Source organism: Phoca vitulina, unplaced genomic scaffold (assembly GCF_004348235.1).
Source record: "Phoca vitulina isolate PV1807 unplaced genomic scaffold, GSC_HSeal_1.0 scaffold27, whole genome shotgun sequence".
NCBI classification, from domain to species: domain Eukaryota; kingdom Metazoa; phylum Chordata; class Mammalia; order Carnivora; family Phocidae; genus Phoca; species Phoca vitulina.
Window position 1 is genome coordinate 7,563,381 of NW_022589730.1, and position 243,997 is coordinate 7,807,377.

Consider the following 243,997-nt stretch of genomic DNA (forward strand, 5'->3'; position numbering starts at 1 on the left):
TGGTCGGGAGGGGTGTTCGGCGGCTGGAGTCCGGGAGTCCCGGCCGCGGCCAGCCCGGCGTCCCACTAGCCCGTGCGGGCTGCTCCAGCCGCTCCTGCCGTGCGTTCTGCGGGTGGCTAGTGCAGAAAAGGGAATCTTCTTGGCCCTCGGGCGCCGGCCCTCCCTTTGCCCCCGCGGCAGGGTGGCGGCCTCCGTACGGTCGAGGTGCGCCCACCTGGAGCGGTGACCCGGGTCTGGGCTCCGCCGGGAGGGAGGGACCGAGGACAGTGGAGCACGCCGGCCGGAGCAGGGCCACGGAGGGAAGCCCTTCCCCACCCCTTCTCTGGCTTCATCGTCGAATTTGTTGCCTAGCGAAAACTTACTGCTTGTTTTAAGCCATCTACTTTTCCACTTAGGACTTTTAATGTTTTATATCATAGTTCACTATTGTTTGTGCCGCTGAATTTCACGGTAGTGTGATGTGAAAAGTTGAGTGTTGGTAACTTGACTCATTTCTTTGGAAATCGGCTGAATGCGCCACTAACCTATAGCAATAACAGTAAATTTTAGTCATTGAGAAGCCACAGTAAAAAAATTCATTTATCTTTGATGAAAACCTATTAAAGATAGGTGTCATTAAAAGAAGTATTGTTGACTTTAAAAGCTGTGTTTCTTTTTTTTTTTTTTTAAGATTTTATTTATTTATTTGACAGAGAGAGACACAGAGAGAGAGGGAACACAAGCAGGGGGAGCGGGAGAGGGAGAAGCAGGGTGCCGGGCTTGATCCCAGGACCCCGGGATCATGACCTGAGCCGAAGGCAGACGCTTGACCACTGAGCCACCCAGGCACCCCAAAAGTTGTTTTTCTTTAACAGGACCTTTTAAAAAAGAAACATAAGGCTAGGGAAAAGTCTTAATGTTCAAGTGTGAATTTGTATCTGAATTAGATCTCAATAAAGCTGTTACTTAAAAAAAGTTCAAGTAATTTATCGTAATTACTATGAATGTCTAATTACAATATTCATCTAAACAAAATCCAGATTAATAATTTAAAAATTGGATTATCAGGTGATTCGATTGGTTTTTATGACTGAATAGTATATATAAGGCTGATGTCATTTGTTGTGTGTGATTCACCAGACCCGGTGTTCTCTTCAGTTCTTACCTGTATTTATGAATAAAGCTGTGCTGTTACTGTTATCCTGATGCAAATGCAACTCAATTCTCAAATATCTAATTGCAGTGAATGTAAACTAAATAGAATGGTCAGAGAGGTTAACAGTAATAACAAATAATAAGCAAACTTTTCAACCCCACCCCCTCTATTTTAAGCCCCCTGGGAAAGAGGATGAGCGGTCTGGGGTAGTGATCTGTCATCTGATCTAAAGGAAAGGGTAGCAGTGGGCCTTGCGGCGGGCCTGGTGAGCACTGAGCCAGCAATGTACTGACTTCTCCAGCAGATAGGCTCAAACCCTGGGCTTCTGAGTCTGTCAGAGCTGGTCAGCATCTTGGCTTTGATAGTTCATATAGTTGTGTGACCTTAACCAAGGTTTTCAGTTGTAATTTCAGTTTCTACTTGTAAAGAAGCAAGGTGGGGATGGGGGGAGTGGGTTTTGATGTGAACTATGTCAGATAGCTGTGAAGATTACATGAAATAATGCAAAAAACCGCTTAATTTGATGCCTGGTCCAGAAGGATTATCATTACTAAGGTAATGTATATTTTATGAGCCAGGCATTGCATTAAGTGCTTTTGAATGTATTACCTCCTTTAATTTTAACAAGTTATCTGTAAGTTCAGTATTATCATTTCCACATTACAGATGAGGAAACTGAGCCTTCTTGTGTATAAGTAGGAAATAACTTTCGCACAGCTACTACGGGGCGGAGCTGAAATTCAGACTTAGGTCTCTCTGACTCCAGAATATGAGTCCTTAACCGTTAGATTAAAATAATATCAGTAATGCAGCAACAACTTTAGTGTAGTTACTAGTGGCTAAATACACTATTAAAATCTCCATGCTTCTTGGCCGTAGACGCGTGTTCTCATCCAAGCCTTCCTCTATCTGCAACTCAATCTCCCTTTGGGGGAAATCTTATCTTTGCTTATACTCAGCACAGCTGAGAGGCATGCCCAGGGCTAAGACTTCTGATTAGACTCTTGCCCAGGATTCTAACCCTGGAGCAAGAGATGCAAACAAGGAGGGGGGATGGGAGGGGAAGGGGCTGGGATCCACCCTAGTAGGGTCCCTGGACCAGATTGTTCCTGGTGCCAGCCCCTGATAGCCTTCTAATAAACTCCCATTTTGCTCCTGCTAACCAATTTCTGTTTTCTGCAACCAAAAATGCTATCTGATAGATATACGTACTTGCTAAAAGATAATGACAAAGGGTCCTATTGAAACTCTCCTATTCAGGGAGCATAGTTCCACCTTTTCCTCCTGAAGTCATAGCTTCTAGAGCCAGAAGGACCTTTCTTGGTCAACATCAATATCCTCATTTTATGGAGGAGGAAACAGACTCAGAGATCATACGACTTGTCCAAGATGACAAAGTTAAAAGCAGCTGAGTCATGACTTGAACTGCCATCTCCAGATTTACAGTCTGGTTTGATTTCTAGCATTAAATAAATGTCTTACCTTCCTCCAGAAGGGGAAAAAAAGGAGCCCAGGGGCACCTGGGTGGCTCAGTTGGTTAAGCGACTGCCTTCGGCTCAGGTCATGATCCTGGAGTCCCTGGATCGAGTCCCGCATCGGGCTCCCTGCTCAGCAGGGAGTCTGCTTCTCCCTCTGACCCTCCCCCCTCTCATGTGCTCGCTCTCTCTCATTCTCTCTCTCTCAAATAAATAAAAAAAAAATCTTTAAAAAAAAAAAAAAAAAAAGGAGCCCAGACTTGAGAAAATTGGGTGGAAGCAGGATGGGATACAGTAGCAGCCTTCCACCCTCTGGGCCCCTGGGAAAAGCTGCCCAAGTGAGCAAAATTCCACACCCTTAATCTTCCTTTCTCTTTCCCATTGTCCTGCTGCCTCCCGCCTTCCTGTCTTTGAGGATCCTGAGCTATCCCCACTCGTTCAGGTTCCTTGTTTGGTACATATACTGTGTTGAAGAGTGTCCTCCAAAGATTCATGTCCTTCCCAGAACCTCAGAATGTGACTTGGTTTGGAAGTGGCATCTGTGCGGATATAGTTGAGTTGGTATGAGGTCCTACTGGAGAGGGATGAGGCCCTTGTCCAACATAATCGGTGTCTTTATGAGAGAAGAGACACAGAGGCAGATATGTAGGGGAAGGCAAGGTAAAGACACACAGGGAGAATGCTAGGAAGGCAGAGATTGTGGTGATACAACCAAGGAAGCTACGGAATTCCAAGGATAACTGGCAGCCAGCAGAAGCTAGGAAGAGGCCAGAGAAGATCCTCCTCTAGAGCCTTCAGAGCCAGCATGGCCCTACCAACACCTTGATGTTATACTTCAAGCTCTCAGAATCATGAAAGAATATATGTCTGTTGTGTTAAGCACCCAGTTTGTGGTACTTTGGGGTGGTACATGGGGAATGAATCCAGGACTCCTAGGCCCACCCGCCCCATGTGGCTGTTTTCTGGAAGTCTCCTCCCAATTCAAGCTTCTCTTTGTAGAGTCTCCCAGTTACCAGTGTGACCATAGGTCCCAGTTTGCCCAGACTAGTACCACGTTATAACTGTTGTTTTGGCACAAATGTTCACAGTGCCACTTGTCATCTCAAAATTGTTTCAGCTCAGGGGGCGCCTGGGTGGCTCGGTCGTTGAGCGTCTGCCTTTGGCTCGGGTCATGATCGCAGGGTCCTGGGATCGAGCCCCCGCGTCGGGCTCCCTGCTCGGCGGGAGGCCTGCTTCTCCCTCTCCCACTCCCCCTGCTTGTGTTCCCTCTCTCGCTGTGTCTCTCTCTGTCAAATGAAATCTTAGAAAAAAAAAAAAAAAATTGTTTCAGCTCAGATAATAAATTCCTTGTTCACCCTGACTTCCTCCTAAGGTGTAAAATAGTGACTCAGTTACCCAACATCAAAGCTCCTTCAGAATTGGACCCAACCTACCTCTCCAGCCTCATGATCCACTTCTTTATATCACACTTTGCTGGGTCACACTGGTCAACTCCGTCTCCAGATAGGTCCAGCCCTGGGCCTTAACTCATGCTCTTCTCTCTGCCAAGAATGTTCTTCCATTTCACCTGCCCCTACCTTCTGATTATTTCTGTTTATTGAAGATCTTACTCATCATCAGTCAAGGTTCAGATCTGCCCAGTCAGAAGTGACGTCATCCTATTTAGAAACCCCGCCTTGGGTTCAACCTCTGTTAGAGCACTTCCCCCTAAATTGCAACAATTCTCTCTCCTCTTTGAATGCTGATGCTTTGTCTTTTTTTTTTTTCAGATTTTATTTATTCATTTGACAGAGAGAGAGAGCACAAGCAGGGGGGAGTGGCAGGCAGAGGGAGAGGGAGAAGCAGGCTCCCTGCTGAGCAGGGCGCCTGATGCGGGGCTCAATTCCAAGACCCTGGGATCATAATCTGAACTAAAGTCAGATGCTTAACAGACTGAGCCACCCAGGCACCCCTTGTCTTTTTTTTTTTTTTTTAAGATTTTATTTATTTATTTGAGAGAGAGAGAACACGAGCTGGGGGAGCAGCATAGGGAGAGGGAGAAGCAGGCTCTCCACTGAGCAGGGCACCTGATGAGGGGTTCCATCCCAGGACCTGGGGATCATGACCTGAGCCAAGGCAGACACTTAACTGACTAAGCTACCCAGGAGCCCCCAAAGATGCTTTGTCTTATTCATCATTGCATTATGCTACTAGTTAGTGCCTTGAGTAAAGATTTTTCACACAATAGAGACTCAAGAAATGTTTGATAAGTAAATATGAATATTCCATTCCTCTCTCCATCTATTTGAGAATAGCCCAGTGATAAATGGGCTTTTAAAACCCTTCTAAAGATCCACTTCAAGATATAGGGTAGCTGGTTTGTCCTTTGGGAAGTGACAAATACCTGCTTTCTGGGAAAATGTCTGTGCTATTTTAATCAGCAGCTAGATTCTGCTAGCTGCAAATGGGCTGAAGTCAAAGGAATGATGCCTACCTCCCAGAACAATGAGCTCTGAGGATTTTTAAGACCTGGCAGAAGGTATGTGGGTACCTGTTGAGTCAGAAAAGCAGCACTGCAACAAAACACTGTTCTTATATAATGAGTCCACAGCACATCAGGCTTAGCTTCACATGATTCTCTATTTCAGATCAAAGATTCCTATTTGTAGAGAATTTAAAGAAATACCTCACTCTTTCCTCCCTCTCCACTTCCAGGATCCAGGGCCCCTCTGACTGCTTAGGAATCTTTCACTGTGTAAGGTAATCCTGTTGATTTAGTGTGAAAAAATTTAGCAAATACCCATTATTATGAGGAGTTGATGGCATGAATTGGCCTCTCCTAGAAATTCAGGAGGTATGTCCAATACAGAGAATCACCCTGTATACACCTCTGCCCCCATTAAGCCAACAATGGAAGAATGTACTAGAATTCTTCCCTACAGTAGGCAGAGAGCCAGAACTCCTATGGCCTGCTCAGGGTAGTCTGGAACTGCCATCACTCCTCGGGTGACACGCTAGCTGTGCAGAATCCCATCTCTTAGAGAATCCCCTTTCTATGGCAAGACAAAGTGAGTTGTTGGCTCACTGGATTCAAAAGCTAGGGCCAACATTTACAGAAAAATAAACTTCTACATATGTTTGTGATTCTAAAGCATTAGAAATTCCTGGCAAACCATAAAAAAGAAAAAAAAATACTGTGCCTCCTATCACATTGACTAATATTCTATATTAGAACTTCGTTCCTTTAGATTTGGAGTTATTAAAGTACAAATACCTTTCTAGAAGCAATAGCACTTTTAGGTGTCATTACCCGGTGATCTATATATTACTATCATATTGTTATTTGATTATTGCATCATTTTTAACTTTTTATATCTAGGTGTTCCCCAATTTACCCATGCAATTCCATTCTAAGCTTATTTGTAATTTATAAATTCAATTTACAATTCAGTGTTTCTAAGGAAAAATGCGATGTTATAAATGGTCATTAGATTCCCAGATTATCTCCTCTACCCAACAAAAAAGCTTGTAATACAATTTAATTATATAACTAGAATGAATTTTAATCTTCCTAGTGCTCCAATATGCTATATGTCATGTGAAAGCTATCCCAGTCTGTTAGTGGTAGGCTCCCGAGGAATGAGTAGAAACTGGGAAACACATCAGGACTCAGCCCTCAGGAGGAAGGGCTTTGGAGGACCCACATGATACCAGAGCCTTGGAGAAGTGAAATGCCTAGACTCAGGGCTGGCGTCCAATCTAAGCAGGGAAACTAAAGTAGGGGTCCGAGAAAAGTCGAAATTGAAAAGAAAATTTCCCCAGTATAAGTACTGTGTTAGGTACTGGGAATGTGTTAGGTACTGGGAGCCCCCAGTATAAGTATGGTGTTAGGTACTGGGAATGTGTTAGGTACTGGGAGCCCCCAGTATAAGTACTGTGTTAGGTACTGGGAATGTGTTAGGTACTGGAAGCCCCCAGTATAAGTACTGTGTTAGGTACTGGGAATGTGTTAGGTACTGGGAGCCCCCAGTATAAGTACTGTGTTAGGTACTGGCGTGGGTTGAATTATATTCCCCAGAAGATATGCTGAAGTCCTAACCTGTGAATGTGACTTTATTTGGAAATGGGGTCTTTGCCGATGTAATCAATTTAAAATGAGATCATACTGGATTCGGGTGGGCCCTATTCCACTGACAGATTCTTGCATGAGGGAAATCAGGGTATAAACACACACTCTCATTCAAGAAGGCAGAGACCCAATCATGGAGACTGGTGAGCTGCGTGGAGCAAGATGGCAGCTTCCACTCATTCAATATCCAACAAGTATTTGTTGAACATCTATGTCCCAGGACATGTACTATGTTCCAGTTGTAGCTCTCGGTACAGGGGATATTTCAGCAAACATTAATTGAGCATCCACTGTATTCTAGGCATAGTTCTTGGTGTGGTGGATAAGGAATAAGGAGTTAAAAGTGCCCTTAAATGGTTTAATTTAGTGGGAATGGGGGAAGAGAGGGGAAGGAAGAGTTGACACTAAATAACTAAGCAAATGAACAGAAAATTCTAGATTACAAATGCGCTACAAAGGAAATAAAATGGGTGATGGGGTGGATAGTAACTGGGGGAGGGTTGGATGCACTTGTATAAGAGTCAATCCAGGGGGGCGCCTGGGTGGCTCAGTTGGTTAAGCGACTACCTTCGGCTCAGGTCATGATCTCAGGATCCTGGGATCGAGCCCCATATTGGGCTCCCTGCTCAGCGGGAAGCCTGCTTCTCCCTTTCCCACTCCCCCTTCTTGTGTTCCCTCTCTCACTGTCTCTCTCTGTCAAATAAATAAAATCTTTAAAAAAAAAAAAAAAGAGAGAGAGTCAATCCAGGAGGGCCGCTCTGAGGAAGTCATCCTTGCTCTGAAACTTGAAGGATGAGGATGAGAAAAAATGTGAAGGTCTAGGCAGGGAAGCCTTCTGGGAAAATCTCCAAAGTGTGACAGGATTTGGCATATTTGAGGAAGAAAGAAGACTGGTGTGGCTAGAACATGGTAATGGGTAGGTAGAAGACGAAGGTGGAATGGGGGGGGGTGCAAATCATTTCAGCCCTATAGGTAGGGAGCTTTAGTTTTATTCTAACAGTGATAGGAAGTAACAAGGGGATTTAGTCAGGGTTTGGTGCAAACTGTCTCGTTGCTGCATGGAGAACGGATTTTCTCTGGACAAGGTGAGAAGCAAGAAGAGTAGGAGTCCAGGTGAAGGGTGACGGCAGTTTGGACTGGAGTGGAGGTCATGGAAGTAAATGGAATTGATGTGATCGGCCTTAGGAGTTTAACAGAGAGTACAACTAAGTTAAGAGCAAGATGAAGGAGTTTTGGTGATTATAAAACACATCCAGAAACTCTTTGACCCTGTCCTCCCTTGAATTCGGGCTAATATGACGCCCTTTAAACAAATAAAGAAATTTATTTAATATATAGTTTATGCAACATGGGGGTCTTCATAAGGAAATGAAGATGTGATGAATTGCTGAAACCTGAGTGTTTTCTTTTCTTTTATTTTTTTTTTTTTAATTTATTTATTAGAGAGCAAGCGAGAGAGAAACAGCATGAGAGGGGAGAGGGTCAGAGGGAGAAGCAGGCTCCCTGCTGAGCAGGGAGCCCGATGTGGGACTCGATCCCGGGACTCCGGGATCATGACCCGAGCCGAAGGCAGTCGCTTAACCAACTGAGCCACCCAGGTGCCCCAAACCTGAGTGTTTTCATACTGATTATGAGGGATAGTGAAAAGTCATGGCAAGATACCAGAGGACGAAGAGTTTGAGTGTAGCCAACTGGAGGAAACTTAGCAAGGTGTTCAGACTCCTCTCAGTGTCCCTTTATCTTTGGAGATAACAAGGGAGGACACCTCTCACCTGCTTCACATGTAGGTCAGAAAGTCTTTCCTGTGTTTTATGACCTGCTTTGGGCGAAGCTCAGAAACTCCTTCCTGCACATGCCTTTTCTCAAATTCCTTCAGCTTCAAATATTCAGTATGTCAAGGTGCCATATTTTGGGGTAGGATGTCCTGAACCCCATCAGTAAAAACCTAATTCCTTACCAGAACTTTTGTGTTTCCGCTATTTCTTAAAAGGATATAAGCCCAAAGGGTAAAAGAAGAAAAACTTCTCTTCTGACCTCTTAAATTATAATCCTGCAAATTAAACTGACAGAAGACAGAATAACAGGCAAAAAGGCATAATTTTTTTTTTTTTTTAATTGATGTTAATATCTTTAAGGGTATAGGAGCTTTGTGGAAAAGAAGTAGAAACTCAGGGGCACCTGGGTGGCTCAGTTGGTTAAGCAGCCAACTGTTGATTTCCTCTCAGGTCATGATGTCAGGGTCTTGAGATGGAGCCCTGTGTTGGGCTCTGTGCTGGGCATGGAGCAGGCTTGGGGTCCTCCCTATCTCTCCTCTCCTTCTTCCCCTCCTCCTTCCTCCCCACTCAAGTGCGCCTGTGCTCTCTCTCTCTCTCTCAAAAAAAAAAGTAAAAACCCAAAGAAGCATTTAGAGTTGGGCTATAAATATATAATTTTAAGAAAGGGCAATAAATTGTAGAGAAGTAACTAGGCAGGGACTGGGTTCAAGGGCAATAAATTGTGGGAAGGGGACTAGGAAATGCACGGTAATTGAGAGTAAGGTTTGTTACACAGACTCACTCTCCTATCCTCTCATCTCAGTGCCTCTCTGATCCTCCTGGGAGGAACAGCCTACAAATGGAAATGTGTATCACCTTCACAGAGGGAACATGTGCCCTGCTTTGAGGCAGAAAGGAGGAGGGCAAAGAGCTCTTCCTGGTCCGCCCTTTCCAATTACCTTCAGCTCAAAAGCATCTAGCAATATGTCAGAGTGGCATATCTTGGGGTGGCATATACTGACCACCTCCAAAAGTTAAAAACCAACTGTATTGGCAACAATTTTAGGATAGCTGTCTTAGAATTTACTATTCAGCTACATTCTTGAGAATGAAACTAGGCACAGGTTACAGAATACCTTAAATGTGCAGAAAGTCGGTTTTATCTCAGAGAAAATACTGCAAGGGGCAGACACCGGAACCGTAAAAAAAAAAAAATAGTGTCCTATCTCCTAGCAAGCAACCCAAGGCAAATACTTAGAATGTCAGTAGTAATACATAAGGCCTCTAGTCAATGGTTAGTAGAGCATTTACACTAATAATAATTTACATAGAAGTAATTTTGCTCTTTTCAATTAACAGCAGACTTATTTGAAAAGGAGATGTGTGCGCAGGCAAGGGAAAATATTGGTCAGGCAAACATCTTGTTGCATAACAATAACGAACATACCTTTGGTATTGGTATGTGTAAAATTTCCTATCCTGAGTCACATCTCAGCAGCAGCCGGTCAAAGGACTTGCGATCAAAAGGCACTCTCTTTGAAGGAAGTGTAAAAATGTTTTCAGCGAACGGTTTCCCGCCAGGATCCATTTTCATGTCCCTTTGGTTCCTTTGAGTTTTGGTAGAGGTTGGGAACAATGGGTGCTAAGTACCCTCACATTAGGCGCTAATCTATGCCAGACTTGCAAAAGGAGTGGCTCCAAACCTGTTTTGCCTGAATTAACCAACCTACCCAGCTTCAGGGTACAAAAGAAAAGAGGCAGTGTGACCTGTACTTCAATGAGGGAAAAAAGGAGTTGTTTCCTCCCCATTTAAAGCCAAATGATGACAAGCTTCAAGAAAACCAGAGAGCCTGATCTATGGTCTTAGTAGGGGTTGTTGAGGGCCTGATGTCAGGTTCACACATGAATACGCTGAAGAATATAGACATGCTAGAGCTGTCAGACCCAGCAGCAAAACAGAACAAAAGACCCACAGCACCCCTGGAGTGTGGTGGCCAAGGGTATGGGGGCCGCCTGTGGGTTCTGTGGGCCTGTAGACAGAGCTGGAACCAGATAACTTACAAAGGACCCTGCCCTAGAGGTGTTAAAGAAAAAAAAGTATTCTGATGCTTGTTAAGACAGTAAGGGAGACTTTCTTGTGATCCATGTCAAGACTATTGTAACAGCGGAGAGAAACTGGCTTCCCTCTGAACACAGTAGAGACAGCTGAGGATTTACAGCCCACAAGCAAAGTGAAGGGAGCCAGGGGATGGAAAATTACTAAGTGGAGTCAGGCAGGGTGGGGAGAGTCTTGCTAAATCATCACCATCTTGTGAGGAGATCCAAGCTGCCCACCAAGAAGCCCACGTGGGCAAGAACTGAGGCCTCCTGCCGACAGCAAGCACCACATGAGTGAGCCATCTTGGAAACCCTAGCCCCACATCACCCTTCAAAGGACCTGCAGCCCAGCCCATGTCTTGCCTTCAAAATCAGAAGAGACCCCACACCAGACCCACCCAACCAAACTATTTCTGAGTTCTTGGCCCAAAGAAACTGAAATAATATGATGTGTTTATTGTTTTAAATCACTAAGTTTTGGGGTGATTTGTTATGTAGTAGTAGAGAACTAATATACCCCATTTTACAAATAAGGAAAATAAGGCACAGAGAGGTTAAATAACTTGCTGGTGTCATGCAGCTGTAAGTGACAAATCAGGATTTGAACTCACATCATCTGGGTTAGCATGCCTCCTTAACCATGACACACTATGCCCCTACCACTTAAAGAAAGTGACCTGTGATGCTCAGCATGGGGATGAATGGGACCTCTAGGTGGCCAACAGGTACGTGAGTGTGCCCATGTATTTTTGTCCACGTTTTTAGTCTTTTATTTTATTTTTCAGAATTTTGAATAGACTTTATTTTTAGAGCAGTTTTAGGTTCACAGCAACATTAAGCAGAGAATACTGATCATTATTTTTTAACCACCAAACCTTTGCATGTATTTGAACTTAATCAGAAGCCGATAATAATCGAATATTTTATAATAAAGATTCGTCAGTGCTCTTTTCACTAAAAATTTTTTTGTGAAGGAAACGTTTTCTTTTACCCTGATTTACCTCTCTTCTTCATTCATTTTAACCTGGCTTGTTATGATTTAATTTGTAATAGACTGGAGGTTTGATTTAAATAACCTAATGAAGTACTAACGTTTTAAGAAAATAACATTTGGGGCACCTGGGTGGCTCAGTTGTTAAGCGTCTGCCTTCGGCTCAGGTCATGATCCTAAGGGTCCTGGGATCAAGCCCCGCATCGGGCTCCCCGCTCGGCGGGAAGCCTGCTTCTCCCTCTCCCACTCCCCCTGCTTGTGTTACCTCTCTCCCTGTCTCTCTCTCTGTCAAATAGATAAATAAAATCTTAAAAAAAAAAAAAAAAGAAAATAACATTCAACATCCACTTGTGAGTGTTCAAAATATATAAACTGCTTAATCTCTTAACCTTATGTCCTCATAATAAGAAGCTGCATGCCCTGAGCATGTTCTTGGTCTCATCCGTCTTCCCCGTTCTCTCTTTACTGTTGACACCAGGATGATCACCTTGCCATGTCCATGGTAACCATATTTTGCCAAGAAGAAGCTATGTAATATTTACATGATAAAGGGAGTGCGGGGAGCAAACTAGTTTTCAATGTTATCTCATTCCTAAACTTCTGATCAAGAGGAGCTGGGAAGGTAGAGTTAACTTTTAACTATCTATTAATAAGTATCACAAGATAAATGCTAAGTCAGCCAACTGTGCACATCTTTCCCCTCTCCCTTCATTACCTCTAGGTTGTCATCTTGAAAAAGTATGACTTCAAATGAGACCCAGAAATAGAAGAGGCTGTGCACCAGCTTAGGAAAAGCACTTGGCAAAAGACAAGTCTTCATTATATAAGGAAATAAATGAGCGCCTATCAAGAAACACCAATTTAAATATTACCTTTCCGTCGGCACATAGTGTATACTTCATTCCAAGAGCAAACCAACATCTATTAAAAATAAGTAATTTTGACTGAGAGCTTTTGAAACGGTTTTCTAACAGATCCTTCCTCTACAATGTTGCTGAGTGCGCGTAAACTCAGGAAAGATCTGGCAACTCCAGGACTTAACTTGGAAAGAGAAAGCAACCGAAGACCTAGGGAGCTATTAAGGAAACATCAGTGTGATTCAGATTTCCTTCTGTCATTGATTGTTTTCAGGTTCAGCTGTGTTTGAAAACAGTTCTACAGGGACGGTGGACTCAACAATAGCAGTCCAAGCACTTAGCTCTCCTTGCCACAGGACTCAGTGGGTTCCTGACAGGTTCCCCACTGTAAACAGAGTATCTCTCGGCTGAGTCTCTGCTAAATATTGAGTGGCAGCGAGATAAACATTTTATTCCCAACAGATGGCTGGGGGGTACGTAAGTCTTTATTTCTAGGTGGTACAGAGAAGTAGGCTTAACTTTTGGATAGGTTGAGGACAGGCCAGCCACACACACACAAAAGTTGAGGAAGCAGAAAAGGATAGATCTAAATAGAAGGTTCTTCCTACATAGGGCCACAGGTTGTCCCAGGGCGTTCCTGAGGAAATGGCCAAAATGCCCCTTAACAATTGACTTTCACTCTGTCAAACCTCCCTGGTTGCAGGTTCCTTGGGAGTCCCTCAGTGAAGCCGCAACATCCTTGGGGAGGAGCAGCGGGCCCCTGTGCAGGAGAGATGCTGCATCCACTTCTCTGCAGTGCACGTGAGGCTTGCTGGCCTGATGCTGGGGTGGACAGATTTGGGGATGGAAGAGGGGATCCAGCAGTTGGTGAGATGTACATACACCAAATGGAGTGGGGGGCACCTGTCGGGGTCTGCACTTGGTCCCCAAGTGTCCTGGTGCCTTAGGGAGCATGACATTAAACGGCAAATAAAACACACCATAATAGGTAGAAAGACCCTGAGGGACATCTACCTTTTGAGTAATTTAGCATTTCCCCGAAATGTGTCACCTTTAGTAATATTTACACGATTCTATTATTGGCTCGTAACGTCTTCGGTAGGGTCTGCAAAAGTCGTTTAAAAACATCTACTGCTTGTGAAGAGGCTCATTTTGGTTTAGAATGATGGCCTGCCGCTGACTCTGTTTTCCCGGAAATCCATCTTCCAGCCTTCTGTGTTCTGTGCTGTGTGCTAAGAGGCTGCCCGCCATGAGCATCCACCCCGCTTCCTCGCCCGCTGGGGTCCTGGCAGGTCCAGCCCCGTTGGGAAAACGCCTGCGAGTGGAGATCCAGAGCAGAGAGAAGCCAGGATGCTTGTCCCTGGCTCCCTCCTCCCGGTGCTACAGTTTAGGCAGAGACTGCCTTCCCTGGAGTGAGATTTCAGGAGATGCTTCTAGCCCCCTACCTCTCCCACCGGGGCTGTTCCCTCCTCTTGCCTCTCCGGGCAACTGTGGGTGGTAATGGCTCTGTGCAGCTGCTGCGTCCCGGCTGTCATCATCCCTTGTGCGTCCTTAGCTCTGCTCACCACTCTGTGTACCCTCTCTTCTTTAAGCTTTTTTTTTTTTTTTTTTTTTTGGTTAAACCCTTTGGGTCTGCCTTCTGTTTCTGCCAGCACTCTGATGTAGCACCTCTTTTTTGCACAGCATGCAAATGGATGCAATTCAGGTTTGTAGCTTGGAGAAGTTTTGTTGGAGCATACATTTTAGAACCAGGCTGTCATTTCATTTTCTGGATAATCCCTAAGCATGCTCTGGTGGCCTGGCAGTATGCTCACGTGGCTGGGCTGGACAACAGTCCTCAGAATTCTGGTCCCTGTGTATTTCTAGTCGGGGAGGGGGAGTGGGGGGGAGCTACAAAGACATTTGAAAAAAGGAAGTGAAGTTGCAGTTATATTATTCTGATGCTCAGGAGATCAGTGGAGAGGCACAGGTGTTGGGACAGCTCACCCATTTTGTTTCATTTACCTGCCGGCTCCCCTTGTTGGTACGGGCCGTATTGCACACCCTCTTTTCCCTTCTCTGATGCCTGGGCCAGGTGTGTGTTTAGCTCAAAGGTGAAAAGCTCCAGCTTCCCCTGAAGGACATGGCGTCAGCAGCGTACAGCGATAGGCGCTTACCAGGTTCCAGTCTGTCTCTGTGGGCTCCAGCTCACGCTCCTGAGTTCCAGCTTCCCTGACACTTTTTGCAGACTGAAGACCAAACAGCAGATAGAAAGACCTTACAGAGACCACCTAACCAGCTCCTGCGATTGTGCAAGGTCAATCCTTATAACATGCCCATATTTCTATAACAAAGAATATATGTAGTGGTTCTGCATCTCTAGTAAAATCCCCGCATATTTATACCACCATTCTTTTATCTGTCCTACTTAGCTTCCCTTTTGTCTCCCCTACATGTTAAAATACTTTCTTACTTTCTTCTTTATTAATGCCATTTCAACTATGATTTCAGAGCCTCATTACCTCCTAAAATATCTTAGAAATAACACTGTGGAATGGTATTCTCTTTGAGAACATAATTAACTAATTAATGTCAATCTGGATGCCTGCTTTGAGGCCATTAGCATCCTCACAGAGGCTAAGATTTGGAAATTCAAACAGAATTCAAATTAACTGTTTTTGTTATTTCTCAAGCTATTTTATGGTAGTTATTAGGTTTTGTGAAAATATTTAAAAAAGCATTAACTTATAAATTTTAAATGACCTGTGCATTTTGCTTATCCATATTAATGCCGTTCTTTCTCTCTCTTTCTCTTTAGTTTATGAATGTTTAAATTGGTCAGAAAATAGGTGTTATCTATTCTTCTATTAAACTACTTCTAGTAAGCAACCTGCTGTTATCCAGTGTTTTATCAGTGAAAGATAAAGACTTTTTATTGGGCCAGTGACAACTCTTCCTCATGGGCTCATTTCTGATTGTGACATTCATTGCAAACACAGACAAGTTTCCATTTCTCCTTATCGAATCTTTTTTACATATTTGAAACTCATTATTATGTCACACATGTCCTTTATGTGTGTGTGTGAAACAAAGGGTCCTAATTAGTCTCCTTTTTTTTTTTTTTTTTTTTTAATGTTTTAGAAGTGGCTACATTCCTATTTTCTTTCTTATTTTGGAATTTATTCTTCAAAGTTCCAACTCTAGTGCATAGAGTATATTCATTGTTTGATATCCATCTCAGATAGAAAATGTGATATGACATTGGGTAATAACATTCAGAACAAATTATGTCAGAATTTTCTTTTCTGTGAATGCCTTTGCTTTTATGGACCATATGATATTGTGGATTGTACCTGAATATTTTTATATTAGAAAATAAAAAAAGTTTATTTTTGAACATTTATATGTTCAAAAATATGATAAATGTGACCAATATATCTAAGAATCACAAGACATTTCATTTATGTCAAAAAGGAATGAAAGGAAAAAAAACATTGAATCTTAATATATCAGTTTGTGAAACGAACTGTGTATAACACAATAAATATTTGGAAACCAGTTACACTTCAGCTTTTTATATTCCCTAACCTAAAAATATTATTTAATGTAACCATTAAAATGTGACTTTCTTTACTATGCGAACTCCCTCTTAAGAGATAAATAAGAACATTCATATTAATAAGATATGCATTATCTTATTTAATTAAATGTCATCCACAATGGAACTCATCAATCTGAAGAGGATAATGGACTTGGGTAATGTTAGACCATTATAGAAACTAAGCCAAGACTTTCTTCTAATTTTAAAAATCATTTTCTAAATCATATACAAAAATTGGCACAATGCTCATTTTAGTTCAAAGATGTTTATTTTAAAAGTAATTGGCACAGAACCAGGACAATGTTCTATCCCACTAATTTCATAGCCCTGGGGAACTCACTACAAACAGATGAAAAGTATGGTCAGTAATTTCCTGAGCCAGAGCTAAATTTGTAATTAATAGAATTTGTTTAGATGGGATGAGAGAAAGGGAGAGAAACAAATAAATTCATAAGAAAGCCATCTGAACTTAACATCGAACCTTCCATAGTAAGATGTATTTTGTATAATTTACTATTAACGAGTTGATTTCATTTGTATAGTACGTATTCTGTAATTCCCTAAAATATGGGTTAGCATAATAAGCACTAACACTAATAATCATAGTGATTACCAAGATTTTTAAAAATCACTGAAAAAAGCAGACAATAATTTCTGTTTTCAATGTGGAAAGAAAGGAAGGAATCATTTGTCTTATGAATTTTATTCCTTGCCTAATATGACAATTATTGGATATTGCAAGGAAAAAAATCAGTATTTCAATAGAAGATGAAAACTACCAAGTAATATTTAGATCCGTAATTCCTAGTGAAATTCAAATTAATTAAAGGCAAAGTATTAATTATCTTTTCAGGAAAACAAAGTAATTAAATTATCCTTTAAAAAATAGGATTATTTTTCTATTCCATCTGAAATGGACTTCAATATTTTCTTTTTTTTTTTAAGTTTTGTTTATTTATTTTAGAGAGAGAGTGGGGGGCGGTTATGGGGGCAGAGGGAGAGGGAGAGAGAGTCTTAAGCAGTCTCTGTGCCCAGCCCAAAGCCTGTCACAGGGCTCGATCTCACGACCCTGAGATCACAGCCTGAGCCAAAATCAAGAGTCGGATGCTTAACCAACTGAGCCACACAGGGGCACCAGTATTTTCTATTTTTTAACACTGAAATGAGCCTTTCACATACCGTGATAATATTAAACATATTAGTTTTCTTGGATTAGATGCCTAGCGTTGGAGTCCAACTTTAATATAAAGTTAAAGTTATTTATATATTCACTTTCAATTCCCGATAACTTAAGCATGCATATTAGCTCTTTAACTATCTTAATATCTTAAAATAAACAGAACACACATTTAAGTGCATCAGTTCGAGTATGTTTATATTTCTCTACAATTTCAACCTTAAACCTCAGTCTGTTGGTTTTCAACAGTGCTAACTCACAAGAGAAATTTTGGGTGTTGCACTAAGTGATTTTCCTACTTGAATTCAAAGACAATGATGGTGTTGTTCTAGGTCTAGGAAAATTTATTGCCAGAAACACATCTTTAGTGTTCTAAGTCTATACAAAAATAGTCACTGGACTTCTTCTCACTCGTGTTTAATTTTATGAAGTAACATTATGTCAATTTTACTGCATGAATTTTCACTCCAGAATACAACAGCAATGCTAAACTTTTAACACACATCAATTTATTTTCAGGATTGTCTGCCACAAAATTACTGATTGGTCCCTTTGGTTGGATCCTGTTAACTGACTGATTCCTTCTCTCTCTGGATAGATTTATAGACCTATCAAACATTGCATAAAGCTGTTAATGTGGTAATGTTATTTAATGAGCCCACACAGCCGGTGTTACAAGCTCATGATGTTAAAATTTTAAAAGCAGGTTTCACGAATAGGACTGACTTCAGCATTTTTTTTTTCCTTTAGAATATTGCAAACCCTTGAAAATAATGACATGTTAAAAATATATAAAAATTAAACTTATTACAATGCATCAAAAATATGCACTGTATTATGCACTAAACGTACACTAAATATGAAAGTCTTTCTTTTAAAATTAATCACACTTTTTGCCATGTATCATATTTTCATGCTTCTACAAAATTAATTCATGGTCAGAAAGCACGAAAGAAACTTTAAGAATTTTAAATAAGCAAGTATTATAACTTCATATTTTATCTGAATTTCAAGATAATTCTCCCTAAATGTATTCCATATTTACTTTTTAAAAACATCTTCTTTTGTTACTTTGATGAATGAGTTGCTTGATATTCAGTAGTTTATGAAGCCCTTGGAAAGGAAACCAGCATCATGAGGCTTTGGCATGGTTTCACTAATGACAAGTGATATCACACTAACCTTATTTCTTTCTTAAAAAGTGTGACTAAAGGGGTCATTAAGGGCCACCCTGCAGACCCAGAGTATTTGGACTTCAGCAAAGCATTTGACAAGGTCCTCATGTGATATCTTTGAAGATTCAATGGAGAAATGTTAGCTCGAGGCAAGGACAGTTTGATAGATTGAACTCTGGATGAATGATTATAATCAAGAAATGTCAGATGATTGTAATCTAGGGCAAGCTTTGTCCTCAGCCCTTTGCTGATCAAATTTGTTAATGACTTGGATAAAAATATAGAACCCCTTAGATTTATAGCTAGTATATAAAACTGAATAGAAAATTTGGACAATTGGGTTGAATTTACTAAAATGGCATTGAACACAGTAAGTTCTTGATCCTAGTTTAAAAAAAAAAATCAGACAAGTGTGGTTGGAGGAAATTTAGCTCAGCAATTTTAGTGAAAATATGAGCCAACAGTGAGATGTGACCTTAGCAAAGCTATGCTGACCTTCAGCTGCATCACTATCACCATAACGTCCAGAGTGAAGAAGGCAATTGTCTCAATCTACTCAATAAGACCCCACTTGGAAAATTATATTTACTGGATGCAAATTGGAGCTTATTCAAAAGATAGTGACCAGCATGGGAAAGGAATTTCAAAGCATGTGATATGAGAAATAAAGAAATGGGGATTTGTAACTGGGAGACAGGAAGACTGAGAAAACCTAAAATCATGGTTTTAAAACATTGGAAGGATAGAGAGGAAATGGATTAGACTCATGTGTAGTGGAAAGAGGTAACACAGATCACCCTCTGTATAGAAGTGGAAGAGCTAGTTGCATAGATTGTGAGCTTATAAATGTAGAAGGACTGATGGAATTTGAAAATCACTGCTTTGCAACTGTCATTGAAATCACTGACTCAGGCAGGAATGACCATTGGATGCTGTAACCAGGAAGAGAAGGATTGGTGAGAATCAGGATATTCATATGGTGTCCAAGCATGGACCCACAGGCTGCCTTCTGTTGTAATGCTTGTTTTGAAGCCACAGTTTAGCTCCAATGTGATTGATGTATTAGGGAACAGTTTGAGCGTAACTCAAATTGGGCATAACACTTGCTTATGCATGATTTCGTTGACCCATCCTCCTGAAACCCACAGGCAAACTGCAGTCTTTTGGGGGAGAAAATGCCATATTTGTATAGTATTTATGTATTTCTGAACCATTTAGCACGTGTAAAACTGATTTGCTGCCATTTTCACTTTTTTTTTTTTTTTTTTTGGTGTGTCACTGATGCAGTTTTTGCGATTTGTTCCTCTGACCCCGGTTCCCCATAAACCCTGTGGTATTTTATTTTGTGATTTTGCATAGCTGATGATTTTTAGGAGAACATTTCCTAAGTTATAAATGACTCATTGTACTTCCTAATCACAAAGTTTAAAAGGACCCACCGTGGAATGATCTGGCTGTCTCTGCCTCACGTGAAGGAAATGTGAAATGCCTTAGAATGATCTAAGGTTATGTACTTCTTCGTGGGATGCGATACGAAGTATAACCATCACCTATAAAATAGACAGAAATATGTAAATGGAATCTCACCAAGCCTTTCCACTTAAATAAAATGGAATCTATGTTTACACATTCACATTCAAGATCAGCACATCATTTTCAAGTAGCACAAATATTACATTTTATTTGAAAACACAAACTAAAATAAAGCCAGCTATAAAAAACACTGGCAGAAAATTGGGGAAACTTGAAAATAGACTGGGTATTAAGTTTTTATTTTATTTTATTTATTTTTTTATTATTATGTTATGTTAATCACCATACATTACATCATTAATTTGTTTTTTTTTTAAAGATTTTATTTATTTGACAGAGAGAGAGAGACAGCGAGAGAGGGAACACAGGCAGGGGGAGTGGGAGAGGGAGAAGCAGGCTTCCCGCAGAGCAGGGAGCCCGATGCAGGGCTCAATCCCAGGACCCTGGGACCATGACCCGAGCCGAAGGCAGACGCTCAACAACTGAGCCACCCAGGCGCCCCTACATCATTAGTTTTTGATGTAGTGTTCCATGATTCATTGTTTGCGTATAACACCCAGTGTTCCATGCAGAATGTGCCCTCTTTAATACCCAACACCAGGCTAACCCATTACCCCACCCCCTCCCCTCTAGAACCCTCAGTTTGTTTTTCAGAGTCCATAGTCTCTCATGGTTCGTCTCCCTCTCCGATTCCCCCCTTCATTCTTCCCCTCCTGCTATCTTCTTCTTTTTGTTTTTTTTTTTTAACATATAATGTATTATTTGTTTCAGAGGTACAGGTCTGTGATTCAACAGTCTTACACAATTCACAGCGCTCACCATAGCACTTACCCTCCCCAATGTCTATCACCCAGCCACTCCATCTCTCCCACCGCCACCACTCCAGCAACACTCAGTTTGTTTCCTGAGATTAAGAATTCCTCATATCAGTGAGGTCATATGATGCATGTCTTTCTCTGATTGACTTATTTCGCTCAGCATAACACCCTCCAGTTCCACCCACGTCGTTGCAAATGGCAAGATTTCATTCCTTTTGATGGTTGCATAATATTCCATTGTGTGTGTGTGTGTGTGTGTGTGTGTGTGTGTGTGTGTGTGTGTATACACCACATCTTCTTTATCCATTCATCTGTCGATGGACATCTTCCACAGTTTGGCTATTGTGGACATTGCTGCTATAAACATCAGGGTCCATGTACCCCTTCGGATCCCTACATTTGTATCTTTTTTTTTTTTTTTTAAAGATTTTATTTATTTATTTGACAGAGAGAGAGAGTGAGTGCAGGAACACAAGCAGGGGGAGTGGGAGAGGGAGAGGGAGAAGCAGGCTTCCCGCCGAGCAGGGAGCCCGATACGGGGCTCGATCCCAGGATCCTGGGATCATGACCTGAGCCGAAGGCAGACGCTTAACGACTGAGCCACCCAGGCACCCCCCTACATTTGTATCTTTGGGATAAATACCCAGTAGTGCAATTGCTAGGTCGTACGGTAGTTCTATTTTCAACTTTTTGAGGAACCTCCATACTGTTTTCCAGAGTGGCTGCACCAGCTTGCATTCCCACCAACAGTGTAGGAGGGTTCAGACTGGGTATTAAGTTATTGTTCATTTTCCTAGTATGATAATGGTATATCATGATTGTACAGGAGCATATCCTTTTTTGGAGATGCATGCTGAAATGGAACTAAAATGTCATAATGGGTGCAGTGTGGTTGTTCATCATACTGTACTTTCAAATCTATGTTTTAAAATGTTAACAGTAGTTGAAAAATTAATAAAATAACATGGGAAGCGAATGAGAGCATTCGAAAGGGACTGTTATTGAACTCGGGATAATAGGTTAAATACAGTTTTTATGGTCTACTCCCATTTGAAAGTTCCATGTAAATTTTGTATGTTAGATACATCCAAATTTGTTTACCAAGGAAAAAACAAAGACTAATTACTTCAAGTCGATATTAAAGTGCCTGTTATTAAAAAATATAGCCCCCTTCATCGAATAATGAGCTTCAGGAAATTGTATTGGAAGGCAATGGAGTGAAGAAATGATTTATGTATGTGCAACGGGCAATGATAAAACAACGTGTAAAGGTGAGACCTATATTCTGGGGAATACAGTGTTAGTGTGAAAAAATGAGCAAACGGTTTTGGAAATGATTTTTTTAAGCAAAACAAATACAAAATCTATGCGTAAAAAATGCAAAATCTGAGCTCTCGGAGAAGAATTGGGAAGCGTCTGTGCCTGCTCTTGGTCTTCTTGGGCAACAGCGAATCAGTCCTGCCTCCACAGCTAGGCTCCTGGTTGCCTCCCCTTCCAATGAGATCATGTTAGAGAAACTACGGTCAGAGAAGTTGATCTTAAGTAAAAACAATTTCAGTAAGACAATTTTAATAAGACAGATTCTTCTTGCACTGGCAAAAAAAGACAATGTCATTAGGGGAACACATCAGTTATGTGGCATGTATTACATAAATCTGATTTTACTCTCACTTGAGTTTTAGAACCAAGTGCAATAAACGATAATCATAGCCCAGTCACCCATGATTTCATTACAGTTCGTCACCACTCAGAGTTTTGCATTTTCTATATTTTGGCTTGCCTTCAAATTGTTAAATCTTTTTTCTCTGTTGATGGGAAGAAAGTGGATATTATTTACATAAACCCATGACTTTTATTTTATTTTTTAAAAAATGATTTTATTTATTTATTTGAGAGAGAGAGAGAAAGAGAGAGAGAGAAAGCAAGTGAACATAAGTCGGAGGAGGGGCAGAGGAAGAGAGAGAGAAAGAGAATCTCAAGCAGACTACACATTGTGCTCGGATCCCGATGCAGGGCTCTATCCCACAACCCTGAGATCATGACCTGAGCCGAAACCAGAAGGCTTAACCAACTTAACCGACTGAGCCATCCAGGCACCCCATAAACCCATGACGTTTAAATGTAAGATTATCTCCCCAACTTGGAAATTGATGACCATTATGTCAAAATTAGGAGACAGATTGTTACATTCTAATTTTTACTCAGAACAAAACTTTCACATAATTCACTTGAGTCCCATAGAGCTACAGGCCAGAGCCAAATGAACAGAGAAGAGTGAAAACCCAGGAATGAGGGCCTGCTCTAGGTTCTCAATAGTGTTGGTGGTGAATTAGAAGGGAGGTGTGGGAAGTGTATCTGGGCTCAAAAGGACAGGCCCCAGCTAAGGGCTGCCCTGTGCGGGCCACATCTGAGGCCAGGATGTCAGAGTGAAGGGGGAGGTGATTAGGAGACAACATCAAAAAGCCACAGAACAGGTGCATTTCACAAATGGATGCATGGAAACATCTTGAGATGATTCTTACGCACGTTGTTTATAGTCAAGATATATCTGTAATTTTTTTAAGTACCAAATGACTTCCCCCCTGCTCCCTAAAATCTATACCTCCTGAAACTTGGACATCTCAGTTCTAAGTGATGGCTGTCCATATTTTAGAGTTTCTTCGTTTTATGCTTGAAGCCGTCCTTAGGCCATAGACGGCATCGGTGCTTTGTCTCGAGGGGCCCACTGTGGGACAAGTACAGGAGAAAATAAAGAGGTTTATTCCATCCCCCCCCACCCCTGCCACCTCTTCTCCCCATTGGTTATTGCTAAATTGATAGGCATACACACTCTACACTCTCTCTCCCAATTTCTGACGCAAAAGCGGAAACTACTCTGCCTCTGCCTTTTTGGGGCTTTTCTTTTTCCTCAAGGGAGACTTTGAAATTTATTTAACTAGATCCCAGCTGGACAAAATTGCTGGTTAGGTAGAGAAGGAAGCATGTAATGTGATTACGCGTGCCCCACTACTTCCTCGAAATAGTCCTGTGTACCAGATTTCCTTAAGGAGACGTCTTGCTGTATAATCCATAGAGCATCTTATAATTATACAGCCATTTGTTCCTTTTCCTGTTTCCAACTCCACTGATTAACTTATCTAACAGTGCCATTAAAACCCATATATCATTTTTCACCATTAATCAGTTATTCATGAGTTTTATTCATCTCTGAAGTATGTTCATCAGGACAAGTAGCCTCAATTTGCATTTTAATTGACCAGTGTACAGTGGTATTTGATAATACAAATGGTGATCTCTGTTTAAGTAGAAGCTTATGGTTAGCAAGATTGAAATGATCTTTATTTTACAGTTCTCTGATGTGATTTTCATAAATGCACTGAAGTAAAAAGTAGCCATTGCTTGGATGTTAACTGATTTTACCAGCAGGCTTGCAACCAGGTTGCCAGATAAAAGATAGGAGGCACCATTACATTTGAATTTCAGGAAAACATGAAATAATAATTAAATACGCAAGAACATACACAATATTACAGACACATTTATACTAAAAATATTCATTTGTTAATCGTGTGCTCTATGTTCTTGTTTGCTAAATCTGACAACCCTGAATATATGCATATACACAACTACATACAAAGTGAGAACAACTACACAATTCTCTACTTTTTTTTTTTTTTGTAAAGATTTTATTTATTTATTTGACAGAGAGAGACACAGCGAGAGAGGGAACACAAGCAGGGGGAGTGGGAGAGAGAAGCAGGCTTCCCGCGGAGCAGGGAGCCCGATGCTGGGCTCGATCCCAGGACCCTGGGATCATGACCTGAGCTGAAGGCAGACGCTTAATGACTGAGCCACCCAGGCGTCCCCACAATTCTCTATTGTTACAAAGCTTTCCTTCATTACCATGAGTATGGTTTTAAATATGTTTTTGATAACTGTGAAAGTGATTATTCAAATTAGTTGAGTTTTGCCAAATTTCTTCATCTATAAAATATAAATAGCCTTGTCTGTATATAATCTTGAGTAACTGTAATAGTAGTCCTAGAGAACTATTGATTTTTACCCTTGTTGTTGAGACCATCGGTTTTGTCTTTCCGACTTTTCATTGTGTAAAACCATGGTGTATTTAACGGCCAGTACCAAGACTGTGCCTGAGATGCTTTGGCTGTGTTAGAAATCCGTGGTCTGGAACCCCTCGGCGTCTTTACTGAATAAACCTCTAGTCTCTGCCACAGATTAAGTGAGGAAACAAATGTTGAAAAAAAAAAAAAAAAGAGCTGCAGAACAGTGATATGCATAATAAGATTAGAGTTATCTAAAAACGAGTGTGCATACATTCTATTTCCACATACCTCCTACATGCTTCTATAGGCACACATGATATCTGGAAAGATTTACACTGGACTGTTGACAGTGCTTATCTCTAGGAAATGGTTTGTGGGGAAAAGGAAAGAAACGGGGGCTTATTTTTGATTCTTACAATTCCATACTTTTCTTGGCTTTATAACGATTTTCAAAAACAGCTCTCAAGGCGCTCTACATGTCCAGCTAGCCTTGGAACCACTCGCCATTATCTGATTTCTGTGTTCCACTCTCATCAGAATACTGGACCATTGGCTATGATACTAATTATAGCAAAGGCTGCATGGCCTGATGAAAAGAATTCTGTAGCAGTCTTCCTGTGTGACGTTATGGTAAGGCGGGTGCTGCAAAAAGGAAATGGTAAACTAGGAATTCATGTGCGTGTTTTTATTTTCATTGAATGCATTTTTGGAATAAAAATGTCTGAGTACTTGTTTTATAAAGTGCCATGGACATCTGATGGGTACTGACCATCATGTCAGCAATCCACCTGTGGTCCTAAGCAACGCAGATGATGCCTTACAGTTTTAAGTTGAGTAACTGATTCTGTTTTAAATGTTTTCCCATACTGAAAAGATAGATATGGAAAACCATTGATATAAATTGGGTTTTTTTGGTATCTATATTTCCCTATGTATATCATTATATTTGTAAAAACAAAAACCCTAATTACCTGACCACCTTTTTTTTAAGATTTTATTTATTTGCGAGAGAGAGAATGAGAGACAGAGAGCATGAGAAGGAGGAGGGTCAGAGGGAGAAGCAGACTCCCTGCTGAGCAGGGAGCCCGATGCGGGACTCGATCCCGGGACTCCAGGATCATGACCTGAGCCGAAGGCAGTCGCTTAACCAACTGAGCCACCCAGGCGCCCATTACCTGACCACCTTAACAAAATGACTATTTTTTAAAAAATATTTTTTTATGTTAGAGTTTTAAATCCATTCTCCATGTAAATCAAATTCCTTAAGTTTTTGTCTGAATTTTATGATTCCGAAACCTAGCCAGCCAATGATTTCACTTTTCTACAAACTGATTTTTTTCTATAGATAAACTGCAATACATTTGAAAAGTATTTTTCCATTAAATAAAAAAAATAAAGTATTATGTTTCTGAGTGTCTGCAGTTACTGTTTCTACCCACTAAAAAAACATTCCATTGCTACTCAAAAAATGTCACACTTTTTTCCCAAAACATTGTCAGAAATTCCTGTGATAGTCTTTTTTTTTTGTTGTTAATTCTTTGCTAGGGTAAAAGGGAGTGAATATTATGCTGTAGACTTTGCTTTATGCACCACTGTAACTACATTTTGAGAAAAATAATTTTGAGTAAACAAAGAAATAAAGCACCAAGTATTTTATTTGTAACCACAGTTAAATCAAGGTTAGATCTTTTGTTTCTGAATATGGGAAAGGTAAATAGGGCAGCCCCTCTTACAATTCTGAGCCAGAGTGCATTAAGTTTTCCTGTGTGCCCAAGTTAACAAACAATGTCATTTGTTGATATTCACTGTTAATTACTGGTCTTTACACAAATCCAGCAATAGTATTATTTGGAATTCCATATTCCTTCAAGCCCAACCAATGTTTTGCCTTGCATTGCAATGCTCTACAAATTTGTGTAAAGAAATATATCATTGTTAAAACAGAAAAAAAAAAAAAAGGCTTTTAAAAAAGAATTACTTCAAAATTCTCAATAAGACTATTTTTTGTTTGTTTCTGGCTCTAATCTGAACATCAGTAAGTAACGCACGAATTTGTGAGTTTTCCATTGTTTGTGAATGAAGCGTACTCTAATGCTTTTGTTTTTATAAGCCTGTAACTTCACACGGACTGTGGGCTCTACCACACCCTAGCTAGTTTTTTCTAACAAAGGCACACCTTTGGAAAGTATGCAGTGTGCACTGTCACCCTTCCCTTGTAATAAAATCTTACCACTGAGTAGTGATGCTTCTGTTGTTGACATAATTAATAAAGCTGTAATGAATAAAAAAATAATTTCTTGCTTATTCTAATGAAAGAGCAGTTGTTGAAAATGGCTCTAGATGTTCGAATAGGAATGGTACTATGCCTTCATTCATTTATTGAACACACCCTTCAAAGAGATTTTTATCCCAGATTCCATTTTATTTCCTAATAAGTTGGAGTTCTTTAAGATGGCCAAGTGGACTGGTTTACAAACTGAATCTACAGAGTTTTACTTTCTCTTTTCAGACTTTGCTAACTGCCCTATCCAATTGCTCCTTTAACCCAGAGAGAGAAAGCAAGATGGATGCTGTGCCCTTGGGGAGACGACCCCAGGATTCAGGTGGTTCCCGAGCCAGCCCTACACCCTATAGCCTCTGCTTTGGGCAGGAAGCAGGGCCCTCCTTCCCCGCTACCATTTTATTATTATATTAAATCCTCCCACCCCCCCCCACACACACATACAGCAGAAGAAAGATAAAGATATCCCTAAAATATATTTCTCCATATTTGAGATATATCCATGGAATTCTACTGACTCCTGATGAATCTGCTGGGAGTTTCACCGGGATTTGCTTATTAACTAAATGGCCACCTCTTGTCATGAAGTCACGCTTTTTGATCATTGCAGATGTGTTTTACCTTTTTCTTTCAAACTATTTCTTCCACTCACTTTTTATGGACAATGGGAATGGAAGATTCTGCGATTTGGTTTCCTCTGCCTACATTTCCTTTCCATTGCCACCTGACTTAAATGGGATTGTGGTTGAAAGGCATTAAGTGGTTTTGCCCATTACTTGCTGCTAGTGTGCTTTGGAGCTAGTATTTGACTCAGGGTTTTTTTTTTAAAGATTGTATTTATTTATTTGACAGCAAGAGACATAGTGAGAGAGGGAACACAAGCAGGGGAAATGGGAGAGGGAGAAGCAGGCTTCCCGCTGAGCAGAGAGCCCGACGCAGGGCTCCATCCCAGGACCCTGGGATCATGACCTGAGCTGAAGGCAGACGCTTAACGAGTGAGCCACCCAGGTGCCCTGAGAATAAGTCTTAAAATGTACATGGGAATTTGTTGTCAGAGCACTCCAGGTACCCAAGGTGTCTATAAAGACCTGAAGAGTTTGGAGGCAGGGGGCAGGCAGACTGGAGAAGGAAAGATCTATTCTACTTCTCCATATCTTTTTGGTGAAGGCTCTTGTTATATGTCTGTCTACACTGGATTGAGGGGGAAAAAAATCACACCCATTAAAATTAGTTTGATGTCCCGTTAGAACTAAGACCAGGACAGGGTAATGATTTATTAAGTTAAGCTCTGAGCATTCTGGTATTCAACTCCAAAAAACAATCAGTTAAGTAATCAATTGTTGGGGTGCCTGGGTGGCAAAGGCCATTAAGTTCCAAACTCTTGGTTTTGGCTCAGGTTGTCATTTCGTGGTCGTGATCTCAGGGTCATGGGATCGAGCCCCGCATCAGGCTCCATGCTCAGTGAAGAGTCTGCTTGAGATTCTCTCTTTCCCCCTGCCCCTCCTCCCTACCCCCTGAAATCTCTCTCTCTCTCAAATAAATAAGTTTTTTAAAAAAATTAACTAATGGATTGTTAGTTATATAAAGTGTCAGTGGTGATAGTGTTGTCTGATAGTAACAGAACACTCAGCTCAAAAGTTCAGGGGAAAGTTCCATAGCAAGCAGTCTGGAGGGAGGGTGTTCCCCTAGGTCATTAAGTCAGAGGCTTAAGACATCGTGGAGGGAAATGATTTCATCTTTCTGCTCTGTCTTCCTCACAGCTTTGGGCCACCTCCTGCCATTCCCCATGGTCACAAGGTGGCTGCAGCAGCTACAAACATCATGTGCTCGCACGAAAGTATCCAGAGGCTGGATGAGCAGTGAAGAGCACATTCCTTCTGGCATCCTACTTTAGAATGAGTCCCCCATAGATCTCTCCTTTCCTGTCACTGGCTGGTGTTTGACCAGCCCCTGGTGGAGTGACCAGTGGAGGTTCAGCCTCCATCCCCACCCCAACCCAGGACTGAGGAGGGCTTATCTCCCGATGACTGAATGCAACCCAGGAAGGGTAGCAGGGACACAGATGGGGAAAGGCACCTCCCACAGCATTTGTCACCATGGTTTATGCAATTCTTCCATTTGGTAAAAAGAAAAATATCTTTTTTTTTTTTTTTTTTTAAACAGAGACTAGTCAGCATTGATATTCATTAAAATTTAGATGGGATACTTCTCAGCTAGGCACTTTGGCAGGTAAGTCCCAGAGCGGAAAAAAATAAGGACAGGCCATTAAAATCCACAGTGATTAAAGTCTTATTAGACAGCATCCATACACCTGAAGCTCGACATAATGAACTTATTTATTTTTACCACGTGTTACCGAATTTAGCTCGCTTCAGGAAAAAGGTGAACACTTTCCAAGTGAAAGATGTCTTTTTCTGCAGTAAAATAAACACCCTCGCACAATAAGATCCCCTGCCCAAACTGAGACATACTTCCAAGTGGAAAATGTAGTTCCATGGAACGAGTACTGTTACTGAAACTTTGAGAAGATCATTGTCCTTCTTCAAATACTCAATAGCCATTGAATTCAATATTGTTTTGAGAGCCAACTCTTCAATTAAAAATAATACTCGTTCACGGCCTTATTACCCTGTGTGAAGAAATGTGAATAAGCCGTGAAAAGCTGATCTGCAAACAGCCACAGAATTATAGTGGCTGAGACGGGGAAATCCAGGGGTTTCGGCTCTTTCACGTAAGTGACAACGAGTCCAGGGGAGAGGAGATCACAGACGAACCTGAGCCATAGCCTACACATATTTATGCAGCCTTATGTATTTTTTTCTTCACTGTTTTCTCTGACTTTTTTAAACCCAAAAGCATAATAATTGTGGAGAAAGTAATAAATTAATCACATCGTTAAAAACAATGCCATTTCTCATAAGCCTATTTTTGTAGGATTTTTGTGAAATTTTAAAACTTCCGAGGTAGTTACTATTTGCCTGAATTTGGCAAATGGAGAGTGAACTGATCTGAAGGTGATCTTCAGTTCAGACAGATACATGGTATCTTCCTTTTCTTCTCTGTAATCAATTCTCAAAATTGGAAAGTAGTGTATTGCACAAGCCAACTACCAACAAAACGATCTTGACTTATTCTCTAAAGGCTAGTCTATTTTAAACACATTATTTTCCTCTCTGGAAGACATATTGGTAAATAATAATGCAGTGTATTTACTTATTTATCTTTTCTCATGCATCAGCACTTTTGATTTCCATAATACTGAAAAGTAAGGAATATTCATATCTTTTCCACTCTACAGATGGATATGGAGGTCCAGAGATGTCAAGTGTCTCAGCCCAAAGAAGGCAGAGCTAGATCTTGAATTCAGATCTCTTGGACTTCAGGAATCTGTTCTTTTTGAATAACTAGATGTGCTTTTGACCAGAAGGAATGTTGACAGAGATAGCAAAAGTGAGTACCTGGGTTTCTTTCCTAAATCTGTAAATGACTGCCAGGGAAGAGAACTTTTGGAACTCTCCTAGCTACTTTGATAGGTAGATTCTGACCCTTTCTTTCTCTGGTAAAGGCATAAAAACTGCCTTAGAGTCTTGAAAAATATCATGGTGGTGGGGGAGGGGCTTATCCTTAGATTACTTAATGTCAAGGAAGCTCTAGCTCCTAGTGTTACCAGATACTGGCAGATTTTGATTCCTTTTCCATCGTGGCAATTGATTTTCATCTCAGACCTAGTATTTACTTTAATTAGAAGAATAATGATAAGCATGCTACCTGATGGGATGGAATTAGAATGTTCTCCAAAGTGAAGAGATTGAGTCATCTCAATATTATGTTATTTATGAGGGAGAGAAGTGCTAAATAAGTGAAAATACTAAAGTGAACACACTTGTTTTCTTTTTTTGATATGCTGTGGAAAGATGAGCAGTATCCGTGGACCAATGTGTTGGAACCACCCAAAGGGTGAGGAGTGTGTCATCTGGTTTCTGGTCCACTAACTCTACAGCCTTAAGGAGATGCTTCTGGCTGGATTTCAGGTATTCCTTGTAAACCAGAGAAAGCATTGGATTAGATAAGTTAGAAAGATCTTTTAATTCTACAATTTTAGGCTCTTAAATCGTCTTGGGAGTCTACAGCAGTCTGTACCGAGTCTTGTTATGCTTTTTACTACCTTCCCTACAGCCCCCAGCAGTTGTTCAGCATTTTCCAGCCCACCCCTGATTAGAAGAGATATGCTGATCTAATTGAGTGTTCGCATCTTAGAGTTCCATCAGAAAAAAATGAGCAAATGACCAGAAGAGATGGAGAGCAACAGTGCAGTAGAGACGGTGCTTCTCTCTTTAGGCTTGGTCGCCATGCTAAACTGAGAGTGAATCCCAAATATCTTCCCTTGTCCTTGTGACAAACTTTCATTCATTCACCTATTTGTTCCTTTATTTATCCATTCAATACATTCTACTATGCGTCCGGTACAGTGGTTGACACTGGAGATGCATCAAAAGCTTATCTAGTTTCTAGACCTTCTGGATGCGTGAATGAACTCGTGAGCTAATAATAACCAGCACCTCAAAATATCAGCTGAAACCTTAGCAGAGGTTAAGTTGACAACTAAAGAGGGAATCGGGCATAGGAGGGTTAGCTCTGGAATTTAAGCAGCACAGAGGGAACATCTACGGAAAGCTCTCCAGCGTGTGGCTGGATTGCATACTGTCAGGGCATTTCAGGTACAGGGGCTCCTGCGGCTGGAGATGCCAGATATAAAGCCATGAGTTATTTTGGTCTTAGGTTCTCAGCACTAGGCTCAACATCAGGCTTTGAACCAAGAGATTCTCCAGCTCCTGGAGTTTCCAGATTTTTACGGTTTTAACTTTGTGTAATGGCCCCTTGAAACTGTGGGAAAATAATTGTTTTAAGAAAATCCAGCTCTTAGGTGCTCCTGTGGGAAGAATGACACTGTCGTTTACTGGTTGTGTGACCCTAGACAAATGTCATTAGCTTTTTAACTCATTTTCCTCATGTGTGAACAACCTCCTCATAAAATCGTGGAGATTAATTAGAGATTAAATTGTGGACCTGGCACATAGAGTCACTTCAAGTCACAGTTATTAGTAAAAACAAGCATTTTCAAAATGGAGAGTCCTTCTGTGAATTTAATAATCATTCCATAAGCATCTTGAAATCCTAGTGCCTCACTCCTGAACTGAATGTGTTTTATCTACTCGCTGTGCTGTTATGGTTTAGCAACCTGCATATTAATCAGTCATCTAAAAATTGCAAGAAATTTCTGATTGTATAGGAAGTCCAGTCTTTAAGGTATGCAAAATAAACCTTTCCCCCCTGTTGGCACAATCACTGTGTATGTTTATGTCTTTAAAACTTAATTAGCAATAACAAGTTCTTAAAACTTCCTACAGCAACCCAATAACCAAAAACTAATTAAAACGAATAGATACAAACAGAAGAAAAGTCTTTTCTTTCTTTCTGTGCCTGTTAAATCATCAAGTCGATTATCTGTTGACTGTGATCTGGTGAATTCGATCAAGGATACAATCTGACCAAGAAATTCTTGTTTGGCTTTTCTTATCTGGAAAAGCGCTTTAACCTTTCCTATAACCCTGTGTGTATTCTATAAACAGTGGTTGAACATGTTATTTAAATAGATAACATATCATAGGCACTTGCTCACTAAGGTGAGATGGCAGAGACTAAACCAGATGTTACCATTGTGACAAAACTTGTAAATATTACATCTCAATCCTAAATCAGTACTTTCTCAGGCCAGTAACTGTTCCAAGATTGCATGAAAAAAGATGAATGCCCATGATGGATAGAGCTAAAATTCTAGAATTACTGAATCCAAATTCCACCGGGGCAGGGGCAATAACTAGTTTTTATATTTCTTGAAAAAGAATGTTTTGAATGAATGGAGAAATATATAATATAAAATGGTTAATATCTGGACATGTATCTTTCAAAAATATTTTGATAAATGAAACTACTTGTGTCATTGTTAAAACTACATTCTTCACAAAAACAGTATCTTTTGCTATAGTAAACAGTTCTTGCATATTCTTCTATTACTGTAGGAGTTTTAAAATTATTTTATTTATTTATTTATTTTTAAAGGTTTTATTTATTTATTTGACAGAGAGAGAGAGAGAGCACAAGCAGGGGGAGCGGCAGGCAGAGGGAGAGGGAGAAGCAGGCTCCCCGTGGAGCAGGGAGCCCGATGCGGGGCTCTATCCCAGGACCCCGGGATCATGACCTGAGCCCAAAGGCAGACGCTTAAGGACTGAGCCACCCAGGGGCCACTAAAATTATTATTTTAGATAACAGATATATAAAATTGAAGAATATCATCATTAATAATATTACTTTGAAAACATTTTCTAGTAAGTAGAGTATGCCACTAACACTACTTTGTGACCAATTCGAATGTTTAGTTTTACTTTGCTTTCAATAATATGATGCAAACCCACTTAAAATTAAAATGGGGAAGGTGTGACCTCAATGAGTACTGGGTTTTTTCCCAACTCTATGGTCTCATTTACATAGTGTGATGTGTGCTTTTCTATGCCCCTGCTATGTATAACAAGTCATACAGAATATATTGGGATTCATTAACATTGCATATTTCTGATTAATTATTAAAACTTCAATATAGTTTTGAATTTCTACTGATATTCAAAAACTATTCAAGATATACATTTGTGGTTAATGGATATTGGTATAATTCCCTTGATAGTTAAACTGAGTTTTTCTCTTCGGAAATAACTACACATAACCAGTATTATAATATACCTTGAATGGAGCTAATTTTTCCTTTTTTTTTTTAATTCTTCCAATTTTTTTAGTTGAAGGATAGTTGACTTACAATATTATATTCGTTTCCAGTTATAACATAGTGACTCAACATTTATATACATTACAAAATGATCACCATGATAGATCTAGTTACCATCTCTTTTAGGATTCCTGGACTCAATTCTAACTTTGTGGGAATGTTCCCCCCACACACATAATACCAAACAATTCTTGGACACCAGCAGTATGTCCATGAATTCAACTCAACTCTGACACTTCTACCTGGAGATAGCATCAGATTCAATCCTACAAGACTGCCCCCTCCCCCCACCCCCACTTTAGATGCCAGTCTCAAACCTCAGGCTGTTACCTATGCTTCTGACCAATCAGCTTCAGATTTGAGGTTCCAACAACCTTCTCCTTAGGTTCTTGTCATTTGCTAGAGAAGCTCACAGGACTCAGGGAAACACTTATGTTTACCAGTTTCTTAAAGGATATGATAAAATACACGAATCAACAGTCCGATGAAGAGATACACAGGGCAAGGTATGGGGAATGGGTGCGAAGCTGCCCTGCCCTCTCCAAGTGTGCCACTCTCCCCATACCTACACATGTTCACCAGCCAGGAAGCTCTCCACATCTAGTTGTCTTGGGTCTTTACAGAGGCTTCATTGCAGAATCATGATTGTTACTAGCCATTGGCTGATTCAATCTCCAGCCCCCTCCCCACCCTGGAGGTCAGGGGATGAGACCGGAAGTTCCAACCCTCTAATCTCAGGGTTGGTCCTCCTGGCAACTAGCCTCCACACTTGGGTAGGGTCCAAAAGTTGCCTTCATTAATAATAAGATACCCATTTCACCTTTATGCTCTGGGGCATCTTCAGTAACTATGAATGAAGATCAAATATATCTGAGAAATATATTTTGGTCATCTGACTAAATATATATTTCTTTTTTTTTTTTTTTTTAAGATTTTACTTATTATTTTAGAGAAAGAGAGAGCATAAGCAGGGAGAGGAGCAGAGGGAGAGGGACAAGGGGACTCCATGCTGAACGTGGGGCCTGTCATGTTGCCGGGCTCGATCTCACAACCCCGAGATCATGATCTGAGCTGAAATCAAGGGTCGGACGCTTAACTGACTGAGCCACCCAGGCGCCCCAATATAACATCATCTGTTACCATATGAAATTATTGCAATATTATTGACTATATTCCCTATGTTGTACTTTTCGTCCCCATGACTTATTTATTTTATAACTAGAAGTTTGTATTTTCACGTATTTCACCCATCACCCCACCCTCTCCTCTCTGACAACCACCAGTTTGTTCTCTGTATCTTTGAGTCTATTTCTGTTTTGTTTTGTTTGTTCATTCGTCTTGCTTTTTAGATTCCAGACATAAGTGAAATCATATGGTATTTGTCTTTTTCTGACCTATTTCACTTAGCATAATACCTCTAGGTGAATGGAGCTTATTTTGAATCATTGTTTAAGTATTTCAGTAGAAAGAATTTTTTGGCCACATTTATACCCAGTGGGATACAGATAAAAATTCACATGGCAATTGAGAGTGACCCTTTATAGAATTGTAGAAAATGGGGACAGTTACTAGAGTTTTAACACTTTGAAATATCTTATCATTATATCCTAGCAGGAACTACCGAATAGACCTTTCTGAAAGTCTGAAAGAAACATGGGTCATAAATTAAACACTCAGGAGGATAAAGTATTGACTATTAACTGATAATTTAGGATAGGTACCCCATTCAAAGAGGAAATGTACGTTACTCCTTTTGGGATCGATTCTAAGGCTTCACCTGGAATAGAATACCAGTTTGTCACATGTAGAAATAAAAATTGGCCCTTGTGTCTTCAGCTCATATGTAGCTCTGATGTCAGTAAGGAATTGCCCCCGTTTTTCAGTAATAATGACACATTATCTAGCTACATTGGACAGGGTTGTTATGCCAGTTACCAAGTCATTGGCCCTTTGCTCCAAACCACCCTCTCTGCTAGGCTTTGTGACGGGGGGGCTTGTCTCTGCAAACCACATATCTGTTTTGCCAACTGGTTCCCTGTGGGTTCTGCTAGAGGGAGGATGCAGGGCTAGGGAGGAGAGCTTCTCCTTCCTGGGGACTTCATAGACAGGAAGCTGCGAGCAACCCCCAAGCAATATTTCCTCACTCCAGCAACCGCAGCTGATTCCTGGGGCAGAAGGTGAATCCACTTTGCAGGTTTTCTAACCCTTGAAGAACTAAAATCAAAGTACCACCTTGGGGTGCCTGGCTGGCTCAGTCAATAGAGCATATGACTCTTGATCTCCGGGTCATGATTTCAAGCCCCACGTTGGGTATAGAGCTTACTTAAAAAAAAAAAAAAAAAGTACCACCTTAAGAGACACCAGCATCGGGGCACCTGGGTGGCTCAGTTGTTAAGCATCTGCCTTCGGCTCAGGTCATGGTCTCGGGGTCCTGGGATCGAGCCCCGCATCGGGCTCCCTGCTCAGCGGGAAGCCTGCTTCTCCCTCTCCCACCCCTGCTGCTTGTGTTCCTTCTCTCTGTGTCTCTCTCTGTCAAATAAATAAATAAAATCTTTAAAAAAAAAAAAAAAAAGAGACACCAGCATCAGTGGCTCACAAAAGTTGGGGTTCCAGTGCCATGGAGCACCCCCTTATCAGAGGTCTGGGATTCAATTCTGTGGGACTCTTTCTCCAAGCTTCTCTTTAGTCCCCCGAAAAGGAAGGGACCATCTGCTTCCCAAAGTCTTGTTACCTCCATGGTGGTTTAATGTTCCCTGTTTTACCTTTTCAGAGCTCCAAAGCATAGTTAATAATTCTTTATATCTAGTTATTGATCCTTTATGTTAAATTGTCTATATTAAAATAACTTGTCATTTCTTTTTTTTTTTAAAGATTTTATTTATTTATTTGAGAGAGAGAATGAGAGAGGTTAGGGTCAGAGGGAGAAGCAGACTCCCTGCCGAGCAGGGAGCCCGATGCGGGACTCGATCCAGGGACTCCAGGATCATGACCTGAGCCGAAGGCAGTCGCTTAACCAACTGAGCCACCCAGGCGCCCCATAACTTGTCATTTCTGTCTCTTGACTGATACAGTTGTATCAGGAGACAAGGGATGAAAACAACCCAACTCTAACAATCAGTCAACAAACAGGGCTAGTACTTTACAAAGGTTCATATTTGCTTGGAAGGTCAAATGGCTAAAATTTATAATATTTTATGAAGAGAGAGGAATATAAAAGTACCCTAAAAATTGACTAAATCCAGTAATTTTTCTCGATCCTTATAATGTGAGTTTGCTATTTTATTTATGAAATATTTAATTCTGTAACAGAAGACAAGAGAGACAAATGGGGTATTAGTTAGGGTTTTCCAGAGAAAGAGCCAATAGGGATTGGCTCATGCAGTTATGGAGGCCAAGAAGTCCTGCGAACTGCTATTTGCAAGCTGGAGAACCGGGAAAGTCATCGATGTAATTCAGTCTGAACCCAAAGGTCTGAGAATGAGGGGTGGAAGTCCCAGTCTGAGTCTGAAAGACCCAGAATCAGGAGCACAGGTATTGATGTCTGGAGGCAGAAGAAGATGGATGTCCTAGCTAACCAGAGACAGCAAATCCACTCTTCCTCCACCTTTTCTATGCCATTTCATTTCTATTCTGGGCCTCAAGGAATTGGATGATGCCACCTCATTGATGATGGTGGATCTTTTTTTACTGAGTCTACTGATTCAAATGCTAATCTTTTCTAGAGACAGCCCTGCAGACACATCCAGGTATAATGTTTTACCAGCTATCAGGGCATTCTTTAGCCCAGTTATGTTGACACATAAAATTAACCATCACAGACGGGATGGATGAAACCTGTAAGTGTTAAGCGAAGTTAATACATAAGCTAATAGCTTATGAGTGGTAGGTAAAACTCATAAGATGCGTTAAAGATAGAAAATGAGTAAAGAAGTAGCTTGAACAACATGAGCAGAATTCACAAGATATGTTAAATATAGATGATACATTAGTAACATTCAAGACATATTACATATATGATAAATAGGATGAAACAAGCAAAAGTGTTTCTTTACGGAAAGAAAATATGAGACAGCCAAGTCATAAGGTACAGATCCTGTCACTTCTAGGTTGACAGCTAATCATCCCTAGTTTGGCTACTCATTTGGACCCATCCTGGCCCCATGGCGCTCGGGTTAAGAAATGCAGACAAAAGGGCGCCTGGGTGGCTCAGTTGGTTAAGCGACTGCCTTCGGCTCAGGTCATGATCCTGGAGTCCCTGGATCGAGTCCCGCATCGGGCTCCCTGCTCGGCAGGGAGTCTGCTTCTCCCTCTGACCCTCCCCCCTCTCATGTACTCGCTCTCTCTCATTCTCTCTCTCTCAAATAAATAAATAAAATCTTAAAAAAAAAAAAAAAAAAAAGAAATGCAGACAAAACCATGGTTGTTCAGCAGGCTATTTGGCAAGCTCAGCTGACGCCAGAAGTACTCGCTCTTGTGTTTTTCCAAAGGAGGTAGTGCATATTATTGATCCCAGGCATTTCTAGCTTAACCTCTCAACCTCAACTCTGGTACTTGTGACAGAATGAGGGGGGTGGTGGGGAGAGGGACGAAGGAAGAGACGGGGAAGAGGGGGAGGAGGAAAAGAGGAGGAGGGGGGGAGAGAGAGAGAGAAAGAGGGAGAGAGAGAGAGAGAAGGGAATCCTAAGATTCAAGATTCAGGGAGGATCATCTTTCACCTCACTTGGACTCTATGCTATGTTGAACTATTCTATCGCCCCCGACAGAGTGTCTCACTGTGGGTTTTGAATTAATTATTTTTTAAGATTTTATTTATTTATTTGACACAGAGAGAGAGACAACTAGAGAGGGAACACAAGCAGGGGGAGTGGGAGATGGAGAAGCAGGCTCCTGGCTGAGCAGGGAGCCTGATGCAGGGCTCGATCCCAGGACCCTGGGATCATGACCTGAGCCAAAGGCAGATGCTTAACAACTGAACCACCCCGGCGCCCCGGGTTTTGAATTAATTAATAAACCATCTGATTCAACATCTTAATTGAGCCTCTCTGTTCAGTGAACTTTAGGATCAACCTTGTCCATTCCTGTGGAAAGGGCAGTTGGAATTTCATGAGGGACTACATTGCATCTATAGATCAATTTGGGAGTATTGCCATCTTAATGATACTGAGTCTTCCAATGCATGACACAGGATGTCTTCCCATTTATTTAGGTCTTAAAAAATATTTTTTCAATTGCATTTTGTAATTTTCAGTGTACAAGTCTTACATTTATTTTACTAAATTGATTCCTAAGTATTTTTTGATGCTATTATAAATAATAAACAATTAATGGAATGTTGTACATCTATTAAAATACAATTTAGAAAGTATGGTATGTATAATAATAGAAATTATTGTTGTAAGTATGGTATAATAGCATTGGAAGGTGATTTTTATTTAAGGAAAAAAATAAGAACACCAAATCATTTGCATTATAAAACTGTGACTATGTGCCCCAAATAAGCAAAGAAACCTGTATATAGAAATCCTAAAGTAAAAGTAAAATGTAATTTTTCTCTTTACCTTTTTGTAATTTCAAACATTTTGTAATTTCAAACCTGTCTTTAATGACAATGATTACTTTTATCATGAAAACTGAATATATAATTTAAAAAAATCCAATAACCTTGAATTATTTGGGTGGTTAAAATAGCCAGACTGGACTATTTATGATACATCCTCTTTGAGAGCTAATTACATGTTTATTCTTACAGTGCTAAAAATAAAACTGCTGCATTTGATGTCAAATTAACATGAGTTAATCACAGATTTTTTGCAATTTCTCATGCTAAGCAGCTTGTGTAACATTCATTTATATGACGTTCAGATGTTAATCATATCTATATTCTACTTATCAGTTTTTTGTTTAAATGATTTTTTCAAAGATTTTATTCATTTATTTGGGAGAGTGAGAGACAGAGAGAGAGAGAGAGCATGAGTTGGGCGGGGAAGGGCAGAGGGAGAAGCAGACTCCCTGCTGAGCAGGGAGTCAGACATGGGGCTCCAACCCAGAGCCCTGGGATCAGGATCTAGATGCTCAACTGACTGAGCCACCCAGGTGCCCCTCTACTTATCAGTTTTTTTGCCATATAGATTTTAATTTCTTTTTAATTCCCCATTGCAATTTATTCATGCTATACGTTATTATAGCTAGTCCTTAGAAAGCTCAATAGTCAGTATACGATTAAAAAAATTCTAATTGCCCAAACTGTATGTTTGACAGCATAGCAAAACAATTTTTATTTCTCACTGGGTAATCATTCAAATTCTGGCTGCAGCATCCGGGTGATTGTCAGGACAGTCTAATTCTTGTGCCTCAGACTTTCTGAGGTTCATTTCATGGATATAAGAAAAAACAAACCAGCATCTCTTATATTTGCTGTCCACATTGGCTGAAAGAGGCAGATTTATAGTCGCGTATAGGAAAAGGAGCTATTGCTGGACTCTTCCACATTTGTAAAACATGTCTCTCCCCATCACTGAGTGGATCCTCTGAGCTGATACTGTGGAGAGTCAAGGATACGGGAGGCTGTCTGAGCTGCTACCCTCCTTCTTCCATGAGAGCCGCTTCTCCCTAGCTACGTGGAATAGGTTCTGCTGCTGACTACCGCTGCATACTAGAAAGACTGCGCCCCACAATTTAATTAGTTGGTAATTCTAATCTACTAATTTCACTAACACTTCTTTTGAGCACTGCACCTGGCACAACATTTTTGAGACTTAATAGAAGAGCGCACAGTTTCCGGGCAGCGTGCCTCCATTTACTGCACCATTACGGCACCTTCGTTATTTGATTTAACTATTCTATTCTCTGGTATTGGAAGGTTTTCAGCCAAACCTACTGATGTGTGCTCATTAAGACCAGTTGTCTACAAAGCACCTGCTTCCCTGAGAAAGAATCTTATTACTCACACATAACTAGTTCCCGCCAAGAAGAGGGCTTACATTTCTTTGGCTGGCTCGATGCTTTACCAGACTGCCTGTTTGGTCTTTTAGTCATTGTGCTAAGCCCAAATTTCTTCCTTCTCCTTTTGTTCTGGGCAGATCCTGCTGCAAATCACTCTTCATCCTCCCTGGTTCAGAAGCTGGACCGTGCTGTGCCCAGCCCTGCAGCTAGATCCTTCTGTGATATGAGTACAATGGTTCTAGTTCCTGTCACCTTCTCGGGGGAGTCATTTAAACCCAAGGACATCCAAAAAGTTACAGTCAGCACCTGCCCCCCAGCCCCCCTCCCCAGGGCTTTCAGCAGATACCGTACCCTTCCTCTGCTTCTATTCTGGTCACCCTCGTCCCTCCCTCGGCAAAGGACTCCCACTGGAATCAGTAAAGGCAGGACCAGCAGAAGCAACTGTGCTATACAGTTCAGAGGACAGCGAGTTCCAAGCAGCCCTCCCTTAAAAATGGAAACACTGTCAAGGGGGAAGTCACCTGAAACTCAAAATCTGCTGTGAAAAGGAGAAGCAGGACCTACCGTAACTATCTCTGGGACCTTGGGCTTGAAGCCATGTTTCTCCTAGTGTCAGTTTCCTCATCCGAGAAAGGTGAGCGTGGACTGGATCCATTTCTTTAGTTTCTGTGCGTTGAGAGAACGCTTTGGGATCCAATGAAAGCCACGGACTTTCTCCTTAGAATAGTACACCTGTGAGGATTAAAAAAAAAAATTATGAGAAAGCTCGGGATGGACTGGGACCCTGGAGACCCATGGCCACTGGGTTAAAATAAAACACAAAGAAGCCAACAAATGAAACCACGAACACGATCTCTAAATTCATTTTGAAATCTTATATTCTGCAATTCCAACCTCCCCATCCGGGTTCCTGGCATGACTTGGATGTCCTCTGCCTTGATCTGTCCCCTCATGCCTCATTTCTGTGTGATGTTGTCACCTGTTTATTACGTAACTGTAAAGGGTCACCTTTGAACAAAATCATGAAACTGTGGTGAGACATTACAGGACCCTATCATTGGCCATTTCTTCTCACTTTTCAAACTTATCTCTCTTTTTTTAGATTTATGTTTTAAATTATGGCAAAATATACATTAAATAAAGTTTACCAAGTTAATGATTTTTAAGTGTATAGCTCAGTGGCATAAGCACATTCACATTGTTGTCCAATCATCACACTACCCAGCTCCAGAACTTTCCATTTTCCCAAATTGAAGCTCCTGGTAACCCATTTCATGGTATCAATTAAATTTTAATGGATATTTGGATCATTGATTAATAAATTAATTTCTTCCAAAAAATTACACCATGATACAACATTGAAACCCAAAGGCAAAAATTTCTTAGAAGATGATTCTAGGACAGGCAGTATAATGAAAAACAGGATAAACTGCTAAATCTGCCAAGTGTTAATAGAAATCTCCCAGCAAGTTTTAAGATACTCGGGAATAAATGACAGTGAAGGCACTTAAAGCCAAAAAACTTGGAGACAAATCTTTAGATGGTCTTACAATCTTCCGCTTTAGCAGAACATAATGTGAGATTCTATCTTTGGATACATTTATCAGAAAGCAAGTGAGAAGGAAAACATTCCCTGTCTTTTGAGATAAAACATGTACTAGAACAGCTGCTCGGACTCTGAAATGGAAGGTACATGTTGAGGTCCTACACATCTGGATTGCCCGCTGATAGCTTGACCTTTAGTGAGAGAGAAATAAATTTCCATCTTTCTTAAGCCACAGATGGTTTGGACCCCATTAAAGTAGCTGAGCCAGTATCCTAACCAATAGAGAGCTACTTTACACCACATGAAAGATAAAGTTCTCCGTGAACTAGGAGCCCAAATGGAAAAGGTTAAGCCGTAACGCTAACAAAAGAAGGAAAGGAAAATGTCTCTGGAACTTGAGGGAGAGAAAGGGCTTTAAGATTTTTATTTATTTATTTGGGTGGGGGCAGAGGGAGAGGGAGAGAGAAAGAATCTCAAGCAGACTCCTTGCTAAGTGCGGAGCCCAACGCAGGGCTCCATCTCATGACCCTGAGATCATGACCTGAGCTGAAACCAAGAGTTGGATGCTTAACTGACTGAGCCACCCAGGCGCCCCGAGAGAAAGGGATTTAAATAAAATACTGAAAAATACGATCCGTGAAAGAAAAAAAATGAGAGATTTGACTCAACAAAAATTAAGTAAGGATTTCTGCTGAATGAAGGACACCATAGAAAAAGTGACAGATTAGGAGGTAAGGAGAAACTTTTAATACGGAAAAGTAGAACATGGGTCAGGATCTAGAATATACAAGGAACTCTAGTGAGTCAACCAGAAAAAAGGGAACTTCATTTTCTGTATGCTGCTGTAATGACCACAGACCTGATGGCCTGAAACAACAAAAATTCGTTATTTTACAGTTTTGCAGGTCCGAAGTCTGACAAGGGTCTCCCTGGACTAAAATCAAGGTGTCTGCAGGGTTGTGTCCTCTCTGCAGATTCTAGAGGAAAACCTGTTTCTTGCCTTTTCTGGCTTCTGGAGCTGGCAGCATTGCTCGGCCCCTTCCTCTGTCTTCAAAGCCAATCACAGCAAGTAACTGTCACATGCCTCACTGTGACCTCCTCTTCTGTCTTTTTTTTTTACCTTGTGATTACACTGAGCTCACTCAGAAAATCTAGGATACTCTCGCTATTTTATTATTTTTTAAAGATTTCACTTATTTATTTATTTAACAGAGAGAGAGAGAGAGAGAGCAGGTTCACAAGCAGGGGAAGCGGCAGAGGGATAGGGAGAAGCAGACTCCCTGCCGAGCAGGGAGCCCGATGTGGGACTCGATCCCAGGACCCTGGGATCATGACCTAAGCCGAAGGCAGACACTTAACCGACTGAGCCACCCAGGTGCCCCAATCTCGCTATTTTAAACTCGGCTGATTAGCAACCTTAATTCCATCGGCAACCTTAATTCTCCTTTGCCATGAAAGTAAGAGAATCATAGGTTCCAGGGATTAGGCTGTGGACATCTTTGGAGAGCTCTTAGTCTGCCTACTAGGTACACATCAGAACAAAACACGAAGGATATGAATTCCCCGAGGGGGAAACACTTATGATGAACAAATTATGGTCAGAAACTACGAGTACAATGATCTTAAGCGTCACCTGGGAAAATACATTCATTTTTCAATCAGAATGTTTATTAAGCAGACAACATGGGCCAAATTCCCATTGAAAAGCAAAGATGGAGAAGTCTTCAGTGGTCAGCCAAAGGTCCCTTTGAGACCCAGTCTGTCCTAGACCATCTCAGGTGTTCTAAAATACTACCAGTAAAGAGTGTATTGATTGTAGAGACCTGATACATGATAAGATGTTCGTTAGAATTCCAAGGCTTTTGTCTGTTTCAGAGTCAAAATGACAGTGTTTAATCTATCTGATTGCTGTGCAAGGTTACCTTTAAAATTAGGAGGGCTCAAAGCATTTTTTTAAAGAAATTACCAGTGTTAGCCGTGTCCTGCCTTTTTGCCTTACCTGATACCCTACTTTCCCTTAGAGATACCTAACTTAATTGAGCCAGCACTGAAAAAATCTGCAGTATCAAAATGCGTTCTGCAGAAGTGACTAGAATCAGTATTTTATTTACAGATCCAGGACACATTCAGCACAGCTGTGCCACTGGCCAAGGCAGGGCTGAAAGTCAGGGTCATTTTCGGAACTTCAATTAAATAGATTACATTCAGTGGGGCACAAATGGAGGCCATTATCATTAAAGTTGAGTTGAGAGAGGTTGCAAACGTGGGCACCACCTGGAGATCACAGGAAAATATGTCTTTGTGCTAGATCTCTAAAGAGTTGGCTTTTATGTTTTCTCCCTGGAAGTAACGCTTGCCCAGAATCATATATCTGACTGTAATAACAAGGTTATATGACTTTACATATTGAAAATATACCTAAACATATGACAATATTACTTTGAACTTCCACTGCACTCTTCACCCAAGGACTTCTCCATCATTAGCTAATTAAATCTCACAGTGTGGAAGTGGAAGTATATACTTACCTCATTTTACCAAAGGGAACGTTTTTGAGTGGTTAAATGACAGAGTGAACAGTTACCCCAATGGGAAGGTAGTAGGGGGGGTGGGGGTGGAAACATCTTGCTGAATAATGTAGATATCTGGGAATGAAGCTCAAAGGTTCACATAAGGGCCATTCATCTTATCTGTCACTTTAGAAGGCTGAATCTAAACGTCACCAGATACATGGAAAATACTGCTCTCACAAATTCTCAGGAAAGGACACTGTAATTCTCCTTACCAAACTATCTTGGCGTCTTTACAAATTAAGTTCTTTATAAAATAAATAAAGCATTGTTTGTAAAAGCAAAACACTAGAAACAACACAAACATCCTTTGATAAAGAGGATGGCAAAATAAATTGTGGTACATTCAAGCATGAAATATTGAATACTATGCAAGTATTAAAAAGAGCAAAACTGGGGCACCTGGGTGCCTCACTCGGTTAAGCGTCTGATTTTGGTTCAGGACTTGATCCCAGAGTCCCAGGATTGAGCCCGCATCTGGCTCCCTGCTCAGTGAGGAGTCTGCCCCACCCCCACCTTTTCCCCTCCCCCTCCACTGCCCCATCCCCACTCGTGCTCTTTCTCTAGTGCACACGCGCACTCTCTCTCTCTCAAATAAATACATTTTTAAAAAATCTTTAAAAAAATAAATAAAAAGAGCAGAATTAACAGAGGTTTATCTATTGGCCCAATGACAATGATATAATGTTGAACAAAGAAGGTAAGTTACTTAGCAATTTTATAAAAACATGTGAAAATAGAAACTACTGAGTAATTTTATTAAATATAAAATAAATTCTTGTTTTCAACTTAATGTCTTATTGTTTTTCTTTTTGTAACACCCTATTGAAATATAATTCCTGTGCCATGTAATTCATAAATTTAAAGTGTATTCAATGGTTTTTAATATACTTACAGATATGGGCAACTGTCACCACAGGTAATTTTAGAACACTTTCATCATCTCAATGAGAAACCCCTCACCTCTTAGCTATTACTGCTCTGTTCCCCCAACGACCACCAAATCTAAGTAAACACTAAATCATTTTGCTTCCGTAGATGTGCCTGTTCTGGATATTTCATATACATGAGATCATGTAGTAGGCGGTCTTCTGTGTCTGGCTTCTTTCACTTGGCATAATGTTTTCAAGGTTCATCCATGTTATAAGGTGTAACAGTATTTCTTACCTTTTTTTAGCTACATAATGTTTCATTGTATAGATATGATTTATCCATTCCACACACCCATGTCTATCCTCTCATGAATTATGGACATTTAGGTTGCTTCTACCTTTCAGCTCTTACGAAGGAGGCTGCTATGAACATTCACGTACAAGTTGTGGGTACGTATTTTCATCTTGGGGGCATGTACCTAGAAGAATTGCCGGGTCACATAGTAACTCTATGTTTACCTTTTTGAGGAACTTTGACTATTTCAGTCCTTTGGGGTATATATCCAGGAGCAGAATTGCTAGGTCATATGTTAATTCTATGTTTAATTTTTTGAGGAACTACAGACTGTTTTCCACAGTGGCTGCACCATTTTATACCCCCAGCAGCAGAGTGTGAGGGTTCCAATTTCCCCACACCCTGGCCAACAATGTTATTTCCTATTTTTGATTATAGCCAACCTGGAGAGAGTGAAAAGGTATCTCATTTTGGTTTTTTGACTTGCATTTCCTTGATAACTAATGATGTTCCAGACCTTATCATGTGTTTTTGTTTTTGTTTTGGGGGGGGGGTATGGAAAGAGTATGTTGCAGTTAAGAAAAAAATATAAAACTTTCTTGGCAAAAGAAAGAAAAAAAGTTCTTTTGATCTCCTTGAATGCAGCACACACAAAAAGTGACGGTTCCCCTAGGCTCCCTCAGGAATGGAGGAATAAGCAGAGGGCAGGAGTGCAGAGATTTTTTTTTTCCATACCCAGGCCTGTGAAAAATGATGACCAAGTGTTAGTCCTGAGCAGGCCCATGGATGGTGTGTATTCCTGGTTAGCCCTCTGGAGTCTGGGAGCATCAGCATCTCCAATAATTTATTTGTATAGGCATACGTCAGAGATACTGTGGGTTCGGTTCCTGGGAGAAGGCACAGGGGGTGTCCTGGGAGATGTGAGATCCTTGTATAGTGGCAACCATAGGCATGTAAGTGTCATTGCTGCTGAGGAAGAGGTGGCCCACCTGCTGGGTAAGAGGTCCCATCATGGAGGCAGGCTGGAGAGAAATGGCGTGATCCATCTCTGGTGGCAGAACTGAAGCTGAAGGCTGCATGAGGTATGATTGGTGGTGCATCTAGGATGGGTTAGGTGCTTGTAGAGGAGATGTCTGAGTCACTCTCTGATCCAAAGACACAGGAGATGGAAGACATGGGGAGAGTGTAGACCGAGCAAGCATCCTGCTGGGGGTGATGTTATAAGGAGCTGGGGAAAACCCATTCTGAAGAGCTGTGGTGGGGTCATAGGTCAAGGCTATACCACCCATATCTGCATTCCTTGGCCAGGCCCGTCCATTTTGCACAGATTTTCCTTGGTTCTGTCATTTCTTTGGACCACCATCAGCAAATTTGCAAAGCAAGGGATCAGGCGGAGCTGGTACTCCAGCAGATGCCTTAATATATTTTCCATTAAAGTGGGTGATGATGGCTTCACACTTCTCTGTGGACTCCATTCTTGCAAAGCCAAACCTCTGCTGGTCCCACTGGTGTCTCGGAGGATTTGAGTGGAGATAACCTGGCCAAAGGGCTTCAGCATCCCCTCCGGTTCTTGCTTAACCATTGCTAGTGGAAGGTTTGATAGGTATGAATTTGTGGGGTCCTGCTCCTGTTGCGTTGTCATCTGTGCCTGTATGCCACTGGCCTTCAGTGCTGTGACAGCTTTCTGTGCTGCTGAAGGACTGTCAAAGTCCACAAAACCACAGCCTTTGCATTTGTTTGTGCTCTTGTCCAGTATGACCTCGGTGGAGATTGGTACAATTTGACAGGGTTCTGGTCAGTAAGTGCCTGGTTGCAACCCCTGGATATAGAGGTTGGTTTTGTTCAGCTGGTCCTTTCCATTGCTCCCACTGCTGCTGCTAGGGGTACTGCTGCTTGGACTAGGTGATGCCATCTGCTGAGGCAAGGACACATACAGCTTCTTGTTTTTGTTATAGCCAAAAGTCGAAATCCCAGGCCTGGAAACCACTGAGAGCAGCATTTTCTCTTGAATGTAAGGTGGCTGAGCCTTTTCATGTGTTTATTGGCCATTTAGATGTCTTCTTTGAAGAACTGTCTATTCAGATTTTTTGCCCATTTTTAAATTGGGTTGTCTTTTTATTGCTGAGTTGTAAAGATTTTTGTTGTTGTTGTTTTAACATATTTTGGATAAAAGATATTTATTAGATATATGGTTTGCAAATGTTTTCTCCTACTCCTGGCTTCACTTTTCACTTTCTTGATAGTAACCTTAGAAGCACAAAATTTTAAATTGTGATGATGTCCAATTTACCTTTTTAAATTTTTATTTGTGCTTTTGCTGCCATGTCTAAGAAACCACTGCCTAATTTACACTTATGAAAATTTATGCCTATTTTTTTCCCAAGAATTTTATAGTTTTAAGTGCTTGCATTTAGGACCTTGATCCATTTTAAGTTCATTTTGTAGATGGTGTGAGATATGGATCCAAATTGATTCTTTTGCATGTGGATATCCAGTTGTCCCACTTGTCAAAAAAAATATTTTTTCCTTGTTGAATTGTTGTGGCACATTTGTTGATAATCACTCACAAATGTGAATGATTATTTCTGGACTTTCAATTGTATTCCATTGGTGAGTGTGTATGTCTGTCCTTATATCAGTGCCACACACTCTTGAATACTGTAGTTTTGTAATAAGTTTTGAAATTGGGAAGAAGTCCTTCAATTTTGTTCTTTTTTGAGATTGTTTTGGCCAGTCTGGTTCCCTTAATTTCCAAATGAATATAAGCCAGTAGTATCCATATTGTTTCCATATGGATAAGCTTGTTAATTTTATGAGAAAGGTAGCTGGGTATTTGAAAAGAGATTGCTTTAAATCTGTAGTGCAATTTGGGGAGTATTGTCATTTTAACAATACAAAATCTTCCAATCAATGACAAGGATGTTTTTCTATTTATTTAGGTCTTTTAAAATGTCTTTCAATGGGGCTCCTAAGTGGCTTAGTTGGTTAAGCATCTGCCTTCGGCTCAGCTCATGATCCCAGGATCCTGGGATTGAGTTCTGCATTGAGTTCCCTGCTCAGTGGGAAGCCTGCTTCTCCCTCTCCCACTCTCCCTGCTTGTGTTCCCTCTTTTGCTGTCTTTCTCTCTGTCAAATAAATAAATAAAATCTTTATTTTTTATTTTTTTATTTTTAAAGATTTTATTTATTTATTTGACAGAGGGAGACACAGCGAGAGAGGCAACACAAGCAGAGGGAGTGGGAGAGGGAGAAGCAGGCTTCCCACTGAGAGGGAGCCTGATGCGGGGCTCGATCCCAGGACCCTGGGATCACGACCTTAGCTGAAGGCAGACGCTTAATGACTGAGCCACCCAGGCACCCCATAAATAAAATCTTTAAAAAAATGTCTTTCAATGATATTTTGTAGTTTTCCATGTAGATGTCTTATATTTATGTTAAATTTATTCCCAATTATTTTATTCTTTTTAATGTTATTGTAAATGTAAAATTTTTTTAATTTAATTTTTGGATTGTTTATTTTTTGTGTAGAGAAATGGAATTTGATTTTGTATATTGATTTTGTATTTTGTAACCTTGCTAAAGTCTTTCCTTTGGTCTAATAGTTTCCTTGTGGATTCCTCAGAATTTTCTACATGTAAGGTCATGTCAACTGCAAATAGAAATAGATTTACTTTTCCTTACTAATCTGGAATGTCTTTTATTTCTTTTTCTTGCCAATTACTCTCAGTAATACTTCCAGTACAATGCTGAACAGCATTGGTGATAGCAGATATCCTTGTCTGCTTCTCCACATCTATAATTAAGACCCCTATTTATTAAATTGTGCAAAGAAAGCAGAGTTCAAATCCGTGTTGTTTTGCTATTTGAAGTGGAACATGAATATATCTTGTTTCAATTCTTCCACTATAAAATGGCATAAAGTATTTATTACCTTTCTATTTTGGTATTGGAAAAATGAATTAGAATTGATGATCCCCTTAAAAATTAAATATTATGTAAATTCATAGGACAAAATTATGGAGCATGATTAGGACAATTCGTAAGTAGGGGATGAAATCTTTAGCCAAAATCATTTTACCTTCTTAAAAATCAGAATTATTGGGGTGCCTGGGTGGCTCAGTTGGTTAAGCAACTGACTCTTGATCTCAGCTCAGGTGTTGATCTCAGGGTCGTGAGTTCAAGCCCCACATTGGGATTCATGATGGGTGTGGCACCTACTTAAAAAAAAAAACAAATAAAGATCAGAATTATTAATGAATCATGATCTTTTTTAAAAACTTTTTTTAAGATTTATTTATTTTGAGAGAGAGACAGAGAGTGTGAGCATGGGGCGGGGAGAGGGGCAGAGGGAGAGAGAGAATCTCAAGCGGACTCCCTGCTGAGAGGGAGCCCGAGTGCAGAGCTCAACATGGGGCTCAATCCACCACCCTAAGATAATGACCCCAGCTGAAATCAAGAGTTTGACGCCCAACTGACCAAGCCACCCAGGCACCCTGAATCATGATCTTTATTCTTGAGTAAGGCAGGCTGGGGTCCAGGTGACTTTCTGGAACACACACAGAATGTTTGCCTACCCTGGGGGACCATGAATAACTTGAATAACCATGAATAACACACATCTATTGGTTAGAGTCTTTTTCTTTATGAATCCTGCTTGTTTGCTCTTTTTATATGTTGTCTTAATAAATAAATTAATATCTTAATTCATGTAAAGGTGGCTTGTAGAAGGATTTCTCCCTTTGGGCCAATAATTTCTTTCCTCTGAAAAATGAGGAAAAGAAGGTTAGAGAACTCCCTTTCTCCTGGAAACTGTGCCTGGGTTTGGCTACATCAGTAGCTGGAAGGTCTTGAGCACCTCTGCCTTTGAGGTCTCCCACAATGAGCAGAAAGACTGCTTCTTGGGGCACCTGGGTGGCTCCGTCGTTAAGCATCTGCCTTCAGCTCAGGTCATGATCCCAGAGTCCTGGGATCAAGCCCCGCATTGGGTTCTCTGCTTGGCGGGAAGCCTGCTTCTCCCTCTCCCACTCCCCCTGCCTGTGTTCCCTCTCTCACGTTCTCTCTCTGTCAAATAAATAAATTTAAAAAAAAAAGAAAAAAAAAGAAAGACTGCTTCTTGGGCCAGGTTCCTCTGAGCTCTCTCTGCTGAACGGAGCTACCTTGTGGTTATACTTGGAGGTAGTACTGACATACGATATAATATTGCATTTGCTCCCTAGAGAGACAATCATTTCAGTCCATTCAGGCTACTATAACAAAATACCATAGATTGGATGGGGATGGCTTATAAACAACAGAAATTTATTTCTCACAGCTCTAGAGGCTGGAAAGCCCAAGATCAAAGTGCTAACAAATTCAGCGTCTGGTGGGGACCAGCTTCCTGGTTCATAAATAGCTCTTTTTTCTGTGTCTTCACATAGCAGAGAGGGGAGGGACCTATCTGGAACATCTTTTAAAAAAGCACGAGTCCCATTCATGAGGCTTTACCTTCATGACCTAGTAACTTCTCAAAAGTCCCACCTCCTAATACCATCACAATGGGGATTATATTTTAACATATGAATTTTGGGGAGGGGGGACACCAAACATTCAATGTGGCAAAGAGGCATCCTCAAGTTTGACAGCCACTAAAATAGGTATTATTTGTAGCTACTACCTATTATGGAGGTCTTGGGGTAAGTGCTTTCCTTGATTTATCTCCTTTGGTCCTCACACATGTCCTATCAGTGCGTGCTATCTTTAACCGCAATTTCTACTTGTAGAAGCTGAGGATTAGGGGTTATAGAGGCATCAGGGTTTTTCCCCCTTCCCAACATTCTTTCCCCCCATTTTCTGTTCATCCCACCCCTTTCCTTAGTGGAAGTCTTCTGCCCAACTACTTCTAACTCCAGTACGATTATAATACCCTGCCCTGCACTTCAGGGTGTAAGTAAGTAACTTAGGATCAGGCAATCTCATAATGACTATCCTGATGGGGTTTCCCATCATGGATTTTATATCTGGATGTTGGGAGAAAGAAACGTTCTTCTTTCTTCTTGGGTCACTATATGGGAAGATGGAAGTCTGGACCATACTTCTCTCTTGCCCCATATATTTTGGGAGAATCCTGCCTGTTATACAAAAGAATGGGACAAACATACTGAGGGAAGCAAGACTAAGATGTTGAGAAAAAGAATATTAATATTTGTTGAGTCTCTGAGGCCCGATCCTTTTTAGAGCAAGATAATAAATCTCATTTTTGCTTACTCCTTTGAGTGAAATTTTTGTCATCTGCAACCAAGAAAGTTAATTAGCTTACCCATAATTATGCAATTAAGAAGGTTGCAAAGCTGGTTTTAAACCTGTCTGGCTCCAAGGTTTGTAGTCTATGTAATAGTTTGCTTAGTTTATATGACTATGAGCCAGAGATTTTAAGTTAGTCAAGTAACAGAAATAAAGGGTAGGAAATGCATATGATCCCAACTGACAGACCTACCCAAGTATTAGAATTCATGTTCAAATTATGAGGAAGGGCAAAATTGCACGACTTTTCCAGGAAAAAAAAAATAAAGCATTTCTTTTTCTCCTAGAATAAATCACCACAGATAGTAGTATGAGTTCTTAGGAGAGTCACTGAATATTTCCCGTGACTTTTGATATAAATATCTTCCTCTAAGCCCAAGGATCCAGTACAGCAGACTGAGGCAATGCCAGCGATTTGTGGGTATGACTGAAAGGTCGAAGGATGGTTGAAAATGAAGCGGGGTTCAACAATTAGAATTTGACCTGTGGTCCTGGAGCCACATGTTTTTCTCCATAATGTTGCACGGTTTGTGATAAGCAGATCCCAACATATAAGGTCTCTATTCTCCATTCCGTTCCTGATCCATACATACACTGCTACCTGAATGACTATCAAATATTTACCATCAGGTAAAATTCAACATGTTTTTACTATAAGTTAGCATTTAAAGAAATATAACAAAAACTATTGTAAGTACAAGTAGAAAATTACAAATATACGTACATACAGTTCTCCATACATCCACACAGATATCTATTGCCCATTTTTTTTCAAGTACTTGGGCATCATTTAAAAAACCTACATTGAAGTTCAAAATGATTAAAAGCCCCAGTTGCTGACTGGGATGTAGTAACAGAAAATTAATAACTAAAGGATATGCAGGACAGACTTGATGATTAAAAACCTCCTCCTAAATAGATCTTGGGTGAAATTGAAAGTATCAAAATAGCAGTTTCAGAATGCTTGAGAGTTCTAACCACAGTTAGAACATTATAAATCTAAATTCATGATATATGGTTAAAGCTTTTCTTAGATGTGGGTTCATGGAATTCTCTATAACTAAATAAGAAAGAATGAAGAGAAACAACAAAACCTTTAGCTCAAGAAGTGAGAAAAGGAACTGTAAAACAAACCTAAGGAAGGAACGAGAAAGTTACGGATAATAAATAAAAGTACAGTAAATACATTAGAGTATGACTATTCTTTTTAGTAGAATTAATAAGTTGAAGATTGATTCTTTAAGGAAGAATTGGCAAATCAATACTTAGTCTAATAGAAAAATGATACACAATTGCTTTGAATGTAATAAGCAGGACTTAATGATTTTTTTCTAATTATGAAAACAATATATGCTCAACAATAACAATAAAAATTAGAAAATAAAAGCAACATAAAAGCATTTTTGATGGATGGCTACTAGACATACTGTGGTTGGTCATTTCGCAGTGTATACAAATATCAAATCATGCCGTACACCTGAAACTGGTATCATGTTATATGCCCATCATATCTCATTAAAAAAAGAGACCATTTCATTTTTGACCCCCCTTTTTGCTTGCAACATGCTTGTTTTAAATTATAGTTGACGCCTGAACAACAGGGTTTGGGAGCATTGAGCCTTGTGCTGTCAAAAATCCAAGCCTAACTTTTGATTCCCCAAAAACTTAACTACCAATCGTCCACTGTTGACACTAACCCTACCAGTAACAAATAGTCGATTAACACATATTTTGCATGTTATATGTAGTACACACTGTATTCGTACAATATAGCAAGCTACAGAAAAGAAAATGTTAAGAAAATCATAAGGAAGGGAAAACACATCTATAGTACAGTCATACTGTACTATGTTTATTGAAAAAAATTTGTGCATCAGTGGACCCGGGCAGTTCAAACCCATGTTGATCAAGAGTCAACTGTAATTTATTTTTCTCCCACAGTATTATCATCCCTTCCCCACTGACATCCTCAGTGTCTCAATCTAAGACTTTCATCTTACAATTATCTTTTAAAAGTTATTTCCATTACTCCTTTGTACCATCATGTGTATTTTGATCCTGATACTTCAAATCCACAACTACAGCCTTCATGCTTCGGTAACTACAGAAACTTCTCAGCTGGTATAACTGTTTCCACTTTTTGGTCCATTTGGCACAGTATCTATCAGGAGCTCTTCTCTTTCCTGAGCCTTGAGAAACGCAGCCCGATACCGTCTTGGCCAGTGAGGCTTAGGTAGGGACTAGTGGAACATTGGTTAAATATCCACACCTTTTTCTTCCCACTCTCCAATTTCCTACTGCTGTCTCCTATTCACCACAGAGGGACAAATGGAGAATAACTAGCATGCTAGCAGCCCCTTCACTTCCCCTCCTCCCAGGGGTAATTTGGCCGCATAGAATTGCTCTTTCCCTGGGCACCTGGGTGGTTCTGTTGGTTAAGCGACTGCCTTCGGCTCAGGTCATGATCCTGGAGTCCCGGGATCGAGTCCCGCATCAGGCTCCCTGCTCAGCCCTCCCCCCCCCATGCTCTCTCTCTCTCTCTCTCTCCCCCCCCCTCATTCTCTCTCTCAAATAAATAAAATCTTTAAAAAAAAAAAAAAAAAAAAGAATTGCTCTTTCCCTGACCTCGACAGACCCATTCCGAATCCTTGCTTTGCATGCACTGTTTTCTCGGGCAGGAATTCCCTTACCCCATTTCTTTGCCTGGCAAACAAATTCCTACTTACCCTTCAAGATCCAGCTCAAACATCACCACTTTCTAGCCTACGCACCTCGCAGAAGCAGCAAGGTCCTAGGAATGTTACAAAGAAAAATGAAGGTCAGGCCCTCAATCGGCTACTTAACTAGTTGGTATGACTGTGGGTGAGGAACTTCTCTGATTTTACGCTCCCTATTTTTGCAAAATAATAATGGATATTATACCTGCCTTGACATCCCTTTCCAAGGGAAATTGAAAGCATCCGTGAGAGAAAATGTTCTCTAAAATGCAAATCATTTTACAAATTTAATTTTGTTGTTGCTCTTAGCACGGCTTAGAATTTTTTTTCTTCTGTTTGTTCAGTGCCAAAGCCAACTATGGGGGCATTCAAATATCAATTCATACCCTTACCCTGCCCCCCCATTTTTTTGTTTCTACAGCCCCCTTTTTTCTCTTCTGTTCTCTTATTTCCTTCCCGACCCCCTTTCCTTTTGTGACTTGCCTGTTTATAGCGAACTTCAGTATCCGAGGACACTGCTTGCCTTTGCAGGTACATTTTACAGTTAAAGTGATTTTAGTAACGAACGGGGACGGGGCGGTTGTGGATGTGCGGGAATCCAAACCCAACCAAACTCTGCATTGTAAATTGTAAAGTTCTGGGAGCCGAGAATTCAGATGGGCCGGGCCAGAGCGACTTTGCAGGGCCAGGTTCGGCTTTGCCGGGACTTCTGCAGCCCGCGCGGGAGCCCGCGCCGGAGCCCGCGCTGGGATCCCGGAACCTCAGGAAGGTGGGTGCCCTGGCGGGTCCGGAATTCCGGGAGGGGAGCACAAATGGGCGAAGACCACAACTCCCGACGTGCTCCGCGGCCGGGGCGGGTTCTACTCCCTGCTTGTCTCCTCATTCTTTCCCGTTCCTATGACAAAGACTACTGTCTAAGAACTGTGTAGTAGAAATTACAGAGAGGCTGTAAGCTTCTGTGGAGTCGCGGGGGGCCTGCAGCAGCTCATGGGGTGCCTCCTCTTCGTCTGGTGGTTCTCTGCTGCATTGCGGAACTCAACAGCCCGACCGGCCGGGTTTCCATGGGGACACTAATTGTACACGGACGCTGTGGCGCGGCAGTTTAATTCTCCGGCGGCGGCTGATTGAGCGGGACGAAATGGTCTTGACGGGGCTCATCAGGAAACTCGGTAACAGGCTGAGTTGCCCCTCGCTGCAGTCACCCTTCTGTCGTGGCCACTTGCTAAGAATGGCCGTGTAACGTTTTCGAGGCCGGTCCACCCCGAGACGGCTCCCGCTGATCCTGGCCTCGCCGGGGCAGCCGCCGGGAACCCATCTCGGACTTGCTGTAAACCGAGCAGTTCGCGTCCCGAATGCAGCAGAGGCCCGCCTGTGAAGAAATTTGCTTTATTTCCCTCTTCGCCCTGCCCTCGTCCCCGCGTAGACAGCTGAGTGGTAGGGTAAATCCCGGGGCGGGGGGCGTCTCTCTGGCGTTGGGCAGCAGCTCAGTGTGCTGTGCTTTGACAGGTCACCAGCTGGCCGAGATCAGGGAACGCGCTCTCAAGAATATTCTCTGCAAGGTTGAGCACAACTTAGTCTGTTGCGATGATCTAGTTCGGGAGAGGCTACTTTTTCTCCATTTGCTGGAATGGTTCAATTTCCCGTCTGTTCCAATGAAAGAAGAGGTTCTCAGCCTTTTGAACAGATTGGTTAAGGTAGGATCATTTTGAAATAAAATCAGAAGAGCGCGTGTTTCGCAGTCATTTAATTGTAGCATTTTTTTGAAAGTTAAATAATTACAACTTTTTTTCTAACCAACGAGAGATGTTGAATTTTAATTCCTCAGGGTATATAACGCTCAGCTTCCTTTTATCTTATTTGTAATGTTGAACCTCACATTACTGTGCTCTCTGAAATAACAGAACTTCTGAGTTTTGGTGTGTTCTGATTTTTTTGGAATCATCTTTGGGAGTTGATATTTGTCATTCTGTTTTTCTTTTTGTTCTGTTATTTGCGTATTAAGAATTAGATGTGTCTGTATGAAAGAGAACATGTTTAAAGTTAATGGTACAGACCATGATTAATAAATACCTCAAGTATGTGAAATTGCGTTTTCTGTATCTGTTTTTCAGATTTATGCTCCTCAGCCTGTTTTGAGAGTAGTTGTCAGGGTTAAATGTCAAGAGTGCTAGTGTAACCTTTCAAAACTAAGTCACTGTGTGGTCATAGGGGATTATTACTTTGGCATTCTTTGGAGGGGATAGGGTGAGAGTCTGTGGGGAGAGGTAATCCATTTTATAAGTAGGAATAGGAGTTTATAGTGTGCATTTCTAGTGCTTAATGTCTGGGCTTTTCTGTCATAAGTGTTATCACGTGGTTTATGTATGTCTCTATAAATCTATGTCGTGTACATGGAAGTTCTTTACTTTTACATGTATCAATGCAAGATTTATTTTTTAAAAAAGGAATATCTGGAATACTAAAAATAATTTCATGTTTTTGTTGCTGTAAGACAAAGTGTAGAAATTTTGATATATATGGTTATTCTCAAGACTCTCCTCTTCTTATTTCAGTATTCCCCAGCAGTCCAGCATTTGGTTGATCTTGGTGCAGTCGAATTCTTATCTAAACTTCGTTCTAATGTGGAGCCGAATCTGCAGGCTGAAATTGATGGCATTCTGGATGGACTTTTTATTCTTCCTTCAGAAGATGCTGCGCTATATTCTGCATCTTACCAAACCAAACAAACTGGTAACTCTTTGGAATCAATGTGATGCATCCTGTTAAAATAGAAACATATTGGTTCTAGTGCTTAATTCTAACGAAAGGGACCTTAGGTTAAAAAAAAAAAAAAAAAAAAGATCATTTTCTCGCATTAACTTACATGAGCTTGACCTTTTCCCCGCCTTCTACAGTTATTCAGAGGAGGATACATTTGTATTCGTTGCTTTTTTGGTCAAGGGGCCTAAAAGATGCCAGAGATTTTCTTTTTTGAGACTACTTTACAGATTACTTCTACAATAATAACAAATTTTCAACAATAACAATAATAACAATATTGTGTTCCCATTCTTATTGCAACTGAACTGCCGAATATGTAATCACATGTGACAGAGAATCGTCAAAGATACTGGAAGATAGTGCTTGATTCCTGAAGGTTGAAGTGGTCAGGAACTACATAACTGGAGTAAGAGAGAGGAGGAGATGGGCTAAGAAGCAGAGATAAGCCCTTGAATAAATACTTTGTAACAGATTCTTTAGGTACATTATGGATGTTTTTATTACAACAAATAGTTGTATTTGCTGAATCTTAAAAGGGAGGGGACCCCCCCCGTTAAAAACTTGCTCAGCATTTACATTTTTTTCCTCTATAAGGAGACTCTTCAGGTAAAAAAAAACTACTGTTATTTTTCTAGTTTTTAAAATGATTGTAAAACTTAAGAGAAACATTAATATTTGAAAAGAGTAAATTTCACTTTTAGCAAATAAAGAACCAGTAATACAATAATATATATTTTCTTCTCAGAATTGCCACAACAACCTGAAATCTTAATAGGATATTTTCCTCAAGACAAAAGTAATTTCCAGCAGATGGAAGTGTCTCCACGACCAATGGGTGTGTATATATATATATATAGAGAGAGAGAGAGAGAGAGAGGTAGATGCTGTTGACTTGGTAAATCAGAAATTAATGTACTTTTCTTCGTTGGTGTAGACATATTGTGGTCCAGCTTGAATGTTTCAGCACTGAACTGAATGTTTCAGTTTCCTCAAATTAGTTTAGGATGTAGAGTCTAAATGGTAACATTTTATGTTATTCTAACTGCATTCGAGCAACTCTGGAGGTGGGTGGTGACGGTGGCAGTAGTCCTCAGGGCCTACTGAACACAGATTTGTCAGGAATGGTGCCATGCACTATATATATGTCATGGTATTTATTCTCCAGCTCACTAAGTGGTACTGTTCATCCAGTTACTCAAGCCAAAGACTCAGGATCATTTGGGTTTCTTCATTTATCTTTATCCCAACATCCAGTTGATTGAAGAGTTCTGATTTAGAGCCTCTCTCTCTCCCTGGAATCTCTTCCAGGTTTTTTCATGTCTGGCTGTGTCTGCTCACATGTTACCTCCTCAGAGAGACTTTCCTGAGGACTCTAGCTAGTGATCACTTTCTGTCTATGTCTAGTTTTCTTCCAAACATACATCATAATCTGAAATTACGTATTTATTTACCTCTTTTTGTCTCCCTGTTTATAAGCTTAATAATAGCTGTGAATACTGCTTTATCCCCAGTGAGCAGAGCAATGCCAAAAACTTATTAGGCACTCTGTGTATTCTTTGAATGAATGAATGAATGAATCTTCACTGGCGTTCCAGTGAAATTGATATTGTTACTATCTCCATTTTACTGATGAAGGCAATGTTGGTGTAGACATATTGTGGTCCAGCTTGAATGTTTCAGCACTGAACTGAATGTTTCAGTTTCCTCAAATTAGTTTGGGATGTAGAGTCTAAATGGTAACATTTAGAGATTTACACCTACACTACTGAGGCTTAGAAGGATAAAACCTTTATTCTGGATGATGCAGTTAGGGAATAATTAAGTAAACATGTACCTAACAGTTTATTGCCTGCACAGTTGCAATGAAAAGGTTGTGTCCAAGGATATAACTGCTTATGTCAAGTATTCAGTTTAACTCCGTTTGGAAGCCCTCCATTATTAAAATGCTTCCTTAGAAACTCTCTGGTTGAATAACAGCCTAAGAAAGAACTGAAAACTTGTTTAGACCTTTTCTTTCTGAAAAAGTTTTGTTACGCTTATTAGGGAGCCTCTGTTTTTGAGATGGTAGTTTCTTTGTGTTTATGATTAAGAGGCTTCATTGAGTGACAGTGAGAGACATCTGAAGGGAGAGAGTATGTCCAGGGCTGGGAAGGTGGAAAACATTAGGGACCATTGAGATGGTAACATTTTGTTATGTGAGTTGCAGTTTGTGGATTGACAATATGGCTTATTTTGGACACATCTTTTTGAGTGCGGTATAAGTCTGTCCTACCCACCTTTTACTTTTCTGTTAGAAAGTAAATCCTGCTTGGGTCTTAGCACTTTTTTTTTTTTTTTAAAGATTTTATTTATTTATTTGACAGAGAGACAGCGAGAGAGGGAACACAAGCAGGGGGAGTGGGAGAGGGAGAAGCAGGCTTCCCGCCAAGCAGGGAGCCCGATGCGGGGCTTGATCCCAGGACCCTTAGGATCATGACCTGAGCCGAAGGCAGCCACTTAACCGTCTGAACCACCCAGGCGCCCCGGGTCTTAGCACTTTTGAAAGAAACAACTGTGCTATATTGGGAATTTAATAATGCTGTTATCTATATTCAACAATTTCATGCTCTTTTCAAAGCATTTGGCAGAAAGAATATTTGCCACTTGGAAGGGTTTATGTAGATACTAGATACTGTTTCTCAGCATTGCCACCTTAACTTGTACAATATGAGATCTGTTAAAAAATAATTGGAACGGGGTAGTTTAAAACTGTTGGTTTCTCAGATTTCTTTTAATCTTGAGTGCTGATATTTGATCTTCAACCTTATGGTCTTCAAGTCATCTTCAAAGAAGTTTAAACATCTAACACCATTTAGGATATTTGAACATGACTAATTAAATATAGTATATGATTATGTTTATGTCATTTTTAATTTCTACAATTAAAGATCTCCAAATGCCAGTTCCTTTTATGTTAAATTTAAGCTCTGTGTTCTGGTTAGCAGCAGGGTAAAATAGAAAATGTAATGGAAGCTCTAAATGTCATTCAATATTAGTTTGTATTTAATGCCCTTCTAATAATAATATATGGTTCTGTGTAAATTATGAAAACAGAGCTCTGTTGTTTATCTTGTTAGGGAACAAATTTGCAGCTGACCTTGTTTGGTATATTTTAAGTTACTGTAAGATATAACTTTGAGGACTTGTTTTTAAGGGTGAAGCCTTACTCTTAATATTGTGAGTCTGTCAGCATTGCCTTTGATCCCTTAAATTTTGCTGTTCCATTAACAGTAAATCAGACTGTGAGGTGTTTGAAGTTTTCTACATTTCCTTGGCTACCTCTGACTACAACGGATAGACATGTTCTCTCCTCTAATGAGAGGTACGGTACCTGATGCGTGTCAGGTGTTTTGGTTCATTTATAGCCATTAAATCTGGTTGCTATCACTGCACATTTTCACCGGGAAAAAAGATACTAAGTGGATGTGAAAGGTAGTAATGGGAATATATGAATGATTTTCAGTTTCAAAAAGCAAGGCAGAAAATAGCTATTTGCCATTATCTGGCTACACATCAAGGTTTTGTTTTGTTTTTGTGGTTGGAATCTTGTATACTTCTTGGTGGCATGAGTCATCTCTTATTGACCAGATTCTCTGATTGGCCATTGCTTATGCCCTTAGTTAATAAAAATGGAAAAAATTAAACATAAGTGCAGTCGTTTTTAGTGGACAGTATATTCAGTTGACAATATAAAGACCCAAGTTGCTAGAGTTAGGACTAGATAAACAGCCAGATGCTGTTAAATGCTTTTTGATGTTGGCACTTCAATGGCATCAGTAAATTCTCTTGGAACAACATATTGAAGAGGTAGAGTCAGCGTGGGAAAGGGGTAGGGGTGGTTTTGATGTCAGCTCTGAGTCAGGCCTCAGGGAGGAGATATGATTTCTAGTACACACCTCTGGATGGTGGGTGGTGGACTGGAGCTGGGGTGAGAGAGGGGCTATGGATTCTTGGGGTGGGACGTAAACAGTTGCTGAATCCCTAGGAGGGCATATATTGTCTGAGAAGGTGAGGGGTGTCCTCTGGGATAAGAGGAGAATCCCAGCTTGATTCACTAGACCAGGGAAGAGCAGTAAGGAATTTAATTTCTAGAATTTAACTCTGTATGTGCTATTAAATGTTCTGTCTTCCTAATTCATTTAGCAGATTTCATTGCATTCTGTGCCCTTTGACTTCATTGGTTTCATCTTGTAGCATTGTGATAGTCTTGGCATACATTGGTGGATACTGTGTACTGCCTGCTCTTGAGGAGGGTCTAGTCGGGGATAGAAAGTCAACATGCAGTTGCCTTAGTACCAAATGTAGGCATATGGAGGAAGGACCTACCCCAAAGTTCTTGATTAGGGAAAAGATCTAGGAAGGCTTCCCAGGGGAAGTGAAATCTCAGCTGAGACCCGAGGATTGTTGATAGAGTCATTATGCCACTAGGTTATTTACAATCCCGTATAGATGAACTCTGTTTAAAAATAAATAATGCTATTTATGTATGTATGTATTTTTTGGTAGCTCTTTAAGAAGTAGTAACCACACTTTAATTTGGAACACCTGTGAACTATTGAAGGATGTAATCATGCAAGATTTTCCTGCTGAAATTTTCCTTCAAAGGCCAAAAATTGTTCAGGTATGTATCCTCTGTAATTGTTTTAGATTTGAAATAGAGAACTTTTTATAGTGAAACAAATTTTGCAAAGTAGGAGTCCTTCAGAAGGAATTTACCGTATTTAAAAAAATGAAGTATTTGGTTCCTGAAACCACTTCTGTCTTACTTCTTTGGATAGTGGTAGTTCTTCAGACAGGAGGTAGTCTCATTTGACACATACAGGTCCAGTTTGGCCACCTTGAATTTACCTTTTATGAGTCACCTAAAGAGGAGTATAGACTTTGGAAATTGAGGCTGGGCAGCAGTAACCCTTCTTAACAGTGAGAATAGCATTGCTTTTTGAGTATCTAGGATGTGTAAGGCACAGTGCTAGATGCTGTGGAAATAGGTGGTAGTGAGCAGTTTAGATGGATTCTTTGCAATCCAGTCTATTAGTTTATATAGTAGAGCTTGGGATCCCAGGGCTGGGATTGTGGCATATCACAGCCTCAATCACCAATCCCAGGGCTGGAATGGATGCCTCTGAATGGCAGCTATTAATACATACTGTTGCAGTTGTCCAAAGATAGCAGAGGAAAAGCTGTTAGTTGCCAAAAGGTGGCAAAATGATTTAGCTGTTTGAGATGCCAAAGGCTTGCTGTGATTTTTAAGAAGTATTGTGTAACTTAATGTTCTGAATGGGGAATAATTCATATGTTCTCTCAGAATAGGTACTCAGCCATCAGATTTTAGATACAACAAACACTGACTAGTCTATTTAAATTTTATTTTCTTGTTTTATCCCGTCTTCTTGCATTATGCTAAGTCATTTTTGCCTATTTCTTGTTTCTTGGTTTTACAAATATCTTTCAAGTTATTTTATTTCCTTCGGTTATTCATTTGACCTTACTTAAACTCCACATCCACCTTCCCTGGATCATTTTCATTGCTCTTCTTTATTTCAGAGCCTTTTATCTCTGTTGAAACTGGCCTTTGGAGGAGACGGAAAACATCACCTGGCTTTACAGTCAGTGTCTTGCTTGCAGCAGCTGTGCACATCCTTAAGAAACAGACTTAACTTTCACCGAGATCCGGGTTTTTTCTCTAGTAAACAAGGTATTTATGTTTATTTATTCATTAGTCACTGGTGGTATTTACAGATTCTTCTGAGTATTCCCTGTTACACTTACTGTATAAATTTTCACAACATAAACTACTCATTCCTAAATGTAATTAAATGATTATCTTTGAAAACCAAGTGTGTGAATGACAGAACCACTCCTGATCCCGTCCTCTTTTTATTTATTTATTTATTTATTTATTTATTTATTTATTATGTTATGTTAATCACCATACATTACATCATTAGTTTTTGATGTAGTGTTCCATGATTCATTGTTTGTGTATAACACCCAGTGCTCCATTCAGTCCATCCTCTTTTTTTTGATAAGAGCCATTTGCAAGATGTCTTTCTTTTCTCTTATGAATACAGTGTTGTTGGAAGCTAGGGACCAGAATTCTGAGTTCAGCTATTCACATGGGACCATGGGCATTTTATGAAGTTACTTGTATTAATAGATTGTTTGGTTTGAAAAATAATAATTTGTATTTTTTAATAAATACATTTTTTTAAACTTTTGGTATATTTTATTTATTTATTTATTTTAAAATAATCTCTGCACCCAACATGGGGCTTGAACTCATGACCCCAAGATCAAGAGTTGCATGCTCTACCGACTGAGCCAGCCAGGTGTCCCCAATTTGTATTTTATGAAAACTATTTTTATGCAACTTGTGATGTAGTTATTTATTATATGATAGCAGTGCCAGACTTTTAAGGGAAAAAGCACCACCTAATGGCCAAATAGAGCACTAGACTGGCTTTGTCAAAACAGTATTTACAACCTAGGAATTCTGTGCACTTACGCATTGAAAGTTGAATATTAAATTGCAGTGATTTGTCATCATGCTTCACAGTTAATCCCTATTCTGTTCAGAGTTTCATTGATCCTATACTACTTGAATACTTATGCTGTACATTAACTTTATTATAGATCTCAGAGGGTATAGGGTTCCTCATTAACATTCTTGAACTAGAGCATTTTGCAAATGACTGAAACAGAGAGCTGTAGGTACCCCATATTTCATCAGAATAAGAGTTACAATGTTGATAAAAATAGTATCTTTGAAGATTTATTCATGTATTAAATGTTTATTTATCACCAACCATATGCCAACTGATGTTCTAGTCTCTAGAGGGTATAACACTGAACAAAGCGGTTAAGGTCCCCACCCTTCTGAGCTTATCTGAGATAAGGTTGGGGACAGGTAGTACATGAGTAAACAAGTTTGTTTCAGATCAGAAGTGCTCAAAGGAAATAGGAAGGGTGATGTGACCGAAGGTGACCAGGAAGTACGGCTTACCTGGATAGGATGGGCAGGGAGAGCTTCTCAGAGGAGGTGACCTGAAGGGTGAGAAGGAACCATCCACTTGAAGAGCTGCAGAAACAGTATTCCTGGAGGATCAGGGGCCTCGGAAATGAGGTGACATGCCTGAGGAACGAAAGCCAGGCTGGCGTGTGAGTGGAGTGCAGTAATCGGGAAATGGGGAGCAGGGAAGGGATGGGGTGAGATCAGAGAGGTAGCCAGGGGCCACAGTGTACAGGGATTTATAGATCTTGGGAAGTGTTTCATATTTTCTTTGCAGTGCAGTGAGAAGCTCTTGGAGAACTTTCTTTTTCCCTCTGCAGATGCCTTTATTTTACTTAATTCTTTAAAAAAATTATGGTAAAATATGTATAGCATAAAATCTGCCTTCATAACCATTTAGAAATGTGCAATTTTGTTGGCATTAATTGCTTTCACCCTCTTGTGCAACCATCACCATTATCTGTTCTCAAATGTTTTTCATCACCGTAAATAGAAGATCTGTGACCGTGTAGCCATGCTCTTCATGTCCCCTTCCCTCTGCAGCCCCTGGTAATCTCTCATCTACATTCTGTCTCTAAATTTGTCTGTTCTTGGGACCTCATACAAGTGGAGTCATACAATATTTGTCCTTTTGTGTCTGGCTCATTTCACTGAGCATCATGTTCTCAAGGTTCATCCATGTTTCAGCTGTGCCAGAACTTCATTCCTTTTTATGGATAAATAATATTCCACTGTATGGATATCCCACATTTGGCATATTCATTTATCTGTTAATGGACACATGAGTTGTTCTCACCTTTTGGCTCTTGTGAATAATGTTTTGGTGAATATCGTGTATCTGTTTTAGCCCCTGTTTTCAGTTCTGTTGGGTATATACCTAAGAGTGGAATTGCTGGGTCATATGTTATTCTACGTTTAGCTGTCTGAGGAACCACCAAACTGTTTGCCACAGTGGCTGTCCACACTGGCAACCCATGAGGCTTCCAGTTTCTCCACGAGCTGTCAACACTTGTTATTTTCCCTTTTTATTTTATTTAATTTATTTATCTTTAAAAGATTTTATTTATTTATTTGAGAGAGAGCATGCAAGAGAGAGCATGAGCAGGGGGGAGGGGTAGAAGGAGGGAGAGAAGCGGGCTCCCTGTGGGGCTCGATCCCAGGACCCTGAGATCACGACCTGAGCTGGAGGTAGGTGCTTAACTGACTGAGCCACCCAGGCGCCCCTGGAAAAATGTCTTTTAAAGTCCTTTGCCCATTTTTAAATTGGGTGGGTTTTTTTTTTTAAGATTTTATTTACTTATTTTAGAGAGAGGGAGAGCTTGCGGGGGGTGGGGGGGAGTTGGGGAGGAAGGAGGCAGAGGCAGAGAGAGAGTCTCAAACAGAACTCCCTGCTGAGCACGGAGCCTAAGGTGGGACTTGATTTCATGACCCTGAGATCATGACCTGAGCCAAAATCAAGAGTTGAAAGCTCAACCGACTGAGCCACCCAGGTGCTCATGGTTTTTTGTTTTTTTCTTGTTGAGTTTTAGGAGTTCTTTATATACCCTGGTTATAAAGTCCTCTTTAGATACATGATCTGCAAATATTTTTTCTCAGTCTGTAGGTTGTCAGTTTCTTGATAATGTCCTTTAACGCACAAAAGTTTTTGATTTCGATGAAGTCCAGTTTATCTTTGTTTTCTTTGGTCCTGCCTTTGGTTTCATGTCTAAGGATGTATTGCCAATCCAAGAGCATGAAGATTGACCTCTGTATTTTCTGCTAAGAGTTTTATGGTTTTAACTCATATTTAGGTTTACTCTTTGAGTTCATTTTTACATGTAGTTTGAGGTAGGGTTTCTCGTAGAATTTTGAGCAGGGGAGTGACCTGTTATTCTGCTTTGGCAGTCCCGAATGTTACAAGTCAATAATGCTGGCTAGAAGGCTGCATATAATCAGGTTAGTTAGTTATAAATCTAAATGTGCTAAGTGAGTACTCGCAGAAAAGGTTGACCTTTACTTTTACCCCAATAGAAGTGTTTCCATTATCTTAACTTTGTTAATGTCTTTTGGAAGAATGACATATAAAAACTATATAATCCTTATTTGTCACTATTGAGGGATAATTTCATTCTTTTTTTTCCCTCAGATACAGTTTCCCAAAATTCTTCTTTGTCTTACTGTCATGAAGTTAGAGTTACTCACCATTCCCAGAACCCTTCTCCGGGAAGCAGTAGCCCCCGGCCTTCTGTGGTTGGACGCACAGGCCAGCGACCCAGAGGAGATGGCCAGGATTGGGACGCCGTGTCTTCCAGGTGACTGTTGAAAAGCCTGGTTAACTTGTGTGTGTGTGTTTTAGTTTCAGAGGGAGATTAATATTTTTCTCTATCATCTCTTTTGGAACATTACCATAAGTATTGGCCTCATGTTGAACCAGTTGTTTTCATACTTTTTTGACCGTGACCTACAGTAAGAAATAATACTACATTCAGCTCAATACTCTGTACATAGACATATGCTCTTACGTGTGTGTGTATGTGTGTTTGCGTGTGTGCACACCTGTGTGTGTGTCCTGCCAAAACAAGATGTTCACAAAACAGTACTTTGATTCCATATGCTACATAGTGAACTATATTTTCTGTTTTCTATTTCATTAAATAAAGAATGAAAATTCTGACCTCTTGAATTGTTTTTATCAGCCACAAATGAAATGCGATCTAGTTTAAAAGCATAGCTTTAGATGATAGATACATTTTGATGATATTTTAAACCCACATTTGTAAGTCTAATCATAACTTAAATGCATCAGTATTTATCATTAAAGAGAATGATTAGCAACTATAAAACAAAGATTCCTTTAAGATGCACAATTTACGATATTTTACTTATTTGTGTAAATACAGGTTTTTATATATCAACTTTGCTTAAGGGGATTGGCGTGGTGTTTGTGTGTTACCTCATCCTTAGGCTACAGGCATCTTATGAACATACTAATTTCTTCTTTGGTGGTGTTTTAGTAAATGCTCGGTGAGATGAACACTGGTTTTTGGCTTGGTTTTCACTCGTGCCCCTGCGGCTGCAGGCTCACACTGATTCGTGTTGGCTGCATGCTTGGTCCTACGCCAAGTGCCGTACATGCTTTATCTCCTTTAGCTGTCCTCCTGACAGTCCTGTAATAGCAGAGGTATCACCATCATCATCATTTCACAGACAAGCCTGCTGTGGAAAGGCAGTGAGCCTCACCCCCGTGTATACAGTTGGTAAAGAGGAGGGCTGGTGTGGACAGTATGGTCTGAGAGCCTGTGCCCCTAATCCTTCTGTGGGAGCTGGTGTTGGGCCGACACAGCTTTCCTCTTTACTTGTAGAAAGCCTTCTGTCTCGTTCTCTAGGCGGTGTCTAGAGTGCTGCATGCGCATGCATTTTCACTCCTCACTGAGCACCTTCCTCATGGAGCCCTTTAGAGTTGGAGAGAAGCCCACCTCATTTTCCTATTTCGGGATGTTGAAATTGAAGAAATGACAAAACATATATTTAATTTTTGGAGTTTTCCATGTTCAGTAGCATTAGTGTATCTGTGATTCAGCTTCACTTATGGATAATATTAAAAGTCAAAAATTTGTAAATGTGAGGTTCAGCCCTTTCTATAGCACTTTATCCTCACCCCATCACTTGGGTAAGAATTTTTATGAAGAAAGCCAAGAAAGATGGGATGTCCCACTTTTTGGTATATTTTCAAAATCATGATGTGATGTTGAATGTACTAAATGAAGTAATCCATTTCTCCTCATGTTTTTCTGGCATTTTCTAGCAATCTTCGGTTGCTAACATTGGCTTACTTAGAACATTTGGTGAAAATCACAGAAAATCTAGGAAACTAAACGATTTAGTTTGGCCTCTATAAGTTGATTACAGAAGAACTTTGTTATGAATTGGCTTGCTCTTCTCTAGAAATGAATGGGTTATTAGTGCTAATGTTGATTGCTCTTAGAGGAATTTCAGGAACGTCATTTTAAAAAGCAATATATAAATGCATTTTTGGTTTCATTTACATTTTCGAGTCATCTTTATGAAATTCAATCTTATAAATTTGTCGAGGTTTCTCAAATCTGACCAGGATTGTTGCATGAAGCTATGTAGTTGTGTCTAAAGTGAAGCTTCTAATATGCCAGACAGCAGAGAGGCAGGAAACCTGTTTGTGGGCTGTTTCCACATTCAAGGATTATCCTTTATTTTACAGTGGAAGTAGTAGTCATGCTCCTGTGAACTCTCGGATATCTGTGCATTCGCCTTTGGATGTGGTTCACGTAGATCTGCCAGAGCTAGAGACTGAAGACACTCTGGAACTACAATTCCAGCAGCTCAGTCTTCCCCAGTTCTGTGTCTCTATTCTGGAATCAGCAGTTCCTCTCTTAAGAACAGGTTAGTTTTTGAAGTTGTAGTTCTTTTTATATAATTTGTCTTTGTTTTGTCTGTTTTCAGGGACTTTTATTTTTCTTTTTTTCGCCTATGTTATGACATTTAGAATCTGTATTTACTTATCTTTTGGGATACAAATTCTTCTTGTTCTTTTTTTTGTTGTTTTTTTAAAGATTTTATTTATTTATTTGAAAGAGAGAGAGAGTGCGTGCACAAGCAGGGGGAGGGGCAGAGGGAGAAGCACACTTACCTGTTGAGCAGGGAGCCCCATGTGAGGGGCTCAATCCCAGGACCCTGGGATCGTGACCTGAGCCGAAGGCAGATGCTTGTGCCCCTGGGATACAAATTTTTAAGCACTTAATATAGTCTTTTTATCTCCTAAGTAAATGTGGATGCCATGAGCATTGTTTGGATAGAGTATCAATAAAGAATCTGTCCTATTTGAATGGTTCTTCAAGCGCTGTGTCTTATTTTTGCCTGCTTAGAGGTGGTGGGGTGGGAAGCAGGATGGAGGTTTGTATTTGGGAAGTGTTAAAAATGTTTTTATCCTGAGGAAAACAAAATAACCCTAACTTACCACTGACTGAATAACTCTGCTTCCAGGAGTTAGAAGCACATATGAATTCATGTACTAGTAATGTGAAATAAAGAAAGGCTGAACTTCGGCATCATAAAGTATATATGTTTGTCTGCATGGTACACTGAGAAGAACAGTTTTAGATTTAATGATTTCTCATTTAACCTTTCTTAATTTGCTGTAAAAAGTCAGATTGATAATTATAAAGTTATATCTTGGTACATAAAATTTTCTAAATGTTCTCTTGCCCTTTTGTGATAAATTATTGCATAATTTGTAATTGTTCAATATCATAAGGGATTTCTAAGAGAACTTGCTCCAGCCGTTCTAATGGAACAGTTAATCTAGACCTTTATGATCTGGTAGTTTGCTTTACTTTTATTCATTGGAAATTGACCTTTGGTATGTGGGACAGGGAAGTCTTGATTGAATGTTCACCTTACAGGTAGTAGAGTTCCTTTGTTATTCTGTCTCTGTGGAGAAAAGGGATTGCTTTGGTGGGTGTGACAGAACAGTTTCTTTTGGAATTTTTTTTTAAAGATTTATTTACTTATTTGAGAGAGAGAGAGAGCATGTGCATATGAGCAGGGGGCAGTTCGGGGGCGGGGGTTGGGGAGAGAGAGAGAGAATCCTCAAGCAGACTCCCTGATGAGCAGGGAGCCCGATGTGGGGCTCAATCCCTGACATCATGACCCGAGCCGAAATCAAGAGTCAGATACTCAACTGACTGAGCCACCCAGGCACCCCTCTTTTGGAATTTTTATAGACTTTTAGGTTAATAGAGGCTTGAGAACCTGTTTCAGGTGGATTTTCTTGAAGTTTCTTCAGCAAACGCCATCATGCATTTATTACTTTCGTTGGTCCAGCGGAAGCTCAGATTCCCAGGCCGCTCAGGTGTGGTGTAATACTTCTTTTTTTTTTTTTTTAAGATTTTATTTATTTGAAAGAGAGAGAGCACGAGAGAGTGTGAGCAAGCACAAGCGGGGTTGGGGGGGAAGAGCAGAGGCAGAGGGAGAAGCAGGCTTCCCACTGAGCAGGGAGCCCAATGCGGGGCTCAATCCCAGGACCCTGGGATCATGACCTGAGCCGAAGGCAGACGCTTAAACGACTGAGCCACCCAGGCGCCCCTGGTGTAATACTTCTGACAAGGGTTAAGCCTCCTAGCACTAAATAGGAGATTCACAGAATGCATTTTCTAAACCTAACCTGGTGCTTTGTCACATATTACATGTAACACAGACGGTCTCTGAATTAGAAAAATCTTAACCTCACAGCGTTTTTAGTTAGATTTTGCTACTTTCTTTTTGAATATCTTTCTCACTTATGAGCACATTGGATTTGTTGTGGTTAAATAGTATTGTGATTGGAACAGAGATGTTAATGGTGGTTATAGATTGTGACTTCCCTGTTCATCTCTTTCAGTGATTCTAAAGACATCAAAAAAATAAAAAGACAAATAGGAGTTTGGGGGCATGACTGACTAGAGGATTGAGCAGTATGATATCTAGCTGTTCATTTGAAAGTTAACATTTTTTCTTATCTCCTGTTTATATTCCTAGGTAGTAGACAAATGATAATAAGAGTTCTGGAATTGCTTGCAGAGGATATGATACTTATTGGTGAAGCAATTTCAGAAGATATCTGGGATGACAGCAGTCTTTTTGCTATAGATATGGTGAGAATCAGTGTTTTCCTTGGGATATGGTAAATAGTATTTTATTTTATTTTGATCCTTTTAAGCTGGTTTCATTGTCTCATTAGTCTTTGAAAGCTTTCTTTCCAGCCACTGTGTCCCAGGCTTATTTTGTGCATTCTGGAACAGGCCATTTCTCTAGAAATTCTGGTTAATTAATTAATTTTTGATTCTGGTTACTTGTAATGGGGGATATATATTGAAACTAAAAACAGGCCAAAGGGGTCCTTTATAGCTACTGTCATATCATTTTTTTTCTTTTAGTAATTGAACTAGGAAATACGTATTTTAAAAAAAGAGTTCAGATTGCTATATTTCTGATTTTAAACTTGTATTTCCTTGCTCATATTTTGTACTGTTGCTCATAGAAAATCTTATTTTTTAGCAATATCAACATAATTGCTCATCAGCTTTAACCTTCAGCGCATACTAAGTAATTTCAGAATAGTAGTGTTTGTATCACTGTGATCAATAACCGATAAAGTTCAAGATTTCTTGGCAGTTCTTTTTGACTTAGACTAAATCTCACTAAAAATACGTAGTCAAGGGGCACCTGGGTGGCTCAGTCAGTTGAGTATCCGACTCTTGATTTCGGCTCAGGTGATGTCAGAGTCATGAGCTTGAGCCCCACGTTGGGCTCTGTGCTGAGCATAGAGTCTGCTTGAGATTCTCTCTCTCCCTCTGCCCCTCCCCCCACTCAAGCTCTCTCTTGCATGTACTTTCTGTCTCTCTCTAAAATAAATAAATAAAATCTTAAAAGAAAAAAGAATATACAGTCAAAAAACTGTGCCTCAAAGTCACTTGAAAGAATTCTTTTCTCTGTTAACAGTTTATTATACAGTTATATTTTTTTTACTTTTGGGAATTATTTTCTCCTCGTAAACATGTAATTCAGAGATGTTCCCCTGTCATCCTGTTCTCTGGTTTATTTTTTCCATTTTTATTTTAGTTTTTGCAAACATAAGCGGGTAAGCACGTAGATTCTCATTGCTCTTCCCACATCTTACATAAGAGGTAGTATGTCACATGCGGTTTTACAGCTTGTTTTTATAACTTAAAAATATATCCCATGTGCATGGAATAATAGGTATGGAGATTTTTTCATGTCCATATGTGGAGGTGTTCATCCTTCTGTTTTATAGGTCACGAGTGTCTCAGTGTGTGTTTATTCGCCAGTCTCCTATTGTTGGACTCAATTGCTAATATGAATTATGTGATATGAATAACGTGCATATGTCATTTCATACATGTACAAGTGTGTCTCTAGGGTAGATTTCTTTAAGTAGCATTGCTGTATCAAAAAGGTTGTCAGAGGGAGGGTGGATGTGGGGACTGGCAAAATGGATGAAGGGGAGTGAGAGGTACGGGCTTCTAGTTATGGAATGTCTAAGTCATGGGGATGAAAGGAACAGCAGTACAGCATAGGGAATATAATCAGTGATATTGTAATACCATCATATGGTGACAGATGGGAGCTACACTTGTGAGCATAGCATAAAATTTAGAGTTGTGGAATCACTGTATTGTACACCTGAAACTAAATGTAACATTGTCTGTCAACTATACTTAAATTGAAAAAGTAAATGTATTGTAAATCATAGATATTGTTGCATTCTCCTTTATGGCTATACCATTTCATTCACTCCCCAGCAGTTTATTAGAATGTGTTTTCTCCTACACACTCAGCAGTAGGGTTTATAGTCAAACCTCACATTTTTGCCATTCTGATAAGTGAGATATGATATGTCAGTGTAGTATTAATTTGTTTTTCTGTATGAGTAAAGTTGAGCATCTTTTTGTAACTTTAAGGGTCATTTTTATTTCTTTTTCTATAAACAGTCCAGGCATTTATCCATTTATCATCCATTTATCTCTTGGGTCATTGGTCTTTTATTCTTTTAACTGATTTCTACAAGCTTTTATATATTAAGGGCTTTGACTTTCCAAAACAAGTTGCAATTTTATTCCCTCAGGTTTTTCTTTCTTCCTAATGACGCTTTTGACTATGCAAAATCTTTTATTCATTTGTTTGTTTTTTAAAAAAGATTTATTTATTTGAGAGAGAGAGGGAGAGAGCGTGAGCACAGATGGGACGGGCAGAGGGAAAGGGAGAGAGAATCTTCAGCAGAATCCCCACTGAGCGAGGATCCCAATGCGGGGCTCCATCCCATGACCCTGAGATCGTGACCTGAGCCGAAATCAAGAGTTGGATGGACGCTAACCGACTGAGCCACAGGAACCTCTTCATTTGTTTATTTTTGCATAGCTGGCTTTATCAGTTTCTTTTTTAAAAATTGGTTCTGGATTTTGAATCATAGAAGGACTTTCTTCACACCTTGGGAATAACATGCTCTGTCTTTCCATTTCTTGAAATCTACATCTTTGTCTTTTAAGAGTCTTTTTCTCGTATAGATTTTGTACATTTCTTATTGTTTATTCACATATATGTGTGTGTATATATATTTGTGTGGGTGTTTAACAGCTTTATTGAGGTATAATTGACATATAATAAGTTGCACATGTTTTAAAAAGTTTTTTGATACATTTTGACATATGAATACACATGATATAGTTTGCATTTTCTAGAATTTGGTATCTATGAACTCATATGCTTTTTTTGTCTGCTTTCAGTAGGATTACTCTGAGATATTGCCATGTTGATGTGTGTATCAGTAGCTCATTTTACTACTAGATGCCGTGTTCTTTGCTATTTGTATTTCAGTAGGGAAGATAATTTTGGAGAGTATGGCTTTATTTATTTTTTTGAAGGAAGTGTTTTGATAAGTAATATTTCACATGCGTGATCAACATGTGTACAGGAACCTCAGGAATGTTAGATTACAACCTATTATTTTCTTAAATGTGTAAATTAGCAGTATGTCTCCATGTAATTAGAAACCATATCCTTTTTTACATCTCAATATATCATAAATCATTTGTCATTTTATACCTCCGTCTTAAAATTATGTGATTTCTTTGAAGAACTGATATTCTATCTTTTTTATTAATGTAAACTGGTAACTTATGTCTTTCTTTTTTTGTTTATGCTTGCCTTGTCAGAGAAGCAAAAGCAAAATTTATTAGTCACAAAAATATATATTGATTCCCATAGTTGCCAGTTTTTCTTCTCTTTATGTTATTTTGACCTAGGTCTGTCTTTGTTTTATTAAACTTTGTTATGGACTGCCTGATCCTTATGAATAGAGGTTAGAACCTAAAAAACAAACAAAATACTGATGTTTACATAATACCAATACCTGTGTGTGGAAAACCCAAACCTTAAGACACACACACACCTCTTGAAAAGAAAAACACATTATTTTACAATACGGATAATATATTGTTTCAAGTCCTTCAATTTCTTTATCCATAAAATAGGGACAATAGTTCTTAATCTTAGTTTTTCTTTAGTCCTTAAGGTTATCATACTATTTGGTAGTACTTTTTAGAAGATTTTCACATATTGAAGGTTTTCAACAAGTGATTTTTTTCTTAGAAGTGTGAAGAATGTTTTATCGGTTGCTTCTTAAATTAACTTAAATTTTCTTGGCCAGAACATTTATCTGTAAAAGTTAGTCATTCACTTTTAACTTTTGGCTGCTGATCTTTTATGATTCAATGAATTATTTTTACTTTAAAGGTTAAATCTGTTGTAGAAGTGCCAACTGGTATGATAGAAATGTTAAATAAAACAGTACTGCTTAAAATTATATTTGATTTACTTTTACTTGTTTAAAAAAATGAATGCCCCCTATATTAATGGAAGCAAACAATAGAATTTCTTAATATCCCTACTTTTATCAAGCTTAAAAGGGAAGATAGAAGCAGTATTTTTGTTGAGCCATTTAAGGAAAATAATGTGTTGCTACCAATTCAGAAAGTAGATACCTGAGGGTATGTAATTGTTGAGCCATTTAAGGAAAATAATGTGTTGCTACCAATTCAGAAAGTAGATACCTGAGGGTATGTAATCAAATCTCTAGACTTCTCCCAGTAGTGATAATAACAGTCATGTCTGGAGCTCCACAGTTCAGTTTGCGTAAGCATAGTCAAAAGCACCCACCATCTCCATTGAATGTTTTAATTTCCCTTGAAGTAAATAAAAGGAAAAAAATATTTTTAATGAACTTATGTTTTGTTAAGATAAAAAATTTGCTAAGCACTTATAAAAGTTAGGTTGACCTAAAGTATGTCATCCCTTCTTTGCTTCCGTTTGAAATCAAGTGTCTGTTTTATCTTCATTCACATGGTAAGTTAGGTTCAAGGAGTGAGGATCTTTACTTCATGCCAGATAACCCCAGGCCCCTGGGGGCTGTCTGCCGTTCCTGTTTTGCCCTTCTCCTCTCTGTCGCTCCTGTCATTGCAGTGTCATGAAAAACAGTCTTTTCTCCTCCTTTATGACTCGTTGCTTCCACATTCCCATCTGACCTGCTGTGAGTAGGTAACTTAGCTATTCAGGCATGTTGAAGAATTGCTGGTTGGAGTTCAAGTGGGGCTGAGAGCATTGTGAACAGATCTAGAGAGAAGGGCTTTGTACCCAGTAAGGGCTCAGTAAGGGTAAGTGAAGCCGACTGTGAATTTATAATTGGGTGAGTGGAATCTCTAATTAGCATAGGCCTCCCCTGCTGCTGCCACCAGTCCAGAAACAGTTATTTTAGTTCACCAAACATTTCTTGATTGCCCATTATATGCTAGGCACTGGGGGTGCAAGATGAATAAGAGGCAGTTCTTTTCACTCTTGTGAGGATAGATACGTCGGCCGTGACACCAGTAAAACAGAGGTGAGCACGGAGGAATAATAGTTTAAAAAGATAGTCTAAGGATAGCACTTACTCTGTTGTAGTCCCTGTTTAAGCACTCTGTGTTTATGAAGTTACTTAATCATCACGACCCTGTAAGGCAGATAACACGTTACAGATGAGGAAATGGAGGCTCAGTTTCTTTTTCAGGGTCACTTAAGAGTCTAGGTTTTCAATCATGTTTTATTGCCAAGGATGCCTTGACAACCCTCCCATCTTAGAATCCCGGGGTGGGGTGGGGGAGGAACTTTTTGTAAATCATGACTGAGCTGGGTCTTAAATTATAAGTATGATGTGGCTAAGCAGTAAAGGTAGGGTTTTTATCTGGCCGAGGGGAAGGGAATGACAGGGAGGAATGCATAGTGCTGACTGGTGGTGAAGGGGAGGGCTGGTGGGGGCATGCAAGCAATACAGCACAGAACTCGAGGTGGAAGATGTGGGAGAGACCCTGGTGGGCTGTAGGGTGTGCTCCCTGGTGCTGAGTAGTGTGGTCTCCATTCGGAAGGCAGGATGGGCTTGGTCTTCCACAGGAGAATGCCTGGGGAGGTTTGCACAGGCTGCAGCGGAAGGGAAGTATGGAGTATGAGGCTGGAAGCATGGGGGGGTGGGGGCAGAGCCCAATCCAGCAGAGCCCAATCATTTCAGAGGCTTCACAGTATCTACTACCTATTTTGTAATGTGCAGATAGTGGAGAAATTGTGTTTGCACTGTAAATTCTGTTTTGTTGAGAATATTTGGAGTATTTTGCTAATCTGATTTAATTCTGTACCTTCTTTTGTAAAAGCTATAAATATCCTCTGAAAACTGGCCTTCCTCAGCCTCTCCATCAACTACTTCACAGCATTTTGAACATTTCTAGCCCAGCGAATTAAAACTGGACCAGTTTCTGTTGTTTTTCAATCCTTTCTTTTCTTAAAACATTAAAACAAATCTTTTTTTTTTTTTGCTTAGAAAAAATGCTGGAAATGGTGAAAATTGCAAGCCTGAATCTACATAGTACTTTCTTTTTATACTATTTGAGAAGCACACAACATATTATTGGAATTAGTAAGGTTATTTGAAACAGTTTCACAAATAAATAGAGTTTTAGAAAAAGCTCTATAATACTGAGATTTTAAATTAATGTTCATTAAGTTGTGTCAGAGTTAATGTTGAATAACAGATATGTTGTTTGTAGGTGTATAAAAGTATTATTTTAATGGAGAGGTGCTGTGTGGAAGGATTGCATGTCAAAATAGTAAGATTGTCTCTGTGCTTCTAGTTTGTTTTCTTTAGACTGGCAGTCATTAATATAATGGCTTCTGGTTTAAATTTTATTAATTTTTAGTTTTATTTTCTTTGGATTAGGGAAGATACCTTTAAATAAAGATACTTTTAAATACCTTTAAATTAGAGAAGATACCTTCATTTAAAAATGAAGTTTTCTTTTTGGTTAAGTAAATGGTTAGTTTTTGTCAGTGTTTCTTGGACACTTGAGGAGTTGTATTCTTTGAAATGTTCAAAGTTTATATCAACTTATTTATGAATTAAGTTAAAAATGACTGGGTTAAAACCTGCATGACCATCTTTGTTTCAATAACAGGTTTTGCTTGATACTGTATGTTATTCAGACCATAGAGACTCAATTCATATTGGGTCTTTACTCTTTTTTTAATTTTTTTGTAAAGATTTTATTTATTTGACAGAGAGAGAGACAGTGAGAGAGGAAACACAAGCAGGGGAAGTGGGAGAGGTAGAAGCAGGCTTACCGCTGAGCAGGGAGCCCGACGCGGGGCTCGATCCCAGGACCCTGGGACCATGACCTGAGCCGAACGCAGATGCTTAACAAGTGGGCCACCCAGGCGCCCCTGGGTCTTTACTCTTAATTATGCATTTCATCAAGAGAAAATGACCCCCTTTATCCAATTTTTTTTGCCTTGAATTATTCATTATTCATATTTCATAGATTTTTTATTCATATTTCACTACACATTTAATTTTTAACCTTTTATGCACAAAGATAAAGGTATCTTTTTTTATGTGTGCCAATGATTAATTTTGTTTTTTACTTTAACATGAAAGCATATTTGACTTATAGGAAAATTTAAACTTTTTGTAGCACATTTATGCTTCGTCTTCTCTCAAAATTTTTTGCTATTTCTTTTGTTTCCTTTTTTATTTTATTTTTTTACTGCATAGAATATTTTGTCTTCTTTTTTACTTTGCTAATGATTTGGAAAGTATCATAGTTTTAATTTTGTGTTTGTTTTAAAACTCAACACTATCAAATGATCCATGTAAATAACAAGTGTTTTCTCATCTATGTAATTTGTGTGTGTGTGGTAAAATATACATAACAAAATTTACCATTTTGACCTTTTTTTAAAAAATTATATTTTATTATGTTATGTTAATCACCATACATTACATCATTAGTATTTGATGTAGTGTTCCATGATTCACTGTTTGCGTTTAACACCCAGTGCTCCATGCAATACGTGCCCTCCTTAATATCCATCACCAGGCTGACCCTTCCCCCCACCCCCCTCCCTTCTAGAAACCTCAGTTTGTTTCTCAGAGTCCATAGTCTCTCATGGTTCGTCTTCCCCTCCGATTCCCCCCCCTTCATTTTTCCCTTCCTACTATCTTTTTTTTTTTTTAATTTTTTTAAACATAAAATGTATTATTTGCTTCAGAGGTACAGGTCTGTGATTCATCAGTCTTACACAATTCACAGCTCACCATAGCACATACCCTCCCCAGTGTCCATCACCCAGCCACCCCATCCCTCCCACCCCCCTCCACTCCAGCAACTCTCAGTTTGTTTCCTGAGATTAAGAGTCTCTTATGGTTTGTCTCCCTCTATAGTTTCATCTTGTTTCATTTTTTCTTCCCTTCCCTTATGATCCTCTGTCTTGTTTCTCAAATTCCTCATATCAATGAGATCATATGATACTTGTCTTTCTCTGATTGACTTTATTTCGCTCAGCATAATACCCTCTAGTTCCATCCACGTCGTTGCAAATGGCAAGATTTCATTTTTTGATGGCTGCATAATATTCCATTGTGTATATGTATGTGTATATATATATATATATATATATATATATACCACATCTTCTTTATCCATTCATCTGTTGATGGACATCTTGGCTCTTTCCATAGTTTGGCTATTGTGGACATTGCTGCTATAAACATTGGGGTGCATGTACCCCTTCGGATCACTACATATGTATCTTTGGGGTAAATACCCAGTCGTGCAATTGCTGGGTCATAGGGTAGTTCCATTTTGACCCTTTGTGAGTATATAATTTAGCGTCATTAAGTACATTCACATTGTTGTACAATCACACTGTTTATCTCCAAAACTTTTCCATCATCTCAAACTGAAACTCTGTACCCTAAACAGTAACTCTCCTTTCCCCTTTTCCCCAGCCCCTGGCAGCTATTATCCTACATTTTTCTTTATGAATTTACTGTTGTAGGTACCTCATGTAAGTGCAATGAATCGTACAATATCAGTCTTTCTGTATCTTGCTTATTTTACTTAGCATGTTTTCAAGGCTCATCCATATTATGTCATGTGTCAGAATTTCATTGCTTTTTAAGGCTGAATGATGTTTCGCTGTACATATATATGACGTACCACATTTTGTTTATCTGTTCATCTGTTCATAGACACGTTTCCACCTTTTGGCTATTGTGAATACTGTTTCTGTGAACAATGATGTACAAGTACGTGTCTGAGTCGCCGCTTTCAATTCTCATAGGTATATTACCCAAAAGTGAATCTGCTGGATCATACAGTATTTTTATGTTTAATATTTTGAGGAACTGCTGTACTCTTTCCAAACTGACTTGACCATTTTACATATTCACCAGCAACACACAAAGGTTCTAGTTTCTCTGCATCTTTGCTAAAACTTGTTATTTTCCATTATTTTTGATAATAGCCATCATAATGGATGTGAAGCCATATCTCATTGTGACTTTGATCCTGTATATAATTTTTTTGGGGCCTCATACCTTTTAATTTTGCTTCCAATATATTTATCCTTGAACAAAAAAATCTGGCATACATTTTTATCCTTAGTTTACAGGTTATTTCCTATTTTTATTTTCCTATATTCTCAATGGAAAGGTGAGAGTAAGATCTCCAGTGCTTGTTTGTTCTACTATCTTACTGATGCTATCCTTTGACCAGCTCGTTTATGGGCCATGTCAGCATGTGTAAGATGTATTTTGGTCTATATTGTCATGATTTGCAAGTTAGCCGACTATGTTGTAGCTTTCTCTTTGTATTTTATGTATGCCTTTCAACTTAAAGGATATAACTTCTAGTTAAGTACTAAATTATCTATAAATTTATGATGGCAGAACACTTGCCTTTAAATAACCTTATTATGTGGAGAGTTCATACAATTTTATATTTAATTGTTTTTTTAATGATCTGACTTTCCCTGTTTCATTTCTTTAGTAACTTTAGGATCAGTTTGAGGGCATGGATGTCTCTTGTGCTAATGCATTTTCCCCCATTATACCTGCCACTGTGTTAAGCATATAGTAAGCCTAATAAATACTTCATTAGAGATTTGCATGCCGATTTTTGAAGTTAGAATAATTAAGCACTAGAAACTAGGAGGAGTTTGTTTCGTTAAGCTTTTGTATTTTGTTTATTTTTATTCATTATTAGAAGTATTGTTTGAAGAAACTTTAGGTGTGCTTATTTTTCATTTGTAGTGCTTTAAATTACTTCAGCAGGTATGGGTTATTCTTTTTTTTTTTTTTTTTAAAGATTTTATTTATCTATTTATTTATTTATCAGTCAATCAGTGAGATTGAGGGAGTGAGAGAGAGAGGCAGGCAGATGGAGAAGTGGACTTTCCACTGAGCAGGGAGCCCGATGAGGAGCTCAGTCCCAGGACCCCGGGATCACGACCTGAGCCGAAGGCAGACGCTTAACCAACTGAGCCACCCAGGCGTCCCGGTATAGGTCATTGTTACAGGGAGGAATAAATTTTTGTTTTGGTTTTTGTTCTTCAGTCATAGTATCTTAAATTATTCTCCGTGAAATTTTCCATACTGGCTCCCTAAAATTTATTGTTTTCCTGTTTCGTGTTTAAATGTCTGCAGAAAGAGAAACTCCTCATGGTGTTGGGGTCCCTGGGAGATACCATGTGCTACCATAAAAGCGGAGTGAGCTTGGACCAACCCGAGGTCGTGCTTGTGCACCACCGGATGGCCTTTGTCAGCATTTCACTGTTCGCAGTCCGAGTACTGCAGTTGCTTCTCCCTGTTGAGAAGGTAAGGCAGGTAATGTTGCTTGTAGTGTATGGAATATTACAAGTAAGTGCTCTGTCATGTATTTCTTCTGGTCACTTCATGGTGTACAAAGATTATATTGGAAATGTAGTCATTGAGAAAGACTAACATTTCTGAACAGTTTTGACAAATCATTTAATAGAAAAAAACCAGTAATTCTAAAAAAGTTTTTTTCTTTAGGTAATAGAATTGTAGTGTAACATGTTTAGAAAGTACACAGTTCACTGCATTTTTACAAAGTGAATATATCTGTGTTTAAAAAGTGACCACCACCCCAGAACATGAAATAGACTATTACCAGCATTTCAAAGTCCCTTCCCATCCATTACGTCTCCTTCCTCCGTCCAAGCTAAACTCCTCCTTTCTTTTTTTTTTTTTTTTTTTTTTTTTAAAGATTTTATTTATTTATTTGAGACAGAGAGAATGAGAGAGAGAGAGCACATGAGAGGGGGGAGGGTCAGAGGGAGAAGCAGGCTCCCTGCTGAGCAGGGAGCCCGATGCAGGACTCGATCCAGGGACTCCAGGATCATGACCTGAGCCGAAGGCAGTCGCCTAACCAACTGAGCCACCCAGGCGCCCTAAACTCCTCCTTTCTGACTTCTGTCAATATAGATCAGTTTGTCTGTTTTTCAACATTACATAAATGGAATTATAAGGTATGTATTTGCTCAAGATCTTTTTTGAGGTTCATCACTGTTGTTGCTTATAGCAGTTGTTTTTTAAGTTTTTATTGAAAAATACAATTCCATTTTATAACTGTATATTAAAGATGATTTTAGTAGGTGTACCTATTTCTTTTAAATCATCTCTGAATTTGAATGTTAGTGGTAAAATATCTCAAGTGATTCACGCACATGTGTTTTATAGTGTACTTATTGCAAAAAGAAAGGTGTGGCATGTTTTGATGAAGGTATGGGAGAAATTACTGCAACTAAAGAACTAGTTCCTGTGCCTTTTGTTGTCCTTTGTTATAGACATTTGCCCTTTTGTGGAATTCTGCAGAGCGTATAGTCTAAACTCCATTTTTTCCTAACACTTATATATGCAGTATACTATCAGGTCACCTGGGAAAGCAAGAATAAAACATTAAATTTTTATTAAAGATTTATTTATTTGAAAGAGAGAGAGAGAGAGCGTGTGCACAAGTAGGAGGGGCAGAGGGAGAAGGAGAGAAAGAATCTTAAGCAGACCCTGCTGAGCACAGAGCCTGACGGAGAGCTCGATCTCACCACCTGAGATCACGACCTGAGCCGAAACCAAGAGTCAGATGCTTAACTGACTGTGCCACCCAGGCACCCCAAAATATTAAATATTAAATTTAGTATTTTGCTTTAGGGAAAAGAGCATCACTTTTGTTAATTTTAATTTTTAACTTCATTCATTAGTTACTATGAAGAAGTGACTAATCTGAAGAAATTCTCTGTGTTGAGGAAATTTTCCAATGTTAGAAGTATTATAAATTGAAGAATTCCAGTCATATAAGATTGTAATTGCATTTAAAATATGGAAGGCTCACTTTACATGATATTATATACTGAAAAATTAGTAGTGCTATATTAACTTGTTATTAAGTATTGCAAATGATCCAATCTATCTATAGGTTGTACTATTGATGGAAAACTTATCAATTATATCATATAGTTTTATTTATTGCTTATTACAGATTTTTTTCATTTATGTGCTTTTTGGGCAGGAATCAACTAAAGTAGAAATCAGTAATTTGTTTTATTTTGCGTTACTTCAGTGTTAGAATAATATAAAGCCTCCATGCCTCTTTTACTTTTTGAAGTTAGTTATTTTTTATTTGTTTTTGTTTTTGAAGGCAAGTAAGTATCTGTGAATTTTGGTAGTTGGCACTTCATTAGAAGGCCATGGAAGAGATGGTAATTAGGGTATCAGTTTGTAGATGGTTGTAATTGCTTTGATTAAGAACTTTAAAATGAGATCTAAACAAAAATCCTCTGCCATTTCTGTTAAAATGTCTTCTTTCAGTTTATATGAATACAAGATTATGCTGCCCTCTGCCTGTTGCTGGCCCACCAAAAGTTGAAGTGCAGTTTGGATTCTGAAACTTACAACCTGGAAAGTGGTTTTTAAATATGAGTTGCCACTTCCCAAATATATAATTTGGAAGTTGGAAAATGATAATATGAATCTGTGTAGAGATTTCCTGGATTTGAAAGTTTTGACAAAATGACCTTGAAGGCCTTTCTGAAGTTGATAATTATTGGTTGAAAAGATTTTGGACAATACCTATGTACAGGTTAAAACAATGCATTAGTAATCTTATGAAAAATAATTTGTTTGGATAAATCAAATTGGTAAAAATAAGTGCTAAAAATACTGGCCCTGTGCTGGAAGCAGGATCCAGAGCATCCTAGGAACCTCTGGGACTGTTTCTTAGCTAGCTGACTAAGGGTAAGGAAGAATTTATACCACAAGGCTTTGACTTTTTCAGTGAGATATATATAATCCAATAATTTGCTAAAGCTGATAGATTCAGAGTAGCACTTCTCAAAGTGTAATGTGCAGAGGGATCACCTAGGATCTTGCATATTTCCATCCTTTAGTTCTGGAGTAGGACTTGAAAGTCTGCGTCCTAACAAGCCCTTTAGATAATGCTGTGCCTGCTCTGAGTGGGAAGGTATAGAGAGAGCAGTGTTATGCCCCTTTCCCCCTCAGCACATGAAATGATGTTGTTGATTGTTTTTATCTAATAGTGGTGATGGATTTGCTGTGAAGTATCTTCACTTTTAGTTCTGACTGACATGTGACTAATGCTTATATATATAGGACAGCTGTCTTCAGTCTCTCGACTGTGATCAGTCCATTGGGCCATGCCAGCATTAAATTTGAGACTGTAGCATGGTGCTTTGAGTTGCTGAGATGATGAAGTTTCAGATGTAGGGAGGAAGAGTGAAGATGTCAGAATTCCTTAGTGTTGGGGTGAAAAGAAGAAAGGAAATTAATATTTATTAAGTGAGATATGCTAGACATCTGCTTGTGCTTAATTCTCACATCAGCTATTCTTACTTTTCTCACTAGAGTCAGAGAGAGCTCTTTTAAAATTAGAACACAGTGCCTTTGGCATTAGATCCATGAGGATTTGGTATCCTAGCATAGTGCCCAACTCACAAAATCTCCTTGGCTAATTCCTCTTTCTCTTCCTAACCTTTGAAAGGAGTAGAACCCCAGGACTGACCAAGGTCCTCATGAGATATCCTCCCATTTGTGGTCTTAAATACCATCAATTTGCTGACACCTCCTGGATTTATAGTTCCAGAACACATGTGTCCCCTGAACTGCAAACTCGTTTTTCAGTTCTGCTCTGTTCTTTCTATAGTCTTCCTTCTCTGGGTAGATAGCACCTTCATTCTTCTAGTTGGTTGTTGATCAGGCAGAACGCTTAGAGTCATCCTTGATTCCTGTCTTTCACACATCCCTGGATCTAGTCCCTCTGCAGAATTTGTCATTTCTTCTTTGACATCTATCTGGAATCTGAACACTTCTAGCCATTCCCACCGCTGTTACCAGGGTTCAAGCCCCTTTCGTGCCTAGATTGTTGCAGTAACTTCCTCAGTGATGTCCCACCTTCCACCCTTGCACTGTTTCACCTTTTCTCTACAGACTGCTCTTGATACTTGCTTGAAATTTTCCAGTGCTTCCTCCAAAGACAAGTTTTAAGCCTTAGCTGATGTGGTCACTTTGCCCCTGCCCCCACCCTTCAGTGTTAGCTTCACTGGTCTTCTTGCTGCCAGATATACCCTATTTCTGGGTCTTTGTACTTGCAGTTCCCTCTTGTACGGATGCTTTTCCTCCAGATAACCCGCACAGCTCCTCACTCCTCCAGGTCTTTACTGAAATGTTGCCTTATCAGAGAGGCCTTCCCCTCTAGAGTAGTAGCACTTCCCTTGTTCTGCTCCCCATTGTATCTCTTCCTCTCCATCTTTCCCATCCCTTGTTTGTTTTTCTTCTTAGCACTGCTGGTCACACCTGATATCTTATGAAGTATATTGATTTACTCTGCCTTCTTCACTGGAATGTTCACTTCGTGAGGGCAGAGGCTCTGTTTGCTTCCTGCTGTGCCCCCAGGATCTGGCTTATGGTAGGGGAACACAGTAGGGGCCCAATAAGTGTTTGCTGAGTGAGCAAATAATAGGTGATCAGGTAATTCAGTTTGCCTCTCTTTTTTCCCCACTAAGAGAGTTCTTCACAGAATCATGAAATTTCTCTTGACTTTCTAATAGCTGCTATCTTAATAGCGGGTTTTTTTTTTTTCATGCTTATGTTTGATTCCTTTGGTTTCTGATATTTATTTGGCAACTTTATTTCATACAGAAGCATTATTTAACTGATTCAGACCTTAATTTTAGATTTTCAGGCGGTAACTAATTATTCTTAAAATAAGTTATCCATGAAATAAATGGTGACCAAACCTACTTTAATAAAGACATTATTTCAGCCAAAGTAGTGAGCTCTGCCAAATTATTTTCTCCAAACATTAAATTTTTAATCCTTTTTGTTTCCTTAATTGATTCATAGAATCCTATCACTAAACTATAATCATTAAAAAAACAGAACCCAAACAGTTCTTTCAATTTTAAATCAGTTGAAGTTAAAATATGTAATATTTCATTTGGGCCTGTGGTTTTATACTAATTAAGGGTCAGTCTTCTTTGGGTGTTCTAGAACTATTTAAATATTGTTGAATTTCCCTTTTTCCCTCTAAAATACAAACTAAACAAAAAATCAATTTCTGTTCAAATCAATCTGTAGTTATGTTTGATTTAGTGTTATTCAATTCAATATGTAGTTAATAAGCCCTGGGTTATGTGTTCTGCTTTGTTTGGTTGGGAAGTGCTCGTCTTCAGGAGTTTATTGCATTATTCTGGAGATTTATGTGCACAGCATGAAATAATCAGATCAAAAAGCCTCCTGCCTTCAGTTCAGTAGCAGAGTTATAAACAAGGTGGAGGGTCCAGTTCTAGCTGTTGGTAGTTCTGGTTGTTGGTTTGGGGAAGAAGTTAAGCATCCTGTGTCCCAGGCTTTGGGAAAATGTTGAAATTTGGACTTCAGTTATTCTGGGCAGAGAAAAATTACATTGAACAAGACACAAAAGTGAGTAGTGCATTAGGGAATAAAATTTTCTTTGGAAAAGCATAGACTTTGTGATAGAGAATGATAAAAATAGAAAGTTGAGCTAGCTACATGAGTAGTCTACCATGTTTTTCTTAAAAAATTTTTTAACTTTTTTTTTTTTTTTTAATTCATTAAGGCAAGCCACCTTTTACCGGAGTCTATGTCAGCAGCATTATTTCTAGTTTCTTTGGACATGCCTATTTCTTTGGAATATCCAAATATTCACGAAGCTGTTGTGGCATATTTGGAACAGCTGAATTCTGAAAACTACAGTATTTATAAACGAACTGCAGAGGCTGTTTATTCAATTGAATGTACCTGTAACTTCCTGTCTGATGTTGGGAAGGAGGTAAACAGTTTTGTTAATAGCTTTGAAATATTCCTTTGCTAAAATATTTGGAAAATGTAGCCTATACTTTCAAATCAATGGACATACCATAACTGAATTGTTGGAGGCGGGGTATATTATTACTGAATGGTCATTTATCATATTAAAGTAAGGATATGATTTGTGTAAAGGTAAACGAAGATGTTACGAGACTGATGCACTGCCTACTGCATGAGGGGGCAGGTAAACGAAGACTGTAGATGGATGAATGGTGTGTATTCATGAGACCGGTGGTTTTTAAAACGGCAGTAATTATTATCAATGTCTGAATATTTAATAGTTCCTTTTTGAAGTGATTTACTTTGTATGAACACTGTGACAGTTGACATAAACACAAGTATAAGGGCCATTTTAGTGCTTATCTGTAGACACACGTTTCCTTTAATATTTTATGGATTCTTAGTACTCACTCACACAAAGAGCCTGATTTTTATTAAATAAAACCATGAACTAGATTGTTTGTAAGGTAGGATGACTTTAGGTGCCATGTTATAGCAATAATTATATATTGTTATTTATCCCTTTTAGAGAAACTGTTAATTAGGATGTTTAATATGTTATCAATGAAGGGGTTAGTGAGTCTTAAAATAGACACTGACTACAATAGTTGTTTACTGTTTGAAAGTACCAAAATGGGTCCTGAAGATCTTAAAAAATTAGGAGCTAAATATTTATTCCTTTTATTCCCTACAGTGGAAGCTATCTCAACCTCTAATTTTCCTTTAGTTACCCATTATTTTTTTTCCTTTTCTTTAGCCATATCTCAATGCCAATGGCTTCTTGTTTCCTCCGTAATAGAAGTGCAGATTGTCTTTAAATTGAATTATTTCTGTGGTATTCTGCATGGTCAGTTAATCATGCATGTATTGGTTGTCCTTTATGTTTGTAGAAGCAGTCAGGATGTAGAAGGAGGAAATGGATCATAAAAATACATGAGTCCTGCTCTGAGTCTACAGTTAGTAGGGAAATAGGGCTACAAACAAATAGCCACTCAGTTGTAACCTTAAGCCTACTTAGAGGTGAAAAATAGAAACCTTTCTTGGGCATTTCGTGAGGAATTTTTCCTCCTGGGCTGACATTTTTAGTTTGCTTGTTGGATAAGTGGACTTAAGCAAATATTAACAGTCTCAAGGACTCTGATCTAATTTCCTTTTTTTTTTTTTTAATTTAAATTTTACTTAGTTAACATACAGTGTAATATTGGTTTCTGGAGTAGAATTCAGTGACTCATCACTTACATATAACAGCCAGTGCTCATCACAAAAAGTGCCCTCCTTAATACCTTTCACCCATCTGTCCCATCCCACAGCCACCTCCATCAATCAACCCTCAGTTCTCTATCGTTAAGAGGCTCTTATGGTTTATTTTCCTGTCTCCTCCCCCAACCCCTTCCCATATGTTCATCTGTTTTCTTTCTTAATGAATGATCTAATTTCTTGAAGTTGCTTAGTTAGCTGTTGAGAATTCTATTGTACATGAATTTGACATTTACTGTTTCATTCTGCCCTTTTTTTTAGGGAGAGAAGAATCTCTTAGAATTAGTGGAGCTGGCAGACCAAGCCTTGCGAAGCTTTTCCTATCATCAGCATTTCCCCCTAATAAAGGAAATCATCTGCATGTGTTCAAAGATGTAATATTCTCTTTCTTGATATGATTATATTATTATAGGGTGTACTGTGTATGTGTGCACTTAGAAGCAATGAAAACAGAACTGGTCTTAAATCTTGTTACTGTTTTTTAGTTAAAATTGTTTTTATATATGTCTGACTTCTAAACTATATATATAGCTGCATTAGGGCAGTCAGCTATTTTATTCAGGGGCAGACTTTAAAAATGTCGTGCCTGTAATCAAAATGAATTATCCCTGGATTTTTATACATTTGTTTTGGTGTCCATCCAAACTAAGTATTCAAGCATTTGTTTATTTATCTTTAAAGTTTTAATTAATAACTTAATTGAGGGTTTTTTAATGTTTCATTGCTTCCTACCTTTTTCCTATACGGATTTTTAGAATGCGTCATGCATTGGTTAATTTATTTTGAAGACATTGGGGGTGCCTGGGTGGCTCAGTTGGTTAAGTGTGTGTCTGCCTTTGGCTGAGGTCATGATCCCAGGGTCCTGGGATTGAGCCTCACATCAGGCTCCCTGCTCAACAGGGAAGTCTGCTTTCTCACTCTCCCTCCCTCTGCTCATGCTCTCTCTCTCTCTCAAATAAATAAATAAAATCTTAAATAAATATTTTGAAGACATTGGAGCAGATTCCTATTTAGAATTTAGTATCTTCATTGCTTTTGGAAAGAGTAAATTCCATGATGATAAATATTAAGTATGGGAGGGCGCCTGGGTGGCTCAGACGTTAGGCGTCTGCCTTCAGCTCAGGTCATGATCCCAGGGTCCTGGGATCGAGCCCCACGTCAGGCTCCCTGCTCCGCAGGAAGCCTGCTTGTCCCTCTCCCACTCCCCCTGCTTGTGTTCCCTCTATCGCTGTCTCTCTCTCTCTGTCAAATAAATAAATAAAATCTTAAAAAAAAAAAATTAAGTATGGGATGTTTAAATTAATTAATTAATTTATTACCTCACATAGTTAATGATTATGTGTGTGTGTGTGTGTTTATGTGTGGTAAGAACATTTAAGATCTGTTCTCTTAACAAGTATCAAGAATACAATACAGTATTATTAAGTGTAGTCATAGAGAACATTAGATCTCCAGAATTTGTACATCCTGAAAACCTGAAACCTTGTACGCTTTGACCAACATCTCCACATTTCCTGTGTTCCTCAGCCCCTGGCCACCACCATTCTGCTCTCTGTTTTTATGAGTTTGACATTTTTAGATTACACATATAAATGAGATTATGCAGTATATTTGTCTTTCTGTACCTGGCTTAGGTTAATTTAACATAATGTCCTTGTGCTTCATCTATGTTGTTACAAATGATAGGATTTCTTTCTTTTTTAAGGCTGAGTAATATTACATTGTATATATATATATACTACATTTTTTTTATTTGTTCATCCATCCATGGACACTTGATTGTTTTCATATATAGTTACTCTTGAACAACACAGATTTGAACTGTGAAGGTCCACTTATATGAGGGTTTTTTCAATAAATATATGTGCAGTACTGTAAAGGTATTTTCTCTTAGGATTTTTTAAACTTTTTTTCCCCTTTGGCTTTATTGTAAGACTACAATGTATATGTAACACTTATAAAATACAAAGTATGTGTTAATCATCTGTTTATGTTACTTGGAGGGATTCTGGTCAGCAGTAGGCTATTACTAGTTACGTTTTTGGGGAGTCAAAAGTTATACATGGATTTTTAACTGCATGGAGGTCAGTGCCCCTAACCCTTGTGTTGTTCAGAGGTCAGCTGTATTGGCTAGTGTGAATAATACTGGGATGAACATGGGAGTACAGATATTGCTTCGAGATATTTATTTCATTTCCTTTGCATTTATAATCAGTAGTGGGATTGCTGGATCCATATGGTAGGTTCTACTTTTGATTTTGAGGAAACACCATACTGTTTTCGATAATGGCTGTATCAGTTTACATTCCAAATATGGGTTTTTAAAGACTTTTTTGGTACTTTTTAAGAGAATATTTTCCATTGAGACAAGTAAGTGCTTAGGTAAATTAATACTGGGTTAGTTAAATAAGATCTCAGTTGGAGGAGTTGGAGTAGGAAGAAACCCCTTCCACTATGCTTTTCAGTCTCTTTAATAACTCACTTACCTTAGATGTCTTGGATATTTTACCTTTTTACCAGTTGGAAATCTGCACAGGCCAGTCCATTACTTCAAGGAGAAAGTCAGAAGGTGTTTCTACGCATGTTATCTCACCCATTACTGCAAGTGAAAGTTGAAACTTACAATTGCTGTCTGGAAATTATTAAGGTGAGTTTTTTGGTTTTTGTTTTCTGTTGTTGAGAGAGCTAATAGTGGATTCTCTTATTTTATTTTATTTTTTATATAGTATTTTATTTTTTAAGTAGGCTCCATGCCCAGCATGGGGCTTGAACTCATGACCCTGAGATCAAGAGTTGCATGCTCTACTGAGCCAGCCAGTGCCTCTGGATTCTCTTATTAAAACTCTAAAATTAGTTGACATTTTGCATGAGATACAAGAATTATTACCATAGAAATAAATGACATTTATCAACTTTAAGAAACTTTTGCTATTAATTCCCTAAATAGCAAGTCTAGCAATTGAATTGCTTTATTAGAAGATTTGTTAAGAATTACCTTTGTGTTAAAAAAAAAAAAAAGAATTACCTTTGTGTTGTGTTATTTAATGATGGAAGCATTGTAAGAAAATGTTGATTTCTACCATGTATTCGGGGTGCCAGGATGGCTCAGTTGGTTAAGCGTCTGCCTTCAGTTTAGGTCATGGTCTCAGGGTCCTGGGATTGAACCCCATTTTGGGCTCCCCAATCAGCGGGGAGTCTGCTTCTCCCTTTCCCTTTGCACCCCCCGCCTCCCATCCTGCTCATGCTCTTTTCTCTCATATAAATAAATAAAGTCTTTAAAACTAAGGAACAAAAGTCATTTCTATGCTCAGGAAAAATTTTGGGTTATTAACCTTAAATTTTATAGTGTCAGGTCTGTTTTCTTAGTAATATTTTTCTTTTGAAGAAAATATTTTTCTATCTTTTTAAGCTATAAGATATTTCAGCATAGAATAGTACATAAAATATTAACTATTTCAATATTGAAAAGAACATTGTACATAGGACAGTACTGAAAAATATATGTTTCTATGTACTCTTGAAATTATACTCTTGGGATGTCTGGGTGGCTCAGTTGATTAAGTGTCTGCCTTCAGCTCAGGTCGAGATCCCAGGGTCCTGGGATCGAGTCCTGAATCAGGCTCCCTGCTCAGCGGGGAGCCTGCTTCTCCCTCTGCCGCTCCCCCTGCCTATGCACGTGTGCTCTCTCTCTCTCTAACAGATAAATAAATAGAATCCTAAAAAAAAAAGAAAGAAAATGTACTCTTGTATTTAACATTTTTGTAAATGCTAACTAGATATAACAGATGTTTTACATTTTGCCACTTTAATTCTGACCCTCTTTTATTCAGAGAAATAAAAATACTAGTTATAACAAACTTCTTTCCTTTCTTTTTTCCCCTTTCTTCATCCACCAAGACAACCACTCTTACAAAGTTGGTGTTTGTCCTTCCCATCCATGTGTTTTATATAGTTTTACTATATATGTGTGTCTTTATGAATAATATATACAACTGATTTTTGTGCTTAAAAATGTATATAATTTCATACTGTATGTATGTTTTTGCTGCCTTATGCCTTTCATTTAATGGTGGACTCCTACCAGTTCATTCATCTTAACTGCTCTTTAGTTTGAAAATACTTTTCATTTATTGATATAAATTTAGGTTCAGTCTACTTTTCACTGAAATAAGTTTTTCAGTATTTTCATTGATGGTCTGTAACTGATGGTACATGTGTTTGAAAATGCCATGATTTTACCTTCTTCTGGAACGATAGTTTTGCTGGATATGGAAGTATAGGTCGACTGCTATTTCCCTTAGCACTTTGTCAAGAGTGCTGCTTTCTTGTTAGGCTTCTGTCATTGTTGAGAAGTCTGCTATCAGTTAAATTATAATTTCCTTGGATTTTTTTCCCTCTAGTTGCTTTTAAGATCTTTTCCTTGTCTCTGCTTTTCTCAGTTTCATTGCAGTGTGTCTTTGTGTACATTTTTTATTTATCTTGTTTAGTACTCTTCAGCCAAAAGATTCATGTCTACCTTCATTTCTGATAATTCTCAATTACTACTATTTCTCTTATCCTTGCTGTTCTCTCCAAGTAGAACTCTTACTAGATCTGTGTTAGTCCTTCTTATTTTACCCTTTGTGTCTTTTAAATCCGCTTTCACATTTTCCATATCTTTTTTTGATTTGTTTGGATGGAATTCCTCAGTGCAGTCATTCATACACTAGTTCTTTCCTCAGCTATTTCTAACTTGCTTTTTAAAAATGTGGTAAAATATATGTAACACAAAATTTACCACTTAGTCATTTTTAAGTATACAGGTAAGTGTCATTAAGCACATTCACATTGTTGTGCAACCGTTATCATTCTCCATTTCGAGAACTTTTTATCTTCCCGAATTGAAACTCTGCCCTTTAAACAATAATTTCCCATTCTCCCTACCCCCCGGTCCTGGTAACCATCATTCTACCTTCTGACTGAATGAGACTGTGCTGGGTATCTCATATAAGTGGAGTCATATAGTATTTGCCTTTTTGTATCTGGTTAATCTCACTTAGCATGATGTCTTCATAGTTCATATTATAGCATATATCAGAATTACATTCCTTTTTAAAGGCTGTATAATATTCTGTTGCGTGTAATTATATTTGTTGAAGGATCACTATCTGATGAAGGACTTTTGGCTATTGTGAACAATGCTTCTTTGAACGTGGGCATACTAATATCTGAGTCCCTGCTTTTATTTCTTTTGGGTATATATATCCAGAAGTAGAATTACTGGATCGCATGGTAGTTCTATTTTTAATGTTTTTGAGGAACTGCCATGCTGTTTTCCATAGTGGCTGCATCATTTCACGTCCCCACCAGTAGTGCACAGTTTCAGTTTCTCTACATGCTCCCTAACAGTTGTTATTTTCTCTTTTTTCTTTCTTTTAATAATAGCCACCCAATCTCATTGTGATTGCATTTAATTTATTTATCAAGTTTTAAATTTCACTGATTCCATTTTTGATTATTACACTTTTTCTTTGCTTTTTTAACTTATTTATTTATTTTTTTTTTTTTCCTATAATGGTCTTTCATTTTCTTCTTTTGCTTCTTTGGAAATTGTGAACATACTTACTTTATAATTTATTAAGATTTTTCTATTATATAGAATGCTTTCATTTATTATGGCCATTGAATCTCTCAAATGCTGATTTCAGCAGGTGATGTGATTTTTGATTGTAAGGTTTTCTTTGGCAGGTGGTTTATACTTTGGGAATCTCATATTCTGTAGACATTGGTTTTATATCTGCTTCTGCCTTGTTTCCAGGGATTTGACAGAGTTGATAGGTGCTGTAGCCCGGGAGGGGCTTGTTAGGAAGATACATTTTCATTTAAGTATGTAGAAATGTTCATCAAAAGAACACCTGAGAGGGAAAGATAGAGGGTGGCAAGTGGCTAATTAAGAGAAGCTAGTGCCTTTGAAAATTGAAGGCGTTGGGATCTAGAATATTGATGGCTAACTGAGCATAGGTGGGCTTAGGTATAACAGCATGTTGAAGGTACTTCCTTCCATTGATTCTATATTTTCTTTGAGATTGAAAATAAGTGGCATGTTTAGTGTGTTTGAAATGACTGGCATGAGTAGAAGTTTGATAAAATCAAATAGCAGGATTTGGGGGTTGAATTGAGGGCCCAGTTGATTGTTTTTATAATATTAATGGTGAAACTAATCTACTTTGCATGATTGGCTAGCTGTTTGTGGTTTTGGAGAATGTGAACATTTGGATCCATCAAGGGTTGTGGTTTTTCCTTGATGATGGAAGGGAAGGCCTTTGGTGAACGTGAGCTGAGTAGTTGAAGTGATAGCCCATAGAATCAAAGGAAATAAAAGCTAGATGGAAGAAAGTAGTTAAGACTTATAGACTGGAGGTCAAAGAAGTAGTATATTGTGAGGTGTTAAGCAAGGTAGAAACCTGTGTTTATGATTTTAGAGGGGAAATAAGTGGAAGCTAAGTTGAAGTGTTCCTGAGTTACAAGGCAGATAATGGTTATTGAGATGAGGAGGTCAAGAAGCTGAGATCCATATGTGTGGGATAGTTCTTACCCTCAGAAATTTAGAATAGTGGAATTGGTTTTGATGTTCAGGTCCTTGAAGTGGACTTTAATGAATTCCTTGGAATGCTTTGCCAGCCATTATGAAGCTTTGAATTTTATTCTTTTATTTATTTATTTATTTATTTTTATTTATTTGAGAGAGAGAATGAGAGAGAGAGAGCACATCAGAAGGGGGAGGGTCAGAGGGAGAAGCAGACTCCCTGCTGAGCAGGGAGCCCGATGCGGGACTCGATCCTGGGACTCCAGGATCATGACCTGAGCCGAAGGCAGTCACTTAACCAACTGAGCCACCCAGGCGCCCTGAATTTTATTCTAAGTACAGTGAGAAGCTATGAATGATTTTAGGCAGGGAAGTGATTTGATCTGTTTACCTTTTTAAAAAGATCATTCTTCCTATTGTGTGGGGAATTGATTGTCAGGGGTCAGGAGTGGAAGCCAAAAGACCAATTCCACTCTAGTAGCCCCTGTGAGTTATGATCATGTGGTGGACATGAAGGAGAAAAATGAATTCAGGATGTATTATGGACGTAGAGCTGGTTGGTCTGCTGATAATGGGAATAGGATATAGAAAGTGGTCAAAGAGGAATTCTGGAGTTTTGGATTTAGTAGTTGGATTGATGGTGGTGTCCTAAGTATCAGATTGTGGGTTGGATAGAACTGTTTTGAACCAGTCGGATGATCTGGTGAGAGACTGGGGGAGAGAAGGCCATTTAGGGTCTAACGGGTTAGAAGTTGGGCACTGAAGGAGCCAGCAGCAGAAACAGAAGTGTCTGAGGTGAAAGGGGAGCATGCTTTCCTGGGCAGAGTCAGATGACAACAGAAGTGAGCCCATTGGGTTTGGTGTCAGGGGGTTTGACAGGAGGCCTCTAGGGGGTGGTGGGGCCTGACATCCTACCAGTGTGGGTGGAGGAGAACCTGGGAGTGAGCACATCAAGACTGAGGACTTGTGCTGTGATGCAGAGCTGGAAGATAGGCTGTGAGCAGCAGGGACCCCTTAGAGTGTGTCAGAGGAGTACTCCTCCTCTGAAGAAGAAGTAGTGAAGGTGCTGGAGGAGAAGACAGTTGGAGGAACTAATAGGTGTTAGGAGGAGACCTAGGATGCAGTTTAGCAGGTAGGACTGGTCTTTGACAGCATTCATAGTGTTTTTTGTGTTGTGAAAAGACCAATATAGGTAAGTTGATATATTTAGTGATGAGAAAGAAAGGTGTTTCATTAAGGATTTATTTTTATTTTAATAATAAAAAATTATGAACAACTTCACGAGATTATGATTGTCTCAGAAGTTTGGTTATTTAATTTATCAAAACTCTTCTTGTTGGCAGAAAGTAACATAACATATATCCTAACATATATCATGTAACATGCCTCAAAAGGCAAGAGAAATTTTTTTCATCGTCTATCAGGTAAAAGAAAAGTTTCAGTAAAGTGAAAAAAATTAGAATTAAATTGTAAACAGAAGAAAGAGGAATCCTTTGGAAAAATTAGTGTCACTAATTTTTAAAAACTATTTTACAGGAATGCTTAGGTGTCCATAATGTCACTAAACCTGTGTCTTCACTTTGTAATGGAATTCATTTTCTACTTCACCCGAAAGTTTTGTATGAAATCTCTGCATTTGGCATTCAAGAGCCCAAAAATGAGGTATGGCATAAGAGTAAATGCAAAAGACAAGTGTACTTATTAGATACTCAGTTAAATCAAGATCCTATTCTACTATAACTAGATAGTATAATGAGAAGTTGAAAAGAAACTTGTTTTTGATTTATGGGTTCAGTTGAGATGTTATTTACATAAAAAGAAATGTTAAGGAAAACGTGAGAATCAAGGTAAAGCATATACTTGTTCTCAAAGAATTCAAAGGAAGCTCTTATGTTTTTCATGTAAGATATGAACTCTACAGCATTACAGCCAGCAGGTTATTTCATCGGGGAAATTTTTATTTAATGTAAACATATACCTTAAAGATTAAAAAAAAAAAGGAAATCATTAGGGAGGAAGGCTAGCTGAGAACAGAATGTAAGATGAAGCTATGGAATATGAGCATTTGAAGGAAGAGATGTTAATTAGAGCACCTTTCCAGATTTGACACAATGTGACAGGTGCACGGGTGACTTTAGTGGGAGCCTCACTTTGCCGATCACGTGATGCGTGTTGTTGAACAGGTGAATGCTGCCGCCAAGGCCATCCTGCTCTATCTGCTGCAGGGACGGTTGATGATGACGGCGGGGACCTGGAACAAGTTTATGGAGTCTCTCTGTCCTGTCATTCCAGTGCTGCAGGTACTCTGGGCGAGTCCCCGTTTCCTACACCGTTTATCTCGGGCGAGTGTGATTGATTGAAACGTGTGCAGACAGCAGAGCTGTCCTGTGAAAGGAATGAGGAGACGCCGTGAAGGCTCTGTGGGGAGGGGGGCAGGGAGTGGGTGGCTGTCTTGTTTCTGGAAGAAGGTCAAACCAGGAGAGCTAATTTGTCTGTGTGCACTTTATGGATCTGGGTGGGAGGTTAAGAAGAGGGGTGCAGGCATTTGGCACTGACTGTGAAAAATAGAACTCAGCCTTATATAAAGGCTTTTAGGCAAAGCTAACAGTGCTTCTCAAGCAGATGTTACATAACTAAACTTGCCTGTGAATCGCATCCATGTATGTATGTGATCAGAGTGCTACTTTGATTCACAGGTTCTGGGAAACAGGCGTTTCAGCAGTGATTCTGGGCACTGAGGAGGAGTGAGGGGTGTTCAGGGCACTCCCCCGCCTCCACCTGTCATGTGGGCACAGGTCTGAGGATCTGGGAAGCACCTCATCTAGGGGAGGTGCCACTATCAGAATCTTGGAAAATAGAAAATCAGCAAGTGTCAAGAGAGTTGGCATATTTTCCTGAAGTTGTCCAATATTGTTTTTTAAATACAACTTTACATAGGCTTCTTACCTCACATAGGTTATTTTGACAAGTGACTATTCACCTGAGTTGAAAGAAATTTAGGAGTTGCTCGACAGGCTAATATAATTCTTATTTTCAAGTTAAAAGGTTCAGCAATATGTATAAAACCAAGAGTAATTTCTCTTTTTCTGCAATCTTAGGGCTATGCTGACACAGAAGATCCTTTGGGTAACTCCATTCTCCTCCTGAGCAAAGGGAGTCCTGAGGCAGGCGAAGGGGCTCTCCCCTGCACCACCCGACTGAAGTCCATGCTGCGGCTCCTGCTCGTCAGAAAGCCGTCGTAAGTGTCGCACGATCTTCTGCGTGTACAAGATTAGTGGGAGCATTCTAAGAAACTAGAGTAATTCTATCATTCCCAAGTACGGTAGAACTAGAGAAGGTAAAGGGAATGACTCTCCATTGTTAGGCAGAGAGAGGAGACCAGTGTGTGAAACTAAACAGACATGAGGGTGGACCTTTGGGTGCTTTCCCGAAACCTTCACTGGCGGCCAGCCTCGCTGTCAGATCAGCGTGCGTTCTGGCGCTGCCGTTCTGAGTGCTGTGGGCGGGTTCGAGAGCCACGGGGATGCATAGATTGGAAATAGCCTCCTCTTCTAAACATTTGTCCTGAAAATCAAGTGTTCATAAAAGTGTGGTGGACCAGTTGACCATATACCAGAGTAAGTAGGCATTTTAATCTTGCTTAGTTTGTCCTCTTATTTGGGAAACTGGAAAAGTGTTCTTTTCCCCACCACTAGTATAAGTGTCATTTAAACTAAAAGAAAAGAAAAATACATTGCCTTCTTTCCCTCTCTGTCAGTGCGACGTGGATCTTCTCTGTAGCTCTCTTTAGGTAACAGTGGTTAGATTTTCCCTCACTGAGAAGAGAAAAAAGCTTAGAGTCATGATGGGTAAGCAGTGATGAAGGGCAAGAGTCGGTTGCAAAGGCTAGGAGGATCAGACGTCCTTTTGACAATGGATAACTTTGCTTTACTCAAACCTTACATAGAGTCGTCTTATAAGTGATACTTAAAACCTGGAACTTGGGTTATCACTTCAGATTTTCCCAGTTTTTATGTAGTTCAAGAACCTGTCAGAGTAGTGATAGACATCAGGATAATACAGTGGCTTATTTATAAACACACGGTCAGACTGAAAAATAAGGAAGTAGGTGGAAATAATCTAAAACATTAAGAGAATGGAGGGAGGAAGATCAAGAAAAGAGACTACAACCATAGCATAGAGAGTAAAGTTACCTAGAGAGTAAAGTGATACAGGAAGCAGGGGCAGATGGAGTTAAAATGCCTGTTCTCCTCAGGAGTTGGTCTCCATACAACTGGGCAGTGTCTTTATTAATGTGCTAGGGTAGTATTCTTTACCCCCGGATTTGGCGATGTAACACAATAGAAGTTTATTTCCTGTTCACCTTTGGGGGCCCACAGTCTCCACGTAAACAAAGACATACTCATCAGGCAGGACATTCCAAGGGCTTAGAGATCCCCTCCCAGGAGCCCAGGGCAAGGCCAGAGCACTTTTCCAGTAAGGTAATTTTCTATCACACAGATCTTACAATAGTTTGAATTATATATTTGTTCTCATCTGAGTCATTCTGTCCCCACCAGACCATAAACTCTATGTAGGCAAGAACCCTGTCCATTGCTGATCTTTATGTCCTTAGAACTTCATAAAGTACCTTGGACATAAATATGCTCAAAACATATTTGTTGAAGGAACTAAGTGGTGAGAATAACTGGACTTGTTTCCCCATGCTAAACCTAAGAAAAGGCTAAATTTGTATACTAGAGGAGATGCATAAGTATATGCTTTATATATTCCACTCTGGCCTTCTTGCCGGGGGCTGACAGCCCCAGAGTTTAATATAGATGGCCTTGGCTTGGAATGAAAGGAGCAAAGGAAAAGCTTTCTGTAGGTGTCTTGCTATTCTAACAGCAGATGGTAGAGGGAGAAAGTTTGTCTGACTTCTCACACCATCTTGGGGTAAATATCAGTACTCTGAAGATGATATCTATTAATAAAATCACTGTAAATTTCTGGTAGATTTGGGAAGTACTTATTGGATGTTAACTATGTGCCTAAGAGCCGTGGTAGGCTGTAGGAAATTAACAGCACTCAACGTGGGCACAGCACCGCCCATATGGAATTGGGCATGTAATTGGGAGAAGAAATGTTACCAGTTATACTTTATTATTAATTGTAGTAAAGCAAGATCAGTGGTATGCCACAGGGACTTCAGGGTGACAGGACCACACACAGCAAGGTGACCTAGCCTTGGCTGCGGTAGGGAGGGCTCCCTGAGTCGTCTTATAAGTGATACTTAAAACCTGGAACTTGGGTTATCACTTCAGATTTTCCCAGTTTTTATGTAGTTCAAGAACCTGTCAGAGTAGTGATAGATATCTGGTTGTCTCACTCTCTCCCAGCTCCATGCCCTTTGCACTTGATTGTTTTTCATTTTTCCATTTCATTGTCTAATGGCATGCAATATTTAATCTTTTCTTGAAATCTCCCACCTTCTACTCAACTGACCTTAATCCTAATCCATTCCAGATAAAATAGAATTTTGATGGTAATCACAAATATTTGCATTTTCTTATTTGGGAAGAATCTGTTTGACTCCTAATATAAGAACATCTTCATACATTGTTGTGACATCACATTTTAGTTATTAATGTGATTACTCTCCTGGAGGTTTGACCTAATGTTTATATTCTGTTCATGAGTCTGTGATAATTTTTGATTTTGAGCTAGATCACTAGACTTCAAGTCAGGGGTTATGGATGTAATTTCCAGATTTTACTAATTTATTGCCGTTGACTGTGATACTGACCATGGACTGTGAAGTCTCAGTGAGTCTGTCTCTTCATTTGTAACTTGATTATTCTTTATTTCTGATATTTATTTATAAATATAAAATTGAAAGAATAATTGTAGTTGTACACTATTTTAATAGAAAAATAAAGTACCTTTGTTAGTAATGTCAGTATAAACATGGCAAATTATTGTGTTGATATACAATAATGCTTTGTGATTATAGGCTTTTACAGTATAGACATTGTATATTACAAAATGTTGACTAAAACACTTTGTTTCTTTAGGGTCCGTTCACTAGCATTAAAGCTTTTAGCGTGTCATCTCACAAGGGAAGAAGGGGCTGACAGGAAGCGCCCTTCAATAGATGCCAGAGTTCTCTCCAGAGTCACTAATTTATTTATCGTGAAAAAACCTATTGAACTCAAATTGGATGACAGAAGAGAACTGATTATTAAGGTGACTATAACTGTTGGGTTTATTATTTCGTGGCTACTTGATACATTTGTATATCACATATTTTATGTTACATTCTTTAGTTTGTGTGTGCATCTGAGAGGAGGAGAAGTACCAGCTAGCTTCAAGTGTGGTTATTCATGGCTAGTTTGAAATTGTGTTCTGGCCTTGTCTGGCTTCTGGATACATTTACTTATTGAGTAAATATTTCTTGGGTGCCCACTGTATGCCAGGCATTATATCCCTTTCATTTAATATATATACTGGAAGTGCAAATTAATTTGAATAGCATCTTAAATACAATATAAGGTTAATGTAGTGGAAAGAAATTCTGTGGTGACTCTTTTTTTTTTTTTTTTTTTTATTTGAGAGAGAGAGTGAGAGAGAGAGAGAGCACAAGAGGGGGGAGTGGGAGAGGGAGAAGCAGACTCCCTGCTGAGCAGGGAGCCCGATGCGGGACTCGATCCCGGGACTCCAGGATCATGACCTGAGCCGAAGGCAGTCGCTTAACCAACTGAGCCACCCAGGCGCCCGCTGTGGTGACTCTTAAAAACAAATATTACTGACATAAAAACTATTGGAAGTTCTTCTTGTTCTTATGTTGGAAACAGCCTATAAGGGAAAAGGCGAAAGTTCCTATGATACAAGTTAGCCTCTTCGTTATGAGAGGCAAAAAATAATATAGGTGTCAAAGGTGGTTTCTCTTAAGTGTTACAGTGGTTCTGGGATTTTGTCGTTAATCTCTTTCCTAAATCTTTGGCTTCTTATATACCTCCAGAGGCATATCATCCATTTTCCTATCTTTAGCCAGGACTGTACCCAGATCATCCTGGACCAATGCAGGATTAGATAAAGAAAAGCTATTCGTTATCTTCACTGATTCATTCCTATTCTTTATAGCTTCTCTTGTGACTTCAAGGGTACAGTCTGTCAGTTTTTACTGAAGTTTAGACCAACCCCCCAAAGCCTGTGGTGGTATTGTACAGCCCCAGATAATACGATGGATTTTTTAAATGTTCTTCTAATCTGAGTGTTCAGGGCCATGTGACAAGCCCCAGCAGGAGGATTGGAGAACCTTCCCCTGACTACAGGTTTCGTCCTCCTGGGGACTCCCTGAGTATTGACCACTGGTAGTTGTTCCTGTGCCCTGTGAGTGATGTGGAGGAAGGTGGGGAGGAGGGGTTCTAGCACTGTCTTTGCAAGTCCATGTTGGGGCCAGAAGATAGCAGGGGGGGTGGGGGGGGGGGGGGGGGGGAGGAGTGTTGTCTTTGTCCTTTTCCTCTCCCCCTTCACTTTTGGGTTTGCCACCTCAGACCCTGTCCTGGCATGAAGTAACAGTTAGAGACTGGTATTGGGAGTGGCTGTGTTGGAGTGCTGGGCAGCAAGTCCTAGTAGAGAGCCATGTGCTTCTAAGAGGGGAGAAAGGCAGAGGGCCAGGGAATTCTAGCTGTTGGCTTCTGGGAGCCATGGAGAAATATGCAGTCACATGTCTGGGGTCACTATTCTTTGGTTACCACCTGTAGAGATGTTGGGTAGCTTGGTTTTCTGTGAAGTTCTTAAGGTGCTAATGGGTTATGAGTTACTTCCTGGCACAAATATAATCTTAAAAAGAAAGGCTTATTTGACATGATGGCTCTTTGTTTTAGATCCTAAGTTTTCCCTGACATAGCACATCATTGCTACAAATTTACACATAAATATATCACTTAAGGAAGTGGACTTTGGAGCTTTTGTTCTTATGATATGAATTATGTAATTTTATTGCACAATTGGAAGTAGATGAAAACAATTTCTTTTTTTTTTTTTTTCTGGTTTTCAGTTGGAGACTGTTGAAAAGGTATATGAAATCTTTACCTCAGATGATATCGATCTTGTTTTGAGAAAGTCAGCTGCAGAACAGTTAGCTGTGATTATGCAAGGTAATGTCTTTTAAGGAAAATGATTTCCTTAGTGCTGGTAATTGAATTTTAGATAGCTATTTGCAATGGTATCTGGAGTTGCAAACTGCAGTTTTGGGGGCCAGATACAGGCTATGGCCTGTTTTTTTTGTTTTTTTTTTTTTTTTATAGCCCTTAAAAATGGTTTTAACATTTTTATTTAAAAAAAATTTTTTTTTAAATATTTTATTTATTTATTTGACAGAGAGAGACACAGTGAAAGAAGGAACACAAGCAGGGGGAGTGGGAGAGGGAGAGGCAGGCTTCCTGCTGAGCAGGGAGCCTGATGTGGGGCTCGATCCCACAACCTGAGCCGAAGGCAAACGCCTAACGACTGAGCCACCCAGGCACCCCTATTTTAAAAAAAAAAATTAAAAAGATTTTATTGATTTGAGAGAGAGAGACAGAGCACAAGCAGGGGGAGGGGCAGAGGGAGAGGCAGAAGTAGGCTCCCCACTGAGCAGGGAGCCCAATATGGGGCTGGATCCCAGGACCCCTGGATCATGACCTCCGCCAAAGGCAGATGCTTGATGGACTGAGCCACTCAGGTGCCCTGGTTTTAACATTTTTAAAGAGTTATTAAGAAAAAGAAACAAAGAATATGTGACAAAGACGATTTGTGACCCGCAAAATCTACCATATTTTCTCTCTAGTTCTTTTCAGAAAAATATGCTGACCCCTAGTCGAGATTACCATTATTTAACCTGTAGAATGTCATTTGATAGAATTATCTTCCTTCTAAAATATTTATAAAATTTTAATAGTGAACTGGATGTTCCTTTCTCAATTTATGTAGTACATGATTTTTTCAGTTTGTTCCATCTTGGGTAAGAAATCAATCAAACAGTACTTTGTAGGTAGATAAAATAAAAATAGTGCATTGTAACTTTGTATTTTCTTTAAAAGTTTATTTTAAAAAAACAACTAGTAAAATACATTGCTAACTTTATTTGTAGTGTTGTTATTCCACAGGCTTCCATTCTTTGGGTTAGTTTTTTATTTTTCCCTGTATGTGATGTATGTCATTTATCTTTAATATTTGAGAGAAATGATAATTTTGCACTTACATAAAAAGATTCTAACCTGGAACATGGGATGTACTTAATGTTCCTGCCCTGACATTAGTGGAAACTGGGATGAGAAGAGTAATTTGAAAAAGCATACCCAACATATTTGTGGCTTTAATAATGGTACAGACTACAGAAAATAAGGCTCTAGAAAATGTGGACAGCCTTGGCTAAGAAAATCATAAAACTCTTTTCGAGAGTATTCTTCCACTATTCTTAATTACAAAAATAAAGCTTATAATTTTGGTATACACTGTATTGGCAGGTAGTGGAAACTTTTTTTTTTAAAGTGGCAGCCAAAGGTAGTTCTAGTCATAGCTACTAATTCAATATCAATATGTGTATTTGTGTGTTTTTCTCATTGTATATATGCATATTCTCAATGAGAGTTATAGGAGAACAAGTTAAGAAAATTACTTACTGTGTGTGTGCACGTATGTCTTACTATGTGTGTGCATGCATGTATGTCTTACTATGTGTGTGTGCACGTATGTCTTACTGTGTGTGTGTGCACGTATGTCTTACTATGTGTGTGTGTGCACGTATGTCTGTGTGTGTGTGTGTGTGTGTGTGTGTGTGTGTACGCACGTATGTCTTACTATATTCCGGCTGCACCAAGAGAATACCACAGACTGGGTAGCTTACGAACAGTGGAGATTTATTTCTCATGGTTCTAGAGGTTGGAAGTCCAAGATCAAGGTGCCCACAGGTTCAGTGTCTGGTGAGAGCCAGTTTCCTGGTTCAGAGACAGCTGTCTTTCCCTGTGTCCTCAGAGGGAGAAGAGGCCTCATTCGCAAGGGCACTAATCCCCTGCTTCAGGGCTCCACTGTCATGACCTAATCGCCTCCCAAAGGCCCCACCTCCTCATATCATCTCACTGGAGATTAGGTTTCAGCAAATTAATTTTGGGGGAACATAAACAGCCCATAGCAGTGAATACACACACACACACACACACACACACTCACACGCTCACACACACACACACACAGAGTCACGTATATATGCTTATTTAAAAAGTTCATATTTTTCAAATGTAGAGTATGTTATAATCCCTTACCTTTTATATTTGCTATTGACAGTTTTGAGGTTAGAAATCTAAATTTTATTTATTTATTTATTTATTTATTTATTTGGTAAGCTCAGCGCCCAGTGTGGGGCTCGAACTCATGACCCTGAGATCAAGAGTCATGTGCTCTGCTGGCTAAGCCAGCCAGGCAACCCTGAAATCTGAGTTTTTATTAGCAGAAAAATGACCATGTTGCAAGCTATTAACATTACCTATAGATAATTCTAAACATTTTGAGGTGATGGATTTGGAAAAGAGAAGAATTGTCAATGAAACAATATAAGGAAATTAACTTGTCATGTACAAATAAAAGAATTCATTTGTATACTTAAAATTCTAGTAGTTTTCAGGGTCTGAACTATTTGATTTCATTATTCTTTTTTAATAGCTTTTGAATTTTACATTGTAGAAATAAGTAAGATGTGCTTGTTACTTAAAAGTTTTCAAATAGTTCAGATGTGTAAAGTAAAAGTTTAAAGTTTCCTCTTCTAATTTCAACACCAGGTGTAACTATTTTTAACGGTTTGAGTTGTGGATACCTGCTCTGTATTTTTTTTTTTTCAAAGATTTTATTTATTTATTTGAGAGTGAGAATGAGAAAGAGAGAGCATGAGACGGGAGGGTCAGAGGGAGAAGCAGACTCCCTGCTGAGCAGGGAGTCCGATGCGGGACTCGATCCAGGGACTCCAGGATCATGACCTGAGCCGAAGGCAGTCGCTTAACCAACTGAGCTACCCAGGCGCCCACCTGCTCTGTATTTTTAAAACTACAAAAATATTCTTTAACTCTTAGTGACTTGTTTTTTTTGTCTACAGATATTAAAATGCATGCTGTGGTGAAAAAGTTACACTTAATTGACAAGATAATTGAGTATTTAAATGAATGTGTAGGTCAGGATGGTGAGGTAAGACTAACAGTATATCTAGACATATTTTTACAGATTGGTATTTTTATTATTCAGATCTGAAACTAAATTCAGCTGAATTTGGTTAAGTACTTGGAGATTAAATCCTGATTAACACTGAGTACCTTGTTTGTTTATTTATTTATATATTTATTTTTAAGATTTTATTTATTTATTTGACACTGAGAGAGAGACTACAAGCAGGGGGAGCAGGAGAGGGAGAAGGAGGCTCCACGCTGAGCAGGGAGCCAGATGTGGGGCTCGATCCCAGGACCCTGGGATCATGACCTGAGCCGAAGGCAGACGCCTAACTGACTGAGCCACCCAGGGGCTCCCTTTTTTTTTTTTAATTTCTAAGGGGGGGGGTCTCCCTAAAGGAAAACTAACGTTAAATTTTTTGGGATGTGTAAGCAGAAGTATATACAAAGCTTATTTTCAGTGGAAAATAATTCTTAATATTTATTTGCATTTTTGTTTTACACAGTTTTGATGAAAAAGCATAAAATTTAGAATAAGTTAATATTAGAGTATATTTTATCTCGCCTTAGAAGTGATGATAGTAAAATACCTGTGTTTTCCCTTCTGGCCAGGTCATAGAATGTTTGATTCAGCCGTGCCTCACGCTCTTGAGGAAAGTTCTGTGTGCCGACCCGGTCATGCGCGTGGCCCTCTCACAGCAGTCTTCTCTTTTGACCCTGTTATTCAGAGGTGAATAAAATAAAGTCTGCTAATAATGAGATCAGTCTTAAGCTTTAAGTGTTATGCTTTAACTGTAGGTCACATTTACTTTCTGTTTTACTAACAGAATAACAAAGTTTTTTAGTGAATATGCTGCTGAGAATATCTGTTGCAATGGAAAATGTTTCTTTTGTGGAAATTTTCTTGTAATCCTGTTACTGAGGAGACCTCAGAGCTGAGAAAGGCTGAAGCCTCTGATTGGTCTTTGCACGTGGATGTGGCTTTCATCTGGTGCTCAGTTACCTGTTATCTATAGAGCAGGCTGCAGCTGCTGTCATCACGGCCTTCTCGCCCATATCTGTTTCCACAGTCTCGGTTTGCTTGTGCCTTTCCATCCTGACCTGTGGCGTGGTATCTGATTATGTCATTAAACTGACAGTAAGAGTGTACATCCTGTCTGTGTGGAGTGGGAACTAGACCATCCTGAATGACTCTGAGCATTAGTTTATTATAGAGAGTGATTTTTTTTTTTTTACCCATTTCAGTTTGGTTGTAATTTACTAATGTGTTTAGGCAGAAAAATTCCATGTAGTTTTGTTCTCTTTTTCTTCCTTCTGACTGTTTCAGTAGAGAGCTTGGTAACATTCTGTGCTGTGTTCTTTCTTAGAAGTTTAGGCCACTGCTTTTAAATAATTCTACAAGATGCATCTTGATCAAATGTCTCAATATGCTTAACCTTGTTAATTATTATGTGATATTTATGTTCAAAATATTATTAGAATATAGGTTAGAATATAGTCATTTTATTTTAGCATTTTCATTTCTTCTGATGCCTTCAGCTTGCCAAGTGAAAAGGACACAGTTTATTTAATGTAAGCATTGAATATAAGCATTGGTAAAGGTCCGAACCAGGTGAAGTTCTAAACAGACTCAGCGTGTCCAGGCTCATGCAATCTTGAATAGTGTATAAAATTTTACAATTTTTAATAGATCTGGAAGAGTAGCAGTTGTGGATCTTGAGTTTTCTTTAGTCCTGTTAATTATCTTCCTAATAACCTCACTCAGTAGAATTTAGTCCCTAATTTACCTTTTCTTTTTTTCTTTTAAAATTTTTAAAATTCTTATTTTTATAATTTTGATTTAAATTATTTATAATTTTGATTTAAATTATTCAAGCATTCATGAGCACTTACTAGATTCAAAGGCACTTTCTAAGTCAGCAGCATCTGTACCCTTTTAGTATTAGCAATTTTTCTATTTCTTTGATGTTTGTGAGAACTATTTCAGTGAGTCTGAAAATGAATTACAGCATCTCTTATTAACGGATTTAGTTTCAGGGCAAAATTAGTTTGTTTTTTTTTTAAAGATTTATTTATTTATATTAGCACGTGTGTGAGCAGGGTAGGGGAGGGGCAGAGGAAAAGGGAGAGGGAGAGAATCTCAAGCAGGTTCCCTGCTTAGCACAGAGCCCCACTCAGGGCTCTATCCCACAACCCTGAGATCATAACCTGAGCCAAAATCAAGAATCGGATGTTTAACTGACTGAGCCACCCAGGCCCCATGGCAAAATTAGTTTTTTAATCAAGTACTGTACCAGGAAATTCATTCCTCAGTAAATATTTATTGAGTACATGCTATGTGCTAGGTACAGCAGTAGGCCCTTGAGATATATTGATGAGCTTGGTAAATGACCCTCTTGAAGCTCACAGTGTAGTTGGAGACTTCAACAAATACACAGTAAGGCATAAAAATATTTATAATAGTGGAATTCCTGGTGCCAGAGGGAAGTGTTCCTGAGCAGATTGGGTGGTGGGAAAACATCAGAGGATGCTTCCAGGAAATGTGGATCCAAGCTGGAATTTCAGAAATGAATGGTTCAATTAGAGAGGGTTGATTTCCAGATAGAGGGAGTCACAGTTATGTGTGAGAGAGAACGTGTGTTTGAAATGGTGGTTGGTCAGAAATGACGGGATTTTGGGGGCTTCTGGGGTGAGGGGAAGATGATGAGATGAGGCACGGAGGGCAGTTCATGCAGGGCTTGGTAGGTCACAGAAAACGGCACTGAGAAGCCATTTAAGATTATTACACTGAGGGTTATGTGTTTTAGAAAGATTATTCTATCCACAGCATGGAGAATAGATTGAAGGGGAGTAACAAGTAATCTGCCAGACACACTGCTTTTATTATAAATTTTATGTCATGACAGAATCCTACCCCGACAGAATTGCATGGTGAGAACTTAACTTAGAACCCATTTATTACACCATTTTACAGTGAGGAAATTGAGATCTAGAGAGATTTATCGACTTGGTCAAGGTCATAACCAGATAATGGTGGAGGCAAGAGAACAACCCAAACTTCCTTACCTTTGTTGATTTGTTTTTGTTTTAAATAATTGCAGAACTTCTACATCCTTATTGTAAAAATTTGAACAGTATGGAATGATATAAAGTAAAATGTCAGAAGTTTTTTAAATTTTCTTTTCTTTCTCAGTTTCCCCAAAGAAGAATGTGCTAGGTATTGCTTGGCATATATCACTTAGAATGATCTTTTCTTTACACTCATGTTGTATTTTTTATGCTATATACTTAAGTATTGTGTTGCTTTTTTTCAACCGACAATGTATTTTGAATATCTTTCCATGTTATTACATGTGAGTCTGCCTTCTTAAAAAACACAAGATCAGAAAACTACTGCATAGTGTTTCAGAGTTTCAGTTTGCCATATTAATATTTCTCTCAGATTTAACTGTAATAGTAATCTTGTTTTATGATCATCTTTTGCATACTCTGTAATTGGAATTGCTGGGTCAAAGAGATTTTACAGGATATGATTTGGTTCCCCTCTACATCATTCCCACCAGTGGTATTTAAAAGTGCTTATTTTCCTCATAACCTTGCTAACACCGAATGTGTCTCTTTTTTAGTTCTTTAATATTATTGGTGAAAATAATATCTCATTATTGTTTTATTTTTTATTTTTAAAACCTTTTTAGTGCAGGTGATTTTCTTTTCATGTATTTATTCAAATTTCTTATTCTATGAATTGCCTATTTTTCTGTTGCTTTTACTTTTTTTTAGTGACTTGTAGAGTTTCTTTATATAACATAAATATAAACCTTATGTCTGATTTTATGTTGATTTTCTTCCAACTTTTGTATCCTTTTTACTGTATTTATTATTATATCTTTAGCCTTAAGTATTTTATGGAAGTATATAAAGCTTTTCTATTGTAGCAACTGAGGTCTCCATCATGCTCTAAAAGGAGGGCCTTCTCTAATTCTGAATTAAGGATTCTAAATAGGCTTCTATTCTTTCTCTTAACATGTTTATAGTGTTGTTTAAAAAATTTAGATCTTCATGTAGAACTGATTTTGATAAATAGCGTAAGGTAGGGATCTAAATCTATTTTTCTTCATATTATAGGCAGTTATATTGCAGTAATTTCTTAGGTACTTGGAAGTATGATAGCTCATCCTACTCCCACTGATATGAAGTGTCTACTTTATCACAAATTAAATTCTTACATGTATTTGTTTCTTTTTAGCTCATTGCTGTTTTTAATCATGTCAATTACATGTTGATATTATCCTTTTCTTAAGGTTAGGAAAAGTATCTTCTTTTGAAATTAATTTCTTCTTGCTACTTTCCTGGATTTGCTAACTCTGTATTATGTTATTATTCCTGTGTGATTGGTATCACCACCGTACCTATTTGATTAGAATTTCATAGTTATCAAGCACTGAAGTCGTAGCATTAGGAATGGTACCGAGGTGGAAACTAAGGCTTATTAATGCTACAGTATTTGACCAGGCCACTTTACTACTAGTACGTGATGGTGCTAGCTTTAGGTCTTATTAGTTCAGAGCAGTTTCCTTTTCCATTATCTTGTAATGAACAAGACATACGAATTAAAACAACACCAACACAAACATGGTGTTTTGAAGGCAAACTCAAGTTCTATGACTGTATGTTTGTGGGAATGGGCAGAAATGATCAAATAAGGAGATCTCTGAATGAGCAAACTTTAGCTGGAGGTAAAGGACTTGGCAGACCTCCGTAGAAGCTACATCACTTTGCTTTTTTGAGAAACTGAAAGTACATAGTATCTAGTGAGTGGATCGGCAGGTACGTTTCCTGGACCGGCAGCGTGTGGGATTCACAGGCTCCAGCCCACACCTGCTGAAGCAGAAACTCTGTTTTAACAAGCCCTCCTGACAATCCACATATGTCAGTCTATCTGGGTTCTTGTTGCAATTCTCTGAGAATGACATCTCTTCCCTTGCAGTTAAGACATTTTAAATTTGAAGTTCATTTTTCTAGAGGTAAAAATATTTCATGAAGTTATGCTTCTTTTTATATCTTAGTTTCGTTGATATTTCATGAAAATTGTGCTGTTGTGACTGAAGTCGGAGCATTATTTTGTCTTCTGTTATTTGATGAAGTATCAAGAATGGATATGTGGTGAGCTATAAGGATTGTAAAACTTTTTTACTCTTAATTATAAGATTTCTGATGCAATCTTACAGTAATGTATAGAAAATTTCTGAATTATGAAGCTTATGCTTTCCATTTTGGTTTGAGTAAGCAGTATCAAAGAGCCTATTGGCTCAGAAAGTCCCATGAACTTATTTATTTATTTATTTATTGTTTGTTTGTTTGTTTATTTATCAGAGAGAGAGAGAGCACAAGGAGGGGGAGAGGCAGAGGGAGAAGCAGGCTCCCGGCTGAGCAAGGAGCCTGATGCGGGACTTGATCCCAGGATCCTGGGATCATGACCTGAGCCGAAGGCAGACACTTACTGACTGAAACACCCAGGCGTCCCTCCCATGAACTTTTAATTTGAACATTACTAAGCATAAAATTAAAAAAATTACTGCAGTAATTTTTGTCATTAATACATTTTTCAGTATATACTTTTGTTTAATATTTTATTAAAAAACCTTTGGGAAGATGTTTAGGATGGTAATACCTGACTAACAATGACCTTGAGCAGGATCCAGTGGGAGGGGGACACAGATTCACCTGCCAGTACAGTGCCCACATTAAATGAGTAATTTATTATATGGACTTCCTAAGCACTAGTTTACTCTTTAGAAGCAAATCTAGGTAGAAAATGTGTTGTAACTATACAAATGATAGAGCCAATTGTAACTCTTATTTGGAGATTCAGTCAAGGAGCAAATTGTATTTGTTGGATAAAACCATGGTTTACTCATTTGTTTCTTTCCTTTTGTGTGTGTGTGTTTTTAATGAAATAGGTCTGTTAATCCTTCCAATAAACCTGCACCTTCGGTCTTCAGTTTGCCTGTCTCAGTTTTTAGAAGGTAAATGATTTATTGTTTTGACTTTTTTGGAATGTAAACGGTTTCAGGAAGGTTCATCTGGTATTTAAATCACATGACTTGTAGTGTTTTAATGTTTCCTCACAGTGGTGCTTCGGAGAGTTCAGTAAATGCATTTCCCCTTCCCCATCTTTCCATCTGGATATGGTTCAGGTGTACAGAAAAGTTGGAAGAACTATGCAGTGAACGTGTGCTTACTCTCTTGCTTACTCTCTCAATGTATTTATTTATTTATATGTAATTTTTCTCTGATGCATTTGAAAATAAGTTTCAGACATAATTTTACTTCCCTCCTAATTATTCCAGCATGTACCTCCTTAAATTAAGGACATTCTCCTATATAACCACTGTACCATGCATGATCACATCTAAGAAAATTAAAAATAATTCTATAATGTGATCCAGTTTCTCAAGTTATATCCAAAATAGTAATTACTCTTGGAGGAGAGCAAGGGGAGTAATTGATATGAAAAGGGAACAAAGAAACTTTCCGAAGGGATAGAAATGTTCTGTAGTTTATTCTGAGTGATGGTCATACAAATGAATGCAAAGGTAAACATTCATCAGGCTATATATAAAAAGAAAATCTGTATAATTTAAAGATAAGTAAATTATGTCTTAATAAAACTATGATTAATTTATAAATAACATTCCATAATTTGGTAGGTCTTATTACATGTATTATAATCATTTTCATTGCTGTATAATACTCTTTTGTTGTATTTATTTACCACAATTTATTCATTCTCCAGTCGGAAGGTATTTGGGTTGATTCTGGGTTTTTGTTCCTGTATCCACTCCTATAAACATGTATGTTTCCTGGTAGAGTGTGTAAGAGTTCCTTTTAAATATATTGTTCAGAGTGAAATTCCTTGTTTGTAGACATCACCCACTCTTCATGGTCTTTAGATTTGGCTAAGTAATCAAATTCACACGACTTAAAATAGGCCTTGCTTGGAATGAGGTCACATGTGTGGGTGCTGGGAGCTGTCTTGGCTTAGAAGACCCATGTGCTAGTAGGAAATAACTTCTTGAGGTGAGTGTGCCACAGGCATAGCCTCCAGGTCCCCACAAAACACCTCACGTGTAAGAGCCACGGCACTAGGCGTTGCTCAGGGCCGCGGTTTCCCATCATGCATTTATGGTTTATTCCCACACCTCCCAGCCCAGACGTGAGAGTCGTTTTTACCGTAAGCACAAACAACAGCCCAGTAATATTGTTGACATTCCATATCTATTTGGTTGTCCTGGGGCAAAGGGCCAGAATTCGCTCAAGATAAAATTTGTCCATAGAGAAGAACCAAGGTTTTGTTATTCCTTTACTCATAGTAATGTTGTCATTTTAGAAATTATTGCCCGTCTGGTGGATGTGTAGTGTTTTTTCAAACTGGTTGTGATGTATTACCCTGCACTTTTCATTCCTTTCTTCCTTCTTGTTCTTTAGGCTTAATTTGCAGTTCATTTTCTAACTTACTAAAGAATTCCCCATTAATCAGTTGCCTTGCCTTTTTTAATTCAGTGCGAGTCCTTTCAAGTGGGCTCGTGTCCTTTTGTCAAGGTCCCATGAGTCTGTTAATATTTTCTTGTGTTTTAGTACAAAGAAATATCTAAGAATCACCTTTTATTTCCCTATCTGAGACCTAGTGTTAGCCATTTATCTAAGGATTCTTGGCTACTTTTGTGGAAAATTTCAATTTTTAAAAGTATTTTCTTAAACTAGTCAGCCTGCTTTATATGTAGAACTCTCCCTGAGCTTCTTTATTGAGACACGTGAAATGAAAAAGCACAGTAAAGTTCCCCTGAGAAATCTTACCCAATTGTATTTATCTAATATTAGTCACAAATATGTGAATTAGGAGTTTGGGGTATGTTTTTTTTATCAAAATTATTTTTTAACATTTGAACATGCTAGATGTTATTGTCCTGTAAAACACTGTTAAACTTGGACTGGTTTAAGAGCTGTTGCTATTGTATCTGTTCTTATATCTAAAAATATTTCTGGGTCTTCTTGGTGACACTAGTGGTTGAGTTTATTGATGATGCAGCTGTGTTCAAGTAAAAATATTAGGTTGTGATTTTGTCACTTAGTGATTCCTGTGAACATAAGGCAATTCATTTAGTCTCTTTAATACTCATTTTGATTATCTGTAAAATGGGTATCAGTGCCATGAATGGGACTGAATGAATGGTGGATAATATACAGCGTTTGGCATAAAGTAGGTGCTCATGTTCTAGCTGAAACCCTTTATGTGTGACTCACTGTAGCTGCAGGCCTTGACCTGAAGGGGCATTAGTCATCTCTGCTAGCAACTCCAACACAACACAGAATAAGGAAGTCTTCACGCAAGAGTTTAAAAAGTATTTTTGGGAGTTTAGAGGATGGCAAAAGGATAAATGAAATAATATGTACAGCATAACTTCAAAATAGGGGCTATGAGAGTGAACTCCGTGTTATTGTGAGAACTAGCCCTCATTTATAGCTCATCCTTTTATAGTAGTGTTTAAGAATTTCGAAGTTCATAATTATTTGTATACATTTTCTTTAGGTATCATCTACCAGCGCGTGTAGTTGGCCACCATGCTGTGAGTCCTTACTCCATAGTTTTGCCATTATCTGCTGATTGTTTGGCCTTGAAGCCGGTCTCAGACATGCTGAGAATAGCTTGGAACTTGTCCTGGTATCATGGGAGTGATAATCTGTTGAAGCAAATGAATTCTGAACCTAAAATCCAAGAGTAAGCTGTTATGTTTAGTTGAAAAAGTGTTCATATTTAACAAATTATAAATAACTAGTTTGGTTTTATTTTTCATTTAGGTCAAGTGGCTTTTTTACTTGCTACCATCTGATCCAGTTTTTCCACTGATTATTATAATTTTTACTTTGTTTTAAAGATTACATGTGTTCATAACTTTTTAGAAACTATCACACAAGGAAATTTTTTTTTTATTATTATGTTATGTCAATGACCATACATTGCATCATTAGTTTTTGATGTAGTGTTCCATGACACAAGGAAATTTAAATTAAAAAGCACGTGCTCTGTGCTGTTTTAGAGATTATATAAAGTTTGGTTAGTTATTATTTTTAAATTTTTTATTTAATTTTTTTCAGAGAGTGCGCACACACAAGCGGGAGTGGGGGGCTGGGGGACAGGGAGGGGCAGAAGGAGAGGCAGAGAGAGAATCTCAAACAGGCTCCATGCCCAGCACAGATCCTGACACAGGGCTCGATCTCATGGCCCTGAGATCATGAACTTAGCTGAAACCAAGAGTCAGACCTTAATCAACTGAGCTACCCAGGCACCTCAAGTTTGGTTAGTTAATGGATATAAATCTCTAGGGAAAGTAGTCTGGATTAGAGTCAAATTTCAGTAAGTATATATATAAATGTTATCATTGCTCTGATGATGATGAAGATTACTTTGGAATATCCTAATATTCTGATCTATCATTGCTTTCTTGTTTGAATGAAAGTTATATTTCTGTAAGCAGGAAAATGTCAATACAAACACTTAGGATGCTAACATAAAACTCTAAATGACAGATATATACCAGATTTTCTTTTGGCCCTGAGTCAGCCTTTAAAATGAAGATAAAACAATTTTTTGGAGAGAGTTTATAATAAACCTAAATGTGAGCTTTTATTTAAATAGTTTATGTTGCTCCTCCTTTGTTTCTTTTTGTTTAGATTTCCAGATGCGTTGCAGTTACGCACAGAGGACACCCTTGCTCTGCAGGTGACACACACAGCGAGTGCACTGAGGGGCTGTCTCCGTTCCATCGTCGAGGCTGCAGCTCACAGGGAAGTGAGGGCTGCTATCACAAGCATGAGTTTTTATCTTCTGAATGACAGGCTGTCTTTAAAGGGTGGTGCTGGCCCGTGTGGGGTGACCTTGAAGTGTCTGTCTTGGCACACCGCACTGAACAGGTCAGTATATACAGCTCAGCGCTTCCAGTTTCAAAGAGCAGGATTGAATCGTATGTGGGTCTATCTCCGTATCTTTGAAGATAAGAGCATGTATCCTTGTTGCTATCGTTAGAGAAATGTTTTTTTTTTCAGTAAGAAAAACTGGGATTTTCATTATGCGTAGTAAATATCTAAGAATAGCAAAAGAGAAAAATTTTCTTAATCACTGCATTTTGGAATTAATAATAAACAACACCGTTTTTATATCCTATCAGAAAATTTTATTTCACTATCTCACAAAAGCAGATGATTAGGATAAGACATGGTTGAACAAAATGAATGTTTATTGCTGCCCACATTGTAAGAGAGCCAAGACCATTAGTGAATTGACGGAGAAGTTTGGTACACCTGCAGTGGGCTGTTTTGTTTTGTTTTGCTTTTGTTTTGTTCTTAAGAAAATTCTCCTGCTTTTCTTTTTACCCTGAATTTCATGAAGTTGATTGCCATGTGTGGAGATCCTTTAGTAGTTACTGGGAAGCCTCTAGCTCGTAAATTCCACGTTTCACTGGTAGCAGATGGCTGCATCGGACACAAGACAGACAAGCAGCCATTGCCAGTAGCTTTCCATTTTAATCTTCATGTGAATTTAGTGTAAGATGTATAACTTTCTATTAAACATAATGTGTGCAATTTTCAAAGTGTGAGGTTAAGTGAATTTCCGAAATGGGGACTCAAAATGGATCGCTCACAATTCAGATACCTAATTTGGCTTTTCCGCTGGTGTGTGTTGGAATCAGCCAGTGCTTCCTTGTGAGAGGGGTGGCAGTTGAGTATCAGGGTTTTTGTAAGTTAGTTGTTAAAACACAGCCATTCTTAAAAATGAAATTACGTAAACTTACAGTTAAATTCTAAGAAAAATAAAAGTAATGATTATGCAAATACCATCACTTCCTGATTATTTTATAACATGTTACTGACACCTGTGTTCTTGAGGTGATTCATACCTATTATGTCTGTTGTGAAAAGGCCACACAATGGTGTACTGCTGTGTTGTCTCTCTGTGTGTTATGTTGGTGGCTCGCAGTCAGCAATGGGGGAATATTTACACTATGAAAACTGGCAAACACAAGAAATCCTCCCACTCCTTACCTGGTTGTTAAATATTTATCAGCACACCATTACTGTAAAGAGCTAGAAACCATAATTGTCTTTTTTATTGTAGGTTTTTACAGGTGCTTCCTGCTTGCACTGAAGATGAGAAACTGCTAATAGATATCATACATTTTTTAAATAAGTTATTGAAGGAACAAAGAAAAAACTCATCAGTAGAACTTCTAAACTGGCTTCTAGAATTACTTCTTAGACATGTAAGTATTATTAAGGAATTGGATTTTAGGTGTGAGAAATAATTTGTTTGTAAAAATTAGTAATGCTATGTAATGAAAAAGCATAATTTTTATATAGCCCGTGTTTAGTAAAGTAGTCTTCATGTTGTATGAAAGTGTTTACTTAAAACTTTGGAGTAGAGAAGATTTTTTCCAAGAAGTTACATAAGGTAGAACCTATAAAGAAAGAAATCTATAAATACGATTACTTTATAAAAATAACGTGGCAGTGAGTAAGACAAAAAACCTGTCCTCATGGAGTACATTCCAGGGGGTGGAATGGACAGAAAACAAAGATTTTCTGCAGGTGGGAGCAATAAGTGTAAAGAGAAAACATAGATAACGAGACAGAGCTAGGCAGGCATGGTGGGATGCTACTTTAGACATGATGGTCAGAGAAGGCTCGCCTCTTTGACTAACATTTGGCCAGGGCACTGAGTTCAGTGTGGGAGTCAGCCATATAGGTATCTAAGGGAAGAGCGTTCTAGCCAGAGAGGAAAAAAATGCAAAAGCACTTAGTTGTCAGGGCCATGTTTGAAAAACAACTAGAGGTCCATGTGGCAGCAACAGGATGAATAGAGTATAGTGGTAGGAGATGAGATCAGAAGGATATTCAGAATCAAGCTCAAATAGAACCTTGTAGGCTATGGAGCTTAACCTATATGAGAGAGAAAGCAGGTGGAGGGTTTTCAGCAGCAGAGTTACATGCTGTGACTTAAGTTTAAGAAGGTCCTGGTAGCAGCTGTCTCGAACCATAGGTAGCATGAATGGAAGCTGGGAGGCCTACAGTAACCCAGGGGAGGGATGTGGTAGCTTGGCCTAGAGTGGGAATGGGCGAGGTGGTGGAGAAGGCAGCTCTCTCGCTCTCGCTCTCTCCCCCCCCCCCCTTCTCTCTCTCTCTCATACACACACCTGTAGGACTGTGACTAAGTGTGGAAATTATGGTCCTGGACTACAATTTAAATGTTATGAAAGATGAAAAGCAAAAATAGCATCACTAACAAAAGCTCGGAGATGAAAGGGGTAGATCAGATAGGAACATAAAGTAAGTCCAAAATACCATAAGCAAGGTGCTATGTGTACCTGACTCTGTGATTGGATTTTGTATTATGTTCTTTGATATGCCTGTGTTTTCTGAAAAACTGCACTTTTAAATTATCATAGCAAGTTTTTCTTTAATAAACTTTATTTTTTATATTTTTCTCTGGCCATTTTTTCTTTCAGATTAACTTTATTTTCAATTTGTGTAACTTACAATGAAACAGTTATCCAGTAGGAGGGTATTTATACGTAAGTTTGATTGACTTCTGTATGTATGGCAAGAAATACTTTAAATATAGTTAAAAAGACATGATAAACTGAGAAAAATATTTATAACATAAATGAGAGATGATGGACTGATTTCCTTAAAGTACATAATAAGTGAAGCCTTAATAAGATGATTGAACTCCCAGAATAGACTTATAAATTTTGCTCTCCTGTTATATTCTTGAGGATGATTTCAAAGTACCATATTTACTGTACTTTGATTTTCTTGTATCATTTAATTGTTAAAATTAACAAACATTTGGAGGCAGTTATTTTCTGACCATTTTTAATAAAGCAAAACAGTCAAACCTTATGTCACTATAGTTCCTCCTTCAGCTTTTAGGCATGCTTAAATATTTTAGAGATTGGATATTAAAATATTATTAAAAGAATCTTATGAAGCTTTTCCTCTGAGTTTTTTGATAAATCGATTTTTGATCTATAAATTTTTTATAACTTCATAATCTTTTTAGTCTTTTTTTAAAAAGGATAATTTCTAAAACAGTCTCCTCCTTAGGTTGAAGCTCTTGGATTCTGAGAGTTATGGTTGCTTTGGGTTGTGAAAATAGCAGTTATAGTGGGCTTAGGTAGAGTCTTTTCTTGAAACTCTGTGTAATAATTCAGTGTTTGCTTAGGAGACTTTGTACATGGTATATATGGTAGAAAAATAACCATGCATATTAAAATATATTCACCTAAATTATGTAACTATAGTTAAAACTTTACATTTATTATGAATTTTATAGTATGTCATGAGTGCTGATGCATATTTTATAATTTATTGATAGTTTTGAAATTAAAATGAAATTTCTACAAAATTCTAAATGATTGTACTGTAATTTTCATGCAGTTTTAGAGAAGGATTTTTGGTATAATTAAATATATTTGACTTTGTATGGTATCAAGGCTGTCTTTGGAAAGCTTTTACTTTGTCTCATATGTTATCATCACTGGTGTTATGAATAACAATAGAGTGAGCAAAAGGTGAGCAGTGGACTTAAGCATCCACTATTAAGAGAGTTTACTCTCTGTCATGCTACAAGGATTAAATTATTAAGTGTTATGTAAAGAGTAACGTTCAATATAAAGGAAGCTTGAAAATAAAGTCAAATGCCTTTTAATCATCTGAAATGGGTAAAATAAGTGAGAGATGATTTAAGAAGGTCAGTAAGATAGTATTTCCAAAGGAATTGTTTTCAATGTATGGACATAATATGAAAAAGTATATGAAAGCCATGGCAAAAACTAGTAAAATTAGGCAGAATACTTGAATACTTGATCAGGCAGAAGATTGCGAATAGGAAGTATAAAGAAAAATCAGCTAACTTACCGAGGGAAGATTGAGAAACTTTCTCTTGTGAAAAATTTGTATGTTTTATTGGAACATCCATTTGTTACAAACATTTTAGGCACTTAGGAATTTATGACACCACTAATTTACATTTTAATGTAATGATGATTTTGTTAATATATATAAAATCACCTAGAAGTGCTGAGTTTGAATACCTTTCTTTTCAGAATGAGTTTTTTGAGGGAAGGTCATAAAAGTGGGGCCGTAATTTTTTTTTGGGGGGGTAGGCTATTCAGAACTATCCAGCATATGTCTCTCTGTGTTGGTCGACTTTCACAGGCACACGTGCACTGAGAGTTCATGGAGGGCATTGCATGTCCTATTGTAGGTTGCTGATGGATGGTAAAGTGGATGTGATGAGTGGTAACTGTGTGGTTAAAGAAAATGAGCCATTATTATAGAAATTGTTGCTTTTTGGAGGTTGGCGGTGACAAAGTAATGATAATGGTAGTTGGTTTAAAATTGGGATTGAATACTAATGTCTAAAGACAAAACCTTCACGTATGATTAAGCACTTGAGATAGTAGGCATCAGTAGAGAGACATCTCTTTATTGTATATGAGGAATGGTAATTCGTCCCATATTTTAGAAGTGATGTTGCTGAGGTTCACTGAATCTCAATATTAACATGTAAAGTTAGAAAGGGAAGAAGATCTCAGCAAGTACTAGCATAAACAAGTTATTAACAATGAGGTTTTTTGGAAGAATCTTAGTTTTAGGTGTATACATACTGTAACATATTAATCTATCAGTCAGGAGTTTCTACTTAATTTTTATGGGTATATCAGGTTTAATAATTCCTGATAGTAAAACTATATTTTACCAAGATGGAGTTTACATTAAAAACAACTTTCTTATTTTGTCAGTATTTATGGGACTTGGAGGGAAGTTGGGTATAAGTCAGCCTTTGGTTATTTGGGTCTAAGAATACTGTAGAGTATGGATATTTATTTTTATGATTTTATTAAATGTGTATTTTGATTGTTTTATTCCTATATAAAACATAGAAGTTGTAGTCATGTTTTATGTAATTTTATTTGATCCAAATGAGGTACTTCTTGTTCAGGATGAAAGGAAAGCTGAAAAAAAATGCTGCTTAAGTATGAGACATAGTAAAGTAAGTTAAAAGTAAATTAGGGACATCTGTCCCCAATACTTTCTAAAAGCTCTCAGTTGTATTCTTTATAATTGTGTGTACCTGATTGAAGTATTCTCTATGTACTGCATAATATAAACAAGCTAGAATTTTCTTCCCATTTTTTCATTTCCACAAAAAGAATGCAGTTATTTTTTAATTGAGTTCTTTAGGTGAAGGATTTCATAACAATCATAATTACATCTTGATTTTATCTTTTTTTGTATGTTATAATGTGCAGAATTGATGTGACATAATATGGGGGACAGAATATTAGCTAGCTTTGAAGTAAGATGATTCTCAGGTTGAATCCTTGCTTTGTTCATTCATATGACTATGGACAAGTTATATAACCTCTTTATAAACCCCTCTTTGCCTATCTGTAAAATATGAAAATGCACATCTTCTAGTTTAGTCAAAAAGTGGAATCTTTTTTTTTAATTTTATTATGTTATGTTAGTCACCATACAATACATCATTAGTTTTTGATGTAGTGATCCACGATTCATTGTTTTCGTGTAACACCCAGTGCTCCATGCAGTACGTGCCCTCCTTAATACCCATCACCAGGCTGACCCATCCCTCCTCCCCCCTCCCCTCTAGAACCCTCAGCTTGTTTCTCAGAGTCCATAGTCTCTCATGGTTCATCTCTCCCTCTGATTCCGCCCCCCTTCATTTTTCCCTTCCTTCTCCTAATGTCCTCCATGCTATTCCTTATGTTCCACAAATAAGTGAAACCATATGAAAATTGACTTTCTCTGCTTGACTTATTTCACTTAGCATAATCTCCTCCAGTCCCATCCATGTTGATGTAAAAGTTGGGTATTCATCTTTTCTGATGGCGGAATTATAATTGTGTGTATGTTTATATGCACACAAAAAGAGTAGTGTGCACCAGTAAACTAATAGAGACTGTCTCTGTGAACTGTGATCATGGGTGGTTCTTGTTTTTCTCTTTGTGCTTCTCTATATTATACTCAGTTTTCTATAATAGATGTGCTGTTCTTTTGTCAAGATAACATATGAAGCACCTTTTGAGTTTAGAACGTAACATCTCTATTGATCACTAGAGACCCATACCTGCTGGCTAGGTAACTTAACTCTTAGGTAGTCCAGAATGTGATATGGAGCAAAAATCTTTGTAGGAAACAACACACAGCTCAATTAGAGAGTAAATACGTTTTTTTACAAATATATTTTTTAGAGTCCAAACCCATTATTAGACCTGCTGGTTCTGACGGAGTCGCAGGCAGGAGAGGAAGCGGATGACGTCAGGACTGCTGTCAGGCAGCAGCTCCAGAAAGAACTGATCGCTCTCTTCAGTACCGTGCTTCTCAGTGTCATGGCAGCTACTGACAGGTACCGTTTGTCACTGAAGGTGTGGGGACGTTGATATAGAACCTAGTTTCCTTTTGATTTCTAAATCAAGGAAGAAAGAATTCAATAATAGTCAGTTGTGGTCTGTTTGTTTTTATTTCAGTGGAATCTCTGGTATAGCCTGATTGTAATTTCATACACACACACACACACACACACACACACACACACACACACACGCATGCAGTATTTTGCTGTCTCTAGGTTTTAGGTCTTAGTCCTCTCTTAATTCTCTGAGCAATTATAACCATTTCTATGACTTTATGACTGTTTTTGCATAGATGATTTTTAAGTGTGTATCTATAATTCTGACTTAAAAATTTTTTTAATTAGATAAAATTTACTATTTTAACCATTTTAAAGTATACCGTTGAGTGGTTTTAATATGTTCACAATGTTGTTCAACTGTCACTATTTAATTCCAGAATATTTTCATTACTCTGAAAAGAAACTTTGTACCCATTGAGCAGTTCCTCCTCATTTACCCCTTACCCAAGCCTATGGCAACCACTCATCTTTCTGTCTCTATGAATTTGCTTATTCTGGACATTTTATATAAATGGAATCAGACATATGTGATCTTTTGTGTCTGATTTCACATTGTGTTTTCAAGGTCCATCCATATTATAGCACATATCAGTGCTTGTTTCTTCCTATAGCTGATTAATATTCCATGTATAGATATACCACATTCTGTTTATCCATTTTTCTGTTGGTGGACATGTGAGTTGTTTCTACCTTTGATTATTATGAATACGGCAGCTATAAACATTTGTGAACAAGTTTTGTGTAAACACATGTTTTTAATTCTCCAGTATATACTTATGACTAGAATTGCTGGTTCATGTGGTAACTCTATGATTACTTTTTTGAGGAATTTTGTTTTCCATAGCAGCTATACCAGTTTACATTCCCACCAGCAATGTATGAGTGTTCTAATTTCTCAACATCTGCCCTAATACTTCTTATTATGGCTATCCCAGTGGTGTTAACTAGAATCATTTTGGTTTTGATTCCATTTCCCTAATGAGAAATGATGTTGAGCATCTTTTCATGTGCTTAATGATTATTTGTTATCTTCTCTGGAGAAATGTCTATTCAAGTCCTTCACCTATTTTTGCATTGGGTTGTTGTTGTTGAGTCATCTTTACATATTCTGGACATCAATCTTTTATCAAATATGATTTGCAAAATTTTCTTCCATTCTGTGGGTTGTGTTTTAACTCTTTGGATAGTGTCCTTTGATGTACAAAAGTTTTTTTATCTGCAGGTCTTCCTGTGCTCAGATCCCAAATCTCTGCTGGAAGGAAAGACCTGATCCCACACACATGACGTTTGAAACAACTAAATTCAGCTCAACAACCCTAATTCAGCAACCCTAATTCAGCTCAACACCTGACTAGATCTCAAAGATCGGCCTCTTAACCAAATCTTGTGACCAAATGGCAAACCATCTCTATGGGAAATTATTATGTACTTTGCTTTCAGTAGCTCTTATATATATACAAATATTTGACATACAATCACAAATGGAGAGAATTATAAAGTAGGAAAACGTCTCCTGTAATTAAGAGAAAAAAGTCATTAGAAACAGACTCTCAAATGTCAACTATTAGAGGAACTTTAAAGCTATTATTATAAATAATATTTTCAATATAAATTAGATGAAAAGATGGACAAGATAAGTAAAAATATGTAGAATATCAATAGCAGAGAAATGGAAACTGCAAAAAAGAACTAAATAGTAATTCTGCAACTGAGAAATACAGTTTCTAAAGTAAATAATTCATTGCATGGGCTTAGCAGCAGACTAGACACAGTATAAAAGAGGATTAGTAAATTTAGAATACAAGTCAATAAAAATTTCACTAAAAAGGGTCACCTAGGGACCTTCTGAGGTGCTGAGAATGTTTTATATGTTGTTACGCTTCGTGGTTACATGATTATATACATATGTAAACCATCCTGTAGTGTATATATAAGATTTGTGAATTTTACCTCATGCTTTTGTGCCTCATTAAAGTACTGAAGACAAGAACAAAGTGAATCCATTGATAGTAGACTCTGGAATGTGTATAGAATCTCTTGGGGAGGGGGCTTATTAAAATATTAAGATCAGTAGCTCAGGAATCTACATATTAAATAAGTGCCATAGGTAGTCCCTTGGGCTAGACTTTGAGAAACAGTGCAATGGCCTGTTCTTTGGGTGAATGTTCTTTGGATGTGGAGCGGAACTTGCATAGGGAGGATGAGACCATTTGGGTGTGGAGCTTGGGGAAGGTTCACAGGGACCAGGAGAGGCAACTGGTGGCAGCTGTGCCAGGTTGAACTGGGGTTGGTTAGATATTTGCAGAGGCACCATTGCCTTTGATGGTATAGTTTTTCTTTTGGAGTGGTTAAGGTAAAAGGAGCAGAAAATGAAAATGACTTTTATGTTAATTTTAAAAAACAGAAGCACAGGGATGCCTGGGTGGCTCAGTAGGTTAAGCGTCTGCCTTCGGCTCAGGTCATGATCCCAGGGTCCTGGGATCGAGCCCCGCATCGGGCTCCCTGCTCAGCGGGAAGCCTGCTTCTCCCTCTACCTCTGACCCTCCCCCGAACTTGCTTGCTCACTCTCTCTCTTAAATAAATAAAATCTTAAAAAAAACCAGAAGAACATTTTTAATACTATTAATTAGATTACAAGTGATCCTTGCACAACACAGGTTTGAACTATGTGGGTCCACTTATACATGGATCTTTTGGGGATAAATACAGTATAGTACTGTATATGTATTTTCTTTTATGGTTTTCTTAATAATATTTTCCTTTCTTGGGGTGCCTGGCTGGCTCAGTCAATAGAGCATGTGCCTTTTGATCTTAGAGTTATGATTTCAGGTCCCATGTTGGGTGTAGAGCTTACTTAAAAAAAAAAAAAAAAACAACTTTCTTTTCTCTAGTTTGCTTTATTGTAAGAAAACAGTATATAATAACATATAACATACGAAATACATGTTAACTGACTTTATGTTATCAGTAAGGCTTCTGGTCAACTGTAGGCTATTTGTTGGATTTTTGGAGAGTCAAAAAGTATATGAGAATTTTTGACTGCACGTTGTTCAAGGTTCAGCTGTACTTTGTTGTTGACCCGTGAGGAATATGAATTTATACAAATAACCTTTAGGCTTTGGTGTAAGTTCTGTGTGTTTCTAAAACTTTAAAAACACCTAGATGACAGGTATATAAAAATTATGATCTTTAAATCATACAACTATACATCTATAATACTGTGATGGAATGGGTAAAAATATAGGCAGTAGTTGTCAATTTTGGAGTCTAAAAATCTGTAAAACTGAGAAAATTTCAGATTTTATTTGATGCTTTGTTATACAATGATGTTACTTCTTCCAGCAATTTCATCTTTGTATCCATGCCTACTTACTAGTTTCAGGGATTTTGTTTTCTTTCTTTTTTTTCTCTCTTTTTTTTTAAAGATTTTATTTATTTATTTGACAGAGAAAGAGAGAGAGAGACAGCGAGAGAGGGAATACAAGCAGGGGGAGTGGGAGAGAGAGAAGCAGGCTTCCCACGGAGCGGGGAGCCCAATGCAGGGCTCCATCCCAGGACCCTGGGATCATGACCTGAGCCAAAGGCAGACGCTTCATGACTGAGCCACCCAGGCGCCCCAGGGATTTTGTTTTCTAATAAAAAATGTTCTCTTGATTGTCCTGTTTCTGACAGTTGCATTTAAATTATGTCTCAAACTCATTAAAACTTTTTATTTTAGCTTTCTGGGGAAAACAATTTCAGCTAATTAAAAACTCAAGTTTCTAAAGATTAAAAGTATAGATTTAATATATGTAAGTTAAAGTCATTTAAAGTACGCATTTAATTTTCCATTCCAACTTTTAAATTTCATTTTTGGGTGCTAATACTAATATCCGTTTATGTATTTTTCAATGTAATTGTTATTGGTCCTTTACATCGTATACCCTAGATGGTATATGAACTGTGTTTTCCTTGAAAAATCTTGTTTGAGACTGCCATTTCTCCTGGTTCATACTTTTCTGACGTATTAAGTTGTTAGTAACCCTCCGCCATCAATAAGTTAACCCATTAAGCCCATCACACTTGATCTCTTGTTGATTTTTTTTTCCTTCCTTTACATACACAGGAAGTGCTTGGAGCTTCTTTACATTTTCCAAACGCAGCTGGCTCTGAAACTGCTCCAGTGCCTGAGAGTCACGGATGCTCCTCACTTCTATGGCCTGCCATCCCTCGAGAGGACCTTACGAGGGATGGCTCATCTCACAGCATCTCCAGGATGGAGCTCACATTCTCCTCTCACAAAGCCACTTGAAATTTGTGTTAAGTACTTGTCAGGTCTCCTTGAAGTAAGTAAAAATAACCAGTGACTATAACAACAATAATAACAACTCCCAAAGAATAGCTATTTACTATTTATTATAGTATTTATTTATTGATTGATTGATCACTCCCTTTGTGACAGGCACAATGTTAAGTGCATTATATGTATCACTATATTTAATGCAGATTATTATTCAGTATTCATATGATTCATCATAATGGTTAAATGTTTTAATGATTTTTATTAACAAATATGTAAGATCACTTTCACAACACACTAATTTTCAAGAAAAACTAAGGCTTACATTTAAGTCCCCTCATTAGGGTAATGTATTTATTTATTTATTAACTTATTTATCCTTTTTATTTGTGAAATACAACACATATGTGGAGAATACATAAAACATAAATACATAGTTCAGGCATCACATAGTGAACCATCCCTGATCTAAAAATAGAACATAGCCAGCACCTTGGGAACGTTTGTGATACCCCTTTTCAATCTCTACTCCTCTCCTGGAAGGTAGTTGTTACTTTGAGTTTTACGGTAATCACTTGTTTACATTTCTTGGTAGTCTTACCACTTAATTATGTGTTCATATTTACAACAATTCCTGATTTTTAAAATTTTGTAAAACAGAGTCATATGGCTGCTTTCTTTAATCATTATGCTTAGAAGAGTTATTCATTCTGCTGCCTATAGGTAGAGTTAGTTTAATTTATTTTTGTCTAGTACTCAGTACACTACAATGTTGAAGGACATTTGGGTTTTCTTATTCTAATTTAGAGCAATTCTGGATCCTGCTTCAGTAAATATTCTTGTCTCTACATGGAAATGAATTTTTGATATTTTATTTTCTAAGTATTGTTGAATATATGGAAATTTACTCAGTTTTTTTATATTAACCATATACCCAGCCATCCTTGTTTCCAAACTCAAAGGAAAGGCCTTTAATTTTTCACCTTTTCATCATGCTGTTTATGGTAGTTTTTTCAATTAAAGAAAAATAAGATTAAGGAAGTTTCTTTCTAGTTCTACTTTGCTAAGTGTTTTTTTTTTTTTTTTTTTATATCATAGATGTATAGTGCTTTTTCTGTATCTTTTAAGATAAACATATGATTTTTTTCCTACAACCTATTAAGGTGGTGAATTAGATGGATCCATTTAAAAATGTTAAGCAAGCTTCCATTTCTGGGAGAATTTCAACTTAGGTTATGATGTATTCTTCCATTTATTTATTTATTTATTTATTTAATTTATGATGTAGTGTTCCATGATTCGTTGTTTGGGTATAACTCCCAGTGCTCCATGCAGAAGGTGCCCTCTTTAATACCCATCCCCAGGCTAACCCCCCCCCTCCAGAACCCTCAGTTTGTTTTTCAGAGTCCATCGTCTCTCATGGTTCATCTCCCCCTCCGATTTCCCCCCCTTCATTCTTCCCCTCCTGCTACATTCTTCTTCTTTTTTTTTAAACATACAATGTATTATTTGTTTCAGAGGTACAGATTTGTGATTCAGCAGTCTTGCACAATTCAGTTCTTCCAATTTTCTTATGCAGAGAATGGTTTTAGAATTACTGCATGTCTTCTTTCTCATAAAACTTTATTTATTTATTATTTATAAATGAATGAGAGAGAGAGCACGTACGCACCAGAGAGAGAACACAAGCAAGAGGAGTGGCGGGGCAGAGGGAGAGGGAGAAGCAGACTCCCCATTGAGTAGGGAGTCCAAAGTGGGGCTTGATCCCAGGATCTTGGGATCATGATTTGAACCCAAGGCAGATGCTTAACCTACTGAGCCACCCAGGCGCCCCTCAGATTTTAATATCAAAATTAGCCTACTTTTTATGCATAAATTTTTCTTTTATTTACCTTTTTCCCCCCTTTGGAATAGTAGATTTTAATTGGTGGTATTTCTTTCTTAAATGTTTAGTAGCATTTGATGATGAAGCAATCAGACCTGGAGTTTTCTTTTGGGGAAGATTGTAAATGAATTGAACGAAATGAAATGAATTTAAATCTAGAATTCTGAGATTTTTAATTTTTTGTGTCAGTAAGGTATGTTTTTCTAGAATTTCATCTAATTTTTGAATTCATAGCTCTAAAATTATCCATCAATGCAGCTCATTCTTTTTTTTTTTTAAAGCTTTCTTTTTTTTAATTTTTATTTTTTTCAATTTTTTATTGTTATGTTAATCCCCATACCTTACATCATTAGTTTTAGATATAGTGTTCCATGATTCATTGTTTGTGCATAACACCCAGTGCTCCATGCAGAACGTGCCCTCCTCAATACCCATCACCAGGCTAACCCATCCTCCCAACCCCCTCCCCTCTAGAACCCTCAGTTTGTTTTTCAGAGTCCATTGTCTCTCATGGTTCTTCTCCCCCTCCGATTTCCCCCCCTTCATTCTTCCCCTCCTGCTACATTCTTCTTCTTCTTTTTTTCTTTCTTAACATATATTGCATTATTTGTTTCAGAGGTACAGATCTGAGATTCAACAGTCTTGCACAATTCACAGCGCTTACCAGAACACATACCCTCCCCAGTGTCCATCACCCAGTCACCCCATCCCTCCCACCCCACCCCCCACTCCAGCAACCCTCAGTTTGTTTCCTGAGATTAAGAATTCCTCATATCAGTGAGGTCATATGATACATGTGTTTCTCTGTTTGACTTATTTCGCTCAGCATAATACCCTCCAGTTCCATCCACGTCGTTGCAAATGGCAAGATCTCATTCCTTTTGATGGCTGCATAATATTCCATTGTATATATATACCACATCTTCTTTATCCATTCATCTGTTGATGGACATCTTGGCTCTTTCCACAGTTTGGCTATTGTGGACATTGCTGCTATAAACATCGGGGTGCACGTACCCTTTCGGGTCCCTACTTTTGTATCTTTGGGGTAAATACCCAGGAGTGCAATTGCTGGATCATAGGGTAGCTCTATTTTCAACTTTTTGAGGAACCTCCATCCATCAATGCAGCTCATTATTTACATGTATGTCAGGTTGACAGTGAGGTTTCATTTCATTCCAGGTATTATTCCTTCCCTCTAGTTTTCTTGATTAGTCTTACTGGTAGGTTTGTATGTTTTATTGTTATCATTCTTTTCAAAGAATGAATTTTGGCTTTGTTGATACTCCCTTTAATGTTTTTCACCATTTTATTAATTTTTGCTTATCCTTATTTCTTTCTCCTTTGGGTTTAATATATGGCTCTTTTTCTGAAAAAATTTTTAATTAAAAAAAATTATTTATTTTAATGCGGGGGAGGGGCAGATAGAGAGAGAGAGGGAGAGAGAGTCCCAAGCAAACTCTGTGCTGAGGGCGGAGCCTGATGCAGTGCTCAGTCTCACAACCCTGAGATCATGACCTGAGGGAAACCAAGAGTTGGTCGCTTAACCAACTGTGCCACCCAGGTACCCCCCTTTTTTTCCGGTATTTTAAGATAGAGTCTTATTTCATTGATTTTTTAAAAAGCTTTTTTTCAAGTATTTTTACGTGTCCTTACCTTCTAATAAGCATGGCCTTAACTTTATTTAACACATTATGATATGTCCCATTTTTATCATTTAGGTCAGTATAGTTCCAGTATGATGTAATAAATACAGCAATGATGCAGCTATACCTAGTTCTGTAAGAGAAGAGCGTCACCAGGGTTCCCTCCCAGCCTCGCATTTATGCATGTGGTCCACAGAGGGAAGGCTTAATCATAGCTGATCTAAGTCTTGAAAAAGTTCCTGTGATCTTTCTGGAACATGAGAACATGGGAGGCTTGTGAGGACCTGCTACAAGACTGTTTCTTACTTGCTTTGCTCTCTATAGGGATGTCTGTCATGAACCTATTTCTTATTGCCTCCTGGGTTCTGATGAGAGGGCTTTCTGCCTCAGTTCCCTTGGGCTACAGCTGCAGGCCATGAGCAGCTTAGCTGCAGCGGGGCATGAGCTCCTCCATAACAGAGTACCCTACTATCCGCGTTGCTATCATCTGGCCCCTCTATTTCAGTGTCACCCTGTAAGGACTGGGAGCTGGCACCTTTGGCTACTAATGCTTCTGCTGTTTATGTAACTAATAAACTGTCTGAATCTAAAAAATGGCTCATTGTTTCCTTATTGACCAAATCTGTCAGCATTGCTTGTCTTGAAAGTTTCAGTGATATCCCGAGTTTGAATGATAGTCAGAGGTTGGGATCTTTAACTTTTAGGATGTCAGGAAAGTCTCTTAGAGGAGGCAGTGTAGAGATAGATTTTGAAAGATGAATGATCTGATCGATAGTGATGGGCATTCTAGACATGGGATATTCTGACCAATTTGTATCCATCACTTCCTGTTCCTTTTCCCGGCGCACACTCCTACTTGTTGTCCAGCCGTCTACCTACCACCAGATTATCCTTTAAAAACAGAAGCCTTTCAACCCAAAGCTCTTTTTCAAGTGCATATGGCTCTTTGTAATCTTGCATTTTAAATCTTATATCTGTTTTAATTTATTCCCATGTCTCTGAAGTTTCCGTTTTATTTGGCTCTTTTCACTAAATAAAAAAGTTTATTTTAAAAGTCTATTCATATAATTTCTTCTCTTTTTCGGGTGGCAGTCTGTACACAAAGTTTAAGATCTCACTTACTCATTTACCTTCCTTAAGGAAGTCTTATCTTCTATACATACACACTCAGTAAAGAGTGACTGACTGGTTTTTGGTTGTGTACCTGCAGCAGTTTGTATGGGCCACTATTATGGTGCTTAAGACATTGTATTTCTATTTTGTTTTATGTGTTTATCTGTTAGACTGTAAGCTTGTGAGAATCATCATTGGATCATTTCCACTTTCCCATAGTTCCCCTTTATCCTAACATAGTGATTTGTACATATTGGAGAAATAGTAATTTAATTTATATGTATCTTATGTGTGATTTTTAGAGTACAGTTTGAATTAATATTGAAAATGTGATATAAATGAATGTAAGTGATGATGTGTGTTTAATTTTTGTGCTTTTATTATTAAATCATACTTTAGGTGATGTATATTCAGCTGTAAACCATGTTTCAGATGATGTTACCTAGAATTTTTCCCAAAAGTACATCTTATTTTGTTAAAAAGTTTTCAAAATCCTAAATACTATTAGGTGTACTATAAAATTTAATATGAATTTTAGTGTAGCCATTTTAATCAAATAATTTTTTTTCTTGGATAATTATAAATACTGAAAAAGTACACACTGACAGTATATTAATTAGTCCCAAACTTAAACATGTCCAGAAAGGTATGCATTTTTAGAATAGTTATGTTAGCTTAGAGGTCTTACCATAATATTTTTAAAAAGTCAGATCCTCTAATGCATTCAAATATAATTCAGTATAAAGTACCTAATTTACAGCATTATGTCTAATGTGATTTGTATATACTCCATTTATAAACCTTTTAGAACCCATCTCCTCTGTGAAGTGACTTTTATCTGTTTCAGATCAGGGATATGTGTAGGTCTGCTACAACAGTGACTAAAGAAGCTAGTGCTAACATTGTTTATATTTGGAAACTATCCGGAGTGCTTGTATTTTTAAAATTGTGTAAGAGGAGAGATTTCAGATCACACCTCATGTTTCAAATACCAGAAATTAAAATGAGCTTTCTCAGTGTTGGAGAACAAAAGGGCTTCTTAGTTCTAGGTGAGAAGTCGAGACAAAAAGGCAGTAATGTCATTCTAAGTTCACTTGTCTTTGAGGTAATAAAAATCAACACAATGTATTAGCTAAGGAATAGATTAAGACGTACAATCCCTGTTTTATAATGTTCCACTGATTAACAAATCTTGATTTGGTATAAACACATTTCACGCTTTATACAGTATCTTGGGAAGAAAATCTTTTTGTCTTCACATTAAGTGACAGGAAAATAATATGAAGATGTCTGTCACTTTTGTTAGACACTGTGGCAGAGTCCCATTAAATCTTACTTGGGACCTTTTGCATAATTATGTAATTAGTAAACATTTAGATTTATTTATTTTACTACTGGTTAAGTGTATTTTTTTAAAGAATGAAGTAAGGCTTATGTGAATACACATTGAAACAAAGTCATTGTTGGTCCAGAGGACTTGCTGTATAGTTTCTCATTAAAGCTGATTCCTTTTCAGAAGGGAGCCGTGTTTCTAATATAGGTATTTTGTTTTTGCCCAGTGAAATTTGAATGGGAATATTTGCTTTTTGTGGTTGAGAAATGAGGCTTTTAAACTAAGCATGATACATTATGACAGGTGAATAAACTGTGATAATTAAATCCTTAAAATCAGACATACAGAATATAATTCCATGGATCTGACAAAAAGGTCTGATTGAAAGGAGATAGTATTGAAATTCTTGGCTTGTCCTTTATCAGCTAGGCATGAAACCACAATGTAGTTATCTCCAGTGACTTAGAGTAGAATAATAAGGACTTGGTCATTCTGGTATCTTATTTCTAAGAAGTCCCTTAAAGTTTTAAACTTTTAATTATGAAAAATTTCAAATATACACCTGAGGAAGGAGTAGTAGAGCAGAGCCCATCACTTATAGTTTTTAACTCCTGGACAGTCTCGTTTTATTTTTCAGACATAATATACACTTACTTGGTTTATGAAAATTCTGATGTAGCTCACAGATCCTAAATCATCTTCAAATAAATTGCTTTTGTTAAATAAGCTGTACCAAACATTTATGATTTATGTTGTCTTTTTAAAATCATCTGCTGTATGAACTGAAAAAAATCCAAACTAGAAAGTAGTCTCTATTTTAAGACAAAATGACTTACTTCAAAGGATGCTGTGATGAATAAAAGCATTCAGAGGCCTTGGGTGAATGAACTGAAATACTTTTTATTGTATTGGTCAGATAACAAGTTTTTAAAATTTTTTAAAAATTATTTTTTTTAGAGAGCCCATGATTTGGGGAGGAGGGGCAGAGGGAAAGAGAGAATCTTAAGCAGCCTCCACGCACAGTGCAGAGCCTGATGCTGGGCTCGATCTCACTACCCTAAGACAATAACCTAAGCAGAAATCAAGAGTTGGTCACTTAACCGATTGAGCCACCCAGGCACCCCAATAGAGTTTTATATAAGTAGCAATTTCTAAATATAGTTTTCAATAAGATATTTATAAGCTCTTTTACTTAAAGGATACTATAACATTTAAAAAATGTATGAGCATATTCTACATCACAAAAGTCTCCTAGGAGGATACTACATACCTTTGTACAAGTTCCAAAGAGAGAAAATTTTAAACTAACAGTATTTAATTGTGGTAGCAACCTAAAATATACCATCTTAACCATTTTGAAATGTGTAAACTATAAGAATGTTACATATACTTTATGTGGTTAGGATTCAAATCAGACAAGTTAGTAGAAAGTTAAATGTTTATTTTTATATACCACTCAGAGTAAAGCCACCATGACATTGTTTATCCTTGTTTTCTCAGGTCATTACTTCTTTTTATGTGGAGCGTGGAGGAAATGCTATGTCCTTTATGGGAAAAGGCGTCACAAAGAGCACAGTTCTTTGCTTGCTTCACTTATCCCACGAGATGATGATCCAGGCCCAGAGCTCGGTGAGAGCATTAAAAGCTGCTGTCTTCTGAGTGCATGCTAGACAAGGAATGTGCTGTGTCTCACACATTTCAGGCCTATATGAAAATGTTTCTTTTGACTTTTCTTCTTAGACAAAAATGATTTTTTGAGATTTTTCTTAGAAGTTGTATATTACACAAATCTGAATTTTATTTGAAATTTGATTGAAACGTGCGTGCTGTAGAGAACTACATTTTGTCTAAATCATGCAGGGAATAGTTCTGAAGAAAAATTATTTTGTTTAACTTTCTAAGAAGAAGCTGAGTTTTTTTTTTTTTTTTTGCCTTGTTTTGGTTAAATACTGAATGAAAGCCAAGTCTTAAGTACATTTTAACTTTGTTTTGATTTTTAAAAATTCAGTTATTTAAACTTCCTCTGTTTTATTCTTAGAAGCTTACCTAATGTGTGTCTTCCCTTTTTTTCATTCTAGGAGTGGATGTCACTTTGGTTCTTGCCTTTGGGTACTCACAGTGAAGAACATGCTCGTACTCAACAAGGATTGGCTTGGTTGATTCCATTATGGGTTGATCGAGACCCAGAGGTCAGTGTGAGGGAAAGTCGAGTCCATTATGTGTAGATTAAAAACAAATGAAACAAAATCTGTATGCATATATGTGAATTCATATTTTCCACACTGAGATTATTTTAGTGACTATACCTTAAGCTGTTTACTCCCTGTCTTAGTTTGGGCTGCCATAACACATAACATAGGTGACTTGAAACACAGAAATTTATTTTCTCATAGTTCTGGAGGCTGGAAATCTGAGATTAAGGTGTCAACATGGTTGACATGGTGAGGGCTCTCCTTTCTGGCTTTCAGACAGCTGCCTTCTCACTGTGTACTCAGTGACCTTTCCTTTCTTCCTCCTCTTATAAGGCCACCAATCCCATCAGATTAGGACCCTACCCTTAAGACCTCATTTAACCTTAATTACCTTCTAAAAGCTCTATCATCAAATTTAGGTACATTGGGGGTTAGGGCTTCAACATACCAATTTAGAGGGGATACAGTTCAGTTCATAGCAGACCCTTTTCAGTCAAACTCATTAAAGTACAGACTAAAAAATAGAAAAAAAGAAAGGATCATAGAATCTTTCACTTTTAGAAAGAAGAGTGAAAAATTAATGGAGAAACCTAGCCATTTTCAATGAGTTTAGAAGGATAGCTGCAAAATGACATTAGTGTGTCATTTAATACAATAATACCATTGCAGTGCAAAATTTTATATTAATAAAATTTCTAGTTGTAGCCATTTGTCCACTTACCTCTTTTCTTAAAAACCACTTTATTGAGGTATGATTGACATACAAAAAGCTGTACATATTTAATGTGTACAGGTTCAGGAATTTGGAGATAAGTGTACACCCCTGAAATCATTACCACAATCAGTGTTGTAAACATATCCTTCACCTACAAAAGTTTCCTCCTGTCCTCTCTATTGTTTATTTTTGTGATTAGAATCCTGAACATAAGATTCATCCTCTTAGCAAAATTTTAAGTATATAATACAGTACTGTTAACTGTGGGCACCATCTGTTAAATTCAAGCAAGCAATGATTATATTCTATTCCACTAAAAACCTTGATTTTTAGAAACGCTATTTGATCTGAACCTAGAGGTTCCATTCTTTGTACACATTGAACTTGGACTTGTTGCTTGACTGTGTTATGACTACATTATTTTTTGTTACCCTGTAGCTATCAGTGAAACTTAGAATCAGAATTCAGAAGTGAACCAAAATGCATAGCTTGAGCAGCAGTGGGACTATGGTAAACGTATTATACCTCATCAATCTTAATTGAAACATTTTTCTTTTACAGTAGTTTTGGAGAAAATACTAAATCCTTTATAAAAAGATAGTTATTTCTTTTTGAAAAGAAGTTTCAAAAAAGTTAAGTCAGTTGGAAGAGACACTAATAACTTAAGGATGGTAGAACAAAATAATAGATAAGCTCTTTAAAAATGAGGAATAAACAGGAATCATGTTCATAAAAGATATGTAAGCACCCGATGCTTTCTCTAGAAAGAGGTTTGTGAGTTATAATTTTTATTCTTATTTATACCTGGTTTTAATTTTCTGTGACATTTGCTTGTTTGAATTGTGGAATAGGATTTTTATTCATATATAAATTTATAGGGCACTATTTTCTGTAAGTGCCTTTTATAATTTAGGATCATCCGTGTCATAAAAGTATGATCTCTTATGTACCAGAAAAATTAAGAATCCATGTTAGGGAATTGGATTCTTTGATTTGACAACTTTTCTTTAATCTGAACAGGTGAGGTTTACTTCGCTGGGATTAGGATCAGCACTGACCACCCTTGAAACTGGTTGCATGGCATTGTCCAACAGTTGTCAGAACATTTCTGGTGGGCTCTGGGGAACGGTGGTGCACATTCTTCTGGACCAGTCGGAATGTAGCATGGTGCGCCGGGAGGTATGGCTGTCCCTTTAGCACCTCCTCCCCTTTCAACCGTAGAAATTTGTTCTGATGGTCTTTAAAAATCATACTCTCTGTTCAGCACTGTAGACTGATCACCCACCATGATCTTTTCTGCCTGCAAAAACACCCAAATAAAATGATATCAGAGAATAAAAAAGATACTAATTCACAGTAAATACTGGAGTCCTTTATTTTGACAAAATCAAAGCTGAATTTGCTATATTTTATACAAACTCTTCTATATAATTACACATTGAAAAGTAGTTCACAGAAAAAAATTACTTTTCTGTTACCTCAGTGTATATGAGTAATATCTATAAAGCTTTACTTGGGATGAGTGGCTGTCACAATACTCTGTAGTAGTTATCATATGACCTAAGAGGAAAAATAAACCCTATTTTAAATCTTTCTAAATAATTTGTGGTTTTCTTTCATTGCTGCTTTTACTGAAATGATGATTGATGCAAATATTTTTAAAAACAGTAATGAAATAGTGATTAGAGGCTTATGGAGGAAACAGCAGCTCCAGGGCCCACCATTTGCCAGTATTCGGTTCCAAAATCCAAATGCTGTAATTTTCTTGTTATTTGTTTTTTAATAGTAATGCTTAAACTTGTAGCTTCCTCTTGATTTACCAATTTTTAAAGATATCTATTGACTTAAAATTAAGATGGTTGAAAATTTCACTCTCTTGGATCCCTTCCATTACCCCTGTTATTCACCCTCATATAGTCATCTTCACTATATAGATGACCAGTGTTCATACTACTAAGATTATTTAATTTGACCATCTTCAGAACGTGGAAGGTAAAGTTGGACATTTGTGGTTTGTATTTTTAGTTAGGACTTTTTTATTGAGAGGAGCTTGTATGAGGGGGAGAAAGAGAAGGGTGTGTGTGTGTGTGTGTGTGTGTGTGTGTATAATAATAGAAACATGAAAGTGTATTTCTTAACTGCTACCAGAACAGTTTATATTTTATATTTTATAGATCATTTTTTGGAAAAATAAAATTCTGAAATGGGAAAAAGTCTATTTCCTGATGAAATAATTTCACCCACTGTTAGGTCATCATATAACAAGCAATGAGCTCTCATATTGATGTCTCAGCATGTGCAGTTGCCCAGTGATATGTTTTTTATTATTAAATTTCAATATATTGGTTATTTCAGAGATGACAACAAGGTGGCAGTATTGACATTTTCTTTTTCTTTTTTTTTTTTAAGGCTGCATTTATTCTTCAGAATCTCCTTGTAATTCCAATGCCTTCAGTAATTATAAAGGATTATACCTGGCAGGTGGGTGACTTTAAACAGTTATCAAGCTAGTAGATATTTGAGATTAATTGATAAAGTTTCAGCATGTATATGTATATATATATCTCTGTCATTACTGTTGAAACTATGGCAACAATATCTCTTAAAAGAGAATGTAGAAATTTTCTTATACTTGATCAGATTTACAAATTTCTCTCTGTAATGTTAAAGATAATTTTGAGCAGAAATAATAGCTAACATGGTGTTTACCATGTACAGAAATAATAATAGCTGATACAGTGTTTATTATGCACTCTTCTAGGAGCCTAACAATATTTAACTTAATAATTAACTTGTGTAGTTGTTTGAATTCTGAACCACTGATTATTTTCATTTTGTAGATTAAAGAAATTTAGCGCAGAAGGTTTAAATAGTTTGCCCTGATTCACACCTTTGCTTTGAGTCTAGCTAGTCTCTCTTACCCACTCATTATACTGCCTCTCTATTTTAATAATAATACATAAATTTGTTTATGGTTAAGAATGCATTAATGTTAATGTATTTTTTTCCTTTTCTGGATTAGCGCAGTTAAGGTCATAACTTATCTTTCTTTGGTTTTTACTGGATTAATTTTTTGTTCTGAAAATCAAGTCTGGTAGTACCTAACTTTTTTATAGCCTGCTGCTTTTTAGATGATTTGGAGAATAGAAAAGTGCTGTCATTGGGGAGATAAGATATGCTCTTTCTCTGTGTGTGTTTACTAATCATACTGTTGCATCTCACTCTCCAGGATCCTAGACAAATCCAAGGTTTCTTTTAAATTTTCCATTAGAATGTATCTTTGGAGGAATTGCTAGATCCACTTGCACCTGCAGTGAGGGCAGCTTTTCAGGCAGTGACCTGAAGCATGGGTCCAGGTCAAGGCCCACATCTCATTTAACTCTTGGAAGGCTCAGTTTTCCACACCTGACACATCCAGCTTAACTCTGCTAGTTATGGAAAATCCTAGGCCACTTTTCTACTTGTTCCTCTAATTTGTTTCACATTTTCTTCTGATAATGGTTGCTTATTCGTAGTCTGCATTGTAATAAAACCATAGGAGACAAAACTGGAAGTAATACACAGGATTAATATTTATGTTAATGGTGTAGTAGTTTTGATGCTTCTTATACAATAACTAGATTTTAAAATGTGTTGTTTTTGGCTCAAATACTCAAGTCATCTCTAGTCCCATTGTTAAACTAGTGACACTTGTGTTTTATATGCTTGGTAATGTAATGCCGATGAATTTTTTATTGTTGAAATAAATATATAAAAGCAAGAGTAATACTACTTCTGGGCTCTATTAAAGCTCTTGTGACATTTTGTTATAATATAGAAGCATGCATAGATGTTCATGTTTTTCTCTTACAAGTTAAATAGTATACAGTTCCTTTTTGTTGCTAGTGACATGCTTACTGCAGCTTTTGGTTTTATTATTCTCCACTTCTTTGTCATAGAATTAATTTTCTACTAAAAAGTTGAAAATAGTGCTTTTTTTTTTTTTAAAGATTTTATTTATTTGACAGGGAGACAGAGAGAAGAGGGATCACAAGCAGGGGGAGCAGCAGACAGAGGGAGAGGGAGAAGCAGGCTCTCCGCTGAGCAGAGAACCTGATGTGGGGCTTGATTCCAGGACCCCAGGATCATGACCTGAGCCAAAGGCAGGCACTTAACCGACTGAGCCACCCAGACGCCCTGAAAATAGTGCTTTAAATGAGCTTTTGGAGTCTTTTGCCTTGCTTATTATGGCCAGAATCAAAATTTTTGAGAGCTGCTCTAATTCAAAATAGTATTTGATGATGAAACTTTTGCTAGTCTTAAGCAAAATTAGAAAAATAAGCTTGTTTTTTTGTGTTTTTAATAAGCTCATCATAATAAGCTCAGATTTTCTTCCTCTCTTTTTTTTTTTTTTTTTTAAAGATTTTATTATTTATTTGACAGAGAGAAAGACAGTGAGAGAGGGAACACAAGCAGGGGGAGTGGGAGAGGGAGAAGCAGGCTTCCCGCGGAGCAGGGAGCCCAATGCGGGGCTCGATCCCAGGACCCTGGGATCATGACCTGAGCCGAAGGCAGACGCTTAACGACTGAGCCACCCAGGCGCCCCTTCCTCTCTTTTTTTTGATCTGGTTTTTTTGGTCATTATTTTTGGTTTTTAAGTGTCCTTAGCACTATGAAGAGTTGGTAGCCACCTATTTGTCCCCCCCCCTTTTTTTTTTTAATATTTTATTTATTTATTTGACAGAGAGATAGAGAGCACAAGTAGGCAGAGAGGCAAGCAGAGGGAGAGGGAGCAGCAGACTCTCCACTGAGCAGGGAGCCTGATGCGGGGCTCAATCCCAGGACCCTGGGATCATGACCTGAGCCGAAGGCAGACGCTTAACTGACTGAGCCACCACCCACGCGCCCCTGTCCCCCATTTTTTAAAAAAGTTTAGTGGTACTTTAAATCCCAAAGTGAAAACAGCTGTTCCAAGAAGGGAGAAAAATAGTCTTCAAATACTTCAATGGACTTTTATAATCTCCAAGAGGTTGTGACCTTTGCCATTCTATTACATCTAGAAAGAAGGAGCTACAAATCCAGTATTCTAAAACTTAAAACTGTCTTTGGTAGAATGATGAATAATAATCTTATTCAAAAAAATGTTATATTCGCTTCTCTTTATATATATTTCACAGTATTTTGAGGATAGAGCAGGAAGCAGCACCAGTATCTAGAAGCATTGTAAATATGTTAATTTGGTTGAGGTAGATATTTCATTAATTACGTTTTACAAAGAGAATTGCTTTTACTGCTTTCCACTTTGTTTTGATGCCTGAAGTCTAAGTTGATACGCTCTGCACTATTGCTCCGCTGGGCATTCTGCGGTGTTCTTTTCGTGATTACTGCCCCTTTCCAAATTCTTTTCCTACACACCCAGAATAAATTCCTATTTCATGTCACTTCTGGAATTGTTGTACTTCTGAGTGGTAATAATTCGCATATATAAATTATGTAACTGGTTGGTTTTCCTTTTATTGCTGACTGCTAGAAAGTTTAGAGCCTTCCTATCAAATGTGGCTTATCTGGTATATTGTTTTCTGGCTTTATTCCTGGTTCTGATATTTTCATACCTTTCTTTTTCTTTCTTTCATCCCTGCTATACTTTTACTATCATGTTATAATTTACCTTTCCTTGTAATAGGCCTTAAATCTTTTCTGGAACAAGGTGAGGCATAAATCACTTAAAACATTTTAATTTTAAAAGTATTTATTAAAAAATACTCTCAGTAAACCATATAATCCATTTTAACTTTCTTTAATCAGACACAGCATTTAATATATATATCAATAATTTAGGTTCTTTTTCATATACTAACTTTATTGGCTTTGTTTCTCTCTCTTTTTTTTTTTAAGATTTTATTTATTTGAGAGAGAGAGAGTGAGAGAGAGGTAAAGCACAGAGGGAGAGGGAGAGGTAGAAGCAGACTCCCAGCCGAGTAGAGAGCCCGATGTGGGGCTCGATCCAGGACTCTGAAATCATGACCTGAGCCATAGGCAGACGCTTAATCACCTGAGCCATCCAGGCGCCCCTGCCTTGCCTTACTTCTTACCAATTAACTTAATCTTTCGTGTAGAATATATGTGACCATATTTTTCATATATTTCTTAAATGTTTCTCTCAGCCCCATCCCAGACATGATAGTGCTTCATTAGTCTTTGCTAGTGCATAATGATATTGCTAAGTAAAGTTAAAAATCAGGTCTTAAGTTTTGTAGGACGGTTCCCTACTTACTGGTGCATGGATACAGAAGTGTGGTGGATGTGGGCAGTCCCCAGGAGCAGGGGAAGAGAAGGAGCCTGACTTCAGTGCAGTTTCCCTCAGCACCCAACACCTTAGGGGCCTGAAACGCTGGCTCCTACTGCAGTGAGAACCCAGTTTTTGGTGTATCAGTCCTGGTGTGCATCACAGCACTGTTTTTTGCTTTTCTAAAGATTTATTTATTTGAGAGAGAGAGCGCACACGTGCACACGAGTGGGGGTTGGGGCAGAGGGAGAGGAAGAGAGAGAAAGAATCCTTAAGCAGACTCCCCACTGAGCATGGAGCTGGACACCGGTCTCTGTCCCAGGATCCTGTGATCATGATCTGAGTTGAAATCAAGAGCTGGCCGCTCAACCAACTGGGCCACGCAGGCGCCCCTCCAGGCACTGTTTCTTAAGAGTGTTGCTATAAATACTGGTCTTCCCTTCTTGAAGACTGCAGCCTTCTCAGGCAGAGGAAACAGAACCATTGTCCGCGGGGCTCCAAACTCTCATGCTCCCAGCTCTCCAGTCTCCTGTAAACCAGTTCTCTACAGTCTGACTTGCATTTAGTACTCTTGTATGTGGAAGGGTCTGTTGCTGTGTTTAGTTTGAGAACCATTGTCACAAATCCATATCCCTGCAACTTTAATAACGAGAATGGGATTTTAGAGTTGATTATAACAAATTTATTAGCTAGATAGGGATAATCTATGTAGTTTGTTTGAGTTCATTTCTGTAAACATTTGTTGAGTACCTAAATTTTGGGGCCTCACAGGTAATCAGATTTAATTCTCTGGGGCTTATGGCCTGTGGGAGAAGACAAACATGTACCCAGGGAACATTGCTATAATATTTTATGTAGAATCATGTTAGCTTATGCATAATTTTTATAATATTAAAGTTGTTCTTTCCACTTGAAAATGTTATCACACATTTAAATGGAAAGGTAATTTCATGCACTTAAATATAGTGACTTGTCGGTTTGTGGTGTAAGTGCACTTGTTTATGCTTTAGTTCCTTTCCACATTTGTTATAGGACTTCGACTTGTCTATATATATTTTATTTTTTAACTTTATTTTGAAAAAAAATAATCTTATGTAAAAGTTGCAGAAACAGTACAATTATTATATACCTTCCCAAATGTTAAAATTATACCAAGTTTGCCTTAGCTCTGTCTGCTAGTATCTTTTCTCTGAACTGTTCAGAGTTGCAGGCATAATGCTTCTTTTTCCCCTAAACACTTAAGTGTGAATTTCCTAAAAATGAGGACATTCTCATATAAAATCATTATAATAATTATTAAAATTAGGTAATTATTCAAAATTTTCCAGTTGTCCCACTATTGTCCTTCATAGGAAAGAAAAAACACCACCCCAGTCAAGATCTAGGATCAGAAATACATGTTACAGATGGTTGTCATATCTATTTCATTTCTTTCATCTAAAATAGTTCCTGAATCAAACATTTATGACCTTAGCATTTTTTTTTAAGATTTTATTTATTTATTTATTTGAGAGAGAGAGAGAAACAGCATGAGAGGGGAGAAGCAGGCTCCCTGCTGAGCCGGGAGCCCGATGTGGGACTTGATCCCAGGACTCCGGGATCATGACCTGAGCCGAAGGCAGTCGCTTAACCAACTGAGCCACCCAGGCGCCCGACCTTAGCATTTTTGAAGAGTACAGGCTATTTAGTTTTTGTAATATTCTTTAATTAGGTTTATCTGTTCTCATGATTAGATTCAGGTTATACATTTTTTTTTTTTTTTGATCATTTTTTTATTGTTATGTTAATCCCCATACATTACATCATTAGTTTTAGATATAGTGCTCCATGATTCATTGTTTGTGCATAACACCCAGTGCTCCATGCAGAACGTGCCCTCCTCAATACCCATCACCAGGCTAACCCATCCTCCCACCCCCCTCCCCTCTAGAACCCTCAGTTTGTTTTTCAGAGTCCATCGGTTCTTCTCCCCCTCCGATTTCCCCCCCTTCATTCTTCCCCTCCTGCTACATTCTTCTTCTTCTTTTTTTCTTTCTTAACAGGGTTATACATGTTTTGACCGAAAAGCGTAGAAGTGATGTGTTCTTGTTAGTACATTGTATCAGGAGACAAGATCATCTCTTTGTCCCATTACTGGGGATACTGACTTTGCTTACTTGGTTAAGGCAGAATCTACTTGTTTCCTTCTTGTGGAGTTAGTTTTTCCTTTTGCAGGAAGACACTCTGAAACTGTATCCATATCTACTTCTCATCAACTTTCTTCTGCTAGTTTTAACTTCCATTTGTGATTCTTGTCTGAAGCAATTATTACAGAATGGATGCCAAGTGGTGACTTTCTAATTCTGTCATTCTTTCTACATTTATTACATTTTACTGTAAGAAAGAGCTTTCATTTCTTCCCTCTTTATTTATTTACTTTTTATTTATTTACACCAGTGTAGATTCAAAAGATTCTTTGTCTTATAAGTTATAGCCCGTTTCTATCCTTATTTATTTAGATATTCAAATTGTTCTGGATTTGACTAGGTGAAGCCCCTTCATGAAGAATCTTTTGTCCCTTGGGGCGCCTGGGTGGCTCAGTCGTTAGGCGTCTGCCTTCGGCTCGGGTCATGATCCCAGGGTCCTGAGATCGAGCCCCGCATTGCTCCGCGGGAAGCCTGCTTCTCCCTCTCCCACTCCCCCTGCTTGTGTTCCCTCTCTCGCTGTCAAGTAAATAAAATCTTAAAAAAAAAAAAAAAAGAATCTTTTGTCCCTTTAATGTGTTTTCTTCAGTCTTTGAGCACTGCCCTATTTTCTGGTATAGCAAGATGTTCCAGAATTTCCAGCCCCAGCCTGGAATCAGACATTTGCTCAGAGACCCCTGATTTCTTTTAATGGAGAATTGTATTTAGAAATGAGATCTGGGTTCTAAATATGTTCATTGTTCCTGGGCAGGGGGAAGGAGTCATTGCTTCCATGTACTCATAGTGGACACAGCTGGAAACCTGCGTATGTGTTTGTGTGTTTTAGATAGATAGTCAACTCATTTATAGTTACAGTATATATCATTTCCATATTTAATGTGATAATTCCCAGTACATATTTTTCGTATGATGTTCATCCTGAATCATTGTAAGTGTTGATTTCACAAAACAATAAATACTTGGTGTCAGAGAAGCAGTATCATTTTATCTATATTCATAGTTTCTATGTAGTTAGGGATTTCTTATGTAACTAGCGTCATTTTTTCCAATCTCTGGATTATATTAGACCAGTTTTTTCTACTTGTTATATATCAAAATAATTCCTTTTTTTTTTTTAAAGATTTTATTTATTTATTTGAGAGAGAGAGAATGAGAGAGAGAGCACATGAAAGGGGGGAGGGTCAGAGGGAGAAGCAGACTCCCTGCCGAGCAGGGAGTCGGATGCAGGACTTGATCCAGGGACTCCAGGATCATGACCTGAGCCGAAGGCAGTCGCTTAGCCAACTGAGGCACCCAGGCACCCTCAAAATAATTCTTTTTTCATCTTGAAAATATTCTCTAGTCTTTTTTTTTTTTTTTTAAGATTTTAAGTAATATCTACGCCCAGCGTGGGGCTTGAACCCACAACCCTGAGGTTAAGAGTCGTGTGCTCACCCACTAAGCCAGCCAGGTGCCCCTATTCTCTGCTCTTTTTAAATGTAATTTTTATTTTGCTTCTAGTTCCTTTTGAACCACAGCTAAATGGGTATATAGTACTGGGACACCAGGAGTAAAATATATGTTTTTAAATTAATATTATAGCTTATTGCATCCTTGAGAACAATATTTTCAAATTAATTGGAGTGTTTTATGACATAATTTGCTGTTTTCTTTGCAAACTTACTTATAATGGTACCTGGTAATTTGAAGAGTTTTCTTTCTTTGCATACTGTCCTTCTCAGCTCTCCTGGCAGTTTTGCAGATGATCTGGCAGCCCCAGCACCCACCTGAGGGCAAGTTTGGTAAGGATATAGACATCCTGAGACAGAGCAATTAGACCATGCTGATTTCCCCACTATGCCAGAAGACAGCCCCATCAATTACTGATGGATCTGTGGAGCGAAGCCTTGTGTATGCATGAAAAGCTTCATTGTTCTGGACCTTGTACCATTAGTCCTCTGTGGAAAGCCTGAGTCAGACCATCTCTTGTGCACATGCTGGGCTTGGCTCTGCTGCCTTGAGTACAGCTCTGTCGCTAACCTGCCGTTGCCGCTAGGAAGCTTTGGCACGTGGAGAATGGGGACTCCGGCTTCATGCTTAGGTAAAATAAATCGAATAAAAAAAATCATGGTGTAGTATGTACATATTCCAGATTTGGTCTTCTTTGAGAACTTAAAAATATTTTGAATGAATTGTTTGAATTTTTAGAAGAATTTTTAAAGTAATAAATATATACAGTTAAAACCACCATTAGAGCTTATAATGAAATTTACTGCCTCTCTTCATTCACAGAGACAGCTTTACCTCCTACTGATTTTAATTCTTCAGGTAGTTACCTTCATATCTCTAAATAGTAGTTTGCAATAATGTTTGTTCCTTTACTGTGTTGATACACAGGAGTTAGCTCATTTAAATAATGTCCTGCAAATTTAGTTCTCTTACCAAACTTAGTTTCTCCACCTGCTGTTTCTGATCTTGTGACCTGTGGATGATCTCTCTGTCCCCGCCATTTAGAAGGTAAGGAAGTTGTGGCTAGTATGTTCCTATCCTTTCACTTCTGCCAATCTTTGTCAGTTTTATCTTTTACTTGGTGAATGTTGATGACATTTACATTCTCTTCCACAGCCTTGATTTATCTATAAGTTGATTCTAAAAATTGAAAACTAGTAATTTACAACAGAGCCACTTACTGGGCTGTGGTTATACTTCTCTATCTCTGCTTCTAGGGCTGTGATTTCTCTGGTGCTCAGAAGAAAAATTTTCTGATATTTATATATATTGTATGTATACCTACATAGGTGTGTGTGTGTGTGTGTGTGTGTGTGTCATTAAAAAAGTGGTTTGGGTGATTTTTTTTTCCTATAGAGTTTCTGTCTATCTAATTTTTTTTTGAATTGTGAGTTTATATCGTATCTAATGTTTTTCTAGACTCTTAGTCATCCTTTCTTTTCAGTTAGGATCCTTTATCCTAGAAATTATCTTCAAATAATCATACTCCTACCTAAAAACAAGTGCATGCACAATAAACTTAATGAGTTCTTGCATATTTGAAAATGTATTTAAATTGTACTTCAATTGTACTTCAATAGTTTAGGTAGTTACCAGATAGGTTGAAATCATTCTTCATAAGAATTTTGCTCCATTGTTTTCTGACATCCCATACTGCCAATGAGAAGTTGGATGTCCATCTGGCTTTTTTACCTCTTTATGGCCAACTTTTTCATTTATCATCATCTCTTTATCTTTTTTTTTTAAGATTTTATTTATTTATTTGACCGAGAGAGACAGCAAGAGAGGGAACACAAGCAGGGGGAGTGGGAGAGGGAGAAGAAGGCTCCCCACTGAGCAGGGAGCCCGATGTGGGGCTTGATTCCAGGACCCTGGGATCATGACCTGGGCCGAAGGCAGATGCTCAATGACTGAGCCACCAGGCACCCCTATCCATCCTCTCTTTATCTTTGAGGTCCTAGAATTTTATGGTTATGTATCTTTTTTCATTGCTCTTGCTTGACACTCATTAAGCTCCTTAATTTGAAGACATAGATGTTCTATATCTTTTGGCTCTGACACATTTTTTCATATTTATTTATTTTATTTTTTAAAGATTTATTTATTTTAGCAACAGAGAAAGTGCGCATGCTTGCGCACAAGTGGGGGGAGGGGCAGATGGAGAGGGAGAGAGAGAATCCTCAAGTGGACCCCTTGCTGAGTATGGAGCCTGACTCGGGGCTCAATCCCAGGACCCTAAGATCATGACCTGAGCAGAAATCAAGAGTCAGATGCTTAACTGACTGAGCTACCCATGCACCCCTCATGTTTATTTATTTTAAAAATCATTTTTCTTTTTCCTTTGTTCTATCTTTCCACATATCATATGAGTCCCATATTAAGTCTCTTGAATTGATTTTCTTTTTATCTCCTTATCTTTTATATTTTTATCTCTTAGTCTTTATTTTCTGGGGTATTAATCCTTTTGTTCATATCAGAATTAATTTAACTTCTTCAATCTTGGTAGGCTGAAATAATTTTCACTGATTTGTAGGCAAAGAAAAAAAACGGGCTTTTTTAAAAAGATTTTATTTATTTATTTATTTATTTGAGCGAGAGAGTATTCAGGCAGTGGGGGAAGAAAGAATCTTAAGCAGACTCTGTGCTGTGTGAAGTCTGACACAGGGCTCGATCCTACCACCCTGAGATCATGACTTGAGCTGAAACCAAGAGTCTGACACTTAATTCACTGAGCCATCTAGGTGCTCCTTTTTTTTTTTTTTTAAGTTTTTATTTAAGTAATTTCTACACCCAACATGGGGCTCGAACTCTCAACCCCGAGATCAAGAGTTGTATACTCTTCCGACTGAGCCAGCCAGGCACCCCCCGCAAAAAACAGGTTCTGAAACCTTATTAAGTAGATGGAATTTTAAATTTACATCTCTTATTATGACTTATTTTTTATCATTATTTTCTAAATCTTTTCTTTTTATATTCATAAGGACTAGAGAAAAAATGAATTTTTAAAATATAGATCTTCCTTGACTTACAGTGGGGCTTTGTCCCACTAAACTCACTGTTAAATTGAAAATACTGTAAGTTGAAAATGCATTTAATATACCTATCGAATATCACAGATTAGCCATGCCTACCTTAAATGTGCTCATAACACTTACATTAGCCTGCAGTCGGGCAAAATCATCTAACACAAAGCCTTTTTTATAATAAAGTGTTGAATATCCTTGTAGTTTATTGAATATTGTAATGAAAATGAAAAACAGAATAGTTTTATCAGTTATTTACCCTTGTGGTCCCTGGCTGACTAGGAGCTGCGGCTGGTTACTGCTACCTAGCGTCATGAAAATATGTTACTGCATATCGCCAGCCGAGGAAGAGATCAAAATTCAAAGTTTGAAATACGATTTTTACTGAACACATATCACTTTGCTCCATTATAAAGTTGAAAAACTGTAGATTGAACCATTGTAAGTCAGGGACTATCTGTATACCAATTGAAGGGTAAATGTGATTATGTTAATGATTCTTTATTACTATGATAATTATATATACTTAGAGAATAACTATTACAGTTCTGCATCACATATATAATTTCTCATTTACTTTGGAAATACTTATAACTGAAAAAAAGATGGATTTTATTTATTTATTTATTATTTTTAAAAGATTTTATTTATTAGCGGGGGGAGGAGCAAAAGGGAGAGGGACAAACATACTCTCCACTGAGTGTGGATTCTGATGCGGGGCTCGATCTCACAACCCTGAGATCATGACCTGAGCCAAAATCAAGAGTCAGACACTTAACCAACTGAGCCACCCAGGCACCCTGAAAAGATGGATTTTAGAAGACAGTGAGTTTATAATACCTTTCCTCTAGCAGTTGGTATAACCATCAGCCTCAGGAGACCTTTACAGAATAAAGAACCAGTAGATTTAATGAGAGCTCTTGAAGAGCTTGTTTTTGAGATTTATATAGCTTATATTCTTTCATCTATTTTTGTTAAACCTTTATGAATTTTAGACTGTGGTGTAACTCATCTGAGGAAGTGATTATATAGGTATGATTTTGCAAAAGTAAAAATTTTATATAATCTAATAAAATTTAAAAATTGTTCTGGGCATCATTATGAAATATATTTAGAAAGGTAGTATTTGTCCTACTTTGTTTAATCATTTTATTTTACTGGTTTGTTGAAGTTTGTTAAGTAGTTGGAACTAAGCTAGTAAACTTAGTTGAATTATTTATAATTCTCATCTTGGTTGTTAATTCCTTCTCTGAATTATTATAGTGAGGGCTTTAATTTGTGATATTAAGCAAATATTGTGCATCTCCTATGTATTTGACATGTTTGGTACATTTAGAATGTTACAAGTTACTTAAAAGAAGAGTTTGAAGCTGTGGATGTTAGGATTGGCTCTGCGGTTTTGGATGAATTATTTCACTCCAGATAATTAAATAAGGTAGTGCATGAAAGGGCCACATTGCCTGAAACATATACCATGGTTAACAGCCATATGACCTTGTTCTTGTACTTTTCTCTGTTTTACCTGCTTCTTCTAGACCTCAAAATTTAAAGTTATGCAGGGACCATCATGTGCTGGTTGCTCATTAAATAGTCTTATTTCTTATTAAATATGTAAATTGCTGTCTTGATGAAGAGTAAGCTCACAGTATTAGGTAGGTTTATTAGAATACAACAATAACAAATCCATGACCATAAAAGGTATTTAATAATGAAATAAGAGGTTTGATTATAATGATAATATCCTGAAAAAGAAAGATTAATGGAAATAATCTTACTGTTTTAATTATACCTTTAACTTGTGAATTATTTTATCTTCCTGGATAGTAAGTTTTAACATCCATATTTCCTTACTAATGAGCAGACATGAGAAAAAGGACCCATACATAAATCTCACGGTTAATGATAATCTTTGAATATGTTTTGACCATACCTTTCCTGGTGGCACTTAGATTTCTGTTTTCTTTCTTTTATTTTTCTCTCTCTTATGGTCTGTTTTAAAAATCATAACCTTATCATTTTCCAAAAACAGAAATAATTATAAGCTAGTGACAGGATTATTTGCAAACTGTAAACGTATCCTGAGTGCTTGATTTTTGCCACTGGGTATTCTAGGAAAAGGAGTGAATGGCAGTGAGAAACATTGTTTGGAAAAAAGTGTAGTGAGATTAAAATTGTGTAACAGCAGACTCTTCTTAGCCTCCTGATGGAAAGTGTGTGTGCGTGCTTGCATGCCTGCATGTTTGCTTTGGCAGGATTAATTCAGTGAGAAGTGGTGTGGCAAACAAGTTTTATCCTGGATGGTGATGAGTCTTTTCATTTTTATCTGGCATACTGATAGGTGCAAAAAATAATTTGGAACATAATTACTGGATCACATTATTTCAGATATTTGAATACTTATTTTATTCTGTGTAGGTTGAAAAATACTGCTTTTATTGTATTTGCGGCTCAAGTATGTAATTGCTTGGTTAAAACTGTACCATTTCATAGAAGCATTGTAAGCTAATGTTTATCCCTCAAGAGATAGAACAGAGCAGCCTTCTGCCTTCAGAGGATTTTTAGGCAGCAAAAACTTAGAGGACTATGAAATATTTGCCCTAAGTCAGGCTGCTTCGAGTATGGAGGGACAGAGGCAGGTGGAAGGATCATGGTAGCACCTGGGACCCATTTGATTCGTTGAGGGGAATGTGGGGCAGACAGCAGGTCTTTTTGAAGAAATTACGTTATGAGGCAGTGTGTCTTTCTTTTTCTCTCCCTCTTTTCCTACAGGGCCCCTGTGTCCACGATGAGGATTCTGGCCTATCGCTCACGGGAAAACCTGCCCTTCAGGCTCTTTTATATCACTGCCATTTTTATGAACATTTGAATCAGATGGTAAAACACTGTTACCTGGGACGGTATACATTTGATTTGAATTTTTCTGCTCTTGATGGAACTTCAGAAGGCAGCGATTTAAATGGTAAGTACATTATATTATTTTTATGAAATCTAACTTTTTATAAACTGTTGAAAACCTATGTGTTTGTTACAAAATATTTGAAAAATAATGAAGGTACACAGGAAAACATTATTCTTTGGGCCCCACTACGCAGACATGACCTTTGTTAATGTCAGGGTGGATTTTCTTCAGTCTTCTCTCTCTCTATAGCTTTTGTTTGTTTTACATGATTGTGTTCATATCTATGTACATTTTTGTTCCTTCCTTCCACTAAACATTGCCTAAGCATTTTTCTATGTTATAAATTCTTCATGGAAACCATTTTGACATCTTATTAATGTTTTATAAGTTATTCCATGCCCTTCAGTAAAGTTTTACAGTTTTTTTTTTCTCTATTAGATGTTTTAAACTTTTTGGAAGGTTCTTCCTAGGCAATCAAGAATGAGACCTTTTCCTACTAAATTTTCTAATTTGTTGTGCTAATATATCAAAGAGCTATTTGTTTTTGGTATGGTACTAATTTATCAAAACATCTTGCTGAAACCTTTTTGTTTCTATTTATAGATTCTTTTGGATTTCCTATGATCTTAGCACATATAAATACTTTTGTCTCATGATAATAAATAACTTAATGATTTAAAAAATAAGTTTTATTTTAAAATTAATTTTTAATAGTAATTTTATAAATCTTTACATGGGGAGCCTGGGTGGCTCAGTCGTTAAGCGTCTGCTTTCGGCTCAGGTCATGATCCCAGGGTCCTGGGATCGAATCCCACATCGGGCTCCCTGCTCCGCGGGAAGCCTGCTTCTCCCTCTCCTTCTCCCCCTGCTTGCATTCCCTCTCTCACTGTGTCTCTCTGTCAAGTAAATAAATAAAATCTTTAAAAAAAAAAAAAAAGAAAATCTTGACATAATTTCACACTTACAGAAAAGATGCAAGAATGCAAGAACATTCTCAAATGTTAACATTTTACTGCATTTGTTCCCCTACGCCATGTGTATGTATATGTATGTGTGTATAAATAAAATTTATTTATTTATATGCCTGTATACATATATATATATTTTTTTCTTTTCTGAGCTATTCTAAGAGTGAATTGCAGACATAGTTCCTTTACTCCCAGACTTAAATGTGAATTTCTAATTCACTTTTCTGCTCAGTTCTTGGAGGAAATAAGAGGAAAATGACATTTGATGAAGGTTTTGAACATTTTTTTTTTTTTAAAGAGGAAGAGAGCGAGAGATGGGGTGGAGGGAGGGGTAGCACAAGAGGGAGAGAGAATCTTAAGCAAGCTCCGCACGCAGTATGGAGCCTGATGCGGGGCTTCATTTCCTAACCCTGAGGTCATGACCTGAGCTGAAGTCAGAGTCAGATGCTTAACCAACTGAGCCATCCAGGTGCCCCAGAGATTTCTGAAAATTTAAATAAATGCCCTTATTAGGAAAGTGACCCATTTCATTGTTTGGATTTCTCTGGATCAGTGTTACTTGAAGCATGGCCCTTGAACCAACATCATTGAAATCTTTTGTGAGCTTGTTAAATGCAAAATTATGGCTCCCACCCTGATTTGGGGGAGTAGAATCTCTGGGAATAGCACCCAGGAAATTGCTTTAACAAGCGCTTTATGATCCTTAGGCACATTAAAGTTTGGGAGCTGGTGGTCTTGATAAATTGTATTAGATTTAGGTAAGCAAACTCCACTAATTGTCATTAAAATTTTTGTGAAACAAGCTTTATATGTAAATTAATTAAGAATAATAACAATTAAGCAAACTTTTTTCCTTACTTCTTGGTTGGTTTCCTGTAACAAGTTCTTGATTGGTTTCCTATAACAAGTATTCTTTCTGTTAAATGTTCCAGTACCCAGGAGACTGTATTCATATTGACAGTTTTCCTGTTGTCACAGGTTTAGATGACTCATTCAAGTTTTGGAGGGCTCCATCTAGGATGTCCAATCAAGATCAAGATTCAAGTTCTCTCTCCACCTTGGAAACAATGGTACTTCTAAAGAATGCATAAGTGCTTTATTTTGAAACTCTGAAAAGATTTGAATTTACATAGTGGACGATAAGACGGTATAAAAAGTATAAGGTTATGATTAAAATAGCTGTGATTTACTTGTTTATTTTTTTGAAATTTTTTATTTGTTTATTTTTTTTAAGTAATCTCTGTAGCCAGCATGGGGCTCAGACCCACAACCCTGAGATCAAGAGCCGCATGCTCCACTGACTGAGCCAGCCAGGCGCCTGACAGCCGTGATTTTTTTGAACTGCTGTCTGTGTAGAACTAGGGTGTGATGTACTCGTATAGCTACACTGAATGTCCTTTTAGATGAATTTACAACCTTTCTTATACCTTATTTGATAGAACCAGAAGCATAAAAGTTTAAAAATGTTTATCAGTAGTAATAGAATAGATCCCATCTGATAATAATGCTTGAATACCATGCAGTTTTGCTTAAGGGCAAAGCAATTTGAAGAAAGTGGACCCATTCAAATGATTCCAGTTTGGTAGTGGAGATTTTAAGCACTTTTCTAAATATTTGCAACAGATAGACGCTTGTTTTGATTATCTGAAATACCAGAAATTTATGCCTGCCTGCCTTCCTTTTTCTTTTCATTCATAAGTTGCTTTGTTCTAAAAAGTTTGAAACACACTTAGTATTTCTAAATATGACTGATACTAGGTTTCACTTGTTTTCCAAGCATATGAAATCATTTCCTCTCAACTGGGAAACATTACATTGCATCCTAGAGTGTTTTTGAACAGTTACTGTGTCGTAGACCCTATCAGGAAGGCAAAGGCTTGGCCCTCCTGCTACAGGAGCAAAAATAATATGAGAATAATAAATAATTATAAGGCAATAATAAGATTCACTTCCTGTAGTTTCTCAGCACTGGTACTTTTTGCTGCAGTTTTAGGAGTTATTTTTTATCCCTAGACTCAGAAGAGTTTGTGGTTAGTGCTGCATTGAACCTTTATTTGGAAAAGTAGAGTAATTACCCCAGTTCCACTAGATGTCATGCTTTCCTTTCCATGCTAGAAATAGTATGTATCTTCGTCTCAACAAGAGAAATAATATGATTAAATGCAAAAAAGAGCTGTATTAGTTATTTAATTCACAGAAGGGCAGCATTAATATGTGCTGAAAAGTAATTCTTAGGCTTCCCTGTTTATTGAAAGGGCTATCTGTAGATTAACCTTGAAATTTGTACATTCTTCAGTTCTTTGCTTATAGTAGGTACTCAGTAAGTAGCAATTGCTCTAGTTAACTTTGAGTCATCTTAGCTGTTTTGTAGATACCAAGTTGTATTTATCCTATGCAAGAATACTTAAGTACTTTTGCATTTCTGTATTTGATAAGAGAATAATAATAATATGTGTATAATATATAGTAATATATATTTTAATAATAACAAATATTATAGATCAAGATACTAGATTTTCTGAGGAAAATTTTAGAAATACATTATTTATTGTAATCATTATTAAAATAGAAGCACCTCTATTAGCATAAGACTCTTTAACTTGTGTTTGGATGTTACGTATTCTTTTAGAAATATATACCAATGAAATCTTTTTTTTTAAGAAATCTTATTATAGTTCTATGTGAGATTGATTTTGTGTAGTTTCTCAAGAGATAATTATCTATCAGTCAACTCTTCCTTTTCTTCTTTTGGATTCCAAATAGAAGAGCTTTGGTATTGGTGACTTACTCACCAGATTGGTGACTTTTATTCACAGAAGTAGTCTCATTACCAAATTTTGCTAATTGTCATGTTTTTCTTGCCATGCGAGATACTGTATGTTTTTGTTCCAACAGGAAAAAAAATTTGGAGAATTTATTCATTATATCAGTATTTATTTATTTATTTATTTTTAAAGATTTATTTATTTATTTTTGGTGGGAGTGCTTGGTAGGAAAGGGCAGAGAGAGAGGGAGAAACCTCAGCAGACTCTGCACTGAGCACAGAGCCTGACACGGGCTCCATCCCACAACCCCGAGATCATGACCTGAGCTGGAATCAAGAGTCAGACACTTAACCAACTAAGCCACCCAGGTGCCCACATACTAGTATTACTTTAAACCTAAGCTGTCATACCTAGACCAGCTAATAATTTCTTTTTTTTTTTTTTTAAGATTTTATTTATTTATTTGACGGACAGAGACGGTGAGAGAGTGAACACAAGCAGGGAGAGTAGGAGAGGGAGAAGCAGGCTTCCCGCGGAGCAGGCAGCCTGATGCAGGGCTCGATCCCAGGACTCTGGGACCATGACCTGAGCCGAAGGCAGACGCTTAACGACTTAGCCACCCAGGTGCCCCATAGACCAGCTAATAATTTCTTAAGTATAAGTTACAAATTGAGGTATCAGTTCAGTGGATTTAAATTTTGCAAATAAGTGTATCTGGTAATTTATATCATTATTTTGTATATTTCCCAGATATGAGAAAAGATGCAATTTTTTTATTGGTTTTTCCATTTTGTCTTTCTAAGGAAAGCACTGTCTTTTCATTTGGGTCATATCATCTAGTGTGCTGTCACTGGGTCATTATCCATTCTGTGCAGTTAATGCCACATTAGGGACTTTCATGGTGTTATCTAATGAATATATCAGTTCAGTTGTTTGGCAAACTTTGCAGGGATTGGGACATGTATGTTCATAAATTACAGAGAGGGTAAAGAGTGTCATTTTCATGTTGGTGCATTGCCCTTCTAAGTAACCGTCTTTTCAGAGATGAATTCTATCCAGCTCAGTGTCTCCTTCTCCCAGGTAGGAGGGGTCAGGCATTGGTTGGTTTTCCTCCTGAAATCTCATTTCTAGTTCTTAGAAATATCCACACTAGATGGGTACTTACACCTAGTATACACCGGTATGCAACAACAGTTTTCTAACCAAAATATGTGTTTTTGTTTTTTTTTTACTGCTATTGAGCAGAATTATGTCTGTATTTTTTGAATCTGTTTTATCAGTTGTCAAAATAAAGGAGATGTGGTTTCTTTCCTTTTGAGCTTTTCTTTGTGAAATATGTGATTCTTTGGAACTTTGGGAGCACCAGTTTAAATAAAACTGATTTTATTTTAGTTTAAGTTTATTTAAACATTTAAAGAGAAATTACTCATGGGATTCTTACTATTGCTATTTTACAAAAGAAGAGATTAAGGCATGCAATGAATAAGTGTCTTGTTCAAGGTTCCAGTGCTGGTAACTGATAAGAGCATTATTTGAATCCAGAAGTATGTTTGGCTCTAGAGCCCAGGTTGTTGACGGTGATGTTCTACTCCTTCACAACAAAGCCAGATGTGATAGGTGCCATAGTAGATGTTATAGTCAGGGTGCAGTGAGGTTACATTAGAGGGTATGATGAAATGGAAAGTGATTTTGTATAAGAAGTGTCAATTGAAATGAGCTTTAAAGGATTAATCTTTCTTAGATGTATGCACACATTTGCAGGGAGCCGAAAAGATATTCAGATACGTCTTACAATTCAGTACTCTCTGACAAGAGTTGAAAGTCTAGTCAGGAACATGAAGCACAATGTGAAAATAATTGCATGCGTGGTTGTGTGGTACTAAAAGCATTAGATACTCAGAGAATGCCTGGTTTGTTTGGAGTGTGGAACAAAGGCTAAAGTTTAATTACCAGATAGGGGTTAGCTAAGAGAGCTAAATCTGTTTTTGGGTTTGAAGAGGTAAGATATAATAGCTATAAAGATACAGATATAAAGATATTTCAGCTGAATAAAATGCACGAAACATTACAGTTGGCATTATAGAAAAATATGTACTGGCATTTGTGTGATGGTAGTTATGAGTTGTTTTATAGAACGAAAAGTAGACCAAGGACAGTTAAAGCAGGGATGAATCAGAGTGGCGTTTTAGAAGAAAAATCATTTTGACGTAGGAATTAGTGATAGAGTAGGTACATACATCCAGTGCGATGACCCCAGGAAAACGTGGGGAGACAGCAGTTTGCATGATGGGGAGAGAAAGAGAATGATATACTTTGTTTAAATAAATTTCAACCACCTGTGGATTACCCAGGATCTGAGAACCTGTATATTTTAGTTAGAAAATATAAGTGAGATTCTAGTTCCTAAGTGTTAGTAATATAGGCCACAGGGCTGTAATACAATGAAAATAAGTTTGTTGTGTGTCTGGTTTTTTTTTTTTTTTTGAATAAAAATTTAATATTGATTCTTTTTAAAAAGTATATTTATTTATTTTAGAGAGAGAGAGAGCACGTGCATAACCAGGGGGAGGAGCAGAGGCAGAGGGAGTAAGAGAGAGAAGCAGATTCCCCGCTGAGCGCGGAGCCTGACGCCAGGCTTGACCCATGAGATCATGACCTGAGTCAAAAATCAAGAGTCAAGACGCTCAATTGACTGAGCCACCCAGGCGCTCCTAATATTATAATAAGACTTAGATATTGATGGTTAATAATACCTCCATATCAGTTTATTCTACTATCATTTTTTTTCTGTGTGACATTAGAATGAATATAATGGCTAGTGAAAATAGAGTATTCATTCCATTCTGTGTACATAGTGTGTACTATTTTATAAATATTCTTTTAAAAATTGTTAGAGCAAATAATATTTGTGTTTTTTTCTGTATTTTGTATTCACTTTGGTGTGTTTGAAGTTATCCAGACTAAGTTACTATAGAGGTATAGCCATTACTGTTGAGTGCAAACATTTAAAGGAATTGGCAAAAACGTTTTGAGATCGATTTTAGCAACTTTATTAAGCAGGTAACTGTAACTGAAATAAGTAAAATAGGGTTGGGTGTTATTTTATATTTGCACTAAAATATATTTCCTTAATTTTGGTTAAAGTGGTTATTTTTTGTAGTTAGTTTTGATATATGTGTTGAGTCAACTTTGGGCCTTTAGAGCTCAGGTGACAATAGCCTCTAGTTTGCTGTTTGCTGGAGGTCCACAGATGGGTTACGGTGTTAAATCTACACCATTTGAGAGTGGTACCCTTTCATGAGCGAAGAAGCGGTGTCTTCGAGAATTCAAGTATTTGGCGTGGGGTCACGAAGCTAATGGAGAGCGGAATAGGACGACAAGCTCTAGGAAACTTGTTCTCTTAAATTATATACAGTAGGGCATAGGGATCGTGATTATCTCCTAGGGTTAAGTCTCTGCATGCGAGTGAGTGATCTTATAGTTAGGCAAGAATCTTATATCATCTTATGCTCATTCCTTCAGTGATATTTCTCTGAGCTTCCTTTTTTTTTTTGTATTATACACAATCCATTTGAATCATGGATCTGTATAGCCGAAGTGATTTAAAGTTCTTGTTATAATTTGGTGAGAATTAATGATTACAAATTATGAAGCATGCCAGAGCTTTTCTGCTGTTGGACATAGAGACAGGAATCATCTATAGTACTGAACACATGAAAACTGGAGTTCCTTAGAAACTTCCATACTTTGTATTTTTGCCATGTTTTAAAAATGTGAGTTGATTTGTACCCTGTCTTTTTCATCTCACAGATCCTCATTTTCTTCCTTTGTTCTCTTTTAATTTTTTAAAAACCAAATGACTTACTTGGGAGCCAGTCTACTTTTGATGAAAGAAGATATAGAAAATATTATAAAATTACTTGCCAAATAAAATACTCAAGTCCTAAATTAGCTTTCAAAAAACTTTGAAGTATCCAGTGAACACTTTCATTTCTGTAGGGCAGAATACAAAGAAAATAGTTTTGAATATAGATGCATTTTGTTTGTATGACAGAAATTGTCTGTCTTTTTTTTAAACCCAAATTCTACTTTGATACGGTAAACGACTTTGCTATTTTCTGCTACTTCAAAGGGACTCTTTTAAAATTGTAACTGCCTATTTTACAATGAGGCATCATTTAGAAAGCTTCTTTAGCTATCAAATCTATTCATAAACACATTGAAGAAAAGGTTATTATTTTTTTAGTTTTTACAAGCAAAATTTGATTGTTTTAGGACAGTGGCTTTAAGTAACACCAATTTATCTGTACTAACAGGCTTTTATTGCCTCTTATAATACCAGTAAGGTGAGAAGGCTAGAAGTATATGTACTTCAATTCAAGGAAAACTCAGTTTTATTTGTCTTATCAAGGGAATGTAAATTGAAAATCTCAGGATGTGTCGTGTGGCAGACAGGAAAGAGGAAAATGTCTAGATTGTGATTTTGTACTGAAGTCATTTTAATGAATAGAGCAATGACAGAATAATTAGACAGACTGCCTGTTATGAGGACAGCCCTGGCCTCCCACTTGGGGCTTTATGGCTACTATGAGAGCAAATGAGAAGGTGTGTTCTCCGCTGTGGGGGGAAGAGGTGACTGAGCATGCTCCGCTTGGCTGGCCAGCATTCTGGAGGTTTGTCTGAGGACTTCCTCTGACTTGAGTGTATTGATCTGTCATGAATGTAGTCCTCAACTGAGAATCCTAATTAGAGTGTGACCTTGTAGTCCTTATCTCTAAATGAGGACCTGGACTAGATCAGGCCTTTTCTACCTGTGGCATTATGGGCTCATGTGAACCTCCTCCACCTTCCAGAAGCTAATACTTGAATTTTAAAATGGATTAGTTGTTACTTGGATTTCAAGATAACAAGTAACATATTTACATATTGATATCTATATTATTACATATAATCAAATATCCATTGGAGATTTTTTTCAAACAAGCAAGGATTTGAGCATAGAACCAGAGCTATTCAGTTTAATACTTTTTTGTCTTGTTAAAATAATAATGTGCTAATATAGCAAATTTAAAAAATAGATAGGTTAGTAGAAATATAAATCACCCATAATCAAGTTTTAAGACACAATGTATTACTATATAAAGAAGTCTTTGTGTTTTCTCAGCCATACAGGGTAAGTTATAATACAGCTCTTAGGTAAGGTGCTTTCTAAAATCATATTTTCTAAATCTGTATATCACTTCCTTGGATTATACTGAGGAAAATCACAACTTTTATTAATGTCTGATCTTTGGTCACACCTTGTGATTTTGCTTTCTTCTAATGAGCCAGGTATTCCATGGGCCCTTAGAAACCTTTTTTTCCTGCACTGAGTGCTACCTCTGTTTTTGTCAGTAGTGAGGACTGGATATGGCCTGTCCCCTCTTTTTGCCCAAGAGCCAGTTGTAGGTAAATACATTTTTAGAAAAATAAATTTTAGGGGCGCCTGGGTGGCCAGTTGTTAAGCACCTGCCTTCGGCTCAGGTCATGATCCCAGGGTCCTGGGATCAAGCCCCGTGTCAGGCTCCCTGCTCAGCGGGAAGCCTGCTTCTCCCTCTCCCACTCCCCCTGCTTGTGTTCCCTTTCTCGCTGTGTCTCTCTCTCGTCAAATAAATAAATAAAATATTAAAAAAATAAATAAATAAATAAATTTTAGGTTTTTTTCCTATTATCTGGATCTAATATTAGATAAAGTAAGGTATTTAATATATGATTATTTATGAGTGTTTATTTAGACTGAAATTTATCCAGGTTTACTTATTTAGATGACTTTATGTGCGTGGCTTACATTTGTTGGCTACAGCTTTCTGTTATTTATTTGTTATTGTAATGTCATACTTGAAGTAGTGAGAGATGATTAAAGTCTTAAGTTGAAAGGGGTATTTTAAAAACTATATAAATTCCATCAACCATTTTCTTCAGATTTATATTCTCTTTACTAACAGAAACTGAAAACAAAAATACTCTTGGTTTTTGCTTTTATTCTATCATATCAAGTCTAATAAGGTATCCTACTTTATATATTAAGATAAATACACAATCAATATACAAGCTCTGAGCTGTATGGTATCTGAGTTTGAGGTAGGGTTGATTCATAAGTTCTAGTGACAGCTCATACTGTATGCATGTGCTGACATGGAGCTTATCCAGGTTTGGGAAGTTCAGGCTATTTCAGAGAAAATAAATTGATGGTAAGAAAAAGAGTGATCTGACCTCTCCAGATAAAGTATTTTTCACATAGAAGGTGCCAGATACATCAGTTTGAACTTTTTCCATTTTAGGAGGCTGCTAGTCTGCTCATCTGTAAACCTATAGGTGAAATTGTGTTTGTATTCTACAGAATTTATGTTATGTTTAATGTTTTAAAAAATACTGTATTCTGAAACACAGTGTTAACATACTGCCTGAAACAGTTCTTTTGTGATATGGGGAAAGGTAGAGAAAAATCTATTAATATTTCTGTTGATTTTTTTCTTAGGCACTATTAAAATTTGTGTGTGCCATTTGAAACTTATAAGAAGAACCCCTCTTACTATGAATCAAGTAGGACAGACTATCTCAGGGACGGTGAATTATGCAAAAGTTAAAGGAGCATGATTTAGCTTTTTAACATTTGGGCAATAAATGGGTATAAGCCATATCCAGACCTTAAAATCCGAAATGGGCTTCAAATCAAAACTTTGCTACTTTGAGTTACTGATTTACATAAATTCCAGTAGGTCTTATAAGAAGTAGGAAAGTGCCATTCAAAAAACTTACAACTCTCAAGATATGGAATGTTTTCCAGTCATATGAACTAGTGTAGTTTTGTTATTAACCTTCTTGTTTAAGGTTATTTTATGTACATACTGCTTCTGTTTCAGTTTCCATGTGATAACATTAATGAATGAATGTTAAGAATAAAATAATTTTCTTTGCTCCTTGATAGGTGGCACCTTCATCGGGGAGTGCTGAATTTCTACCACTTGGGCCCTCAGCAGTGTCTCTCCCTGAAGCCTCACATGACCAGTTTGTGGCTCAAGGTACCCTTTTAGGAAGACATTCTACTTTCGAAAAGAAAAATGACAAGTCCGTCAGGATATTTTGAAATAAATGTCTACATAAGAACAAAATTAAATAAGTCACAAAACACAGTCAATGTCTAGATAAGAACAAAATGAAGTGGACTGGAACATGATAGAATAAATATATCAGAAATTAACAGAACAACTACCCTTAACTAATAAATGGAATGTAGTTGTCTGATTGCCATATGGTTTCTTATTAGTTAAGTGTAGATATTTAGTGTTTGAACTGGGGAATTAATAGATATTAGTTACCTTCATTTTTCTCCCTCTTTAGGGAAAACACTTCAATTTACCACAGTAGTCCACTTGAAAGTGGAGAGAATCTGGTCATAGGTATTTTTCAAGGGAAATACTTCTATTTTAAAGTCTACAAAATGTGTTGCGTCTTTATTTTATTAGAAATGCTTGATGATTCATTGTTTGTGTATAACACCCAGTGAATCATGGAACACTACATCAAAAACTAATGATGTAATGTATGGTGATTAACAGAACATAATAAAATAAAAAAAATGCTTGATGAGTAGCCTGGGATTTATTTTTATTAATGGCAATATATAAATTCTATTCTTTGTATTAGGGACTGCTTCCAACGCTATTATGCTTCAACCTTTATATGTTTGGAAGATTACAACTTAGCTTTTGTTTGTCCTAGAGAATGTACAGGCCTTTATTCAGTAGCATTAAATTCATCACTTGTAAGCAATATGCTACCTAAAAAAGAAGAATTTTAAACACTGAAGTATAAGCATCCGCAGGGAAAAGGTTTTCTAAAACTTCAGAAATAATTGCTTAATGAAGACTTTACTCTGAATTTTTATTACAGTGTTTGTTCCCTAACTTCCTAAACAATGTCCCATTTTGTTTTTAGTAATATATGTTAACAATATAAAAAAGTGTTTAATTGTAGAAAGTACTTACTTGATCCTCTAGAGAATAAAAGGAGCAAACTCACATTGTTTAAATAGTTGAGGACACAGAGGATGAAATGAAATTGGTAATGAATTTCATGAACATTTATCTCTAAAAGTATGTTGCATTACTCTTTTTTAATAACTTCATTGAGAATAATTTACATACCATACAGTCACCCATTTAATAAGTGAATTCATTGGTTTTGAGTCTATTCACAGAGCTGTGCAAGCATCACCACAATTAATTTTAGAACATTTTCATTTTCATCACCCCAAAAAGAAACCTCGCCATTAGCAATCACTCCTCATCTCTTTTGATCCTTCCCAGTCCTAGGCCATTGTTAATCTACTTTCCTTCTTTATAGATTTGCCTGTTATGGAAATTTCATAAAAAAGCAATCATATAGTATGTGTTTTTTTGTGACTGTTTTTTTTTTTTTTTTCCACTTACCATAATGTTTTCACGGTTGATCCATGTTGTATTATGTGTCAGTACTTAATTTCTTTTTATTGCTAAAAATATTCCACTGTATGGATAGACCACATTTTATTTACCCATTCATCATTTGATGGACATTCGGATTTTTCCACGTTTTGGCTATTATGAATAATACTGCTATGGACATTCATGTACAGGTTTTTGTGTGGACATACAGTTATGTGGGCTTTTTTGTTTTTTTTTGTTTTTTGTTGCATTATTCTCGATTTGGATTTATTTTATTTTCAGGGATTGTGCTTAGAATGTGTATTCATGCACAGTTTTACTGGTTACCAATCACTTAAGCATGTATATTTGACAAAAAAGCTTCTTAATCCTTTTTGTTGAATCTGCCACTGAACAGTGCTGCAAAGCATTGAATATATATTGTGTGTGAGCCATAATACTAGAGCAGTTATTTTGTTGTTAGGTATCTTCTTGAATCTCATCCCTTTAAAATAGTATTAAGATAAAATGTGATTTTTTTTTTTTTTTTTTTTTTTTTTGGTGATAACGAGATTTTAGTTCCTTCAGCTAGAACATCTAGCAGGATTTGCCAGTGAAGCTGGTTAGTCCTTTTATTTGTTGTTTTGCTAATTCTTAATTAACCAGGGAATTAATATGCTCCAAAGTGATTTAGGACAGAGTGAAAAAATTTTTCTCTAATATGTACATTAGGGCCACTTTAGACATCCAACTTTACATTTTTAAATTTAGTTTCTAACTTTTGTAAAAGAAAAATTATTTTATTAAAAAAAAAAAACCTAACAGGATCTCTTGTGATCTGTAAGCTTACATTTGATATACAAAGGTGAAAGGAATCATTAAAAAATAAAAATGTTAGTGTATTTGAGTACTACTAACATAAATAACTAGGATAATTTTCTCTAGATAAAATATAAAAGTTTATTTAAATATATTAGATGAGTTTGAATTTCTTAACCTCTGTGCCCTCCCCTTTTATTGATCATCTTCTGTATACTTGGCCTAAAAATGCTGAAAACATGGAATACATATCTTCTGAATATTTAAATTTTTCCCTTAAAATCAATTGAACTGTTTCTGTGGAATTACCTAAATTTAATTTTCCAAACTTTATTTAGTTTAAAATGTCAGATCTTTCTTGATGTTACATAGTCCCGAAGTTATATAGTACTGATTCTTCCCCCGAAGGAATTAGTTTATTACAAAGGAAAAATTAAACTTCACAGTGGAGAAACCGGGTAGATACCCCCTTGATCAAGTGGCTGAAGTTAACACTACCAATAGTGGTACAAATAGGAATCATGCTTTTCCCGCTGGGATGCACTGAAGCTCTACTCATGAGGAAACACCAAACATCAGACGTTCTACAAAGTAACTGGCCTGTGCTCTTTGCAAAATGTCAAGGCCCTGAAAGACAAAGCAAGTCTGAGGAAATCTTCCAGTTTAGAACCCAAAGAGACATGGCAGCTAAATGCAAGGTGTGATCCTGAATCGGATCCAAACAAGAATTCTGGAGCTACAAAGGACGTTAGTGCGACAATATGCAAAATTTGGAAAAGGTCTATAGATTAGAGGCTACCACTGTGTCACTATTAATTTTCTGTTTGCTAATTGTACTGTGATTATAAAAGACAAAGTTTGTTTAGGAAATTAATTTAGGGCCGAAGGGGCATTTGCAACTTACAAGCAGTTCATAAGAAGATAGGTATATAGGTAGATAAAATGTGGTAAAACATTAATATATAGGGATCTGGGCCAAGGTATATGGGAATTCTTTGTACTCTTGTACTTTCTGTAAGTCTGAATTTATTCAAAATATGTTTTTTTAAAAAAGAAATAAGTGAGGGTCATGAGGGAAAGTCTTGAGGCAGATTAACAAAGATAGCTTTCTTATTAACAATCCCTTGTTGAGTTTTCTGGGAAAGATCCACAGTCTCATATCTTCAGTTCTTAAAATCCGGAATCTCTGAAACCTTGAAAGTTTTCTCAGAACTCACTTGGTGTAAAACTTGCCTGTACCTGAGTACCGTTGCTGCGGAACCTGAGCAGTATTGATTTGAGGTGGTCTTTCTTCCTTTCTGCATCCTGCTTACTGTGACTGTACATGTGTCACTCTAGAAATACTTACTTCCTCGTGGGGTGTTTCCCAAGATCCCACTGAAGGTGTGAGTTAATGTAGGGTTCATGTATCATGCTGTTTTTCTAAAATCTAAAATATTTTGAATTCTAAAGCACTTCTGGCCCCTAGAGCTTTAGAAAAAGAGTTGTAGACCGTCTGTTTGTTCCTCGGTGTCTGAATGCTCGAGGGCAGAAAACGTGCGCTGCACTTCTTGTCTTGGCTCTTAAACTGTCACCAAAGGCAGACACACACACACACACACACAGATACACTCACACACACACACTCACACACAGACACACTCACACACACACACACAGACACACTCACACAGAGTGGAGGAGTTGGATGGCTGCTTCCTTGGCCTCAGAGTGGAGATGAGTCTGGCACTAGGGAAATTCCCAACCATCTCTCCTTTGGCACTTTCAGGGACTTTCCTCTGAATATCAGAACTTGTGACTATTGTACATAAGCACAAAGTGAACAAAATCGTGATAATCTTTATGCTTATTTTCAGTAATGGGTCAGCATGAAACTACATCAGCACAGCTTCCTCATGGCGCATCCCTTCCTGCCCCTCTGCCCAGGCAGTGTGTGGTCACTCCACCTCTCCTGTCAGCCGTGTGCGGCCTGCTGGACGGCCTCTTGGCGATCGCACCCGGAGACACTGCCCGTGCTTTCCGGCAAGCCCGGCTCGTAGAGCTTCTCTGCAGGTAAGACGGGCGGGGTGGCAGAGATGAATTGACACCAGCTCTGCTCATGACTTGGTGTAAGACTTCATGTGTCCTGGGAATTTATCTTTACTTTTTTTTGGCTCATTAGATTGCAGGTTTCTGCTTTTGCCAGAATTGTCTTGACAGTTTTAGTTTGGATCTATTACAGCATTCATATTGGTTTGTTATGTTGACTATTATGCACTCCCACCTTCCTGATTTCTTTTTTTTTTTTTTAATAATTCAGAGGTTCTAAACCTTATTTGTCCTCCATCACACTTGGCCATTCTAAATGGAAGTGAAAGAGGTCAGGGATTCATCTCCCTAGGGTTGTATCAGAACCGTGGCCATGGGTTGAAAATCATGGTTTAAATTCATTTGGAGTTTTTTTCATTATTGGAGATTAAACTCTTATTAGAAAGTACTCTGATAAAATTTAGGAAATCATGATTTTGTTCTTTCATTTAGCTATATTAATGAGCTTATATGGCAGGACCTTTGGATGATCATATTGGTTATATGGTATAGTAAAAAAGGCTGTAGATCCTTAATCACCCTGACTTAAGGTCTGATTATAGTTTATTCGCTCCCTAGCATTGTCGCCTTGGGGAAGTTATTTTAATCTCTGGGGTGTCATTAATAACATCTGTTTAATGGGGTTAGTGTGAGGATTAAGTGATGATGTCTGGGACACTCTTTCTTTATAGTACCTGTTCCTTTTCTTTCTTCCCACATCCAGATAGCCAGCATACCTCCTCCTGTTGACCACTTAGTCGTTTGCATTTCTCTGCCTGTGAACATTCGCCGTATGAAATTTCTTCTTCTTTGCCAAATCACAGTGCCTTCTTTTTCTTTTCAGGATATTAAGAAAACTCTAAAAAGAAAGAAATATCCCTTGTTTCATCTCACTTTTCATTACTCGTTTACCATTTATAATAAGCCGTGGTGTGTGTGTTTGTTCATGTTTCCTTGTCATCTTTCTACTGTGAGACCTACTAGAGTTGGAAAAGGAACCCACTAGTCGATTGCCTTTTCCCTGTGGATGTTTTCCTGCCTCGAGAATGATCAAAATGGAGCTTTAGGAATCCTCTGGCTTCTCAAGAGTCAGCTAAGAGTCTGCTGTGAAATTGAGGCCACAGAGCTATTAAAGGATCTTTTATGGCAAAGGCTTGTCATATTCTGTACCTGTTCTTTATTCCTGACTTAAAACAATTTTCCTGTTTGTTTTGCATTATTTTGTTTTTTACTTTCTAAATCAGAACTTATTTCCTAGCAAGTATTTTTCCTATTTTAAAGAGGAAACTAACCACCAAGGTTTTTTTTTGTTTGCTTTCCTTCTGAAAGAGCTTCATTATATTTTATTCTGCTTTTCATTAGATATTTTTTGCTTCCCATGTTTATTGGACAAGATCTTTTCCTGTGTTCTAAAATATTATAGGATACCTTTTTGTATACATTTATTGTCTTTATGAAAATCTTTTCTCTTTTTTGTTTTTACTTTCTATTTGAGTATAGTTGACACACTGTCACATTACTTTCAGGTGTGCATCTTCATTATTCGACAGATTGATGTGTTATGCTCTGTTCACCACAAGCAGAGCTGCCATCTGTCCTGTTACATCGCTGTTACAGTATCATTGACTGTATTCCTTATGCTGTGCCTTTTATTCCCATGACTTACTCATTCCATAACTGGAGGCCTCTATCTCCCACTCCCCTTCCCCAACACCCCCACCCACGTTCCCTCTGGCAGCCATCAGTTTGTTCTCTGTAAAGATCTTTTCTCTTAAATTCTATTCAAGGTTATATTCAAACTTCAAATACTAATTTATTAATTTTTAATAAGCAGCATACTCCTCATCTGGAGGGGTTTCTTTTTTTATTTTTTCTCTTCTTCGCAGTATTGCAGATGCGACCCTCCTAGAGAGCTGTGTCCAGGAGCTGAAGGCTCCACTGCCTTTGTCACCTCCAGTTGAACACACTCAGGCTCAGGTAAGTGTCACGTCTCCCTCTCGCTCATGTCTGTTTGCTTTAAGTGCCAGAAACATAAATTCTGCCAAGAATATACTAACCATAGGAGTGGGATGGAAATCTTTCAGGATATACATGGTATGATGAGGTTACTTGAAATAGGTTACATAACATTTTAATCCGAGACATCTTTGCATGGTGAAATAAAGCAGCAGGGTTTAAAGATTTAGATTCTCGTCCTGATTCCATTATTAACCAGCTATAAATGTTTACCCACAGATCTGGATATCTTTGAGCACCATATTATAAAAAGAGGACGTTGTATAGACCACCTTCTCATTCTATGATTTTAGACTCTCTATCATTTTCATCTAAATTGAAGTTGTTAAACTACATAGTGATTAAATTCTTTGTATTTTCAAAACCCAATCTAATAAAAATAAATTTATTTTTTTTCCTTTACAGATATTTACTATTTTTAAGTTCTTGCTTGTAGCTAGCATCTTTATGTAAAGTATGCTTAACAATTCCTTGTATAGTTGTTGCTAATAGAAATGTTACCTCAAATCAGATTTTAAGAAGGGCTACAAGATTTATTTAGTGTGATAATTAAAGGTGGAACAGACCAGTATCCCTTGCTTTGTGGTGCTGTTTTGAGGTTTCTGAATAGGGCAGACAACCCTTTTACAAGGTTGGGTAACACAGTGTGCATCATCTTCAAAACACTTCTCCCAGGGCAGTGTCTTCACTTTTGAGTGTGTTTATTTGCATAAGGCTGTCTCCTCCATTTCACTGTCTATCCATCCAGCAAATTTTTATTGAGGGCCTACCATGTACCAGGATCTTGCCTGTGCAAATAAATACTCTTCCCCTCAAGTTGGGAGAGCAGATCATGAGCAAATCCATATGTACCTGCTGATGATAGACGTCTGAGAAGAAAAACTAAAACAGGAGACAAGGAATGACATCAGAGCTGGAGGTTAAGGCTTTTCCACTTAGGGTGGTCAGGGAGGGTCTTTCAGACAGGGACATGTAACCTCAAGTATGTGAGGAAGCTCGTCCTGGGGGACACTGCAGGACCCCTGAGATTGGGATATGTTTGGTCTGTCCAAACAATATCAAGGAGGCCAGAGTAGCTAGAGTGAATCTGTGAGGGGGAGATGAGGTTGGAGGCTGCGGTGAGCTCCATGAACGCAGGGCTTTGCCTGTTCTTACATATCAGTTGTATTCTGGATGCTGAGTGCAGTGCCTGTCCCATGGAAGGTGCTCATTTAGTACTTGTGGGATGAATGAATAACAACAGTAGCACACATTTCCGGAGTGCTTGTTTGTACTAATTTATGTAATCCTCACAATAGTCACATGAAGTATCATTAGTGGCCTCATTTTAAAAGTAAATGGCTGGAAATGTCCAGGGTTGCTCACATAGAAAGGGGCAGAGCCAGGATTCCAGCTCATACAGGTTGGTTCCAGAACTTACACTCTTCTCACTTCATCACCTGTAGGTGATGTGCTTCGTGGCTGTTTGTCCTCACACAAGATTACTCATTCATTCCAGAAAGTTCTGGAACCTCTTCTCTGCCAGATTATGTTCTAGATGCCAGTGACAGATGTGTGAACAAAGCAAACACACATGCCTCCCCACATGAATTCTGTCCTCGGTGCAGAAGACAGTAAGCAGTAAATAAAATGTGAAGTGTTTTATCAGCTGGTGACGAATGGTATGGGCAAAACGAGGATGGGTGAAAGGGTGTGTGGCAGAGGGAGAGCGTGCTATGTTTTGTCAGGGTGGTCAGAGGAGGCCTCGCAAGGGTGAGATCTGAGCTGAGAGTGTAGAGGCACCGAGGAAGCGGCGAGTGTGGCTGGGCGGAGCGCGTGGGCTCGTGAGAGGCTTCATTGATTCCGTGGTTCTCTCTCGGATGCTTCTCGTTGGCTCTCACCTTCCATGGCTTATCTGTTTCTGGTAACACTTCATGCATCAGAGTCAGACTTGCTGTAACTGCAATCAGTAGAGTACAAAGGCAACAAAAAAGACTTCATAGCAATAAGGAAATTAAATGTTACAAACTTGCATTTTGCCTGATAGGGGATGTGTTGAAGTATATTTTGTAATCTTTCTTTATAAAATTATATGATATGTGGCATTGGAATGCCCCTTTCTACTTCCAGAATATATTGATTCCACAGTTTAGCTACTTAAAAACTATAAAGGTGTTCTTTCTCTAAATGGAATTTGAAATTTGACTTTGAAAATACTGCTTTGTTTGGTATTATTATACTTGACAGTGTTAATGTGGTAATTAATGGCATGTTTATAATATGAGAATACTTTGTGCTGTGCATTCCTTTTAGATCTTTAAAAATTATGATTAATATTTTTAGTTTTTTATTAATATACATTACAAAGAAAGTAACTTATAATGCATAGAAAGCTGAAATATCACTGAGCTAGACTTTTCATATAATATGTTTTGTTTTCCTTTATCTCTTTTTTCAAATAGGTATCCTTTCTCCTAGAATACCTGTCATCTTTGTCCAGGCTTCTGCAGTCATGTTTATTGGTAGATCCCGACCTTGTGATTCAGGATGAGCTTCTGAAACCTCTTATCACAAACATCATTGGGGTCCTCACCATATGCACCAAAGATGTCTTAGGTAAGCTTTATTTCTTTAAGTTTAGGATGGAAGCAAATGATATTGAGGAAAAAAAGTCTTACTTTGCACCAGATACTCACTTCAAGGTTAAATTTTATGTTGTGCTTTGCCAATATTTTGGAAGGCTTTTATAATGTGTTTTATAGTTTGGATCTTTTAAGTGGTTCCAGGAAACCATTTGAGACAAATATGTAGTATAGTGAAAGAATGTCCCCTGTGCTGTCAGTTTAAATGAGAGGAAAGTTCTGTATGTAATATTAGCAAGTACAGTGAGTTTCAGGTAGTAATTATTCTTATAAGCTATGGGTACAGCCAAATGACCTACTAATAACTTATTTGCAATAACAAGTATCAGTAAGTGTAGCATATAATATCAAACATTTTGATAAAGTCCTAAATTATTGAAAAATACACTCTGATGAAAAGTTAAAATTAAAACAATATAGAATCTTTAACAGAATTAAAATACAATAATTAAAAGATTTTATAATGAAGTAATCGATAATTTGGCTATTGCTAAATAGGTCTTTGCATGTTAATTATTACTTAAGTTTTTGAATTTTATAGATTTGTTTGGTTTTAGGTGAGTGAAATGTTTTATGATGCCAGCAAATCTAGTCTTCAGTGTCTCATTAGTGTTAAAATATTCTGGTGCTAGAAGAATAGTAATTCTTTACTTGGAAATTTTACAAGTGGTAGTGATGTCCTAACTAAGCAAATCAGGATAGACCATGCATTCACTATGAGGGTGATATCACCCCTCAAGAAACAAAAATTGAATCTTGGGGGAAAGGGGTGGGGGAAAAAATCTTAGCTGTTACAATGGTTTGTGGCCCTTCAGAGCTCATTTCTACCCAATAAAATCTTATTCCTTAGTATTTAATTTCTCTTGTTGGGTTTCTTAGATATCACTTGGGAAGCACTGATATTGAGCTCAGAGAAGATAAACAGGAAATAAATATCATTGCTAAAAACTATAGTGTATAGATGGTTGTGACTGGAGGACTTTGATCCCAAAGTCATATGGCCAGATATCCCAAAGTCATATCATGTCTTGACTGTCATTGGCTGACTTGTGGATTGTTTTTTTAATTGATCCTCTTGCTTTTGTGTGTGACTTGGGCTTTGAGAATTAAATACAAATAGTATATGTTTTATTATTATGTAAGTTAATTGGCCCATCATTAATTACGTCAATTGCTGAAAATAAAGTAAAAAATGTTACTGATATCTGAGTGTATGTCTGGCAGCTGGTTAAGTTAGAAGTCATTTTCTCATATCTAGCAAAAGGTAAAAGTTCAGTAACAATTTTTTAAGAAATGAGTTTTAAAAATTTTTTCTGGAAAGGTAGTTGTGAATGGTTTTATAAAATATTGATTATCTTTCTAGTATATATTTATATGATTTGCTAATTTTCATATGTAATTCAATACATTTTATAGGAGCAAGTAAACTATATTGAAAGTTATTTAGCAAAAGTAGTTATAAAGTTAAGTTAAATGTTAATTGCTTTTCAATTTTTAATTTTAACTTTTAACTTAAATATTTTATTTGGCTATCTTGACTAAAATCAGTAAGCTTTATACCTAATTGTTTTTATGTATAAAGTACAGATATACTGAATCTGTATTCAGATATATAGATATACAGAATCTATGGAATTAAAACTTCATGGGGATGATGAGGAGGAAACATATGTCTGAAAAGACTCCTTACAGAGCTGAGAATGACAAAATGGTTGAGACACACACCAAGGATTGCTATAATCCGAACTCCTGGAATATGCCATTTCCAAAAGAACCCTGAAATGGAAGTCCTTAGTTTGCTTGGTAACAGAGTTTGGCAAAAGCTGCCAGATACTATGGGTGGCATGGTCAGAGAAGATAGTCCTAGGATTACTGCTTCTCCCGAACCCCCCTTTGCCACGTGGAGAGAAGGGAAAAGCTGTCCTTACCATAGAAGGTTAATTGCTATTTTCTCAGCCACAGGCAAAGGTGCAGAATCCTCTTTAGTGTCATGTTTTCACTGAGGGCAGTACTCTCGGTTGTTCAATGAAATTCTCCTTTCTTCTCTGCCATGACCTTGGCACATTGTGCTTTCTTCTTTCACCCCTGCATAAAGAGGATAAAGACAACAGGGGAAACTTTACTTTATTAAAAGTAGCACAAACAATGCCATGCTTTTACAGTATGCACAATGTGTGTTTCCTAGGTTATGACTTGTCATACCTTCTGAATTGTTACTGAATATGTGTTAATGAGAGGAGGATGCATGAGTGTGTATCTGTCTTTATGTAGGGGGTAGATGAGAGAGAACTTTAAGAAGCAGTGAAAAAGTTAATTAAAATAAATTTTGGATCATGCTGAATTACATTTGTTTTCGTCTAACAGGTGCGTGCCTCTTAAGTGTAATGAAGTATCTGGTGAGCTTTGTATTTCCTATTCTTTGTGTTAATAAATTGAATTGTTTTCATTAATGTCATAGATGTAGAGTTGATATCGGCTTTTTATCACACATGGACACATTTATTTAACCTTCTGGCTACACTCCTGAGGAAAGCCGCTATTGCCTCTCTCCCGTCTATGACAGCAGGTCTGGCCAAGCACTGGACGGCGGTGATCGGTAAGAAGATACTCTCACTAGGCTGTGGATCTTTCTGCTAATGAAAATTAAGATAATCATTATTTACAATTTTTATATATTTTTTTCTTAAAATTAAGTAATTACGGCACGGCATTTGAAAGAGAAACCAGGTATTTACTTTGAGAAATTTGGAGTGCTCTTGAGGAGCCTCAAAAATGCATTTTTGAAAAATTGAAACCCAGTTCAAAAAACTATAAAAACAGGTTAAGAAAATCCTGTGGTATTATGAAGAGACATGTGATGTGACATGATTATAAAACAATGAGAAAGATTTTCCTTTTGTTGACGTAGAAACCAGTCTCTTTCCTGACGTATATGCACCGTAAGTGGGTAAACCTGCACCTAAAATTCTGTATGTATGATAACATGGAAACTTATAATAAAAATAGTGTCTTGTGTCAAGACAAGGATTTTCTTATAGTACAGAAATGGTTAAGAGTGTAGTATAGTTAATTATTTTTATAAGATGTTTTCCATATAAGTAACTAGCATAAACAAATTTTTTTAAATAACTACTAATTTTTCATAAAGTCTCTTGCAAATTTTAGCATAGCAAGAAGACTTTTTTAAAACATAAATGCATATAAATAACATTTATGTTACTTTTTAAAAATGGCTAGTTTAAATGTATTCAAAATTGAGTTCTTTTAAGCTTCCAAGTTACCACTAATTCAGTCAACTTGTTTTTTTCACATTTTAGTTTATCATTTGGTCATTCTATAGATTTAGATGGATGGTACATTTTGTAACCAGAGTGGTAGTGTTGAAGTAAGTTTTATGGAGAAATACATGTTCAGTAAGAAGCAAAATTGTTTGTTATCTGGAAGATAGGAGTTCTGAGTTTACCTAAGAGGAAGAGTGTCCATTTAGAAGTCATTATTTTGTTAAAAGAGATTAAAACTGAAAGAGATTGACTGTGTAATTGAGATTTTCTTACATCCATTGTGGGGAAATTTAGTTTACCACCTGAGTCACTGCTAACATAAAGCAAGGTACTAATGCGGGACACCTAAGCCAAGTGGTCAGATGTGGCCCGCTGCTTGTTTTGGTAAATAAGATTGTGTTGGAACCCGGCCACCCGTCCTCATTTACGTGTTGCCTACGGCTGCTTCCCTGCTACGTGGTAGGGTTGAATGGCTGTGACAAAGGCCTACGACCTGTAAAGCGTACAATACTCATTTCTTCTCTGACCCTTTGCAGAAAAAGTTTGCTGGTCCCTGCTTTAAGCCTGCTTACCTGACACTTTCCCTAGTGATAAAATAAGAATTCAGAATCTTTCTGAGTTTACTGTGTCCTTATTCAAAATGCACACACAGTTTATATAATATGGTGCTAATCAGAAATAAGTTACTACATAAACAGCTAGCTTTGATAATAGTAATGTTTATGAAAACATAACTAATAAAAATGATTGTTGCTATTCCTTATCATGGAGTTGTTTTTGTTTTTAGCTTCCATCCCATATGCTCGTACATATTTAAAACATCTTATGATCACTTTGTAACTTGTGTTATCTAGAACAGTCTTTTCTCAGACCTGAGTCATATTTAGACATCATTTAAATGATCATAATTCTCACGAAACGCCACTCTCACTAAATTATTTTTCTTGTGTTACTTAAGAAAATAAGAATTTCTTTTAGCTTAAATCTAGGTAGAAATTCTTATGGTTATAACTCTTACAGAAGTATAAATTCCAAATGATTTAAAAGTAAAACATAACAAAATTACAAACCAGTTGTACTCAAATTAATAAAATTAATATGCATCAAATGTTTCTTTGATGAAATCAGTGATCATAACAGGAAATTAATAATGACTGATTCAGTGTAGAGTCTTTTGAGTTGGCTTGCCTATTCTTTCTAATCTGTGTTATGTTTGCAAATTTGTGCATAACCACTTTTGTTCTGTATTCTGAACTACCATGAAACGTTTGTTTCTGCACCATGCCAACACTGCATACTAACTCTTGTAAGTACTGTTTAGCATCAACTTGTTTGAAAACAGAAACACAATTATGCAGTGGTGATCTAGATAACTCGGAGTACAGTTACATGAAATTTTGTTTCGTAAGCACTGAAATAAAAATTAAAAAGTTAAAAACTCCAGAGACTTTGTGGATCCCAAAAGACCCCAGAGGGAATCAGTACTCATCTATATATAATTCTCTCATTTTGGGTCTTAGCAAATATTGTGTGTATGTGCATTTTTTTTTAAGATTTTATTTATTTATTTGACAGAGACACAGCGAGAGAGGGAACACAAGCAGGGGGAGGGGGAGTGGGAGAGGGAGAAGCAGGCTTCCCGCGGAGCAGGGAACCCGATGCGGGGCTGATGCAGGGCTCAATCCCAGGACCCTGGGATCATGACCTGAGCCGAAGGCAGATGCTTAACGACTGAGCCACCCAGGCGCCCCGTGTGTATGTGCATTTGTACACACACATATGCAAACACACTCTTTCATATCAAAAAGAACCCGTATAAAAAGAATAAAATGAGAATTAAATAGATTCCTTGATTCTGTTGTCTTAATATTGACTGTTTAAATTACTTTTAAACACTAGAGTTATTCTCGTGTTACTTACAAGTATTGATAGCTTTACTTCATTAGAAATAAAAAGGCTATAAACTTAATTACTCAAATTGATCTGATTCACTTCTTTAATTTTGAAGACATTTTCAAACATTTAAAAAGAAAGTATTCTCTCTCTCAGATATGTTGTGCACATGTGTGGGTTTGTCTACCACATGCCCTGCGTTATCTACCGCCAGCCTGCAATTCCTTTCTGTTCTCTTGACTGAGGAAGCAAAAAGGCATCTCCAAGATCAGGATAAAGCAAATGTATGCCACCGTCCATCAATGGCTTCACTTCTTGATAAAACTGAGGAAAATCAGAAATCTCTAGAACGACTTAATGAAGTAATTCTTCAGGTATGTGATTTCTTGACCTTTCAAAAACTTTGTTTAGTATTTAAATAAATCAACTTTCAGTCTTGGCCTTATAAAAATTTTTTTCAATCATTTGAATTAATGTTCATTATGACCATTTAAATGAAACAAAAGCATATAAAGTTAAATTAACCATCTCCTCTCCAGTCCTGGTCCTCTGATGTTGACTAGCTTTTTTAATGATTATGATATAAAAATTCAAAATGAAATATTAGAAATCTAAATCCAGCAGTTTACCAAAATGTAATGTGCCGTGTCATGACCAAAATGGTTATATTGCAGGAATGAAGGTATAATTCATAATGTCTTGCCATTTTAAAGACATGTCTACATCTCTGAACATACATTTGATTTATGTAAGTGAATTACATATATTTAAGGTGGTTTGTCTATAGAGGGAGGCGGAGTTAGTTGGTACATTTATGAGAAAATGCCCCCTTTCTAAACCATGCTGCCTTATAAACTTATAAACTTACTTTTTGCAGTCCTAAAATATGAACCAAGAATTTTGTTCATTGAAAAACATTCTAAAATCACTAAAGTGTGATTTTATAAATAGATTAACCAAAAAAACCTTGAAGTGTTTCCTAAGTTGTGTAGTCATTTTTACAAATAGGAAATTGCTAGAGTTTTCAATATTAAGAATCTCTCTTTTTAATAATCATGGTTTTATGATTTTTATCTTCTTGCTGAAAGGTGGAAAAGAAGTAGACTTGTGCCTTGACGGATTTGCTTCCATTCCCCTGGTCAGCCAGCCACATTTTACAAAGACAGAAGGTTGTTCCAGTCTGCCGATTTGTTGCTGTCTCTTTGCTGCTTTGAGTTTGGGGATTTTTGCCCCTTTTCTGCCTGTGGGAGTTATGGCTGTGCAGATCTTGCTGGCATGACCACTCGTGCCTTGTGTGCAGCGGTTCCCATCATGTTGGAAAGCAGACGAGGCTGATAGAGGCAAGGACGGCTCCTGGTCCAGCTCAAACCTACCCACTGAAGGTGGGGCTCAGAGCTCTCGGGGGGCTTTTTGTCTCCCTCTCCTTTGCCCAACAGACTACAGTTACTTTCAGAGCAAAGATAAGGAGACTGATAAAGGGTCCCCTGACATTTTCTCCTGTCTCCAGGAGCTCCTTCAGAAGCTGAAACTCAAGGGGGAAAAGATCCTCACAGCATTGCTCAAAGTCACTTACTCTTGGGAGGCCACAGCCTCCCTCAGTCCACTCAGCTCTTCGTAGCTTAAAACCAAAGCTGGATAGTGTCCCAGTTGTCTCAGTCCCCATCAGAACAACAGGCTTTATTTGATTAACTGAGTCTGATTTTGCACTTTAAAGAATATTATAAGAGGAAACTCAAGTTCACACCTTTACAGTGGTCTTACCCCAATTCAAAAGCATTATTAATCTCCTAACTTTGGCTTTAGTGGAGCTCTTTTCCCTAGGGAAGGGGCCTTCGATCTTACCGATCTTACCACTCTTAAGGACATACTTTCCCCTTCAGGGAATGTAAATGATTCCTGAAGTCCCACATCCTTTTCTTGCCCTCAGTGAGGGGAGTGCACCTGCCCCTCTCCCCTGCCCAGGCCAGGAATGCCCAGTAGCTCTGGGAGCCTTGACCATAGCCATGACCATGAGTCCTGGAGCCAGTCCTCCTGGACCAGGTGAAATTTAAGGACCTCCAGCCAGGCCAAACCAAAGCTGTTTTATTTCCTAGCTGCTTTCTCTCCCTTGTTGGTCGTGCTGTTTCAAGGAATCGTGATTAGGCTTGTGATAAATATGAGTCCCTGTTGGTTGATGCACCAGATTAAAATAAATGTACATAGGAAAAATTCTGTGCCACAGGAATTTTTAAAATTTACCTTGCTCCTTATTTTTCTTTAGTATTTTATAATATTCCTTATTAAAGCTATCATTTATAATCTTTTGCTGTTACCTTCTTGGCCAAAGAAAACGAGGTATCCTAGAGCCACAGGGTATCTCAGTGATTTTCCTAATGACTAGCCAATTTTCCTCTCCATTTCCTCCAGATTATAAAAGATGTAAAGTATTCTGTGTGGATATGGATACTTTAACCACTTATATAAGCTGTTTTTCCTAATAAATCATACTCTTCTTGTTCACGTAAACAGTAGAATATAAATACATGACATTTGTTAGAAGGGCACAAGCAAGTTTAAGACAAAGAAAGTAAAGAAAGGAAGTGTCCCTGTGACATACTAATGAGAAAAAGTATGCCTCACATGAGATGGGACATTTATTAATGAGCTTTTTAAAACTACAAACACTGTGTTTTCTTTGTTCTGCCCTATATAAAGATAATATGTGAATTAAAATGTTATTCAAATACATGAGCCAGCAACACATAACGATAAATTACATATGTTTCTTGCTATACATGCATGTAGGCTGTGTGTTGTGCCAGGTTTTATACAAAGGAAAGGAAAGTACAGTCTTTGGTCAGAAGAAAGAGTATACTAAAATTGATGACTTCAGAGGTTTATTTCAATTCTCTATAAAACCTTACTCAGAAATATTAGATGTGTGACCTTAAGCATATCACTTAACCTTTTGTAATTCAGTTCTTAAAATGCAAATGCAAAATGAGAGGATTGTATTAAGTTTGTATAAGCTGGCTCTAAAACTCCATCCTCCTGATAGATTGTTATGTTGTAACTTCAATTAAGGGGTCTTGGCAGAGAATCTTTTAAATGGTTGCTTTACTGTACTCTCCCATAGGGGATACGTATTGAAAGTTTGCATTTGGTATTTATATCTTAAATTATGTGCAAGTTTATTTTTTCATAATTCCATTTTGAGGAGGTTTGAGGATTTGAATATTCTATTAGAAACTAGTCTGTCTTTTGACATATATGTCCTATGATATATATCTTTTGTCCATAGAGACTATATTTTCTGTTGACCATAACATAATGAACACATTTGACTTAATGGGGATTTTGCCTTCCCTAGTGAGATACTCATATTGAGTATTGATTCATTTGCAAAGACATATAAGTAATAGATTTTGCTCATAATTGAGATGTTGAATTAATTCTGCTCCTTATATTTGGTCTGATATCTAAGGATAGTAATGGAAGGAAACAACAAACCCTTATTTTGCATTTTAGGAGATAGATTTTGCACGAGTCTTTAGTGAATGGTGAAGTTCAAGAGTAAATCCGTTGGAGAGAAAAGGCTTATCTATTTGAGATACGGCTGTGTCAATGAATGTTCACTGTAATTAAAAACCCCGTTCTTTATATCAGTGCCTTTTGGAAAGAAAGCAAAGAGTCTTGACCTAGAAGACCTAGATCACTTAATGTATAGAAGGAATTAGATCTAAAAAGAGCATAAAATTTAAATAAATTACATTGAGTCTTGATTTTCTTTCTTCCTATGGTTGGCAAAAAGACATGCTGTTTCTTGCTCTGTATCCTCTTGATTTATTTTTCCTCTTTTGTGTGTCTGCATCATCCAGTGGCTAGTTGTCTGTCACTTCAGCTATCTGACATGGAACCTTAGCCTCCCAGGCTTCTCGTGCTTTGAGCCATGTGCCCCTGCTCTGTGCACAGATGCTCGGAACGACTCTTCAGTCTGTAATAAGTGCTGCATGGCAAATGGTAGAAATTAAATCCTCTGCTCTAACCTTCAGTATATGTTGAACAGTAGGTGGATTTACCAGATGTTAATCCTGTTTATTTCTTTTTTGTTTGTTTTTAGTTTTTGGCTTTCATATCCATTTTTCTGTGTATACATTTTAGAGTGCCAAACAGGTTTATAAGTTTCGTATCCAAAGTAGAAGACTTCTGTCTTTTTCCTTCATTTCCCTCTTCTTAGAGGCAACTATGCATACCTCTTTTAGTTGATTGTTTTATGTTTCCCTTCCATGTCTCTAACATGCTTGTATTACTCTATCTTGGTTATTCCATTTTATTTATTCATTTATTTATTTATTTTTAAAGATTTTATTTATTTGACAGAGAGAGGAAGACAGCTAGAGAGGAAACACAAGCAGGGGTGAGTGGGAGAGGGAGAAGCAGGCTCCTGGCTGAGCAGGGAGCCCGATGCGGGGCTCGATCCCAGGACCCTGGGATCATGACCTGAGCTGAAGGCAGACGCTTAATGACTGAGCCACCCAGGCGCCCCTTGGTTATTCCATTTTAAACATTATCTGTTGACTTCCTGCTTTGGAACATGAGACTTGAGTTCCCTTTCTGGGCCCCACGGCCCTACCTGGCCACAGTGGGCTCCCTTCTCCTTTCCCTGCTATCCTGTGTCTTCATGGTGGCTAGAGAGGAGGCAGCATGTGGTGGTCAGTCTGTGAAAATGCTGGACACAGTTGAACTTCACAGCTTCCTTTTTCCTTAGAGATAATTATTGTATTATTTTTAAATTTGCTGAGTTTTCTGTTATCACTGGTAAACTCCATGCTCTTTGCCAGCAATCGAATGTCCTCTCAGTATATTCAGACATGACAGAACTTATGTCAGCTTCATGTTCTGGAAGAAATCACTCCCAGTTCCTTCTTACCTGCATGGTGCCCAGTGTGATCCTAGGATCTCCATTCACCTTCTTCCTGGGGAATTCCTTTACCTCTCTGCTTTTCCTTTGATCTCATGTCTCCCATGTTCTCCTTTCTTGGTTCCCGCCTTCCTTTGGATAGAGTTCTATTGTCTGGTACCTTCCAGAGTAAAGGTGCATAAGAGGCTTTTTTTGAGATCTAGACATCTGAGTCTTTTTCTAACCTTACATTCAATTTATATTTTAGTCTAGTGAGGAGTCTAGATTAGAAGTCATTCACTTCAGAATTGAGAAGGCCTTGTCTCTTCCCTTTAACTTCTCATGTTACTGTGGAAAAATCTGAAGCCATTATGATTTCTGGCTGAAGCCATTATGATTTTTCTCTCCCCTGGGAGTTTTAAGAATTTTTTTCTGTCTCCAGCATTTGATATTTTCCAGATGAGGTTTCTAGGTGGGGTCTATTTAATCCATTGTGCTGGGCTCTCTTGAGGGTTCTTCTTCTTCTTTTTTTTTTTCTTTTAAAGATTTATTTATTTATTTTAGAGAGTGAGAGAGAGCAGGAGTGGGAGGGGTAGGGGGAGATGGAGAGAGAATCTCAGACATTCTCTGTGCTGAGTGTGGAGCCTGATACAGGGCTCAATCTCATGACCTTGAGATCACGACCTGAGCCAAAGCCAAGAGTCGAAAGCTCAACTGACTACACACAGGTGCCCCTCATGATGGTTCTTTCCATCTGAACTCCTCCTTCACTTAACTGACATCCTCTCTACTTGTGTGTTCTATGTGTTTGGAACTCTTACTAAGTTTTCTTCTTACATAATTTCTCTTTTCTTCTTTTTTTACTCTTTATTTTGGTTTCTGTGTTCTGGTTAGGAGCTTTTCTCACGTATCTGGTAATCTTGGTTGTCTGCTGCATTTGAAACTGGGAGATCTGAAGCAGATTGGAAGCCCTGGGCATCAGAGTGGAGCCTGTCATCTGAAAGCTGTACTATGTAAGGGCATTTGGCCGTCGCCTTTTGTGGCCTGCCTTCTTGAGCTTGTCAGGTTCCCGAGAGAAGAATCTTCTGATCTCCTGCTTGGAGGTGAAAACCCAGCTGCCAAGTGTTTTGCCACAAAGTAGGAGGGAGAGAGCATGGGTCTTAGAAATCAGTTTGCACATTTCACTTAATCCTTCCTGTTCTCAGTGTAATACCCTCACCCGCAAATATGCCTCTTCTTTGCCAGTTTAGAATGCTTTAGTTCAGCTTCTCCAGAGACTAAATCTGCAGCTTCTTGGAAGGGGTGGGGAGGAAGAGTGGCTTGGCTATGCAGAGATTGGTGGGTCGTGGGCAAAATCTGGTCATCAAACTGGTTCTCAGAGATTTTTCAAATAATCCTCCTTTGTTATCACTTCCAGGGGTACCTGGTGCTAAATTTCCTCAGCCGTTTGCAATTCATTGTATGGACGGGGGTGGTATTCTGCCTTCTCAAGCCTGCTACTGCATTTGCTATTCATCCATCTGCTTTCTAGTTTCTAGACTTGTGTGAGTGAGTGAGTGTGTCTGTCTGTCTTGGTGTTTAATTTCTATCATTTCAGTGAGATTTCATGAAGGAATAAAAGACATTTATGTGCACAATTGTTTCCCTAGAATTCTTATCTCTTTTTTTCTCCCTCATTGCTGTAGAGAGTAGATGAGTAATATATTCCAATGAGATCATTTTGGTTTTCCTCAAAACATTAATGCATGCAGGTTCAATGAGGGTGTGTATAGGGGAGCAGTTTTCTTATTAGTGGTGAAGATTAAGTTTATAGGCAAATTAGGATGCTCATAGTTAACTATACTGATTATACTCCAAGCATATTCATTATCCTAAATAATTTTCCGCCTTTTCCCCACCGTCTTCAAGGTCACATTAGCGTGATCTTTATCAAGCATCCCTGGGTCTGGGCATTTAATATCTAACTCATTGGCCAAATAGGGACCTGCCTGGTTAGAGGCAGCAGCCTAAGGGAGGTATTTAAGATGGAATCACACTGCCCCTGGTGGTGGGGCTGGAAGGGCCTCCCCAACCCTGCAGGCTCCTCCACGGTCACATTGTCAAGTATCAGCCAGTCAGCATCTGTGTATGCTATACTATATTTTATGTGAAACTGTATCATTTTGAGCTTAATTTTAATGTGATATTATAAAACTGGATCATTGAAAATCACTAATAGAAGGAAAAATTACTAATGTGAATTATATGTAATATTTAGAAATCATATGAGGAACTTCTAGTTCTTTTTTTTAAATTTTTTATTGTTATGTTAATCCCCATACATTACATCATTAGTTTTTGATGTAGTGTTCCATGATTCATTGTTTGTGCATAACACCCAGTGCTCCATGCAGAACGTGCCCTCCTCAATACCCATCACCAGGCTAACCCATCCTCCCACCCCCCTCCCCTCTAGAACCCTCAGTTTGTTTTTCAGAGTCCATCGTCTCTCATGGTTCGTCTACCCCTCCGATTTCCCCCCCAGGAACTTCTAGTTCTTACACTGGAATTTATGAACCCTTTGAAATTGTAATTAAACTTTATGTGTATATCCAAGTGAGAATCTTATCACAAAAGATTTCACCTGAATATACTTAAGCCTTTGGAACTACAGTACCCAGTAAATGAGAAACACAGAGCAGAGAAGACAAGTTCAGATCATCACAAGGAAGCAAGCAGACAGACCCAGGATGTGGGGCATTCTGTAGGATGACTGATCAGGTTTATTCAACAACTCAACAATATGAAGGGAACGAAATGAAAAACCCTGTTGGGTGGGTTGGGAGGTGTGAAAATGGCAAGTGCTCTAGATTTAGGAGATATACAGGTAGGATGTGAGGGCTTTATTGGGTGCTGATTCCAATAAACCAACCATAAGGAGACATTTTTTTTTTTTTAAGATTTTATTTATTTGACAGAGACAGACACAGCGAGAGAGGGAACACAAGCAGGGGGAGTGGGAGAGGGAGAAGCAGGCTTCCCACTGGGCAGGGAGCCCGATGCGGGGCTCGATCCCAGGAGCCTGGGATCATGATCTGAGCCGAAGGCAGACACTTAACGACTGAGCCACCCAGGCGCCCCATAAGGAGACATTTTTGAGACAAAAGAGAAAATCTGAATTTGGACTGGATATTAGGTTGATACCAATAAATTATTAAATATGTTGTGCATGATAATGGCTTTATGGTCATGTATACTGGAATATGACATTATATGATATCTAGTATTTACTTGAAATAGTTCAGCCCAAAATTTTTAAAAAGAGAGTGTATGTTATTCTGTTTCCTTCACTCTTGTACATATTTGAAATTTTTGATAAAAAATTTTTTAACTTACAAATATCAACTATATAAAAGAAACATACCAAAATATTAGTATTTTCAAAATTACAAGTGATTTTTTTAAAAAAATGTACATAAGTCAACAAAATTAAGAAATAATATTTTTTTTGAAAAACATGTAATATAACAGATAAATGTGACTGTAGAAATGCAGGATGGAAAGAACCACATCCCCTGAGGTACAGGGGTATATTGGGTGGAAATTGAGGGGGAGGGGTTGTGTCTCAAGAAGAAGATAGGAGGAGTTTGATGGCAGTTTTCCTATTCATCAGTTTTCTGAGGGCCCTTTTTAATAAGTTACACAAATGTACGTACATTCCCTGGTGAAATTGAGTAAGTGCACAGTTTCTCCTTTACATGATGAGCCTTTGAGAATGATTGTTGCTCTTTTCCATATTGTAAGTTTCTTCTACAGTCCTTTTCACACAGAGCATTCTCAGTCTCAAATCTTAATGATTTATCAAGTTCCAGTGAATTTCATGGAGTAGTTGAAACCTCGCAATACCTTTTAAATACACCGCATCTTTTATTCACAATGGTTTTGCTCCGGATTAAGTTTTCTTCAAGGCAATTTGATATATATTCTTTGCAGTGCTATGAAGGAAAATCCTCCAAGGATGTCCTGAAAAGAGTTGCTGCAAATGCATTGATGTCACTTCTGGCTGTCAGTAGAAGGGCTCAGAAACATGCTTTGAAAGGTGAGCCACATGACTCATTAACTTTTATGGCATATTGTCAATTCATACATTTTACTGCTTGTTTATTTTAATTTCCTTTGGATTCAAAATGTAAAGAACTTATAGTCTCATGACTAAAGAGTTTTTCTCATACAGAAACACAGTAAACATGTATTACTTTTAAAATGAAAAGATTATATATGTAGATTATTTTTTGAGTAATGATTCTTAATCTAGAGAATATATAAATATCAGGGAAGCTTTTTTTTTTTATTTTACTTATTTATTTGAGAGAGAGAGAGCATGAGCGAGGGGAGGAGCAGAGGGAGAGGGATAAGGAGACTCCATGGTGAGCATGGAGCCCGATGCAGGGCTAATCCCACAACCCTGAGATCATGACCTGAACTGAAATCAAGAGTGGGACACTTAACTGACTGAGCCACCCAGGCACCCCTATTGGGGAAACTTTAAGAAGTAACACATCACTCCGTTTCATAATAATTAAATATTGTAACCACAAGCACATATTGCATAGTTGAAAAAAAAACCACATAGTTTTGATAGTAATAACAACAGTGTTAGATGATCGTGTATTTTCACATAAATTTCCCTTCTAGAGTGTTGTGATTTTTCATCTGTAATCCAGGAACACAGGTCTTAGAGTTAAAGAGAATAACAGCAACATCATGTTTAGTAATTTCAATTGTGATGTGCTATTAAAGCGAATTATGCATGCCTCAAAACATAAAGTAGATTTTGGGAGTATCATACTAAATTGAAAACACTGGAATTGTTAAACATTATAGTTCTCTTTATTTTTCTCTGATTTGTTAATTTCTCACTGAAAATATCAAAATGAAGTTGGTCAGAAATATAAAGTATTATTTTTTGGAGACTTTGTTATATGTGATTTCAACTTATTTGGGAATGGAATATTCTTTTGATTGTTTCCAATTTTATCTTTTAGCTGATCTAATAGACAGCTGCATGGAGCAGATGAAGCACATTAATGCACAACTGAACCTAGATTCTCTCAGGCCTGGGAAAGCAGCCCTAAAGAAACAGGTAGCTCTGAATTCCAAACATCTGGGTGGATGAAGGAGTGACCTAGGGACCATCTCTCCAATTTCCTATACTTATAAATGACATCAGTATTTGGTACAAATGGGTACCTGATTTGGAAGAGAGGTATAGATTAGATAAAGGGATTTCTGCATTAGCAACTTTGGGCTTGGGGTTGTGTGTGTCTGTGTGTGTGTGTGTGTGTGTGTGTGTGTGTGAGAGAGAGAGAGAGAGAGAGAGAGAGAGACTTAATTTTCACTTAAAGATCTTAAAATGAGATTTATGTATTAACATGTTTTTGTTATTATAAGCATTTTGAAGTGTGTATGATATTTTACCAGATAAATTGTTTATACTACAAAAGAAGGTGTTTTCCTCAAAGCAAGCATGGATTTCCTAGGAATGAGATATAACTTACTGAGCTTTTCTATATACCAGGCAGTGTTGTGAGCATGTCATATTTGTTATCTCATGAACACTAAGTCCAACACACTCATACAGCTAGGGACTGAGAAGGCCAGTAGCTGGGTGGTTGTAGAGCTGGTATTCCTAATCTCTGTTTATTCCTTCCATGACTTTTGAATGTCTCTTTCTAGCATTGAGTTTACCGGACTCATGTTCAAAATGCATGCTCATGTAAGCTCAAGTTAACACAGTTTTTATATAATAGTGATGGTAATAATAATTGTTAAAAAGAAATCTGCCATACAGGCATATTTAGAAGATGAGTGCATATGTATTTGTAAATTTGTAAGTATACATATATATGTATATAACTAAGGCCATTATAGCAGCGACATGTGCAATAAACACTTTCTCTTGCATTTGATAAGAAACCAAGAAAAAGTCTTATTTAATAATTTTATTGTTGCAGGGGGTTACATGTTTGTCAGTTTCTTTTCTTGCCTCTTTTCCTTTTTCTTCTCTAGGCAAAGGTTCTTTACTTCATCATTCAGAAAGTCAGCCAACACCTGATATGATTGAAAACCAGTCAGTACCTGCTTTACTTTATTGAGATGAAACATGGAGCCTATTATCTATCTCAGTTCCTCCATGCTTGATAGAACAGAAATAACTTTTCCATGGCAGATGCGCTTCTTGAGATATGGTCATCTTTCAGAGATCATTAGCTTGTCAGTCCCCTTAAAGTTATGGTGGTCAGGTGCAAGGAGAGCATGCCTGGCACCTGCATTGTAATGTGACCCAAAGCAGAAGGAATTGCTGCAAAGAAAAAGTGGAATATGCCATTGTGTTCACATTTTTAAACTGCTTTTTCTTTAAACAGGAGGACGGTTTCATTAAAGAGTTAAGCATTGCCATGCAGCTTCTAAGAAACTGTCTTTATCAAAATGAAGAATGTAAAGTAAGTAGAACGATGTTTCAAAATTTTGATAGTAATGCTGCCATTAAACAGTTTAATTTTTATATGAGATAATATAGGAGGAAACATGAAAAACTTCAGATTTTTTTAGATGCACAATTGATTGGCCCTTAAAGTCAGTGTTAATTCATAGAAATGGATATGCCTTGTTATTCTTCAACATTGATGGCATTTCTTGTTTATGTCAGCATTTTAAACTTTATCCCTGAAACTTCTGGAAGCTAAAGCAAACTTGAGCTTCTTTCTCTATGGTTATGCATTTCCGTTGTATTTTACTAAGATGGAGTGAATGGTTATGTTCTTTCAAAGGCAGTTGCCAGGTAGCTGTCCAGGAAATAAGTGGTGGTGTCTGTGTCCATAGGAAAGAAGAGGAGCGTGTCTCCTGTTTGGGTAGAAAATGCTTACTGCTGTCACTGGGCATGGCCCTGTTCACCTTGGGAGGCTTTTCACCTCCAGCTCTGCTGGCTCCCTGTGCCCCTTGACTCAGCCCCTCTGCCTGGGAACCACTGAGGTGTTTTGCTGTGTCTGTGAGCACTGATGCTGTTATTTATTTATTTATTTGTTTGTTCATTCATTCATAATTTTTTAAAAAATAATTATTTATTCCAGAGAGAGAGGGAGAGAGAGCGCGCGCTTGCGAGCATGCATGTGCGTGGGGGAGAGGGGTGGCAGAGGGAAAGAATTTCAAGCAGACTTCCTGCTGAGCAGAGAGCCCCACATAGGGCTCAATCCCAGGACCCTGAGATCATGACCGGAGCCAAAACCAAGAGCTCGCTGCTCAACTGGCTGAGCCAGTCACCCAGGCGCCCTATTGGTGCTGTCATTTAAAATACTGTGTTAGTAACTGTTACATGGGATATAGTGTCTTGAACTCTTTAATTTGCTTTGTCATAGTGATACAACACTTTTGAAGCACTAGCTTTCACACAGAAATACTGTGCAAATGAATAAGAGAAAGATAAATTATAGGAGCTTCCTTTAAAGAAGTTCTTACCTTTTTTTGCTTTTACTTGGGATGAAACTGGAAAAAACATCTGGAATATGAATGTCTTGAACATATTCCTTAGGCTATGTTAATTTGTTCGAGACATGTTACTAGCAATTTACATTTCAAAACAATTTGATGGGAATTAAGTGTTTATACATTTCACTGAAATTCCCAATGTATGAACTTTTTACTCAAAATGGAGGTGTCATTTACTAAATTTGTGATCCCTTATGCTACATAGTGTGCTTGTGACTGGATGCAGTTGATACTAATCCATGACACTTTACACTGGGAATACCCTGGAACACTTTCCAGGTAGGATCTGCTTATACAGATTTATGAGATGCTAGCTGGGTACTAGTTATAAATTTAGTGTTCACGTTTGTATCACATTAACCATCTATGACAGTGTAATCTCTCAATAAGTCAAAGCATTTCTACATTTCTAACTTGTTTAATAAGGAATAAATTCGAAGAAGAGTATTTAGATGACTCTTGAGTATAAATATAGTCCTCTGGGGCAAAGATTCTTAATTTCTTTTCCTGTTCCAACTTACCTGTGGAGTATAAGATGCTCCTAGTACTAATTGTGAGGTACTCTTATGGTTAATTCAGCAAATCACCCATGCCTACCTCGCTCCAGTATCTGTACACATGGGACATTAAAGAGTTTCCATACTGGGAAGATCGTGGTGGCTGTGAGGTAAATGAACAACAGGCAAGATTAGAGGTGGGGGACTGTAGTAGGCAGGAGATGATGAGACCCCAGCTGGGGCAGGTGGAGAAGGGAAGGAGGGTGGGGAGACACTGAGGAGAAAAGAGAAATGTAGAATGATTTCCAGGCTCTACTTTAATGCAGGTACACATAACAGAGCAGAGTGTAGGCATGAGAGAGCATAATGTTTGGGTTTACACATGTTAGTGTAAAGTGTCTTTGGGACATCCAGGGGGAAAAGGACTGGTAATCAGTAGATTACAAGGGTCTGGGGCTCTGAGTGGTGATATAGGTTGGGGGTATTAGGAATTATCAGTATAAACTGTTGAAATTTCCCAAGAGACTATATATGAAAATATCTGTGGAAACTATAACTATTTAAGAGGAGGCAGAAAACAACTGGGAAAGGAGTGCTGGAGAAAGTTTGAAGATGTTCCTGGGTAGAGAGCTGCATGGAAATGAAGAAAGAACAGACCTTTAATAGATTCCGCAGTGCTGAGGGTGGTTTTGCTAGCACCATCAAGACGGAAAATAAATTGAAGTAAGCTGAGGATTCAATAAGAGATGGGAAGTGACAGCAATAAGAGTACTCTTTCTAGAAGCTTAGTCGTGAACAGCAGCATTAATAATTTAAGACATAGCATTACAAGTAGTTAGTCAGTATGTTGGTTTCTCCTAACATGTAAACTGCTTGAATATAAGCAGAAATGAGCAAACTGGGGACTCGTTAAAGAGACAGGAAGAGAAGAACTAATTGATGGATAAAGATCCCTGAGGAGGTGGGGAGGCTGTGTTTCAGAACACAGATGGACTTTCTGACCTCCAACAAAAGAGGAACATCTATTCCTCACTTCTGGGCAGGAAGGATGAGTGGATGGAAATACAGATAAACTAGGTGAACAGAATGACAGAGTAGAGACAGAGCTTATACCTAATTGTTTCTGTTTTCTCTATAATCATAGGGCTCTGTTCCAAGCTTATGGACAGTGGGGAGGGGTGGATAACTTTGGGAATAACACTGGGAATGACTTTAAAGCTTATGGAGAGGGTTGAACACTGGGAATAACTTCCCACTCTCTTCTGCCATTAATGCTGCATAAAATTGGATAGGGTATGTGTATTTATATAAATACCCACATGTGAGCACATGGGTCTATAAATTGCCTGGTAATTCCTGTTCACTTAAGCAATTGCTGCATTTACTGCAAACAGATTGTATACATAATATTGTCTTGGGGGTAACTGATCTTTGTAATAAAGACTATGAGTTACTGAAGAATTTATTGATGTAACATATTGTTTTAACTAAATTTTATGATATTCAAATTATTTACAAACAGTAATCTACTTCTGATCTATCCAGACTTACCAGACAAGTATACACACACATACATACAGAGGAGAGAGAAGGTGGAGGAGAGAACTTAGAACTGATCAGAATGTTTACTTAACCAGAAAATTCCATTTCTTAACCGTATCAGAATACTTAGAGTTTATTAGAGTATAAGAGTTTGTTCAGTGTAGTGAGGTATCATCATCTTGCTTAAGTTACATGTTTAGAAGCTGTTTCTTTAATGTTTTTTACCTAAGCTGTGTATTGTGGCCACCCCGGTGTTGAAGGGACTTCCTGAGGCTGGTTCGGCTCATGGTCAGGGCAGTCCTGGGCAAGGTGCTGAATCCATCTGCAGGATTCTGATGCCAGCTTGCACTAACCAGAACAAAGATAAATTCAGTTTTTGTCTCCTTATGTTATAACAGGTTTGGTTTTTTTTTACTTGATTTTAATTTTATATTTTCATATATTCAGACTAATGCTGTCTGTATTTCCTTTTCACAACAGGAAGCAGCTCTTGAAGCTCATCTTGTTCCTGTCTTGCACTCTCTCTGGCCTTGGCTTTTGATGGATGATTCATTGATGCAAATTGCCCTGCAGCTACTTTGTGTCTATACTGCAAATTTTCCAAATGGTAAATAGATCCCAATACTGCCTTTCAGGAATATACTAAAATACTAATTTTATATAGTAATATTGTTAAAGTGGGCTGGAAAAACAAATACCTATTTTGAAGTGTTTCTTCTACTTACAGAGCATGTGTTGTTTAGAGGGAAGTTTTCTCATAGGTCCTGTAAGATACTTCAGTATGTGTCTGTTGAGATAGGAAGAGTCATTAGACAGCTCATGGAATAGAGAGGGAGAAACCTGCTTGGTTGTGTGGCAGTGGGAAATTGAATTTAATAGGAAATTGAGAGAGTGAAAATTATGATGTAAGACCTTAAAAACCAAGTAAAGGTTAAAACTTTTATAGACTCTAGAGTGGGAGCTGGCGTGGTGGAAACTGGAAAGTTTGGAAAGGTGAGAAGCAGGAAACAGTTGACCTTGTGATAACTGATGTCGTTGGGACACCTCTTTTCATTCCTTTAACAGGTGTTTTATTGAGAAGCTGCTAAGGGCCGTGCATTGTTAGAGCCCAACAGCCAAGAGTGAGCAAAGGTGAGGGTGGAGGTGATTTGAGAAGAGAGGAGGAGGTGTGAAGTAGCTGTTTGAGCCAAGGGAAAGCAAACCCACTGTGGAGGTGAAGTAGGATTGCTGGCGGTATTCATTTCCCCTTGAAAACTCGGGGTCATACATGTAGGGTCTGGTCAGCAAGTGCGCATGCTTTCTTCTAGCTACCATTCAGCTGCTCAGCAGCTGGGTTCTCCAGATGTCGAAAGATATGCAGAGAAAGGAGTGGAACTCAAAACAGTTCGGAGTCCATCTCATCACTACCATGTGCTTAGGGTAGCTTATTCCTTGATGGTCAGACATGGGCCTCCACCCCAGCTCTGGGCTGTCCATTTCTGGAGCTCACTCAGCTTGTCTTTCACCAGCAGAAGCCGATGACATAAACAGACTTTCAGGTTCTTAATGCCTGAACTTTCACTGTGGTGTATGGAGCGCACCATGGCACAGAATTTCCTTGTCTTCATTCTGTCACTGACTTTCTTGTTCTTACTTCTGCTTGGAGAGTCTCCTGCAGCTGCGTCCTCCAGCTCACCAGCCCTGACAGCATGGCCAGTGCAGTAGACCGTCCGCCCGGTGCATCTGCGCCTTGTCCTTCTTCACCCTCCTTCACGCCTTAGCTGAGGGTTTAGGGAAGTAAGCAGGGAAAAAAAATCAGTTGCTAAACACTGAGCAAAAGAAACATATTTTAAGTCTTTTGAAACTATAATCTATGTTACTTTTATACTTAAAATTGATGTAAATATGAGATTGTGGTTAGGTTACTAAATTGAGGAAGAAACCTTTTGTTTTCCTATCTGGTTTGTTTTCAAGGATCATTTAATGGATTTAATAGAAACCTTGCTATTTGGATACTGCTCTACAGTGTGAATACAGGAAAGATCACTATGTTATTTGTGTTTACTTGCCTTTTATGACTTTATTTTGCAGAATGTATTTGATTCTGATCTAGTTATACATAAGCTGGCCTCCTTGCATGGACTTTCACAAGTTAATTTACTTCAGATTTATGTTACACTACAGTAAAATGAATTTCTAATTATTTTATGATGGTTTTACTCCCATGATAAATCCATATGGTTGTTTAATTTACTGAGAAAACACTGGACTCTGGAAAGCCAGTTGACCACTGCTGGTTCTTGCTGCTTATGACCTGTGTCACTCTGAGCAGGTCATGGGCTTCTCTGAGGCTGTGCCCTTACTTAGCACACATGGCTGCTACCATTTATCTGCCCATGCCCCAGGATTACTGTGTCCCCCCCCTTTTTTTTCCTTCTGTAAAATGAAGACATTAGACCAAGTTATATCCAGTTTCTAAAATTCTGTTCTTCTACACAAGTCTTTATTTAGATGTCTTTTTAAGGAACTGTTTAAAAACTTCTTACGCATATTTTATTCTTTAAAAAGAAAATAAACTTAGTATTTTAATATGCCCCATGGAGATCATTAGACCCTCAGTGAGGATGGCAAATCCATTAGGCTGAATGTAGACATCAGCAGTAGCCTTTAGTGCCAATTTGCAGTTCATAGGTTAGTGGGTAAGTCATTGATGGACAGATACACTTCACTACTTAGAGTTTTTAACTAGTGAAACTAAGAAGACATTGTGATAGGCTGGTTTTTTTTAAGGTTGCAGTTCTCTTTGTTGGTCGAGTTGTGGACAGTATCCGGTTCAAGCTGCGTATAGAGGAGCCCCTGCCACATCTCTGATGGGGTGTATCCTGAAGTTGGCTTCCCAGATGCCTCTTGAGAACACTGCCGTTCAGCAGATGGTTTTTATGTTTCTTTCAAATCTGGCCTTATCTCATGACTGTAAAGGAATAATTCAGAAAGTAAGTACTTAATCTGTCCTTCGTATCTTTTTTTTTTTTATGTTATGTTAATCACCATACATTACATCATTAGTTTTTGATGTAGTGTTCCATGTGTTTGTGTATAACACCCAGTGCTCCATGCAGAACGTGCCCTCTTTAATACCCATCACCAGGCTAACCCATCCCCCCACCCCCTCCCCTCTAGAACCCTCAGTTTGTTTCTCAGAGTCCATAGTCTCTCATGGTTCGTCTCCCCCTCTGATTTCCCTCCCCTTCATTCTTCCCCTCCTGCTATCTTCTTCTTCTTTTTTTTCCTTCGGATCTTTTTTTAAAAAAAGATTTATTTATTTATTTTAGAGAGAGAGTGCGTGTGACAGTGAGGGGAGGAGCAGAAAGAGAGGGAGAGAATCTCAAGCAGACTCCCCACAGAGCTTGGAGCCTGATGACGTGGGGCTCGATCTCACGACCCTGAGATCACAACCTGAGCTAAAATCAAGAGTCAGACTCTTAACTGGCTGAGCCACCCAGGCATCCCCTTCATATCTTGAAAAAGATAGTAAAATAATCCTTCTAATTGAGAAAATGTATGAAAAATCTAGAACTCAATTTCTAGGATTAAATTATTATGATTTCAAGACATTGTATTTTAAAAAATTGTAAAAGGATTCAGAAGGTTTACTTTGTTTAAAGCCAGTTGATAGATGACACATGAAAAGTGACAAGCTAGAGTATGATCATTCCATTTCCTTTTCGTTTATCTTCTTAGCTTCTGGATTATATTTTATCTTTCTCAAAAATGAGGGGTTTAGAAAGACAGCTGTCTTACATTTATTTGAGATCATAAAAGTAATGTATTGGTCTTTATGTAGACCAAATTGAGTAGTAACAATTTCCGTTCAATTTACATTGTCAAAACGGTGTGTGAAACCACAACCACTTCTCCCCACTTAGACTTAACTTCTTTATGGCATAATAGGTGATGTTATCAGTCCTCTGGGACTCCGTTGCCAAAACTTGACTTCTTCTCACTGCTTTTAACCTAGGGTACTTCACAAGGGATTGAATGAGTTAAATAAATTCTAATACACATGTTCAGTGAGATTATATTTAGATATGTATGAACAGAATCCCTAATTTGGAAGATCCTTTAAGATGTGAATATGATCACATTATCTATTATTTACTAGTACATAGTAGTTTGTTTCTGTTTCTTTTACATGGAAGCCAAGACAAATTATGAAAGTTGACAGCATTCCTAAGAATTTAGTCTCCTTTTCCTTTACTGTGTCAGCTCCCCACCCCCCATCCACCCCAAAAAACCCCACTCTGACTGCAATCTCCAAATAAATAGCAGTTATGACTAAGGAACGATCTTTTCAGCGGTGTGTTGGAGCTAACTCAGGCTGGCTCATGAGTGTCGTTGCTGATTTTCAGGAATTTTGTGACCCAATTGACATCACATTGCTATCTTGAAATCAGTCATGGCAGGAGTACTCACACTGTGTAAGTTGGCAAAAGGTGAAAATCAGGGGCCCACCACTCCCACCAGAAGCAGCTGTTTATTTGCTGGCACAGGCTGGATATGTATGTGAAGTCGTGCCCAGCTGGCTGTGTGGTGCCATTTGCACATGTGTGGGAGTGCAGGCAGGGGTAGGGCTTCCTGCCCCCTCCCTGTAGAGCACGTGGGTAAAGTAGACTAGGAACTCCCAAATGACTGCTAATCTCGGGTCTGACATGTGACTTTGAGCTGGAGACCTTCTCTCCTTCAGCTTCATTTGTAAACTTCTCGGGTTAAACAACATGATCTTGAAGGTGTCTTCCACTCTCCGGCTGTTACTGTGCTCAAGCGTATTTTGGTATATACTCATTGGACTCTGTTTCAGGTGCGGTCAGTCAAGTTGTTTTTCCTCTGCTCTAATTAGGCAACCCCTGAGCCGCACTACGGTTATAGCTCTCCATTGCTCATCTGGAGGCGTTAGAAGATGTAGCCAGCACTGTTGTACAGCTGAGCTTCTAAAACGTCTGGTTTCTCTCCACCATGTCTAGTAGAGAAATTGTCTGAAAGCATCTTTAGCTCTAGCAAAAAGGAGGAATGCCCATAGCATATTTGTAATTTAAGGCGCTGCCATATATTTTATCACTAGTGTCAACTCCAAATCTCCAATATCATGGCAGAATCGAGCTGAACGGAAAAGGCAAGGGATAAATCCAAAAAGCATTAATTTGGACTGAGCGATGAGAAGTAGCTGTCGAGTGATGGCAAGTACAGTGCGAAGTGCGCATGTAGTTTCACAGTTTACTTGTTGCTTGGGTTATGTTGCTAATATTTCTGTAGCTCATTTCATTTTTGTTTTTTTATTTTTTTAAGTTTTTATTTAAATTCCAGTTAATTAACATATACAAGGTAATACTAGTTTCAGGTGTACAGTACAGTGATTTACCACGTCCGTATCATTTCATTTTTAGACTCAGAGTCCTATATAAAAGTGTTCAATTTACCTTATAGATTCAAGCCAACATCTTGACTTAGGTGCAGGAGAACCCAGGAACTAGGCCAGAATAGGTTATTAAGCAGGAGAGAGATGAGAGATATTCTGGACATTTATGAAAGTTCAGTGATCATATTTCTGTACCCTGATCAAAATATCTATCTGATATTTTTGGTATTCATTTCTAAGTTTACTAGAATGGCATGTAGCCATGAGAAATTATCTGTGAAGATAAGCAGTTAGGGTAAAGTGAATATAAAATGTACACATAGATTTTTTTTAGTTTTAAGAACGCTTAGATTCAGATCTCTTCAGTACTACTAGAGTTGTTAACTGGTATCCAAGACTGATTTGGGTTTTGTTTCTTTTGCCTCCCCATAGGATAGCTTTTAATGAGTAGCAAAATTGCCAGAAGGCAGACAGAAAGAGAAAACTCAGGAGGCCTGAAATAATCCCCAAATTGAATTATCCATCCTAAATAATTAAGAGTTGACTGTATGTATTTACTTTACCCATTATCAGGAAAGAATTAGTAAGAATTAAAATTTGAGCACTATTTTGTTCTCCTTAACTTACTCACTTATACCTGGAAACAATATAGATGGAATATTTGGAAGGTAGGTGTTAGGAGGAAGGAGGAATTAAAGTTGTGGAAAAGAAGAGCAGAATTCTAGCTAATTGGTCTCCAAGGGACAAGGAAAATAATGAAAAAACTCAGGAAGAAAATAATATTCTCTCTATTTACCCACAGAGTAACTTCTTACAGAATTTTCTATCTCTAACGTTGCCAAAAGGAGGAAATAAGCATCTCAGTAATCTGACCATTCTTTGGTTGAAGTTACTCCTGAATATATCATTTGGAGAAGACGGGCAACAAATGATCCTGAGGCTAGATGGCTGTTTAGACTTACTTACAGAGATGAGCAAATATAAGCATAAGAGCAGCCCTTATATACCACTTCTTATCTTTCATAACATCTGCTTCAGTCCTGCCAACAAGCCCAAGATCCTGGCTAATGGTGAGTATTCACATTATACACCACACACACATACACAGGCATCTGTTTATACATGTGGTCATTCCTCGAGTATTCCATTCAGATTACAACACAGAATTGTTTTATAAATAATTTGCCAGATATTTATTAGGCATCACTGTAGGAGGGTAGAGGATCAGCAGGTGTGATCCTGTCCTCAGAGGTGAACCAGACGTGGCTCCAGCCCTCCAGGCTGCCGGGAATCTTCTTGGGGTTAACAGGTCTTGCCACTGGTGGTTACACTGGATCCAGGAGGTAGCAGGGAGGAGGAGCATGGAGTGGGCGCTCCCCAGCCTCATCCTGACTGCTCCCGTCTCTCTTCCCCTCACTCCTCTAGGTCTCTGAGCAGATTCTGTCTCAGTGAAGCCTTTCCAGGCCCACCTGTCAACAGGATAGTCCCCACATCCTTCTTCCTGCTTCCTCTCCTTCCCGCTCACTCCGTATCTCCTCTGCCTGTTTTATGTTTCTCCATAGCATTATCAACATTTGAGATACTATGTTTTCAGCGTGTATCTGTTTATTCCTAGTCTGCCCACACTAGAACATTAGCTCTTACGAGGTCAAGAGGCCTTTGTCTCTTTTCTTCATGTTTATCTGCAGCATCTGGAGTTGTGCCTGTCACTAGTGAGCGCTTCAGTGAGTATTCAGCTCTCCGATTGAGAGAGCTCCTGAGCAGGCAGGAGAATTCAGAACCCAAGACCAAATGGTGAAATTAGCCTTACAGAGACCGCATTCTCTGAGATGTAGGACAGATGGAGGTGAGGATTCAGAAAAAAATTTGAAGCAGAAGGAGGGAAATGGAAAGCTCTGTTTCTGCAACCATGTGCTATTTCTGTGAGGAGAGTGTGAATAGGGAGGGGGTTTTATAAGGTTACATTGCATTGTTTTGGGGGAAAAAAAAGAGGTGGGCTTCTAGACCTCCACGCACCTGGTGTTGGATGCCAACCCTTAGGTGCTCACTCGAGCATCACCTGGGGCAGCTGCCCTGGGTCCAGTTTCTACATCTGTAAAATAATCCTTCCTTTCTGAGTTTTGGTAGAAATCCGTTTATAAACACACATCAAGTGTCTAGTACCATTTATGGTACATGGTAGATGCTCCAGATAGATTAATTCTGTTTTCCGTTCATGTTTTTTACTTAATCTTTCTTAGCGGTGTTTTCCTATGACATGTGGAGTTTTCTAAGTGAGTGGCAGTGATTCTGCCTGCGTCCTGCTGTGTATGCAGTGGTGATTCTCTCTGGTAATTATGGAATTGTTGGAAATAACAGGGAGAGATTGTAGAAGCCCGGTCAGCTTTCAACTTCGCGAAGTGAACTGTGGATCTGAGCTCCGCTTTTCTGTAGCTCCTCCACTGACACTGCAGGCTGCCGTGGAGTGCCGTGCGCTGCCGTGGGCCGCCGTGGGGCGCCGTGGGGCACCGTGGGCTGCTGTGGGCTGCCGTGGGGGTGCCGTGGGGCGCCGTGAGCTGCCGTGGGGCACCCTGGGGCGCCGTGGGCTGCCGTGGGGCCGCCGTGGGGCGCCGTGGGGTGCCGTGGGCTGCCGTGGAGCACCGTGGGGCGCTGTGGGGCGCCGTGGGGTGCTGTGGGGGCGCTGTGGGCCACCGTGAGGCGCCGTGGGGCACTGTGGGCCGCCGTGGAGCACCGTGGGGCGCTGTGGGGTGCCGTGGGGCGCTGTGGTGGTTCCGTGCGGTGCCGTAGCTGCCATGGGGCACCGCGGGGCGCGCCCCGTCCTCGCTTGGGTAGAGTGAGGCTAATGACAGGCCCACCCCGTGGGGCAGCGGGATAGCACATGTGAGGTATGTGTCCCCAGGCCTGTCACCTGTTAGTTACTCCTTGTTCTCAGAAGTTTTTCTTTGGGACTAGTCAGTGCAGTTTTATTATTGAGAGTTGGAAAAAGGATGGGCCTTCGGGAATTCAAGGAGAAGTCTACGTTTTCCCTCTGGATTTATTTTTAGCATATCTTTGTAATAGCCATGCTGTCTCTTCCTCCGTAGCTTAAAGCAGTTGGACAAATTTCTGGTCAGAAGGAGCTTCCTTAGCCCCAGAGATGTGAGATCAGGGGCCTCCAAGGCAGGGACAGGAAGAAGCGCCCGTGCAGTTTCTTGTGGACCTCTGAAGGCATGTCAGGGGCACCGCCTCCCATTTCCACTTGGGGATCCACAGGGAGGGCTTATTCCTTGTTTCTGGTAATTTCAGGCAAGGACTCCTCTGAAAACAATAAAATTATGCTAGATAAAATATATCAAAATTAACCTTAAAAAAAAAATCAAAGAACTGAAAAGATAGTGGGAAACTCCCAGGCCAATTTTGATTGAAGGTTTGCGGCTAGAGACACAAAAATATATATATGAACTATGTATATTTTTTGTTTCAAGGACATTTGCCAACATGGTATGCTCGGCTTTTGTTCAGGCATGCCAAGGAGTCAGGGAACAACAGTCAAGAGTGTCCAGGATGGGGAGTTTATGGGCCATCTTGTTTGTGTTAACGTGGAACTCCAAAGAGCTAACCTCTTAGGAGAAGGATGGATCAGAATTAAATTGGTCCCCCAACCCTTACCTAAGTGATTATAAAGAAAAGAAAAACAAGTGTGAGAATGGGCACACAGACTGCTCCTCACAGCTCTGTACCCCAGAGGCATAGAGCCTGAGTGGCCTGTGACCTCGATGGACAGTGTCCCTGGGTGCTTAGCAGAGGCATCGTGCCCCTCCGAGGGATGGAGGACAAGCACATACTGGGCCTCAGAGGACCTGCACAGGTTTTCAGAAGGATTAACCAGGGTATGGTTAAATGTGACCAAGCACAGCAGGACCCTGGCAACATGAGTCAGAACCAGCGGGGGAAGTACACCAACTCATCTGCCTAGGCTTCCGGTGTTGGAAGTATAAAACACAGATTTAAAGATAAATTTATTTATGCCATATTTAGATAAGTAAGTGACAAGCCTGGAATGTTTGCAGAAGATAGGAAAGTGAAAAATTAAAAGATCTGAAATAATAACAAATTCTATAAATATATATGTAACCCAACGTGGGAGCATGACATGGGAGACTTTTGCTGAAAAAACTCTTGTATCTGTAGCCAGTCTGTGTTTGCAGTTTCATCATGATTTGACAAATGAAATTGGATCCCAATCAGCTCTTTTCCCAATCAATGTATTGTCATTAAATCTAATTTGTAATACACTGTTAAAACTATTTCTCACCTTTATGCAAAATATAGTCATAAAACAAACCTCTTTCAGCTTTACCATTAATTCAACTCTGGTTTGTTGGATTTGTTGATATTCATGGTGTAAATACTCAGTATAGCTGATTTCAAGCTAACAATATGACATCCCTAAATTTGTAATTAACTCAATTACATTAGAAGAAAGGTAGTAAGTATTTAAAACTCATTTCCTACTTACTAGCTACATTTTACTGTTATCTATTCTTTTGAAGTTATTTATAGGTGTATGTGGGTGCTCACTTCATACCTGTTAAACTTTAAAAAATTTTTTAATTTAAATTCAATTAATTAACATATAATGTATTATTTATTTCAGTGGTACAGGTCTGTGAGTCATCAGTCTTATATCATATCCAGTGGTCATTACAACACATACTCTCCCCAGTGTCCATCACCCAGTTACCTCATCCCCCCCACCCCTCTCCCCTCTAGCAACCCTCAGTTTATTTCCTGTGATTAAGAATCTCTTAAAGGTTTGTCTCCCTCTCTGGTTTTGTCTTGTTTCATTTTTTTTGTCTCTTCCCCTATGATCCTCTGCCTTGTTTCTTAAATTCCATGTATCAGTGAGATCATATGATAATTGTCCTTCTCTGATGGACTTATTTCACTTAGCATAATTACCCTCTAGTTCCATCCACGTTGTTGCAAGTGTCAAGATTTCATTTTTTGATGGCTGCATAATATTCCATTACACACACACACACACACCCCTTCTTTATCCTTTCATCTGTTGATGGACAGCCTATTAGTAAAACTTAAAAATGTTTAATGTGCCTTTTTTGCTATACATGCTATATTTCACAATGTTTTTTGTTTTTTTTTTAAAATTGATCCCAGTTGCATCATCATTAGGGACCACATTAATTGATCTATATATGTACTTTATTAAAAACGCTTAAGAAGGGTGCCTGGGTGGGTCAGTCGTTAAGCATTTGCCTTCGGCCCAGGTCATGATCCCAGGGTTGTGAGATTGAGCCCCACATCGGGCTCCCCACTCAATGGGGAGTCTCCTTCTCCCTCTGCCCCTTGCCCTGCTTGTGCTCTCTCTCACTCTTACTCTCACTCTCTCTCTCTCAAATAAATAAATAAAATCTTTAAAAAAAATGCTTAAGAGATAGTATCTAGTCGAGGGAGTTATTATAAACTTACTTAGCTTATGGGTTATATGTTCTGAGTGTTTAGTACTCTATATAAAAATATCACTTGATGATACTTAGAGAAACACATGGGAACCACCCTTTCATTTCATAATGTGCCCCAAGAGAACCAGCTGCCAACTACAACCTCACATAACGAATTTTATCAGATAACTATTTATATAGGCTCATTGTGGGAAAGTTAGGGTACAGGAAAAGCAAGGGAAAACTAGGGAATGCAGAGGAGGTGGTAAGGAGTAGGGGCTAGTTGTCAGGAAGGTTCAGCACCCGTATGTTCCTTCCACACGGTCCTTCCAATGTACAGAAGTTACTTTATGGAGCAGCTTTCTTTCTTTTTTTTTTTTTCCTGTAAAAGATTTAAAATTCCTTAAAATTTCTTTAAAAACTACATAGAATTACTGAAACAGCATTTTTGTTGCTTTGATTATGGAATCTTTTGTCCAGCTGGTATTTATTGAGCCCCTAAAATAAACTGGCACTGTGGTTGGAATATTCATCAGTGAGCAGACACACACTTTGCCCTCAACCAGGTTACAGTGTAATTAGATGCATCCAGTGGAGTGGGGAGTGGTTTTACATACAGAGAGAGTTCCCATTACCAACCCTTAAGAATGCTACATGTTTTTAAACACACATTTTAGAGGAAATATAATTTGATACAATTTAATGATATATAAAAATAAGTAATAAGATAGGTTCATATATTGGTCTGAAACACCCTGACAGTTTACTTGGGACTGGACTTCTTTGCATCTTTACTTAAAATGAGTAGACTGCTGCAGATAATTTGTAAGTCTTGATTTCATACTCTGGCTAGCTTTGCAAAAAGGGGACATATCTCATGTATTGTTGTGCCTTTAAATCACTTTTTCCTCTGACATACACATACACAAAAACATTTCTCCAAAATGTTTAGTCCTACTTTAAAAGGCTTACCTAATTTTGTATTTCTTGATTATTGTTTTATATAGTAAGCCATGCTATTGATGTTCTTATAATAGTCTTTATAATTTATCATAAGAGCAAACCTGTTTTCCTGCACACCAAAATGTGAGCTATAATCGAACAGCTCATTTATACAACTCTTTGTGTAATTACTTACTTCTGCACTATTGTTGTTTAAATGAATGTGCCGTTGTTGAATTAGGGCCAAAAAAATTAGGCTGCCACAGCTTCCCTGACTATTCTATGCCTGTCGTGAAAATAGTTTGTTTTGAGGTTATCCTCCCATACATGGTATACAAGATTGTTTTTGCTCTAGTCTGGTGATACCAACTTTGTATGTATTCTGGTGGGGAAAAAGGGAGTATCTGAACTAGTCCAAGATCACAATATGTTGTAATGTCTGGGACTGAACTTTTTTTCCTAATGTGTTTATTATTAGAAAAAGTCATTGGTGTGCTAGCTGCCTGTCTGGAAAGTGAGAGTCAAAATGCTCAGAGGATTGGAGCAGCGGCGCTTTGGGCTCTGATTCACAATTATCAAAAGGTCAGTTTTTAAAGTCCTTGTTATAGCCAGGGGCAAACACCAAGGCTCCGAGGCTGCAGCCAGGGATGCCGGAGGACTATCAGCAAGAGAGAAAAAATGAACTCAAAGACATTGTTGCCTTGTGCATTTTTACAGTTAGTGAGCCATCACTTGAAATCTTTTTCATTTAATCAACAGGATGTCTGATTTCAGAAGGGTGTCTCTTTTGGGTGAATTTTCCCTGTCAATATAAATTGATTTGGCATATTGGTTTAATGTTAGTATAGATCGTTTCTGCTAAAAGATGTATTAAGGAAAAACGCATCCTGAAATAAAACCAGATAATGAAGTTTATCCGGCTGTGTGATTCCTCTTTGTCTAGCATGTGCCGTTACTGAGTTTTGAGAAAACCTGGTTCTTGTGAGGCTGCAGCCCAGGGCCAGCCCCGAGGGAGCCATCAGCAGGTGCCGACTTGCACTTGCTCTCTCTGGCCTTTGGGCTTCTCTTTCATTGCAGACATCTCATTCTGAGAGAAGTGCCCTTGTATATCTAGCAATTAAATAGCGGCAAGTGCCAGCCGGTGTTGGGATGCACACCATCCCCGAATAGTGCTCTTGGCCGTTTGTCCCTTGTGTGCTGCTCGTTCCCCCCTCGGGCGGCAGCCGTGTGCACGAGGCCAGAGGCAGCGCAGTCGCTTCACCGTGTACCCCGAGGGCTTAGCACAGGAGCTGACACTTTGCAGTTACTTATTAGTGAATATTCGTTGACCGGCCGGTACTGTTTGTTATACTTCGTCGGAAATCTGGGGTTTTGGGGAATGTGAAATATGGAAACCAAGACTGAGTCTTCCTTTAAGACTTGATATTAGGGGAGAAGGGGCCAAGGGAAGGGCAGGGAAAGAAGCACACGGAGCTGCAGAGAGAAGCGAGTTAGGGAGGGAAGGATGTGGGACGGCACAGTGGGATATGCCCATTCCTAATTCCCTGGATCCATCGTTACACTTGGTAATATTCTGCTTAGGGCTGTGGTCAGCGGGGGCCGCACAAATATTGTAGTACCTGATCCGTAGCCTATGGGAATAAATCTAATTAATGGATTGCTCTGTGTTATCTGCAGGCAAAAACAACTTTGAAAAATCCATCAATAAAAAGAAGAGTGGATGAAGCATATTCCTTAGCAAAGAAAAGTAAGTTTTATTATGGAAGAGATCACACTTAAACTTGGAAGCTATTAAGTGAATTCTCTGATTAATGAATTGTTTGGATAGTTCACAACAAGAAGACAGTTTTCTACATTGATGTTTGAGAAGCTTTTTTATTGAAGCATTATAAAAATGTGCTGATATCTGGTCCATGCTTTTCATTATGACACCTTTTTAAATAATAAATTGTTTTGATAGATGAAGGTTTGAGATATAGTTTCTTAAAACAGGTCTTTGATCTTTCTCCAGTTCATTTTCTTTTTCATGCACTAAACTTCCTTTGCCAGTGGTTACCACCGTGTGGTAATGTGTTCTGAGGCGATAAGAACTGGGCCCAATTAGAATTGACCTTGAACAGAAAACTTTGATCTAACATCAGGGAGTTGAATTACAGTCTTCCGAGAATAGATCGAGTTGCCCTTCTATCCTCTCAGCCCTGTGATGTGATCATGATAGGAGGCAGGGTTTTCTTTTCACAGTTCATTTTTCATTTTAAGTGACACCGTTTTCAGTGAGCATTATTCTTCGAGCACTTTTTATGCTAAGGAGCTGTACTGTGTCTTTCTTGTACTGTACTAAATCTGTTGGTTATTAATTTGTGCTTTTATAGTCTGATTTTTTATAAGTAGTTTGTGGATTTTTTTTGGTTTGTTTCTCACTGTGACCATGAGTTCCTAGAGGTAGTTATGTTAGAATTTGTGCATTCGGAGGAATGATATAGTAGCATAGAAAGCAAGGCATTCATTTGGGGTTATAGGTAATGGCAGCCATTATGGAGGCGTATTGATTTTTGTTTATACTTTTTGGCTAAACTATAAATAAAAAATAAATATGAATTCTGTCTGTTCTTAAGTACAGTACTAAATTTAATAAACTTACTCTTCCATACTCTTATTTTTCTCTCTCAGCTTTCTCAAACTCAGAAGAAACTCCTCTAAATGCCTATTACTTGAAATGTCTTGAAAACCTTGTTCAGCTTCTAAACTCTTCCTGAGCCATGTGAGATTCTCCTCCCTGAAACTGATGGCCGCCAGACAGGTGAGCCAACCTTGAAGCAAGCTCTGTGTGGCAGCTGTTACCTGGAGACAGGCTAAGTCTCTGCAAGGTGTGTGCCCTTCCTGCCTGATGAGAAATAAAACTGGGACATCTCAGCTCTGTCCCTCCGTACCAGCTCTCTCTGAGTAAGAGTAGCTGACAAGAAGATGATGGACAAAAGGCATAGAAAGTTTTGGGAACATGAACATTTTTACCTTTTTCTATGCAATTGGCTTTGTAAAAATCATATTTAACAGTTATTTAATAAAATATTTTTAGAAACTGAAAATCGACTAATAATTGCTACTTGCAGACTTTTATCAGTCTCCTGAGTATAAATTTTAGTAATTGGAAGAAGACAGGGTTTTCTGATTCCCTTTTTTTCCTTGGTTTTTTACATGGAATTTGGCTCTTGTCAGTACAAATCCTTATTTCTCAAACCTTTATATTGCCCCGAGCATACACGTTGGTGAGGAGATATTTTGTATATAAATGTCTATAATTTTGTCAGTGCTTCTTTATGCAATTTTTAGTGATATTAACTGATTTCCATATGATTTGTAAACCTGTTATGTTTTATTATTTTCACCTTTCAACTTCTAAAATACTGTGTAATAAAGAAGGAAGAAATGGGTTTACGATCAGGTAGGCCTGGGTTCAAACCCTAGCTCAGCCCAAAACATCCCGAAGAAGAAGACTTAAAAAAACCTAGCAGGAGAAGTTCTGTCAAGTATTCATGACGTAATAGCGCTTAACGGCATTAGCTTTGAACTGAGAACTTAGAGCAGTGTCGTTCAAGTACTGATCAAGTACAGCAGTTGTCCTAGCACTTTTGAGAGAAAGAAAATTGTGTCTAAGAAAAAAACACATCGCTCTACACACTCATTACTTACATATACACGGCTGTACACACTCATTTAGGGAAAAATTTTCTAACTGAATTATAGTTAACAAAAAAATAACATTTTTAAAATGCTTTAGCAAATGCTATCATCACTAAAACAAGCCGGGTGATTTTATTTAAGCTAGAAGCATGAGGACAGAATAGATGTTAAATATTGAAATAGAAGCAGATAAATTTGTGGTGTCTGAAAATTATTGATTAGAGATCTTAACAATAGATCCAGGAAGTTCAGAAGTTCCTGGGCCACCTAAGCTAATTCAAAGAAATAGACATGTTGATACTCTGAAAAATTCACCAATTCTGAGAGCAGGAATCAGGAATTATTTCTACCTTTTCTCCTGGTTTCTTATATTCTGTGCCATTTTCTTGGTATTACCTTATAAGTTCTCACTGATGAATAATGGCATGGATTTCTTTGTAACTTCCATTTAAATAGCTCTTTCTATGTCACAGGCACTATTCGCAGAATGTTTATTATTTAGTCTGTGGCTGTCTGTCTGTCTGTCTGTGCTGCCTCTTTTTTTTTTTTTTTTCTCATTGGAATTCCTGTCTTGTATTTGGATCTTATAGATAACTACCATTTTTTTATACAAAATGAGATCTCTCCAGGGAAGTGATCCTTTCCTTTATGGTTCATTGATTAATTGACATATCAGGGTATCCTTTGCCTCCTATCTTTGAAATCAGGAAGAGTTGTAACTGATTATTTTCCCAGCAGGTCCAGGTAGTACTATGCGGGGTTTGTAGCACAGTAGCTTGAACCACTCGGGGATGTGACCTGCTGACGCCCAGGAGAGGACTGCCACCCCTGGAAGCAGAGCTAACGGCTTCGGGGAAGTTGCATTATCTCCTGTTGGTGTCCAGGGACTCAAGCCTCGGAGGCATATAGTGTTCCTGGTCCTGGATGGCAGCCCTTCCCATCTGCGTCTCTTCAGATTCTGTCCAGCCAACTGGGGGACACTGGTAAGCAGACGATTCCTGAGGTCACCAGCGCACGATTTCAGCAGCTGCTGTGATGCTAACTCGGGACCCACCAGCATCACAATCCCCTAGGATATTTGTTGAAATGCAGATTCCTGGACCCACTGAAATGGAGTCTTAGGCCTGTGTTTGGGAGAATTGTCAGTGAGCTCCCCAGGTGACTTTTACTTTCTCCACAATTTGAGAACCAATAATTAATCCCCCTGATTTTACAGAAAACTATGTAAACATGAAAATGATTTAACATTACTCAACTACTTACTGATGACATCTGACTTGAATCTGGGTGTCTTGAGTGCTAGTCAAGTGCTTTTTCTATCACACATCCTTAGTGTAAGCCTAGATTCAGAAAATAGGTGTAGGGGACCAGTTCATGCCTCATGGTCTCCAAATTCCCATCCCCTGGCCTTTCTGGTTGGTTGGGTTAGTACTGCCTGTGTGCTATAAAGGCATACAGAGCTGGCACCTTTTTTAGTTTTTTTAAAGATTTTATTTATTTATTTGACAGAGAGAGACACAGTGAGAGAGGGAACACAAGCAGGGGGGGTGGGAGAGGGAGAAGAGGCCTCCCACCGAGCAGGGAGCCCGATGCAGGGCTCGATCCCAGGACCCTGGGATCATGACCTGAGCCGAAGGCAGACGCTTAACAGCTGAGCCACCCAGGCGCCCCAAAGCCTGTACCTTTTTAACCAGAATGTGCGGACATTGATACGGAGGCTTGTGGATTTAAGACCCTGAGCAGTTTGCAGGAGGAGGCAGCCTTTGGTTTCGAAAACAGAGGAAACAAAGAGAATACTTAGGAGACCTAGCTGGAGACTTTTCATTCTCTTCCTAAAAATCACTTTCAAAAATGAATAACTGGATGTATTTTTCTTTGGTGTTCTGTAAAGAATGAAGTAAAAAAATAGAATTTGTCTGTTTAACTGCAGGTCATCAATTTTCTTTTGTAGTATTAAATATACTCATCATCTATAGTACTCTTACATCATTAGTCTTTGTGGCTTCACCTTGTCTACCCCCATTTCCTGAGATCTGCTTCTTGACTCATGATGTTCCACAAATTTGGCAGTTTGATGGATAGGAGTAGTGAATGATTAGCATCCCTGTTTTCGCCATAGCCAGTTGTGCATGTGGTTCTCTCAGGGAAGGAGAGAGCATGACGGAGTGGTTAAGGGTATTGGGCTCTGGAGCCATATGGACCTGCTGTCAACCTGGCTTCATCCCTGCACGGCAGTGGCAGCCCAGGGACAGCCTTGAGGCCACGTCTTCTGCTGTAACTGGGGATGAGGATACCTGCCTTGTAAAGCTGGGGAGAGGTTGGAGTGCCCTAGTACTTGGTTGATTATCCCTTGGATTAATTATTCTTACATAGTTCTCAAAAATTTATATCTCCCTCATTAAAACATTAAATCCTTTGTGTCCTTGCAACCCTTCTATTTCTCTGGGGAGGGGGAAAGGCTGAGAAGTGAGTTATGTTGTCAAAACTGAGGTTTCCACATTCCAAAAGGATTGTCAGTTTCTAGTGGGGATGTGTTCATAGTCCTGAGGTCGCTGAGCTCATGGATGCTCACCAAGTCATCATGGAGAACCTAAGTCTTACAAAGCACTGTGTGGAGGTGTTAAATGCAGCTGAGTGGATGTGGTACATTTTATTCTGCTTGTCAGGTTTTCTGGATTGACTGTGAGTTGGTGAAATACCACTCTTCCCCAATTTGACTTGAAAAGTACAAGAGATACAAACTTAGCATCTGAAAGAAAACCTTAGCTTAAAGAATCCATCAGTTTCAGGATAGCCATTTTCTTCTGTCTGCCTGCTCTTGACTTGTGATCCAAACAGTCAAGGGGATTGGATGATTAAATGCTATTGTTTCTGTGAATGGGCAACTTAGAATTTATTCTTCCTAAGTTAAAAATTATTCTTCATGGGAGATTCCTTTTAAAATTCAAATAATAAGTCAGCTGGGACTGAATGATAGTAAGCTGGGCCTCAAGGCTCAGGGTGTACAAAAGACTATGCCAAAACCCTGGGATTCTGAGATTTGGCAGCAAGACATGACGAGCTCAATGTGATCCTGTTTTAAATCTTCCCCAAAACGTTCATCTTTGAGTTTCATTTGCTCCTTCTGCATTTGAGAAATCTTCAGAAAAAAAATATGCTCTTTTAAAATAATGTTTCACAAAAGATCCATAAGGTAACATTCAATAAATTTCTCTTTAACTAATTTGGCATGAAAACCAAGAGAAAAATATGTGTTCTAGAGTAGACTCCCAGGAACACTTTCTTCCATGCATATCTCCTTTTTCAATAATGTCTTTCCCTATAGTTTTACCTCTGCCCATGGCTGTGCCTTTGGAGTGTCTGTGTCCCTTTTGGTTCATCTGGGCAGCGATACTCAGCATTCTGGTAGCAAGCAGATTGCTCGCAGTTCTGGACAAATTCTGAAAACATGATTTCCTCAGATACTCTATTAGAACATTCTTCCCTTGCCTTGCCATGGAAAGAGATTATAAAAAGATAGATTATAAAATGGAGAACTACTTTTAATCATTTTCTGATAAAACATAAAGATTGGATTGCAAAGAATTGGTTTATGGATATGATACCTGATTTACAGTTTATATCTGTTAGGGAAAGCCATGATTGCATGGAGTAGAAAATATAAAGTAATAATAGCTTCAGGGGGCACCTGGGTGGCACAGTCAGTCAAGCGTCTGACTCTTGCTTTCAGCTCATGTCGTGATCTCAGGGTCATGAGACTGAGCCCCCAGTTGGCTCCGTGCTCAGCGGAGTCTGCTTGATTCTCGCTCTCCCTCTCTCTGCCCCTCTTCCCCCACACAGGTGCGTGCATGCTCTCTCTCTCTCTAAAATAATAATAAAAAAAAATAATGGCTTTAACAAGAAAGGATTTTCTTCTTCTTTTTTTGTTATGTTGGTTTTTTTTCCCACATGTAGGAAGCCCCCAGGTGGCCATTCCTTCGTTGACCGTGTGCTCAGGGACTCAAGTGCCCATCCTTTTGCTTTCCTTTCTTTGATAGCACCCTTCCTTCAGCGAGTTACCTCATGAATGTCAGAAAGGAAAAGGATGGAAAAAAGATGTCCCCAGCTGTCTGTTGCCCTTTTAAGGAGCCTTCCTATAAAACCACTCCAGCAACTTGCCTTCACATCTTCTTGGACAGAACACAGTCACATTCATGGTCTCTCCTGGCTGTAAGAGTGGTGAAGGAGTTTAGTCCTTCAGGTGCGCTCCCTGCCATATCTAGTGACTCAGGCCTGTGCTGGTCAGGAAGGGGGATGAGGGGCTTGGTTGGGCAACCACCAGTTTCTGCCCCACAGGCCAATGTTCCAGTTAATTTAAGAGAAAAATGTGATATAATTAGGGGTAAAAGTATTAGCCTCCCAAATAAAGAATTAGAGATTGGATGCTGATTGAATTTATTCGATCTGCATTTAGACTTTGTGATTAATTCTAGTTGCATTTAGAACCAGAAATATTAATGTCAGAGAACAAAATAAGATGACGTTCCAGTGTGAAGCCAGATGTGCTGTGTGGAGTTTATCCCCATGACATGGAAGCCTTAGCTATCCAGTGTTAGCTTCTAGAAATGAGCAAGAACGAAGACATTCAGCAATCTAAACCCCAGCCTCTTCCTGTTTTTTTCTTTTTACCATTTTATCCAGGAATTCTTCTTACTATTGCTAATTACTACTATTGACTTTTTTTTTCCTATTACCTCACCACACCAGATGCAATAGCCCTTTGTAAGGGACTACTTGTTACCAGTTTTCTGCAAAACATTCAACTTAGTTCTTACAGAAATAAATATTTTTCACCTCACTTCTGTCATTACTCTTTAATCAAATTCTGTAATTTCAGTAATGAGTCTAAGTGGTTCAAACTGTTTAGGAACGGGTATAGCCAGACCTCGGTCAGCGTGAAACTTGCCTGGTGGAAGCCAGAGGCCTGTGCTGGAGGGGTCCACTGGCCCCCGTGTGTCCGGGCTCCGCTCTCAGCTGCTGTGTTTATCAGGAGGATGGAGAGAATTGTTAAATCTTAGAAAATCTGTTCCGTGGGGGCCAATTAAGACAGGTTCTGTTACACTATAAGCTTGTAAGATTTCTTGAAACTTAGAACTTCCTCTTATTTCTTAACTGGCTAGTTCTTGCCTGGCTCCCTATGTTCAGAGAAAGATTGCCGGAGGTTAGAGGGCGTGGGCACTTTCTCGGTATTATTCCCAGTTCACCCTTTACCCCCTCACCTTCTCTAGCTTGCTTACCCCTGCCCTTTCTCTCCTACCTCCATGACTTAATTCTTTAACTTTCCTCCATCAGGTGTCTCCACCCGCCCTCATGTTTCCATTTCTGCTTTTTTAAAAGGTCGAGATCAAATGTCACCCCTCCTATGAAGCTGCGTCAGATTCCCTATCTGGGAGGAAATTCTTTAGTCTTTGAGTTTCCACACCAATTTTAGTTTAGGTTTTTTTTTTTTTTTAAGCTTTGATATCACTGAGTTTTTTCTCCTTGTATTAAGCTGATTTGCATAGTTGTTCCCACCGTCTCCTTAGCTATGGCTTCAAGTTTGAGCTTTAATTCTTTGCCTGTCACAATGCTTTGCATGAAGGAGATGAACAATTTATATTTATTTGAATGAATGAATGAATATGGAAAATACTTTATTAGTAAAAACTTCAGAATTTCACAGTGTAAATTAGGGTAAAAATTCTATTGACTGTCAAAATATGCACAACCATTAAGTGTTTCCTTTATGAGAACAGATTTTTTTTTTTTAATATTTTATTTATTTATTTGACAGAGAGAGACACAGCGAGAGAGGGAACACAGGCAGGGGGAGTGGGAGAGGGAGAAGCAGGCTTCCCGCTGAGCAGGGAGCCCGACGTGGGGCTCGATCCCAGGACCCTGGGACCATGACCTGAGCCGAAGGCAGACGCTTAACAACAGCCACCCAGGTGCCCCTATGAGAATAGATTTTTAAGTTCTAAAAGAATGAAAGAAAAAGCACTGTTTACTAATACTATAAAAACTCAGAATATTTTTTTAGTTCAGTAGAAAAAGAGAAAAAAAAAGACCCCAATATTTTAGATACTTTTTGAAAATATAACCAGCACCAGCATGTAACAGAGACACTAGTCAAACTTTCAAGATCTGTGCCTTCCTAGGAATCTTACTTGGGATATTCTTTTTGGGTGGTATAGTATATAGGTTTCAGCTTTTTGAAGATAGAGCCGTGAATTCTGAGAGTTACATAAGCTGCGGCTCCAGCAGTGTGGAGGAACCAGAAGAAGCCAGTTTGCATCACCCGTGCTGTGTGAGAAGCACCAATCGACAGGGAGCCTGTCAGCTTCCTTCCAGTTCTTCTTTCTCAGTGCCCGCGTTTGGCAGCAGCAAGCACTGAAGACTCTGACTTCGACTGAGATGAACATGACACTGCTTTGCACAGCAAGAGAGCAGGGGCAGTGGTAGAGGCTGTAAGGAGCTTTTAATAGTTTGACTTAATGAGAATCGGGGAATTTTGTGGTAGGGAAGGTAGTCTCTAATTGCATCACGTCCAGTCTCTTCCGCGTATTTCTTACCTGCAGCTGGTAATGCACAGCTCCATCTGCAGGTAAGAGCACCACAGCTCCTTTGCAGTGGTTTTGAGTTTTGACCCACATGGGGAAGCTTTAAGTGTACAGAGTCTGAACCAAAACTGGTAATCCAATGTGTATAGCTTTTGCTCTGTTATGATTTAAAGATTTGAAATTGTTAGGAATATGGCTGGAACTAACCAACATGCCGAACTGTCAGGACTGCTGATCCTCCTCCCGGATTCACTCCTAGGAGGGAAGAGAGAGTGGTGAGAGAGCCCCAGCATCACGCGGCACTGCTGGAACTGTTGTGTATAGTGGTGGGGGTCCTTCTGGTCAGCGGCAGGACAGTTCAGCAAGGTTTGGGAGGGAAAGCAGAAGATCTTGGGGATTTGCTCTCGTTTTTCCCAGCTGTTGCCTTGGGAAAAACAGTTCCTGCCCTTGCTTGTTCAGATCTCTGGCCCTGGGGAGCTCACTGCAAACTCCAGGCAGCCACACAGAATCCATGTACTCAGGAGGGGCCCGGAAAACAGGTGGAGTGCACTGACCCCCAGTCAGGCCCTTCTGCTCTCTGCCGTGTCAGACCCCCACACCAAGGCACTATGGTCTTAAAAGTGTCTCTTCCTAACGCTGCCACTCACTGACCAGGGCTTGTTTTTGCAGTGGAGAGTGAGTGACTATGATCAGTTGTTGCCCTGGACTCTCTACCACTCCTTGCTGCAAAATTTAGGAATATCAACGACAAAAAAAAGTACCCAAGAGAAATGGTAACATCATAGCCCCAAACTGGAAACAACCCCAAATGCCCAACAATAAGAGAGTAGGTTTAAAAAATTGTGGTTTAGGGGCACCTGGGTGGTGTAGTTGGTTAAGGGTCTGACTCTTGGTTTCGGCTCAGGTCATGATCTCAGGGTAGTGAGATTGAGCTCTGCATCAGATCTGCACTCATCATGGAGTCAGCTTGAGACTCTCTCTCCCTCTTCCTCTACCCCTCCCCCCCGCGCTCTCTCTCTCTCTAAAATAAATGAATAAGTCTTTTTAAAAAATTATGGTTTATTTAGGCAATGAAATGTTGCTAAGCAATAAAAAAATAGTAAAATGCTGATAAGCAGATCATGAATAAATGTCAAAAAAATTAAATTGGGAAAAGAAGCCTGACACAGAGAGAAAAGATACTGGATGATTCTACTTATATGAAGTTCAATACCAGGCAAAACTCCTGGTGACAGAAGTTCTTAAGGTTAATCTTTTAGAGTGGGTTGTGACTGGCATGTATATCTTGATCTAAGTTGTGGTAACAGGTGTATGCTGTAAAAAGTCTTAAAAATAAACTATATGTATATTATACTTCAATAAGACATATTAAGTTTAGATAATATGATAGACATTAGTGAGAGGAAGAACAAAGGATGTAAAAGAATGATATATTGTTATTAGGGTGGGGAATGCAGATACCTTTTTTTTAGGTAAGAAAAGTTGAAAAAGAAAGGGGGACAAATTGAAAGAAGAAATTAAGATGACAAAAACGTATCCAAATATAGCAATAAAAGTAAATGGACTAAACTCGAAGTGAGGAATAAACTTGAAAGATTGAATTAAAAAAATCTAATATATGTAGTTGAAAACGTTTAAATGAAAGGATAAAAAATATAATCAAAATGAAACAGGTTAATGTAGAATAAAATTGACTTTAAGAAAAAAATTTTAGGGCTGAAAAAGATCACCATCATGATACAAGATTAAACTCATCAAGATGTGGCAATTTTAAACATACATCTTGTAAAATATCCTCAAAGTGGCAGAATTACAAGGATAAATTGATAAAACTGACATCACAGGAGTAGCTTTCAAGTCTTGCTCTTGATTTTTGATAAGTTGAGCGTCAATAATTCAAACAAGATACAGAAAATCTGAATAACAATTGATAACCTTGATCTAATGGATATATATAGAATTCTCCAATCAAGAATTAGAGAAAACACATTTTTTTGCCTAAGTCCACATGAAGCATTTACAACTGATCAAGTATTAGGCAACAAGGAAAGCCTCAATAGATTTCAAAGATAGGTCCATATAAACCAAGAACTCTTGCCACTATGTAATGAAGTTAAAATTTAATAACAGAAATGTAAGTATCTTTATATTTGGAACTTAAAAGACACACTTTAAAAAACCCACAAGTTAAAGCAGGAACCACAATGGAAATCTACTGAATGATAATGAAAACTCTACATATAAAGACCTGTGGGATGCAGCAAAAGTGAAAGTTCTCTCACTGTTTTTATCCCTGAGAGAAATTTTTTTAGCTTTAAATCTGTCCCAAAGAGGAAGGCTTTCAAATTAATGAGTCAAGTGTCTATCTTTTATGAAGTTAGAAAAATAATGACAGAATAAATCTAAATCAAGTTGAAGAAAAAGTGAAAAATGAGCAGAAGTCAATGAGATAGAATCAAAGGTATTACAATACAGAACATCAACAGAGCAAAAATTTTGTTTTTTTTTAAATAGTAGACAAATTTCTGCCAAAAATGATCAACTGAAAAAGCAAAAGGACACCAATGCTATAATGAATGTAAAGGGGGACGTAAGTAGAAATGAAGTAGAAATTAAAGAGATACACTACTAGAATATTACCAACAATTCTAGACTAGCAAATTTGAAAGCATAAATGTAATGGACAAATTCTTGGAATAATATAATTATAATTGACCTCAAAAGTAATAAACTTCAGTAGTCCTGTAGCTATTAAAGCAGTTAAAGTAGTGATTGTAATCTTCCCACAAAGAAAACACAAGGCAGTTGGTTTTATAGGCAAGTTCTAACAAACATTCCTAGGACAATCCCAATTTTATTCAAACTTTTGTAATTATATCAAAAGAGGGAAGAATACCAGTTCAATCTATGAGGCAAGTATAATCATGATACCAAAATCAAACCAAGACAGTATGAGAATGGAAAAGAATACGCCCATTTTTCTCATGAATATAGGCAAAAATTCTAAATGACATTATTAGCAAATCAAACAGTATATAAAAAAATCTATATTCTTAGTAGATGTAGAAAAAATACTTGGGGCGCCTGGGTGGCTCAGTCGTTAAGCGTCTGCCTTCGGCTCAGGTCATGATCTCCAGGTCCTGGGATCGAGCCCCGCATCAGGCTCCCTGCTCAGTGGGGAGTCTGCTTCTCCCTCTCCCTCCACCTTTCCCCACTGCTCCTACTCTCTCTCTCTCTCTGTATCTCTCTGTCTCAAATGAATAAATAAAAAATTCTTTAAAAAAAAAAAAAAAGAAAAAATACTTAAAGTATTCTATTATAATTGATAATAAAATCTCTTGGCGAATTAGAAGTAGAAGGGAATTCCTTAACCAGGAAGGATTATGTAGAAAAACATAGAGCACTATCATTCTAAATGGAAAACAGTAGATGTATGTATTTCCCTGCAATTAAGGAATGCCGCAAGGAGACCTGCTATTACTATTTCTATTCCAATTTTATTAAAGATCGTATGTAGTGCAATAAGATATGAAAAATATACTAAATCTTAGAGATTAGAAAGGAGAAATAAAAGTATCATTATCTGCAGCATTGAGCAAGATTCAAGATCAGTTGCATTTCTTTACATTACAAGCAACTAAAAACATTTAAAGAGAAGACCTAAATTGATAATAATAATGGAGAATATAATGTACTGAGTACTAAATCTAACTAAAAACATGTACCATCTCCACGGGGAAAATTAAAAATGTTATTAAGGCATATTTTTAAAGACATAAGAATGTAGAGCAATACCATGTGAATAGACAGGGAGACTTATGTGGCAGATTATATTTTCCAAAGATAGCCACAGCAGTTTGTCCTATCCCACTTTTTTTGTTTTTCTTAAAAAGCAACTTTGATATTTCTCCCCTGGGGATGTGGATCTCTGATTCTATGGTACAAGTGATACATTGTAACTTCCAAGGTCAGTGTCTATTCTTTTCAAATTGATGGAGAGATTTAATAAACAATTGCAGTCAAAATTTCAATAGGGTAATTCTGGTAGAATTTGATGAAGTTTTTCTGAAGTCTCTATGAAAGAATAAATATCTGAGTTAGCCAGGACATTTTTGAAGAGGAGTAGCAAGATGAGAGGATTTATCTTACCCCAGGTGTCAGAACTTAATATGAAATTATGGTACTTAACACTGTCTGATACAGATTCAGGGATAAGCAAAGCATATTTATGGAAGTTTGATATGTGACTAAAGTGGCACAAATCAATAATGGAGAAAGGAGGGACAATTTGATTAATAGGATAAAAAAAAGTTATCCGTATGGGCAAAAATGAAGTTGGATTCCTTCTTCACAACATATGTAGAAATAAGTTCCAAGTGATTAGGGACTGATAGGGCACAGACAGAATGTTAACACTCTTAGTAGAAAATATTGCTGTGTCTTAGAACTTGGGCTAGGAAAGATTTCTTCAACAAGAGTTTTTAAAAAAAGCATTGGATATAATAAGATTGACACATTTTAGTATATAAAAAATTAAGACATTTGTTAACTAAAAAAGCACCATAAAGAAATTGAAAAGATAAGTTATAAACTGGGAGGAAATGTTTGCATCATATGATACCGATAATGGATGTTAATATCAATAGTATACATACTATTGATATTAATTGATATTAATATCAGTAGTATATATCAGTAGTTTCATTGTGTGTTAATATCAATATCAATAGTGTATATATGTACTATTATATATATAATAACTATATATACACTATACTATATATATGTATATATATATACTATTATAGTGTATATATATGTGTATATATATATAAAGAACTTTTACAAATCAGTAAATAAAACAATCCATTGGAAAAATAGGCAAGATTCATGAGCAGCCATTTGAAAGAAAAGGAAACTCATATGGCCAGTACACATAGAAAAAGTTTTCAACATCATTTTCATTTAGGGAAATAGAAATCAAGACTGCAATCAGGCTGATAAAAAGTAAAAAGTCTGACAAAAACAAATGTTGGAGAAGATATAAATCCACAGGGGTATTTTATACATTGCTGGGGGAGTGTAAATAGTCACAGTCACTTCGCAAAAACATTTTGGCATTGCTTCCTAGAGTTGAGCATTAACAAAAACATAGCAGTTTTACTCCAAGGCATGTCCCTAAGAAATACTCTTGAATATGAGCATTGAGAGATACGTAAAAGTGTTAATACCAGTGTTCTTTACATGAATAAAAACTGGGAACCTTCCAGTGCTCATCAATGGGACAGTCCGTGAATAAACAGTTGACATATTTACATTTATGCAATGGAATATTCTGCAGCAGTGGAAATGAATGTACAATAATATCCAGCAATCTGGATGGATCTGAGTAATAGAATTTTTTTTTAAATTATGGTAAAAAAGCACATACCATGAGATCTACCCTCCTAACAAATTTTTTAAGTATAAAATACAGTTTTGTTGAATATAAACACAATTTTGTACAGCAGATCTCTAGAATTATTTCATCTTGAAACATTATACCCATTAAACAGCAATTCCCCATTTTCCTCTCCTCCCAGCTCCGGGCAGTCACCATTCCACTTTCTGCTTCTACGTGTTTGAGTACTTTAGTACTTCAGATAAGGGCAGTTTCTGTTCTGTGACTGGCTTATTTTCCTTAGAATAATGTTCTCAAGTTCATCCATGTTGTCTCCTACTGCAGGATTTCTTTTCTTTTTAAGACAGACTAATATTCCATTGTGTGTATGATGTATATGTTTAGATATATTATGATATACATAACCCATGCACACATTTTCTTTATCCATTCATTGGTCAATGAACATTTAGTTTGTTTCCATATCTGGGCTATTGTGAAAAATGCTGCAGTGCAGATATCTCTTCAAGATAGTGGTTTTATTTTTCGATATATACCCAAAAGTGGAATTGCGGGATTATATGGTAGTTCTAGTCTTAATTTTTTGAGAACCTCCGTACTATTTTCCAGCATGGCTGTACCAACTTACCACCAGGAGTGTACAAGGGTTCTCTTTTCTCTCCATCCTCACCAGCACTTGCTATCTCTTTTCTTTTTGGTAATAGCCATTCTCAGAAGTGTGAGGTGAGCTCATTGTGGTTTTGATTTGTATTTTCCTGGTGATGAGTGATGTTGAGCACCTTTTCATGTGTTTGTTGGCCATCTGTGTGTCTTCTTTAGGAAAATATCTATTCATGTTCTCTGCCTATTTTTTTTTTTAAAGATTTTATTTATTTGAGAGAGAGAGCATGAGAGAGAGAGAACACAAGTAGGGGGAAGGGGTAGAGGGAGAAGCAGACTCCCCGCCAAGCAGGGAGCCTGATATGGGGCATGACCCCAGGACCCTGAGATCATGACCTGAGCCGAAGGCAGACACTTAATCAACTGAGCCACCCAGGCGCCCACCACTGCCTATTTTTTAGTCAGATTGTTTTTGTTTTGCTGTGGAGTTGTATGAGTTCCTTGGATGTTTTGGAAATAGACCCCTTATCAGGTATATGTTTGCAAATATTTTCTCCTATTAGGTAAGGTGTGTTTTTATCTTGTCGATCATTTATTTTGCTGTGCAGAAGCCTTTTACTGTGATGGAGTCCCCCTTACTGAAATTTGCTTTTGTTGCTTGTGCTTATGTCATTTCCAAAAAATTGCCAGGACCGAAGTCAAGGAGCTTTTTCCCTGTGTTTTCTTCTACAAGTTTTATGATTTCAAGTCTTACGTTTAAGCCCTTAATTCATTTTGAGTTAATTTTTGTGAGCAGTATAAAGTAGGAGTCCAACTTCATTCTTTTGCACATGGATATCGAGTTTTCCCATCAGCATTTATTGGAATCATACTGATTCTAGTGGCTATGGCAGGCATGACCCAAACTTCGCTCGTCACGCACACTTGTCCACAGGGACTGACCAGGGTTTGGGGGTGAGATTTGATACATGCACCGAGAGTGGAATATTTTCTTTTCCTTTTGAACTGTAAACTGCAAACATAGTCACTTGAGCTTTTTATTTCATTGATTCTGTACAATCAATTCTTTAGTTTACCTTTTAAACTGTATAATGTGTGTTGGGCTTTAAAGAAGTTCACAGGTTACAAATGCACAGAATGAAACTTGATAATATATATTCATATGGTTTGCAAGTGTCTGATAGACTGTTCAATTTAAGACTGTTCTAGTCTCATTCCAGTCTCATATGAATAGCATAGGAGAAAAGCATTATTTAATGCAAGACTTGGAAACAAACAGAAATAATTTGGTAGAAAAGATAGAAATGGTATGTTTCTGGAAAAAAAAAAAAAAAGTCTCCCACTGCCAACATTTTCTTAATTGAAAAAAAAAAATTGTTAAAGCCTTTGACCTGCTGTCATAATTTAGAAAGAACCTCTCAGATTTCACTGTTATTTAGACATACCTGGAATTCTGAGCTTCATCGTCTCAAATCTCAGAAAAAAAATTGCCATGTTCTAGGCTGCTGTGCATTTTCCCAGGCTTAGCTGTGTATCAGTGCGACACACATTTATTGAACGCTTACTGTGTTCTGGGCCTGGGCCACAAAGCGGTGAGACACTGAGCTCCCGGGTGGCCAGCTGGCAGCCGTCAGGGCAGAGACCAACACGTACACATGTTAGTCGCTAGTGGACAGGGCAAATGCAATAGCTGTGTGCTCTTAGAGTCCAGTGGGTGAGCTGGTTCACTCTGCCTGGCTCTAGACCCTAATGCTGAAGAGGTCCCTTGCTGTACAGTTAGTATTGACTTCAGTGGGCATCTTAAAACTAGCTCAGCTCACCATTGCGTTTGGGTTATTTCTGAAATTAGAAAAGTAGTACTATTTGAACTTATATTCAGACAAAGCCACAGGAGGTATAAAAGTACCTGAATCTCAAAGGAGAAGAGTAGACATGAAAGAGGTTCGGTCTGGATGGACTTGGAATTATGTGGATTTGAACCCCAGTATCCTCTAGAGCAGGAGAAAGTGGACCCCTCCCTCACACAAAACACACATGCACGCGAACACACACACACACACATCATGGCTATCTACATCCATATCTATCTATCTATCTATCTATCTATCTATCTATCTATAAATCAGAGTTCAGAGAAGAGACCTAGAGACAGAGAAGGATTGATACCAAGCAACATACACCTTCAAATCGATCACTTAACACCCTTTTCAGGCTCCATGATTGCTTGGGCTCTGATGCCCTGAGCGGGGCTGGACCATGTTCTTGTGCAGAAGCCTCTGCACATGGCTCAGACTCCAGAGCTGCATGCACGGCTGCCCTCACCTGCAGATTCTCTTACTTGGACCCCATCACCTTGTCCTGGGCTGTGGCACTCGCCCCAGATTGAACGTCCGTTGGCTCCCACAAGTAGGCTATTTCTGGTTGTACAGGCATCTTCAAACTAGTTTTACAGTTAGATGCCAAACATTCAATCATGACCTCACTCTCTGAGAAGTCTGAATTGTGTGTTATCATTCTATGGCCCAGTGAAAGTTAAAGGTCTGTCTCCCCTCTGTTTAGAGCTGATAAAAGCATAGATTGAGTTAATGCGGTTATTAAATTGAAAAGAAAACGACTGCCAATCTGTTTCTATTCCATATTCAGAGAACTATAGATCTCAAGTCCTCAACAGCAGTCACTAATTTCCTTCCCTTTGCCTGATTTATTAGGTCAGATGTTTCATGTATTTGAATTCAGTATGAGTTTGTGTGTGTGTGTGTGTGTGTGTGTGTGTGATTGAGCCTTAATATTATTCTTCTAGCATTTTAGGATAGCTAAGTGTTTATTAGTTAGTCTCCAGATCTTTTTTTTAGCATACTTTTATGGTACTTTTTAGAAGAGAATAAATAAAGAATAAATAATACTTCTCATCCAGATACCATTCTAGAATGGTAGCTAAATTGAAAACATTTGTGACAAGGGTTTCACTTTTACTTCCACTCAGTTACGAACTAGTTCTCATTTCTGAGAATTTGAACCCACCATAAGATCTGTCTTCTGAACTTTCAAGGACCCTTTAGAATTTGGGGTTTACATTTTGGTTTGGTGTCACATTTGGTTTAGTTTTGCTATAAACATTCTTCAGCCCTCTTTCCTCTGTGTACTTTCCCCAAGATGTCATATCACCTCTAACTTCACTTATTGTCTGTAGTGGGAAGACCCAGGTCTACTTGTAAACCAGCATCTCATTCCTACTGTTCCTTTCCACTATCCATCAGCCTCCCTCGAAGCCTGACTTCTCACATCCTTTTAAAGCTAAGTAGTGGCCTCTCCCAGAGACATTAATGTTTCCTTCACGTTCCATGCCATCCCCATAACTGTGGTTTGCTCACGTTGGCATGGCCGGAATCACACAACCTCAGTCACTGACAATAGTCCCGGCATGATGTACACACTGCGGAGAATCACTACATGTAATTTAGAGAATTTTTGGGGGGTCATCTTGTCTATAGATTTTTATGGAGAAGTTACAGAAATTGAGAAATAATGAACAGAAAAAGGATTGAGTTGGAAAAGGGATAAAATATGCTACTTAGAGGTTCATGTTTGTCTCTTCTGAAATGTTTCCACATTTTCAGGAGGAATAATTTTGCACTCATATCCACTGATCTTGTCAAAATTACAGCATCACTGAGTGTGTTTTGTAACAGCTAGTTCCCAGAACACTGTCAAGAATGGGCTCTGGGGCGCCTGGGTGGCTCAGTCGTTAAGCGTCTGCCTTCGGCTCAGGTCACGATCCCAGAGTCCTGGGATCGAGTCCCCCATCAGGCTCCCTGCTCCACGGGAAGCCTGCTTCTCCCTCTGCCGCTCCCTGCCACTCTGCCTGCTTGTGATTCCTCTCTCTCTCTCTGTGTCAAATAAATAAATAAAATCTTTAAAAAAAAAAAGAATGGGCTCTTCCTCACTGTCTACCCCCACTTCCTCTTCAAGGGCCTCAGAGCATTAGATTCAGAAAACTAACCCGCCCTCATTCTATGGGTCACTAAATGGTGCCTCAGTATCTGGTTACATAATCAAATAAATAATGATGCTAACGTATTTCGAGCTCTCCAAAATAAGGATAAAAGTGTACCTACATAGCTCACATAAAAATGGTGTAAGTTCGGGCGCCTGGGTGGCTCAGTTGGTTAAGCGACTGCCTTCGGCTCAGGTCATGATCCTGGAGTCCCGGGATCGAGTCCCGCATCGGGCTCCCTGCTCGGCAGAGAGTCTGCTTCTCCCTCTGACCCTCCCCCCTCTCATGTACTCACTCTCTCTCATTCTCTCTCTCTCAAATAAATAAATAAAATCTTCAAAAAAAAAAAATGGTGTAAGTTCTTTGCTTTGATCCAGTGATGATACAAGAGGGAAGGAATTAATGTCCTATCTAATGCCAGATTTGCTTGAATAGTGAGGCTGGATTGTGTAAATCCAGCCTCTCCTCAACACTGAACACAGATGAGTGGGTGAGATGAGCATTTCAACAGACTCAAGCTCAGGCTGCCTCAGATCACTTACGGAGATGCTGTGGTAGGCTGTGTGGGGCACCACGGTGGTCCCTGGTCATCAGCAGAGGCTCCTCCCATCCCCGCTGTGGAACTTGAATGCAAAACCACGTTGGGATAGGTTCAGGGGGAGTCAAGAGCATGGTGCTTCATAGAGGGGACACTGGCCCAGAAAAGGGGATTTTCTACCTTTGAGAGGGGGTGGGGCGTCACCTGGCAAAAGAAATTGTTCAAGAAAGGAATGATGAGCATTTGTATAATCATAATGATGTCAATCCTGGTGGTCAGTTTTAAAGACTCATTATTGTCATATGTTGGGAGGATAGGAGGAAGAAGTGAATATGGATGTATGTGAAGGAAAACCCCTTCATCAACTGGATTATTTATTGAATATTTGGTGAACAAAGTAAAGTTATATTTCCCAAGAGTGTCAGATGAGGGTCAAACAGGTTTATGAGAAAATGCTTCAGCATTTCAAAAAAATCAAGCAATTATCATTTCATTTTCCTCTGAGTAAATTTTTTCTTCATATGTACAAGAGAGATAATATGCTGAAGGAAGGTAAGAGATAATGTTTAAAACGGGTAAATCAAGAAGTAACAGAATAGGCATATTATTTAGGGATATGGCATAAGAAAAACAGCCAGAAGATTTGAGAATGATTGTTTCTAGGGACCAGCAGAGGCCAGGTGAGGAGGCCCAGGGTAGAGCAAGTTTCTAAGGTTCTAGAAATGTGGTCCAGCTCAGTCATCGACAAAAGGTGCTTCAGTACATATACGTACAACGTGCCTTATCTCATGGGGGTGGATGGGGTGGTGTTGGCAGCCCTCATACAAGACTAGAAGCACGGCCTGCAGTGCGAGAGTCAGGAAGGGAGACCGCTTGTAGCAGTCAGGGAGACCACACGCCGTGGCACCGGGCAGGGCATTGCAGCGAGAACTGTTAGCGTGGCCTGACTGTGGAATTTAACTTGTGCTATGAGATAGGGGGATGTCAAGGAAGTGGGGGTTTGCTCCGGATTGGGTGCCGGGGACCTCATGACAGGAGGAGGGACAGTGGTGCGGACGCAGCCGTTGCTCAGGTCACCTGGGAGAGGGCTTTGGTGATTGTTGTGGTTTGTGCAGGGACTTGGTTTTGTCTGTGCCTGGAGAGGATTAGAGTGTGGCCTTGTATTTCCCTGTCCCGGGGCTGCTATCAGCAGTTGCTCAAGGAGCCCTGGTTTCTTTATAGGGAATGAGATCTTGAAAGCAAGTTGAGAGGGTGGGTAGCTTTGTGCATAGCTGCTGGCCTGTCACTGCTTCCGGGCCCTTTCAGGGGACAGAGCCAGGGAGCATGAGTTCACTGTTACTGTAACGGTACTGTTAGCTTAGGAGCGGAGTTCTTCTCCTTTCCCCTTTCCTTATTTTGTATTTCTCCTCCTCATAGTGAGAACCCTGGTTCCCTACAACATCAGAGTAAATATATCTTCTTATTTCCTCTGTCCTCCAACGTGAACAAAGTTTCAGAATCACTTGAGTGCACCAGGCAAGTTGGTTCAACTTTATGACTAAGTTTGATTTTTTTTTTTTTTTTTTGCAATTATTTTGGTGTTTATAACAACAGCCCTAGTAACAAAGCTTACAGCCAGGTTGTATATTTAACGTACACTTAGGTCAATTTTTTTGTTTGTAGTAGTTTTAGTTTGATTTCTTTCATCCTTTCATTTAATTTTTTCTTTTGAATATATAAAAATACACATAATTCAAAAGTCAAAATCTTATAAGAAGAAGGTAGACTCACAGAAGTCTGCTTCCTATCTATACACCCCCAACTGCTTCTTACCAACCCCACATATAAATATTGTCATTGGTGTACAATTTATCTCTTCTGTTTCTCTCTGCAAGAAAAGGAAGTATATATACATTATATATAATATATATATACACATAATTTTACATATATAAATATATATATACATAATGTGTATATACATATATTTAGATTATCCCTTCTTTTTTAACAGAAAGGGCAGCATGTTATACATACTCTTTTGTACTTTTTTCATTAAAAATATCCTGGGGGTGCCTAGGTGGCTCAGTTGGTTAAGCATCTGACTTCAGCTCAGGTCATGATCTCGGGGTCCTGGGATGGAGTCCTGTGTCGGGCTCCCTGCTGGGCAGGGAGTCTGCTTGTCCCTCTGCCCCTCCCCCTGCTTGTGCAAGCTTTCTCTCTCTCTCTCTCTCTCTCAGATAAATAAATAAATTCTTTAAAAAATGTATATCCTGGAAATCACTATATGAGTTCAGAGGTATCTTCCTCATTCTTCTTAGTACTCCATTATATGGATGTACCATAGTTCATTCAGTCAGGTTCTCATGGATGAGTACTAAGTTGGTGATGTTTTGCTCTTACAAATAATGCCACAGTTGTTAAAAACCGTTCCTATGTTGATTTGTACTTGCAGAGGTATATATTCAGAGCAGATTTCTAGAAGTATAATTGGTGGGTCAAAGAATAAATGCATATGTAGTTAGCTCCTTCCAAGTTCCTCTGTTGGGGCATTGCTTTACCCTTCCCCCTACCCGACCCGCCCTGGGAGTGTAGGGGAGGCCTGTCCTCCTCTAGGTGTTGTAGGAGAGGCTGCTAGACTGTGGCCTACCTTCTCGCAGCCTCCCTGAGTTCTCCTACAGGAAGTGTAGACACTTCCTACAAGCTGGCAACTGCCCCCTCCAGCCCCCGTGTCTCTCCTCATCATGAGGGACATAAAGAAGCAGGAGTTCACCAGGACCGGAGGGATTTTAATGTAAAACCACAGAGGTTAAAAGAGAATGGTTTAGAGAACAACTTGAAATTTTTATTGAGATAATTGCAGATTCACACGCAGTTCTAAGAAATAATACAGAGAGATTTCGTATATTCTTTACCCACTTTCCCCTAATGTTAACATCTTACACAATATAGTACAATATCTCAACCAGGATTTTGACATTGGTGTAACCTACTATATTATTCAGCTTTTCCCAGCTTTTACTTGTACTCATTTGTGTGGGGTTGCACATGGGTATTGTTCTATTGTACTAAGCTGCATAGCCTATCATAGTAATAAAAGAACACTGCATTAAGTTCTATACAATTTTATCATCTATGTAGGTTTTCATATCTACCATGAGAGTCAAGATACTACACAGTTCGAACATGATGAGGATCCTTCCTATTGCCCTGTGACAACCTACAGAGACACTTCTCTCCCACATCACTTTCTATTTTTAACTTCTGGCAACCTCTAACCTGTTCTAAAGTTTCTGAATTTCTTAAATTCTGTCATTTCAAGAATGTTATATAAATGGAATACATTCATTATGTAACTTTTGGGATTGGATTTTTTTTTTTTACTCAGCATGATTCCCTGGAGATTCATCCAGGTTTTTGTGTGTATCAATAGTTTGATCCTTTTTATTGCTGAGTAGTGTTCCATGGTATGGATATACCACACACTGAGGTCTTTTATTTTATTTGGTATTGATTTGTAAATGGCATTATGTTTTAAATTGCGGTTTCCCTATTTTATTGTTAACCTATGGAAGTGCTGTTGGTTTTTAGGTGTTAATCCTTCTTTACTAATAACTTGCTGAACTCACTTATTCTAGAACATTTTGTAGATTTCTTGAGTTTGCTACATGGATAATCATGTCATCTGCACTTCTCAAGGTTTTATTTCTTCCTTTCTAATCGGTATGCCTTTTATTCCCTTATTGCCATATTGCAGTGACTAGAACATCTAATATTATGTTGCATAGCAGCATGGAAAGCAGACTTCTTTGTATTTTCCTCAATTTTAGGGGAAAACATTTAGTCCTTCTAGCTTTTTTGCAGATGATCTTTATTGAGTTGAGGTGATTTCCCTTTTTTCCTAATTTGCTGAGGGTTTTTATTGTGGGTGAGTGTTAAATTTTGTTAGATGCTTTTTCCATGTCAATCAATATGATCACATGATTTTTCTTCTTTAACTTGTTGATATATTGAACTATATTGATTTGGTTTTCAAATGAGAAGTTACTTTGGACAGGTAAAGAAGGGCGTAGACTCTGTAAGACTTAGCCAAGTCTTACAAATGAAAGCCAGGGTGTTTAGATTTGAGTCTAGTGCATGGCATTGTCCGAAGTACGTTCTGTGACATATGGTAATAGCGGAGACGTAAAAATGTAATTTCATGGTCCCTACTAGTTTGAGAAACTGGGTTAAACTAAGTTTAATAGGCTTCTTTATTGTTGGACTTGTCAGAGCCTTTAATATGCTGCATTGAGTGATCTCTATATTTCCAAAAGGGGAATAAAGTGTATAAAGTTTCCCACTCCAGTTTATCCACAAAATCTACCTTTTCCATAATGCCTGTGGTAATGGGAAGATGCACTTCGGGGAACATTGCCATAGGAAATTTTTCCAATGAAAATTTCTGATGTGGGGAGTACTATAGAAGAAATTCAGTATGCTGTGGTGGCTCTGATACATGGAACTTCAGGCAGGTTTCCTAGCAGCTGAAGAACATTTCATTATCTGTTGAATAGGGAATAAATCTGCCTCCCATGATGGCAATGAGGTGTGGAGGTGAAGAGTATGGGCTCTATAGTCAAATATCTTGATTCACATCCTGGTTTTGCTCACCTAGAAGGTGTGGGGAACATTGGAGAAGTTGCTTAACCATTGTGTGCCTCAGTTTTCTCAAATGTAATGTGAGAATAGTAACAATTCCTATTCTCTAGGATTTTAGAAAGCTTTAATGAATGAAGCATGTAAAGTATTAGAGACATCAAGGCACATAGTAACCATCCAGTAGCTGTTACCTATGATGCTTGAGTTGAAGGATGAAGTGAGACGGTCAGGAAAGCACCCATACTCAGAAAGTCATTATTAGGAAAGTGGACCCAAGGGCAGTTGTAGGATGAGTTACGGGCAGGTGAATCTGTGGTCCCACATTGAATGCTTTCAGGACCAGCATGGTGAGAGTGCCAGTGGAGAGATTGCTTTTAAAAATATTTTCTTGGAGGGGCGCCTGGGTGGCTCAGTCGTTAAGCGTCTGCCTTCGGCTCAGGTCATGGTCCCGGTGTCCTGGGATCGAGCCCCGCATCGGGCTCCCTGCTCTGCGGGAGGCCTGCTTCTCCCTCTCCCCTCCCCCTGCTTGTGTTCCCTCTCTCACTCTGTCTCTCTCTGTCAAATAAATAAATAAAATCTTTAAAAAAAAAAAATATTCTCTTGGACTCTTCAGTATTTGGTGCCTGAATACGAGGGGTTAAAAAAAAAAAAAAAAACACTCAAAGGTGACAAGGTTGAGCTTGGCATTAGGGAAATGGATTTTGTAGTCACCAGGAATGAAGTCTGTCCTGGATATTAATGGGTAAGCCAGATAATTTTGGCATTGTAGTTAAAAAATAATAAATATTTATATTTCTGGTTTTAACAAGTGCAAGAAAATAAAGTGTTGCAGTCTGTTTATGCAAAAAACTGAAATCTGATCAGTATTGATAAAGGAGCGACCTGATTATGCAGTGACACTACAAAGAGAATTATGCCCATGATGCAACTTCAAACTTTGAGAACATCTCAGCTTTTTATGTGGGTCACTGAAGTAGTAGAATAGCTCCTCAGAGGAAATTAAGAGAGAGAAAGGCATGCTGGTGCACAGAACGAAGGAGAGAAACAATGCAAGAAGGAAGAATTGTAAAGGTCCTTTGAGAAATCAATGAGCATAACTTAAAGAATGGGAGAAGGGAAAATGTGGTTGCAATAGCAGAGAAGATTTAAGCAAGAGGGCAGCTTGGTAACATGACTTAAGATAAGCCAAATGTGTAAGATTTTTTAAAAAAGTGTTTGTTTGTTTGGAGACTCAGCACACGTGAGCAGGGGTTGGGGGGTGGGCAGAGGGAGAGAGAATCACCAGCAGACTCCACACTGAGTGCAGAACCGGATGAGGTCCCATGACCCCAAGGTCATGGCCTGAGCCGAAACCAAGAGTTGGATGCTTAACCAACTGAGCCACCCAAGGGCCTCAAGATTTAACATACTGTATGCATAATTATGGACTTGACTTTGACTTAGAATATAGCCCAATTTTGTTTTCATCTTATTTCTTATTTTTTGGCATAGTGCCTTTGGATCCTAACCTTTGGGAACCCACTAGAGCCCAGAATACAATTACCAGAAGGTAACAAGTCTAAAAACATTGAACAGGCCTTAGTATTTTAGTTAATAAATTAAATGTGTGCGTATGCATTTGTATATTGCTTAACTTAAAGTTAAAAATTTTCTTCTTTCTATATCTGTTTTTTATTATCTTTTCCTCAAAATCATCTTTTCCATTAGCCCTCAGGATATCATGGCGCTGAACACCATGAGTGAATTTTCCCAGATAATACTGTTTATTTTTTTGCCAAGTACAGAGGCTCTGAATAAACCAGAGTCAATGCTTTTGGGAAGAAAAAAAGAAGTCAGTTAATCTCTATTTGGCTGTCATGGTCAGCAGACTAATGGCCCCTCAATGATGTCTCCATCCCAATCCCTGGAACCTGTGAGTATGTTACCTTTCATGGCAAAAGAGAGATATGATTCAAGTCAAAGACTTTGAGTTACAGAGGTTATCCTGAATTGTCCAGGTAGACTCAGTACAATCATGGACTCCTTAAAAATGGAAGAGGGAAGCAGAGAGGTAAGTCAGAGGAGGTGAGACTAGGGAAGAATGGTTGGAGATGCGATGTTGCTGACTTTGGAGACGGAGCAAGGGTCCTGCTGGCCCATTCACGGCTGCCTCCCCCACAGATGCAGGAGACTTCCAGACAGATCCTGGCAGGGAGGCTGCTTCACACCTCCCACCTGCAAAGCCCTCACAGCTGCCCACTACTGCCGAAGGATGACAGTAAACACATTTACAGACAGTGTGACGTCAGTCGGTAGAAATGAAATCCTACTTCTCTTTCGATTTCCAGATCTCATGCAAATACCTTTCATTGGCAAAATTTAACTTGGAATCCTGTTGGCAGGGGTCTGGTAGATGCAGTGCCTCATGTACCAGCCCCAGAAAGACAGGGGTCTACCATGGAAGAAGAAAATGGTGCTGCTTGGCCAGGAGATGAGCTGACATGTGTGGGCAACCACAGCGTCCTGTCTCCTCCCAGGAAAGAATGAGAGCCCAGTAGGAGAAAGGCATCCACTCTCCCTGTGAGCTGACACTCATATTTATCAAGGTCCTGATGCGCCTTTTAGCACCTTTTCTCCCTCTTTTAATTCTGAAAACAAACTTACGGAAGAGTTGATCTGATTATAGTTACAGGACCGTTTATTGAACGCCTGCTACAGGCGAGGTGCTGCTATTGGACTGGGGTTACAGCTAGGGTGACCAACTATCCAGGTTTGCCTGGGACTGTTCTGGTTTTAGCACCAAAAGTCTTGTGTCCTGGGACACTGCTTGGTTCTGGGCAAACCAGGAGGGCTTTGACACAATAGTGAACAAGGAAGTCTTTGCACTCAAGGAACTCACATTCAAGGTGGGAGGTCCAGAGACAGACACAAAATAGAAAAAAATAAAGGCACACTTTTACATATAGTGTGGCATCAATTTAGAAGGAACATGAAGTATTTATTTATATATTGGTTCATCTGTTCATTCTGAAAAAGGAGATGGCTCCTTCTTTACCTAGTGGACAAAAGAGAGGGCCACCTCAGGGCATAATTTTGCTTCCAGAAGGATCAGAGTGGGTACATATCATGTGGGTAGGTTCCCATTACCCTGAGGTAAGAGAATAGGAGGGATGTTGTTCTGGCTTACCTAGCCTGCCCTTCACAGGTGGCTTTTAGGACAGGTCTATAACCTTTCAAAGAGGCCACATGCACCAGGAAGAGGAGGATGGGGATTCTAGCCCTACCTCTTTGAGAGTCAGCCCTGTTAGTTGCTTTCTGATGGATAAAGGTAATCCTGATTGAGGGCTGGGTAGAAAAGACAGCACAAGCTCCCAAGTGAGCTGACCGGGAGGGAAGGTGGGCTAGACCTAGCCCCAGGACCTAGGGAGCTCTTACACCCAGGTGGTTTTGGTCACTGCTGTATCAGTGGTGACCAACTTGTCCTCATTTGCCCAGGACTAAAGGGTGTCCTGGGACATGGGACTTTAAACCCACAGCTAACTAGGGTGGCTTTTAGGATGAACAGAGTTTATCATCCAGACCAAGACACTCCAGAGTGAAATGGGGGGTGGGGATATTGATAAATATACCAGTTCAACCAGGTGTATGTTGGGGCCATCCCAGGGAGCCTGAGAGATACAACCCTATTCACATTAGACTACTTTTATTTCTGGTTCAAATTCGAGAAAGTGCAGTGCATTCTGCAGCTGAGGCAGGAGACCTTCCCTTATCCAGGACCCTGCTATGGTGACAGACTATGGGGACGGTGATTGTGGTGTAAATGTTAACTAAACAGCTCAAATATGAGCTACATTACCCAACTACAGACAGAACTGTCCTCAGGGCACCAGCAAAGCAGGGGAACAACCATATGACAACAAGAAAAGTTTAGAAATTTACAATAAAAATATCTAGCAAGTATGTATTTTAATTGAAGTACATCTATGTTTTGTGCTATTTCAGAAAATAAAAATTCCTGTAAGTTACTTGGGATGCAATGGTATTGACAGTATGAGAGTCTGAATCAGCTTTCCAACACTTTGTGTCTTGAGGGAGCCTGCCTGGGCCCTGCTGAGGGTGGGGTGCCCTTGACCCTGTAACACGAGGTTGGAGTTGGCCTGTCTGGGTGCTCCACCATGGCTTGGCAGTCTACGGCCACCAAAGTGCTGGTGACCAGAGGCCGTGCAGCGAGTCCAAGATGGATTGGGATTGGAACAAAAGTCCTCTGCAAAGCACACACTCTTTTTCTTTATGAGGGTTGCTCTTGTGCTCTCACTCACCATATTGCAGAGGGAAATGTTATCAACTGGCAGCACGAAGTAATAGGGGATATAGAGGAGAAAGGAATGAGCTCTGTCCGGATGGCTGGGGGGGAAGAGATAGTAAATGTGTGTAAGTCCCTGTCTATCCATGGAGTGTGGTTGTCTGCTGCTTCCTGGGATCACTTAGAACAGATTCCCAAAGAGGAACTTAGTTTTTCCTGGGGTCTGATCCTTGAGGTCAGGAGGCCTGAAAATGTTTTAAGTATTTATTTCTTTGAAACCTTGAGACCATCAGGAGAAGAAAGGATATAAATGGAGCAGGAAGATAGAGGACGGTGGCCAAAGGAGTCCTGAGTAGAGCCTGCTGAGCCCCTGCCGATGCTAAAACCAGGTGAGAAGCAGGGTGTGGGCTTTTACTCCAGTTACTACTTTTCAGAATGGCTGTCTCACTGTCTTAGTTTTATGGGCATATGTGTGTTGGAAAAAGTTCTTCAATTCATGTATCATAGGTATTTTACATGTCTGGATTAGATCTGCATAACCACTGAAGAGCAGCAGAGTATCCCATCCCATAGATTTACCACAATAAACTAATTGAACCAGTTCACTAGATATGGGAATACAGATAATTCCCAATTTAATTAATAAAAATAATGCTGTGATAAACATTTACTCACTTAAAAACCAGATCTTTGTGGCGCGCCTGGGTGGCTCAGTTGGTTAAGTGTCCGACTCTTGCTCTCAGCTCAGGTCTTGATCTTAGGGTCTTGAGTTCAAGCCCTGAGTCGGGCCCCATGCAGGGGGTAGAGCCTGCTTAGAACAGGCAAACAAACAAACAAAAAAACAGATCTTTGCTAACTTGGCTAAATTTATTCCTTCTTAGGATACATATCTTGAGGCAGCCTGGCTGGGTCAGAGGATACAACAAGTCACATTTTTCATATACATTGCTTAACTCTTGCATATAGAAAATGCTTACCCATTGACATGTCCACAGCAGCATATGGCTATCCACATTTCCTCCCACTCTTGTTAGCAATGGTCACTATAATTCTCTTCATTTATATATTTGCATATTTGATGTGCAAAAATTAATATGCCATTGTTTTAATTTTCATTTGTCATAGATTAAATACCTTTTCATATTTTTCTGTTTGTATTTGTTCTTATGTGAATTGATGTTTAATGTCCATTGCCTGTTTTTCTGTCGGGGTATTTGTGGGATTTTTTGGTCACTGATACTGAAACACTTTACACTTAGAAAATATTACGCTGTGTCTCCTATCTTTCATATATCCCTCTCCTGATTGTCCTGCCTCTTTGCTTTGTTAGTGTATGTTTGCCATGCCACAGTTTTAAGGTTTTTCTTTTTTTTTTTTAATTGTGTGCTTTTTTTTTATGTTATGTTAATCACCATACATTACATCATTAGTTTTTGATGTAGTGTTCCATGATTCATTGTTTGCGTATAACATCCAGTGCTCCATTCAATATGTGCCCTCTTTAATACCCATCACCAGGCTAACCCATCCCCCCACCCCTTCCCCTCTAGAACCCTCAGTTTGTTTCTCAGAGTCCATAGTCTCTCATGGTTCGTCTCCCCCTCTGATTCCCCCCCTTCATTTTTCCCTTCCTACTATCTTCTTTTTTTTTTTTAATATATAATGTATTATTTGTTTCGGAGGTATAGGTCTGTGATTCAACAGTCTTACACAATTCACAGTGCTCACCATAGCACATACGTTCCCCAATGTCTATCACCCACCCACCCCATCCCTCCTACCCCCACCACTCCAGCAACCCTCAGTTTGTTTCCTGAGATTAAGAATTCCTCATATCAGTGAGATCATATGATACATTTCTTTCTCTGATTGACTTATTTCGCTCAGCATAATACCCTCCAGTTCCATCCACGTCATTGCAAATGGCAAGATCTCATTCCTTTTGATGGGTGCATAATATTCCATTCCACACACACACACACACACACACACACACACACACACACACAATGGAATATTATGCAGCCATCAAATGGTATAAATATATATACCACATCTTCTTTATCCATTCATCTGTCGATGGACATATTGGCTCTTTCCACAATTTGGCTATTGTGGACATTGCAGCTATAAATTTCGGGTACATGTACCCCTTCGGATCACTACATTTGTATCTTTGGGGTAAATACCCAGTAGGGCAATTGCTGGGTTGTATGGTAGCTCTATTTTCAACTTTTTGAGGAACCTCCATACTGTTTTCCAGAGTGGCTGCACCAGCTTGCATTCCCACCAACCTGTAGGAGGGTTCCCCTTTCTCTGCATCCCCGCCAACATCTGTCATTTCCTGACTTGTTAATTTTAGCCATTCTGACTGGTGTGAAGTGGTATCTCATTGAGGTTTTGATTTGGGTTTCCCTGATACCGAGTGATGTTGAACACTTTTTCCTGTGTTTGTTGGCCATTTGGATGTCTTCTTTGCAGAAATGTCTGTTCATGTCTTCTGCCCATTTCTTGATTGGATTATTTGTTCTTTGGGTGTTGAGTTTGATAAGTTCTTTATAGATTTTGGATACTAGCCCTTTATCTGATATGTCATTTGCAAATATCTTCTCCCATTCTGTCGGTTGTCTTTTGGTTTTGTTGACTCTTTCCTTTGCTGTGCAGAAGCTTTTTATCTTGATGAAGGCCCAAGAGTTCATTTTTGCCCTTGCTTCCCTTCCTTTGGTGATGTTTCTAGGAGTTGCTGCAGCTGAGGTCGAAGAGGTTGCTGCCTGTGTTCTCCTTTAGGACGTTGATGGACTCCTATCTCACATTTAGGTCTTTCATCCATTTCGAGTCTATTTTTGTGTGTGGTGTAAGGAAATGGTCCAGTTTCATTCTTCTGCATGTGGCTGTCCAATTTTCCCAACACCATTTGTTGAAGACACTGTCTTTTTTCCATTGGACATTCTTTCCTCCTTTGTTGAAGATTAGTTGACCATAGAGTTGAGGGTCTATTTCTGGGCTGTCTATTCTGTTCCATTGATCTATGTGTCTGTTTTTGTGCCAGTACCATACTGTCTTGATGATGACAGCTTTGTAGTAGAGCTTGAAGTCCAGAATTGTGATGCCACCAGCTTTGCTTTTCTTTTCAATATTCTTCTGGCTATTCAGGGTCTTTTCTGGTTCCATAAAAGTTTTAGGATTATTTGTTCCATTTCTTTGAAAAAAGTTGATGGTATTTTGATAGGGATTGCATTAAATGTGTAGATTGCTCTAGGTAGCATTGACATCATCACAATATTTGTTCTTCCAATCCATGAGCATGAAAGGTTTTTCATTTCTTTGTGTCTTCCTCAATTTCTTTCACGAGTGTTTTATAGTTTTCTGAGTACAGATTCTTTACCTCTTGGGTTAGATTTACGAACATATTATGAGCAACTAAATGCCAGCAAAGTAGATAATCTGGAAGAAATGGATGCATTCCTAGAGATGTATAAACTACCAAAACTGAACCAGGAAGAAATAGAAAACCTGAACAGACCTATAACCACTAAGGAAATCGAAGCAGTCATCAAAAATCTCCCAACAAACAAGAGCCCAGGGCCAGATGGCTTCCCAGGGGAATTCTAACAAACATTTAAAGAAGAATTAATACCTATGCTTCTGAAACTGTTCCAAAAAATAGAAATGGAAGGAAAACTTACAAACTCGTTTTATGAGGCCACCATTACCTTGATCCCAAAACCAAAGACCCCATCAAAAAGTAGAATTACAGGCCAATATCCCTGATGAACATGGATGCAAAAATTCTCACCAAAATACTAGCCAATAGGATCCAACAGTACATTAAAAGGATTATTCACCACGACCAAGTGGGATTTATTCCTGGGCTGCAAGGTTGGTTCAACATCTGCAAATCAATCTACGTGATACAATACATTAATAAAAGAAAGAACAAGAACCATATGATCCTCTCAATAGATGCAGAAAAAGCATTTGACAAAGTACAGCATCCTTTCTTGATCAAAACTCTTCAGAGTATAGGGATAGAGGGTACATACCTCAATATCATAAAAGCCATCTATGAAAAACCCACAGCAAATATCATTCTCAATGGGGAAAAACTGAGAGCTTTCCTCCTAAGGTCAGGAACACAGCAGGGATGTCCACTATCACCACTGCTATTCAACATAGTATTAGAAGTCCTAGCCACAGCAATCAGACAACAAAAAGAAATCAAAGGCATCCAAATTGGCAAAGAAGAAGTCAGACTCTCACTCTTTGCAGATGATATGATACTTTACGTGGAAAACCGAAAAGACTCCACCCCAAAACTGCTAGAACTCATACAGGAATTCAGTAAAGTGGCAGGATATAAAATCAATGCATGGAAATCGTGTCTTTCCCAAACACCAACCACAAGACAGAAGAAAGAGAAATTAAGGAGTCGATCCCATTTACAATTGCACCCAAAACCATAAGATACTTAAGGTTTTTCTTTTAAGATTTATTTATTTATTTTAGAGAGAGAGAAAGCAAGTGGGGTGGGGCTGCAGAGGGAAAGGGAGAGAGAGAATCTTAAGCAGAATCCCCACTGAGTATGGAGCCTGATGCAGGGCTCGATTTCACGACCCCGAGACCATGACCTGAGCCGAAACCAAGAGTTAGACACTTAACCGGCTGTATCATCCACATGCCCCCATAGTTTTAAGTTTTTATGTAGAAAAAGCTACCACATTTTACCTGACTTTGGTATAAGATATATATACCTTAATATATATGTATCTTAATATATTTTATATAAATGTATGTAATGTCAAAGTCAAAAATCCATCTCTGTCTTCAGGCTTATAAAGCATATTCTCCAATTTTTAGAATATTTTTCTTATTCAAATTATTAATACATTTGAAATGTATTCTGCTGCAACAGGTTAGTGTATTGATCAGGGTTCTTCGTTGTAACTTCCCAAAGTACTTTCCTCTAAGTTGAGAAGGAAGCAACTTCTTGGAAGGACATGGGACTCGGAGCAGATTGCAGAATGAATGGGTGGGGAGAAGCTTGTTCAGTGCACCTGGGCCTACCACACGCCCGCCCGGGCCACCTGCTGGGCCTGGTGAGCAGGTCCCTGCAGTCGTGCTTGCGCCCAGGCACTGTTGTGTGCCATGGCGCACACCAGGATGCCCGCTTCACTGCTGCTGGCAGAGCTTGAGTGCCCGCAAACCCGCACACCTCCTGCCAGCAGGGCCCTGTAGCCCCGCTGCTGCCTGCTGCACTCCCAGCCTTCAGAGGTGAATTCTTAGGGTGTAGATATACTTGGCAGAGCCCAGGTCCTTCGGCCAGATGCAGGCTGCAAGCCGGTCTGTAGATGTTGTGCTGCCCAGGGAATGGCCAATGACCCTGTGGAGCTGACTTCAGCTTTTCCCGCTGGTAAGTCAGCTTCTCTGATACCATGTGGCAGACAAGCCATCCTTTCCCTGCTGAACTGAAATGTCACCGTTATCATAAGCTGAAAATCTGTAATTCTTTTTTTAACCCAAAATTAATTCTGGGTTTATAAAAAAAAGGGAGTTGACAACCTGACTTACAGAGCAACCATTCACTATTCATTACTGAAAAGTCTTTTTCCATGTGACCTAATTACACTTTATTTAATGCAACTTTAATTAATTATGAGAAAACATTTTACACATGTGAAATATCTACCCAATTCTCATCAAGTAGAACACTGGGTGACAGAGAAAATTAGATGTTAATGTTGAAAAGAAGGTAAAACATTTACATAAGACAAGGTCATTTTAATGAAAAGAGTATTTTATATTCCATAATTATTTGAAGCACCCGGGAGAGCTAGGCTTCTTTTTTCCATAAGTATGTACAGGACTCTCCTTGGCTTGGCAATATTCTTTATATTCTTCCTGAAGGAGGCTTACTCTGGCTTCTTGGACCAGATGAGCTTCTGCCACAGATCTAATTACTTCTTTCACTAACTCACTCTTCAGCAGGAGGGGCCTGGGATGAAAACATTCTGTATTTGGTATTTGTCTGGTTTGCTGCTTATTATTTCAAGCCTGATTCTATCAGAACAGCAACATGATGCCTGTGCAGATATTCTTACTGTTGTGTGGCCAAACAAAGGAACATAACAGATTCCCTCCTGTCCCAGTGGAGGTAAATTTGTTTTGAAGTCGTTGAAGGGATCCTGGTTTCCATTCAGAATGGCCAACTGGCCACATAAGGTCACTAAACCATCTTTATATTTTAGGTAAGTGGAACCTTTAATTCCTAACCACTGTGTAAATTACAAGCACACCATTTGTTCTCACTGAATAAATAACATTTTTCAGTAATAGGGCCTTTGGCTAAAGGAGCTCAGTGGGCTACCTCAGAGAGTGCTGTGTTTCTGGGTTTCTGTGGTTGCTACCTGCATAATTGCCCAAGATCTCTGTTGGTGAACACATTTTTCTTATTTTCCATCTTCTTATGGTTTGCCATGGCTGCCATTTCTAATCAGCATACTGTAACATCTGAATGTCTTCTTTTTTTTCTTTTTCTTTTTTTAATTTTTAAATTAACATATAATGTATTCTTTGTTTCAGAGGTACAGGTCTGTGATTCATCAGTCTTACACAATTCACCATAATACTTACTCTCCCCAGTGTCCATCACCCAGCCACCCCATCCCTCCCACCCCCCTCCACTCCAGCAACCCTCAGTTTGTTTCCTGAGATTGAGTCTTTTATGGTTTGTCTCCTTTCTGGTTTCATCTTGTTTCATTTTTCCCTTCCTTCCCTTATGATCCTCTGTCTTGTTTCTCAAATTCCTCATATCAGTGAGATCATATGATACTTGTCTTTCTCTGATTGACTTATTTCGCTTAGCATAATACCCTCTAGTTCCATCCACATCATTGCAAATGGCAAGATTTCATTTTTTTGATGGCTGCATAATATTCCATTGTGTGTGTGTGTGTGTGTGTGTGTGTGTGTGTATACACATACTACATCTTCTTTATCCATTCATCTGTTGATGGACATCTAGGCTCTTTCCATAGTTTGGCTATTGTGGACATTGCTGCTATAAACATTGGGGTGCATGTGCCTCTTCGGATCCCTACATTTCCCTACATTTGTATCTTTGGGGTAAATACCCAGTAGTGCAATTTCTGGGTCGTATGGTAGCTCTATTTTCAACTTTTTGAGGAACCTCCATACTGTTTTCCAGAGTGGCTGCACCAACTTGCATTCCCACCAACAGTGTAGGAAGGTTCCCCTTTCTCCGCATCTTCGCCAACATCTGTCATTTCCTGACTTGTTAATTTTAGCCATTCTGACTGGTGTGAGGTGGTATCTCATTGAGGTTTTGATTTGTATTTCCCTGATACCGAGTGATGTTGAGCACTTTTTCATGTGTCTGTTGGCCATTTGGATGTCTTCTTTGCAGAAATGTCTGTTCATGTCTTCTGCCCATTTCTTGATTGGATTATTTGTTCTTTGGGTGTTGAGTTTGATAAGTTCTTTATAGATTTTGGATACTAGCCCTTTATCTGATATGTCATTTGCAAATATCTCCCACATCTGAATGTCTTCTTATTGCAGAAGTGAAGTGGGTATATTTTTCTAATGTACAGACCATGATGATGGAACCCTCGGCCCACATGCAATCCACTGGAGAAATATAGGGCATTAGATATGATGTGGAGGAGAGTGTTTGCCTGACAAGGCCCTGAGAGGGAAGTTCTCTCAGGACTTCTTGGCTCCCCAGCATTGGGTCAGGACCATGCACTCAGACACTGTTTCACGGCATGATGCTCTTCTTTTGTCTAGCTGTATTCGCATCTCTACCCCTGAAAATCTGTAATTCTTTGGGTCTGCTTTTGAACTCTCAATTCTTAAAGAATAAAACACTTTAACATTGTAAGCTATATCATACATTTTAATATCTGGTACTGCAAGGTGCCTTACTTCACTCTTCTTATTATTAAAAATGCAGTTTGCAGAGTGGTCTGGGTGGCTCAGTCGATTAAGGTCCGACTCTTGATCTCAGCTCAGGTCTTGATCTCAGGGTCGTGAGTCAGGCCCTGCATTGGGCTCCATGCTGGGCATGGAGCCTACTATAAAAAAAATGCAGTTTGCTGTTATGCATTTAAACAAAACTTTTGCTCATTAAGAACATCTTTAGGGGTGCCTGGGTGGCTCAGTCGTTAAGCGTCTGCCTTCGGCTCAGGTCATGATCCTGGGGTCCTGGGATTGAGCCCTGCATCGGGCTCCCTGCTCCGTGGGAAGCCTGCTTCTCCCTCTCCCACTCCCCCTGCTTGTGTTCCCTTTCTCACTGTGTCTCTCTCTGTCAAAAGAATAAATAAAATCTTAAAAAAAAAAAAGAGAACATCTTTATTCTGTGAACATTCATACACATAAACCATACTAATGCTGAGGAAAAGCACCCTGCTGCCTCCCATGGCCTTCACCATCTCTTGTAGAGTGTTGTCATGAAGTCTTTCACAGCCTGACCTACTCAAAGATGTAAGAGATTATTAAACTTCAGGTAAATAAAAATTTTTTGATGTGTTTTCCCCAAATTGGATCTTGTCATAGAGGAACATAATATATTACCTTTTATTCAAGGCTTATATTACTTCCTTTGATACAATATATAGATTTTGTATAATTGCTACAAATTCTTAAGGTACATTCTTATATATTCATACATGTGTACTTTTTGCTTCTAATTTGGATATGACAAAATAAAGCTGTTGAGTCTTACAAAACTATTTTGCTAGACCCTTTATTGTTTTATCAGTTTTTTTATTTGATTCTTTTGTGTTCTCTAGGTTGATCATCTACAAGTAATAATAAAGTCAAAATAATTCTTCAATATTTACAATTCTTATTCTTTTTTTTTTTTTTTTACCCTATAATATCAATTAAAACTTCCAGGACAATGTTAAATATTGGCAGTGATAGTGGTCATTCTTGTCTTGGGAATTTAACCAAGATTCTTCTAGGGTTTTATCATTAAGTCTGCCATTAGTTTCCAACCAGTTTTCTTTATTATGCTACTTAAATTCCAAAATTACGCTGAGTTTTTATCAGGAAAGGATATTTAAAGTTGTTAAGCATCTTTTGGCATTTACTGGACTGGTTATATTTTCTTATGTGAATCATAATTGCCATTTGTTTATTGAGAACCCAAGACATTTATTCTGTAGTACTTCTTGCTTCCTCATGGTGCTCTTAACTCCTCTTCTCTTCCCTGTATGTCCCAGACATTACTGGAGACTGGGCTGCATTCAGGTTCAGTTACTTTGGTAAGAGATCTTCCTGGGTGGTGCTGTTTTCTTCCTGCCGTATCACCGAATCCCTGGCTGTCTGGCTGTACTATTTTAGTGTGAGGTTAGGGTTGATCAGAGGGCTCATGTATTGGCAATCAGCAATATATTTCATTATGGAGTTCCCATTAACCTTCCACCTAATGGCTTTAACATCTAGTAACAATGGTCTCCATCTATTATTTTAATAGGAGTAACAAAATAGCAATTAAAAATAATATCTATTATTGTTTTTCCACTTAGTGGCTGAATTTTTCTATAAAAAGAAACTTAGGTCACCCTGAAATGCAATTTGTACAGGGAAGGCAGGATAAATGCTTGCTATTCCCTTTACTTTCCATGTGTTAGAATAACAAGTTGGTGCCCTGGTGACCCCAGAGAGGCAGGAGGTAGCTAATGTAAGACTGCATCCAGTGATGTGATGATTTTAGCTGCTTTTCCTATTTCTGTCAACAAATGGTAATGTTAAAGAGTATTTTTACTTTTAAACTGTTGAAAAGGCCTTTAATAAGGGTCACTAAAAAACACTGGAGGGAGGAATTTTGTTCATCTCTGTGAGCAGTAGATATTCTTCATTCTGCCCCACTAATTTTCCTTGTCTTCACCTCCATTTGTTCTCCTGGTTGGAACACAGGACAACCGTTCTCTGGATGTGTAATGCAGTTCCGTTTGTCTCAGGATGTTTTATTTGTTTGGAGATTCATTATTGATCATGCATCTCCCCTAATTGCTTCGTAAGATTATGTAGCTTTATGTTGGGGAGAACAACGTTGCCTTCCTCGTGCCAAGATAGTGGGATGCCTGTATCCCTCAGGAACAGATACAAAGCTAATTCTTAGATTCTTTATATTGCAAGATTTCAAGAACTCCAAGAAAAATAAAGAAACCAGAAGTGACAGACCCTACAGAGAATCAAAAAAAGCTGTCTCCATTCTTACTTTCTTAATATTAGCAGTAACTTTATAATGGGATATGGGTGATAGCAAGGATGATGATAATGATGTTGATGATGATGATGATGTGTGTGTGTAATTTTGCAGGTGGATGATGAGTTAGGAAGTGATTATAAAAGATTGGGAAATTTAGGAAAAGCACCTAGCCTATATAAATCTGGATATGTAAGTCAGGGAGTAAGCAAAACCAGTTTTTAAGCCTGGACCCCATAGGTGTAAGTGGCATCTACTGTTGAAATAGGCTCTGCCATCCAGTGTGATGTGAGTCATTTGGGTAGACAGTGATTGTTTCAGCCAGCGTTTGAGGTTCAGTTCAGGGCCCATTGAATCATTTTGAGAAAGAGTTGGCCCCAATCAGGAATGTTTGTCTTCAAGTTTGTCCTGCAAAAATTTATGTGCCTTTTGGATCGAGGCTATTTTTTTGTCTTATTCATTGGAGAAATGGAAAGATGGGGCAAAAGAAAAAACCACACATTGGAAACAGGATGGCCTCTGGGTTTTGATGAGCATTTGGTCACATACGGTGAAATCTCGTAGGCAGAAGCCATTCCTTCCCCTGCTTTCAACAAATAATGATCTAACAGACACCCACCACATGCTGGGCGCCATGCAAGGCTCTGTGGATAAAGCAGTCAACAAGACCTTACCCAAAAAAAAAAAAAAAAAAAAAAAAAAAGACCTTATCCTCAACTTGAAGGGGTTTATTAGGCTATCATAGGAAATGCAGCAAATAAATGGGCAGTTACAAAGGAGTGCGTCAGTAAGGATTATCTGGGGTTCTTAAAGAACTCACAAGAGGAACACCTGCCCCAGGCATGGGAGGCTCAGGGAGGGTACCCAATAAGGGATGTCTGAGCTGAGGCCTCCCTATGGGAGGGGATAAGAGAAGTCAAGGCAAAGGAACCCCTTGTGCAAAGCCTCTGCCCTGTCAGGTGGGTCTGGAGTGGAGAATGCAGGTGAGCAAAGTGTCAGACATGAGGCTGGAAAAATGATAGAGATCAATCTTGTCCAGCCTTGTAAGTCAGTAAAAAGTTTGGATATTCTTTTGAGAATGGTGATGTAATGAAGAGAATGACGTGAGTCATATCTTTGAGAGGGCTTCCTCTGCCCCACAATAAGTGCTCAAGAATTTTTTGTGCAATGAAAGACAGCTTGTTTCTTTCTTTCTTTCTTTCTT

General features: G+C 38.4%; 1 protein-coding gene and 1 pseudogene across 2 annotated transcripts; one reads left to right on the top strand and one right to left on the bottom strand.

Annotated features, from left to right (window-relative positions):
- Positions 1-46,971: 46,971 nt before the first annotated feature.
- LOC116643674 lies at positions 46,972-48,124 on the bottom strand (annotated as a pseudogene).
- A 7,898-nt stretch (positions 48,125-56,022) lies between these two features.
- RTTN (rotatin) lies at positions 56,023-207,784 on the top strand. 2 transcript variants are annotated; one of them, XM_032422642.1, is made up of 50 exons: positions 56,023-56,272; positions 56,610-56,797; positions 57,656-57,833; positions 58,609-58,698; positions 61,134-61,224; positions 62,409-62,523; positions 63,447-63,597; positions 67,037-67,202; positions 69,125-69,306; positions 71,440-71,555; positions 81,485-81,655; positions 86,949-87,161; positions 88,718-88,830; positions 90,977-91,103; positions 96,558-96,683; positions 97,205-97,321; positions 98,120-98,259; positions 101,075-101,246; positions 103,063-103,162; positions 106,132-106,220; positions 106,811-106,928; positions 111,265-111,361; positions 112,159-112,224; positions 114,789-114,977; positions 115,931-116,170; positions 117,372-117,516; positions 122,533-122,687; positions 126,859-127,078; positions 134,510-134,638; positions 135,088-135,198; positions 136,937-137,095; positions 138,326-138,397; positions 151,645-151,834; positions 153,721-153,812; positions 162,475-162,568; positions 166,627-166,822; positions 168,724-168,814; positions 171,295-171,448; positions 173,933-174,070; positions 176,805-177,022; positions 185,500-185,605; positions 186,552-186,649; positions 187,932-188,009; positions 191,571-191,697; positions 193,860-194,062; positions 197,285-197,552; positions 203,344-203,447; positions 204,543-204,612; positions 205,536-205,665; positions 207,285-207,784. In XM_032422642.1, the coding sequence occupies exons 1-49, from the start codon at positions 56,242-56,244 to the stop codon at positions 205,619-205,621; spliced, it is 6,690 nt and encodes a 2,229-aa protein (XP_032278533.1). In that variant the 5' UTR covers positions 56,023-56,241; the 3' UTR covers positions 205,622-205,665; positions 207,285-207,784. The 2 variants fall into 2 exon arrangements, with proteins under 2 accessions (XP_032278533.1, XP_032278532.1); XM_032422641.1 differs by lacking the exon at positions 207,285-207,784 and having other exon boundaries at positions 205,536-205,863.
- Positions 207,785-243,997: the final 36,213 nt, after the last annotated feature.

Bases quoted from the DNA above. Each gene is read 5' to 3' on its own strand.
- RTTN (XM_032422642.1), top strand. From the start codon at position 56,242: ATGGTCTTGACGGGGCTCATCAGGAAACTCG. The intron at 63,598-67,036 runs GTATTTATGTTT...TTTTTCCCTCAG, and splicing joins TTTTTTCTCTAGTAAACAAG to ATACAGTTTCCCAAAATTCT. The intron at 116,171-117,371 runs GTCAGTATATAC...TTTTTATTGTAG, and splicing joins TGGCACACCGCACTGAACAG to GTTTTTACAGGTGCTTCCTG.